Source organism: Leptidea sinapis, chromosome Z (assembly GCF_905404315.1).
Source record: "Leptidea sinapis chromosome Z, ilLepSina1.1, whole genome shotgun sequence".
Lineage (NCBI taxonomy): Eukaryota > Metazoa > Arthropoda > Insecta > Lepidoptera > Pieridae > Leptidea > Leptidea sinapis.
This window is the reverse complement of record NC_066312.1, coordinates 5,201,781-5,490,138: the sequence shown is the minus strand read 5'-3', so window position 1 is coordinate 5,490,138 and position 288,358 is coordinate 5,201,781. Positions and strand designations below refer to the sequence as shown.

Below are 288,358 nucleotides of genomic sequence, written 5' to 3'. Positions count from 1 at the left end.
AGTGCACCGCTACTGCTCTGTTTTAGCTCGCGATAAATACAACTATACGTCTCAGACACCCTTTGCAGATCCTGTGCCCCTGGTACATGATACCCGTTCACGTTCCTCTTTAGGGGTATAAATAACACTTATTTTTTATATAATTCCACATAGATATACAATATAAATGCTAGCGTATAGACTATCGACAAACATAGCGTGCGAGAGAAGAAGATCTGAAACGTATTTTAGTTGATGTAACCGAGTTTGACTCATAAGTCCTAAGCAGTCAGCCACGCTTAGTAATAATTTTTAATATTAAACGACTAGCTAACGCAAACATTGACAATTCAATTAGTCACGCATTATTGGGCTATCAGGTTGTCTACAGTCAGGTGTATTCTTAGTGTTCTCATCAACTCACGATGGATTCTTGCTATCAATCGCAGCACGTACCAATTTTAATTACATTAAGTTATAAGAGTTATTTATGAATGTGATAATGTGGGATGAAGGGTAGGTGGACGCTACGATTTGCGGATTCGATCCTGTCTGGTAACATTACTTTGTTCCAAATATGAGTGAATGTGTTGATATTATAATACGTTCCGGGTGGCAGGAATGTTTTATTATATGTCCACCGGGCGACGCACCACCGATCAATATAATCACATACATACAACAGTGGTCAATATCTATATACAAACATAATAAAATCGTAGCAAATGATAACTGTACATTGAATATTTTTAAAGAGTATTTTGCTGTATATTCAACAAACAAAACCGAAGCCAAAAAAGTACTTTATAGAATTTTTGGCTGTTGTCTACATATTATATTACTGTAAATAAGTAAAGGTATTGTGCGAGCAATTATATATTTAATCTAATAACTTCAAATGGTATATTATCAATAAATAAAAAATAAAATATATATCCGAAATCCCCGTAGACAGAACGACCTGAGCAGCGCCTTTTGACGAGCATGACGCATGCAACATCCATCGCTTCCCACCTACATATCGTACGGAAGGTAACGATCCTCCTCACGACCGATGAATCACATTTTCTAATGAAGGTATATTCATACAAATCTGACTGAAAACTCGTGCGTCGACTTGATGTGAGTACGCCCCGTCGTATGTTGTCGATGATTTTTACGATGACGTCATGCAGAGCAGCAGTCATCACGAAGACGTAGCCGCTCCGCCGACAAAGCTTCGTAGTGTTTGTAAAAGTACTGTGTGGTGGTTGTATGTGAGCAGAAGGGAGATCGATATAGTGTGATGTGTGTCGCGATAATTGTCACCAGGGCCGGGTTAATGTCGCAGGAATTGCAATAACTTCGGGCCCCAAAACCAAATCCGCTTACATCGGGCCCGGGCCAAATATAACGACTTATACAATTTACATACAGAGAATTATACATTACATTCAAATATATTCGTTTAACTACTAAATTTATATTTTAAAAATATTATTTTATAATTATGATCAGTGTTTAAAACGCACTATTGATAATATAGGTACATGCTCTATAATATATATAAACTATGAAATATACACTAAAAAGATGATTTTCCATTTGATTTCTACATTTTAGTGTTAGTATGTTAGTACGGTTAGTCGACAAACATGATTATTTTATTATTAACTTTTATGTTAGTAAGTTATAATGCATGCACTATGTTAGTTTTCTTGATTATTTTCAAATTGATCCCAGTTGGGTAAAGGCCTCCTCCATTCCTTTCTATTTTTTCCTTTTTCGAGCCAATTAGTTCCGCCAGTCTCTCTTATCTCATCGGTCCACCTTTTATGTGGTCTGCCCACATTTCTCTTTCCTACAGGTCCCTTCCATGTTGTGGTCTGAATGGTCCATCTAGCGTCTGTTAGTCTGGAAATGTGTCCATTGCCACTTTAATTTTAATGCTTGATTTAAGGCATCAGTTAATTTTGTTTTCTTCCTTATCTTCTGGCTTATGTATCTTATTAATTTTTCTTAATTTAAGCATGCTTCTTTCCATTCCGCGCTGACATGTCCTAATTAAGTGTTGTATTTTCTTCGTAAACACCCATGTTTGGCAGCCATATAACAAAGTTGGATGAACACAGGATTCCATTACCGTTTTTTTGAATTCTAAGCTGTAGTTTCCGTTTAAAATTTCCTTCTGGCTCCAATATTTTTTCCAGGCTAGATTTATTCGTCGGTTTATTTCCTCTTCATAACTTATTTTATTGAAGGATATCAGCTTTCCTAGGTATATATATTCATTCACAAAGTCAAGTGTTTGTGATCCGGCGCTTATTGGTACTGATAGACCATTTGTCATAATTTTTGTTTTCTCAAAATTCATTTCCAAGCCTACTATGGCACTTGCTTCATGTAACTGATTAACCATAGATTCCAGTTGCTTTGGGTTCTCATTAAAGATGACTATATCGTCGGCAAATCGAAGATGACTTAAGAAATCTTTGTTGATCATAATACCTCTATTCACCCAGTTTATGTTGTTAAAAATAAATAAAATATACATAAATAAATCATATATAAATTATGTAAAGTTCAAAAAAGTATGGGAAATCCAAATGTACTGACGTTGTAAAAAGTCCGATATAGTTAAATAGACGATGGAGGTATGCAGGTTGCCCACTAGTTTGTCAGTTCTTATATTTGAGGTTGTAATTGTTAAACTAAGTATGTGTCTTTGTCATTTGCACGAGTGAACTCATAAATTAACGACTGAAACAGATATATTATAGACGAGCTCATTTAAAATCAACTCATACCACTGCATGCACCCAAACTACCCTCCCCCCACAATCAATATTTGCTGCATCTAGTGCTATCGAGTTATGCATTCCTAGTACCTAAATTTGAACTTTTGGAAGTTTTAGCTGGAATATTTACTTACTGAGTAGTTAGTTAGTTAGTTAAGTATAATAAAGATAATAAAGAAGTATTTGGCCGATCAATGGTTTTTGGCTTTTGGCCCACAACACATCAAAGCCTCTGTTAGAAAATGCAACTACTTGTACAAAGAGATTGTTGAAAGATTATAAACTACAACTACTTATTATTATTTTTTTAATTAATCGATTCTACTAAACTCCAATTACATCTCTTATTTGTTAAGTTGTTAGAAAGTTCAGGTTACTTTGCTGTTACCGTCAAGTAGTACTTACTGTGGCGAGAAACAAGGCGTAACAAACAAACTTACTGATTTATAATATTGATTTGAATTTAAATTATTATAATAAGTACTGTGGTAATTCATAATAATTATACTCAGATGATACCCATAATTGTGAACTCCAGCGTTATCTCGCAGCGGTCATATTACATACAATCAACGTTACAATGTTGCATAGGTATCAAACTTACGTCCGGTGTACTAGGAGGCACATACACGTGCGGTAGTACACTTATCTATAAAGAAATAAACATTTAGACTGTTGCGTGGCAATATTATTGTTAATGTTAACAAAACAAGGAACAAACATAAACTTACGTTAAACGTACGTCTTTTAATGGTATTTTGTTACAACATCATCCCAGAAAATAAACAAAAGAATGTGTTACGAAATTCAATACAATTGTTAAATGATTCCACAGACTGGGAACAAATTGAACGCCCTCAGGCTATTTAATTATAAAATTTTATTGTACGATACTACAAATAGTGTACCTTAATTTCAAAAAAAGCCCGCTGACTTTCTTGTGCCCGTTGCTCTCAGATCTGAGACACCACAGAACAGAAAAACTAGTTTTTTCTGTTTTGTGACTGATTGGTTCTACAATTTAAGCATATGTTGCCTGCCTGTCTATACGTACTTTTATAAATCAATAACAGCTGTAATAATTATAACATAGTCATCATAATATATATTATGACCATAATATAATCATATTAAAAGGAATTTTTTATCCTAGGTAGAGAAAATGCCAACACGGTTTAAGATATTGTCAGCTTTTTGTATACTGCGTAATAGATAGAAAATTTACGCAACGGTTTCGTATTAACGAAATATCCGCAAGTATACCAGGAGAACATGAATCAGTAGAAGATGTATTTTACTTCCTAATATCAAGTTAAACAGAACGATATTGCATCCACATACAGGCACAATCAGTACTCTGTATTATATATAGTATTAACTTATAGGTGACCCGCACCAGATTTGTTAGATCTTAATAATTATGTTAAGCCGGTGATTTTAGACAATATCGAGAACTTTCTCAAAATATATTCAAACCAAACTCGTTTTCATAAAAAAAAGGTGAGATTATTCTGTTCTATTCCATGGCGTGATGTATAAATATAAACGATTTGAAAGAATTGAATAATTCTCTCAGTGAAGTGGAATTAAGTACCTTGACTTCAGGGACCTTGGTAAACGAAGGTATGTATTTCCATAATAAACTACAAGACGAGATACTTGAACGATTTGAAACCTTGAGCCTTCTAAGATAAGTGGGGACGGTGCACTGGACTTGAAAGTGACCCACTTTCAATGTCAATAACACAGTCTCGGTTTATTGATCCTTTGATTATATCACTTAGAGACAAAGTGACATACTTTTGTAATAATAATGTGCTGATTTTTGGATATTTTTGCGTTTGCTGCGTACGATACGACGAACTTAGAGGTCTGTTACGATCACAGGCAAGAATATACTTATGGTTTAGTAAGGTTAATATTAAATAGTGGGGAAAGTTAATATATATTAAAATCATTGAATCCAATTATTTTTGAAATAAATACTTATTTAGTTAATATCAATGAGTTCAGTTCAAGGTTGGTTGGTAGATCTGTGGAGCTGTATAGTTTATTTGTTCTAACTAGTTGCTAGAAAAAAATTATGAGGTATTTATGAAGAAAGGTTACAAAATTAATTGCGCCCTTTACGAATGTTGTATTGATTGGGTTGAAAAGGGATCAGTGAATAGATAGACCAGCATATAATTAATAACATGTGGACTAAGGTTTGTACAAATTAAAATAATTCATAGACATCTGTGACCATGAAAACTGGGAGTACGTAAACTCATGTCACTGACTGAATATTGTAATTTTCATTTAAAGAGCTAAATAAGTATAAATCATCTTTACCGAGGAACAAATCGAGGCTTCTCTGACCCTTCTTTTCAGGCTTCAATGTGATTTTTAATAGTGGCTACTCTACCTCCGACCTGTGTATTGCCCGCGATTAAGACATTATGAACAGTTAGTTAGTTCACTTACAGGTTGGTGACGTTCTCTTGACTGTAATTCAACAAGTGAAATGTCGTTGCTCGTATATCAAACCGTATTTAAAATAGATGTTCCTTCATCTAGACTGATTACATTCTTACACCTCTAACGGCCGTTCTTATATACTATCTTCAGATACGGATAAATTACTACCTTCTACTATCAGTAACTAGCTGTCAATAATCTGAAGCTGTCCCAATATACCCGATAAGTTATTCTTATCGCCTTATATTGGGACGCGTAAATTGCAATTTCCATATAACTATTAATGCCCATAATAACATCAGATATTTGACTGGTCTGAATTCTTTACCCTTAGTACCCTTATCCAGTATACGGAGATACAAAAGGGATGCGGATTTGCGCGATCTTGTTGCGGTGGGTGATGATGGTACAACTGACTTTGAGGTCTGCTACGACTTATGAATTTAGGGAAAAATATACTTATATTTTAATTTTTACTTGTGCAGGATTAATAGTGGAGAAACTGAAATTATCTGTTAAAATAAATAAAACAAACTTTTGATTGTAAATGGATCTAATTTTGAAATAATACTGAATTACATTGAAGTGCTGTAATTTTTTCACTAACAAATAATTAATTATAAATAAGAAAAAATTAAATTTATTTTAATTTAATTTTCAATAAAATAATGTCGAGCATACTGGATTAAATCTAATTTAATCTTGAAATAAAATTAACGTCATTGATAAGGGAATTTAATTGTCTTGACACTATTTGGAAAAAAAACTTTTTTTAATATTGTCAACAGCCACTATATTATTATTATTTCTATTACTATTTCGTTTGACAGAGGAGCTATGATCATCGGCTTCGTGAACTTTTCAGCGGTTATCCAGAACAAATACTAAAAAGAAACAATCAAGCAAACAAAATACCTAAATCTCGAATAAATAAATGTTACCACTGGTCAGGATGTGTATTTTGTATGCAGGATGGCTTTACAATCGGCAAATATAATATTAATCTATTGCTTAATATAGCAATTGCTATAGCGACCCTGATGCTTACGACGGATTAATTATCGTGCATAACTTATTGACTACCTCTTACTACTTGAGGTTAATGGTTCCGCCAAGTGGAAGAGCTTGTTTTTTTTTTCTAAGATCAACATAACAATATAATCATAGATAATTAATATGTCTAGATGGAATCTCTTGCTGTTAGACATCCGATAAAAACAAGCCAGGAATATTAATTTAAAGTGCGTTACAAGCTACGTCTTACGCTCGCCATTTGTAATTGTGCGTTAATTGCTCAAATTATCAGCTGTCATATTCTATCTAAACCTTTCTAGACGTATAAATAATCTAAGAATATAAAAAAGTGTGTGTGTCAGCTCCGACGCACGACTGGAGTTTACTGCTCAAGAACGATTGTCTTTGAACAGATACTAAACAAAATCAAGGCCAATGGAGTCGGTTACAAACATACATACAGCAGAAGCAAATAAAAGCGTATTAATTTAAAAAAAAATATACATATAAAAAAAAAAAATAGGTTAGGTTTAAAACTGTCTATTTGGCGTGAAATGCGCTATACTATATATTCTCCATATAAAATTAAACATTTAATTATGTGTATAGCTCATATAAATTTGTATCAACCATATTGATAATTCAATATTATATAAATACAAAGCACACATGTTTATATATACAATACATGTCATATTAATGTATTAATTGTGACATACTTAGTACCCACGTGCTTATCAGATTTTCCAGCACTAGTATTTACACCACTTTCTTCCATAATTTATAGAATTTTCACTTAACTTTATGAAAGTATAATAATAAATCAATTTCAATAATATAATAAAGCTTCAAAATATAAGAAAGTGAAAGGTGCGCGAGAAATGATGAGCACCAAAAACGTTACTATGATATTTTGATGAGCAGATTTTTCTGTCCATATTTTTCTCATACCGGGCGCCTTATATAAAAATCGATTCTTAAGGAGTAAACTCCAATAAACTCCAATAAATATATACATAAGTATGTCGGAGAACCATTATTCTCGTTGGTATGATCCTTGGTAGTTGTGTCCATCAAAAACATAGGAAGTAAAAAATTATTTAATTGGCCATCGCATGAAAACAATGTATTGTTTTTTGTTTTCAAAATAAGTTGCTTCGACCTACTCTTACAAGGAAAGTTTAGTTAAAGCTTGCAATAAAAAGTTATGCAGTCCGACGGGATTGCCAACAAAAGTAAAAACTATAATCATCAAACATAATTACCTACATAATATATTGTTATATGATTCGGGTGCTGCTGTTATTATGAAACATAATATTTTATAATATTAATGAACATAAAATACAAATCCTAAACATAATAAATATAAACAATAATTATCGTAAATATCATTGATATCCTTGTAAGTATTTTTATCTTATGTTCACATTCTCAGCAATTATATTCCTGTAATTAGGGTCCCTACTGCTGCGTTGACAAAAGCTTTAGGATGAGCCACCGTGCAAAATCACTCACAAAAGGATGTTACAATTATGTCACAATATTTCACATCAAGCGCGTTTTATTGCTGCTAGCGAACAAGAATCAGAGTACTGGTTTCTGGCCACTCCTTCTCTTCTCTCCTTCTTATGTATCCCTACAACAGTTCCCTATATCTGCCGCTGTGGAAGCGATGTACATAGTCTTGGTCACCATGGCTTATCTTGCCGCCGTAGTAAGGGCCGTGTCTCCCGCTATGTCGCATTAATCGACTTCTAATTTCAGGCCTTTACTACCGTCAAAGTGCCGGCTATCCTAGAGCCGAATGGAATTTCAAGTGACGATGGTAAGAGGCCTGCTAGCATGTCGTTGATTGTTATCAAAATTTTGGACTCTTCTCGTTTGTTTATTAAAAAGTTAATAATTTATTTTACTAGATAGTTAACGTACTTTCAATATCAGTCTATCACCTGGTCACACTTAACGATTACATCTATGCAGGATAGATTAGTAATAATATTTAAACACTTTTACACAAATTATCTTGCCCCATCTTAGGCATAAATACGCCTGTGCTATATACGTTGCAAGACAATGATTTATTTAATACGATATACTTACTTAAATATACATAAATGCAAATCAACATCCATGGATGATCATGACTCGAAAACAAACATCTATTTTCATCTCATAAAATATTTGCACGATTATTCTAATATACTTACGATCAGCTGTTGATCAGATGTGGTGTCACGTGCGTCTTCGAGTAAACAAACATCTGATCATGAATGAAATTACGACGTTCAGATACTAGGATCGCATAAAATATAAGAGCCAGAGCTGTAATGCACATGTAAATAAAATAATAAGTATCACTAAACGAAACACCTCATGAAAGAGATGGAAATATAATCGCCTATGTGTGTGAGGCACACACAAAGTAACATAAATATGAATCAACAACTCCCACCTGAACGCCGTCTAGACACACAGCTACACTGTCCATTTTCCACCTATGAAGTTTCATATTTTTTAAGTTAAAATTTCATACAAATAATATTTTACTTCATGGACGGGTACCGCCCCCTTAGTGATGTGCCACACATATCGATTACTACGATTGTGCCACAGTAAACATATCGGTAGAAATAAATGCTAATATATAAAAGACAATATTTGTCCAATGTACTTGAATTTTTTTTCTTAAAAAATCACATCGAGCCAAGACAATAAAAGTGCGTTCCGTTAGTATTTTTCTTTTATCTGATTTTTTATATAAAAAGGTAATTATTTTCAAAACTTTGCCCAAAGAAGATTTTTGACCACAAAATTTTTTTCAAGGAAAAAATTAAATATCTTAAAGTTGAAATTTCTTTTTTCAGATATTATACTATAATTTTATATATATATATATATATATATATATATAGTATAATTTTTTCTTTATATTATACATGACGACGAATGGAATAAGCGTCAAATTCGTCAACTACTGTCACATCACCAAGCCAGTGTTTCGTTTTTGGTATAAAAGTTTCGTCTTGTTCTGAGTTGCTTCTGCTGTTAGACTTCGTTAGATATTTTAGTCACAGTTGTAAGATAGATATAAGCGTACCGCCATTTTGATTTTCTTGTTCAAAGTAATCGTGAACTTATTGCATCGATTGTCCTTTCAACACACGTCCTTTCGGCATTTTTACGATCAATGTACTCAGCCCAATCTACGGACTCCCCTAAGTTGCACCTAGGAATAAAAATAATCAACTCGAGGTTTAAAAAATGCGAGACAACAATCAAATAATTTGTTTTGGTTTCTTTTTTTTGATGCGAACGACAGTCTACGTCAAAATTGCGGCCGGACGGACGGTCGGTTGATGTTGCCATGTGTTGCGAATAACTATGAAAATAAATATTGTATTATTATTTTAAGTGACGAACTACTTTCATTTCCATATCAACGTCAATACTACATAATATCCCAATATCGTCAAAACTATACCTAGGTATATAAATTTATTATTTATCTATTCTATTCTATTCATTAATTTTAATTTATCTATTATATCTATTAAATTTTGAAATAAAATCTATTTGTCTACCACATCACTAGTAAAGATAATCGGATGCCATTGGTCGTTATTTGTGTCCGAACTGCGAATCTCGACCAATGAATATCGAGTTGCTTTACGTGTGAGCACTGATAGTGACTGTGTGTGTGGCTGCAATATCGGTCTGTATAACTTGATATTAGCAATTGAAATACATCTCCTTCGATTCATGTTCTCCTGGTATACATGCGGATACTTCGTCGATACGAAATGTTTGCGGATATTTTCTATCCATTCAACGAATATTGATTATTTATAGCGGATTAAATTTGATATATAAATACAGCCTAAATTAATTAATTAACAATAATTAAGTGTGGAAAAAGGTTTTACCAAGAGAGATAGAGACATCAGAAGAGATGTCCCTAATTCATTAATTCTTCGACTAAACTATTGCACTCCCATCAGTTGAGCTTCCTGCGATATTATTCAGCACAATATCTGTTTGAGAAAGTGAACAAGACTTCTGAATCTCAATTACACCTTTAGGCTAGTCACAACAAGTAGGTCCTAAAAATATGAGCGATGACTCTTTGGAAAATCGTATCGAATTGCACTATCACAAGCAAAGTAAGTCATGTTGACCACTGCTATGTAATTAATGATAGGGCATAAAATTAAGTTGGCTTTTGGATTTTTAATAATTTTATTTTAGTGGATTTTTTTAGTGAATATTGATATTTACACAATTATAGCATGCAATGTTGTGTTGTTTACATTTCATAATATTGTATTATTTGACTAGATTGCATTATTTTAACATATAAAATCATGCATAAACTTTTGTTAAATCAGCCTGTATGTAAACTATATATTTTTGGTGATTGACGTTCACGAGCAATCTGATGGTTTTATGTCAATTAAGTTTTTTGACTTTGACATTAATAGAAATTTTCAACATTACTATTAATTTAATCATAATATATCAAATAAAATTAGTTTATAATTATGTATAAAGAACCACCTATAAGCAGATAAATGCTTATAGTATTGCTCTACAATAATAATCTTATCTCTACGCTCACGTGTGCATTGAGTAACTTGGCTACCACATTCTTAGTAACTGAACTAACCAAATGGTATTTATTCGGTCACCAGTGAACTTATAATATAGCGTGTTCTTACTTTCAAACAACGATAGTGTAGCGCTATCTGTCGGCATTTATGAAGCTATCATTTTAATTTATCATTTCAATGTTAATTATCATAGACGCTTTATCTTTACGTTTATTCATTCATCCTACGTTTATTCTCATACTAGCTGACACGACAGACGTTTTTCTGTTCATAATAAAAAAAACTCTTGCAGGTGGTATTTCGTAATCAATCAAGTGTGTATGGCATCTATAGTACTGTCCTCTGCATAGCAATGCGTGTAGGAAGCCTACAAATGTTACGCAAATCATTGATAATATGTCATACATATTTGGCCAGCGGATTTGATCATTAACCTTCCTCAATGACTATACGACTATGACTCTCGGGAACCAAACTGACACAAGTTTCGAGACAAGCCCTCGTGCGGTACACTGTCGAAAATACAGAACTAAATTGAAAGCAGTAAATGTTAACAGTCGAATGAACACAGCGGTAATATTGGAAAATATAATCTTTACACTTTATTTAATTTATATTTTACTGACGTTTGTTAGTCTACACACAGATTGTCCCTAAATCCCGGCCGCACGACTACCAGTGAGGGTGACACACGTCCTCCACGGAAGAATCGGCCGAACTCGCTTAACTCTGGAAAGAGAGGCTCTCGTTATTCTTAGCTGAATTAATACTTACGACTACTCTCTACTCTAGCCCATAATGTGGTTTTTTCTTTAGGCTATTATACTTCTTTAGGCGTGTTATGTAAAAATAATGAGAGTGAAATTTTAAGTAACACAAAAGTAACAGGTTGAAGTTTGTTCCTAAAGTTTTACTGACGTTTGCGTCATTCGTTATTTTTTTTTGGTTTCTTGGTCCATTATCAGGACAGGCAAGCCCTTCATGCAAGGCATTCAAGGCCATATAGCCGTATTTATTTTTTAATTATTAAATTGTCAAAGCCATCTTTGCAAGATTTTTACAAAATTTTTCTTTCTACAAACGTAGAATATCACGAGGAATAAATAAGTTTAATGAGTTTTGCTTTGTTAGGCCAAAGAAGTTTAACTTCTTGCGAGCATTTTATTTTATTATTTAATGTTTCAATCTTAATACACTGTCTAGAAACCGAACTGATTATTGATTTAATTCTTTTGACTTTCCAATTGTTTATATTAGTAATATAACGATTTCTGCAAAATTAAAATGCATACTATTGAGGAAAAATACAATTTCTGTTGCCAGTTTTGGACAAAATCAGTAAATTTTCATGAAAGTTATGTCTAAATAAAGCAATTACTAAGCCAATGTTGCGAAAGTTAAATTTTAAAATTGAAAAGAAATAATGATAAGCGACAGAAACGTACACTACATGCTGTGCCTCCTGTGATAATTGATACAAGTTATAAAACCAACACTAAACAGAACAACAAAAGCAAGATTAAAACAATCTTCATCCGTGTTAAGTGCGTATCGCGCTCCCTCGGGAACTTTTAAAAATGTATCTATATATTTTGATTTCTTATTAATAAATCAAATTAAAATAACATTATTCAATTAGGGTTAAAGACATATCTAACAGCGGGCTGTCTCTTATAAAGCCCTGAATTCAAACAGAGCGTGTTTCACTACTGTAAGGAACCTTTTACGTTTAGTTTCCATGTGACTTACTACGCACTTTCGATATCAATCAGTGCAGTTCTAGGTTTCGTGTTATTGATCCAGCTCTGGAACAGTTTGTTGACTCCTACTACTTACTTGTTTATGAGTTCCTGATCGCAAGATCGCCTTCTTACTGCAATAATAATTATGAAAAATGCAACGATGGCTGTTTTATAAAATATGATAAATTCAATTAGAATTAAAATACAGTTAGCATTTAGTTTACTTCTTGCTCGGAATAAATATTATTTATTAATAGCGATATTTTTAAATGTATATGTAATCTTTAATCTATAAAATAATTTATTTAAAACCAATTTAAATAACCACCAATCCTTCATAAGATGACTAATCTGTTTTGTTGCGGTATTAAGCACCACATTACGGGAATCACCAAGCACTGGTCGGTTATGTTAACTTTAGTTAGATGAACATAAGTTATAGAATCACTTGGTTATGTCCTTCTATACTCTACAGGTACATATACCTGACAAGTCTTGTTTTCGTCTGAAATCGTCGAGGAGAGAAGTTATAATACAGGTAGGTACCTGATCTGTGGTCTCTCGAAGTTAATTCAAGCTTTAAAACAAAACAACATGCAGTTAAATAAACTCTTATAGGGTAACTTCCTAATTATCTAGAATCATAAAGTCTCTATAAGTTATACATGTAGGTATTTAATTAAACACATCATAAACATTGTGAGACTAAGATCATCAGCTCCTAAATAATATTGACAACAAAGAGTACTGTACTGTGAAACTTAATCTCTAAGGTACATAGTTTTACTTAAAGTATCTGTTCTTGATAATAGCTATTAATACGTAGACAACTTACTTTATAACTTTACACAATAGGCTGTGTGTCTTGGTGAGCAACGGCCTACCCTGTTATTGGTACCGCTACAACTTACAAGCTTAGAACAGTGTTTCTCAAACATTGCTATGTCACGACCCGGTAATTTTCACAATACCGTGACCAACTTAATACTTTTAAACCCAACCTGCATTTAGTAAAATAATACACACAAATAAAATTTGAAACACAAAATTTTATGAATGATGCGGGATTCGAACCCACGACCTCCGGTGTTCCGTGCCTTCAAATTTTATTTGTATATTAATCCTAGAAGTGAGGGTTATCACTTTAAAAAAAACATTACAAGAGCGACATCTCAACTCTCAAGTCAATTTCCTAATATGCAAATATTGGGGTAGAGCAGGTTAGCAACTGTAGAGTAGATGAAGCCACAACCTGAAAGTTGAACAAAGCAAACAGAATTTTGGTTTTAACGGTTAGCTCAGTTGGTTAGAGCACCGGCACGGAACGCCGGAGGTCGTGGGTTCGAATCCCACCTCGTTCATAAAATTTTGTTTTTCAAATTTTATTTGTGTATTAATCCTAGAAGTGAGGGTTATCACTTTAAAACAAACAACATAATGTTTAAAATAATGCACATTTATTAATTGTATTAATGTTGTATTTACTACATACTTTGCTACACAATTTAGTCACAAAATTTTAGTGTGAAGTAAGTTGCTTATTTTTTACTAAAGTGGCCCAGTTCGCGGAAAATGAGGAAAATTGTATCTTTTGTTCTGGTCCTTGATTCAGGTATTTAGTTAAACTAGTGTTTGAAAACTTTTCACTTTTTGAAGTCGGTTTTTTTAAACTTAGTATTTCTATTGTTTACTATAAGATTTCGTTGCATTTTACTGTCATTTTTTATAAGTATTTTTTAAAGTATGTATGGGTAGGCCTCCGAAAGGTTCCGCGAGCCTTAAACATTTATTTTTCCCCTATTTCACGTTCTTGTGAGACACTGAAATATCGTCAATAACGTTTGTTAGCCATGAATGACAGGTAGCCTAAGACCTACTCATAGGTAAACGGGTTCATAATAATATTTAATATATCTACATAAAAACTCTTAAAAATTAGTACATAAACTAAAATAACATCATCCACGTATACAAAAATATTCATAAAATGAAACCCCTGAGCCAAACTATGTCAATTTTTATGGGATCATATGGCAAACACCCTGCATCAAACTAAAGAAGAATCACGAAAATCAGATAATAAATCCCAGCGTGATTGGTGTTCATAAATAAAAAAAAACAATCCAACTAAGAACGTGCTCCTTTTCGAACTGTAAAAATATACGAATGTTATTTATTATAAATTGCATGTTGAGTGCAGCACAAATAGCTGCATCATACGTGCACCGGATTACTAAACTACTACTAGGAACACATAAATACAGAGCTGTATCTCGGAACTAGAATCAATATCGTCAAACCTAGGAATTCTGCGCTCATTGAAATTGAAAGTGCTGCGCCGTATAATAAATCAGTAGTATACATGAATACTTTATCTGTTTTATAAAGTCCTAGTTACTAAAGAGTCGGCATATGGGTGGTAGTTTTTGACTTAACTTGATCTACAACTTTCAATAAGTGCTATCATATCCTATTTCGAATAAAATATTTGAATTTTAGAAATTTTGCGATTTTAAACTCCAAACACAATTTTCTCTTTTTCTACTCTTAGATTAAATATATGCCTTAAAGAGGAAGGAGGTATAGATTAACAAATTAAACAATCTAGAATAAACCAAAGCAGTTATAGTCACTTACGAATTGTATTCGAATTTTCGATCAGGTCACGTAACCTGACGCGAGTATAACATTTTGTACTCATCCCAAGAAAAGTACTCAACGCTGCTAGAGAAGATTTCACTTCAAAAATCACGATCATGACTTGACTTATACAAAACGTAACTGTTTATTTTTATAAACTTAAATTTTTCAGCATTTTAAGTCAATATACACTGGCCTGAAAAGTTAATATCACAATTTTTAAATGAATTTTTTTTCTTAACTATAGAAGGTAGAGATATTTTAAGATTAAAAACGTTTTGTTGCAAATTATATAGACTTTAATTCTTAGAAACTAAAATTATACATTAGTAACATTTTTAACTTAAAAAAGATAAAACAATGAAAATAGACATTTTTAGTGTAGTGTTAAAAAAAGTCAACTAAAATGTATTAATTACATGTTATTAAATTTTTAATAACTGGTATTGCCTCCTCTAGCTCTGATTACAGCTTCGAGCCGGTTTGGCATACTGAACACTAGGTTTCGGAGCCGATGTTGGGGAATATTCTCCCATTCTTCTACCAGGGCCTGCTTTAGTGCCCTGAGGGTAGTAGGTGATGGTCTGCGATTTCTGACTAGCCTCCCAAGCTCATCCCAGGCGTGTTCAATCGGGTTGAGATCAGGACTTCTTGATGGCCAAGCCATCATGCTGATACCGACCTCCTTAATATACTCTTGTACGATATGAGCCGTGTGTGGCCGGGCATTATCATGCATCAGCATCGATCCATCACCCATATTTGCTAAATACGGCTCTGCATACTCATTGAGAATCTCTTGACCATATCTTTGCCCAGTGAGGGTGCCATTTTCTATGGCTACTAGCTCTGTGCGACCTTCTGAAGATATGCCAGCCCATACATGTACACTGCCTCCACCGTATTGGACTCTTTCTGAGATGCAGTCTTGAAGGTATCGCTCACCAGGTCGCCTGTAAGCACTTCGCCTTCCATCAGAAGTGTAAAGGGAGAATCGAGACTCATCTGCAAACAAAATTCTTGACCATTCTTCTTCATCCCACTGCATGTGTTTACGGGCGTATAGCAGTCTCGCTACTCGATGCTGTCTCTCGAGTTTTGGGCCACTCGCTGGTCTTCGGGGTTTCAAATTTGCTTCAGCAAGTCTTCTTCTCACTGTACTATCACTAACGTAGTCCCTCCGGGTCTGAAGTAGCTGTTGCTGGACTTCAACTGCATTTTGGTGGCGATTTCTTAACACAGTGGAAATAATATAACGATCTTCTCGGGCACTGGTACACCTAGGTCTGCCATTACAAGGTCTCCTCAGATGGTGTCCAGTCTCTTCGTACCTTCGCTTTACCTTCTGGACTGTTCGTACCGTCACACCCACCATTCTTGCAGTGCGACGCATACTGATGCCTAGTTCCAGAAAAGCCATGATCCTAGCACATTCTTCAACTGAAAGAGGCATGATAAATAAATGTTATGTGCTTTTTAGCATAAATTTTTAAAACAAGACCCATCGAGCTTGAAAAAAATTTAAAACAGAAAGAAAAATTTGAATGGTAAAATTGTAATTCGGAAACGTCCACTTTGAAAAAGGAATGGTTTTGTTTTTGAAGTTTTTTTCAGCCAATTCTTAAAAGAATGTTACCGACTATAAAGTTTTTATGTATAAAATTAAATTCTCTTTGGAGTCCTTTTTATTTCGAAAGTATATCTTGTGAACTTAAAACGTTATCCCAATTTTAAAAGTGTGATACATACTTTTGACGGCCAGTGTAGTTATGGGTCTTTCACCAAAACACGCCACGTACCTACTAGGTTATCACTCACAATCACGACGTGTGGCGTTCCTCCACAGAGCGATATGAAAGCGAAATGAATGAATGATAGCATGCTTGTTGTATCCCGGTCGATATGATATGGGGACCTTCAAAGAGGGTGTTATGTTATAAATGTTATGCATTGTTTACCTAGAAAGTCGGTAACAGAAATTTTAATTTTATTATTCCAGTAATATTCAACAAACTCGAGCTAAGTATACTATACTAATGTCAATAAAACTGAAATTTTATACTGAGCATTTAATGTTCATAAAAATAATCAAAAAGGAAGTCAAATCAGCTACTGCGGTAGTGTTGAGAATCCTATCTCAAAGGTGTCCTCGGATATTAATGCAAACTGAGAAATGAAGTAAGTTAAACCATAACAACCCTTCTGTATGACGCGTAGCGACACACTGAAGCGGAGACTTAGCGGCTCTCCGCCAAACCACATCGTTTTTTAACTCATGTGGCCAAACCGTCTTCCCGAGTAGCTATCGGACTCCCGACTGAGTAGTAATTCCACTTTGTATATGTACTGAGAAATAGGAGAAACATTGAAAGCGTGTTTCAGACCCGAGAGTCCTATTGGTTGAAAAAGTCTTGCACTGCGCATGACGCGTTTGGTTTTGTTTTGTTAAGACGATCCTATTGGTTGAGAAACTCTGACCATATGAGTAAATAAAACAGGTACAGAGAGAAAGCTTCATACAACCACGCAAAATGATTGCAATACTATTATTGATCCGGGGCATGTGTGAGTGTCAACTGGCCGCCAACGTTTTGTAATTTTGCGTACGCGTTGAAAGTGGTTATACCTGGTGAACCAGTTAGTGGTTCTAATCCTTTTGGCTATGGGAAGAGTATGTATTTTTCACCATTTTATTTTTATTGCAAGTTTTTCTTAACACTTGCTTGTGGATTGGTTGGTATGTAGGTATGTAACCGATATCTGATTAACATAAAATATTGTTCGCCTGCATAATTTCTGTGGCATTACAATGATATGATATTATACATAATCTTAAATTGCAGTAAAGATTTTCTCTTCAATAGGAAACTCTTCAACCGTTAGTAGGACGGTCACAAAATTTTGTAAGTAAGTTTAGTTTTGTAGTGTTACTTCACTTCTACACGAGGCATTATCAGGAGCTATTGACTCACCAAATGCAGGAAGGAGACTGCAGCTGCAGATAGTACTATGTCCTCATGAGGGAACTCGTCAACGGCTAGTGTTTAAGTGAAAAAAAACCTTTTTAAATGAAAGATTATCATTAATACATGGTTCTTATTTCTTGCATTCTAGTCTGTCTGTCTTTAAATGAAATAAATATTAAAAAATATATATCTTTCAAATACCTAAACTAGACGGTAAGATGTAATTTTATAATAATAATAAATTGATTTTGCCTGGTCTTAAGAAGCTTTACCTCTGTACCATTTAGTTACTCATGAGCTCTTACATTGCGCATGACGTGTTTATTTTATTAACTTAAAAGATATTAAAGTTGGTACCTACCAACATAATTGTTCCAGATTTTTGCAATGCAGGCAATAAACTTATACCAAAAGTATTAAGGATAGGAACCGCGTCTAGCAGCGATAGAACACAAAACTTAAACCTTTTTTAAATAATTTTTAAAAGACGATGCTATAAATAACTAGAGTTTAAATACATACCCTTAAAGCTTCACTAATGCTTCCATATTATTTTTTGTTTTGATTAATATTGTATATTTATTTCCGAACTAATATTATTCAAGTATCTTGACGAATTGTGTTAATATAACCTATGTCTATGTTTAACCTAGTTCATAAAGCTTTCAAGAGATGGAGCTAAAAGTAAGCTTTAAATCTGACTTAAAATTTTCGGATTTCTATCTGTGGACCAGTGCCGATAATTTTTAAAACCAAAAAAATAATAGTAGGATGAAACAAATTGGAAATGGAAGAGAATATAACAAAAATGAAAGGAAAAATAAATTACTGGCAATCTGAAGGCGGGAAGTGGAAAATGGGGGGTGATTAAGGGTAAAAAACGGCTTATCTCAAAAAATTAAAAATTTAAATGGCAAAGTTAGTAATAAAAAGATCTACAACTTTTGGTTTTACAATATCTAGACATAACCTCAAAATTTATGTGAAAAATTCAAAAAACAAAGTTTTTGATTTTTATTTTTATCTTTTTCAAAACTAATTATTTCACGAAATTTGGTGAAAATATCCCCTTTTATATGTACTGTAATTTATTAGAATTGAAATATTTATTTTTTCACCTTATTTTGACTCAAATATCGTAAAACCCTTATTTTCAATCGAAAATTCACCCTTTAAAGTATGAGCTTTTTCAAAAAATTGGTCCGTTTTTTGTTCATCAAAATCTCTACTTTTTGATAGTGTAAAAAAATATATAAATTACAATGGTAAATGTTCGGAAAATTTTAAGCCTATCAGAAGGCGTTTAGAGTAGAGAATTCATACATGTTATTTCATAGCAGCACTATGTGTTAGAGCGGAAGTTTGCTTTGCTTTTTCAATGGAATATATATGATATAATATACATAAGTTAATTGACAAAAGTAGACCAAAAAATTATAGTAACATCAGTATTCTTCGATATGACCCAAGTGGTTGACCACAGAATAGGTAAAAGGGATCTTTTTAAACTGCTCTGTCCTTTTGACTGTGTTTACTTTTAAATTCTTCTTAATACAGTTGGAAAGAAACTATAGCCATACTTGGACCATTATTCTTTTTATTTTATATCACTGACCTACCGAATATTACAGAAAATAAGTGCGTGTTAACAAACTCAAAAATATACGACGCGGTTATAAATGACGAATTAAATAAAGTCGGCAAATGCCGACATTAAATCAACTTTAATCATTTGGTTAGAAAGTATTAATATAAATATTAATATTATAAAAAAAACTGATTTATTTTAAACATTATAATACCATTAATCCGTCACTGAGTAATATAATATACAATGAAATTAGAATTGACGAGGCTCAAAATACCAATTCTAAAGTTCTTATAATGATTGTAATAATTGGAAAGCTCACGTGCTGCGTGCACTTAAAAAACTGAGCGGATTTACACTAAAGATATATTTTATTAGCATTAAAATAAAACACAATATAATTATGCTAAGAGATTCACATTGCCTCTCAGTGACGTAATCAGACGATCAATAAACCGAAACTGTGTTTTTGACATTCAAAGTGGGACACTTTCAAGTCAAGTGCACCGTCCCCGGTCACCGAACTGCACCCACATTTCTTATAAGGGTGAAGGCTTCAAAGTATTTATTCGTTTTTATATATGTTATGCATTGTTTAATTGCGGAACAGTTAAAAGTGCATGTCAAGATATTTCTGATGATGACCGGAGAAACTCTTGTAGGAATGTGATAAAAACAGAAATAGAGTATTAAAAGAGAGCGGCACTCTACACTTGATGAACTCGTAATAAACCTCCATAACTATGATTTTTTTAAAAAGGTATACAATTGCTAATTAATAACCTTCTTACCTCTGCTATCTTAAATTACTTGGAAAAAAATTCGATAATAACAAACGTGTAACATCCTGAAAAAGCTACTGAAATATTGTTTTTCCAACTTATTCTTGCAAGTGTCTGGATGATACCAATCATATAATCATATCAATTATGTGAATTAATATTTTGTTACAGTAAACAAATTATTTAATTAGGTACACCATCTTTTAGAGGCAGTTTGCCCATAGATAAATTCTATAATTATAATATATTTATTGATTTTTAGTTCTTACCGAAAAACAAAATGCTACTTCTGTTATGTCTCAAATAGTTCATAATAATTGCAATTTGTGCTAAATCATACTTTGGTTACGTTTTTCGATTCGTAATTCCGACTTTCCTAAAGGTGGGATAAGTAATTCAGATATAGAATTCACTTCATACAAAAAATATTGTGGTGAATGTTGCAGGAAGCTGATGGGAGTGGAATATTTGGTTGAAGAATTAATGAATTAGGGAGATCTCTTCTGATCTCTCTCTCTTCTCTCTCTTAGTGAAACCATTCTCCTCAATTAATTATTGTACATTAATTAATTCAGGTTGTAAATTTATATTTCATATTTAATCCGCAGTAAACAATAAATTTCCGTTGAATGGATAGAAAATATCCGCAAACATTTCGTATCGACGAAATATCCGCATGTATACCAGGAGACCATGAATCCTAAAGAGATGCTTTTCAATTGCAAATATCAAGTTAAACAGACCGATATTGCAGGCACACACAGTCACAATCAGTACTCACACTTAAAGCAACTCGATATTCATGGGTCAATATTCGCAGTTCGTACACAAATAACGACCAATGGCATCCGATTATCTTTACTAGTGATGTGGTAGACATATAGTTTTTATTTCAAAACTTAATGGATATATTAGATAAATTAAAATTATTATTATTAGATGTAGATGTAGATAAATTTAAATACCTAGGTATAGTTTTGACGATATTGGTATATTATTAAGTATTGACTTAGATGTAGAATTAAAATGTTCGTTATTTAACAATAATAATATAATATTTATTCGCGTGAGAGATAGTGACGATTTTGACGATTACGCCATTCGACGTTATGAAGAAGACACATATTATGTGAAGAAAATTGTATACTATGTGTATGCTATATATGTATAGGTACCATCTAAAAAAAGAAATTTCACCTTTAAGAAATTTTATTTTTTCTTATGTCTAAGTGGTCTATTTCGTGGTCAAATATCTTCTTTGGCCAAAGTTTTGAAAATAATTACCTTTTTGTATAAATTAAAATCAGATAAAATAAAAATACTAACGGAACGCATTGATATTGCTTTGGCACGATGTGACTTTTTAAGATTGGCAAAAAAAAATTCAAGATTGCACTTCACCGCATTTCCATCTCTTTCATAAGATGTTTCGATTAGTGATTATTATTAAATTATTTCCATGTGCATTACAGTTCTGGCTCTTATATTTTATGCGATCCTAGTAACTGAACATCGTAATTTCATTCATGATCAGATGTTTGTTTACTCGAGTACGCACGTGACACCACAGCTGATCAACGTTATATATTAGTTATATATATTAGGTAGGATCGTTAGTATATTAGAATAATCGTGCATACATTTTAAACGAGATGAATATAGGCGTTGATTTCGAGTAAGGTCCCGACATCCATGGATGTTTAACTGCATTAACTTAAATATACAAGTAAGTATATCGTATTAAATAAATCGTTGTCGGGGCAAGATAATTTGTGTAAAAGTGTTTAAATATTATTATTAATCTATCCTGTATAGAGGTAATCGTTAAGTGTAAAAGTGTAATCAGAAAACTTAAGACTGATATCGAAAGTACTAACTAGTACAATTAATAAATAACTTTTTAAAAATCAATCGAGAAGAGTCCAAAATTTGGATTACAATCAACGACATGCTAGCAGGCCTCTTATCATCGTCACTTGAAATTCCATTTGGCTCTAGGATAGCCGGCACATTGACGGTAGTAAAGGCCCGAATCTAGAAGTCGATTAAGGCGACATAGCGGGAGAGACGGCCCGCACTGCGGCGGCAAGATAAGCCATGGTGACCAAGACTTAATTGCTTCCGCAGCGGCAGATATTTACTATGTTTACGATTTGTATTTTATATTCATTAATATTATAAAATATTATATTCATAATAACAGCAGCACCCGAATCATATAACAATATATTATGTAGGTAATTATGTTAGCTGATTATAATTATTTACTTTTGTTGGCAATCCCGTCGGACTGCATAACCTTTTATTGCAAGCTTTAACTTAACTTTCCATGTAAGAGTAGGTCAAAGCAACTTATTTTTAAAACAACTAACTCAACCGGTTAAGTTGATACTTGGTATAGTTAAATGTTTAGTTTTAACAAACAAACAAGATCACTTTGCATCTAACAAAATATATTACAAATTATCTAACTTAATTCTGAAAGTCTATTACAAGCTTTCCCGTTTTACAAATTTAAATTAGTTTAATTTCATTGAAATTTAAACATGTTCGAAATGAAAATAAATAGGAATTGTAAAACACGTCTCGCGTATAAATACTATACCTATATAATATTAGATGAAGCAAAAATAATTAAATAGAACCATGTCAGTAACTTTTACTTTGAACATGTGTTGAAAAATTAAGTATGTAAAAGATAATGCAGTAAGTATCTTTGAACTGAGTTGTGAAGTGCGACAAAACAATATTAATCTTTACCTCATGGCCACTTTAATGACAACAGCTATAACTAACAAACACAACGATTTTCCTTTGTTTTTTATTTTCTCCGACAATGCTTCTACATTATTTAGTGGGCAGTTATAATTATAAGAACTATAAAGATATCTGAAGGGTAAGCCACGGAAGACTGCTGCGAATACTAAGACTCCACTGTCAATCCGTTCGTCTGTCTGTCACCAGACTGTATCTTATTGCCTGTTAGACAGTCGGCGATCACCTAACATGAAGTGCTCCCCCGAGCACCACGTGCGTGTGTAGTAGAGAAATTAAGAGTTAAATTGAAGAAATATTCTTCTGGAGTTTATTCATATATAATATTATTTTCACAATATTATTATAATTTTTTAGTTTAGTTTAGCTGGGCTATTGACACACTTAGCCTCTTAATTGAAAGTGTATATATGTAAATCTATATAATATATCATTCAGCCGGACCAGAGACTTGCATTATCTGAAGTTTTTATTCATAAAAGATATGTGGGACGGTGCACTGGACGGGTCACTTTCAGTGTCAATAACACAGTCTCGGTTTATTGATCCTTTGATTATGTCACTGAGCGGCAACGATCTGGATGTATCTTGTGTCGGTTGCTGCTTAAGATACGGGATAAATTACGGGTTAAATATTGGGGAAAGTAAATAATAATACTATTGACATACTCAGACAAATTACCTTACACCAAAATAGGCAAAGCCTATGCTATGGGGGAGACAACGATATATTTAAAATGATATGTATACTTAACCATACATAAATACATATAAGCATCCATGACTCGGAAACAAACATCAATATTCATCATATAAATGTTTGCACTCACCGGGACTACACCTGGCACCTGCAGGCACCCGGGACCTATAGCTCAGTAGGCAGGGTCACTAACCACTATATAGATTGTCAAAAGTAAAATGGTATAAAGTTAACTCATATAATTGTAAACTATTTACATCTAATAGTGAATACAAATAAATGAACAAAACCATAATCAAAAAATCTACTATGTAGCATTGGATCCAATAAATAACATTCGAAATTTATTAAATATGAATTACCCATCAATTTCACGAAGAGAACAACAGTCAGAAAATAAGTTACTTTGGCATTATAAAGACTAGGAATACATAAACTCATCTAGGTGTTGGATGTTGTATATTGTGATGTTTGAAGAGCTAACGAAGTATAAAGTGATCGTTACCGAGCACTTAATAAAACTATCAATCTTAACAAACTTATTAACATTTTGTAACAAAAAGAGACACAAATGGCCACTAAAATAAACTGTTAACAAATTCTAACAAAACAACTTTTTCTGTTACGAAGAGAAGGAAAAACAACCCCGTAAACTTCTTTTTCCTTCTCTTCCAAAAAGAAATAAATGTAAACATATGAAGGAAATCTACCAAGTTACAGGATATTGCAATTGTGGTCGTGTGCGGATATTACAAAATTGGCGTGAGCATGAGACCTCGCGACAGAAGTGGAAACTACTTCAAGGCGAGGTTTAAATCATTCTTCAATTAGAAATAGAAATATTTGAAAGGTGGTAATTAGCCAGATTATTCACTAGCTCTTAGACCATGTTTGTAGTGTTTGGCAAACAAGGATGCAAGATATGATACAAATGACGTCACATCTTGCATCTTGTACTCGCGCAACGCTACTGCTCTGTTTAAAGGTCAGAAGTGAGCTACAATACATCACAGTTAGCCTTTGCAGATGATGCGTGCCTGGTACAAGATACTCTTTCTAGCGTTCTACGTTCCCCTATCGGGGTTTTCAGATGTACAGAGAGGAATTCTTCTTACTTTTTACACGGTTTTTATCAGCTTTACCTGTATTTATGTTTGTTTGTAACCGATAATTTTAAATTTCAACAAATTATCTTTACAACCAAAGCGTGTTTTTTAGTTTTTAAACTATTTTTATTTACACTTACTTACACTAACTTTACTTTAACGGATAGACAAGCTAAGCGTGCGAGAGTGAACATCTCTAACGGGGATACAGCAAGATAGAAAATGTAAGCGATTTTTTTATTACTGTAACCGATTCTGACTGTCAAGTCGTAAACAGACAGTTTCGTTTGGCATTAGCTTATATTTTGGTTTGGTTTAGCCTTGTGTCTAATGCTCTAAATAAATAAAGTAAACAATCAATGTAATTTGTCAGAAATGTGTCAAATGTCAATAATTGTTACTTGTCAATTATTTATATGTAAATTATAATAATAATCTTACGTTCAGGACGTTTTTCCTGGTTAGGGTACCCCTCCGCATCGTCTCATAATGAACTTCGTTCCAATAAAGTGAGAAGAACATCTTAACTGAAATACAGCAAGAAAGAAAAGGATGTCAAACTTGTTAACATTTTAATAAAACTAACAATGTGACAAAGTAACAACTGTAACATTGAATATATTTTTTAAATAATACTTGCTGTGTTTTTATTTTACAAACAAAATTAAAGTAAAAACAAGTACTTTATACAATTTTTATATTCTTTTCTGTATTTTTCTGAGTAAAATTAAAAAAAAAAAACACTATCATTTTAATTTAATTGAAAATTTAAAACTCAATTTTAAACGAATATATTACTGGACTAAGACTCATTAGTGCGGAAGTCGACTTTGCTAACTTTACAGGAGAGAGTAAAATTAAATCCCATATTGATGGCCAAATATTGCGACAAAAAAGCAACTCGTAAATTATTTCTATTTCTTTAGTTGATTACAGTATTACGTTTGGTTGAAGAATTAATAACCGAAGAAAAAAATGATCTACTGTAAAAATTTCAATACCTACAAATGTGATATATAATGTGCCATATGTCAAACTATTGTAGCTATGACACTATAACTACTTCTTACATTTATACATTTGTTAGAAATGTCGAAAAAAGTGAGTCCATATTATCCATACCTGTGTATTAATCATTATTCAATTAAATCTTTGTATATTCAAGACTGTTTCTATTCAAAAGACCTAACAATTAAGTTTGTTAAACTACAAAATACTAATAGAAAATCAACAAAACGCTTAAAAATAAAAGACCAACCGTGGGAGGCCGTGACGGACGGCTAGTATTGTATAATTTAAATATGTTTTATATAATATCCAATCTGTAATATCCAATGTGAATGTGGCAATAGCCATTGTGTTGTCAGTGTTGGATAAAATATGTTTTCTATTGTTTTTTACATATAAAGTGTTTGAAATCAAAATATGTTATTACATTTCAAAAGATAAGACTTAGTAAATAAATACTGTTTACTAATTCTGTTTTTTTTTTCTATTGAATTTAACTTATGCAAACCAACTTTTGCATGCAAACAAACTTACTAAATATACCTTACTGTATTAAGTAATTTTGAAATAAAAACGCATTTTACCAAACTCTTTGTAAACAACCTTTTGTATCAAAATTGTTTACGCGAGTAAATTTTTGTCACGGAATCAGTTTTTAACGTATTTTTATTATAGTTAGTTCTAAGAAGAATTATTAAAATTTAAACTTAACTGAAATGTAATTAAAAGAGGAACCGGCGCTAAAATTAAACATGCTTTGATAATTTATACGTCTATTATATATCGTTATAGATAGAGCCTGTTCCTGCTAGACAAGGGATGGAAACAGGCCAGGTTTATAACTTTATTATGCGTGACAAGCTCCGCCTTACACTCGCGCTTTGTATCTTGTATGTCACTTTGTATTAGAGTGTGTGCATTGCTCAAAATAGAGGTTAACTGCCAACCTCAATATTTTTCGAAGTTTTCGCAGCTGTCACTTCCCATCTAGACGTAATAAATGATCTAAGTAAACATGTTTTATAAAGTTAATATCAAACACGTGTGCAAGCCACAACTAAGATATTTAAAATTTAAATTTCGCTGAATTAAGATCGAGGTGTGTGACGTATGTCGTGACGAACGTTGTGGCTCCAACACTGTCGTCTATTGAATATATCTCCGACCGATCCATGTTCTCCTGGTACACTTGATTAGAAGATATAACATTCTAATCCTAATCTAATGCGAAATGTTTTTGGTGTCTTTGTTTTTTGTATTTAACGCTTTATTTATTCAACCGATCAACAGGATTTTTTTTACGCAAATTGTTAGGGATTAGAAAATAGCACAGACATCATTGTATCCCGATTTTTTGAAATTTGATTTGATTTAATGACTGTAAAATAACTTATCTTGACTGACTGGCAGAGAGCGGAGTGGAGCCCACTGGAGTAGGCTAAGATTAGGCTGCGAGGTAAGACAGGGTTTGTGGCATTATTATCGCTAAGCGGAGTAAAGTACAATATTCTAAAGCATAAAATTATATCAGCTTAACCAAATAAACAATAATAAAGTAATAAACCTACATATCGTAGTAAACTGTAGGTTAGTATAATCAATCACGTTAAAAGGAGCTGGAAACGACCATCTATCCTGCTCTACTCTACTCCTCACACACAGTCCCAACTCTATGTAACTCATGCGACCCTGCTACAAAATGTTCTGAAAAATTTTAACATTGAAAGGTTACAAAATATTAAAAATATTTCGCAATATGAATGAAGTCTCAGGACAACTTTTTTATTTTTCAAATTTATTTATTAATGTTGCTGTTGCTGTAGAAACTATGCGACTTCTGAAAAAAAAAGTGTGTGCGTGTGTAATCTTAACGCGCGATTGATTACCTTAGGAATAATTAACAGACGCATTAATATATAACATTAAATAAAGCCGTGTTACCAACTAAACACTCACGTATTACTGAAGAGCTAGGAGCATAGTTACATTTTTTGCCCTTTTTTTTTCGGAAAAGCTGACGATATAACTTCAACTGTTGAGCAAAGTTGGCATCTTCTCTACCTAAAATAAAAAAATGCCTTTATTAATATATAATATTATTAATATTATTTTATCAAGTGAGATTTTATATATTTCACAAAGAATGATATAATGTTATATTTTGATATTATTATTCATCAGAATATAAACACTTACACTTTTTACAGGTCAGCTCATTATCAGGTTCTTGATTTTCTCTTTAATTCGTATTTATTGATGAAAGAGTAAAATGTTCCTGGGATTCTGCCATTTTATTTGACTGATTATTATTTTCATTATATATTCTATTTATAATTCAGTTCATTATCCGTTCGCACATTTTAAAATTTTCACTCATTAATAAAATAATTATCATAAGAAATTGAAGGATATAATATTATAAGCACATATAAATGTGAGTAATGTGACGTTGTTATTGAATATTAACAAATATGTCTGTACGAACTGTATGTCAAACGAAAAACAAAAACCTAAAACAAATTATCAAATGTCAGAAAATTTCGGAAAACTTATATATTTTTTATTGCAATAGTAGTAATAAATAAACAATAAAAACACTTGGATATATTTAGAAAATATTATTGAACAATTTGAAATATTTCTTAAAACCATTAAATTATAACGACTTAAAAAATTCTTTCACTTAACGTTTGAACTGAGCGTTACTTTCGTCAGAAAAAAAATTCTGAGTTATACCCCCAAGTCGCGCCTAAAGCAGTTTTACTTCAAAAAATTGAAATGTAGTTTTGGAAGTATTTATGTTAACAGGACACTGCCTAAATAACTCTGAAGAGACAGAATATTTTTTTGGAGAGGAGGTTACATTTACGTATTGAAGACGTTGACCCCCTACCGACTAAAGGCTTTTACAGAAACATAGAACGTGGGCCGTGGAGGCCGCAAAGACTACGCAAAAACAGTAGCGGGGCGCCTCTTAAGGAGACTCGAACCTCGGACCGGCTGTATGCTTCTGGGAAGGAGAGCGGATGAAGAGACAGAAATAGGTAGAAATCTGAAGTTTACTACGGAATATGCTGCAGTGACATAGCACCCTGACCTATCCTATATATCCTATTCAAGGGTACCTAAGTATTGTTTTATAAATGGACAAAGAATTCTTGCGGATAATATTGCTACCAATCTACCAATGTCGATGATGCAAGTGCCCTTAATTAACAACATGGCCTAAAAAATAGCTGAAAAACAAGACCATGTAAACTGCCTTCCAACTTTGCATAAAATATTGATATGATAACTCAGCCAGGTTAAATAAAGCTGAAGGCAAGAATAGCTATTAAATCCATTTAAAGCCCATAAACAATAGGAATATCATAGAATATAGGTAATTTATTGTTTTGTCGCCCTTATTAATTTAACACACGGTTCTACTATGCTTTCAATTTGCATGAAACATAACGTTGCGTATATTTCGTTTCAATATAGCCGCAAGTATACCAGGAGAACACGAATCAGTAGGATGTATTGCATTGTACTTGCTAATATAAACTTATGTTGCAGTCACACACACGGTCACAACTAACGTTACGAGTACGACACTACTCACACATAGCACATCTAGATATTCATTAGTCAGATACAATATTAACGTTTAATTTTATCGCCTTTTTTATAGTGTGTTTCGCACACAAAGACACACCAATGGAACCCGATTATCATAGCTCCTCTATCAAACGAAATAGTAATAGAAATAATACTAATAGAGTCGCTGAATAAAAACACTTAAACCTAGAATAGTGCATTGTTCTAAGTATTTAGAAAATGTACGATCGAACGATGAACTTGTGTGAGTCCTTCTTTCAATTCATCGTTTTCTTTTAGTAAATACATAAAGAATATCACGTATAATGATATCACGGCATAATTTTGTATCTTTATACTTTAATATAATTATGGTTGCTTATACGCTACGTGAAACTTATGTCTGTCTGTTTGTTCCGGCTTCTGCGGACATCTATTTATAGAGATGTTTTATTATACATACATATATCACTCCATTCCATTGATTAAACAATCATTTTGTTTTTGTTCATTGAAATAACAAATCACAGGAAAATTTCACGAGCATGTATTCTGCATTGGGTTACTAGGACTCTATAACATAGATAAGGTATTCATGTATTCTATTGATTTATTAACTGCGCAGCACTTTCAACTTCAATGAGCGCAATTCCTAGGTTTCATGATATTGATTTTATTTACGGGTTTACTGCCATGTATCTATGTCCTCCTAGTAATCTAGTCCACGTAAGATGATGTTATTTTTGTGGTCACATCAGTTTGTAAAAAATTTCACTTTTATATAATTTATTGATTTTATCTTCCGAATTTTATAAAAAAAATCTGTGGATCTTTAATTATCAGGGTAACGGGCGCATTGTGATATAGTTGCACATTAACATACAAAACGCTCCGGTATAGCAACTTATGCCGAAACAAAAAAAGTGTCTGCGTGTAATCTTTACGCGCGATTGAAGTAAAACTTCATCCCCCGATATAAAATATTTTGCCTACGGACAGGTTTTTTTTTCAAATTTTTACCCTTAATGCTTTGACCACCTTTTTCTTACGAACACTACGTAGACGGCCAGATCTTTTTCTGTCACAAACAGAGGAGTTCAATAGGCCAGTTAATCAGCGATTCAGTTCTCTTTATCACAATGTATTGGCGCCAAAATGAGAAAACACAATGAACTATCATAATATGAAAATGACAGATTCTAAAATAAAATGTAATATTTTGTTTATTTATGGCCAGACTAAGTATATGATATTCCGGTTGATGTAGCAACTAATTGATTGGAAGTCACAATACTGTTCGGATTGCTATTGCATTAATTTTCGAAATATTTGAAAAAAATATACAATACGTCTTCAGTTTTGAAACCCTAGGGATTACCTCGACCAAGTTTCAACATCGGCTCCATTTTTTTTAATCTTATAATTATTTCACCCGCATAACTTGCACACTTACATTGTTATAATGCTGGAACATCATTCCTTTCTTTATCTGCAGAATGGCGTTTTTAGTCTTAGTCTTAAGTCATTGGTCCGCAATATTTTTTGTTATTAATTATTATGGCCTGCAACCTTTCTCAAAAATACTGAATTGCAACACTTTTCAGCAGCTGTTTGATTCACCAGCATGATACTCTGGAATCCAGTCTAATCGAAAAGGGGGACCGTCTAGACGATAATATAAATATTTTGTGAACTACATCTGTCAATGATTCGAATTGAGTTTCTTTGACATTCTTCTCAATTAGCTCAAGTTTTCTGATTGAGTGGCAGATAGTGCTTAAAACATTAGCATTCGTAAGTGTAATGCTTACCTTTTTTCATATGAGAGGGGGCAAACGAGCAAGAGGCTCACGCAATAGGGATTGGTGAGGCCCATAGACATCCTTTAATTTCTTATGGTCAGGTACCTAATTATTAAAAATCTGTGATCAGCGCCATCTATCGAGAACCGTTATGTTGTCGTATTACTCGATAGATTCAGTGTTCGATTTGGAAATACGAAATAGTTTATGAAAGTGACACTAGATGACGTTTAATCTAGTAATATTTGTTTTTAATTTCAACTTAGATGGGGTGTCTGTGGTTCTACGATTCCGCTTTGAAGAATAGATTTTACTGTCCATATTTTTCTCATACCGGGCGCCTTATATGAAAATCGGTTCATGACCAGTAAACTCCAAAAACAAATTAACGAATGTCAGAATATTTCTGAAAACTAATATATTATTTATTTCAATCGTAGTAATAAATAAACAATAAAAGCAATTGGAGATTATTAATAAATATTACTAATATTTATAGAAATATTTCTTAAAACCATTAAATTATAACCGCTTAAAAATTATTTCAATCGACTTTTGTACTTAGCGTTACTTCAGTAAGAAAAAAATTCTGAGTTAACACCGCGCCTAAAGAAGTTTTCTTCAAAAGTGGGTACACTTTTCTTAAAGGTCGGCAACGCTCCTGTGATTCCAATAGTCTTGTAAGAGCATGCGGGCAGTTTGTCCTCCGCTTCCATAAGAAAATAAGATTAAAATTATTAGGGTCGAGACACTAGGCCTCGCCAGGTACGCGCCACAACATTTCAGTCAACGGATCCGTCTATCTATCCAACGCGGAATTGCTGCCGGTAGCTTAAATATTATAATCGATAAAACACAAAAATAAATAAATACGTACAAAATTAAGGTATATCCAGCGTGAATTAAGGAATATATTGCGTGCCCGCAAGACCTGACTGAATTAAAATAACTATGTACACATTGTGCAGCATGGGGTGTACTCGGCTTAAAATTCGTCTTAAAGCACTTTGTGACATATAAAAAAATTTGTGTTTTGTTTTATCCGGGTGCAAGAACAAATAAAGCGGATGATTTTCACAAATGAACATACCACGTACAACTGATCATGAGAAATACGTGGATCTTCTAAGTTGAGATCACAAACAATGTTTTGTTTAATACGCTTCATTGCATAGTTTTAGTCTGCGATCTGTCGTTACTGTGTAAGCTACTCAAGTCAGCGATCTCCAACGACTGCATTATTTAAAAAAATAGATGTAATAAATTGATAGATGCTTAATTAAACATAAAACTATTTTGATTAACATGCTATATTATTAATATGAAACCATAATCTATCCGGTAGTGTGAGTGAGCACATTTCGTAGCACGCACCTTAAACCTGCGTCAGGTTGACTGACCTTCAACATAATGAAGGAAATTTCGTTGTTCAGCTACCAGGATCGCATAAAGTAAAGGAGCTGTTATTACACACGGTATAAATGGAAACACCTTATGAAAGAGACAGGAATATAATCGCGTATAAGTCGGAGAAACACATTGATAACGAACATAATATTCTGTAATATAACTTGTCACCGCTCACTTGAAAGACGAATGCGACGCAGACGACGAATGACGCTTTATTCTGTATAATCGCTGGTAAAATCTTGCCTAACAAAAATTCAAGTATACAGTGTGTCTATTAGAGATTATTTCGCACTAGCGATTGATTATTAATGGCCAGATATTGGATAACCAATATAATATACGCTATATCTTCCACAAAAGCGCTAGTGGCGCACGCGCAACGATATAATACCGCATTATAGTTACGATGGATTTACAGAAAATAGGTTTCTTAAAGCTCTAATTAAAATTTGCATCAATATTCTATACTATAAAGTCTATGTGATACTGGATCAACCTTACCGCCATCAATGGACATCTTTTATCCGTAGTATTTCGTGATGATGTTTGCATGTCGAATACTGGTCCAATCAATTTCAACAATTATTATAAACTTTCTGGTTAGAATAAAAGAATACTTGTGTTTCACTGTTATAGAAATTAAAACCTACTAGCTAATATGAGTAAAGTTGGGAAATCAGCAAGCAATCTAAATACTTTTATTTAATTTATAACATATAGAAGAGTATTTTTTTTCTAAAATTAATCACATGGGATAAAATAAGAGATATTTTGTACTAATATCATGGTGCTGACGTCCATTGGGTATTGTCGTGCTTCGGAAATAACCTCGAGAAAGTCCTACTAAGTGTTTGTTCGTCGTGGTCGTCATAGAAAGGGCGTTTTAACAATTTTTTTATTTAGTATAATAATATTTGTATACCACACATATAAGTGTATACGTTATACTACGATATCTACAATATGGGTAGTGACCCATATAGTAGATATCGTAGTTTAACGGTTGAAATACAGTCCCATAAATAAAACATGAATAGGCATCATCAAATACGATTGCTCAATAAGTATCTAGGTGTGCGATTTGTATGTAGTGACGTCACTAGTTACTACTACTTACTACGATAGTTGTGACCATGTGTGTGGCTGCAACATTGTTGCCTTGATACTACTAAGTACAATGTATATCCTATGGATCATGTTCTCCTGGTACATTTGTCTAGGCGATTTGACCGCTTTGATGGTCACAACCACCACGGAATAGAAAATAGTTTTAGTAGTTATTTGTTTATTCCGTGATCACTACTTATACCGTCTTAAAAAAAAATAAGTAAGTACTTACTAAGTATCTATTCCTACTCTGTGATATTTACCTACATACAAATATTTCACACACTCACTCGGAGATTGATAGTACCAATTGATCTTAATTACAACAACGATTCCATCTGCCTTTTCGTGGAGTTTGACCTTCTTGTCACACCGCAACGCGATGGAGGTTCGAAGTTTGACTACATCACTGTGATTATGCAATTTGCTTTATTAATGCTTTCTCGCAATACAAAATTTGTAATAGTATAAGTACATGGTGCTACTATACCACTTCTACATTACTTACTACATTTGTCCTACTAAGTCAAGCAGTTTCATAATTTTATTTGTTGTCAAATCGAGTTTCTTAAAGTAATAAAAACATACATATTTTGATTTGAGTATGATGGCCATATATTATAGAATTAAAAAATATGAGGAGGTATTTGTGAATTATTTCTATTGCATTCTATAATTATATATAAACACAGGCTGGCTCCTTACTGGCGTAAGACATGAGATTTTATAAACCGTACTGCTTCCATGCGTATTGCGCGTGCGCAAAAGAAAATTTCCAAAACAAGCAGTAACGAATGATTAATAAAAATAGAAGCTATAATTAAGTACTGATGAAATATTAATAATATTGTTAGTCTTAAGATATATGATATTTTATATTATGATGTACATATTATGCAACAATGATGGCAAACATCCCCTGAATTCATCGTTTTCGATGTAGTTTTTACAATTTTATGACGTATTTCCTCTACTCCATGATGTGATGGGGTTTTTCTTCAACTCCACCTCGACTCAACCTTATAGGTGGACTTAAACTTTAATTAAAAAAAATAGTTTGTCTATATTTAGAAATTACCGCTTAATTAGTTTCAAAAGAATCCTAACATATTTGTAAAATAGTAATTAGCTATATCTAAGAGATAATTTCGATAAGATTATATCGATATGTACGTGCAAGTAGCAAAATATTTTTATTGTGTACATTAATATTATTCTAACATAAGTTACATCGATTAAATATAAAGGTAAATGAACTATACGTCGTAGTATTAAGGTACATTTTTAATTTTGTATTTTTGCACAACATATAAAATATATTAATTGTATCTAAATCGGAAAATTATGATGACCGATGATAGGAAAACACTTCGGGGGACATATTTTATTTTATTGCGGCTATGATTTCTACAGTCAAACATGGCACAATAAGGCATATTTGTATTTTATATATGTTTTTCTTTTTCATTTATTTTTTTATTTAGTTTTTCTTTTATTCTGTTTTAGAAACGATATTTTGTAAACTGAATATGATGGATGTTATATTATATTACTGAACTGTTTTAAGTCGGTTTTGTACACTTGACCTCATTTTGCGGCATATTTGATGAAGGCGTTTGAAGGACTTTTGAAGTACTTTCAAAAATAAAAAAGCTGTACAGAGAGACATTATAATGATGATCATTTTAGACAATAACTGACGAGATAAAATAAATAATATTGACCTAGCGTTAAGAAGCCAATGAGAAAATAAAATGTTTCCTTTCCACTTCACTATAAAATGTATTCCCCTTTGCATTATTTGGTTTACACAAAATTCAATATATTAATTTTTTTGTGAAATATGTTTTCCTGTAAGATGACCTGACTACCCTCAGAATACAGATATTCTGAGGCGTGACCAATTCAAATTTGTCAAAATCTGCGTTAGGCGTTAGCTAGTCGTTGTTTTATATATTTTCAAATACTCAGGAGCTACATACTAAGCGTGGCTGACTGCTTACGACTTGTCAGTCAAAATCGGTTACAACAAAAATTCGCTTACCTTTAGGTACTCCGTTAGAGTCTTTCGGACAATTTGTGGTCTATAGTCTAAACGCTTGTATATTGTAAGCCTTAGTGAATCTGTATTTTGAATTTAAAATTTGTCCCTAAAGGGGAACCTGAACAGTTATCTAGTACCAGGGACACATGATTTGCAAAGGCTATCTAGTGACGTATGGCATATTAATCGCGAGCTCACGTCTGACCTACAGAACAGTAGCGCTGCGCCCTGCGACGTGGGTGTGCAAGATGCAAGATGTGACGCAAATACCGTCATTTGCATGACATCTTGCATCCTTGTTTCTCGAAGAGTACAAAGATGTTGTGGTCTTAGAGCTAGTGACTATATATATCCGACTAATAAACTCCTTTCCAACATTTCTACTTGTTATTTACAATCTCACCTTGATGAAATTTCCACTTCTGTCATGAAGTCTTGAATCGGCGGTTCCCAGCTAGCGCTCATGGCATATATTATGGATAGATAGTAGCAGGTGATGTACCCTCATCTAGACTGAATACATGAATGAAAACTTTTAACTAAAAAAGTTCGTTAGCTCTTCAAGCGTTACTATATTCATCCAATACAGATGTGAGTTTATGTATTCCTAGTCTTCATAGTCGCAAAATATCTACGATTTCAACTGTACAAAAAGCTCATATTTTTTCTGGTCTACCTTGCCAATGACAACTAAATTCATATATATTCCGCAACGTCATCTCTAATTTTAAGTCTCTCGAAAACAAAATTTCTGACCGTTGTTTTGTTTCTCCCCTTTATCTGTGAAAACGACTGAACATACAATCCGAAGATGATCATGAACAACACGAACATTGAGCAGGTCCACGAGGCGCGTAACATAGTTTCAATACATTAAATTAAGCTAAGTTTAGCGCCTTAATAATCTAATAAATTAATAAAAGAACTACAAATTAGATTATGTGAATCACTTGTCATATCAAAGCTCAATTATTTTGACGCGTGTGCTCGATTCTGTTGAAATATTCCGCCCAGGCAGCATTTTAATCCATACTAATTCAAATACGCCAATATTCTTAATATGGCTGATCGGTGACATTTGTATTTAGCAACGCTACTTTTCAGTATAGTACACAATAAAACATCTCTTTACTTGTACAATAAACCTGAATAGCTAGGGTAACGCAGTGCTAATAATATAAAAAACAGATCTGCCAGATTAGTAGTGCCCCGGCATTGTTCCACAGCGTCTAGGGGCGGTTTTCGGTACAGACGATGAAATAATAATTTACCGCCACCAATAAGACAATTAAGAAACATTCAATATTTTAGGTCAACCTATAAGAAATCTATTTTAAATTCATTATATAATAATTATCATTGAGTGTATCTTATAAATCAACACAATAATTCTATATGTTTTATGTATTCTATATTTAATGTTTACCAACATTTTTAAATATCATTTATATACTTTAGTAGCGTAATGCCACCACATATATTATAATACATTTACGTACAAATTAAAATATTATGATGTAATATCTGTTACAATTATATGTCACTATGGCATAAAGGGAACTGCGCTCGATCTTCTGATTTCATATCTAAACAATAGAATTCAGAAGGTCGACGTGAATGGCAGGAGATCTCCTGGGACTCCTCTCAGTATGGGGGTACCACAAGGGTCTATTCTCGGACCGTTCCTCTTCCTTATGTATATAAATGATCTTCCTAATTTTATAGAGAAAAAACATAAGGTAGTATTGTTTGCGGACGACACTTCACTGATTTTCAAAGTGAAAAGTAACCAAGCTATGTTCATACATAAGTAATTATGTATGTTCATACATAATACTTCGTCATGAAGTGAACGATATTCTATCTGACATCGTGTACTGGTTTAGCGCTAATAACCTGTTGTTAAATAGCAAGAAAACGAAATATATAAAATTTGCTGTACCAAATGTCAAAAATGTTAATGCAAGTGTTTTGTTAAACGGAGAGGTGATAAAATCGGTGGAATCTGCTAAATTACTTAGCAGTACTCTGGATTCCAAACTACAATGGGGCCCCCATATTGAAGAATTGGCGTACAGACTTAGTTCTGCAGCATACGCGGTTAAAAAGATTAGACAATTAACTGACATAGATACGGCTCGACTTGTATTTTTTAGTTACTTCCATAGTATTATGTCCTACGGTATATTGCTGTGGGGCAGCGCTGCCGATATTAATACAATATTTGTGCTGCAGAAGAGGGCTATTCGCGCTATTTATAACCTAGATCCTAAGGAATCATTGAGAGCAAAATTCAAAGAAATTAATATCTTGACTGTTGCTTTTCAATATATTCTTGATAATGTAATGTATGTTCATAAGTGAATTTTCCAGAAACTGTAATAACCATAATGTTAACACCAGGAACAGATATAAGCTTATAATGCCTGCTACTCGGCTAAGTCGAGTTAACAAGTCTTTTGTGGGGCGATGTATATGCTTTTACAACAGGATCCCAGAATATGTTCAAAACAAAAGTATTGCGTTATTCAAAAGATTTGTTAAAAAACGTTTGTGTGGTAAAGGTTACTATAACATAAATGACTTTCTTATTGATACCAAAGAATGGGAAAGGAGCGACCGCCCTCAGGCTATTAAATAATAAGTTTAATTGTACAATGTTACTTTGTAAATGTTACTTTAATTGTAAAACACATTTTGATGAAAAAAAAAGCCCGCTGAGTTTGTTGCGCCCATTCTTCTCTGGCCTGAGGCATTCATTTTGGAATGGGTGGTAGTTTTTTTTGACTTTCAATAAGTGATTTCACATCCTATTTTGAATAAAAATATTTGAATTTGAATTATTTAAGTATTTAAAAGTATATTTTATATTTAAATTTACGATACTTTTAGGAAATATGACAAAATCATCATAATATCATATTTATTCATTCCCTTTGATACTCATATCTTTTAATTACGATGTCTTCTGCACTAACACAAAAATGTTCTGAGTCAGCTACTTTTAGCAGGGAATCAAGTACAATCAAGTACGGGCCGCACAGTTCTATTAATGTTTTCTTATATTATAATAATTTTTGTTACACTCTTATCAGACATTTGAGCTGGAAGAGCTCAAAAACATAAAACAGCTATCTCTTTGTGCTCGAAGAGCGTTGCGTTGTCGAATGATTTGACTCCGAGTTTATTAAATCAAACGCTATAGGGACTATCATAAATCTACTATCGAAAAAATTAAAACATAGTTATTGTTATAGGTACCAATTTAGGTATTCAGTATTCAATAAATTATTTATATCAATGGAGAATAACAAACAAATCTAAGGCCCCAAATATGACATTTATCTATTAAGTACAAATTATTGATTCAATAAATGCTTAGTTTTGGAGAATTTTCTCTTTATTGCCTCGCAGAAGGTGTGTAAAGTAGAGTATTCACTTCTGGAGTAAAGCTTGTCTTAGTCCTCTGTGGCTTGAATCCTTCGCTTCCCTCAGGACTCGCTACGCTCACAATCTAATATGACGTCCATGACATAATACGCCATATTGTGTCAGAACGTGAAATACGAATCACGAAGGTGAAAAAAGAAATGGAGCGAAACAGAGTTTTATTTGATAGTTCAACTTGTAAAATACATACATCGCAATTTATACATAGTCTGACTCTGGCCATTAGTTTTGTTTAAAAAGGCATTTATTTTTTATGACGTACTAATAATAATAAGTACCTAGACTTAGCATGAGGTTACTGACATGTGGGATGTTGATTCAACAATAATTGTTCCAATAGTCGTTTCCGTTAACGGTCTTATAGCAAAGAGTCTCGACCATCATTTCAAGAGGCTCTCACTTAATAACTGGATAAAGGGTCAGTTACAGAAAGCAGCTGTTTTGGGAACGGCACGCATCGTGCGGAAGTTCCTCAGTCTGTCGCCCTAACCACCGGCGGAATTGTCGTGGCTCAACGCCGGCGGGACTCTATTTTTTATATTTATATATTTTGTAATATTGTTTTTTATAAATATGATATATATATATAAATGTAGAAAATAAGATGAATTTGTAATAAAGAGTATAATAATAAAATTTATATATTTTAGGAAATCTGTCAGATGGTGGTCAATGACGGCAGTTGTGTCCCGAGATAAAGCGGAGAATCGGAATGGCCAAAGATTTTACGTCGCAACCTAACAACATCTGGAAGAAAAGAGGAATTGCTATCAAAACTAAGTCTAAACTGATACTGACTGACACTGATTTTCTCTATCTTCTTGTACGGAGTAGTAACGTGGACAATCTTGAGCCGAGGATTGATGAATTTGAGATGTGATGTTGGAAGCGTATGATAAGAATACCTTGGATGGTGAAACACACCAATGAATCGATCCTGAAGCAGCTCCGAATAAAAGCTCACATGTCCACCTTATGCAGACAACGTATTCTTTCATATTTTGGCCACACAATGTGCAGAGGCAACGCATGTTTGGAAAAAAATGTGGCTAGAAATACTGAAAGCAAAAGATTTCAGTTTAATCTCCAACAAGATGGACCGAATAAATTAAAGATTCGTTGTGCCAATTCTCTACGGTTGTAAGAGAAGGGATCCATCATCCGATGCTGCCCTAATGACACGAAACTAGACAAGATCCTCAGACATGAGGGACCGACCCCAGAGAGAGAGATACTTAGTGATTTTAAACTGCTGGGTGACAGAAAAAGGTACCGCTCTGGTCCAGATCTAGCCGGTAGTCTGTGTTAAACAACCTCCTATCTAATGGTATATTAAAATAGCGATTAAATTCTCTCTTTTATATATCGTTAGCAAAAATAATAGATAACAAGACAATCAAAACTACTTTATTCATTTACGTCAAATAAATGACACTTATGAATGCTAAAAGTTATATAATATACTTCTTACCATTTACCATTAATGAGAAGAAGTGACATGCTAATTAATGATTTACACTTATTGAGATAGATGTGTATAAAACGTCATTGCATATAACGTTTCACTCATATTCAAGTATCGTAAGATTAATCAATAGTAGATTTTACAACGAGTGCACAAGACGAACCATTTTTATCCGAGACTTTTAGCACACTGATAGTAATGTCGTGGATAAAAAGTTATAAAGTGTACCGTCATTCATTTGTTTTTTTCCACCGGTTTTTTTCTGTTTGCGTCACTCATTTTACAAAATGGAAAACTTAAAGTATCGCATTATTTACGAGTACGAGTTCCGCCGTGGCACTAGTGCTGCGGAAACGACTCGAAGGGTGAATGATGTGTATGGCGGTCATGTTGCAAAAGAAAACACAGTTCGTTTTGGTTCCAACGTTTTCGTTCTGGAAATTTCGACCTGCAGAACAAGCCACGTGGACGGCCTGAGACCCAAGTTGATAATGAAGTATTGAAGGCTATTGTGGAAGCGGATCCATCGCAAACCACGTCCGAGTTAGCTGCAGGCTGCGGTGTTAGTGATAAAACTGTTTTAATTCACTTGAAGCAAATTGGGAAGATAAAAAAGCTTGAAAGGTGGGTACCTCACGAATTGACTGAAGCAAACCGGCAAACGCGCGTCGACTGCTGCGTTACATTACTGAACCGGCACAATAATGAAGGTATTTTAAACCGAATCATTACATGTGATGAAAAATGGATTCTTTACGATAATCGGGAGCGCTCAGCGCAATGGTTGGATCCTGGCCAGCCAGCCAAATCCTGCCCCAAGCGAAAATTAACCCCAAAAAAGTTACTTATAAGCGTTTGGTGGACTAGTGCCGGTATTGTTCATTGCAGTTTTCTCAAATCTGGCCAGACTATTACCTATGAGATGGCAAAAGTGCATGGAAAACAATGATTCATACTTTGATTAATTAAATATATTATATTTAAAAATATTTGACTTTTTGTTCCTCCCATACAAAACGCCAATTTCATATGTAAGGACCTAATATTATATCCTGAGTTATGTACATCCATCTCTGTGAAGACAGTCAGTGACCAGGGACCATATTACGATACAATGTTGATAGGTAATGAGCTAACACGACACACGTGAAACCTTAATGCACCGAAATATATAAAACTTTCATTTCAAAACAGCTCTTTATAGATGTTACTGTGTATATGTATAGACGGACACACAGAAAACAAAATGATGCCAAATACGGAAAGGGAAAGGACTGGTAATATAAAGCAAATTCTGTTTGGTAAATTTACCAAAAACCAAAAACACTATGTTTGTATTAACATTAGTTACTAGGATCTACTAGCAATAGGATCATTTATTATTGTTCAACAGATCAGAGGCGGTCGAAATAATTAATTTTAGTTTTTAATGAATGATATTATTAAATTTAAATATTTTTCTATGTACATAAAATTTATACAATTATCGGACCTGAGTTCACTAATAACCGTATTTATATTTTAACATTCAGTTCAAATCGTTGTTTTTTTCTGCTAAGGATTAAACCATAATTTAGGTACTTTCCAATTTATTAAAATATTATAATATATATATAATATTATAATAACTGATGCAACTATTCATATTATGTCATGTGAATACGTATGTGTTCCAATTTTTGTGAAATAAAATATAATTCATACCTATTTCATTATAATATAATAAATCAAATAATAATTATTGTAATACTATTGTTATTATTGCTAACTCACCTAGTATCCATACCTGTTCCGATGTTATTGCTTAAAAAATCGTTGACTTTTGTATCATCTAGTAGCAACATTATAAACTAAAACTAACAAATCAGGGTTATTCTGTTGATAACTGCAGATCATTGTCCTTAGTTCTTACAAATAATACTAGAGGGCGTTTGAAAATAAAAATTTGCTGATTGGCATAATTGCAATGATATTATGTATTATAAATTATTAAATATGTAAGTCGATGACGTTCTATACATAGAACGTCATTGATGTATGTATACAAATAAGTAGATATCAACCCTAACCTGTCAGTTTTAGAGAGTACCTACAGCTTGCTCTAAACGCCATGATAATTTGGAGTCCCTAAAGTAAACCTCTTTTTTTTTTCGAGAGGAGTAAAATACATTTACGTATTGAAGACCCCGAAACGGGGCCCATATGTCGGGCTCGGGTGTAAACACCCCCTACCGACTAAAAGCCTCCTCTGTGCTGATAGCCCTGAAGGCTTTTACAGCGAAGCCGGGCGGGGGCCTTGGAGGCCGAAAATGTAGCTCACAGGCGCGGGGCGTCTCGGAAGGAGACTCGAACCTCGGACCGCCTGCTCACTAGGCTGGATGGAGAGAAGATCACTAACGATCTAATATATCTGTTAGTCCAGTGGACTCTAGGTTTGACGAGACTTCGCACTCGCCGGCGAGTGCGGTGATATATGTATGTAAGTATGTGTGAGTGTATATAAGTGTGTGTGTATTTGTGTGTAGTGTTATTGTAGGTGTGTGATTTGTGATGTGAGTGTGAGTGGTGTTAAACGATTACAGGACGAGGACTATCTCATCGGGCTTCTATCAATGTGTGTGAATCGTATTATATTAGGTTGTGGCCGCTGGAGGCGAAAGGAATTATTAGGGAGCTTCACTCCAAAAATGCCCCGGGGCCCGACTCTATAAATAACAGGGTTCTTAAAATCCTGCCTCCCACACTCATTAATTTATTAGTAACCGTTTTTAATATACTGCTATTACATTGCGCGTTCCCCGAACAATGGAAGGAATCCATTGTTATCGGTATTCCCAAGCCTGGTAAACGTAAAACTTGTCCCAGTAGTTATAGACCCATTAGTTTAATTAACTCTTTAGGTAAACTATACGAACGTCTCATTCTCGCGCGCCTCAAATATTATATCGCGGAGCAGAACATGATACCCGATCATCAGTTTGGTTTCAGGACTGCTCACTCGTGTCCCCAACAAGCCCACCGACTCACTGAGTATATTCTCAAACGAATCCAATACAGTACAGTTACAGCGGCCATATTTCTCAATGTCGCGAAATCTTTCGACAAGGTATGGCATAACGGCTTAATCTTTAAGCTGTATGAACTGGGTATGCCAGACAGGCTCGTGCGCATCATACGAGCCTACCTTACTGATCGAAGCTTCCGCTATCGAGTAGAAGGCACGTTATCCACGCCCCAACCCATCAGGTCGGGAGTGCCTCAGGGCTCAGTTCTGTCCCCGACCCTCTTCTCACTCTTCACGCAATCCGTTCCTTTACCACTCGCTGTAGATAGCGGAGGTGACACCTATTCTCGAGTGTTGGGTCTCTATCATATGCTCTAGTGGCTCTGCGCTTCTCAGTGAGCAGCTCTCTGACTTCTGGTGGCTGTATTAGCCGATGCGGTTGCATTGTAGGCACCTGCCTGGTGCAGGCCTCCATCTTGTTGTGGATGTGGTTGTCACACAGGAGATAGCACTCTGGGCTACGTCAACCGAGTCAATGACGTCAGGTATTGAATCCAGGTGCTCGGACGTTGTGGTCTCGAGTTCCTTCTCCAACCGTTGCCAGTCGATCACTGTACGAGTGGGTGGCTGGTAATTAACGGGCGGGCCTAGGTTTACAATGACCGGCCGGTGGTCTGAGTCTAGATCGTGAACTACTTCTATTGAATTTACGTTAAGTGTTACATTTTTAAATAAAGCAACATCAAGTATGTCGGGTCTGTGTTCTACTTTATGTAGGAATCGAGTTGGCTCGGAGGGAGCCATTACCGAGAAGTGTAGTGTGTCTGTCAGTGAGTCTAGCAGTCTGCCGTTTCTGTAAGGGAATCTGCTGTTGCAGCTGGCGTGTTTGGCGTTAAGATCGCCACCTACAATAACAGCAGCCCCGTGGCCGAGTAAAGAATTAATATCTGATAATTGGTAGCTGATATCACAGTCATCGGCTGGTGATTCGCCATACTGACTCGGATGGCGGACGCCTCAATGTTGGTGAGCGCTGGAGGATCGATAGGAATAAAGTGAAGGGACCTCCTGAAGTATATGAGGGTGCCACCACCGCGCTGCGTGGCACGATCATTTCTAACTAGATTGTAATTTGCGATACGCGGATCGCGAACGTTCGGTTCCAGGAGCGTCTCCTGAACCAACAGAAGGTCTAACTGATGTTCGATAACGAAATCCCTGACCAAGTCTAGTTGCGGTTTGAGTCCGTAAGCGTTAAAGTACGCTATATGGAGCTTGTGAGGTTTAAGCCGTCCGCTGTTAGCCATCGCGAATGTTATTTACGATACAGAAAGTCGGACAACGCTGTGAACATGTTGATGTTCTCACACATTAGTTCGAGAACGGCTTGAGCGTCGCGGCGAGGGCCTGCAGCTCCGCATATGTCGGGCGAGATTGCACATAAACGCTATATCGGTAGCGGCGCCGTTTTGTCGTGGCGCGGGCACGGCAGGCCTCAGCCGCGGGGCCGGTGCCGCCGGGCAGGAGGCCAACGGTGGCCTGTAAGGCGCAGGGGCCGCGACAGGCGCAGGGGCCGCGACAGGCGCAGGGGCCGCGACAGGCGCAGGGGCCGCGACAGGCGCAGGGGCCGCGACAGGCGCAGTAGGCGTGACCGGGGCTACCTTGGTTGTAACGACCGTTGGTGGTGACCTGGACCACGCATTGAATTGCGGTGGCGGAGCGGGAATATACGTCCGTGACGTAGTGCCCTGAGTCGGGCGGCGCCTGGGCTGGTCCCCTAAAATAAACCGTACGATTGGCACTGAAGTATTTTTCTGTGAAAAGAGTGCGTACTTCTATTGATAACTGGCCTCAACGTATAAAGAACTGTATTTCACTCAATGGAGACCAATTTGAATAAGCTTTTTATATTTTTAAATTGTTTTATATTTGTGTATTAAACTAACACGCTGTAAAATTTTATTTGCAATACATTTTTATTATTTCTTTCTGTATCTATGTCAAGACTAGGTAGATTAATAATAATATTGACACACTTTTACACAAATTACTTGCGTCAATCTACTCGTAAGCCTGTGCTTATAGGTTGCACGATTACCCTAGTTATATTTAATACGATATACTTACTTAAATATACATAGATGGATGGATACAAACATCCATGGATGTCAGGACATGACTCGAAATCAAACATCTATATTCTTATAAAATGTTTGCACGATTATTCTAATATACCTACCATCTTACGATCAGCTGTTGATCAGCTGTGGTGTCACATGCGTACTCGAGTAAGCAAACATCTGATCATGAATGAAATTACGACGTTCAGTTACTAGGATCGCATAAAATATAAGAGCCAGCTGTAATGCACATGTAAATTAAAGAAGTAGTATCACTAAACGAAACATCTCATGAAAGAGATGGAAATATAATCGCCTTTGTGTGTGAGGCACACACAAAATAACAAAAATATGAATAAACAACTCCCACCTGAACGCCGTCTCGACACACAGCCTATGAAATTTCGCTTTGTTTAAGGTAAAATTTCATACAAAGCATATCGCACTTAATACACGGGTACCGCCCAGTGATGTGCCACACATAACGATTACTACATATAAAAGCTTATATGTAAATTAGGTATAACTGTTATTTATTAAGGACAAAAGCAGAACAAAATTTAAAGGATTATTGGTCGATGATATGAACATTATATAAAGTTTACTTTCTTTGGCATACAAATGAAACAACTGAAATAGCTTAGCAGTGTCGTGTGTCCAGAATCGGAATACGATGCGGTGAGCGTTGAGACATGTTTCATCCGTAAAGACAATATTTGTCCAACCTTGAATTCTATTTTACCTCCCTTAAAAAGTCACATCGCGTCAATGCGTTCCGTTAATATATTTTTTTAATCTAATTTTTTAACCGACTTCAAAAAGGAGGAGGTTATCAATTCGATCGGTATTTTTTTTATGTTTGTACACCGATTACTCTGAGATTTATGATCCGATTAACGTAATTCTAAGCGAAATAGATGCCATTTGGTCCCATAAAATTTTTACATAGTTTGACCTACTAGTTTTCATTTTATGAACAGTTATATGAAAATTTTGGTCTACTTAGATGACATAATTGTTTTCTGTGTACGGCTTTTTTTTTGGTGTTTTCATTCAGGTTGATTATATATTATAATTAACTGATACTAAAACGTAAAAAAAACTTTGTTTATAAAAACTGACTTCAAAAACTGAATGAATGAAATAACTAAAAATTTAATTTAATACATCTCTTATGCAAATCTTTACCTTTATTATTAATAAAATACTATTATTTGTATATGCTACATAATGACAGCTTAGAAGTCGGTGCCAAGCCAAATGTAATAAAGGTACCTACACTCGCCACGCGTGACTTTGAGCGGGATAGCTTCGTCTAGAACAAAACAACCTAAGCCGACAGACACGCGTGGCCAGACAACCTAAATAATTACAGTAAGTAAGCTGTTTATAATTATATAATTTAATTATATAATTATAAACAGTTGTTGCCAGTTGATGTATATATAATTTGTACGATTATAATAATATTTATTTTCATACTAGCTTTTACCCGCGACTTCGTCCGCATAAGTTTTTTTGTTTTCTCCCGGCTATAAGTCCCCCTGCAACAATGTCCCACTATCGTGTTCCAGTCCTCAACTTCACATCAAAATTTGTTCAAAAGCAACCTAAGCTACATAATGGATAGCTCCGAATGTTTCCTTAGTAAATATAAAAAGTAAATAATGTAAATCGGTTTAAAATACTACTAACTACCTACCTGCCAACCCCCGATGTTAGACAGTGTGACATCCGTAGTATCATCTGCGTAGGAAGTACTAACTTAATGTAAGTAGTATAATAATGTAGGAAGCTAAAAATAAGAGGCCTTATTACTGTAGTACATTTTTGTAAACTATGTTCTTTGTTTTTCCCTCTCTGGCCAACACATGGAGATTCTGTGGACTTGAAACACGTGAGCAAGCCACGTATGATTGTCCGTGAGAAAAACAACTCTTTTCTAAATTAATGCCGGCTACTTTTAATGTTTGCCCCTGAGCTTTATTTATCGTCATAGCGAATGCGATTTTCAGCGGAAACTGTAATCTCTTAAACTGGAATGGCAAATCTGTCGGAATTATGGGTATACGGGGGATTAAAACGTTCTCTCCTTTTGCCATTCCAGTCATAATGATTGCTTTTACAATATTGCGACCGAGGTGTGTCACTTGCAACCGTGTGCCATTACACAGTCTTGGTGCATCTAAATTCCGCATTAAAAGGACAGGAACGCCTACTTTCAGCCTCAGTTTGTGTGAAGGTACTCCCGACAGTTCTAAAGAATTAAGAAATTCTACAGGGTATGATATTACTTGTTCAGTATCCATTACAGTGTCTACAGAGAGAAACTCAACAATATCACCTTCCACGCGTGACATAATTTGCTCGTTTATCTGTCCCACCATTTCATTCGTCGGCGCTAAAATTGCTCTTTCACATAACCAGTCTCTATTCCTCATATTAGTTAGCAGTTCGCTATAGACGAAGTTATTTAGATCATCTGGATTATGCACAACATTGCAGAATTCACGATCCAATGTAATCATGCCATTACCATCCTTTGCCATACGATCTTCTCCAATTTTAAGAAGAGCAGCAGCATATTGTCCAGATTGTACATCATTGTGTAGTTGCACTCTCATATTTGTAGACAGACTTAACGTTTTTACGTGCACCCATAACGTTGACGCTTTTAAACACGCATTTATTTCATCTGCAGGGGTGCCTTTAGTGATAACCGGCAAAGTCTGTCTAAAATCGCCCGCTAAAAGTACCACCATCCCCCCCATGATATTTGGATTACTCTTGATGTCTTTCAAAGTCCGATCTAGAGCTTCAATTGCTCTTTTATGGGACATAGTACACTCATCCCAAACTAATAATTTACATTGCTGCAACATACGTCCACGCTCGCTGTTTTTACTTATATTACAGACTGGCATTTCTTCATGGGCTAAGTTTAATGGCAGTTTAAGCACCGAATGTGCCGTTCGACCACCATTGAGCAGAGTGGCGGCTATTCCGGAAGAGGCAACTGCTACAGCAATTCCTTTATCTTTTCGGATTTGCGCTAAAAGCAAGTTTAAAAGAAAGGTTTTTCCCGTGCCTCCGGGAGCATCCAAAAATAACAAAACACCTTCGCCATCTTCGATTTTTTTGAAAACATTGTCAAATACTAACCTTTGTTCTGGGATCAAACGTGGAACAGACTCCGTCAATTGTTGTTGTAAGGAAGCAGTATCGTAATCTAGTTCCCGTATTAAATCGCTACTGATTTCCTCGGTTCTCTGTGGTCTGATCATTCCATAATCTGATAAATCCTTTCCAGAAATTGTTTTAACCTGGTCTTCAATTTTTGTCAGACCCTCATTGTAAATTAAATCACTGTACGTGTCATTGGGATTTTGCTCTTGTAATCTGTGCAATATATCGTCGATCATATCATTTTTGTATTTATCCCACAATTGTTGAGGATTTGAAAGACCACATGTCGCTACTAATACAGCAAATAGCTCTCTCATCTTGCCTGCTGATCTACATTGAGCAGCTTCTTCCAGTGTCACATCCCAATGGTTGTCATTCTCCAGTAATCCTCTTGCCTCACATGCCTCTCGAAATGTAGGATAATCTTGTGTGTTGTATTTTTTTAGATCATTGAAAGAGGTAGGTCCGCGCACATGGTGTAAAAGCATGCGTAGACAAAAACATTCCATGTTACTAACATGAACTGTATAAACTCGTCCTAAAGCATCTCCAGATTTGACGCCAGGCCAATCGTGAACTGAAGTACCTTGAATGCGGCGTTTCCAAGTTTTCCTACTTGCATCCCAAGTATAATACCTCGGCACCTCGACATAAAGAAGAGTTTTTGCAAACTCATCTCTGATACAAAGATCAAAAAAAGCAGTGAGTGTGGTTTTTGGCGGAGTAGTTATTCGTTCGTGGAAATTGTGTTCATTAAAATAAACGCGTTCACCATTTTCTAAATGCACGCTGAGATGTGTCACGGTGGGATGCCTTTCGTGCAACGGAAATGCTAACAGACGCCACACGGCTTCGTTGCTGCTGACATACCGACCAGACTGATAAGTTTGTACCTCATCTACGGGATTCGCAAGATCAGTATTTCTAAAATTGAAAATAGCTTGATCACTACCCTTGTTTATATATTTGCAAATATATTTGATGGCGCGTACTGAACTGCATGCCTCAACATTTATGTGGGCGTTAAACATTTTTGATAAAATTGGTGAATAGGGGACTACCCAACTATTATCAACCGTAACGTAGCTACCATTTCGGAGCTTCACGGTTGCTGTTCGACCTCCGTCTGGTGGCGCTCTTCTACGATACTGCGGGTATCCGTGGTCGTTGTGAACGGTCTCTTTCACTAACTTGCGAGGAAATTTTTTTGTGCATTTTCCGTCTTTCATGCAGTGGCACTGTGGATTTTCGGGTCCGCATGGACCGTGAATCATATTTTTTACAATAATGTCATGGAGGATCTTGTCAATGTTAGGATCCGGTATTTCAGCGCTGATTATGTTATCTATTTGATCGGGTCGTAACTTATCTTTTAACCACAATAATATATGGACATGTGGCAGTCCACGCTTCTGCCATTCCACAGAGTACATAAAGCAGCGCGCTTCTCTGAACACTCGGCCTTTATTAATCACATCCATTAGTTTTTTAACTTTTAGTCTAAAAACTCTTGCGACTACATCATGTCTATCTATTGCGCTTTGCCCCGGCATCAACTGATTGACTATTTCGGGCCAGGCTGGGTTGCAAGTAAAGGTGACGAATAAGTCAGGGCGACCATGTGTACGCACATAAACAAACGCGCCCTGAGTATATTCGTGTAAGTACCGCGGGCTATTTACAAATGAAGATGGTAAAATGACCATACGACCTAAGTTATTTGGATTTAAATTAGCGTCATTTGCCACAGCGTCTTGAAGATGGATGTAATTCTCTGCTCTTAGTTTAGTTTGATTTAATGATATGTACCGTAACCTCTCGCTTTCAACTTTAACGTACATGTCAACGTAAAACTGATTGGCCAGTTGCTTGCATCTTTGTACAATGTTAAAGTTGTTTTCTCGTATCATCATGTTGTAGGCATAAAAATCCATGCATGAAACCTTTTTGTTATGCAAGGGGAGACCTGTTACAGGATTAATTTGAGGAACTTGAAAGTGGTACCCCTCTTGTCCCTTACTAAATATGATCGGATATTGCAACGCATCATAAAATTTATGAGTATCAGGCACCCTGGTTAATGTGTCATCTCGGGCCTGTAAAACTATATCACGGAAAGCAAACTGTTCGCCTGTAACCAAGGCTGCGACTTCATTTATTAACGGTGCATTATACCGCCTTTCATGTTCCCCACTTGGTGTGCGATCGGGGTGCATCACCAACCTATAATCCTCTCCCGGCATTCTTTCTAGTGCTGTTTTGAAAGTATTGATAAGGCGATTATGTTCATGCAACATTCTCTGGATTTTTAAAACAGTATCCCTTTCGATCCCTTGTATATTTTGACACCTGCGATCAGCTTCGTTTTTTTCATCGCCCATGAAATAAAGTTGCAAAAACTTTGGTTGTTCATTATTTGCGGGAAGTAAGGAACCAATCCTGTGATACACCTGTCCTTGGATGGTAAAAGTAGGTGAAAATCCAGGCATTACGACCTCCTTATCTACACCAAATGACGTCATCTGAAAGCAAGAATTATACTTTCTAATCCTGCTTAAAAACCGGCGCGATTCATTACTGTCGTATAAAAGTAAAGATTTAAGAGGTTCCTCTGGCTCGCCAAGTAATGGAATTTTAACCTTTCCACCAGAACAGCACATACCTGGAGTTTCTTCTTTCCATTTCAGTGCTTCACAATATCTGCATTTTTTATCCATTCTCCCAATGATAACCAATCGGTGATTAACATAGTCGATCAAAGGGTCATACTCAAAAGCGGCACCATTAAATGCCTCCCACGTACTCATTGAAAACGTACGTCTTCTTTCTGCCTGCCGTTCAGCATTTAAAAGACGTCGTCTTTGTGAATCTTCGTCAGTCTCTGCCGCAATCAATTGCGCGTGACGTTCGGCATCTAAAACTCGACGTGTCTGAGTCTGTTCCACTGCCTCAGCAGCTCTTTGAGATGCGTGGCGTTCAGCATCCAGGGTCTGACGGGCCTGAGTCTGCGTAAACGTCTCAGAGGCCCTTTGAAATGCGTGGCGCTCAGCATCTAAGGTTTGTCGGGCTTGAGTCTGCGTATAGGTCTCAGAGGCCCTTTGAGATGCGTGGCGTTCAGCATCCAGGGCCTGACGGGTCTCAGTCTGCGTAAACGTCTCAGAGGCTCTTTGAGATGCGTGGCGTTCAGCATCTAGGGCCTGACGGGCTTGAGTCTGTGTAAACGTCTCAGAGGCCCTTTGAGATTCGTGGCGCTCAGCATCTAAGGTCCTACGGGCTTGAGTCTGCGTATAGGTCTCAGAAGCTCTTTGAGTCGCATGACGCTGAGAATCTAACATCTGACGCGTCTGAGTCTGCTCTTCAGATTCTTGGCTTCTAGCAACTTTTGCAGTTCGAGCTCTGCTAGAACTACGGCTTAGATTGGATTTACGTTTGCGTGGCATATCGAAAACAATAAAACAATAATTAAAGATTTTTAAAATCGGTAGTTTTAAAAACTACAACGTAAGACAATTTTTTATAAAAACTTCGATAAAGCAAACCTTTTTACTTATAACCTAAATATCTAAATCAATCAATAACGTATTGAACCTAAACAACTATGCACCTGACAAACCTAACCAAAAATACGCAACGAATAGAGTTTCGTAACGCAATATTTCAATATTCGCATACGTGCGACGACGACGTCTGCCCTCGTGCGTCTGCCCGCTTGGGTAGGCACAGTTGGGCACGGCCCTCCCCTCGCGCCGCACCGCCTCTTCGCTCGCTAAATTTCATCAATTAGTATTTACCTTACTAAATTTCATCAAGATCTGTCTGCCTACCCCCTAAGAACGATGGCGTGATTATTTATAGCCTATGACCATTTCTAGGTTATCATCTATCACCATACCAAATTTCATCAAAATCCGTTCAGCCGTTTAGGCGTGAAAGAGGAACAGACAGACAGACAGACAGACAGACAGACAGACAGACAGACAGACAGACAGAGTTACTTTCGCATTTATAATATTAGTATGGATATACTATTTTACTGGAGTCACTAACAACATACACAGCCCTTGTGTGTGTACATAATATTATTATAACAAACCCGAGTTGATAAAACCTATTACAATATGTGTTGCTTTAGTAGTCCGGAAAGATAGTGACGTATTAATGTAATAAATGAACAGTAAGTTATTGTCCCTGTTACTTTTATTTGTTAATATTTAGGTACTTTATTGAGGAAATCATTTGTCGTTTCACACTAGCTGTTAAACACACGAGTTGACTAATTGTGCCATATTATATTAAAATCGTTTTATTTTATTTAAATTTGTTTCCTAACGTAAACTTATGTTTTAATATTAACATATGATTATTATTCTGATTCAAAGAAACCGCAAGTTAGGAAATTCATAAGATCCTAAACCAATGATTGTGGTATGAAACCAAAGGGTATGATAATATTCTAATTATAATGGTGGGTGGTTGACGTATATTTCAGTTAATTATTATTATATATATGTTATAACAAGTAAGGATTGTTTAAATTCTGTATTATCTCTTCTTGGTAAAAGGTCACGGTAAATGCAAAAGTAAACAGTTTAAATTATATAGTAAAATGAATTGGCGTTAATAATTTATTTATTTGATTTTGTACGTTTAATGGTGTTTGTCAATTGTGTTGGCTTCATTTGCCCAGTAATTTCACTAGCTACGAAACCCTTCAGAAATAGGCTCCGCTGTGGTATCCATAATCCTCCCACTGGTAAAAATTAAAGTGAACCATGAAAGTAAAGCCTATCCTTCCGGATTAAGACAGTGGTTGTGAATATATTTTGATAATAAACGGTAGTCATACGAATGATGTGATTGGTTCAAAGACCTTGAGCCTTAATATACGGCCGCTGGGAGCAGACGGCGCACTTTCAATTTCACTGACACAGTCTACGTATATTGATCCTTTGTTTATGGAAAGTTGAGATGACACACTTCTGTTAACAAATGAGTTCCTAGTGTTCGGGATGCAGAAATGGAATTCTTATTCTATACTGGTTGCATACTTATCAATAGGAACAGAGAATCTTTTAGCAAATTTTTATAATTTTTGTCCTAGTAGTTTTAAAAAATCATAGATGTTTTGTTTCTATAATAATAATATTAATAATAATAAATCTTTATTTGTTGCCAAAACAAAATACAATTATGCTTATAATTAGCCTCGACCCCAAACTAGAACAGCCCGTGACCTTGGGGTCAGTCTCTTCCCAGTTGTGCAATGTAAAATGTCAAATAACAAACATCAACGTATTTTAAGGTCTAACAATGTAAGTTATGCAACAAATTATGAACACAAAAACTATTTTATATATAATTTAGGGTGTGTGTTGTGTGTTTGTGTGTGTATGTGTGTGAGTATGTGTTTAGCTTTTTATTTATCAAATAGTATACCTAATAAAAGTAGTGCTTAACGAATAAGATTCTTAGTAGCTTCGTAATTTAGGTTTCCTAACATGTTCTCGAGTTTATGTCTAAGTTCATATATATTACAAGGCATAATTTTAAGTTTCGTATTAATATTTTTGAAAAGATATCGTCCCAAATAGTTAAATTAGTGTTGTGCAAATGAACTTTTTGTTCGGGGAATGTGTATGATCTCATCTTTATATATATAATTCTTGTGTGCGTGTGTATGTCACTGAACTCCTCCTAGACGGCTGGACCGATTTTATTGAAACTTTCTGTGTGTCTTCAGGTGGATTCGAGAATGGTTAAGATTCACAATTGAACTACCTCCTGAACGGCTGGACCGATTTTGATGAGATTTTTGTGTGTTCCAGTGAATTTGAAATTGATGTGTGTCTTCGGGTGGATTCAAGAATGGTTTACATTCACAATTGATATACCTCCAAAACGGCTAGATCGATTTTGATGATATTTTTGTGTGTTCCAGTGTATTTGAGATTGGTGTGTGTCTTCAGGTGGATTTGAGAATAGTTTAGATTCCCAATTAAACTACCTCCTAAACGGCTGGACAGATTTTTCAAATTTAAGACGTGTGTACAGGACAACGTCTGTTGGGTCCACTAGTCTATATATATAAAAATGAATTGCTGTTCGTTAGTCTCGCTAAAACTCGTGAACGACTGGACCGATTTGGCTAATTTTGGTCTTGAATTATTTGTGGAAGTCCAGAGAAGGTTTAAAAGGTGAATAAATAAGAAAATGCTGCTAAATTAAAAAAAAAAAACAACTCATTTGTTTTTCCTTTGATGTGTCCATACATAATTTCTATGAGAGAAATTATTGACGCACGGTTTGACAGTTCTGCTGTGAAACAATTTCATTACGACAGCAGTGTGCATATTTTACGAAGTAATTCTTGATGTTATGATATATTATTGACAAATTCATAAAAAACGTTATTTTATTTATTATATACAGAACAACGTCTGTCGGGTCAACTAGTTATTATTAATTGACTTGAACAGATAACAAAGATTCCGTGCCGTATAGCACGATATAGTACTTATATTGAAGTATCAATACGTCCATAATACGAAAAATAAAAACAGATTGAGAGAAAATTGTAAATCTGGAATTGTAATCTGGAGTGTCAAGTTCACTTTCCACTGTCAACGAGTCACGACGAGTCATCATGTTTTGAGAATGCCTCGTGTAGAGGCGTAAAACACTGGGACAAATATAAGCGGAATTAAACGTTCATGTAACTCAATATCTGTCAAGGTGTCCAACTATTAAAGTTTAAGAGATACAGTCCGATAATCAATGTCCCATTGGTAGTTATTGGTTCGTGCAATGGGGGAAAAATAAATGTTTGAAAAACAGGGAACCTTTCGTAGGCCTACCGATAGCTACTTAAAAAAATTACTATTTAATATATGACTATAAAAAGAGAAAAACAAAAAAAACTACATTTAAAATAAACCGATTTCAAAAACTGAAAAGTATAAAATAACTCAATAAAGATTAAATTAAAAAACCTCTTATACAAATATTAATAAAATAGTATTGTTTCCATGTACTATATATTGATAGGTTTGAACTCGGTGCTAAGTCAAATGTAATAGCATAGTAAATAAACTTCTGAAGTAAAAGTTCTAGAACCAAATAAACAAAATTGGGCAGGCACCCACACATCGTATATATTTGTAAGTGGAGACAGCTTTTTGTTCTTGTCGTCAAAATGACACAAAATTAGCTCATCAAGCAATAACTTTTTTATTGCCAGTTACTTTAACTAAATACCAGAACCGGGAAACAGAACAAAAGATACAATTTTACTCATTTTCCGCGAACTTGGATTCTTTTGTAAAAAATAACCAACATACTTCACACTAAAATTTTGTGACTGAATTGGCAATACCAAGGTATGTACGTAGTACTAAAACATTAATACTATTTGGTAATAAATATGTATTATTTTACTTAATGCAGCTTGGGTTTAAATGTATTAAGTTGGTCACAGTATTGTGAAATTACCGAGCCGTGACAGAGCAATGTTTGGGAAGCACTGATCTAAGCTTGTAAGCTATAGCGGTACTAGTAGCTCACCAAGACACACAAACTATTTTTTAAAGTTATAAAGTAAGGTTTGTACGTATTAATAGCTATTATCAAGAACAGACACTTTAAGTAAAACTATGTTCCTTAGTGATTAGGTTTCACAGTACAGTACTCCTTGATGTCAATTTAGGAGCTAATGATCTTAGTCTCACAATGTTTATGATGTATTTAATTAAAAACTAACAGAGATTGTAAGTCATTAGCAAGTTACCCTAAAAGAGCTTATTGGTTTTTGTTTTTAAACTTTAATTAACTTCGAGAAATCGCAGATCAGGTACACAGGTACCTGATCTGCGATTTCTCGCTACAGAGGCTGTATTACAACTTCACTGCTCGACGATTTCAGACGAAAACAAGACATGATAGGAATATGTATGTCCTTATAGCGTATAGAAGGACATAACCATGTGATCCTATAACTTATGTTCATCTAACTTAAGTTAACATAACCGATCAGTGCTTGATGATTCCCGCAACGTGGTGCTTTATTCCGCAACAATCTACAAACGTCATCTTATGAAGGATCGATGGTTTTTTAAATTGATTTTAAATAAAATATTTTAACTAAAGATTATATTATACATTTACAAATATTGCTTTGAATAAATAATATTTATTCTGAGCAAGAAGTAAACTAAATGTTAACTGTATTTTTTTTTTTCATTTTTTTTTAATTCAGATAATTTCAGTTTCTCCACTATTAATCCTGCTCAAGTAAAAATTAAAATATAAGTATATTTTTCCCTAAAATCATAAGTCGTAGCAGACCTCAAAGTCAGTTTTATCATCAGCATCCACCGCAACAAGATCGCGCAAAGGGATGCGCCCTTTTGTATCTCCGTATTCTGGATAAGGGTACTAAGGGTCAAGACTTCAGACCAGTCAAATATTTATTTTATTTTATTTTACAATTTTAGGGAAACTTACAGCTAAAAAACTCTCAATATTATATAATTAACATGATGAAGGCCAATTATCAGCTTCCACATTCAGGTATCACTACATCTCCACACTCCAATGCTCAAAAAACTCAATGCAAGAAATTAAGAAACTACATTAAAATCCAAATCACTCAAAGTACCTACCACATAGGGCTCTCTTCATTCTAGCAACACTAGTGCAGAATAAATCCAAATCAACCTCCCGGCATGCCACATTGAAAGAACGACATGCTCGCAATAGGTATGAATTTTGTCTATATATAGTTCTTGCTATAGGGACGCACAATAAATTTGGCCTGCGCAGAAACAATGATGGTGCGTATAGGCCCACCTTACATACCAGTTCTGGCAACTCAGTTGCACCATTAAATAAAGACATTAGAAACGCTATGTCCGATATTTTTCTACGCTCAGCTAGAGTCAAAATATGAAATTTTTTGCAGTGTGTATGATAGTCAGGCAGATAACAGTTAGATTTAAATTGAATGTACCTTAAAAATTTTCTTTGTATACTTTCAAGGCGGTCTATATAAATGTTGTATATTGGGTTCCATACATGTGAGGCATATTCGAGGTAACTACGAACGAAAGAGCAATATAATATTTTAATAGTTTTAATTTCCTGAAAGTCGGAAGTGATTCTTATTATGAAACCTAACGCTTTCGTGGCTTTATTAATGATGCTCTCAATATGCAGATCAAAGAGAAGTTTGCTGTCAAATATAACTCCAAGATCTTTGACAGATCCAACTCTAACTAAAATAGAATCTTGAAGTTTATAGGGAAAGGCAATAGGGTGGGGTTTGCGAGTAAATGTACAAATGTAACACTTTGATACATTTAAGTCGAGCTCGATCAGAACACAATAATTTTGAAAGCGGTCCATATCTTCTTGTAAAGAGAGTGCATCAGCGACAGAGTTAATCTGTTTCATGATTTTCATGTCGTCTGCATACAGTAAAATTTTGGACGACTGAAAACACTGCGTGATGTCTTTGACAAAGATATTAAAGAGAAGTGGGCCCAAAAGCGATCCTTGCGGCACTCCTGAAGGTATATATCTCGTTCTAGATGAGTATCCATTCAACACCACAGTCTGACATCGAATCTCTACGTACGATGAGAACCATCTGAAGAGATTACCCCGTATACCAATGGAAGATAACATACTTAAAAGTATGTTGTGGTTAATTTTGTCGAAACATTTACTGTAGTCTGTGTATATAACATCCACCTGGGATCTCTGAGCCATATATATCTGATGTTATTAGGGGCATTTATAGTTATGTTATATATAAACATCTATTCACGACTGTTTTCTTATCTGTGTGTTCTCTTATCATTCTCTGAGGTGTAGTCAGTACCTTTATTACCATGGTCCTCACGTACTTCCCCAACTTTTCCCAATCCAGTTACTCTTGCTGACTTACTTGTACATATATCGTTTGCGCCGACGTTCTAATCAAGTTCATTTTATTGTTTTCTGACCCATTTTTTTTTATTTAAATAAGGGTCGAGACGAGCAGAATGTTCAGCCGATGGTGTGTGCCTCTCAGTATTTATAAAAAACCCCTAAAATTCTGAGTGGCTCTATAATTGCGCTCGTCCCCTTGAGACATAAGATGTTAATTCTAATAGATAAGGACCTAATTTAAGGAATGTTGTGAAGACAAAGATCTTTATCCTGGATTGAATTGCCTGTGTATTCCTCTCGGTATTCTCTTGTCATAAAAGTTGCAATGTATGGTAGATGACTGTATTGGAACGGAGTAACACAGAAGTGACATAAATAGGACTTCACTTAATACGAAAGGCTGGGACAATTATCTATCGTTAAATTCTAGAAGTTTGAGTTTTGACGACGGTGATATCTGTTGGTACAACAATTATATGCCGCAGTTTAACTTATACTAAACATAACTGGACAATTATCGAAACATCTTACGATGACTTTGTGCATTTTTAAATATCACTTCTGTATTGTTTATAAATAAAAATCAGTATAGTTGACTGTATTTATTATATACATACATTTTTGCATCTTGCAAAATGATTGCAATAAGAACGCGGTGGTGCATTTTTGGACCAGGAACTCATAAAGTAGGGAAGATGAGCAGTTCCAGAGCTGGAGCCTAAAATGAGCGAGAGAGAGAAAGCTAGATTAATAACATGAGACCTAGAACTGCGCTGATTGAAATCGAAAGTGCGCAGTATTTCACAGGGAAATTAACCGCCTATATATCATAACCACTATTCAACGAGATATAATATGTATTATAAATTATTCAATATCTAAGTATACAAATAAATAGGTATCATCATCCCTACCATGTCAGTTTTAAAACTTATCGACAGTAACTCCCCTTATCCGTACACGTTGTCTGTCAATGGGACGACGTATAAGCTTACCAGCAATAAAAGTTTGTATGGAAATTGCAATTCACGTGTCCCAGTATAAGGCGATAAGAATCACTTATCGGGTATATTGGGACAGCTTCAGATTATTGACAGCTAGTTACTGATAGTATAAGGTAGTAATTTATCCGTATCTGAAGATAGTATATAAGAACGGCCGTTAGAGGTGTAAGAATGTAATCAGTCTAGATGAAGGAACATCTATTTTAAATACGGTTTGATATTCGACGAGCAACGACATTTCACTTGTTGAATTACAGCCAAGGAAGCGTCACCGACTTGTAAGTGAACTAATTAACTGTTCATAATGTCTTAATCGCGGGCAGTACACAGGTAGGAGGTAGAGTAGCCACTATTAAATATCACATTGAAGCCTGAAACGAAGGGTCAGAAAAGCCTCGATTTGTTCCTCGGTAAAGATGATTTTATACTTATTTAGCTCTTTAAATGAAAATTACAATATTCCATCAGTGACATGAGTTTACTTACTCCCAGTTTTCATGGTCACAGATGTCTATGAATTATTTTAATTTGTACAAACCTTAGTCCACATGTTATTAATTATATGCTGGTCTAACTATTCCCTGATCCCTATTCAACCCAATCAATACAACATTCGTAAAGGGCGCAATTAATTTTGTAACCTTTCTTCGTAAATACCTCATAATTTTTTTCTAGCAACTAGTTAGAACAAACAAACTATTTTGCTCCACAGATCTACCAACCAACCTTGAGCTGAACTCATTGATATTAACTAAATAAGTATTTATTTCAAAAATAATTGGATTCAATGATTTTAATATATCACTTTTTGATATATTTATGTAACTATATGAGTTAACTTTTCCCACTATTTAATATTCACCTTACTAAACCATAAGTATATTCTTGCCTGTGATCGTAACAGACCTCTAAGTTCGTCGTATCGTACGCAGCAAACGCAAAAATATCCAAAAATCAGCACATTATTATTACAAAAGTATGTCACTTTGTCTCTAAGTGATATAATCAAATGATCAATAAACCGAGACTGTGTTATTGACACTGAAAGTGGGTCACTTTCAAGTCCAGTGCACCGTCCCCACTTATCTTAGCAGGCTCAAGGTTTCAAATCGTTCAAGTATCTGGTCTTGTTGTTTATTATGGAAATACATACCTTCGTTTACCAAGGTCCCTGAAGTCAAGGTACTTAATTCCACTTCACTGAGAGAATTTTTCAATTCTTTCAAATCGTTTATATTTATACATCACGCCATGGAATAGAACAGAATAATCTCATCTTTTTTTTATGAGGACGAGTTTGGTTTGAATATATTTTGAGAAAGTTCTCGATATTGTCTAAAATAATAAAATAAAGATCCAACAAATCTGGTGCCGGTCACCTATAAGTTAATACTATATATAATACAGAGTACTGATTGTGCCTGTATGTGGATGCAATATCGTTCTGTTTAACTTGATATTAGGAAGTCAAATACATCTTCTACTGATTTATGTTCTCCTGGTATACTTGCGGATATTTCGTTAATACGAAACCGTTGCGTAAATTTTCTATCTATTACGCAGTATAAAAAGCTGACAATATCTTAAACCGTGTTGGCATTTTCTCTACCTAGGATAAAAAATTCCTTTTAATATGATTATATTATGGATACGTGTACTCCCGCACGTGTATGTGCTCCTAGTACACCGGACGTAAGTTTGATACCTATGCAACATTGTAACGTTGATTGTATGTAAAATGACCGCTGCGAAATAACGCTGGAGTTCACAATTATTGGTATCATCTGAGTATAATTATTATGAATTACCACAGTACTTATTATAATAATTTAAATTCAAATCAATATTATAAATGTGAATGTAAGTTTGTTTGTTACGCCTTGTTTCTTCGCCACAGTAAGTACTACTTGACGGTAACAGCAAAGTAACCTGAACTTTCTAACAACTTAACAAATAAGAGATGTAATTGGAGTTTAGTAGAATCGATTAATTAATAAAAAATAATAAATAGTAGTTTATAATCTTTCAACAATCTCTTTGTACAAGTAGTTGCATTTTCTAACAGAGGCCTTGATGTGTTGTGGGCCAAAAGTCAAAAACCATCGATCGGCCAAATACTTCTTTATTATCTCTATTATACTTAAATAACTAACTAACTACTCAGTAAGTAAATATTCCAGCTAAAACTTCCAAAAGTTCAAATTTAGGTACTAGGAATGCATAACTCGATAGCACTAGATGCAGCAAATATTGATTGTGGGGGGGGGTAGTTTGGGTGCATGCAGTGGTATGAGTTGATTTTAAATGAGCTCGTCTATAATATATCTGTTTCAGTCGTTAATTTATGAGTTCACTCGTGCAAATGACAAAGACACATACTTAGTTTAACAATTATAACCTCAAATATAAGAACTGACAAACTAGTGGGCAACCTGCATACCTCCATCGTCTATTTAACTATATCGGACTTTTTACAACTTTAGTACATTTGGATTTCCCATACTTTTTTGAACTTTACATAATTTATATATGATTTATTTATGTATGTAAATATTATTAACAGAATGCCTTCACAGGTGTGTACAACTCAGGTCTACCTACTACTACCTACTACTGTTAAAATGAAAGTAAATATAAAGTAAGAAAAAAGTATTTTTAAAATTAAACAAATTATTTATTTAGTATTTGTGTTTCTTTTCTCCGTATTATTTATTATTCCAGTCATTCCAAAATATTCTCATTAATAAAGTATTATTTATAAAAATATAAACTTTTGTTCTATAATTTTATATATATTTATACGAGTATATTATATTTACAGTATGTATAATTGATTCGCCTTTATGTTGCGGATTTCAAAGGCGGCTCAATGTCCATTAATCGTCCTATTGAGGTAATTAAATAGTACTCTGTACAGTGGCACGATTAACTTGCAAATAAACAACAATCAAAATAGTGCACCTGTTTAAAAAAGTAGTTTGTGAAACCAGGGTCCCAGGAGTGACTGGAGGTGTAAAACTTCCATCGATTTGATATAGTTCTGCGCACTTTTATTTTCACTAAGCGCAGTGGTTTAATGGGACTTGGCAGTATAAAAGCTAATGTAAGGCTTGATACACATATTGCTAATGAACCAACATGGCAAGTTCGATAAAAGCTTATAAAAAAAAAACAAAATCGAATGAAATAAGCATTGCTAAGCTTTTTGAGGTAAATAGGTTGAAATTTCTAAATAGGATATATAAGAGTTAATATTATATAGACGACCCATATAGCCGAATTTACCTAACTTCTGCTGTCCCGATTTTTTTCTTCCCATACAATAAAATGTCATATATCATGAAACTGAGTAGATGTGCGTCAAAAAAAATTTCATCAAAATTAATCATTTTTAGGGACAACTCACACTTGACCAAATTTTGACTATACCAATTTTTTTTTTCACAAAAAACTACCTACTGTTTCCTAAGAAAGTTTCCCTGTATCTCTTATACTTTAGGATTTCCCCATAATGTCCCAATTAAAAAAACACACTGTATATAAGTAACGTGACACGTTGTGTCCGCGATGTACTCCAAAACGAATGAACGGATTTAAATGGGGATTACTTCATGGAGTGCAGTTTAGTCTAACTTGAGAGATAGGATACTTTTTATTTTGATTTGGGACCCATAATTATTATTATTTCCAATATTTATTTTTTATGGACATATTTTTTTTTGTGAGAGTATTTAATGACGCCCAGTTTGACAGTTCTGCTCTGAAACAACTTCATTATAAGAACAGTGAGTCTATTTTACGAAAAAAATAATATAATAAATAATTTATTATTTACAGAACAGTCAGCCGGACAGACAACGTCTATCGTGTCATTTTGAATATATCTAATATATATAAATTACGTGACACGTTGTTTGTCCTCGATGGACTCCTAAATTTATGAACGGATTTTAATGGGGATTACTTCATGGAGTACAGTTTAGTCCAACTTGAGAGATAGGATAGTTTTTATTTCGATTTGGGACCCATAATTATTTTTATTTTCAATATTTGTTTTGTATGGACATATTTTCTATGAGAGAATTTAGTGACGCATGGATTGACAGTTCCACTGTGAAACAATATTATTATAACAAAAGTGAGTTTATTTTACGAAATAATTCTTGATGTTTTGAAATATTATTGGCAAAGTCCTACATAATAGTATTTTTTTATTATCTACAGAACAACGTCTGTCGGGTCAACTAGTATATATATATTTTATACCAGAATGGACCGCTCTCAACCATCCAGTAACAAAATAAAACCCCATAAGAGAAAAAAACAACATAATAGAAAGTTACTTGTTTGATAATATGCAGTTAAAATTTATAATTTACTAGCTTTTACCCGTGACTTTGGACACTTTATTTTATCTTTTCGAATACTTTTCAAATAATACTCATACAAACAGCTCTTTCCGGTGCTGGCAGTGCTATTCATATACAGTTTTGTTACATACACATTTATTATATTCTACACTTTATTTCTAAAATCTTTATTATTTATTTGTATTCTCGTGTATTTGTATTATGTTGCCCTCCATTATCTGTATTATTCCAACCAATAAGAGAAGAGAATGCGCCGGATTCAAGAACAATTAGTGACGCTAACGTTATAACGGTGCAGTGTTGACTTTGGATGTAAGCAAGAGAGGAAAAAACTACTTTTCCTTAAATATTTTATTTCACTTCTAGATTATGAGTATTTTATAGCAATAGCAATGACAGTACAATATTGTATACTTCATTAAAAAGAGCTCAAAAAAATAATGTCAAGTTTCTTGCGCCACTTCTACTTTCTCAGAGCGCCATTCGTTCCAAAGCGGTAGTAGTACCTAGTATATTAGAAACGATATCAAAATAATTCTAAAGGAATACATTTTGAGAAAATAAATGCCTTTTTATTGCTTTTTTTTAATAAAAGGAAGCCTATGTTCTTTTTCAAGCTCTAGACTATCTCTGTACTAAATTTTATCAACAATGGTTCAGTGGTTTAGGTGTGAAAGCGTAGTAAACAAACTTATAATCACAATTATAATTAATTAGTAGGGATTTACATAACACTCGCCAGTGCATTCGATTGTGCAATGCAATCTACCTATATATAGATTGATATGATGTACAAGTGTATGTATGTTTAATGTGTGGTGAAGGATATGGCCGTCGTTCCGGTCAAAGCGCGTAAACAAGGTACTAGGAGAAAATGAATCAATTGCAGATACATTATACTTGGTAATATCAAGCTATACAAGTACTACAATCTACAATGTTGCAGCCATTCAGTCACAAGCAGTGCCGGATTAAGCGAAGACAGGGCCCGCAGCAAATTCCATCGTAGGGCCCTTGATATGGATCTTTACTAGAAAGTAGTGAAGATGAATAATTCTCAACAGTTTTAATATTTATTATTTTATTCACAAAAATCAAATAAATATGTTGGCGATACTAAATATATAATTGTTAATATTTTAAGTGCATATTTCAATGTTTATATATATTATAGAGCATGTGCCTATATTATCAATAGTGCGTTTTAAGCACTGACCATAATTATAAAAGATTATTTTTAAAATATCAATGTAGTAGTTAAACGAATATATTTGAATGTTATGTAAAATTCTCTGTATGTAAATTCATATTATATTATAATATATATTATATATAATATTATTATTTATTTAGCCCAGGCCCGATGTATGCGGATTTGGTTTTGGGGCCCGAAGTTATTGCAATTTCTGCTACATTAACCCGGCCCTGGTGACAATTATCGCGACACACATCACACTATATCGATCTCCCTTCTGCTCACATGTGGGTGAGTGGGTGTGCCCAAACAGTACTTTTATTTTTCATTTGCTACGATTTTATTGTTTGTATATAGAAGATTTAATATAGATATTGACTACTGTTGTATGTATGTGATTATATTGAACGGTGGTGCGTCGCCCGGTGGACATATAATAAAACATTCCTGCCACCCGGAACGTATTATAATATCAACACATTCACTCATATTTGGAACAAAGTAATGTTACCAGACAAGATCGAATCCGCAAATCGTAGCGTCCACCTACCCTTCATCCCACATTATCACATTCATAAATAACTCTTCATAACTCACTGTAATTAAAAGTGGTACGTGCTGCGATTGATAGCAAGAATCCATCGTGAGTTGATGAGAACGATTAGAATACACTAGCGTGTAGACAACCTGAATGCCCAATAATTCGTGACTAATTGAATTGTCAATGTTTGCGTTAGCTAGTCGCTTGAGATAAAAAATTAATACTAAGCGTGACTGACTGCTTAGGACTTGTCAGTCAAACTCGGTTACATCAATTAAAATTCGTTAGAGATCTTCTTCTCTCGCACGCTTTGTTTGTCGATAGCCTATACGCTAGCATGTATATTGTATATATATCTATGTGGAACTATAAAAAAAATAAGTGTTATTTATACCCCTAAAGAGAAACGTGAACGGGTATCATGTACCAGGGACACATGATCTGCAAAGGGTATCTGAGATCACTTATACTCACGAACTTAAAACAGAGCAGTAGCGGTGCACTATGTGTGTGAAGGATGCAAGATGTGACGCAAATGCCTTCAATTGTATGCGTACATCTTGCATCCTTGTTTCCCGCAGAATACAAACATGTTATGGTCTAGGAGCTAGTGACCAATATATATCTGACTAATAAACTCGTTTCCAACATTTTTACTTCTTATTCACAACCTCAAGGCTTCACAAGGCCACCAAATATGAAGTATGTTAGAACTTACGTATGTTGACATATATTATATTTCTTTTTGGAAGAGAAGGTCAAGTTATGAGTATATATGAAATTCACCGGCGCGTTGACACGACTTTGACTCACCTTCACCTTGTTCAACAAGTCTCAAGAAATTTTCACTTGAAAAATGCAGTGAACGAGTGGCAGTTCCCAGCTGGTGCTCGTTGGATATCTAGTGATTAGATTGTAACAAATGCTGTTCCTTGATCCAGAATGAATACATGTCTATACTAGCGCTCACGGAACTTTGTTTATCCCATAACAAAACTTTGGGTCGATTTTATAAATTGCTCGGTAATGATCACTTTATAGTTCGTAAGCTCTTCAAACTTGATAACATTCATCCAACACCGACATGAGTCATGTATTATTATGTCAAGTCTCCATAGTTACAAAGTTACTACGAATTAAATTGTACAAAACGATCACATCAATTATAACCGGATTTTGTTGTTGTGTTGTTGCCTGTTGTTACTCTACATCACTCATATGATAACTAAGCTTGCAATTTAATATTTGTCACAATTTAATACGTTCATACGTTTTCACATTATTCTCAATGAAATTCTTTTATATACCGCAAGTGACTTTTAACAACAAATACACAGACGAACTCACAGCCATAATATCCTAATAAATACCCATGATATTTATTAACATTTTTTGTATAATGTTTTCAACTACATTATACAAAAAATGTTAGTTGGTTAAAAACCAGATCGCAATTCAGCCTGACAAGCCCATTACAATATATATTGTCTGTGATAGATATTATTAATAATATTTTTAGTTTCCCGCATAAGTCATAACGCGGCTCTACTAACTTAACTGATTCTTAAATTGTGCACCGCATAATAAAAACATACGCACCGTATTTTGTATCGACGAAATATCCGCAAGTATACCAGGAGAACATGAATCAATACGAGATGCATTTTGCTTGCTAATACCAAGTTACACACAATACTGACCATACGTCACAATTTGCTATTCATTGGTCACATATGATATTCACGTTTAATTTTAGCGCAATTTATGGGAGTTCTGCACACAAATAACGTCGAACGTTATTTTGTTATACGTAGGTCACACTAAAAGTTTTGCGTAACTTAAAAAAACAACATGTTATAACCAAAACATTATGTTTATTGCTTTTCAAAATACTCTCCTTTACATTTTAAACATTTTATCATGCGATCGAACCATTTTTTAAAATAGGAGGACCACATATTTTAAGCCATGTCTTCTACGTGCTGATTGAACGCCTCTTAGGAATTGGTCAAAGTGAAAACTCTCCTCAAATCTTTGATTTTAGGGAAACTACAGAAATCACAGCGTGCTAAGTCGGGGCTATGTGCAGGATGGGTACCAGTTGTACTTTTTCGTAAGCTAAGAATGACTTAGTTTTGTTGGCCGTGCGTGAAGAAGCTTTATCGAGATTAAAAAGAACGCGTCTTTTTGGTCGTCATTCAAAAATTTTTTTAATACCCAGGGTAAACAAATGGTAGAATGACACTCGGCATCCATACTCTTTTGATCCTCAATTGAAATTGTGCAGATGGGACCCGTAGCTGAGAAAAAACGGTGCAGTAAAATTTGAATTTATCGCGAACAGACAGATGTGGAGGAGGACTTTGTTTTGTTAAATGATAATATTATTTCAATACAGAGCAAACAATTAAAATTGAGAATACGAATATCGGCAGTAACTTTCATTAAATTTAGTTTTATTTATCGATATAGACAATTGAGGCACAAACAGTCGACATTCACTATAATACACTTATATGAATGAAATAAAATCAATAAATCAAATCATAACCACTTTATTCATGTACTAGATTACATTTACGTGACCTATGAATGTCAATAGATTACTTTTCTTTTAACATTTACCACCACTTCGGTTAAACTTAATGAAAAGAAGTGGCAAGCTTTACTTATTGCCACTCTTTTAAATCAACAATTGCGCCTTCATCGTTTTATAAATCATTTCAATTACAAAATAAGTAACGCAACAAAAATACTCAAACGTCAAATAGTCAATGCAAAGAGTAGGTCAAAAAAGTAAATGTAAATTAATACAAGAGTTATTAAGTGCATCATCAACAAACACTATAAATAAATAAAGGTATTTTGCGAGCATTTTATTAGCGATTATAAAAAAACATAATTATAGCTTTGGACATTTTTTTAGACAAACGTACCATGTCAACGTTAGTTGAATTAGTTGTCACCGTTAGGCATCTTTCAACTTATAACACTATGACACACAATTCACTTACTAGCAATTAAAAAGTTGTAGCAAACAAGGTGCGGGCCGGAACGGTTCGACGTAGCGGACGACCAGTCGAACAATATTATGTACGATACATCTCGTAGCAGCACGTAGCAGAGCAGCGTAGTGGTCGGCGTAGGCGACGTGCCAACAGTTGACTCGTCGACACGGGGGCCGAGACAGGAGAACGAGCCGTCGACATAACTATAAGTGTCAGGCTAACAGGCATAGAGTGATGAAACCGGGGTAGTTAGTATGTAGGTGCAATACTCTAGTCGATGCCACAATTTAACATATAGTGGGCCTTCAGCTCGTTACATTACTTATTCACATAGAAACAAAAGTGATTGTAGAAAACGGAGGAAGACAGATTTATGCGTCCGTCGTATTTTAGAAATATCAATTTTTGAATAAAATTGTTTCTTTTAGTTGGATTATACAAATGAATCGAAGTTTGTATCCTTGGTTAAAGTAATTAATCAATATTTACGTAAAAAATAAAATAAGGACCGCCACTACACACCTCCGTTGCTTATTATTTACTAGTTCATATCTCATGATAGAGTAGCTCCATAGTGTGGCACGTTACCAAAATCTGTAATGAACGATAATTAAGTAAATATGCTTAAGCACCTTTGTCAAAGACATTGCAGGCAGTAAAATCGGACAAACATGATATAAATATTAACTGCAGGCGACTCAGCTTAGATAGTTATTTAAATATGAATATCACAGCTCTCCTCTTGTACACTACACTAAAAATCACATCCGTATTAAATTAATACTGAGGAGGCTACTTATTCTAGTTCAGTTCTGAAGAAGCTTATCCACATAAAATCAAATTGCACAATGAACTTCCCTCGGAGTATTTCTATCTCCATACAACATGGTCATCACAACACTTGCAGACCAGCAGCTATCTGGTGATTCCTCACAACAGGTGTAGTTACAATAGACAGCCCTAAATAAAATAGAATCACAGACAGAGACTATAGATTTATAATATAGGAGTATTTATATTATATTAATAATGACCGCGGACCCAGATATAGACTCCACTCCACTTCATTTAAATGATCTGGAGGCAGTGAGGTAATCCTCTTCTAGCTTGCAACCGCCGCTGTAGTACCCCAGTGAATGCCAGGTCGAGTGTCTTGTATACTGTAGCATTTTAATGAACAATTAATAAATTCTATTGTGGTTTAACTTGACCTATAAATCATTTTTTCTTTCTCACATACTCACACTTTGACTCGAGTTCTGGTATTGTTAGAACAGTTTCATACGCGCCCACACTGCATGAATGTCGAAAACGCACTTTAAGTCTCTGTTCGCTTCTCTATCTTCAGCCTTTCTTTTCAGCTCGTCAGCTTTCAGAATTCCTATCTGGAATTTGGGCTGATATCTTTAGAGCCCATTTACACTTTCCTCAGACTTTACTTACGGAAAATTTTGCCAAGTGTGAGAAATCTCGAACTTGACTTTTGCATTGGGCTGTCTTAGCTTAAGCTCAGTATTATTCAGCATTCAGTTGACTGTAAAAACGAAATCAAAGATTATGCCAAGCTTACACTCAGCTAAGTTTTACGTTGGTAAAACTCTGAGCAGTCTAAGTGCGCTCTATAGATCTCAGCCTTACTGTTGTCTTCCATGTAATTTTACTACGGCTTCTACATCTGCTTCCCTCTTTTTGCCCTCAATGATCCTGCTGATTAAATTATATTCTTTAATTCTATAGATGTGGTCATAATACGCAGCTTTCCTTCTGGTTTTAGCAAATTCCATCCCCTTTCTAATTTCTCAAGCACTTTTACAATATTTACCTTATAATATGTCCATGAAATTTTGACCATATATCCAAACAACCGCGAATTAAAAACATTCAGTTTGTTAATGGTATTAGTACTCTGGTTCACCCATTACTCATAAAATTTTAATTAGATAGAACGTAACACTTCACCTAGCGCCAGCGAAGCTTTAGTTTAATTTCTGTTTATAAAAAGGTCTTTCTATTTAATAATAATTGTACTTCTAGCAGTCTTCTAATATTTTAAACTCTTATAGGATTCATACTTTGAACACACACAGACACGTGAAGTGTTACCACGGTGATACATACATAATAAAGGTACTTTAATATCTGGGGTGACAGCAACACGAGATCGGCAGTGCTTTCTCATTTCCTAATAATACAGAATTAAGTATTTACCTGATGTAGGTTTTCGAATCAGCGCCATCTATCACGGCAGGTAAAGTAACTACGAGAAATTACAAACAGCACACAATGAATAATCGAATGCCAAATATTCAATAATATAATTTTTACTTGTAGATAGATGTCACTAGGTGACACGGCTAAGTGCACTTTATTTTTGTGGAAATTGGTAGCTTTTTTAAATTGGCGACAAAAATAGTAATTCGAATTAGTTACCTACCTACTTATTATATCAGTCATTAACAGCATTAGCCTTTGAACGTGTTCTATTTTTTTTTTCTCTGAAGAAGCACCAAGGGTATTCAATTCTTAGTGTGTATTACTTCGCTGCTGTAGATGTCGATAAGTAGCTATGGAGTGAGCGAGTCCTTTTTCTCCTGAAGTAAATATGCATGATGATTTATTATTACTTTATGGATTCAAATAATGATCCTGAAGCCGATTTACATAATAATTTATTAATCAAACTGTAAAAGCTCATTAAAAACTAATTAATTAGTCTTGAATACTTTATTATGTATGTATGTGTGCGTACTGTGTGTGTATACATCTGTAATTTTTTATTTGTGTGTGTGATTGCGTATGTGTGAGTGGCTTGCGAACGGTTTCAGGACGAACACCTCATCGGGATTGAAACTAGGTATAAATAAATACAAACTATATTAGGGGTATTATTACCTACCACCTATCTGCCCCCTAGAAGTAAATAGGGAACCTGAACAGAGGTGCCATGTACCAGGTATACATGATTTGCAAAGGCTATCTATGACGTAATTAAAATTGAATGTACGATGCGCGGCAGGTTTAATGTCGTCATTTTGATCACATCTTGCACCCTTGTTTCACGAATACTACAAACAAGTTATCATGTTAACTCCATAGACTTACAATAAATACTATCATATAGACAAACAAAGTGTGCGAGAGAGAACATCTCCATTGAAGATACAGCAAGATAGTAAAGATAAGCGATTCTAGTATTACTGTAACCGCTTTTGACTGAGTAGACGTAAACAATCCGCAACGTAACGTGCCAAGTTTACCAGTGGGACGCTCCTTCGCACAGAATGCCGGCTAGATTATTGATACAACACCGGCGCTTATTTTTGCCGTGAAGTAATAATATGTAAGTATTATTGTATATCGGTCTAAAGGGCGCCGTAGTTAGTGCAAATACTGGGCAAATGAGACTTACCATCTTATAGACGACCTGTATAGCCTAGTGGTTAGCGATCCTACCTACTAAGCTAGAGGTCCCCGGTCCCGAATCCCGGTAGGTGCAAGCATTTATATGATGAATATGGATGTTTGTTTCCAAGTCATGGATGTTTTAAAGTATTTATGTATGTGTAAGTAAGTATATTGTATTAAATATATCGTTGTCTTGCAACCCATAACACACGCTATATATGCTTAATTTGGAGCAAGATAATTTGTGCGAAAAGTGTGTTACTATTATTATTATTATGTCTCAAGGTTGCGAGCGCAATTGTAGAGCCGCTCAGAATGTTTGGGTTTTTCAAGAATCCTGAGCGGCACTGCATTGTAATGACCAGGGTGTTTCAATTACCATCAGCTGAACGTCCTGCTGTTCTCATCCTTATTTTCATAAAAAACAGGTCGCGCATATCCGTTTACTGGAACACATTATTCTTATAAAAGTATGTCTCACGTTGCCTCTCAGTGATATAATGAAAGGATCAATAAACTGAGACTGTGTTATTGTCATTGAAAGTGTGTCGTTCAGTGCACCGTCCCACATATCTCTTTGGGTCAAGGCGACAGACTTATACTTAGTCTGGCCATGAATACCGTTTTAATTAAAAATAAACAAAATATTACATTTTAATTTGGAATCTATCATTATTAACACGACTTTTCATTGAGTTTTCTCATTTTTACTTATCATAATTACCATTTTTATTTTTAAATTGCTGCCATCTAATAGGAAGCATTTATGCCCTTGCGATAGAACTGTAGTGATCTAGATTCGACACATTGTGTGAAATAATTTTGTACTGCCTCCTGAGATGAAAACTTATTATCACGTAGATAATTGTCAAAATCACGAAAAAAATGGTACGGAGGGTGAAAAAGGTATAGTATATTTCTGTGCAGAATTGCGGAATTGTCAGGTAGGTCTTACCGATCCATTCTTTGTAGCGTTCTCTTTGGCCTTTTTGTTTGTTAATGGCATTTACATGTTGATGTCGGTAGCAATCACATTCGCTAGCGAACTAATGTATTATATCAGTATAATGCAATGATCAATAAAGTGCCATAAGGACTTAAAAAGGATTTTTTTTTTCATTAAATTACGACTGGGGATGCCCGAGAACGCGAAAATAATAATTCACTGATAATTAAACCATAACATGTTGGCTACAATAGACTTATATTATAGAATATATTAGCGTACAGACGAATTATCATCTGACCGCCCGATATTACATGAATTCAAAAAGCTAAGGAGCAATTCCAAGCATGGCTGAGTGTTTACGACTTGCCAATTAAAATATATTATATTGACAACATATTCGTATTATTTTTGTATCTGGCTGTATCTCCGTTACAGATGTTCTTCTCCCTCGGTCGCTTTGTTTGTCTGTACGCTATAATATTCTGTGTCTATGGTTTCACCAAACGTGTTATTGTCCACGACGATGAAACAAGGATGCAAGATGTGCAAGCCGCTCTGTTTGAAGGTCAGAAAATGAGCTTCTGATCTTGTTCCGATACGTCACAGATAGGCTTTGCAAATCATGTCTCCCTGGTACAAGACACCCCACTGTTCACGTTCCCTGCTCACTTTTAGGGGTATAAATAATTTCCCTTGAAAAACACAGGATTCACCATAGACTTACAATATATAGTAAGTATGTTAGTATATTCTAAGTGTTCATTTGAAAATCATAAAAAGTGGAAAAGGAAGAGAATTTAACAAAAATTAAAGGAATAAAAATTTACGGGTGAACTGAGGTCGGGAAGTGGAAGTTACGTGGTTAAGGCTAAAAATTGGTTTATCTCGACTACCGGTGAAACTATAAGTTCTATGGAAAAAAAAAATTACAAAGTTGTAGACAATAAAATGATCTTAAACTTAACTAACTTTTGCTTTAATTTTTTTTTCACACTACACAAAATTTATGTGACAATTCAAATAACAATGTTTTTGTCTTTGTTAGAAAAAAATATATTCTCTTTTATAACTGAAAAAAAAAAGGATAATATTACACTGAACCAATATCCTTTTAACATTATAAATAGATTTGATTAGTTGTAATCCATATTTTGCTGCTACTAAATAACAGATATGAATTTTCAGAGAATTCCCTCTCCTGGTTTTAAATAAACTTCCTTGCGTGATGATTCCAGCACGACACGACATGGGTACTTCCAAAAAAATACGTTCGCCTTCCTAACGCTTTTGTGATTCCTCTAGTGTTGCCAGATAATATGGGCCGCAGTTATTATGTTAATGGCAACACATTAGGTGACTATTGAGGTAAGATTAAAAAATAAAGGTACATAACAACAGTATGCATTAAAGTGTTGTGTCTTTGTCCATTTATATAACAATACTAACAGCTCTGAGTAGGATGGTCAGTTTCTGTCTCTTCAGAGTTATTTATGCAGTGCTATGTTTACATAAAGACTTCCAATACTACATTTCTATTTAATTTTCAGAAGTCGCACTATTTCTACAGCAACAGGATCCTCTCCACTACCTACAAGATGACAAAAAATTTACAAAATTGGAATTCAATGGCACATAATATTTAAATAAACTTTGAAAACTAAAAAAGTTTTCTTGAGTTTTCATATAAAATGCGGTGAAACTTTTCCCACAACCTTAATACGTATGTAATATTAATAAAATATATAAATTATTGTAATCTCCAACTATCAAGTAACAACTTAATACAATGATAAATTTTCAGTACATTTTGTAGCAGGATCGCATGAGTTACATGGAGTTGTGACTGTGTGTTAGGAGTAGACTAGAGAAGGATAGATGGTCGTCTCAGCTTCTTTTAAAGTGATTTTATTAACTTATTGTTTATTAATGCTATATAAAATTATTCAAAGCAATAAGTCTTGACATATTGAATTAATTTGGTACAGCTGTCATATTTATTCGTATATTGTTTTATAGTCACAATAAAACATCAATCATTCATGACAAATAAATAAATTAAAATATTTTAAATGTAACTATTATATAAGATATTTTAAATTTCGTACATTACTTTAAAGATGGGATTGTCCTTGCCCCTTAGGGATAATAATGCTACATTCATAACATTCAAGTATCCTAATCCAGTGGAGCTCAGTGATCAGTCAGTCAAGATAAGTAAGTTATTACAATTCTAGCTCCCCACATTGAATTCGTTTTAGACTCCCTTTGAAATTTAAATAAAAAATCGGTAATAAAACAGTATCCTTTTCTAATCCTTGACAATTTGCGTTTATAATTTTTTGTTGATCTGTTGAATAAATAAAGCGTAAAATCGGCAAAGAACCACAAACACTATTAGAATGTTATATCTTCTAATCAAGTGTACCAGGAGAACATGGATCGGTCGCAGATATATTTAATAGACGACAATGTTGCACCCACACGTCATCACGACATCCGTCACACACCTTGATCTTAGTTCAGCACAATTTAAATTTTAAATATCTTAGTTTTTACTGTTTAGTTATTGTTTTGACATAGATTGATAAATCTTAAGTTTTGTCACAAATTAAATTTCGCAACCATGATATCTGACATTTGACAAACAATATGTCGATCCATCATCTCTGTCGTTCGATAACTTAGACAAAGTGTGCATGCATCCTTCGATCTTTGTGAGTGACGATTACCGCTACGTGCGCGAGAACTTTCTTTACTTCGATTATCCTTTGTGATAGTGACATTTCAAGTTATGTGCTTTTTTACACGCTTTTTATTAGCTTCACCTATGATTGATTGTTCGTAACCAACTCATTTGGGCGCTAATTTGAGCAACTTTAAACGGCCAGATTTCGTTCAAACAATTATTTTTATTTCCAATTTTTTGTTTTGTATGGACATATTTTCTATGAGAGTATTTATTGACGCAAGGTTTGACAGTTATTCAGTAAACCAATTTCATTATTAAAGAATAAATAAATTAATAAAAGATGCATTGACCTGTTTCCTTTATAATTGTAATAAATTACAATGGCAATGGCCCAATCATATATTCGCCACGGATAAATTGATAAGAGGTGAGCGATAACTTTAAAATAAATAAGAGCTGTAATAAAAAAACGTTAGTATGATTCGTTAAAACTTTTTTAAAGACACTAACTTCATATTGGTGTTTGAATGATCTAATTTGATAAATAATTTTGAAAGTTATGGCTTTCCAACCAATAAAACTTTGGAAAAATAATTCTTAAATGTTTTTTTATTCAACTATATAAATTTAGGAACCAAACTTAATCACTAACAAAACTAATAATTGTACGTAAGTTAACTAACTTAATCTAATATAACTTCATGTTTTATAAGATGTAATAAATAAAAAGCTTTTTTTAATTTTTTATTTTATCTAAATTATTGTGAACGACTGTTCTTTAAAAATAATAAAATCGTAAGGATGAAAAACTGTACATTTCTTTTTTTTTTAAAGAAATCTCGCTTCCGCAAACAACACGGAAGCCAAATAGGTATTTTTAAAGAATATATGTCTGTATATCTGGGCTAAATGAAAAACCTACTAAATAGATTTCTTATTTTGCATGAATAAATAATCAGAAATCGAAACTGCTTTATAGCATGTACGCGAACGACGTCGCGGGCAGCTGCTACACTCCGTAAATTTTGATTCCTTTGAGGATATCGAAATATACTTTTCTGCGGCAAACGTACCTATATTTGAACGTATATCTTTTTTTAGTGGTATCTTTTTTACGTTTACGTACTAGTTTGAGTTAATTTCAACTGAATACCTCCAAGCTTTCTCGAGATAAAGGGTCTTGACAGACCGACTCGACTTTTCGAATTAATTGATTAAGTTAAAATTGGTAGTTAAATGACCTAAGTACTTAAACCTCAAAAAAGCTATTGACTACAATAGGTCCATCCAACTACGATGTGTCAATTTTTGGATTAATAAAAAAATACTTATCACGCTTTTTAAATGGATGAGAACTAACTTCATACCTTTTACTGTCCTATGACTCTTTTCCACTCAAGGAAAAAAAGGAAGTAAAACAAGTAATATATATCAATATACATAAAATGACAGAGGTTTTTATTTGTGCGCGTATCATGGAAAAACTATTGGATATATTTCAATAATTAAGTCTTCTAAGTTTTAGACCTTACACACTTGACTCTTATGTAGAAAAAATATATTGTGATATCTTATAAAGATTTTAATAAGTACTACGTGCTGAGTCATGTGTGTACGCGGACGATGTCGCGGGTATCAGCTAATTCTGTAATAATTACTTTTTAAACTTTGTAATATTTTGACATATTGTATGCGTAGCTAAATAATTTTTCTACTACTTTCTTGTTTGTACAAAACTAAACCTTGTCTTAATTATAAGTCCAAGCCCTTAGGAGCTAAGGAGTATTATCCAACTCTCTTCTAGTATTTTACAGTTTACTTTGATATTATAAGAAAAGCGTCATAATATTATATTAATATAGATACAACATTTTAATTCCAATAAGGCTTAATAATTAATAACGCTATTTATATAAATAATAATAAAATAAAACTTAAATAATCTGACAAAATTAATTAATTACAAATAGAAAATATCATTAAGATCGCTATCGGCAGGTAAGGTGCCCATAAAGCTGGCAACGTGCCCTCTTTGTATAGCCAAACTTATCCTTTGACAGAGAGACGTACCAGATCTTGGGTCACCTGTTAAATCGGTTAGACGCTTGGATAGCTCTTTTACGAGTTTTTGTGCCGATGAACTCCAAGGACCCATCGTGTCCACCCCAAAGGGAACAAATATGTATCCACCACCGAGTGATGCATATTTCCTCCGCTTTAGGTTTTCGGCAGCTTCCGCCGCTGCATCTCCCGCTCTCGATGAATGTTCAATATGAGAGGGGTCGCGTCCACACAAGTCGCATCCCACACCAGTGGCTTTCCACGACTCCAAGGAATCAACGTCATGCCATCAGGCCTCTTACCATCATCACGTGAAATTCCATTCGGCTCTAGGATAGCCGGCACGTTGACGGTGGTAAAGGCCCAACGCAAGACGTCGTTTAAGGCGGCATGGCGTGAGAGACGGCCCGCACTGCGGCGGCAAGAAAAGCCATGGTGACCAAGATTGCTACATTGCCTACGCAGCGGCACATATGGGGAACTGTTCTAGGGATACCCAGGCGTAAACCAACTACGATTGAGAAGCTGAAATTATTAAGAAGTGTCCCTATGTTACTCGAAGGAGTGGCCTGAAGCCAGTAACCTGAATCTCGTTCCCTAACAGCAATAAAACGAGCCTGATCCGAAATATTGTGATTTGATAATCCTTTTGTGAATGATTTTGCTTTGTGGCTCATTCCAAAGCTTTTGTGATCGCATGTTTAAAGGGAAATTTTCACTTGGACAGGTGAATTTCTAGCAGTTTCCGCATACACCAGTGGCAGAGACCCTAATGACGGGGAGATAATTTTATCATATAAAGTGCTGACATTGTGAACAGAAGATAAGAATGCTGGTAAGGATATACTAGATATATTTCTGATGCCAATTCCACCAAAACGAATGGGCAGAGAAGCCGGGCACCAAGAAATATCAGACAAAGAACAATTTAATATTTTTGATAGTAAATTTCGTAGAGAATCGTCCAAACTTGACAAAAGTATCTCATGATTCCAAAGAGGGCAACATCGGAGAATATAGGTTAGCTTGGGGACAAAAAGACATAACCGAATTATATGATAGGCCATGTGGGACATGGCCTATCATATAATTCGGTTGTATGTTAATGTATGCATAGTAAGCGGTCTGAATATTGTTCAAATTTTGAATTTTGTTCATTAATATATGTTGAGAAAGACTCTTCCGAAATTGGTGCACCTAAAAGGCGAAGAGATTGCTTTTCTATAATTTTTAAAGGGGCAATAATGTTAAATTGTTTAATTATCGCATCTCTCCTATCAAAAGGTACCAAATCTGAGATAAAAAGTTCACATTTTGAAAAATTTAGCTCTAAACCAATTTCATAAAACTTTATTATTAAAAAAACTGAGATCTTTTAGAACTGTATTTGTTTCACCTCCTAAAGTGCCGTCATCTAAGTACCACATATTTAATTTAGAGTTTAGTAAATTAATTATTTGGTGTATAGCGAGACTGAATATTGCCGGTCCGAGTGGATCACCCTGTTGACAACCAGTAGAAGACTGGATAACATTGTCCCTACAAAATAATTTTGACTCCGAACCATAACATTGCCAAATATATCTGGAATCGAATTTTGAGTTTCTGTTAAAATGCTCGATCTACTTACAGAATAGAAGGCATTTTTTACGTCCACTTTCAAGACCAGCTCACCTCCATCATTTTTCAAAAAGGAACGGAGCGCGTGTACTGCAGCTTCGCAGACGACTTTCGAACCAAGTCCTAGCTGCAGTAGCTGAAACTTTTTAGCAAGTTTAGTCATAATAGATTAACAACAAACTTTGGAAGCTAGTCGTCTATAGGTGCAAACTACAGCAATCGGCCTAATGCCACCATCTTTCTTTTTAAAAGCATATAGGTTGGCACCATATAGAATGGAAGCAAAATTTTGGGGTACTTTGCCTGCCAGCATGACATTTATTAAAGCGGTGATATCTGACAGAAGGGTTCGGCCGGTGTCGGAGGTAGAACCGAAGACGAGATCTTTAATATGTTGCGGTGTAAGGCCATCCAGGCCTCCAGTCGAACCATTCTTGAAAGATATCACCGCTGTCTTAACGTCTTTAATTGTGACCTGCAAAGGTAACTGAGGTGAAGCAGGTTGGAAGAGAGGAGGTGCTGCTGATAAAGGATGTTTCTCTTTTAGGGCGTTCAGTGTTTCTTGCTAATCAGGAGCAATGTCGTCGTTTGAGAATAATAATTGTGCTGCACTGGTTGTCTATAATTTTTCTTATAAAAAGTATGTGGGGAAGTAAAATTTATGTTTTGTGGGCCCGTGGTTGTACAATTATTTTTAAGTGTGGATGTTAATGATTTATTTTTGGAATTGGCATGTAGAACCTGAAAGGGAAAGTATAGCAGCTGCTCCCAAGCACATTCTGAGTTTTCATTGATGGCTTTTTTAATTTTAATTGATAGATTCTGTGCTACAACTATCCTCGCACTACGAGGAATACGCTTAACTTTTGGAGTATTTAATTTTGATTGTGAAATATTTTGCCAAAATGGTTGTTGTTGCGATTGAGACAGAGAATGTGTTTGAAAAATTAATTGACTAGTTGAAGTTAAGCTGGGAATAGGGGGACTGGTCGCATTGGGAGAGTGCCTTATGTGCCTAACCAATGTGAATATTCAAACCCCGTTGACCTTTATAATGATGAGCTGGAGAACAATGTGGGCATACTAACAGAGTTGTATTATTTTCATCAGTCGTTCGAATAACATGGGACGGCCTGCCGACTGCAACATAATATTTTGCAACGTAAGAAAAAACACAAAATACTTATACACAAAATAACTAACAAAATCAATAATATAAATGTACACATAAAACACTTTTTAGTAATGTCACTATAACAGACAGGCGTCAGGGCCGGCGGACACAGAGCGCCATCGCACCATCACCCGCGACTGGGCGCCATGGAGACGTTGATAGCTAGGGTGGCTGTGTCCCTAGAAATTATATTTTCAAGACTTTGAACCACACAATAATAGATAATACACTTGTCCATAAAATCGATAATAATATTTTTGCTTGTCAAAATGCAATCCACGAACTCAAGACCGAGACTAAAGCACTTGTATATTTTTTGTTTCTAATATCAAACAGGTCTTCTTTTGCTTTGTCAAATTATTGGCACAGAATTTAGATGAAGTTAACCATTTTATAGTAATAAATATAATTTTACCAAAATATTAATTAGAACACAAGATAGGCTTCACAAATTAATAATCAATATAAGTGAATTCATAACATTAATTATTGTTACTCTCTTGCGATCTCTATGATTTTTGTTTGTTATATAAGGAATCTGAATATGTTTGTTGATAATAATAATTAATGTGTACCAAGTATTTAAGGTTTCATGAATTGCAATGAATTCTCCTCCTGAATGTGTGAACATGCTCAAACTAAGGTTCACCTCTAAAATGCATTAAACGCGCGGTGGTTTCGAATCGGTAGAAGTTGTCTGGCATAGTTTGCAAATTGCTAACAGTGAAGTAAACAAGAATTCATTCAACACCTACACGAGTTTATGTATTCCCAGTATTCATAGTTACATAATATCTACGATTCTTATAAACCACTAAATACTAACTAATTATACAAATGTGCCGAGAGAGTGCTTGTTAATAATGATTGTATGATATATGGCAGAAAACATCCTGTAGCGACAAAAAGCTGAATTCCATTTCTGCACTTTATGCTAACAGAAGTGTGCCATCTCCGCTTTCCATGATACAAAGAAAGGATCAATATACCGAGACTGTGTCAATGAAATCGAAAGTGCGCCGTCCGATCCCAGCGCATGTATTTTGTAATACCATTCAGTTCACTCGCGTTACTACGGTTTATTTTGGAAATATATAAAAATATATATTTATGCCTATCCTATCCGTTTGAAGGATAGGCAGTATCTACCTTATCAAGGTCCTCGTAGATAAATTCTATTTACAAGTTTTCTTAGTCTAGATACTTTTGCCATAAATTGTTGCCAAACTGCTGAATCAACATCTATTTAACTATATAATGGGCTGGACCTCTATGTTATTCGGACTATATCGAAGTTTCCGTTATATTTATTTTAATTAAAATATTCTGTTATTCAAAATATCGCAGCAACATTAATTTAACAACAAAACTAAACGTCCAATAATTGTTAGCTTTTACTTTGGCCTTTTACCGAAAAAAGAAAAAAACTAAATTTAAAACAGAACTTATCGTTGTTTGGAAAAAGGTACAACAGGTTATGTAGATGTGAATTAATATTACATTGTTTAACATGGTGAAGAAGTTGAAGATTTCTAACGAGAGTGTATATTGCACGCACGAGACGAAGTCGAAGGCCTCAATACAATGTAATGGATTAGCTTTCCCCCGAGAGATACATAAAACTACACCTACAGGAAAATATAACCAACCAGCCGTATGCCATGGTTTATATTTATTGTTATAATATATGTATTGTGGATGGTTCTTTATAAGATATGGCCACTTACGGTATTACTTTTGAAGCGCTCAAAACAATCAAACAATCCTCACTTGTTATATATCATACTGATATATACATATAATTTATGTAACAACAATCAACTAAAATATACGTCAATCGCCCACCATTGTAATTAAAATATCTTCTTCGTAACCTGATCTCATACATTTAATTATTTCCGGTTTCTTTGAATAAGAATAATAATCATATTTTGACAATATTAAAACTTAAGTTTATGTTAACGAACTGATTTAAATTAAGTAATTCTGAATTCTACCTTCGTATGACACGCCACAAATTACGATATTATCCCCACCATCTGGATGTGTGGCGGTCCTCCACAGTGCGGTTCAAGGAGCTTTCCACGTACTACAAAGCTGTGGAATGAGCTTCATTGTGCGGTGTTTCCGGGACGATACAACATGGGTACCTTCAAAAAAAGGGCGTACACCTTTAACGGCTGGCAACGTTACTGTGACTCCTCTGGTGGGCGAGAAGCAAGAGAATGTGGACGGCGGTGACCACTTAACACCAGGTACGCTCTTTTATCCTCTTTTTACATAAAAAATCGACATTATCTACCAAATTTACTCGTGGGTTAAACAGCTATTAAGAAACGTTAAATGGTTTCCGTAATAAAGTAATTAATATAAAATTGTAACAGGAACAGTAACTTACTGAGTTCTTAGTTTATTTTTTACGTTCAGCTTTGTAACTATCTATACAAACTACTAAAACAACACGTCATATTGTTATACGTTTCAAGAACTCGGGGTCTTCATAATAATATTATGTACACAAAATGTACACGAGGGCTCTATGAGTGTGTTGTTAGTGACTCCAGTAATATATTATGTATATATAGGAAAACAATACTTGGGATTAATGAAACCTAACAATTTCCTTAAGTTTGCATTAAGTATGTCATTAGTCATCACTAACTCGAATTCGATCCTTTCACGAGTCATTTCTAGTCCTCATAGTTTCGATTTTGGCCGTCCATCGTTCACTATTAATATTCGTACCACATATTAGAATACTATAAAAAAATTCAAAAAAGGAGTCAAATCGTTTACATCAGTATTGTGGTTTGAAGTTTAACAGTTCACGTAAGGATAAATTATACTAATCTTCTAGGGCTCGACTCACGTGACATGCCAATGGTTAAACGTCATGTATGCGGTACGGCGATTTTCTGGAACACCACCGTACCGTTGCGTGTGTAAACACGGACTCCCAACAGCTTTACTTCAAAACTTGTATTTATACTTAGCTTCTCGTGAAAATTTTACTTTTAGAGCTTGTTAGTTATTGCGCCATCTAGTATAAATCCACACAATAACATTATTGTCACACATTGAAAACATTGATTGTTGTATTGATCATTTATTTACACACACCACTGTATAGAGGGTCGCCGTGCGGACGTGGGTACATAATGAGGCAAACATACGACATACAGTATACTACGGTAGACGATCAAAGCGTTCTGCATCTCTCTCAACATTTCATATTGTACCTCTCTCTATGCTCTAGGTCTAGGCACATATTTTTTATGGTAGAGATTTGACATATTAAAATGTCACTTGTAGATACAAAGTTCAAGTGGGCGGTGACAATTTATTACACAAAACAGTATTTTCGTAAGTTTAATAGTACAAAAAATATATCTTTCAAAGTTCATCCAATTTATAATTTGTTAAAATTATTAAAACATTCGAATAACACAAAAATATTATTATTTAATATTATTATTATAAAATCTATACTTGTGAGGTATTCCTTATTATAAAACTTAATTTTTTCGTTATTTTGAGTCGTTGCAGGTCTTATACGTTGTCTGTATGCCACATTTTTGAAGTGTTGTAGTGATTAAAAAAAATATCGTAAATTCAAATTAAAGACATGGTCGGACTTTAACAAAAATTGCTGTCATTTATAGAGAATTGTTGTCGGTTTTTCTTATTTTGTTGATATTTTTAAGACTTGATACCATTACTTAGCGGTCTCTTACTGGTTTAGCGCCAATAACTTATTGTTAAATAATCATAAAACCAAATATATTAAATTCACCGCGCCAAATGTCAAAAATGTAGATGCGAATATTTGATTAAATGGAGAGGTGGTAAAACCAGTGGAATCTGCTATATTTCTTGGCATTACTCTTGATTCCAAATTGCAGTGGGGCCCCCCTATTGAGGGATTGGCGAATAGGCTTAGTTCTGCAGCATATGCGGTTAAGAAAATTAGACGGTTAACTGACTTAGTATACTTTAGTTATTTTCATAGTATTATGTTCTATGGTATATTGTTATGGGGCAGTGAAGCAGATATTAATACTATCTTTGTGCTGCAGAAGAGGGCTAGTCGCGCGATTTATAACCTAGGTTCAAAAGAATCATTAAGAGAAAAATTTAAAGAAATAAACATTTTGACTGTTGCTTCTCAATACATTTTTGATAATGTTTTGTATGTTCATAAGCACATTGAGGAATTTTCTAGAAACTGTGACATTCATAATGTTAACACGAGGAACAAACATAAACTTGTTATGCCTACTACTCGGTTGGGTCGAGTTAGTAAGTCTTTTGTTAGGCGATGTATATGCTTGTACAATATGATCCCAGAAAATGTACAAAACAAATGTGTTACGAAATTTAAAAGAATTGTTAAATAACGTTTGTGTGGAAAAGGTTATTATAGCATAAACGATTTTCTTAATGACACCACGGACTGGGAATAAAGCGAACACCCTCAGGCTCTTTAATCATAAATGTTTATTGTACGATATTACATTGCCCGCTGAGTTTCATGCGCCCATTCTTCTCAGGTCTGAGGCAGTCTCTTTTGAATGGGTGGTAGATTTTGACGTTCAATAAGGGATTTTCGATCCTATTTTAAATAAAAATATTTGAATTTGAATTTGAATCTAAAATATTTTAAAGAACGATAACAGCATGCAAAATTATACCGCTACTTGAGGAAAGGTGTAGTCAATTTTATGTGTCGTAGAGACTAAGTCTAAGTCGTTCGACTGTCCAGAGGACTTGACAACGATTTTAAGAGACTGGTTCCGTCAGTACAAGGCTGGCATCCGGAAGAAAACCATACACAATATCTCGAGATGACCGCTTCCTGGTGAACCAGGCATTGAGAAATCGCAAATCTTCTTATTTACATCGCAAAAAGACTCTATTGGAAATGAGACATGTGTGTGTATGATTAGAATTATGAAATAAATTAAAATAAAATCTAAAGATGCCAGTGAAACAGGCTATTTTTTATAGGTGCCCATTTTTATTGCAAATTAGTGTACTAATCAGTAGTTAAGCGACATGAGATACTTGAATGGTCTGGACGTGTCACTGTCAATGTCAATAGCACAGTCTCGGTTTATTGATCCATTGATTAAAGAGACGCAATGTGACTTACTTTTGTAAGAATAATGTTTTCTTATAAATGGAGAAACAAAGGTGGTGCTTTGCGTAATCTTATTGCGATTAGGGCATAAGGTAGGACGACGATCGTTTTAGGGTTAATGTACAAATTAAATAAAAACAAACAAACAGTCATCGAATTTATTGTACACGAATGATTTTTGGTGTTTTATATTGTTTAATATGGACTTTTTAAATTGCTTTAAATAAAACTAGTTTTGAATACTTCTATACAATTTGAAAGACATTTGCGAGTATGTTTGCGCATAAAAACCCACAGACGTTCAAATTTTGCGAGACGTCGTTATATTGACAACAATAATTGGTATTTTAAGAAATGCAAAGCCTGCGTAGCGGCTATCGCTTTTGACGGTCTGTTCAGACTAAAGATCAAGGCTAACTTTATTTATAAATTGACCGTAGCAGGAGAATGTCGGCAATTCTGTAACGCATTTTGCCATTGTTTGGAGATATTTAAAACATACGGTGAGTAATCTATGTCTTTTCTTCTACTACACTAACTTTACTATTTTCAATGTCAACAAGAATAAAAGTGTGTTAATGCGTAAATCCTCTATAAACTTTCGTCAAAATTGAGACGCTATGTAACCATTACTAACAAGTTAAATATATTTATTGAATTGATTGAGTTCAATTTAAACATTTCCCATCCTTTTTTTTATAATTATTATATTTGTATTATTGAGGAAATATAAATGCAACAAAAATTAGGTTATATTTTGAAGAAAATATATGTTTATTTGTTATTACATGTAGGATACATATTATTTCTTGTATAATTTAGCGTAGATGCAGTACACAATATTAATAAGAACCGTAATACTTAACAAATACTAATACTATAAGTGCCAGTGTCTTAAGTAATAGTATTTAAAAATTAAAATTTCGTTTTAGACATGGAACCAACTCATAGTTTGAAGAGAAGTCCTCAAGGAGAAGAGGAGAGAGAAAGTCCTTGGTTTTCTGTGAGTATATTATCTTGTTACTATGTATGTTATTATATTGGAGGTTTGCTCCTATAAGATACCTATAAACGTAAATTTTCTCATTACTACGGATAATTAATAATAACATTGTTTGTATTACTTATAGGTTAAATAATGTGTATGTTTGTAAGCTGTCCTATTACACAGTACTACTTCTGTCTGTAAAGAAACAGAAAAAACAGATGCCAGAGACATGTTTTTACGATTGCAGTTGTGTTTTATGTTTCGTTAATTTAAATGCGAAGAATGGTTAGACGATGTACTGCGCAGGAATACATTTATAAGTTGTTTACATTCTTGTCCAAACGTGTTACGTATTTGGTTTAAATTATAGTTTGTTTTATTTTATTTGCTTAGTTAAGCCTACGATAAGATATGCGTGTTGCGATATGTTTACTTGGATAATATTATTGTTATTGGAGATATATCTGCAAGGAATGGGGGTGGGGCTTAGCGAGTGAAGTCACTTGACGAGATAAACAATACCATACATGTACTCTATAATGATACAATAAAAATATCATTCTTAATAGCATTTTGTAGTATCAAGGTCGGATGCGGTCAGACTCGTTTGCCAAAAACCTTTTCAGGAAAAGTTGTATGGCAAATGTAACTAGATTATTTATAACCTATATCTCAGGCTACTTACTATCCGCAACTCGCTGACTACACCAGCAAAATAGGCACCTGGGGACTCCCATGACCTTGGGGAGAGTCCTGGGTGATCCCAGGTGTTTGGCCCAGTGTCTGGCCACACTTCTACACTTTAGAATATTGTGTAAGGCCGTCTCTTCTGCCTCCATATCGGCTCTACACAGTAAACTGTGGGTGACACCAATATCAAACAGATCCCTGCTAAAAGAGCCATGACAAGTTATTATATGAGTTATTTTACGTAACCTTCGTTGAGGGAGTTTTATCAGTTTGCGGGGGAACTTCAAGTCTATTTGAGGTAGAGCTCGTTTGATTGTCTGCTCCCACCCAGTGTTTATAATGTAGTGAATGTTATTATTGATACATACGATTTAAGTCGTTTTGCTGGCGTTTAGCTTTTTAATTTTGGTTTAATTATAATAGTGCTTGCGTTAATTAAATTTATTTTTTTCTTGATTTCCTTCGTATGCATTGGGTGAGTTGATTCATAGCTTAAAACTTCTATCAATATTATTATTATACCTTTAACGAGCAATTCTTACAAATATATTTGCTTTACATAATGCGAATGTCGAAAACGGCTCTAATGATTTTAATGGAATTTAGTATATGTTGTAGTGTGTTTATCACATTTATACACGTATGAGCACACTCATCTCTCCAACAATATATAAGTATTTGTATAGAAAGATATGTAAAAAATAGAGTAATAAAGGAGCTTATTATCGCTTCAATACCCGAACCTCCAACATCACATGGCGACCCTGCCATTGCTGGCGCTGCGCAGTTGGTATAAAAATAAAGTGTATTAAAATACATATTACTAAATGTATAATAATTAAATGTCTAAATATATAAAGTTTATATTAAATTCTCAACGATATACTTAATTTAAAACCAAAATTAAAAGTAATATAAATTACGAAGAGTTCAAAATAAAAAATGAATTAAAAGTGAGAAGTGTTTGTTGGCGCTTGCTGTGCTGGTGTTTAGGAAAGCTGATGGTGCCTATGATGTGGTGATGGTGCCTAGCAGGGTGCCGGAAGTGAGAAGAAGGGTGGCGGTGCAGGGCTCTCTTTAATATTATTTTTTCTTTTTTTTATATATTTTTTTTCAGGAATATTAAATATCATTTTAAATGTTCCTTTGTATAATAAAGAAAGAACTAAGTTTCCAGTTATTCTTATGTGAATACTTATTAATTAATATATTAATGTAACACATATAAATATATTCTTACAATTTACATTCATTCACTTTATTTTGATTTATTCTTTTATTATTATATTGTTTGTAGTGATCTCTTATTGATCCAGTACTTAACATTAATGTTAAAAGTAATTTTTTTTTATTATTTTTCGTTATCTTCTAAATTAAGTTTAATATTAATATGGTTAAGCAAAATTACGTTTCGTATCGATAAGCTTTAAAAAATTTAAAATAGAGTCACATTCAGATTTTTTTTTCATCATAATAAAACAATGTAAATTTAAAATCCTACATCAGTGTTGAGTACAGATTACCTTGTTTTAATTGTTTTTTTTTCATATTCTTAACTTAAAAAATTTTGTTTTAAGTTTCCAAATTTATAACAATCTAATAAATTTTATGTATAACAATTTTCTTTTAATAACCTATAGAGTCGCCTTTAGAGAAGTGTTTTCACATAATTTAAAAATTATATTAAATGTATTGTTTTTATAAGTTATATACGGAACGCGAGAGGTAGAGTCCCGCATCGTTTATAATATTTTATTTTCAGTTTTATTTGTGTAAGTTATATTTTTTGTTTTGTTTGAAAACTTGTAGTAGAACAATAAACTTTTATATCAGTTTCGAGTGGCAAAATTGATATTGGCATGGAAAAGCAGAGCCAGCTCATTAGATAACTTACTCAATTTTTTAACAAAAGACGATTTACTTTATTTTTCCTTCACATATAAGTATACCTTTATTTTTAGAATACGGTACACTCTACCGTTCATAGTAGGTAATCATTGTTTACATGATATGATTGGGAATTACTTATTTCATATTTACTTTATCAGTACAGGTTTTTATTTATTTCGTAAATAGTATCTTTCTTGACTTATTTAATAATATATACGTAATCTTACTTAATATCGATAGGGATTTATTAATCCAGTTGTTTTAAATTATAATTAGCGGAAATATGAGTCGCGTCGTATAAACAAACCCACACGAGTTTTTTTAACAAGTTTTGATTTTGAGTAATTTAAAAGTTTCAAGAAGTCTGGAATTGTTATTTTAAATAATTAATTTCATTTTTTTTTGTCATTCAATTAAAATTACTTATAAATTAGTGTACATTTAAACAACTATTTGAATTATTTCAGTAATTATGTTGAAGTATTTTTAATGTTTATATTATTTTATTTTATATTCAGTAGCGGTCCGTAACTCATAAGTTCGGTTTACTTATAATAAATGTGATTTATTATAAGTAAACCAAAATTATTCGGCATCGAAGATTTTATAGTGGATTTTTATTGAAGACTACACTCACATAGGACCCTACCCTACATTGGTTACCCCTTCAAAAGAACACATTATATAATAAAAGTGAACACATTATTTAATAAAAGTTATTTGAAGAATATACACGACACCTAACGTTGGAGCAATGCCATCAGCGGAAGTCTTCGATCACAGTGTTCTCAAGGATTCCAGATTTTTCGTCATGACGTTCCAGTCAAGTATCAGAAGTTATTCAGAAGAAGTCCAGTCATGAACGTCGGGGTAGCCACTCTCACTGCGGAAATGGAGAAAATAAACGCGTGTCTCTCAAATATCGAACGATCAGACTACAGCGACCCAGGTCATAGTTACGCAGTATTCGGGACTCTTCAAGGTCGCTGTCAAAGCTACGTCGTCCCGGTGCACCCGACTGGTTGTGCAGCTACCACTTCAGGTACCGACACCGTGCTCATAAGTGCATCCCGCCGTGCGCGAGGAAATGAAGCCCCAGTCCCAGTGCAGCAGCTACCCAGCCGGAAAACTAGCGCGGGAGGAACAGACAAAGGTGGAGGTCTGTACCATAACACCGTGCAGCCGTCTTATAGTAACAGATTTAAATTCTAGTTTAAGATTTTTAGTTGATACCGGTGGCAATGTTTTGAAACTATCTTACCAGTGTCCAAAAACCATTAATGAATAACCGCAATCAGATTTTAAGTTATAAACTGCTAGCGGTGCAGAAATTGCAACTTATTGCGTTAAATCTTTAGTTTTAAATCTTAATTTAAGAAGACCGTACCTTTGGGAATTTATTTTAACAGATGTTAAACAGCCCATTATATTAACGCATTTTTAACGCTTTATAAGCTAGAGATCAAATTTCTGCACAAAGAGAAAATTATTAAAACCGAGTCAGGGGGATTTAAGAAGGGAAATAGATGTTTTTTTAATTTATTCTTTCTCTGTCTGTTTGTACGGGCTAATCTCTGAAACTATTCCACCGATTTAATTGAAATTTTGCATGAAAATAACTCACATCCTCGGTCAACATCTTAGATACTTTTCATCCCGGAAATTTAAAGAGTTCCCTTAGGAAAGTTAAAAACCTAAAGCTACTTATATAGCGTAGTACACTACAACTTATGCACATAATTTAATAAAGTTTGGCATGTTGATACCTCCTATTGCTGGTAAAATATTAAATACTTTTCATCCCGGAAAAATAAAGAGTTCCCGTGTGAATGTTAAAAAAGTAAAGTTACTTATAAAGCATAGTACACAACAACTTCAGTACATAATTTAATAAAATATGGCATGTTGATACCTTATATTGTCGGTCAACACTTTAAATACCTTTCATCCCAGAAAGTTAAAGAGTTCCCGTGGGATAGTTAATAAACTATAGTAACTTATATAGCTTAGAGCACAACAACTCATGCACCTAATTTAGAAAGATTTGGCATATTGATACCTTTTATTGTCGGTCAACACTTTAAATACCTATCATCCCAGAAAGTTAAAGAGTTCCCGTGGGATAGTTAATAAACTATAGTAACTTATATAGCTTAGTGCACATCAACTTATGCACATAATTAAAAAAAAAATGAAATTGCACCTTATTTTGCCAATCAACATCTTGGATACTTTTAATCCTGTAAAATTAAAGATTTCCCGCGGGAACGTTAAAAATGTATAGTTTCATATATAGCTTAGCACACATCAATTTAAGCACCTTATTTAGTAAAATATGACAAGTTGATACCTTAAATTGCCGGTAAAACAATGTGTATTACAAAATTTACAAATCCCATAACGACATTAGTGATGGGTTCTCGCGGGAAACTAAAACACTACAAAAACATTGTCCAGCATAGCGTCATTCATATCAAATCAATTGTGTGTGACGGACGTCATATCTACTTGAGGCAAAGAGTGAGAACGACAAGTCCTTTAGGTCAGACATACTAAAATAGGTACATCGATACATACTAATTATACAACTGAATCATATAACCCTGTGAAAATCTCAGCCCAACCTTCTGGCTAAAAAAAGTATCTGCTAATATTATAAAAACGAAAGTTTGTTAGAATGTATAGACGTCTGGATGTAGTTTGTTGCTCTTTCACGTGAAATCTACTTTATGTATTTTATTGAAACTTTACAATAATATAACTTACATGCCAGAATAACACTTGCATAACAGATATTTATAGTGGACATATTTTGTCTATACTACATTATTTGAACAAATATTTGAATAGTTATGACGATGACGATAAACAATCGAGTGCGCGATTTTGTTGTGCAGTCCGGTGGCAGGCGGTGGGACGGGCATGCGGGTGGAGTTATTAATTTTAAGCGCCTGCAGGTCCAATTAAATTGCTTTTTAAATGACTATCAAGAAATTGCAGGGTCAAACCTTAAAAGAAGCAGGTATACATTTGGGCATGCCATGTTTTTTCTACGGCCAACTCTACGTGACTTGTATTCACGCGTTTCTAAATCGCAAAATCTGCATGTTTATGCTGACTGAAATACATCGTTTAACATAATTTAGGAGGACATAGGGGTATATTGTAGTATCTACCTATAACTTTTGCATCGTATACATACATCCGTACTTATCTATCCTAACAAACTATAGTTGTTCGAACACTTACATCTGCCTGCGTCCCGAATAGCAGAATAATATAAATTCATTGAAAAATTTACGAAAAAATAAAATAATACTTTCTTTAATAACACTTTCTTTCATTTAAAATCATTATCACAATTTTCTAGAGGGTAATCTTTTTTTATGGAGATGGAGGACCAAAGAGGCTACGAGCCACCTGGTTATCTGTAAGTGATGCCGCCCACATTCTCTTGCAACATCAGAGGAATCACAAGAGCATTGCCGGCCTTTATCTCTGGTTTCCTGGTGGAAAGCCAAATTTTTGTGAGTGTCATACATATGCTATATATTAACCCAAAAAATGAAAAGACTTTTTCATAGTAGTTGTATTTGTGAAATGCGTCTGGGAAAAACCGTCGAACACTAAAAATAAATTATATGGCAAAACAACGTTTGCCGGGTCAGCTAGTTGGCGAATAAGAAAATACTTCAAAATACGACTTTAATAGAGCCTATCATTGTATTTGTGTTGCCCCTTGCAATATAGAAAAAACCTGCTATTATTACCCGTTTGGACTTTCCGAATTTCCCCGATTCACCTTTGGATCAAGAAACAAAGAACAAGCGACAATTACTTTTTATAAGTGAATTCACGGTCGCCATACAGCATATTAGCGGTAAAGATAATATTATTGTAGTCGATACCTTATCACGTGTAGATACAATTGTATACCCAACTGTGACTTCGACAAACATAGATTTAGATTAGTATGACGCAACATGGGCATAGCGACAATAATGTTAAGTTTAAGAAAATATATTTACCCAATTGTAGAAAAGGAGTTTTTTGTTGAAGTTTCGAGCAATGTTATTAGGCCTTATTTAACCGAACATTTTAGGAAAATTGCTTTTAATAGTGTTCATAGTTTAAGACATCCAGGTTTACATAAGACCCGAAAGATGGTCTCAAAACAATTTTTTTGGCCTGGTATGAATGTTGATATAGGGAAATGGACTAAAGCATATTCAATGTAAAGGATTAAAAATTTCTCGTCACGTTGTTTCGGATATTGGGAAATTCCTCGAAGTTTCTCGATTCGAGCATATACACGTGGATTTAGTTGGTCGCTTGCCGACAACTCCACAGGGATATAGATATTTATTCACAATTATAGATAGACGTACACACTGGCCCGAGGAATTTCCCGTAAAAGAAATTACTGCAGATATATTGATAAGTATATTTATGAAGGTTGGATAGTTAGGTACTGTTGCCCTGTTCGTTTAACTAGTGATCAAGGACGTCAGTTCGAATAAAATTTATTTTAAAGTTAATGTCGTTTTTAGGTTTTTAAAAGAGCCGTACGACGCCTTACCACCCACAATGTAATGGTGCGGTGGAAAGGTGGCATAGATCATTAAAGGCAGCCCTAATGGCATGAATACTTGATAGTAATAGGTCGTCGATTGAAGAGTGGCCTACGGTTATGTTATGGTTAAGAGCAGCGATTCGGACTGACAGTGGTGTTAGTCCCCATAATTGGCCTTCGGTAAAACTTTACGTTTGCCTGGCGAATTCTATGATAGTTCTACGATAGTACGTCATGGACTATCGTTTAACCATCATGTTATTCGCCAGGCAAACAATGGTCCTTATACGGCTTCGTCTTTCAATAACCTATCTATCCTTAGTTTACGCTTACTTACATTTCAATAGCCTATCGACAGATAGCATTGGACTATAACTAGTGATGTAACTATATTGTACATAACTATGGATAGATAGAGTAACCGACAAAGTTCAAACGATTGCGAAACAGAGGTGGCACTGGGCAGGGCACATAGTTCGACGGACAGATGGCCGTTGGGGCAGTAAAGTCCGCAAATGGCGACCACGAAAAGGAAGACGGCCGTCAGTTTAGTAAGTAATAACCATCAGACTATCTCTTAATATATAACGAGAGATAAAACTAATGCAAAAAATAGTCGTGTATTCGGTTTTACAACATTATAGTCACGTTTTTATTAGAGATGAGGTACATAGATCACTTAAGCCAACGTACGATGGTCCATATACAGTTTTGGAACAAGGTCTAAAAGTTTTAAAAATTCAACTTCTAGGTCGAGTCACACGCATTTCAATAGATAGGTTAAAACCAGCGTTTATGATAAATGATGATCCCCGGGTAGAAAATATATTGTTCCACATTCAGTCGAAGTCGGTTCAGCTTGCGCCACCAATAAGTGTAACAAGGAGCGGTCGTGTAATTCGACGACCCGTGCGATTCGCGCTGATTAATATTCAGACAGAATCAGCTATAATATACCATTGTTTTAAATTTATGCATGTTTATATTTTATTGTATTTCAATTAATTATATGTGTTATATTTAAGTTTTTGAGAATAATTTTAAAGGTTCAATATTTCATTTTATGTTTAACATAGAAAAATGAATGATCACTTAATAAACATTTTTATACAGTATTATTACCGAGTAGTAATTGTGTATAAATGTTACGACTAAAAATGTATTTTTAACATTTCGTTACTAACTTTGTTTTTTTGTATAAAGGGGGGGGGGGGGGGGGAATAGTGTAGGGACACACCTATGCAAATCTACTTATGGAAGCTATTTGTAAATGTATGCGTGTTCACACTGTGTGAATTATTATTATTTTATATATATATTCCCATCCATTATTATTTTATTTTATATTCCGTAGCGATCCGTAACTCATTTAGTTCGGTTCACTTATAATAAATGTGATTCATATTTTGTATGCAGCACCTTACAAACTAATTTGTTATGTATAATAGTACAGCCATTATAAAATAATGTATTTGATTGAAAAAAAAAAGGCAAAAAAAGAGCATTTATTTTCTCAAAATTGATTCCTCTAGAATTATTTTTGATGTCATTTCTAATATACTAGTTACTCCTACCGCTTCGGAATCAAATGGCACTCTGAGAGAGAAGAAGCGGTGCAAAAAACTCTCCCAGCAAAAAGCTCTCCTTTTTTTGCACTCTATTCAATAAAATATACAATATTGTACAGTCATTTCTATCGCTATAAAACAATCATAATCTAGTCCCAGGCTGTCCGATCACTTAGATATTCAGCTGTGGAGTAGTAGGACTTACAACAGAGCCAATTTTTAATAAAACATTTAAATTTATTTATGGATAAAGACTGAACAGTGGCTGGGACTTTATTATTAAAGTGTATACATTTATCTTAAAGCTATTATGTATCTTATGAAGCCTATTAGAATTAGTTACAAATTAGTAATAATGAAAATCACTATTAAGAGCAAAAAGGTGGTTTTTCTTTGAGACACTGTCTATAACCAAGCTGATATAAAGCACGAACAGGTCTCATTTGCAAATTACCGTTGAGTTTCTTGCATGTTCTTCTTACGAGCACTACTTTTACCCAACATAAGGTTCATTCACGATTCAAAAGCACTATGTTAAAACCTAATTTATAAAGTTTAATTAACTTTGATTGACTTTATTTTTTAAATGTGGCAACACAAATTAGTTTTCACCATCAGCTGGTATACTTGGTTGTACACAGATATTGAAGTGTGCCAAGTGTCACGATTGGTACCCGACCTTGTGCCACAGGCCCACGATCGGTGACTGGCACTGCCCGTCCTGCCAGCGGAAGCTCAACGAGGTGGTCGAACACGGTGCATCCCAGCAGCCCATGGAGCAGACGTTCAACAGAGACTGGGGTCGCGTAATAAATAATAACTCTCTAACAACTCTCAACCATCCTAATTTTCAAAATACTTTTCCATTGTATTTTCCGGAACATCTCGGAAACGGCTGGATGTATGATACATAATTATTAATATTATGCAGTCTAAAAATAATTAAGTTTGCAAAGTGTTTAATTAAATTCTTTACTTTAACGTATAATTTAGCGTAATATACATAAACGAATGAAAAAAATATAATTATGTAATTGGGATTCAGATTCAGTATACAATATTAATAAAAATCGTAATGCTCAAATAGTAATACTATAAGAGCCAGTATTTAAATAATAGTATTTAAAAATTAAAATTTCGTTTTAGACATGGAACCAACTCCAAATCAAAGTTTGGAGAGAAGTCCTCAAGGAGAAGGAGAGCATGGAGCAAGTCCTTGGTTTTCTGTAAGTATATTGTCTTGTTTGTGTGTATGTTATGATCTTGTTTGTATGTTTGTTAATATAGTGGAGGTTTGCTCCTATAAGATACCTATAAACGTAACTATTGCTACAGATAATTCATAATAACATTGTTTATAGTACTTTTAGGTTAAATAATGTGTATGTTTGTAAGCTGTCGTATTACGCAGTACTATATCTGTCTCTTGTAAAGAAGCAGAAAACAGATGCCAGAGACATATTTTTACGATTGCAGTTGTGTTTTGTGATTCGTCGAGTTATTTTACGGAGCCTTGGTCGAGGGAGTATTATCAGCTTACGAGGGTGCTTGAAGTCAAAAGTACTTAATTCAAAACTAAGCAATAAAGTTTATTTAACTTTGACTTAATTTTTTATGTGTGACTACACAAATTACTTTTTACCATTAGCTGGTATACTTGGTTGTACACAGATACGGGAGTGTGCCAAGTGTCACTTAGGGTACCCGAGCTTGTGCAAGAGTCGTGCGGCCACCGAGCTGTCAGTCGTTAGCTCGCACTGCCCGCCCTGCCGGTTTAGGCCCAACGAGATAGTCGCGCCCGATGCAACCCAGCAGCCCATGAATCAGACTCAAAGTTTGAAGAGAAGTCCTCAAGGACAAGGGGAGCATGGAGCTGGTCCTTGTTTTTCTGTAAGTATATTTTGTTATTTGTATGTGTATTATGTTGTTCACATGTATGTTATGCTCTTGTTTGGATGTATGTTAATATAGTGGAGGTTTGCTTCTATAAGATACCTTTAAACATAAATGTTCTCTTTACTACGACTAACAATTATATACTCGTACATGTACTCTGTAACGATAAAATAAAAACATCATTCTTAAAAGCACTTTATAGTATCAAGGTTAGACGCGATCAGACTCGTTTAGCAGAAACCTTTACAGGAAATGATGTATCATGAGCAAATGTTATTAGTTTATTACCTATGTCATGGGCTACTTACTATGCGCAACTCGCCGTCCACAGCAGAAAAATAGGAGATTTTGCGTCGTGGAGTCGGCATCTAAATCTGCCACCCCAAACCCTCAAGGTACTTTATTAAACCTCTGGTGTCACCCATTACCTTGAGGAGAGTCTTCTATGTATGTGGCCGTGTCTTCTGCCTCGGTGCAGGCTCTGCACAATGGACTGTCGGTGACACCTATATCAAACAGATCCTTGTTAAAAGGGTCATGACCAGTTGTTACATGAGTTATTTTACGTAACCGTGAGAGTTTTATCATCTTGCGAGGGTGCTTGAAGTCTATTCGAGGTAGATCTTGTTTGTTTGTTCCCGCCCAGTGTTTTATATAGAGTAAATGTTTTTATTGATACATACGATTTAAGTAGTTTTATGGCGTTAACCTTTTTAATTTTGGTTCAATTATAATAGTGCTTGCGTTATATATTATTTTTTTTCTTGATTTCCTTCGTATGCATTGGGTGAGTCGGTTAATAGCTTAAAACTTTTATCAATAATATTATTATAACTTTAAACGAGCAATTCTTACACACAATAATATTTGCTTATACATAATCTGAATTTCAAAAAGGGCTCCAATGATTTTAATGAAATTTAGTATAGGATTCAATTTTAAAAAATATAGTTTTATCTATAAGTCTATAAGATTATAATACCTCAGGTGGGAATAATAATCGGGCGATCCGGAAACCAGAAGACCCCGATTGGAATCCTGGTGTATCTGGGTCCTATAACATTCATATCCATTTTTTCCAAGTACCGTCCTGAGAAACTATTTATACGGTCTGACCCTGGAGATTATATCGTGGGGGCAAGAGAACCTAAAATAACATAAATGATTGGGAATGAAAGGACCGCCCCTAGGCTATTTTATAATAAATTTGCTCAGAAGGAAAAAATTACGCATTCTAACCAGGACACTAACGGGGCACTACAGATTAAATAAAGACCTCTCAATGCTACGCCTCAGAGATTTCAGAGTGTGTAGATTGTTTATTGTGTAGTACAGACGAGACCCCGCTACACATCCTCTTTGAATGGGTCCCTTTAATGCGTAGCATCTCCTTGGGAAGTCCAATTCTTAAACCACTTGAGAAACGTCAGCTCACTGGAAAAGATATAAACAGAGTCATAAAAAGAATGAATTATAATAAATATCTGTTTCATGTAGGTATGACTGAGCAGGCCCTGCATGGTGGCAGAAGAAATGGCAGCTCTTGTACTTTGCATTGTCCTCTTGTATTCACTTACCGGGCTCAACATCATAGCACCCAAAACACAATTCCGGAAATCTTTAGGCAAGAGAGGAGATTGCCGAGGTTTCTGGAGGAGTTGGGGTGGCAGTGGCAGTATATTCCGATATATACACATAGAAACAATAGCCCGTATATACCATATTATACCTAGTCTTGCCTTAAATACTGCAACAAAGAGTTGCCATAATTACTTTTACAGTTAGTCAGTGTTAGTTTAATACATAAATATAAAACAATTTAAAATATAAAAAGTTTATTAATTATAATTAATAAAATACATAATACTTACGGATGTTATGTGATCCTATCGTCTTTCTTATTACTTGTACTATTATTTTTACAAAGTTTTACGCAACCCGGCAATTTACTTTCAATTATTAGCAAAGTTTAACAATCAATCAATCAATCAATCTAGTTGGAGCGCAGCGGAGACCAATCCTCAATTTAAGTTCTTAACATTTGTTTTGTACATTTTCCAGGATCATTTTTTATTTATTTATTTATATTATTCAGAAACAAACAGTCATTTATAACTATATTAGCTGAGAAATATTTAGTAAAGTATAGACCTACAGTTTCCTAGATTTTTAAAAACTGCATCATTAATTATTTTATATAACACAAATTCTTAATTATAGACATAAGTTTTGAAGAGTTACATACTATATACATTATTAACCTACAGTTTCTAATTTACAGTTTTTTTTTAATCTACTTTATAGTTTTATTTAAAGCAAACAATATTAACATAAGTTTTGAAGAGTATCATACCTACATTATAGACCTACCGTTTCTTACATTTGTAAAACTACATCATTAATAATTTATTCATATAAAACAAGTACGTACTTAATATAAACATCATTTTTGAAAACCAACATATCTATTTAAAATAACTTAGATTACTATTTTTCACAAAGATACTCCAAAGCAGATTCTTTCAAACTGCTTAGGGATTCACTAAATAAATCTATGTTATTAATACCTTATCATTGTACAACCTGCAAGCACGTCTTATGAATGCGTTTTCTGCGTAGTTTGTGCGACTGCGAGGTATTACAAAAAGAGGCTTGCTCCGGCAAGTTCGTTCGCGACGTTGAGGTACTCTAAAAGACAGTGAGTGCAATAATGGTGGGGAATCGATAATATTATTTATAATTTTCAAAATAATTGATATATCAGTACAATTTTGACGGCAACTTAATAAACATATTTCATGCCTTTTCAGTGAGGTGTCATAATCCATATATATATGTGACCTGTACGATAATCGAGAACTCTTAAAAAATTTTTCTGAACCATTTCTATTTTATTTGCATAGATATTAAAAAATGGATTCCAAACAGAACTAGCAAACTCGAGATGACTGCGAACAAAACTATTAAACAGCACCTTGTACGTCAAAGCTCTCTTAAAGGGCTTTCCTACCCGAAGTATGAAACCTAATTGTTTAAAACCTTTATTTATAATGCTATCTATATGAGGTAGAAAAGTGACTTTAGAATCCATAATTACACCTAGATCACGAATTTGATCAACGTGGGCTAGTTCTTTTTGAAAGAGTTTGTATTGAAATTGTATGGGTTCTCTTTTTCTGCTGAAACTTATAACAAAACACTTATCGGTATTCAAAAAGAGGTTATTTTGATTACAAACTGTCTCGAAATGACTTAAATCACTTTGTAAGGTATCATAGTCACCAATATCGCGGATGACTTTAAAATTTTTGTGTCATCGGCATATAAAAGTAAATTGGAACGGTTTACATTTTCTATGACATCATTAAGGTATAATATAAATAACAACGGTCCTAAATGTGACCCTTGTGGAACGTCAGAAGTAATGAGTCTGTACTGAGAGGTATACCCATCCACTGCAACTGCCTGCGACCGATTTTCAATGTACGACTTTATCCAGCGAAAAAGATCCCCGTGTATACCAAGTTGCCAAAGTTTCAAGAGGAGGCGTTCATGAGAAATTTTATCGAATGCTTTGGCAAAATCAGTGTACACGGCATCCACCTGGTAATTATTATCCAAAGCTTCTAAAATAATTTCAGTGTACGATAAAAGATTTGTTTCAACACTGCGACCTTTTACAAAACCATGTTGATATATGACGACGTACAGCGGCAGACAGCTGGTCGGTGACAATCTTCTCTAATATCTTGCCTAATTGGCATAATTTGGAGATGGGCCGATACTTCTCAATGTCACAGTTCATTTCTCCTTTCGGTATCGGAGTAACAAGCGCACGTTTCCAAATAGAGGGCACACAACCTTCACGAAGAGACTTCTCAAATAGTAAAGTGATAGGAACAGATAACTCGTGAGAACATTTGTTTATGATAACTGGATGAATACAATCAGGACCGGCTCCCTTATTTATGTTGATTGACTTAAGATATTTATGCACAAGGTCTTTAGTTAAAATTATGGTATTCATGTCAAAAACTGTATTTTTTACTGGTGGAAGATTGTGCAGCTCAATGGTACCAGCTTTTTCAAATACAGAGTGGAAGTGTTCGTTAAACTTTATAATACATAACTTGTGGAAGACCACTCCTTGCGGAAATTGACTTCATATAAGACCAGAAGAACTTTGGGTTAGACGTAATTTTATTTTCTGTGGAGATGATGTAATTTTTATAGCATCTACGTTCTAATTTATCAATTCTTTTTCTTATGCATCTAAAACTGTCGTAATCTAATGGATTGCCATATGTCTTCCATAGTTAATGGTACTTTTTCTTTTCTTTCAGTAATCTTATGAGGGGTTTTGTATACCAGGGAGGCTTATTTGAATATGTGCGTAGAGGGCGCTTTGGAACATGCGTGTCTATCAAACGATTTAGAATTTCATAAAAAATTAAAATACACTCCTCCAATGATCGTCTTGAAAATAGCAAAAACCAATCAATCTTAGACAACTCGTTATTAATTTCAGCAAAATTCGAGTAGAAAAACAATGTTTAAGAGTAGGCGCGGGTATAAGAGAGAGTAGGCGAATTGAGTTTAACTCAATTTGTAACGCTTTATGATGTACCACTTCGTTTACAATAGGACAGTCGCTGGTGAGAACACTGCAATTTCTATTGCATAAAATAAGGTCTAACAGCCGCTGATTTGAATTAAAACTAGTATTAAATTGTTGTAGGCCAGTAAAACATAGAAACTCATTTAGTGGCTCCAACCTCGAGTCGGTACCATTGTCAAGACGCATATTATGATTATCCGTGCTAGACCACTGAGCATGTGTTACGTTAAAGTCACCTGTTATAAGAAAAATATCATTAGAATATTCTATAATTAATTGAGTACAAATTTCAAAGAAGTTTTAAAGTGTATCTTTGTACAGAGGCCCATGCGGAATGTAAACACAACAAATATGCAATGATTTGTCTTTGCTGTTATTATTTGGAGACAACAGTATTGTAACCCATACGCAGTCCGGAGGAGGCGCGCGGGGGGCATGGCCAGTTTTGGCGCACAGGCAGATAGTCGCGATTCACCGCCACCATCACTCCTCCACCTCGCTCTAATCCGCTCGCCTGAGCTGATCGATCGCACCGATAAATTAAATATCTATTATCAATGATTGATTGACTGTGAATAAAATCTTTGTGTTTTTGTACGTAATCCTTGTACGTTTTGATAATAACCGCTAATCGTAAAGTTAGACAACATTGACGGAAATAAAATATGTTTACATAAGTGTCTGTGTAATTATTATATAAATTACTATTATAGATGTATTGCGGTACACTTAATTTTAAAACTTGAATCATTTCTGTGAAATAGTGAAAAATGCATGTAGTTAAAGTTTTGTTCTGAAAAATGTTTGTAGGTAAAAATTTTTGTAGTATAGTTTGTAGTTTAAATGAAACATAAAATACCTTTATAGTCGGTGGTTGCAGGTTGAACTCTTAAAATAACGATAACATAACATGATTTACAAAATAATGTAGGATCTACTGTGAATAATAATTTTTCATTTTGTAAAAGCAAACCTATACATCACCCAAAATTCGACCTGACCAAGCAGAAACAAATCGCTTATGTATCTAAGTACATACATTATATTATCAAGAATATTATATAGAGATCCGACTGTTAAAATGTTTATATCTTTTTTTTTTTCACTTAATGACCAACTGCTGATGTTGATGTTCCAACTTCCAGATGATTTATGAGTTTTTGGAAATCTTGATACTTTAACGTTATTTAATTAAACTTCATGATCATAATCATAACAATCTTTCCGTATAATTATTTTTATTTATTTTAAGTTTATTTTAAGAAGGAACACAACTAAAAATGACACGAGTCAGAGAAAAAGTCCCTGGAACTTGAAATCGTTCTTAATTCTACGACCACAACGGTATATTATTTACGTTTATTTAAACAAAACAAAACTTATAACTATATTTACTATACTATCTATGACTAAATAAAATTAAAATGATGATTACGGGGAATCGTACCAAGAATATCGGCAGCATTTCCACGTTGGATAGCTAGGCTGATCGGTTGATCGAAATAGCTGTCAGCGCTTGGGTTTCCAGTAGCCCTATTGAGGCGCGAAGATACTTACTTTGACCATCCTCGCGCCTCTGGGCCTCACGGGCCAACTGTTTCAACACCAATCCAACCTCGAACCTCTTGCACTAATGGAAGTTAGTACAAACTTCGGTAAAAATTCTCCAAATTGAGCTTCAATAAAATACCAGTCTTGTATCAGAATAACAGATCTGTAGCAATTGCCACTCTTGCTACGTGGTTAATCCGGCACTGTGCGTTGTTATTAATAGTAGAATTATCACTCGACAGATACGATGGAATGTACAAGTAAGGGAAGTAGTACCCGTATCTGCTGTGGAGGGACGACCCCAGCCCGGCGCCCTGGAGGCAAGCAAGCAAACCGTTGTAGTGAGTATGCTGCAGTATCTGTCTGTTAGTCCTTGGTGTATATCTGGTGCAGAGTAATGACACCCGCGTGGCGTCTGGAGCCCGGCCGGGCTTGAAAACAGTACTGTCACTATATCTAGTGAGAGGTGGTGAAAATCGAGACAAGAACTGATACTTCAACAAGTCAATGAAGGAGTGCTTTTGATCTATCTGGCACCATTGATGATACGAGATATTATACAGTACAGTAGATATGTTGTTGATTACGAACACTCTTATTTCAGAAGCCAAAAGAAATAAAACAATATTCTTCGCCCAGCTCACCCGACCCGTCGCCCGAACAGCTACCGGAACCTACACCCGGCCCCTCCACGAAATATGGAAACTACAAGTAACTATCACTTATAGACACTTTCCGAAGATGCATGAAATATTTCATTCTAAGTTACAAGTAAAAAATTCAATTAGGTAAGAATATTGTGCTAGTACAATAGGTTTAGTAGATTTGTTCTCTTGTTAGTGAACAGAAAGTTAATGACGGTGGCGTAATAATAATAATATCCTGGTACCCGAAAACCTCATTTCTTTCTGCAAACGTTAATGTTGAAAATTATTATAATAATTAATTAATAATATCATTACTTAAGCAGCGAAAATTATCATACTTCAGAACGGGTTGATTTTACCAATAAATTTAATGCTCTGGCGCCCAACATTAAAATGTTTAAGATAAGAATTCACGACACCTTCTTGGAGCTCCAATATTTCCTGTTTCATGTACGATCTTAGACGATCATATTAAATAAATTAAAAACGTTTCACACAGATAACTTAAAATTAATTCTCAAATGGCCTTTTTATTATTTGGTTTTGTTTATTTGTTCCAAAATTTACATACCTCTTAAGGTCCAGCCTGTTATGGAAATTTCCAAAATTACTTGATGTGATTGATAGTTTCCTTAAAAATATTTTAGTAATCGTTTTGAATTGCGCATTTTCAGATCATGCATAGTCTCAAGCCTCGTTACCAATATGGTTTTGTGGTTTGGGTACTTGTATTATTTCAGGCGTTGCCTTACCAGCATTCCTATCTTAATTTCATAGTACGCAGCCTTTCGTTACTAGAATAAATTATGTATATATATATATATATATATATATATATATAAATATATCAATCATGTATATATAAGAAGCAACAATGCTTAGCTAAATATTACAAATGTTCAAAGTTTTTGAGACGATTTATAGTGTCAAAAAGTATGGGAAGCACTTCTTAACACGTCAGTCATTGATGATATTTTGATCATAACTACTGACAGAACAGAGCGTGCTCGTCTTATGGCCACTACTTAAAAAACCGGACTTTTGGTTGGACGAGCGTTGCATTCTGCACCGATTTGAACACTACTTGACAATTTCACATTATCAATATGCGTATCAGATGTAAAATTGAATGAACCACATCAATGCCGATGTGGCGTTCAGGTAATATTCAGGGCGTCACAGCTATCCTGCCTGAAATCGGAAGGCCACGTCAGTAGTTACCCCAGCACTAATAAAGTCATCCGCAGGGCATTGCCGCTCTAAATATACCAGCTGTTTTAGAGCCAAATGGTATGTACCCACCGCGATGGCAAGCGTCCTGATGGAATTATATGGTGGGCTGGGCACAGGGAAGGGAACTGGTGGGGAACGCGACTTGCGTTGACACTCTGGCTCCTTCTCATGTCCAAGTACATCAGTGATGCTGAGGCTGCTTCGACTGCTGAAGGCAGCAAGGGTCGCAAATATGTCGGTCTTAGTGAATCTTACCACTTTGTGCCGTTTGGTTTTAGCAATTCATATTGTTTGTGAAAATGTTGCTCAATTGTAAAAAACATCTCATCCTTAAACAAAATTTTTCTGTGACCTTTCTTTACGTACCACTTCAGTAGTTGTTTAGACTTTACCACCCTATTCTTTTTAAAATTATCAGTAAAGAAATTACCAGTACGTGTCTTATAAGATGCAAGGTGTTCTACTGTACATTACATCAAAATGCTGTACCAACAAAGGTATACAATACGTCGAAACCATTTACCTTTTTTACCAATTATTAAATTTATGCTTTCTTTTTGAGTACTAATGAGATTACTGTCACTTGGCTAGTTTGTAATTTGACATATCTGGATGCACTAGTAGGTTAACTTTATACTTGAAAGATTAACTGTACACCTAATAATAAGTTTTAAATCAACTCATGCTAATAAAAATGCAATATAAATTTATCCAAACAAAACAAATCTTATAATTATATTTACAATACTATGAATACATTAAATTAAAACTATAATTTACCGAGTACAAACCAAGTACAGTAGCAAGAATACTGGCAGCATTTCCACGTTGGATGATCCGTTGATCGAAATAGCTGTCAGCGCTTGGGTTTCCAGTAGCCCTATTGAGGCGCGAAGATACTTACTTTGTACATCCTCCGTGCCTCTGGGCCCCACGGGCCAAGTGTCTGGACACCGTACAGACAAAGATGTTTCTCTTGTCTGTACGTCTCGAGTAAAGGCATTATGCCGTCATGATGTTTCAAGAGATTGTTGTCATTGATAAGCAGTCGTAGTTTCGAAGAAGTTTGATAAGAGTAAGCTTCAAGGTTATGTGCAGTATTATTAATTACAGTAATTACATTTTTCATTGTGAATTGAATTATCGACATTGCTACGTATACGTCTGCAAATTTTTCCAAATTTTGTTGCTGTCTATCTTTGATGGCAATCTGTAATTAGATTGTCTTTACCATCTTCAAGAACAGTATTTGCCTCTGGGAATGGATTTTGAAAATAAGTATTAACGGAAATGCAAAAACCAAGCAACATGAACGGAGCTTTGATATCGGCATTTGCAGAAAGTTATTTTCTGATACTTTAATTATCTTGCTGTCAATGGCGTGACGGCACAAATGTCCGTTAAATATTCCGGTATCAATATCATTAATATCATCCATAATAATTTTTTCATATTCGTATGTAATGACAATTTAAATAATTGAAAAAAAAAAAATTAAATCGCTTATGCTTGCCGTCTATTCTTGGTAGTTGCATGTGCTCTATCCACCAAAGTTATACATATAGTAACGCAATCTTGCTTTACTATATTACCTACTGCTTTTTTTTGTATATGGTTCAACCAAATGCTAGTTTTCTAAATGACGCACGTACAATTAACAAAATACTTACCTGGAAAAAATAACCATAATTTTTTTTCTCTTACAGATAAGCATTGAACTCTCCAGCAATCAGAGTTTTCTCAAAAAAAATTCTGCAAAATCGTTTATGGATTTGAAGTGTCGGTGGAGAATATTTACCTACAATATTTTAATTATTAAGCTGTTTAATATTTTTACTCATAAGTTTCAATTTTAATGTTAATTTGAATAGTTTTTGATCTAAACGCTGACGAAAAAGTAAAAAAAAAAACAATGTTTAATTCTTAAGCAATGTTTGATCATGTAGTAAGCACGTTTCTGATAGTATGCAATATATCATATGAATATTTAATTTACAAACATAAGTTATTAAATCGTGTTGCATGTTGTATGTAACATACTTTGACAGTTCCATTGAATAATATTAAGTTGATAATAATTATCATTTAAATTCGCCATGTGAACTAAAATTTAATAAAAATAATAAAAGATTGATAAGAGTAAAATTACAATACTTACACAGTTTAGTGATTTATTTTGTATCATTCAAGTTTTCTATTATTACGTGTAATTCTATTCTTAATACTTTCTGCTGGTGATATTTTGTACATTTATTTTATTTTTATTTTGGATATTTCCTTAGGAAACTTCATTAATGTTGTAACATCTCGGTGAGCATTAGACTCTAAGTAATTTTAATAATTAATTAAACATTTTGCACGCTCGGTTCAAGCGGAACGTGACATTGAGTAATACATTGTCGTACGGAGTCACTGGAGTTCATCTATTTGTAATACGTTAACACGTTAATATCTACTTATAAAATAGCTATATTATACGGAAATTTATTGTTAAATCAAGTCCACTCATAAAAACACTTATACATACTAGTACTACTTACAAGCAACGCGAAAAATATTACAATATCTTCTTATAGTATGTAATGGTATAAGACATTAAAACACCACAAGTACCTATAAAAAGAATTATTATTATTTATTATATACTGCTCAAAACTATTATTACACATAGGATCATCATCGTGTTTTTAGTAGTTGTCATTAAAGGGGCTAAAAGGCAAGGTTATTAATGTTCTTTGACTTCCGCCACGGCCATCTTTGTACATAGTCATGTTACGCAGTGCTCCTGTTTAATTATTAATTTGTGCCGTATATTATTATACTTATATATTAATTAACTAGCCGTTCCCGTCCGTTTCCCTGTGCTATTTAAAAGGAATTCCAAAAATAAGGTGCCAAAAACCATCTAAGATAAATATCGCATCGAATGGTGGTAGTTTCATGTCGATACGATCAGTGGTTTAGGCGTGAAAGAGCCTCAAACAATGGCCATTTTCATTATTTATATATATATAAAAATTAATTGCTGTTCGTTAGTCTCGCTAAAACTCGAGAACGGCTGGACCAATTTGGCTAATTTTGATCTTTAATTATTTGTACAGAGAATGTACAGAGAATGTTTAAAAAAAAATATGAAAATGCTCGGAATTAAATAAAAAAACGATTTTGATTTTTCTTTGATGTGTCCCCCGTCGTTCAGGAATCAAATTAAAATAATAGTTTATAATGTTAACTAATTAGATCATAACTGTGTGTCTGTCAATATCAAATAAAACCTTATAAATAGCCAGTATTTCAGGAAAAAACTAATAATATCTTATCAAATTTTTAAACATCCACAATCACAACAGGTGGAACAGATGTGGGTCAAAGTTAAAAAATCGGGGTAGAAGCCTTATTATAGGAACAGCTTATCGACCACCTTGGTTAGAAATTGACTTCTTTTTTAATGCCCTAACTGAAAGTATAGGATCCTTTATTTGGTGTGGTACTATTATCTTAGTTGGTGATTTCAACGTAAATGCGCTAAATATAAATAATTGTAATTATAAAAAACTGTGTGACTTTCTTCAATCTACAAACTTAGTCCAAGCAGTCAATCAACCGACACATTTTACAAACAAAAGTGAAACTCTCATAAATTTAGTATGCACAAATGCTAAAATTACTAATATTGTTGTAAGAAAGACTTCGTACTATCCTCACACCTCAATGATCCAGACAACATAAATCTACATTTTCTCAATTTACCGGGCAGCAATAATGTATCCACAATGTCAACTTATTTTTCTGAAAAATATCTAACAACTAAAAATGCCTCCGAACTAAAGACAGTTAGTGAAATCGAAATAGATGTCATGAAAGCCTTAAAACGGCTCAAGTCACAAGCTATTGGGACTGACGAAATATTTTTGGAATTATAAATCTTACAATTTAAAAAGCATTACCTATTCTAAAACATATCAAAATACATCCATAACAAGCAACAAATTATCTTTAATGTGGAAAAAGGCCCTAGTTCTCCCGACACAAAAATCTTTCAATCCGACGACTTTCAAGGATCCGGTGAGTATCCTTCCATGTTTCTCTAAAGTACTGGAGGAGATTGTGCACATTCAACTTATGGATTACCTTGAAAGTAGTAAAATTTGCAAGAGCTTCAAGCAGGTTTAAGAAGGCACAAGGGTACTGCTACAGTTTTGTTGGATATAGTAGATAATATATTATGTACTCAAGATCGTGGCATGGTTACAGTTTTGGTATTATTGGATTATTCACGGGCCTTCGATACTATAAATATCCCTGATTATAATATTACTGCTAACAAAACTAAATTATTATGGTTTTAGTCAGAAAACAGTACAATGGTTTACTAGTTACCTTGGTAACTGTACTCAAACTGTTGCAGTTACCAGGGACGATGGTGAAACGAGATACTCTCAATACAGACCTGTTAATAGAGGAATCCCACAGGGATCTATATTGGGACCAATACTTTTAAATCTGTACACCGCGGATTTAATCAAAAACATTAAATATTGCAAATATCATCTGTTTGCCGATGATGTTCAATTATATTATTCATTTAATCTCAATCGCATATTTGAGTGGTCAGAACAAAACACCCTGGTTCTCAATGCCTACAAAATAAAAGATATGCTAATAGACACTCCAAAGAAACTAAAAAAAATGGAGCTTCAAACTCACACATCAAAACTCAATTACGTTTACATGACTTTGTGAAACGCTAGTGCTTAGTAAATTTAATTACGCTGATGTTATGTATAGGCCTCGAATTCTCAGTAGAACTAAAAAGGCAATTCCACGTATGCAAAATGCGTGTGCACGATTTTGTTCAGATATTCCTGCTAGATCACATATTACTCCGTATCTCATTAAAGCGAATGTCTTAAATATACATAGGAGTATCACAGACGGTTACACCTAGCTACTCTTCTCTTTCGAGTTGTAACGACCAAGACTCCAATATATCTCTTTAATAAGCTTAAGTCAGCTTACTTGCTGACTTAGATAGACAATTTTGTTTATAATGAACCTAGGGCTACACAGGTCATGTTAAGCTTTCCAAAGCACTACACAGCGGTTTTTAGAGGTAGTTTTAAAAATAATGCCACTAAGTGTTGGAACAATATACTTATAAGAAACTCGAAAACAGTATTTGTATTTAAACAATCCTATAAAAAACTTATATATTATACCGAGTACAAGAACCAACCTTAATCGCAGATACACTGTACAATCCTTTAATATAAATATATATTTTCTGTTCTATCACATTCATTACATTTTTAGTATTTTATATATATAATGTGTTTTCAAAATATTTTTATATGAAAGATGGCAGACATGTAAGTGTTTTAATGTGTTTATTTTATTTTTAAAATTTTATTGTTTACTGGCACTCCAACAGTTAACCAGGTAGATGCTGTAAATCAGCGCAGCAGCCAGTACCTACATACAGCACAAGCTGATCATCGACCTTTTCATTTGCCACACAGCATATTTAGTTAAGTTAGGATTAGAAATATATATTAAGTATTTAGATTGTATTTATATGTGTGTGCCATAAAATAAACTTTTCTAATTATCTCATTATTACTTATTTCTTAATTTTTAGCAAAAACAAGCGGCACGTATCTTCCTTGTCTTACTTCACTTGTTGCTATGTTTAAATTGAAATTGGTAATCCGATGGCATGGAAAAAAAGAATTGACAGCCCTAATCTTTTAAAACTTCCCTGTAAACAACATTTCTAGTACTTCTTTCAGGTTGAAGAAAAATCTGGTGAACTGACTCTGGAGCACGCCACACTACTGGCCATGCAAGAAAAAATTATTTCTGAGATCTGTACCGGCTAGTTTCAAAGTTTGGCCCTGTGCTTTATTAATTGTTATGGCGTAGCATAGTTCAACCGGAAATTGCAGACGTTTCAATTCAAAGGTTTGTATTCAATCCAAAGATTCATTGGTTAGTTTATACCATGTAACCTGATGCAGTATTGCTGGAAAAAGATTAGAGTCCATTTTTAATAATCGTCTTGTTAAAATGTTTTACAATACGAGTTGTTTCTAGTTTCATGAAACAATTTGCCTGAACTCTTCTCTTCTTTATCATACTTCTTTTACACAAGATGTGTTTGTATATCTAACAATAGAGATTGAACTGACTAAGTTTCAGAGAACTAATGACTCGAAGAGCGATTCCGAGTATTTATGAACATTAAGAGCATCGTAGGTCTTCCAAGTCTAAAGATATTTTAAACGGGGTCCATTCCCCCGCGCGTAAAGATTCACAAACATCACTCACTACAATGATTTGTTTGATTGTTTAACTATCGTGTGTTACATCAGATGTAGACGATAGATATGAAGTAACCCTACTACACTGTACGATGCACCGACTTTAATGTCACTTTTCTGGTTTGCCTTCTACTACTGAACCAAATTGAAATATGTCATGTGACAGACGGCGCTTGATAACGAAATGATAGTAAAATAACCTAGATGACCTATGGGAATATTATTTAAATTGTATTCTATTAACGTTTATGTGTGCCTGGTGTAAATCTCGTGCTCCCTTGACAACAACTGTAAATGTAATTTCAGTGTGAACATTATTGTAATAATTGTAAATCGTTCCATATGAACGAGCATACTTTGTTGCGGCTATTTGTCAAATTTTTAAAGCATTCAAAACAGCAATGTGAGTGGATTAAATAAACAATATTTTTATTCTGGACATATTCCACTGTTAATCTAATATAATTTAGTTATGACCACAATGTATGAGATTAAGCGTGAATAAAGTATAGACCTAACAAATATTAGCGTATAGATGACCTGACAGCCCGATAATGCGTGATCAAATAGGATTTAAGAGTGTGTGTCTCAGCTAATGGTTAATTAGTTTAATATTCATAATACTATGAAGCTAACTCCTAGCGTGGCTGAGTGTTGACGTCTTTTCAATCAAAATCGGTTGCAGAAACTTTTCATTACTAGAATCTTCGTTAGAGATTTTCTTCTCTCTTGCATGGTTTGTTTGTCTATACAACTAGTATATTGTAAGTCTATGCACTAGGCAATATTATATTTTTTTAAAGTTCAGAGTTATCACAATAAAACGTCATTCATTTGTCAAAGTGGGCGGTATCGATTTATATTTATGTAAGTAGTAATGTGTGAGTTCCTCCGACTCATGCGCGATTATGTTTCTATCTCTTTCATAAGTTGTTATCATTATTTCCATGTACAATACAGATCCTTTATTTTATGCGATCCTGGTATCTGAAAGTCGAAATTTCAGTCGCAATGTTGCTCAAGGTCATACAAACATTATGACTGATGCAAGTTACGAACATACTCACGAATCAATGATGTTCATATTAATAAGTCGTAAAAAGTCATCCACGCTTCACATTAACTTCTTAGAATGATAATTAATATTATTGTTTTAGCTAATGCACACATTGACAAAATTGGTCACTGATTATCTCTACCACCGGTCTAGAGTGTGTCTATTAGAGATAATTTCAAGTTATTATAATTATGACTAGCAAATATATATTTACCACAACATCGCACGTGGCGGATGCACCACGATTAAAAACCGTATCATAGTAACGACCGATTTACAGAGAGAATGATTATATAGAGCTCACTCAATATGTCAATATTCTTTAATCTAAAAAAGTTTGTAATTATAAAAGAATTCGTGTTTATAGAAAGAAGTGTGTTAAATACTGGTTAAACAACCGCCTTCAATGGACATATTTTATCAAATTAATTAAGCTACATCTCGCCGTAGTATTTCTTAATGACCTATGTATTCTTAATACTGGTCCAATTTATTTTACCGTTTTATAGAAATACAAATTCAGATTCAAATAGTTTATTTCTCAAAATAGGATAACTGCATCACTTTTAGAAGTCAAGAAAATATACAAATAATAGAATAATACAGTCCTACTGCTTATAAATTAAAACTGTATGCAGACCTTAAAATTATTAACATTGATTCAATCCCATGCACTTTTATCTGTTATATAATCTGTAATTGTATAATAATCTTTTTTTAAAAGTTTCTGTTTAACAAATATTTTTAAACTTTTTTAATTGTAGATTGCAAATTACTTCAGGGATTTTATTATAAAAACGGACACATTGTCCCCTGAATGATTTGTCTATTTTCGTGAGCCTTGAGTGAATAAAAGCAAGATTATGTATATTTCTAGTGTTGCAGTTATTGTCACTATTTTTTTAAAACAATCTATTTTTTTATGCACTGTTTATATGTTGATCTCATTAAATTTATCTCTCAACGAATGTCTACTGGACAGATTGTAGATTGCTCGAACAGCTCTTTCCTGCAGCACAAAAATCGTTTGAACATCAGCAACGTTTCCCCACGGTAATATACCGTAAGACATAACAGTATGGAAATAACTAAAATATACGAAACGTGCTGAATTTTCCTTACAGCAAATGCTGCAGAACTAAGTCTATTCGCCAAACCAGCTTTATGTGGACGCCATAGGAGTTTTGCGTCTATTTATTGCATTTATTTCTCAAAATTGATTCCTTTAGAATTATTTTTGATGTCATTTCTTATACTACTAGATACTACTACCGCTTCGGAAACAAATGGCGCTCTGAGAGAGAAGAAGCGGCGCAAGAAACTCTCCCAGCATTCTTTTTTCTGCGCTCTTTTCAATAAAAATATACAATATTGTACAGTCGCTATAAAATAATCACAATCTAGTCCCAGGCTGTCCGATCATTTAGATATTCAGCAGTGGAGTAATAGGATTTATGACAGAGCCATTTCTTTATAAAACATTTAAATTTATTTATAGATAATGCCTGAACAGTGGCTGGGACTTTATTGTAGAAGTGTATACATTTACCCTTAAAGCTATTATGTATCTTATGAAGCCTACTAGAATTAGTTACAAGCAATCCCTTATTTCTAGTGTTATAATAATGAAAATCACTATTAAGAGCAAAAAGGTGACTATTTTTGTGAACATATATTAAATTTTCATAAATGTACTGACAATAAACAGTCATAATATTTATTTCTTTAAATTTTTCTTTGAGAGACTGTCTATAACCAAGCTGATTTATAGCACGAACAGCTCTCTTTTGCAGTGCAAACACTATATCAATGTCAGCAGCATGACCCCATAGTAATATACCGTACGTCATGATGCTGTGAAAATAACTAAAGTACACTAATCTAGCGGTCGCAACATTCGTGTACTCTCTAATCTTTAAACCAGCTTTATGTGGACGCCATTGGAGTTTTGCGTCTAAAGTAATACCCAAAAAAACTGTGGTGTCTGCAAGTTGCAAGTACTCCCCATTCACAAGTACATTTGAATTCACCTGACTGACATTTGGAATATGAATTTAATACATTTAGTTTTCTTACTATTCAAAAGCAAATTATTAGCATTGCACCAATGAACAATTTTGGAAAAAGCATTGTTTACATCGTCCAAGACTGATTCACGTCTTTTAATCTTAAATAAAAGGGATAAATATCATCAAATAAAAAGAACTCTAAATAAACGTGTATACTGTACGGATACAGAACACTGAATTGAATCACCGACCGTTGTAAACACCTCGCTCCTGGGCACATTACATTATTTTATGGAAAAGGAGGACAAACTAACGTAAATATAAAAAATATGTTTATAATTATTGTCAGTCAATAATGAAGCAAAAACGTAAACGTTAGATTATCTCAAAATATACATTATTTTATTTGAATTTTTTAATAGTCTGTGACCTGAGCTGATAAAATATAATTCATTAACGACATACAAACGAGTGAGACATCGGGTGACATCGGTTAATACTTATACTTAATGGTTAATTATTATAATCTCACATCATTCCTTCAATTAATTGTTATTCAGTTCTGTTCTGGTTCAGGTTACCTGCTAATATTTGATAGTTAATTACCGCCCTGGCGACTAATGTTTACAAATATTAATCCCTCAAGTGAAGGATGTACGTTTGCGACTCAGTTTGTGATATGTAGTGTCTTGAAAGTCTTTAATAATGTTTGATTACGGAATCTACTCAATGGCGTCGGTACTTAGAGTACTTAGGCTCTTTGGCAATTACTGACGGCAGCTCAACTCTGCTAACTCACGATGCAAGTCAATTTAACATGTACACACATCATATATGTGCAAATTTTTGTATGATGATTTTGTAAAAACCAATGTCTAGGGAATAATTTATATTAAATAATTACTATCAACTTGGACTCAGTTTGAACTCCACGTAGACGAAGATATGAATATAAACCCATGTATTAACGTAAGTTCACCTCGTGTACGGTTATGGACCGTGACTACGGACTGACTGTTAGTCATCTGAAATTCTGCTCACTTTCGTTTACAATCAGCGCAGTTCTAGGTTTCATGTTATTGATCCAGCTCTGAAACAGTCTATCTTCGCTACTTTATGAGTTCTTGGTCATCAAATGCACGAAACATGCACTAACTTCTTGATAGCTTTTAATTGCAAAATGCAATGGTTGTATCTTTTTAATAATAATTCAATTACATAAGATTTAACCTGCCACACTCAGAGATGATGATCACTTAAGCCGTAATAAAATTAATTGATTTACATTGAACATCAAATTATAAGGTACAATTACCTATTTTATTTACTCATGTGGTACAATAGTAATAATATGCAATCATAATATTCAAAAATTTATTTCAAACTATTACATAGACACTTGTAACATATTTTAAGATGTTACGATTATGTTGAGAGAGATTTGGTCGATTTTAAAACTTAAATAAATCAAGTCTGCCGTAGATAATATTATGTTGTGTAATATGTCTTCAATGCTCGAAATTAAAAAAAAAAATTCAATCTGGCTGTCACGCAGATAACTATTTTTCTTTATATTTTTGACTGTTTTAAATTAAGTTGGAACAAAAAATGATTTTTTCTACCAAATTGCCTTCAAATTCAAAAAATCTTATGTCGAGATTACTTTGACGAAATAGGAACAACTCGAAAATTTATTAAAAAATATAGCTTACACACAGACTTATGTTACTAAAAGTAAATAGGTTTTAGAATTTTGTATGTTCGTCTGTGTTGGTAGTCTGGTTGTCTCTGATGTTTTTATTGTCTTTGATGCTCCCCGTATCATTTAATGTATGATTCATTCTCATTGGTTCACAAACAAATAAGTTAACTGATAGGAATATAAATTGTTTACAGACAGCGTATATTATTATCACTCGTCAAAGTTAATTATATTTTAAACAGAGGTGGGAAGTCTATCCGTCCTACTCTAGTCTACTCTTCACACACAGTTATACGTCATCACATCTCTTTATAACTCATGTGATCCTGGTACAAAGTGTAGCTAAAATTGCAACATTGTATGATTGTGTGGTTACTATATTGTATGATTGATTGTGTGGTTTACTATATTGTAAGTGATACAGTCGCACTGCGTGAGACGGCGGCCAATAGGATAAGACAATAAACGGATATAAAAAATCATGATTGTTATTTACCTAGCATTATGTGTCTTACTTTTAAATATCATTGACTCGTGCTATAAGTAATATTATTATTACATATACCACGATCCGAGTTTAAATCCCGGTAGGTGTAAAATTGGTATGATTTAGCTTGTGGCTTGTTTGGAGCTAGAGATATTTGAAAAATGCTTCATAAGTAGTAGTGGATGATGACGAATACGTGTGATGATCCGCGGAAAGTGACATAACAATCTAGCAACGGTTTGCTGAATGAATGAGTGACGCTGATGAATGACGAAATGAATTCTTTCGTGGAGACCTCCGAAATCGAAAGTAAATTATTTTCCATTCGAAAATTAAATCCACAAGAAGAATTTGAAATAGTTTACTTCGAGTGCATTAAGCAATTGGCTGAAAGAGCGAGGAGACACATATATATTTATCATAAATTATTTTCTTATTTCTTTTTGGACACTACTGAGTCATGAGTACAGTTAACAGTATAGTTCCTTTTCATATATACTCGATACCGTGTCCCTGGTTCTATTAGTTTGGCTTGGGGCTAACTGTACAGACACGTATCGGAAAAACTTTAAATTTTACCCTGAGTTTTAAAAATTAAATAATAATCTAAAAGGAAGTCAAATCAGGTGCTACGGTAATGTTCAGAATCATAACTCAAGTTATTAATGTTAGCGTATGCCGCGAAATTAAGGAAAGATAAACCATACATATTTTAAATCTTTATTCTACATGACGCGTGGCGACACATTGGAGAGAAGATTCAACGGCTCACCGCCAAACCGTCTATCCGAGTAGCTATCGCCTATCTGACTCCCGATTGAGAAGAAATTCACTTTGTATATGTACTGAAAAGAAGAGAAAACATTGATAGCGTGTTTCAGACCCGAGAGTCCTATTGGTTGAGCAACTCTTGTACTGCGCATGACATGTTTTTTGTTTCTGTCTTATTTTAGACGAATTTACATTAAAGACATTAAAATTGTTACCTATCTACCGGGCTTAAGTAAGTTTTAAATTGAGTTAAAAGTATTAAGGATCTACCATGTCAAACAGTAGCAGTGAGCAAAACGTAGTCCATTTTTAAATAATTTTTAATAGATGTTGTTCAAAAACAATAGTTCAAATACATTTTATGGAAGATTTTTGAATAACTTTGTTTCCAAAATGTACTCATTCTGTATCAGTGGGTCGCCAACGTACTCGCCAATTGATATAAAAACTATCCTATCTCTCAAGTTGGATCAACCTGACCATGGTGCAAAATTTGATTAAAATCGGTGCAGTGGTTTAGGTCTTCATCGCGGACAAACAATGTGCCTTGTTATTTTTATCAGATGTAATATTATTACCAGTCACCTTTTTTTTGCTTTAAAGAGCCATCTAGTACTATTTGTAGAAACTAGCTAGAGCTTGTATAACAATAACCCTGATTTAGTATTAGTTTGTAATGCTGTTGCGAGATGGCAGTAAAAGGTAAAAGTCAATGAATTTAAAGCAGTATATACTTGTTACAATCTAATATATTTTATTAACCGACTTCAAAAAGTAGGAGGTTATCAATTCGATCGGTATTTTTTTTATGTATGTACACCGATAACTCTGAGATTTATGATCCGATTAATGCCATTTGGTCACAAATTTTACATAGTTTGGCCCAGTAGTTATCATATTATGAACAGTTATATGAAAATTTTCGTCTACCTGGATGACATAATTGTTTTCTGTGTACGGCTTTTTTTTTTGGAGTTTTCATTCATGTTTATAATATATTTTATTGTTAACTGAAAATAAAACGTATAAAATAAAAAAAAACTACGTTTAAAAAAACCGACTTCAAAAACTGAAAAGAATCAAATAACTAAAAATTTAATTTAATACACCTCTTATGCAAACCTTTACCTTTAATATTAATAAAATACTATTATTTGTATGTGCTACATATTGATAGCTTTGAAGTCGGTGCTAAGCCAAATGTAATAAAGGTACCTACACTCGCCACGCGTGACTTTGAGCGGGCTAGCTTCGTCTAGAACAATGCAACCTAAGCCGACAGACCTAAACAAAATAAAACTTATAGCTGTAAATATGGAGAGTAAAACCTACTCATCAAATGGGATAGTCACGTTTTTGGTGCGCATAATTTCTCGCGCACCTTTCACTTTTCAGTTGGCGTGACAGTCTAGACGCTCGGTCCCAGGGGTGGGACAGACGCCTTAAAGTGACGTTTTCAGAAGACTGTAGTGCCATCTGTATAATACTTTAGAACGAACTTACTTTTATTATCTACATAATAAATTCTCCATCACCAAAGCCGCCTTTGATTGCCCAATGCGATGGCTAAAGTTCAATAATGTAACGGACTATATGCATATCAGACTTAAACATTAAATTGTATTAGATCTTAAATCATATTGTTTCCTTTCACACTACCACATAGTCAATCTGTGGTTCTAGTGTCGTTATGGGTCGCCCCGCGGCTGTGAGCTATAAAGATTTGGCCTCCACGGCCTTTGTCTGACGTCGATGGCAAGGCTTTTGAGCTACCAGGATACCTGTAGAAACCTAGTTTTCTTAGTCTTTAGTGGACCAGGGACCGTCGTCTCGCAGCATTTCAGATTTCAAACCTTACAGTTGCCTTAATAATTTCTTATGTAAGTACATTACAACCAATGTACAATACTCATTGATTTAAACTCTATAGCTGTTCAGTTTTTTGTATCTTCTCACCACCTCTACGCACGTCTACCTCTCTATGGTAGATTCATGGTAGATTTGCCTTTGAATTAAACTTTGATTGATGAACGCACCATCCTGTAGTGCAAAAAAGAATTCTATGACGATTTGTTTACTAATAAATTCTATTCAGATAAGCATCAATAGTGTTACCTACAATTAATCTTAATCAACCTAACTACAAAATATTTGTTAAGTTAAGACAAAATAATGGTACAGTTAAGACCAATTAAGGGTAGCCGCTTTTAAAAGAAAAGGTCCTCATCTAAATACGCTGTCCATCACCATATTTTATTGAAAAAACTTGGCTTGAAAGCTACTTGGTAAGCAGTAAAATGAATGTATTTGTCGGGGTGATAGATGGCGCTGATTCGAAATCCTACATCAGGTAAATAATTCCGTATTATTAAGATAGGAGGAGAAAGCACTGCCGATCTCGCGTTGCTGTCACCCCAGATATGAAAGTACCTTTATTATGTATGTATCACCGTGGCAACTCTTCACGTGTTTGTGTGTTCAAAGTGTGAATCGTATATCGCTAGAAGTACAATTATTATTAAATAGAAAGACCTTTTTATAAACAGAAATTAAATTAAAGCTTCGCTGGCGTCAGGTGAAGTGTTACGTTCTATCTAATTAAAATTCTATGAGTGATGGATGTTGAACCAGAATACGAATACCATTAACAAACTGAATGCTTTTAATACGCGGTTGTTTGGAGATATGGTCAAAATTGCATGGACATATAAGGTAAATATTGTAGAAGTGCTTGAGAAATTAGAAAGAGGTTCGAGTTTTCTCAAATTCACCAAAATTTTCCGTAAGTAAAGTTTGAGGAAAGTTTAAGTGGGCTTTATAGATATCAGACCAAATTCTGGATAGGAATTCTGAAAGCTGACGAGCTGAAAAGAAAGGCTGAAGATAGAGAAGCGAACAGAGACTTAAAGTGTGGTTTCGACGTTCATGCAGTGTGGGCGCGTATGAAACTGTTCTAACAATACCAGAACTCGAGTCAAAATGTGAGTATGTGAGAAACATAAAGTGATTTATAGTTCAAGTAAAACCACAATAGAAATTAATTGTTCATTAAAATGCTACAGTATACAAGACGCTCGACCTGGCATTCACTGGGGTACTACAGCGGTGGGTGTAAGCTAGTAGAGGATTACCTCACTGCTTCCACATCATTTAAATGAAGTGGAGTGGAGTCTGTATCTGGGTCCGCGGTCATTATTAATATCATATAAGTACTCCTATATTATAAATCTATAGTCTCCGTCTGTGATTCTATTTCCTTTGCGGCCGTCTATTGTAACTATACCTGTTGTGAGGAATCACCAGATAGCTGCTGGTCTGCAAGTGTTATGATGACCATGTTGTATGGAGATAGAAATACTCCAAGGGAAGTTCATTGTACTCTTTGATTGTATGTGGTTGAGCTTCTTCAGAACTGAACTAGAATAAGTCGCCTCCTCAGTATTAATTTAATACGGATGTGATTTTTAGTGTAGTGTACAAGAGAAGAGCTGTTATATTCATATTTAAATAACTATCTAAGCTGAGTCGCCTGCAGTTAATATTTATATCATGTTTGTCCGTTTAAAATGCCTGCAATGTCTTTGACAAAGGTGCTTCAGCATATCTAGTTAATTATCGTTCATTACAGTTTCTGGTAACGTGCCACACTATGGAGCTACTCTATCATGAGATATGAACTAGTAAATAATAAGCAACGGTGTTGTGTAGAGGCGGGCCATAGTTTAATTAATCCGTAAATATTTTAGAAATCACTTTAACCAATGATACATACTTCAATTCATCTGTATAATCCACCTAAAAGAAACAATTTTATACAAAAATTGATATTTCTAAAATACGACGGACGCATAAATCTGTCTTCCCCCGTTTACTACAATCACTTTTGTTTGTATATGAATAAGTAATGTAACGAGCTGAAGGCCCACTATATGATTAATTGTGGAATCGACTAGCGTATTGCACCTACATACTAACTACCCTGTATTCATCACTCTGCGCCTGTTAGCCTGACACTTATAGTTATGTCGACGGCTCGCTCTCCTGTCTCGGCACCCGTGTCGACGAGTCAACTGTTGGCACGTCGCCTACGCCGACCACTACGCCGCTGTGCTACGTGCTGCTACGAGAGGTATTGTACATAATATTGTTCGACTGGTCGTCGGCTACGTCGAACCGTTCCGGCCCGCACCTTGTTTGCTACAATATTATAATTGCTAGTAAGTGAATTGTGTATCATAGCGTTATGAGTTGAAAGATGCCTAACGGTGACAACTAATTCAACTTGCACTTAATAACTCTTGTATTAATTTACATTTAAAAGAGTGGCAATAAGTTTCTTGCCACTTCTTTTCATTAAGCTTAACCGAAGTGGTGGTAAATGTTAAAAGAAAAGTAATCTATTGACATTCATGGGTCACGTAAATATGATCACATGAAAAAAGTGATTATGATTTGATTTTATTGATTTTATTTCATTCATATTCTAAGTGTATTATGCTGAATGTCGACTGTTTGTGCCTCAATAGTCTATATCGATAAATAAAACTAAATTTATTAAAAGTTACTGCCGATATTCGTATTCTCACTTTTTATTGTTTGCTCTGTATTGGCATATTATCATTTCACATTGTTTTGAGTCCTCCTCCACATCTGTCTGTTCGCGATAAATTCAAATTTTACTGCACCGAAGTTTCTCAACTACGGGTCCCATCTGCACAATTTCAATTGAAAATCAAAAGAGTATGGATGCCGAGTGTCATTCTACCATTTATTTACCCAGGGTATTAAAAAAAAATCTTGAAAGACGACCAAAAAGACGCGTCTTTTAAATCTCGACAAAGCTTCTTCACACACGGCCAACAAAACTAAGTCATTCTTAGCTTCCGAAAAAGTACAACTCATCACCCATCTTACCCCTAGCTGACTTAGCACCCTGTGATTTCTGTATTTTCCCTAAAATCAAAGATTTGAGGTGAGGTTTCACTTTTACCAATTCCTAAAAGGCGTTCAATCAGCACGTAGAAGACATGGCTTAAAATCTGTGGTCTTCCTGTTTTAAAAAATGGTTCGATCGCTTGATAAAATGTTTAAAATGTAAAGGTAAACATAATGTTTTGGTTATAACATGTCGTTTTTTTAAGTTACGCAAAACTTTTAGTGTGTCCTATGTACTTGTATAACAAAATAACGTTCGACGTTATTTGTGTGCAGAACTCCCATAAAAGGCGCTAAAATTAAACGTGAATATCATATCTAACCAATGAATAGCAAATTGTGACGTGTAGTCAGTATTGTGTGGAACTTGGTATGAGCAAGCAAAATGCATCTCGTATTGATTCATGTTCTCCTGGTATACTTGCGGATATTTCGTCGATACAAAATACGGAGCGTATGTTTTTATCATGCGGTGCACAATTTAAGAATCAGTTAAGTAAGTAGAGCCGCGTTGGGACTTCTGCGGGAAACTACAAATATTATTAATAATATCTATCACAGACAATATATATTGTAATGGGCTTGTCAGGCTGAATTGCGATCTGGTTTTTAATCAACTTCAAAATAGGAGGAGGTTCTTGATTCGTTGAATTAACATTTTTGAAGGTAGCTTCGACCATTTCATACTGTTTTGCAGCTATCGTTTAAGTCACGATGTTAATTGTATAATGAGGGAGCAAAATAATATTTTTACGGCGAAGGCACTCTTTCGCTACGTTCAGGATTCTACTAAAGAATCCCTCTCCTAGCTCTGGATTCAAAGTCATACACTCTACTTATTATTACACCCACTGTGAGGAAATAAAAGGCGCCTGATATTTTATTGTAATATAATTATTAAATAAAACATAGAGTAATAACTAAATTGAAAATAAATAGTAGCTAATAATAAAAGAACTAAAAAATTATATTTACATTTGATACATTTTCGTAATTATGATAATTTTTTGTTCCAGTTTTATTAGAAATAGAGATTGTGGTAGGTTTTATATTTTGCGTGTTTAAAATAATGTCCAAATCTGGCTCATTTTGAGGAAAATGTATCGATGAATCTCGTTGTTTGGATGTAGATGGGCGCTGTGACAGTGGTATGGATGGAGTAACTGAAGCTTGCTATTTAATGTTTGTCACAATTTAATACGTTCACATGTTTTTCAGCTTGTTCTCAATGGAATTCTTTTATATACCGCACTTGACTTTTAACAACAAATACACAGACGAACTCACTGCCATAATATCCTAATAAATCTATGTTATTTATTAACGTTTTTTTATATAATGTTTTCAGCTACATTATACAAAAAATGTTAGTTGGTTAAAAACCAGATCGCAATTCAGCCTGACAATCCCATTACAATATATATTGTCTGTGATAGATATTATTAATAATATTTTTAGTTTCCCGCATAAGTCACAACGCGGCTCTACTTACTTAACTGATTCTTCTTAAATTGTGCACCGCATGATAAAAACATACGCACCGTATTTTGTATCGACGAAACATCCGCAAGTATACCAGGAGAACATGAATCAATACGAGATGCATTTTGCTTGCTAATACCAAGTTATACACAATACTGACCACACGTCACAAATTATTATTAAAAATAGTAAAAAAACGCTCACAATACAATTTAAGAGATTATGTTGTTTTCAAAAGTTCCCTTTTGTATTGATTGTATCACTAGCATTGATAACAAAGTCGTCCCAGCGATAATTAGAGCAGCTGTCAGAGGCACGGGAGTTATGAGGCGTGCGGCACGTACAGAGTAACAGGATCGCATAAGTTATAAGTAGTTGTTTGTTATAATTGTAAGAAAGCGAGATGGAGGATAAGGATTGCAGCGTGGACGGTATACGTCACAACTTCGAGGTGGCTTCGAATTCGAAAACGAGTGACCACTACTACGTGTTATAATAATAGTGATATACATAACTCGATATGCTGGTTTGTTTTAAACTCTTTATGACAAGGGTTCCTTCAAGAAAGCACGAACACTTAAAATAAATTTTAAATTATTTCCCGTGTAGCCGAAAATCAAGTATTTGGTGCAATGTGTGCTCTTTTCGCCTTTATTACATTATTGCTTCTATATCTGTCCTTAGACTAGAGGTGATATGAGTAATGTGGAGTAACAACAGGCAACAACACAACAACAAAAGCCTGACAATCCCATTACAATATATATTGTCTGTGATAGATATTATTAATAATATTTTTAGTTTCCCGCATAAGTCACAACGCGGCTCTACTTACTTAACTGATTCTTCTTAAATTGTGCACCGCATGATAAAAACATACGCACCGTATTTTGTATCGACGAAACATCCGCAAGTATACCAGGAGAACATGAATCAATACGAGATGCATTTTGCTTGCTAATACCAAGTTATACACAATACTGACCACACGTCACAAATTATTATTAAAAATAGTAAAAAAACGCTCACAATACAATTTAAGAGATTATGTTGTTTTCAAAAGTTCCCTTTTGTATTGATTGTATCACTAGCATTGATATCAAAGTCGTCCCAGCGATAATTAGAGCAGCTGTCAGAGGCACGGGAGTTATGAGGCGTGCGGCACGTACAGAGTAACAGGATCGCATAAGTTATAAGTAGTTGTTTGTTATAATTGTAAGAAAGCGAGATGGAGGATAAGGATTGCAGCGTGGACGGTATACGTCACAACTTCGAGGTGGCTTCGAATTCGAAAACGAGTGACCACTACTACGTGTTATAATAATAGTGATATACATAACTCGATATGCTGGTTTGTTTTAAACTCTTTATGACAAGGGTTCCTTCAAGAAAGCACGAACACTTAAAATAAATTTTAAATTATTTCCCGTGTAGCCGAAAATCAAGTATTTGGTGCAATGTGTGCTCTTTTCGCCTTTATTACATTATTGCTTCTATATCTGTCCTTAGACTAGAGGTGATATGAGTAATGTGGAGTAACAACAGGCAACAACACAACAACAAAATCCGGTAATATAGATGTGATCGTTTTGTACAATTTAATTCGTAGAAACTCTGTGACTATGGAGACTGGGAATACATGACACATGTCGGTGTTGGATGAATGTTATCAAGTTTGAAGAGCCTAAGCCTAAGCCGAGCAATTTACCCAAAGTTTTGTTATGGGATAAACAAAGTTCCGTGAGCGCTATTATTCATTCTGGATGAAGGAACAGCATTTATTACTATCTAATTATTAGATATCCCACGAGCACCAGCTGAGAACTGCCGTTCACTGCATTTTTCAAGTGAAAATTCCTTTATACTTGTTGAACAAGGGGAAGGACAGTCAAAGCCGTGTCAACACGCCGGTGAAGATATATATCGGTCACTTGCTCCTAGACCACAACATGTTTGTATTCTGCGGGAAACAAGGATGCAAGATGTAAGCATACAATTGAAGGCATTTACGTCACATCTTGCATCCTTCACACACATAGTGCACCGCTACTGCTCTGTTTTAGCTCGCGATAAATACAACTATACGTCTCAGACACCCTTTGCAGATCCTGTGCCCCTGGTACATGATACCCGTTCACGTTCCTCTTTAGGGGTATAAATAACACTTATTTTTTATATAATTCCACATAGATATACAATATAAATGCTAGCGTATAGACTATCGACAAACATAGCGTGCGAGAGAAGAAGATCTGTAACGAATTTTAGTTGATGTAACCGAGTTTGACTGACAAGTCCTAAGCAGTCAGCCACGCTTAGTAATAATTTTTAATATTAAACGACTAGCTAACGCAAACATTGACAATTCAATTAGTCACGCATTATTGGGCTTTCAGGTTGTCTACAGTCAGGTGTATTCTTAGTGTTCTCATCAACTCACGATGGATTCTTGCTATCAATCGCAGCACGTACCAATTTTAATTACATTAAGTTACAAGAGTTATTTATGAATGTGATAATGTGGGATGAAGGGTAGGTGGACGCTACGATTTGCGGATTCGATCCTGTCTGGTAACATTACTTTGTTCCAAATATGAGTGAATGTGTTGATATTATAATACGTCCCGGGTGGCAGGAATGTTTTATTATATGTCCACCGGGCGACGCACCACCGATCAATATAATCACATACATACAACAGTGGTCAATATCTATATAAAATGTTCTATATACAAACATAATAAAATCGTAGCAAATGATAACTGTACATTGAATATTTTTAAAGAGTATTTTGCTGTATATTCAACAAACAAAACCGAAGCCAAAAAAGTACTTTATAGAATTTTTGGCTGTTGTCTACATATTATATTACTGTAAATAAGTAAAGGTATTGTGCGAGCAATTATATATTTAATCTAATAACTTAAAATGGTATATTATAAATAAATAAAAAATAAAATATATATCCGAAATCCCCGTAAACACACCGTCGACTTGATGTGAGTACGCCCCGTCGTATGTTGTCGATGATTTTTACGATGACGTCATGCAGAGCAGCAGTCATCACGAAGACGTAGCCGCTCCGCCGACAAAGCTTCGTAGTGTTTGTAAAAGTACTGTGTGGTGGTTGTATGTGAGCAGAAGGGAGATCGATATAGTGTGATGTGTGTCGCGATAATTGTCACCAGGGCCGGGTTAATGTCGCAGGAATTGCAATAACTTCGGGCCCCAAAACCAAATCCGCTTACATCGGGCCCGGGCCAAATATAACGACTTATACAATTTACATACAGAGAATTTTACATTACATTCAAATATATTCGTTTAACTACTAAATTTATATTTTAAAAATATTATTTTATAATTATGATCAGTGTTTAAAACGCACTATTGATAATATAGGTACATGCTCTATAATATATATAAACTATGAAATATACACTAAAAAGATTAACAATTATTTATTTAGTATCGCCAACAAATTTATTTGATTTTTGTTAGTAAAATAATAAAACTGTTGAGAATTATTCATCTTCACTACTATCTAGTAAAGATCCATATCAAGGGCCCTACGATAGAATTTTCTGCGGGCCCCGTCATCGCCTAATCCGGCACTGCTTGTGACTGAATGGCTGCAACATTGTAGATTGTAGTACATATATAGCCTTATATTACCAAGTATTTATCTGCTATTGATTCGTGTTCTCCTAGTACACTTGTTTACGCGCTTTGACCGGAACGACGGCCATATCCTTCACCACACATTAAACATACATACAACTTGAACATCATATCAATCTATATATAGGTAGATTGCAGTGCACAATCGAATGCACTGGCGAGTGTTATGAAAATCCCTCCTAATTAATTATAATTGTGATTGTAAGTTTGTTTAGTACGCTTTCACACCTAAACCACTGAACCGTTGTTGATAAAATTTAGTACAGAGAAAGTCTAGAGCTTGAAAAAGAACATAGGCTTCCTTTTATTAAAAAAAAGCAATAAAAAGGCATTTATTTTCTCAAAATTTATTCCTTTAGAATAATTTTGATATTATTTCTAATATACTACTACCGCTTCGGAAACGAGTGGCGCAAGAAACTTACATATTATTTTGTTGAGCTCTTTTTAATGAAGTATACAATATTGTACTGTCATTGCTATTGCTATTAAATACTCATAATCTAGAAGTGAAATAAAATATTTAAGGAAAAGTAGTTTTTTCCTCTCTTGCTTACATCCAAAGTCAACACTGCACCGTTATAACGTTAGCGTCACTAATTGTTCTTGAATCCGGCGCATTCTCTTCTCTAATTGGTTGGAATAATACAGATAATGGAGGGCAACATAATACAAATACACAAGAATACAAATAAATAATAAAGATATTAGAAATAAAGTGTAGAATATAATAAATGTGTATGTAACAAAACTGTATATGAATAGCACTGCCAGCACCGGAAAGAGCTGTTTGTATGAGTATTATTTGAAAATGATTCGAAAAGATAAAAAAAAAGTGTCCAAAGTCACGGGTAAAAGCTAGTAAATTATAAATTCCAACTGCATATTATCAAACAAGTAACTTTCTATTATGTTTTTTTTTTCTCATATGGGGTTTTATTTTGTTACTGGATGGTTGAGAGCGGTCCATTCTAGTATAAAATAAATATATACTAGCTGACCCGACAGACGTTGTTCTGTAGATAATAAAAATAAAACTATTATGTAGGACTTTGCCAATAATATTTCAAAACATCAAGAATTATTTCGTAAAATAAACTCACTTTTGTTATAATAATATTGTTTCACAGTGGAACTGTCAATCCATGCGTCACTAAATTCTCTCATAGAAAATATGTCCATACAAAACAAATATTGAAAATAAAAATAATTATGGGTCCCAAATCGAAATAAAAACTATCCTATCTCTCAAGTTGGACTAAACTGTACTCCATGAAGTAATCCCCATTAAAATCCGTTCATTAATTTAGGAGTCCATCGAGGACAAACAACGTGTCACGTAATTTATATATATTAGATATATTCAAAATGACACGTTGTCTGTCCGGCTGACTGTTCTGTAAATAATAAATTAAATACTGTTTTTATTAATTTGTTTAATAATAATTCATAACATCAAGAATTATTTCGTAAAATAGACTCACTGTTGTTATAATGAAGTTGTTTCAGAGCAGAACTGTCAAACTGGGCGTCATTAAATTGTCTCACAAAAAAAAATATGTCCATACAAAATAAATATTGGAAATAATAATAATTATGGGTCCCAAATCAAAATAAAAAGTATCCTATCTCTCAAATTAGACTAAACTGCACTCCATGAAGTATCCCCATTCCCCAGTCCCCATTTAAATCCGTTCATTCGTTTTGGAGTACATCGCGGACATGGAGTACATCGCGGTGTTTTTTTTAATTGGGACAGTATGGGGAAATCTTTAAGTATAAGAGATACAGGGAAACTTTCTTAGGAAACAGTAGGTAGCTTTTTGTGAAAAAAAAATTGGTATATTCAAAATTTTGGTCAAGTGTGAGTTGTCCCTAAAAATGATTAATTTTGATGAAATTTTTTTTTGACGCACATCTACTCAGTTTCATGAGGGGATCATTTTATTATATAGGAAGAAAAAAATCGGGACAGCAGAAGTTAGGTAAATTCGGCTATATGGGTCGTCTATATAATATTAACTCTTATATATCCTATTTAGAAATTTCAACCTATTTAACTCAAAAAGCTTAGCAATGCTTATTTCATTCGATTTTGTTTTTTTTTTATAAGCTTTTATCAAACTTGCCATGTTGGTTCATTAGCAATATGTGTATCAAGCCTTACATTAGCTTTTATACTGCCAAGTCCCATTAAACCACTGCGCTTAGTGAAAATAAAAGTGCGCAGAACTATATCAAATCGATGGAAGTTTTACACCTCCAGTCACTCCTGGGACCCTGGTTTCACAAACTACTTTTTTAAACAGGTGCACTATTTTGATTGTTGTTTATTTGCAAGTTAATCGTGCCACTGTACAGAATACTATTTAATTACCTCAATAGGACGATTAATGGACATTGAGCCGCCTTTGACATCCGCAACATAAAGGCGAAACAATTATACATACTGTAAATATAATATACTCGTATAAATATATATAAAATTATAGAACAAAAGTTTATATTTTTATAAATAATACTTTATTATTGAGAATATTTTGGAATGACTGGAATAATAAATAAAACGGAGAAAATAAACACAAATACTAAATAAATAATTTGTTTAATTTGTTTATTTAAGTTTATTTAGTTTTAAAAATACTTTTTTCTTACTTTATATTTACTTTCATTTTAATAGTAGTAGGTAGTAGTAGGTAGACCTGAGTTGTTCACACCTGTGAAGGCATTCTGTTAATAATGTTTCATAATATTATCATTACGTACATACATAAATAATAATAATAATAATAAAGCCTTTATTAATGATTTTCCACTTGATTTCTACATTTTAGTGTTAGTATGTTAGTACGGTTAGTCGACAAACATGATTATTTTATTATTAACTTTTATGTTAGTAAGTTATAATGCATGCACTATGTTAGTTTTCTTGATTATTTTCAAATTGATCCCAGTTGGGTAAAGGCCTCCTCCATTCCTTTCCATTCCTTTCTATTTTTTCCTTTTTCGAGCCAATTAGTTCCGCCAGTCTCTCTTATCTCATCGGTCCACCTTTTATGTGGTCTGCCCACATTTCTCTTTCCTACAGGTCCCTTCCATGTTGTGGTCTGAATGGTCCATCTAGCGTCTGTTAGTCTGGAAATGTGTCCGGCCCATTGCCACTTTAATTTTAATGCTTGATTTAAGGCATCAGTTAATTTTGTTTTCTTCCTTATCTTCTGGCTTATGTATCTTATTAATTTTTCTTAATTTAAGCATGCTTCTTTCCATTCCGCACTGACATGTCCTAATTAAGTGTTGTATTTTCTTCGTAAACACCCATGTTTGGCAGCCATATAACAAAGTTGGATGAACACAGGATTCCATTACCGTTTTTTTGAATTCTAAGCTGTAGTTTCCGTTTAAAATTTCCTTCTGGCTCCAATATTTTTTCCAGGCTAGATTTATTCGTCGGTTTATTTCCTCTTCATGACTTATTTTATTGAAGGATATCAGCTTTCCTAGGTATATATATTCATTCACAAAGTCAAGTGTTTGTGATCCGGCGCTTATTGGTACTGATAGACCATTTGTCATAATTTTTGTTTTCTCAAAATTCATTTCCAAGCCTACTATGGCACTTGCTTCATGTAACTGATTAACCATAGATTCCAGTTGCTTTGGGTTCTCATTAAAGATGACTATATCGTCGGCAAATCGAAGATGACTTAAGAAATCTTTGTTGATCATAATACCTCTATTCACCCAGTTTATGTTGTTAAAAATAAATAAAATATACATAAATAAATTATATATAAATTATGTAAAGTTCAAAAAAGTATGGGAAATCCAAATGTACTGACGTTGTAAAAAGTCCGATATAGTTAAATAGACGATGGAGGTATGCAGGTTGCCCACTAGTTTGTCAGTTCTTATATTTGAGGTTGTAATTGTTAAACTAAGTATGTGTCTTTGTCATTGGAAGAGTGAACTCATAAATTAACGACTGAAACAGATATATTATAGACGAGCTCATTTAAAATCAACTCATACCACTGCATGCACCCAAACCACCCTCCCCCCACAATCAATATTTGCTGCATCTAGTGCTATCGAGTTATGCATTCCTAGTACCTAAATTTGAACTTTTGGAAGTTTTAGCTGGAATATTTACTTACTGAGTAGTTAGTTAGTTAGTTAAGTATAATAAAGATAATAAAGAAGTATTTGGCCGATCAATGGTTTTTGGCTTTTGGCCCACAACACATCAAAGCCTCTGTTAGAAAATGCAACTACTTGTACAAAGAGATTGTTGAAAGATTATAAACTACAACTACTTATTATTATTTTTTTAATTAATCGATTCTACTAAACTCCAATTACATCTCTTATTTGTTAAGTTGTTAGAAAGTTCAGGTTACTTTGCTGTTACCGTCAAGTAGTACTTACTGTGGCGAGAAACAAGGCGTAACAAACAAACTTACTGATTTATAATATTGATTTGAATTTAAATTATTATAATAAGTACTGTGGTAATTCATAATAATTATACTCAGATGATACCCATAATTGTGAACTCCAGCGTTATCTCGCAGCGGTCATATTACATACAATCAACGTTACAATGTTGCATAGGTATCAAACTTACGTCCGGTGTACTAGGAGGCACATACACGTGCGGTAGTACACTTATCTATAAAGAAATAAACATTTAGACTGTTGCGTGGCAATATTATTGTTAATGTTAACAAAACAAGGAACAAACATAAACTTACGTTAAACGTACGTCTTTTAATGGTATTTTGTTACAACATCATCCCAGAAAATAAACAAAAGAATGTGTTACGAAATTCAATACAATTGTTAAATGATTCCACAGACTGGGAACAAATTGAACGCCCTCAGGCTATTTAATTATAAAATTTTATTCTACGATACTGCAAATAGTGTACCTTAATTTCAAAAAAAGCCCGCTGACTTTCTTGTGCCCGTTGCTCTCAGATCTGAGACACCACAGAACAGAAAAACTAGTTTTTTCTGTTCTGTGACTGATTGGTTCTACAATTTAAGCATATGTTGCCTGCCTGTCTATACGTACTTTTATAAATCAATAACAGCTGTAATAATTATAACATAGTCATCATAATATATATTATGACCATAATATAATCATATTAAAAGGAATTTTTTATCCTAGGTAGAGAAAATGCCAACACGGTTTAAGATATTGTCAGCTTTTTGTATACTGCGTAATAGATAGAAAATTTACGCAACGGTTTCGTATTAACGAAATATCCGCAAGTATACCAGGAGAACATGAATCAGTAGAAGATGTATTTTACTTCCTAATATCAAGTTAAACAGAACGATATTGCATCCACATACAGGCACAATCAGTACTCTGTATTATATATAGTATTAACTTATAGGTGACCCGCACCAGATTTGTTGGATCTTAATAATTATGTTAAGCCGGTGATTTTAGACAATATCGAGAACTTTCTCAAAATATATTCAAACCAAACTCGTTTTCATAAAAAAAAGATGAGATTATTCTGTTCTATTCCATGGCGTGATGTATAAATATAAACGATTTGAAAGAATTGAATAATTCTCTCAGTGAAGTGGAATTAAGTACCTTGACTTCAGGGACCTTGGTAAACGAAGGTATGTATTTCCATAATAAACTACAAGACGAGATACTTGAACGATTTGAAACCTTGAGCCTTCTAAGATAAGTGGGGACGGTGCACTGGACTTGAAAGTGACCCACTTTCAATGTCAATAACACAGTCTCGGTTTATTGATCCTTTGATTATATCACTTAGAGACAAAGTGACATACTTTTGTAATAATAATGTGCTGATTTTTGGATATTTTTGCGTTTGCTGCGTACGATACGACGAACTTAGAGGTCTGTTACGATCACAGGCAAGAATATACTTATGGTTTAGTAAGGTTAATATTAAATAGTGGGGAAAGTTAACTCATATAGTTACATAAATATATCAAAAAGTGATATATTAAAATCATTGAATCCAATTATTTTTGAAATAAATACTTATTTAGTTAATATCAATGAGTTCAGTTCAAGGTTGGTTGGTAGATCTGTGGAGCTGTATAGTTTATTTGTTCTAACTAGTTGCTAGAAAAAAATGATGAGGTATTTATGAAGAAAGGTTACAAAATTAATTGCGCCCTTTACGAATGTTGTATTGATTGGGTTGAAAAGGGATCAGTGAATAGATAGACCAGCATATAATTAATAACATGTGGACTAAGGTTTGTACAAATTAAAATAATTCATAGACATCTGTGACCATGAAAACTGGGAGTACGTAAACTCATGTCACTGACTGAATATTGTAATTTTCATTTAAAGAGCTAAATAAGTATAAATCATCTTTACCGAGGAACAAATCGAGGCTTCTCTGACCCTTCTTTTCAGGCTTCAATGTGATTTTTAATAGTGGCTACTCTACCTCCGACCTGTGTATTGCCCGCGATTAAGACACTATGAACAGTTAGTTAGTTCACTTACAGGTTGGTGACGTTCTCTTGACTGTAATTCAACAAGTGAATTGCCATTGCTCGTATATCAAACCGTATTTAAAATAGATGTTCCTTCATCTAGACTGATTACATTCTTACACCTCTAACGGCCGTTCTTATATACTATCTTCAGATACGGATAAATTACTACCTTCTACTATCAGTAACTAGCTGTCAATAATCTGAAGCTGTCCCAATATACCCGATAAGTCATTCTTATCGCCTTATATTGGGACGCGTAAATTGCAATTTCCATACAAACTTTTATTGCTGGTAAACTTATACGTCGTTCCATTGACAGACAACGTGTACGGATAAGTTACTGTCGATAAGTTTTAAAACTGACATGGTAGGGATGATGATACCTATTTATTTGTATACTTAGATATTTAATAATTTATAATACATATTATATCTCGTTGAATAGTGGTTATGATATATAGGCGGTTAATTTCCCTGTGAAATACTGCGCACTTTCGATTTCAATCAGCGCAGTTCTAGGTCTCATGTTATTGATCTAGCTCTCTCTCTCTCTCTCATTTTAGGCTCCAGTTCTGAAACTGCTCATCTTCCCTACTTTATGAGTTCCTGGTCCAAAAATGCACCACCGCGTTCTTATTGCAGTCATTTTGCAAGATGCTGATATGATGATATAATAAATACAGTCAACTAACTATACTGATTTTTATTTATAAACAATACAGAAGTGATATTTAAAAATGCACAAAGTCATCGTAAGATGTTTCGATAATTGTTCGGTTAAGTTTAGTATAAGTTAAACTGCGGCATATAATTGTTGTACCAACAGATATCTACATCGTAAAAATTCAAACTTCTAGAATTTAACGATAGATAACTGTCCCAGCTTTTCATGTTAAGTGAAGTCCTATTTATATCACTTCTGTGTTACTCCGTTCCAATACAGTTAGCTACCATACATTGCAACTTTTATGACAAGAGAATACCGAGAGGAATACACAGGCAATTCAATCCAGGATAAAGATCTTTGTCTTCACAACATTCCTTAAATTAGGTCCTTATCTATTAGAATCTTATTAGAATTCTATTAGAATTAACATTTTATGTCTTAATGTCGAGCGCAATTATAGTGCCACTCAGAATTTTTGGGTTTTTTTTAATCCTGAGTGGCACTGCATTGAGATGGGTAAGGCGTATCAATTACCATCGGCTGAACATTCTACTCGTCTCGACATTTATTTAAAGAAAATAAAATTGGAGCAGAAAACAATAAAATGAACTTGTTTTAGAACGTCGGCGCAAACAATATATAATAGTACAAGTAAGTCAGCAAGAGTAACTGGATTGGGAAAAATTGGGGAAGTACGTGAGGACCATGGTAAATAAAGGTGCTGACTACACCTCAGAGAATGATAAGAGAACACACAGAAAAGAAAACAGTCGTAAATATATGTTTATATATAACATAACTATTAATGCCCATAATAACATCAGATATTTGACTGGTCTGAATTCTTTACCCTTAGTACCCTTATCCAGTATACGGAGATACAAAAGGGATGCGGATTTGCGCGATCTTGTTGCGGTGGGTGATGATGGTACAACTGACTTTGAGGTCTGCTACGACTTATGAATTTAGGGAAAAATATACTTATATTTTAATTTTTACTTGTGCAGGATTAATAGTGGAGAAACTGAAATTATCTGTTAAAATAAATAAAACAAACTTTTGATTGTAAATGCATCTAATTTTGAAATAATACTGAATTACATTGAAGTGCTGTAATTTTTTCACTAACAAATAATTAATTATAAATAAGAAAAAATTAAATTTATTTTAATTTAATTTTCAATACAATAATGTCGAGCATACTGGATTAAATCTAATTTAATCTTGAAATAAAATTAACGTCATTGATAAGGGAATTTAATTGTCTTGACACTATTTGGAAAAAAAACTTTTTTTAATATTGTCAACAGCCACTATATTATTATTATTTCTATTACTATTTCGTTTGACAGAGGAGCTATGATCATCGGCTTCCATTGGTGTGTCTTTGTGTGCGAAACTCCCAATACAGGCGTAAGACTTATACGTCAATATAATATCTGACCAATGAATTTCTAGATGTGCGACGTGTGAGTAGTGTCTTAATGTTAGTTGTGACCGTGTGTGTGACAGCAACACAAGCACATAACTTTATATTAATTAGCATGAACAATGCACTTCCAATTGTTTCGTGTTCTTCTGGTATATTTGCGGTAATATTCAAACGAAAATATACGCAACGTATGTTTCATGCAAATTGAAAGCATAGTAGAACCGTGTGAGACTTGTAAATATAATATAATAAAACAATTATCATTAATTTCTAAAAAAAGGATAAATTACCTGGAATGTACCTATTTTTATGGGCCTTAAACCAGGCTGAATGTTTATGCAAAATTGGAAATTAGGTTCCACCGATTCATTCTGTTTTGCAGTTATCTTTTAGGCTATTTTGTTAATTAATGGCACTTGCCTCATTAATATTGGTAGCAATCCCATCCGCTAGTGAACTTTTCAGCGGTTATCCAGAACAAATCCTAAAAAGAAACAATCAAGCAAACAAAATACCTAAATCTCGAATAAATAAATGTTACCACTGGTCAGGATGTGTATTTTGTAAGCAGGATGGCTTTACAATCGGCAAATATAATATTAATCTATTGCTTAATATAGCTATTGCTATAGCGACCCCGATGCTTACGACGGATTAATTATCGTGCATAACTTATTGACTACCTCTTACTACTTGAGGTTAATGGTTCCGCCAAGTGGAAGAGCTTGTTTTTTTTTTACTAAGATCAACATAACAATATAATTATAGATAATTAATAGGTCTAGATGGAATCTCTTGCTGTTAGACAACCGATAAAAACAAGCCAGGAATATTAATTTAAAGTGCGTTACAAGCTACGTCTTACGCTCGTCATTTGTAATTGTGCGTTAATTGCTCAAATTATCAGCTGTCATATTCTATCTAAACCTTTCTAGACGTATAAATAATCTAAGAATATAAAAAAGTGTGTGTGTTAGCTCCGACGCACGTTTGGAGTTTACTGCTCAAGAACGATTGTCTTTGAACAGATACTAAACAAAATCAAGGCCAATGGAGTCGGTTACAAACATACATACAGCAGAAGCAAATAAAAGCGTATTAATTTAAAAAAAAATATACATATAAAAAAAATAATAGGTTAGGTTAAAAACTGTCTATTTGGCGTGAAATGCGCTATACTATATATTCTCCATATAAAATTAAACATTTAATTATGTGTATAGCTCATATAAATTTGTATCAACCATATTGATAATTCAATATTATATAAATACAAAGCACACATGTTTATATATACAATACATGTCATATTAATGTATTAATTGTGACATACTTAGTACCCACGTGCTTATCAGATTTTCCAGCACTAGTATTTACACCACTTTCTTCCATAATTTATAGAATTTTCACTTAACTTTATGAAAGTATAATAATAAATCAATTTCAATAATATAATAAAGCTTCAAAATATAAGAAAGTGAAAGGTGCGCGAGAAATGATGAGCACCAAAAACGTTACTATGACATTTTGATGAGCAGATTTTTCTGTCCATATTTTTCTCATACCGGGCGCCTTATATGAAAATCGATTCTTAAGGAGTAAACTCCAATTAAAAATATACATAAGTATGTCGGAGAACCATTATTCTCGTTGGTATGTTCCTTGGTAGTTGTGTCCATCAAAAACATAGGAAGTAAAAAGTTATTTAATTGGCCATCGCATGAAAACAATGTATTGTTTTTTGTTTTCAAAATAAGTTGCTTCGACCTACTCTTACAAGGAAAGTTTAGTTAAAGCTTGCAATAAAAAGTTATGCAGTCCGACGGGATTGCCAACAAAAGTAAAAACTATAATCATCAAACATACATAATATATTGTTATATGATTCGGGTGCTGCTGTTATTATGAAACATAATATTTTACAATATTAATGAACATAAAATACAAATCCTAAACATAATAAATATAAACAATAATTATCGTAAAGATCATTGATGTCCTTGTAAGTATTTTTATCTTATGTTCACATTCTCAGCAATTATATTCCTGTAATTAGGGTCCCTACCGCTGCGTTCACAAAAGCTTTAGGATGAGCCACCGTGCAAAATCACTCACAAAAGGATGTTACAATATTTCACATCAAGCGCGTTTTATTGCTGCTAGCGAACAAGAATCAGAGTACTGGTTTCTGGCCACTCCTCCTCTTCTATCCTTCTTATGTATCCCTACAACAGTTCCCCATATCTGCCGCTGTGGAAGCGATGTACATAGTCTTGGTCACCACGGCTTATCTTGCTGCCGCAGTAAGGGCCGTGTCTCCCGCTATGTCGCCTTAATCGACTTCTAATTTCAGGCCTTTACTACCGTCAAAGTGCCGGCTATCCTAGAGCCGAATGGAATTTCAAGTGACGATGGTAAGAGGCCTGCTAGCATGTCGTTGATTGTTATCAAAATGTTGGACTCTTCTCGTTTGTTTATTAAAAAGTTAATAATTTATATTACTAGATAGTTAACGTACTTTCAATATCAGTCTTAAGTTTTCTGATAACTTTAATATTTACGAAATAATCACCTGGTCACACTTAACGATTACATGTATGCAGGATAGATTAGTAATAATTTTTAAACACTTTTACACAAATTATCTTGCCCCATCTTAGGCATAAATACGCCTGTGCTATGATACGTTGCAAGACAATGATTTATTTAATACGATATACTTACTTAAATATACATAAATGCAAATCAACATCCATGGATGTCGGGTCATGACTCGAAAACAAACATCTATTTTCATCTCATAAAATATTTGCACGATTATTCTAATATACTTACGATCAGCTGTTGATCAGCTGTGGTGTCACGTGCGTCCTCGAGTAAACAAACATCTGATCATGAATGAAATTACGACGTTCAGTTACTAGGATCGCATAAAATATAAGAGCCAGAGCTGTAATGCACATGTAAATAAAATAATAAGTATCACTATACGAAACACCTCATGAAAGAGATGGAAATATAATCGCCTATGTGTGTGAGGCACACACAAAATAACATAAATATGAATAAACAACTCCCACCTGAACGCCGTCTAGACACACAGCTACACTGTCCATTTTCCACCTATGAAGTTTAATATTTTTTAAGTTAAAATTTCATACAAATAATATTTTACTTCATGGACGGGTACCGCCCCCCTTAGTGATGTGCCACACATATCGATTACTACGATTGTGCCACAGTAAACATATAATAAGTAGAAATAAATTAAAAGACTGTATTTGTCCAATGTACTTAAATTTTTTTTTTCTTAAAAAATCACATCGAGCCAAGGCAATAAAAGTGCGTTCCGTTAGTATTTCTTTTATCTGATTTTTTATATAAAAAGATAATTATTTTAAAAATTTTCAAAGAAAAAATTAATTGAAATTTCTTTTTTCAGATATTATATTATATTTTTTATATATATATAGAAATATAGTATAATTTTTTCTTTATATTATACATGACGACGAATGGAATAAGCGTCAAATTCGTCAACTACTGTCACATCACCAAGCCAGTGTTTCGTTTTTGGTATAAAAGTTTCGTCTTGTTCTGAGTCGCTTCTGCCGGTAGACTTCGTTAGATATTTTAGTCACAGTTGTAAGATAGACATAAGCGTACCGCCATTTTGATTTTCTTGTTCAAAGTAATCGTGAACTTATTGCATCGATTGTCCTTTCAACACACGTCCTTTCGGCATTTTTACGATCAATGTACTCAGCCCAATCTAAGGAGTCCCCTAAGTTGCACCTAGGAATAAAAATGATCAACTCGAAGTTTAAAAAATGCGAGACAACAACCATAAAATTTGTTTTGGTTTCTTTTCTTTGTTGCGAACGTCAGTCTACGTCAAAATGGCGCCCGGACGGACGGTCGGTTTATGTTGCCATGTGTTGCGAATAACTATGAAAATAAATATTGTATTATTATTTTAAATGACGAACTACTTTCATTTCCATATCAACGTCAATACTTCTATAATATCCCAATATCGTCAAAACTATACCTAGGTATATAAATTTATTATTTATCTATTCTATTCTATTCATTAATTTTAATTTATCTATTATATCTATTAAATTTTGAAATAAAATCTATTTGTCTACCACATCACTAGTAAAGATAATCGGATGCCATTGGTCGTTATTTGTGTCCGAACTGCGAATCTCGACCAATGAATATCGAGTTGCTTTACGTGTGAGTACTGATAGTGACTGTGTGTGTGGTTGCAATATCGGTCTGTATAACTTGATATTATTACTCCTTCGATTCATGTTCTCCTGGTATACATGCGGATATTTCGTCGATACGAAATGTTTGCGGATACTTTATATCCATTCAACGAAAATTGATTATTTATTGCGGATTAAATTTGATATATAAATACAACCTAAATTAATTAATTAACAATAATTAAGTGTGGAAGAAGGTTTCACCAAGAGAGAGAGAGAGATATAAGAAGAGATGTCCCTAATTCATTAATTCTTCGACTAAACTATTGAACTCCTATCAGTTGAGCTTCCTGCGATATTATTCAGCACAATATCTGTTTTATAAAGTGAACAAGACTTCTGAATCTGAATTACACCTTTAGGCTAGTCACAACAAGTAGGTCCTAAAAATATGAGCGATGACTCTTTGGAAAAACGTATCGAATCGCACTATCACAAGCAAAGTAAGTCATGTTGACCACTGCTATGTAATTAATGATAGGGCATAAAATTAAGTTGGCTTTTGGATTTTTAATAATTTTATTTTAGTGGATTTTTTTACTGAATATTGATATCTACACAATTATAGCATGCAATGTTGTGTTGTTTACATTTCATAATATTATATTATTTGACTAGATTGCATTATTTTAACATATAAAATCATGCATAAACTTTTATTAAATCAGCCTGTATATAAACTATATATTTTTGGTGATTGACGTTCACGAGCAATCTGATGGTTTTATGTCAATTAAGTTTTTGACTTTGACATTAATAGAAATTTTCAACATTACTATTAATTTAATCATAATATATCAAATAAAATTAGTTTATAATTATGTATAAAGAACCACCTATAAGCAGATAAATTCTTATAGTATTGCTCTACAATAATAATCTTATCTCTACGCTCACGTGTGCATTGAGTAACTTGGCTACCACATTCTTATTAACTGAACTAACCAAATGGTATTTATTCGGTCACCAGTGAACTTATAATATAGCGTGTTCTTACTTTCAATTCAGCAAGGCAATTCAGCAGCAGACAGGCAAGCCCTTCATGCAAGGCATTCAAGGCCATATAGCCGTATTTATTTTTTAATTATTAAATTGTCAATGCCATCTTTGCAAGATTTTTACAAAATTTTTCTTTCTACAAACGTAGAATATCACGAGGAATAAATAAGTTTAATGAGTTTTGCTTTGTTAGGCCAAAGAAGTTTAACTTCTTGCGAGCATTTTATTTTATTATTTAATGTTTCAATCTTAATACACTGTCTAGAAACCGAACTGATTATTGATTTAATTCTTTTGACTTTCCAATTGTTTATATTAGTAATATAACGATTTCTGCAAAATTAAAATGCATACTATTGAGGAAAAATACAATTTCTGTTGCCAGTTTTGGACAAAATCAGTAAATTTTCATGAAAGTTATGTCTAAATAAAGCAATTACTAAGCCAATGTTGCGAAAGTTAAATTTTAAAATTGAAAAGAAATAATGATAAGCGACAGAAACGTACACTACATGCTGTGCCTCCTGTGATAATTGATACAAGTTATAAAACCAACACTAAACAGAACAACAAAAGCAAGATTAAAACAATCTTCATCCGTGTTAAGTGCGTATCGCGCTCCCTCGGGAACTTTTAAAAATGTATCTATATATTTTGATTTCTTATTAATACATCAAATTAAAATAACATTATTCAATTAGGGTTAAAGACATATCTAACAGCGGGCTGTCTCTTATAAAGCCCTGAATTCAAACAGAGCGTGTTTCACTACTGTAAGGAACCTTTTACGTTTAGTTTTCATGTGACTTACTACGCACTTTCGATATCAATCAGTGCAGTTCTAGGTTTCGTGTTATTGATCCAGCTCTGGAACAGTTTGTTGACTCCTACTACTTACTTGTTTATGAGTTCCTGATCGCAAGATCGCCTTCTTACTGCAATAATAATTATGAAAAATGCAACGATGGCTGTTTTATAAAATATGATAAATTCAATTAGAATTAAAATACAGTTAGCATTTAGTTTACTTCTTGCTCGGAATAAATATTATTTATTAATAGCGATATTTTTAAATGTATATGTAATCTTTAATCTATAAAATAATTTATTTAAAACCAATTTAAATAACCACCAATCCTTAATAAGATGACTAATCTGTTTTGTTGTGGTCTTAAGCACCACATTACGGGAATCACCAAGCACTGGTCGGTTATGTTAACTTTAGTTAGATGAACATAAGTTATAGAATCACTTGGTTATGTCCTTCTATACTCTACAGGTACATATACCTGACAAGTCTTGTTTTCGTCTGAAATCGTCGAGGAGAGAAGTTATAATACAGGTAGGTACCTGATCTGTGGTCTCTCGAAGTTAATTCAAGCTTTAAAACAAAACAACATGCAGTTAAATAAACTCTTATAGGGTAACTTCCTAATTATCTAGAATCATAAAGTCTCTATAAGTTATACATGTAGGTATTTAATTAAACACATCATAAACATTGTGAGACTAAGATCATCAGCTCCTAAATAATATTGACAACAAAGAGTACTGTACTGTGAAACTTAATCTCTAAGGTACATAGTTTTACTTAAAGTATCTGTTCTTGATAATAGCTATTAATACGTAGACAACTTACTTTATAACTTTACACAATAGGCTGTGTGTCTTGGTGAGCAACGGCCTACCCTGTTATTGGTACCGCTACAACATACAAGCTTAGAACAGTGTTTCTCAAACATTGCTATGTCACGACCCGGTAATTTTCACAATACCGTGACCAACTTAATACTTTTAAACCCAACCTGCATTTAGTAAAATAATACACACAAATAAAATTTGAAACACAAAATTTTATGAATGATGCGGGATTCGAACCCACGACCTCCGGTGTTCCGTGCCTTCAAATTTTATTTGTATATTAATCCTAGAAGTGAGGGTTATCACTTTAAAAAAAACATAACATATTGTTTAAATTTACAAGAGCGACATCTCAACTCTCAAGTCAATTTCCTAATATGCAAATATTGGGGTAGAGCAGGTTAGCAACTGTAGAGTAGATGAAGCCACAACCTGAAAGTTGAACAAAGCAAACAGAATTTTGGTTTTAACGGTTAGCTCAGTTGGTTAGAGCACCGGCACGGAACGCCGGAGGTTCGAATCGGGAATCGGGTTCGAATCCCACCTCGTTCATAAAATTTTGTTTTTCAAATTTTATTTGTGTATTAATCCTAGAAGTGAGGGTTATCACTTTAAAACAAACAACATAATGTTTAAAATAATGCACATTTATTAATTGTATTAATGTTGTATTTACTACATACTTTGCTACACAATTTAGTCACAAAATTTTAGTGTGAAGTAAGTTGCTTATTTTTTACTAAAGTGGCCCAGTTCGCGGAAAATGAGGAAAATTGTATCTTTTGTTCTGGTCCTTGATTCAGGTATTTAGTTAAACTAGTGTTTGAAAACTTTTCACTTTTTGAAGTCGGTTTTTTTAAACTTAGTATTTCTATTGTTCACTATAAGATTTCGTTGCATTTTACTGTCATTTTTATAAGTATTTTTTAAAGTATGTATGGGTAGGCCTCCGAAAGGTTCCGCGTGCCTTAAACATTTATTTTTCCCCTATTTCACGTTCTTGTGAGACACTGAAATATCGTCAATAACGTTTGTTAGCCATGAATGACAGGTAGCCTAAGACCTACTCATAGGTAAACGGGTTCATAATAATATTTAATATATCTACATAAAAACTCTTAAAAATTAGTACATAAACTAAAATAATATCATCCACGTATACAAAAATATTCATAAAATGAAACCCCTGAGCCAAACTATGTCAATTTTTATGGGAACAAATGGCAAACACCCTGCATCAAACTAAAGAAGAATCACGAAAATCAGATAATAAATCCCAGCGTGATTGGTGTACATAAATAAAAAAAAAAACAATCCAACTAAGAACGTCCTCCTTTTCGAACTGTAAAAATATACGAATTATTTATATAAATTGCATGTTGAGTGCAGCACAAATAGCTGCATCATACGTGCACCGGATTACTAGGAACACATAAATACAGAGCTGTATCTCGGAACTAGAATCAATATCGTCAAACCTAGGAATTCTGCGCTCATTGAAATTGAAAGTGCTGCTCCGTATAATAAATCAGTAGTATACATGAATACTTTATCTGTTTTATAAAGTCCTAGTTACTAAAGAGTCGGCATATTTTTTCAAATGGGTGGTAGTATTTGACTTTCAATAAGTGCTATCATATCCTATTTCGAATAAAATATTTGAATTTTAGAAATTTTGCGATTTTAAACTCCAAACACAATTTTCTCTTTTTCTACTCTTAGATTAAATATATGCCTTAAAGAGGAAGGAGGTATAGATTAACAAATTAAACAATCTAGAATAAACCAAAGCAGTTATAGTCACTTACGAATTGTATTCGAATTTTCGATCAGGTCACGTAACCTGACGCGCATTTTGTACTCATCCCAAGAAAAGTGCTCAACGCTGCTAGAGAAGATTTCACTTCAAAAATCATGATCATGACTTGACTTGTACAAAACGTAACTGTTTATTTTTATAAACTTAAATTTTTCAGCATTTTAAGTCAATATACACTGGCCTGCAAAAGTTAGTATCACATTTTTTCTTAACTATAGAAGGTAGAGATTTAAGATTAAAAACGTTTTGTTGCAAATTTTATAGGCTTTAATTCTTAGGAACTAAAATTATACATTAGTAACATTTTTAACTTAAAAAAGATAAAACAATGAAAATAGACATTTTTAGTTAAGTGTAAAAAAAGTCAACTAAAATGTATTACATGTTATTTAATTTTTATTAACTGGTATTGCCTCCTCGAGCTCTGATTACAGCTTCGAGCCGGTTTGGCATACTGAACACTAGGTTTCGGAGCCGATGTTGGGTAATATTCTCCCATTCTTCTACCAGGGCCTGCTTTAGTGCCCTGAGGGTAGTAGGTGATGGTCTGCGATTTCTGACTAGCCTCCCAAGCTCATCCCAGGCGTGTTCAATCGGTTTGAGATCAGGACTTCTTGATGGCCAAGCCATCATGCTGATACCAACCTCCTGAATATACTCTTGTACGATATGAGCCGTGTGTGGCCGGGCATTATCATGCATCAGCATTGATCCATCACCCATATTTGCTAAATACGGCTCAGCATACTCATTGAGAATCTCTTGACCATATCTTTGCCCAGTGAGGGTGCCATTTTCTATGGCTACTAGCTCTGTGCGACCTTCTGAAGATATGCCAGCCCATACATGTACACTGCCTCCACCGTATTGGACTCTTTCTGAGATGCAGGCTTGAAGGTATCGCTCACCAGGTCGCCTGTAAGCACTTCGCCTTCCATCAGAAGTGTAAAGGGAGAATCGATACTCATCTGCAAACAAAATTCTTGACCATTCTTCTTCATCCCACTGCATGTGTTTACGGGCGTATCGCAGTCTCGCTACTCGATGCTGTCTCTCGAGTTTTGGGCCACTCGCTGGTCTTCGGGGTTTCAAATTTGCTTCAGCAAGTCTTCTTCTCACTGTACTATCACTAACGTAGTCCCTCCGGGTCTGAAGTAGCTGTTGCTGGACTTCAACTGCATTTTGGTGGCGATTTCTTAACACAGTGGAAATAATATAACGATCTTCTCGGGCACTGGTACACCTAGGTCTGCCATTACAAGGTCTCCTCAGATGGTGTCCAGTCTCTTCGTACCTTCGCTTTACCTTCTGGACCGTTCGTACCGTCACACCCACCATTCTTGCAGTGCGACGCATACTGATGCCTAGTTCCAGAAAAGCCATGATCCTAGCACATTCTTCAACTGAAAGAGGCATGATAAATAAATGATATGTGCTTTTTAGCATAAATTTTTAAAACAAGACCCATCGATCTTGAAAAAAATTTAAAACAGAAAGAAAAATTTGAATGGTAAAATTGTAATTCGGAAACGTCCACTTTGAAAAAGGAACGGTTTTGTTTTTGAAGTTTTTTTCAGCCAATTATTAAAAGAAGGTTACCGACTATAAATAAAGTTTTTATGTACAAAATTAAATTCTCTTTGGAGTCCTTTTTATTTCGAAAGTATATCTTGTGAACTTAAAACGTTATCCCAATTTTAAAAGTGTGATACATACTTTTGACGGCCAGTGTAGTTATGGGTCTTTCACCAAAACACGCCACGTACCTACTAGGTTATCACTCACCATCACGAAGTGTGGCGTTCCTCCACAGAGCGATATGAAAGCGAAATGAATGAATAGCATGATAGCATGCTTTTTGTATCCCGGTCGATATGATATGGGGACCTTCAAAGAGGGTGTTATGTTATAAATGTTATGCATTGTTTACCTAGAAAGTCGGTAACAGAAATTTTAATTTTATTATTCCAGTAATATTCAACAAACTTGAGCTAAGTATACTATACTAATGTCAATAAAACTGAAATTTTATACTGAGCATTTAATGTTCATAAAAATAATCAAAAAGGAAGTCAAATCAGCTACTGCGGTTGTGTTGAGAATCCTATCTGAAAGGTGTCCTCGGATATTAATGCAAACTGAGAAATTAAGTAAGTTAAACCATAACAACCCTTTTGTATGACGCGTAGCGACACACTGAAGCGGAGACTTAGCGGCTCTCCGCCAAACCACATCGTTTTTTAACTCATGTGGCCAAACCGTCTTCCCGAGTAGCTATCGGACTCCCGACTGAGTAGTAATTCCACTTTGTATATGTACTGAGAAATAGGAGAAACATTGATAGCGTGTTTCAGACCCGAGAGTCCTATTGGTTGAAAAAGTCTTGCACTGCGCATGACGCGTTTGTTTTTGTTTTGTTTAGACGATCCTATTGGTTGAGAAACTCTGACCATATGAGTAAATAAAACAGGTACAGAGAGAAAGCTTCATACAACCACGCAAAATGATTGCAATACTATTATTGATCCGAGGCATGTGTGAGTGTCAACTGGCCGCCTTTTGCGTACGCGTTGAAAGTGGTTATACCTGGTGAACCAGTTAGTGGTTATAATCCTTTTGGCTATGGGAAGAGTATGTATTTTTCACCATTTTATTTTTATTGCGAGTTTTACTTGACACTTGCTTGTGGATTGGTTGGTATGTAGGTATGTAACCGATATCTGATTAACATAAAATATTGTACGCCTGCATAATTTCCGTGGCATTACAATGATATGATATTATACATAATCTTAAATTGCAGTAAAGATGTTCTCTTCAATAGGAAACTCTTCAACCGTTAGTAGGACGGTCACAAAATTTTGTATGTAAGTTTAGTTTTGTAGTGTAACTTCACTTCTACACGAGGCATTATCAGGAGCTGTTGACTCACCAAATGCAGGAAGGAGACTGCAGCTGCAGGTAGTACTATGTCCTCACGAGGAAACTCGTCAACAGCTAGTGTTTAAGTGAAAAAAGCATTTTTAAATGAAAGATTATCATTAATACATGGTTCTTATTTCTTGCATTCTAGTCTGTCTATCTTTAAATGAAATAAATATTAAAAAATATATATCTTTCAAATACCTAAACTAGACGGTAAGATGTAATTTTATAATAATAATAAATTGATTTTGCCTGGTCTTAAGAAGCTTTACCTCTGTACCATTTAGTTACTCATGAGCTCTTACATTGCGCATGACGTGTTTATTTTATTAACTTAAAAGATATTAAAGTTGGTACCTACCAACATAATTGTTCCAGATTTTTGCAATGCAGGTAAACTTATACCAAAAGTATTAAGGATAGGAACCGCGTCTAGCAGCGATAGAACACAAAACTTAAACCTTTTTTAAATAATTTTTAAAAGACGATGCTATAAATAACTAGAGTTTAAATACATACCCTTAAAGCTTCACTAATGCTTCCATATTATTTTTTGTCTTGATTAATATTGTATATTTATTTCCGAACTAATATTATTCAAGTATCTTGACGAATTGTGTTAATATAACCTATGTCTATGTTTAACCTAGTTCGTAAAGCTTTCAAGAGATGGAGCTAAAAGTAAGCTTTAAATCTGACTTAAAATTTTCGGATTTCTATCTGTAGACCAGTGCCGATAATTTTTAAAACCAAAAAAAATAATAGTAGGATGAAACAAATTGGAAATGGAAGAGAATATAACAAAAATGAAAGAAAAATAAAAATTACTGGCAATCTGAAGGCGGGAAGTGGAAAATGGGGGGTGATTAAGGGTAAAAAACGGCTTATCTCAAAAAATTAAAAATTTAAATGGCAAAGTGAGTAATAAAAAGATCTACAACTTTTGGTTTTACAATATCTAGACATAACCTCAAAATTTATGTGAATAATTCAAAAACAAAGTTTTTGTTTTTTATTTTTATCTTTTTCAAAACTAATTATTTCACGAAATTTGGTGAAAATATCCCCTTTTATATGTACTGTAATTTATTAGAATTGAAATATTTATTTTTTCACACATTAAATCAACTTTAACCATTTGGTTAGAAAGTAATAATATAAATATTAATATTATAAAAAAAAAACTGATTTATTTTAAACATTATAATACCATTAATCCGTCACTGAGTAATATAATATACAATGACATTAAAATTGACGAGGCTGAAAATACCAATTCTAAAGTTTTTATAATGATTGTAATAATTGGAAAGCTCACGTGCTGCGTGCACTTAAAAAACTTAGCGGATTTACACTAAAGATATATTTTATTAGCATTAAAATAAAACACAATATAATTATGCTAAGAAATTCACATTGCCTCTCAGTGACGTAATAGAACGATCAATAAACCGAAACTGTGTTATTGACATTCAAAGTGGGTCAATTTCAAGTCAAGTGCACCGTCCCCGGTCACCGAACTGCACCCACATTTCTTATAAGGGTGAAGGCTTCAAAGTATTTATTCGTTTTTATATATGTTATGCATTGTTTAATTGCGGAACAGTTAAAAGTGCATGTCAAGATATTTCTGATGATGACCGGAGAAACTCTTGTAGGAATGTGATAAAAACAGAAATAGAGTATTAAGAGAGAGCGGCACTCTACACTTGATGAACTCGTAATAAACCTCCATAACTATGATTTTTTTAATAAGGTATACAATTGCTAATTAATAATTTTCTAATCTCTGCTATAATGATAATAACAAACGTGTAACATCCTGAAAAAGCTACTGAAATATTGTTTTTCCAACTTATTCTTCCAAGTGTCTGGATAATACCATAATTAATTCAATTCTGTGAATTAATATTTTGTTACAGTAAACAAATTATTTAATGAGGTACACCATATTTTAGAGGCTGTTTGCCCATAGATTAAATAGATCCTTTTTCGACATTCTTTAATAATAATATATTTATTGATTTTTAGTTATTAGCGAAAAACGAAATGCTACTTCTTTTATGACTCAAATAGTTCATAATAATTGCAAATTGTGCTGAATCATACTTTGGTTACGTTTTTCTATTCGTAATTCCGACTAGCCTAAAAGGTGGCAGTAATTCAGATTTAGAATTCACTTCATAAAACAAATATTGTGGTGAATGTTGCAGGAAGCTCAGCTGATGGGAGTGGAATATTTGGTTGAAGAATTAATGAATTAGGGAGATCTCTTCTGATCTCTCTCTCTTCTCTCTCTTAGTGAAACCATTCTCCTCAATTAATTATTGTACATTAATTAATTCAGGCTGTAAATTTATATTTCAAATTTAATCCGCAGTAAACAATAAATTTCCGTTGAATGGATAGAAAATATCCGCAAACATTTCCAATCGATGAAATATCCGCATGTATACCAGGAGACCATGAATCCTAAAGAGATGCTTTTCAATTGCAAATATCAAGTTAAACAGACCGATATTGCAGGCACACACAGTCACAATCAGTACTCACACGTAAAGCAACTCGATATTCATGGGTCGATATTCGCAGTTCGTACACAAATAACGACCAATGGCATCCGATTATCTTTACTAGTGATGTGGTAGACAAATAGTTTTTATTTCAAAACTTAATGGATATATTAGATAAATTAAAATTATTATTGTTAGATGTAGATGTAGATAAATTTATATACCTAGGTATAGTTTTGACGATATTGGTATATTATTAAGTATTGACTTAGATGTAGAATTAAAATGTTCGTTATTTAACAATAAGAATATAATATTTATTCGCGTGAGAGATAGTGACGATTTTGACGATTACGCCATTCGACGTTATGAAGAAGATACATATTATATGAAGAAAATTGTATACTATGTGTATGCTATATATGTATAGGTACTATCTAAAAAAAGAAATTTCACCTTTAAGAAATTTTATTTTTTCTTATGTCTAAGTGGTCTATTTCGTGGTCAAATATATTCTTTGGCCAAAGTTTTGAAAATAATTACCTTTTTGTATAAATTAAAATCAGATAAAATAAAAATACTAACGGAACGCATTAATATTGCTTTGGCACGATGTGACTTTTTAATATTGGCAAAAAAAAATTCAAGATTGCACTTCACCGCACCGTAATCCGATCCTGGACAGACGACACTGCTAAGCTATTTCAGTTCTTTCATTTGTATGCCAAAGAAAGTACAACTTTATATAATGTTAATATTTTAATAACAAAATATACCTTATTAATGTACTAGCATTCATTTCTACCGACTATATGTTTACTGTAGCACAATCGTAGCAATCGGTATGTGTGGCACATCACTATGGGGCGATACCCGTCCATGAAGTAAAATATTATTTGTATGAAATTTTAACTAAAACAGTACGCAACTTCATGGGTGTGAGCATTCAAAAAACTATTAATAAATTGGAAAACGAGACGGCGTTCAAGTAGGAGTTGCCGATTAATATTTATGTTATATTGTGTGTATCTCACACACACAGGTGATTATATTTCCATCTCTTTCATAAGATGTTTCGATTAGTGATTATTATTAAATTATTTCCATGTGCATTACAGTTCTGGCTCTTATATTTTATGCGATCCTAGTAACTGAACATCGTAATTTCATTCATGATCAGATGTTTGTTTACTCGAGTACGCACGTGACACCACAGCTGATCAACGTTATATATTAGTTATATATATGAGGTAGGATCGTTAGTATATTAGAATAATCGTGCATACATTTTAAACGAGATGAATATAGGCGTTGATTTCGAGTAAGGTCCCGACATCCATGGATGTTTAACTGCATTAACTTAAATATACAAGTAAGTATATCGTATTAAATAAATCGTTGTCGGGGCAAGATAATTTGTGTAAAAGTGTTTAAATATTATTATTAATCTATCCTGTATAGAGGTAATCGTTAAGTGTAAAAGTGTAATCAGAAAACTTAAGACTGATATCGAAAGTACTAACTAGTAAAATAAATAACTTTTTAAAAATCAATCGAGAAGAGTCCTAAATTTGGATTACAATCAACGACATGCTAGCAGGCCTCTTATCATCGTCACTTGAAATTCCATTTGGCTCTAGGATAGCTGGCACATTGACGGTAGTAAAGGCCCGAATCTAGAAGTCGATTAAGGCGACATAGCGGGAGAGACGGCCCGCACTGCGGCGGCAAGATAAGCCAGGGTGACCAAGACTACATTGCTTCCGCAGCGGCAGATATTTATTATGTTTAGGATTTGTATTTTATATTCATTAATTTTATAAAATATTATATTCATAATAACAGCAGCACCCGAATCATATAACAATATATTATGTAGGTAATTATGTTCGCTGATTATAAGTTTTTACTTTTGTTGGCAATCCCGTCGGACTGCATAACCTTTTATTGCAAGCTTTAACTTAACTTTCCTTGTAAGAGTAGGTCAAAGCAACTTATTTTTAAAACAACTAACTCAACCGGTTAAGTTGATACTTGGTATAGTTAAATGTTTAGTTTTAACAAACAAACAAGATCACTTTGCATCTAACAAAATATATTACAAATTATCTAACTTAATTCTGAAAGTCTATTACAAGTTTTCCCGTTTTACAAATTTAAATTAGTTTAATTTCATTCAAATTTAAACATGTTCGAAATGAAAATAAATAGGAATTGTAAAACACGTCTCGCGTATAAATACTTTACCTATATAATATTAGATGCAGCAAAAATAATTAAATAGAACCATGTCAGTAACTTTTACTTTGAACATTTGTTGAAAAATTAAGTATGTATGATAATGCAGTAAGTATCTTTGAACTGAGTTGTGAAGTGCGACAAAACAATATTAATCTTTACCTCATGGACACTTTAATGACAACAGCTATTACTAACAAACACAACGATTTTCCTTTGTTTTTTAATTTCTCCGACAATGCTTCTACATTATTTAGTGGGCAGTTTTAATTATAAGAACTATAAAGATATCTGAAGGGTAAGCCACGGAAGACTGCTGCGAATACTAAGACTCCACTGTCAATCCGTTCGTCTGTCTGTCACCAGACTGTATCTTATTGCCTGTTAGACAGTCGGCGATCACCTAACACGAAGTGCTCCCCCGAGCACCACGTGCGTGTGTAGTAGAGAAATTAAGAGTTAAATTGAAAAAATATTCTTCTGGAGTTCATATATTATAATATTATTTTCACAATATTATTATAATTTTTTAGTTTAGTTTAGCTGGGCTATTGACACACTTAGCCTCTTAATTGAAAGTGTATATATGTAAATCTATATAATATATCATTCAGCCGGAGCAGAGACTTGCATTATCTGAAGTTTTTATCCATAAAAGATATGTGGGACGGTGCACTGGACGGGTCACTTTCAGTGTCAATAACACAGTCTCGGTTTATTGATCCTTTGATTATGTCACTGAGCGGCAACGATCTGGATGGATCTTGTGTCGGTTGCTGCTTAAGATACGAGATAAATTACGGGTTAAATATTGGGGGAAGTAAATAATAATACTATTGACATACTCTTACACAAATTATCTTACACCAAAATAGGCAAAGCCTATGCTATGGGGGCAAGACAACGATATATTTAAAATGATATGTATACTTAACCATACATAAATACATACAAGCATCCATGACTCGGAAACAAACATCAATATTCATCATATAAATGTTTGCACTCACCGGGACTACACCTGGCACCTGCAGGCACCCGGGACCTATAGCTCAGTAAGCAGGGTCACTAACCACTGGGCGATATAGATCGTCAAAAGTAAAATGGTATAAAGTTTACTCATATAATTGTAAACTATTTACATCTAATAGTGAATACAAATAAATGAACAAAACCATAATCAAAAAATCTACTATGTAGAGATCCAATAAATAACATTCGAAATTTATTAAATATGAATTACCCATCAATTTCACGAAGAGAACAACAGTCAGAAAATAAGTTACTTTGGCATTATAAAGACTAGGAATACATAAACTCATCTAGGTGTTGGATGTTGTATATTGTGATGTTTGAAGAGCTAACGAAGTATAAAGTGATCGTTACCGAGCACTTAATAATACTATCAATCTTAACAAACTAATTAACATTTTGTAACAAAAAGAGACACAAATGGCCACAAAAATAAACTGTTAACAAATTCTAACAAAACAACTTTTTCTGTTACGAAGAGAAGGAAAAACAACCACGTAAACTTCTTTTTCCTTCTCTTCCAAAAAGAAATAAATGTAAACATATGAAGGAAATCTACCAAGTTACAGGATATTGCAATTGTGGTCGTGTGCGGATATTACAAAATTGGCGTGAGCATGAGACCTCGTGACAGAAGTGGAAACTACTTCAAGGCGAGGTTTAAATCATTCTTCAATTAGAAATAGAAATATTGGAAAGGTGGTAATTAGCCAGATTATTCACTAACTCTTAGACCATGTTTGTAGTGTTTGGCAAACAAGGATGCAAGATATGATACAAATGACGTCACATCTTGCATCTTGTACTCGCGAAACGCTACTGCTCTGTTTAAAGGTCAGAAGTGAGCTACAATACATCACAGTTAGCCTTTGCAGATGATGCGTGCCTGGTACAAGATACTCTTTCTAGCGTTCTACGTTCCCCTATCGGGGTTTTCAGATGTACAGAGAGGAATTCTTCTTACTTTTTACACGGTTTTTATCAGCTTTACCTGTATTTATGTTTGTTTGTAACCGACTTATTTGGGCGCGGTTTTAACCTACTTTAAACGGCCAAAATTCGTTCCAACTTTATAGGGGACCGATGGACAATACATTAATTTGATAAAATTATTCCATCTTCCAATATGCATAATAAGATTTTTGTTAATTTAACTTTAAATTCATCTACCGTCGATAAGACATAAATTGATGATAATTTTAAATTTCAACAAATTATCTTTACAACCAAAGCGTGTTTTTTAGTTTTTAAACTATTTTTATTTACACTTACTTACACTAACTTTACTTTAACGGATAGACAAGCTAAGCGTGCGAGAGTGAACATCTCTAACGGGGATACAGCAAGATAGAAAATGTAAGCGATTTTTTTATTACTGTAACCGATTCTGACTGTCAAGTCGTAAACAGACAGTTTCGTTTGGCATTAGCTTATATTTTGGTTTTGTTTAGCCTTGTGTCTAATGCTCTAAATAAATAAAGTAAACAATCAATGTAATTTGTCAGAAATGTGTCAAATGTCAATAATTGTTACTTGTCAATTATTTATATGTAAATTATAATAATAATCTTACGTTCAGGACGTTTTTCCTGGTTAGGGTACCCCTCCGCATCGTCTCATAATGAACTTCGTTCCAATAAAGTGCGAAGAACATCTTAACTGAAATACAGCAAGAAAGAAAAGGATGTCAAACTTGTTAACATTTTAATAAAACTAACAATGTGACAAAGTAAAAACTGTAACATTGAATATATTTTTTAAATAATACTTGCTGTGTATTTATTTTACAAACAAAATTAAAGTAAAAACAAGTACTTTATACAATTTTTATATTCTTTTCTGTATTTTTCTGAGTAAAATTAAAAAAAAAACACTATCATTTTAATTTAATTGAAAATTTAAAACTCAATTTTAAACGAATATATTACTGGACTAAGACACATTAGGGCGGAAGTCGACTTTGCTAACTTTACAGGAGAGAGTAAAATTAAATCCCAAATTGATCGCCAAATATTGCGACAAAAAAGCAACTCGTAAATTATTTCTATTTCTTTAGTTGATTACAGTATTACGTTTGGTTGAAGAATGAATAACCGAAGAAAAAAATGATCTACTGTAAAAATTTCAATACCTACAAATGTGATATATAATGTGCTATATGTCAAACTATTGTAGCTATGACACTATAACTACTTCTTACATTTGTTAGAAATGTCGAAAAAAGTGAGTCCATATTATCCATACCTGTGTATTAATCATTATTCAATTAAATCTTTGTATATTCAAGACTGTTTCTATTCAAAAGACCTAACAATTAAGTTTGTTAAACTACAAAATACTAATAGAAAATCAACAAAAGGCTTAAAAATAAAAGACCAACCGTGGGAAGCCGTGACGGACGTATTGTATTGTATAATTTAAATATTTTCTGTAATATCCAATGTGAATGTGGCAATAGCCATTGTGTTGTCAGTGTTGGATAAAATATGTTTTCTATTGTATTTTACATATAAAGTGTTTGAAATCAAAATATGTTATTACATTTCAAAAGATAAGACTTAGTAAATAAATACTGTTTACTAATTCTGTTTTTTTTTCTATTGAATTTAACTTATGCAAACCAACTTTTGCATGCAAACAAACTTACTAAATATACCTTACTGTATTAAGTAATTTTGAAATAACAAAAATAAAAACGCATTTTACCAAACTCTTTGTAAACAAAAGTATCAAACGCGAGTAAATTTTTGTCACGGAATCAGTTTTTTAACGTATTTTTATTATAGTTAGTTCTAAGAAGAATTATTAAAATTTAAACTTAACTGAAATGTAATTAAAAGAGGAACCGGCACTAAAATTAAACATGCTTTGATAATTTATACGTCTATTATATATCGTTATAGATAGAGCCTGTTCCTGCTAGACAAGGGATGAAAACAGGCCAGGTTTATAACTTTATTATGCGTGACAAGCTCTGCCTTACACTCGCGCTTTGTATCTTGTATGTCACTTTGTATTAGAGTGTGTGCATTGTTCAAAATAGAGGTTAACTGCCAACCTCAATATTTTTCGAAGTTTTCGCAGCTGTCACTTCCCATCTAGACGTAATAAATGATCTAAGTAAACATGTTTTATAAAGTTAATATCAAACACGTGTGCAAGCCACAAATAAGATATTTAAAATTTAAATTTCGCTGAATTAATATCGAGGTGTGTGACGTATGTCGTGACGAACGCTGTGGCTCCAACACTGTCGTCTATTGAATATATCTACGACCGATCCATGTTCTCCTGGTACACTTGATTAGAAGATATAACATTCTAATCCTAATCTAATGCGAAATGTTTTTGGTGTCTTTGTTTTTTTGTATTTAACGCTTTATTTATTCAACCGATCAACAGGATTTTTTTTACGCAAATTGTTAGGGATTAGAAAATAGTACAGACATCATTGTATCCCGATTTTTTAAAATTTGATTTAATGACTGTAAAATAACTTATCTTGACTGACTGGCAGAGGCTAAGATTAGGCTGCGAGGTAAGATAGGGTTTGTGGCATTATTATCGCTAAGCGGAGTAAAGTACAATATTCTAAAGCATAAAATTATATCAGTTTAACCAAATAAACAATAATAAAGTAATAAACCTACATATCGTAGTAAACTGTAGGTTAGTATAATCAATCACGTTAAAAGGAGCTGAAACAACCATCTATCCTGCTCTACTCTACTCCTCACACACAGTCACAACTCCATGTAACTCATGCGATCCTGCTACAAAATGTTCTGAAAAATTTTAACATTGAAAGGTTACAAAATATTAAAAATATTTCGCAATATGAATGAAGAAGTCTCAGGACAACTTTTTTATTTTTCAAATTTATTTATTAATGTTGCTGTTGCTGTAGAAACTATGCGACTTCTGAAAAAAAAAGTGTGTGCGTGTGTAATCTTAACGCGCGATTGATTACCTTAGGAAGAATTAACAGACGCATTAATATATAACATTAAATAAAGCCGTGTTACCAACTAAACACTCACGTATTACTGAAGAGCTAGGAGCATTGTTACATTTTTTGCCCTTTTTTTTTCGGAAAAGCTGACGATATAACTTCAACTGTTGAGCAAAGTTGGCATCTTCTCTACCTAAAATAAAAAAATGCCTTTATTAATATATAATATTATTAATATTATTTTATAAAGTGAGATTTTATATATTTTACAAAGAATGATATAATGTAATATTTTGATATTATTATTCATCAGAATATAAACACTTACACTTTTTACAGGTCAGCTCATTATCAGGTTCTTGATTTTCTCTTTTATTCGTATTTATTGATGAAAGAGTAAAATGTTCCTGGGATTCTGCCATTTTATTTGACTGATTATTATTTTCATTATATATTCTATTTATAATTCAGTTCATTATCCATTCGCACATTTTAAAATTTTCACTCGTTAATAAAATAATTATCATAAGAAATTGAAGGATATAATATTATAAGCACATATAAATGTGAGTAATGTGACGTTGTTATTGGATATTAACAAATATGTCTGTACGAACTGTATGTCAAACGAAAAACAAAAACCTAAAACAAATTATCAAATGTCAGAAAATTTCGGAAAACTTATATATTTTTTATTGCAATAGTAGTAATAAATAAACAATAAAAACACTTGGATATATTTAAAAAATATTATTGAACAATTTGAAATATTTCTAAAAACCATTTAATTATAACGACTTAAAAAATTCTTTCACTTAACTTTTGAACTGAGCGTTACTTTCGGCAGAAAAAAAATCTGAGTTACCCCCAAGTCGCGCCTAAAGCTGTTTTACTTCAAAAAATTGAAATGTAGTTTTGGAAGTATTTATGTTAACAGGACACTGCCTAAATAACTCTGAAGAGACAGAATATTTTTTTGCAGAGGAGGTATTACATTTACGTATTGAAGACGTTGACCCCCTACCGACTAAAGGCTTTTACAGAAACATAGAACGTGGGCAGTGGAGGCCGTAAAGACTACGCAAAAACAGTAGCGGGGCGTCTCTTAAGGAGACTCGAACCTCGGACTGGCTGTGTGCTTCTGGGAAGGAGAGCGGATGAAGAGACAGAAATAGGTAGAAATCTGAAGTTTACTACGGAATATGCTGCAGTGACATAGCACCCTGACCTATCCTATATATCCTACTCAAGAGCTGTACCTAAGTATTGTTTTATAAATGAACAAAGACTTCTTGCGGATAAGATTGCTACCAATGTCGATGATGCAAGTGCCCTTAATTAACAACATGGCCTAAAAAATAGCTGAAAAACAAGACCATGTAAACTGCCTTCCAACTTTGCATAAAATATTGATATGATAACTCAGCCTGGTTAAATAAAGCTGATGGCAAGAATAGCTATTAAATCCATTTAAAGCCCATAAACAATAGGAATATCATAGAATATAGGTAATTTATTGTTTTGTCGCCCTTATTAATTTAACACACGGTTCTACTATGCTTTCAATTTGCATGAAACATAACGTTGCGTATATTTCGTTTCAATATAGCCGCAAGTATACCAGGAGAACACGAATCAGTAGGATGTATTGCATTGTACTTGCTAATATAAACTTATGTTGCAGTCACACACACGGTCACAACTAACGTTACGAGTACGACACTACTCACACATAGCACATCTAGATATTCATTACTCAGATACAATATTAACGTTTAATTTTATCGCCTTTTTTATAGTGTGTTTCGCACACAAAGACACACCAATGGAACCCGATTATCATAGCTCCTCTGTCAAACGAAAAAGTAATAGAAATAATACTAATAGAGTCGCTGTTGACAATAATAAAAACACTTAAACCTAGTATAATGCATTGTTCTAAGTATTTAGAAAATGTACGATCGCACGATGAACTTGTGTGAGTCCTTCTTTCAATTCACCGTTTTCTTTTAGTAAATACATAAAGAATATCACGTATAATGATATCACGGCATAATTTTGTATCTTTATACTTTAATATAATTATGGTTGCTTATACGCTACGTGAAACTTATGTCTGTCTGTTTGTTCCGGCTTCTGCGGACAGATGTCCTACATATATATCCTAAATAGATATTTATAGAGATGTTTTATTATACATACATACATCACTCCATTCCATTGATTGTTGAACAATGTTGGTAGGTAATGAGCTAACACGACACACGTGAAACCTTAATGCACCGAAATATATAAAACTTTCATTTCAAAACAGCTCTTTATAGATGTTACTGTGTATATGTATAGACGCACACACAGAAAACAAAATGATGCCAAATACGGAAAGGGAAAGGACTGGTAATATAAAGCAAATTCTGTTTGGTAAATTTACCAAAAACCTAAAACACTATGTTTGTATTAACATTAGTTACTAGGATCTACTAGCAATAGGATCATTTATTATTGTTCAACAGATCAGAGGCGGTCGAAATAATTAAATTTATTTTTTAATGAATGATATTATTAAATTTAAATATTTTTCTATGTACATAAAATGTATACAATTATCGGACCTGAGTTCACTAATAACCTTATTTATATTTTAACATTCAGTTTAGAAAAAAACGACGATTTACGTCGTTTTTTTCTGCTAAGAATTAAACCATAATTAAGGTACTTTCCAATTGATTAAAATATACCTTATAACTGATGCAACTATTCATATTATGTCATGTGAATACGTATGTGTTCCAATTTTTGTGAAATAAAATATAATTCATACCTATTTCATTATAATATAATAAATCAAATAATAATTATTGTAATACTATTGTTATTATTGCTAACTCACCTAGTATCCATACCTGTTCCGTGTAATTGCTTAAAAATTCGTTGACTTTTGTATCATCTAGTAGCAACATTATAAACTAAAACTAACAAATCAGGGTTATTCTGTTGATAACTGCAGATCATTGTCCTTAGTTCTTACAAATAATACTAGATGGCGTTTGAAAATAAAAATTTGCTGATTGGCATAATTGCAATGATATTATGTATTATAAATTATTAAATATGTAAGTCGATGACGTTCTATACATAGAACGTCATTGATGTATGTATACAAATAAGTAGATATCATCCCTAACCTGTCAGTTTTAGAGAGTACCTACGGCTTGCTCTAAGCGCCATGATAATTTGGAGTCCCTAAAGTAATCCTTTTTTTTTTTTCGAGAGGAGTAAAATACATTTACGTATTGAAGACCCCGAAACGGGGCCCATATGTCGGGCTCGGGTGTAAACACCCCCCACCGACTAAAAGCCTCCTCTGTGCTGATAGCCCTGAAGGCTTTTACAGCGAAGCCGGGCGGGGGCCTTGGAGGCCGAAAATGTAGCTCACAGGCGCGGGGCGTCTCGGAAGGAGACTCGAACCTCGGACCGCCTGCTCACTAGGCTGGATGGAGAGAAGATCACTAACGATCTAATATATCTGTTAGTCCAGTGGACTCTAGGTTTGACGAGACTTCGCACTCGCCGGCGAGTGCGGTGATATATGTATGTAAGTATGTGTGAGTGTATATAAGTGTGTGACTATTTGTGTGTAGTGTTATTGTAGGTGTGTGATTTGTGATGTGAGTGTGAGTGGTGTTAAACGATTACAGGACGAGGACTATCTCGTCGGGCTTCTATCAAAGTGTGTGAATCGTATTATATTAGGTTGTAGCCGCTGGAGGTGAAAGGAATTATTAGGGAGCTTCACTCCAAAAATGCCCCGGGGCCCGACTCTATAAATAACAGGGTTCTTAAAATCCTGCCTCCCACACTCATTAATTTATTAGTAACCGTTTTTAATATACTGCTATTACATTGCGCGTTCCCCGAACAATGGAAGGAATCCATTGTTATCGGTATTCCCAAGCCTGGTAAACGTAAAACTTGTCCCAGTAGTTATAGACCCATTAGTTTAATTAACTTTTTAGGTAAACTATACGAACGTCTCATTCTCGCGCGCCTCAAATATTATATCGCGGAGCAGAACATGATACCCGACCATCAGTTTGGTTTCAGGACTGCTCACTCGTGTCCCCAACAAGCCCACCGACTCACTGAGTATATTCTCAAACGAATCCAATACAGTACAGTTACAGCGGCCATATTTCTCAACGTCGCGAAATCTTTCGACAAGGTATGGCATAACGGTTTAATCTTTAAGCTGTATGAACTGGGTATGCCAGACAGGCTCGTACGCATCATACGAGCCTACCTTACTGATCGAAGCTTCCGCTATCGAGTAGAAGGCACGTTATCCACGCCCCGACCCATCAGGTCGGGAGTGCCTCAGGGCTCAGTTCTGTCCCCGACCCTCTTCTCACTCTTCACGCAATCCGTTCCTTTACCACTCGCTGTAGATAGCGGAGGTGACACCTATTCTCGAGTGTTGGGTACATATCATATGCTCTAGTGGCTCTGCGCTTCTCAGTGAGCAGCTCTCTGACTTCTGGTGGCTGTATTAGCCGATGCGGTTGCATTGTAGGCACCTGCCTGGTGCAGGCCTCCATCTTGTTGTGGATGTGGTTGTCACACAGGAGATAGCACTCTGGGCTACGTCAACCGAGTCAATGACGTCAGGTATTGACGTCCAGGTACTCGGACGTTGTGGTCTCGAGTTCCTTCTCCAACCGTTGCCAGTCGATCACTGTGTGAGTGGGTGGCTGGTAATTAACGGGCGGGCCTAGGTTAACAATGACCGGCCGGTGGTCTGAGTCTAGATCGTGAACTACTTCTATTGAATTTACGTTAAGTGTTACATTTTTAAATAAAGCAACATCAAGTATGTCGGGTCTGTGTTCTACGTTATGTAGGAATCGAGTTGGCTCGGAGGGAGCCATTACCGAGAAGTGTAGTGTGTCTGTCAGTGAGTCTAGCAGTCTGCCGTTTCTGTAAGGGAATCTGCTATTGCAGCTGGCGTTAAGATCGCCACCTACAATAACAGCAGCGACGTGGCCGAGTAAAGAATTGATATCTGATAATTGATAGCTGATATCACAGTCATCGGCTGGTGATTCGCCATACTGACTCGGATGGCGGACGCCTCAATGTTGGTGAGCGCTGGAGGATCGATAGGAATAAAGTGAAGGGACCTCCTGAAGTATATGAGGGTGCCACCACCGCGCTGCGTGGCACGATCATTTCTAACTAGATTGTAATTTGCGATACGCGGATCGCGAACGTTCGGTTCCAGTCTCCTGAACCAACAGAAGGTCTAACCGATGTTCGATAACGAAATCCCTGACCAAGTCTAGTTGCGGTTTGAGTCCGTAAGCGTTAAAGTACGCTATACGGAGCTTGTGAGGTTTAAGCCGTCCGCTGTTAGCCATCGCGAATGTTATTTACGATACGGAAAGTCGGACAACGCTGTGAACATGTCGATGTTCTTACACATTAGTTCGAGAACGGCTTGAGCGTCGCTCATAACTTCCCTGATCTTGCGGGAGAGGGCTTGCAGCTCCGCGATGTTTATATGTCGGGCGAGATTGCACATAAACGCTATATCGGTAGCGGCGCCGTTTTGACGTGGCGCGGGCACGGCATGCTTCGGCCGCGGGGCCGGTGCCGCCGGGCAGGAGGCCAATGGTGGCCTGTAAGGCGCAGGGGCCGCGACAGGCGCAGGGGCCGCGACAAGCGCAGTAGGCGTGACCGGGGCTACCTTGGTTGTAACGACCGTTGATGGTGACCTGGATCACACATTGAATTGCGGTGGCGGAGCGGGAATATACGTCCGTGACGTAGTGCCCTGAGTCGGGCGGCGCCTGGGCTGGTCCTCTAAAATAAACCGTACGATTGGCACTGAAGTATTTTTCTGTGAAAAGGGTGCGTTCTTCTATTGATAACTGGCCTCAACGTATAAAGAACTGTATTTCACTCAATGGAGACCAATTTGAATAAGCTTTTTATATTTTTAAATTGTTTTATATTTGTGTATTAAACCAACACGCTGTAAAATTTTATTTGCAATACATTTTTATTATTTCTTTCTGTATTTATGTCAAGACTAGGTAGATTAATAATAATATTGACACACTTTTACACAAATTATCTTTCGTCAATCTACACGTAAGCCTGTGCTTATTTATAGGTTGCAAGATTACCCTAGTTATATTTAATACGATATACTTACTTAAATATACATAGATGCAAATAAACATCCATGGATGTCAGGACATGACTCGAAATCAAACATCTATATTCTTATAAAATGTTTGCACGATTATTCTAATATACCTAACATCTTACGATCAGCTGTTGATCAGCTGTGGTGTCACATGCGTACTCGAGTAAACAAACATCTGATCATGAATGAAATTACGACGTTACTAGGATCGCATAAAATACAAGAGCCAGCTGTAATGCACATGTAAATTAAATAAGTAGTATCACTAAACCAAACACCTCATGAAAGAGATGGAAATATAATCGCCTTTGTGTGTGAGGCACACACAAAATAACATAAATATGAATAAACAACTCCCACCTGAACGCCGTCTCGACACACAGCCTATGAAATTTCGCTTTGTTTAAGTTAAAATTTCATACAAATCATATCGCACTTAATACACGGGTACCGCCCCCCAGTGATGTGCCACACATAACGATTACTACATATAAAAGCTTATATGTAAATTAGGTATAACTGTTATTTAATAAGGACAAAAGGAAAACAAAATTTAAAGGATTATTGGTCGATGATATGAACATTATATAAAGTTTACTTTCTTTGCCATACAAATGAAACAACTGAAATAGCTTAGCAGTGTCGTGTGTCCAGAATCGGAATACGATGCGGTGAGCGTTGAGACATGTTTCATCCGTAAAGACAATATTTGTCCAACCTTGAATTCTATTTTACCTCCCTTAAAAAGTCACATCGCGTCAATGCGTTCCGTTAATATATTTCTTTAATCTAATTTTTTAACCGACTTCAAAAAGGAGGAGGTTATCAATTCGATCGGTATTTTTTTTATGTTTGTACACCGATTACTCTGAGATTTATGATCCGATTAACGTAATTCTAAGCGAAATAGATGCCATTTGGTCCCATAAAATTTTTACATAGTTTGACCTACTAGTTTTCATTTTATGAACAGTTATATGAAAATTTTGGTCTACTTAGATGACATAATTGTTTTCTGTGTACGGCTTTTTTTTTGGTGTTTTCATTCAGGTTGATTATATATTATTATTAACTGATACTAAAACGTAAAAAAAACTTTGTTTATAAAAACTGACTTCAAAAACTGAATGAATGAAATAACTAAAAATTTAATTTAATACATCTCTTATGCAAATCTTTACCTTTATTATTAATAAAATACTATTATTTGTATATGCTACATAATGACAGCTTAGAAGTCGGTGCCAAGCCAAATGTAATAAAGGTACCTACACTCGCCACGCGTGACTTTGAGCGGGATAGCTTCGTCTAGAACAAAACAACCTAAGCCGACAGACACGCGTGGCCAGACAACCTAAATAATTACAGTAAGTAAGCTGTTTATAATTATATAATTTAATTTAATTTTATTTAATAATTTAATTATATAATTATAAACAGTTGTTGCCAGTTGATGTATATATAATTTGTACGATTATAATAATATTTATTTTCATATTGGTATATGAAAATAAATTTTATGTTAAATAACGAACATTTGATTTCTACATCTAACAATAATAATTTTAATTTATCAACTCTATCCAATAAGTTTGGAAATAAAAATTATTTCTCTACCACATCACTAGTTAAGATTATGTAATAATACAATAGCCATGATAATCGTACGCCATTGGTCGTTATTTGTGTCCGAACTGCGAGTCTGCCTAAAAAGGCGTTAAAATTAAACGTGAATCATATCTGACCAATGAATATCGAGTTGTGCTACGTGTGACTAGTGATGTAGTGACTGTGTGTGTGGCTGTAAATTGATACTAGCAAGTAAAATGCATCTCCTACTGATTCATGTTCTCCTGGTACATCTGCGGATATTTCGTCGATACGAAATGTTTGCGGATATTTTCTATCCATTCAACGTTTCGGAGATAAGTTTCACCAAGAAATACAGTTTACTCCTTAATTCATTACTTCTTCTACCAAATATGGAATATTTGCTGCATATCAGCTGAGCTCCTGCAACATCCACCACAATATTTCATAAAGTGAATAATTATAGGCACCTTTAGACTAGTCAATCAGTAGATCCTAAAAATATGAGCGATGGCTCATTCAGTTCAGAAAAACGAATAAAAAATAACGAGTTGCACTCACGCAGTGACGTCAGAGGTAAAAACTTGAAGCATAAAAGTACTAGCAGTTATGTGGTTAAATACAATATTTATTTATTGTGGTACACAAAATGACAATTTATAAAACATGAAAAACTTAACACTTCAGAACTATTACAATTATTTAACATTAAAAAGTTTATCTCTCTTAATAACTCAAAATCTATAGATATTTATAGTATTTCTGAAAAAGATCTGTAAAGAGTTAGCCTGTGTACAAACTGCCGCTAAATGATGGTGTACCTACTTACTGCATTTAATAATTTGTTTACAGTAACAAAATGTTAATTAACAATATTGAATTAACTATGGTATCATTTAGACACTTGGAAGAATAAGACCCCATTAGAAAAAAAATATTTCAGATGTTTTTCGAAATGTTATACTTTTGTTATTATTAACTTTTTTTCAAGTTATTTAAGATAGCAGAGATAAGAAGATTATTGATTAACAATTGCATACCTTTTTGAAAAATTTCCTAGTCATGGGGGTTTATTACGAGTCCATCACATTCCCACAAGAGTTTCTCCGGTCATCATCAGAAATACATGGGTCACACTAAAAGTTTTGAGCTTGTAGCTAATCGCAACTATATGAATTTCGAATGTTATATTTTTGTAATAACTATATATATATATTAATAAAAGTGAGGCAGGCGAGAAACGTTGGTTAAAACTTGATCGCTTTTTTTTCTCAGCTAGGGGTGCCATCTGCACAATACCTCTTGAAAATCAAAAGAGTGTTAATGCGGAGTGGTAGTCTACCATTTGTTTAACCAGGGTTTTACAACAAAAACTCGAAAGACGACCAAAAAGCCGCGTTCTCCTACATCATGACAACGCTATTCCATACACGGCTAACAAAACGAAGTAATTTTTAGCTTCCGAAAAAGTATATCTCGTCACCTATCCTGCACATTGCCCCGACTAGCACCCTGTTATTTTTGTATTTTCCCCAAAATCAAAGATTTGATGAGAGGTTTCACTTTTACCTATTCCGAAGAGGCAGTGATAGCGTACAATTAGCACGTAGAAAATATGCCTTCAGATCTTTGGTCCTCCAGTTTTAAAAAATGGTTCGATCGCATGAAAAAATGTTTAGAATGTAAAGGAGAGTATTTTGAAAAGCAATTAACATAATATTTTGGTTATAACATGTTGTTTTTTAAGTTACGCAAAACTTTTACGTAGGCTACGTATCTTGACATATAAACGAATAAATAGTTGGAAGCCTTGACACTTATAAGATGGCGGTGTGTGTGTGACCAGGGACGGTGCACTGAACTTGAAAGTGACCCACTTTCAATGGCAATAACACAGTCTCAGTTTATTGATCCTTTGATTATGTCACTGAGACGCAACGTGAATCTCTTAGCATAATATAATATATTGTGTGTTATTGAAATGCTTTTAGAATATATCATATATTAAAATAATTAATTACATAAATATCAATTGAAGTCAAAGGTCCATTTTCCCGTGATAGCACATTTTTTTGCGCTTTTAAGACTCTATTTATGACTGATGAATTACCCCATACATATATATATATATGATATGATACCTATTTATAGATACCACGTTAGTGCGGTAATTCTTTAATGCAGTTTTTTCCGATATAGTTTTATTTATTCTTCTAATGGCAAAAACCAATTTATTTGACGTTTGCAAAATGATCCAACGTGAGCTTTCCAATTATTACAATCAATAAATATTAGAATTTGATATTTTCAGCCTCGTTAATTTTAATGTCAATGTATATTATATTTCTAAGTGATGGATAAATTGTATTAAGCTATTGCATAGCTTCTATCGCGGGCCTTGAACGTGGAGACCGAATCCAGAAATTCCGTAACGAAAATAACTTAACACTTACTTACTAGATCTACATAGATATTTCGCCACGGTCATTACAGTTGCCGCGGAACAGCGGTTATCACGTATGCTTTTTGTGCAGAAGGTCTCAGGTTCTAGCCTGGGGTACGTGACGTTTTTTTTTAATTTCTTTATTTTTTTTATCACGTTTTTTAATTTTTATTATTATGACAAGCATTTTTATTTAGTTTCACCTGCCCGTTGGCCATCTGTAATCAAATCTTGCAAGTTAAATTTTACTCACTTCCCGTTTGCTTTTTTTTAAATAAATTTTATGAAAAAAAAATACTGCATAAATAAATAAAATAAATAATTATAACTGCATAAGTTGATAAAAAATGCTATGCAAATAGCTTTATCGCGGCAGTCCCCGAGTGCCACACGTTATAGGGCTATTATGTTACATGCAAATGCAGGTGTTTTCACGAGTTTTGAATTTATACCACAGTTAAAGATAAGAATAAGCGCAGGCCTAAATAAAAAAAAAGTGTGTAATCTTCACTTTTAAAAGTTGCTGCCCAAGGTAAGGTATTGGAGTAATTTATTCAGGATGGTGCCGATGCATCATCTTGATAATGGAGTCGATAGCTTTACCATTGCTGCTTAATGGTGCTCGAATGATAGGAAGCCCTAAATGCTTTCAAAGTATAATAATAAAGTGTGTTATGTACTCACGCAACAAGTTATTCATCCTAGGCGGTACTTAATAAAACATAAATTCTTATGAAAATATTCCTTGAGCTGTTTTATGTTTCTATAAACACAATATTATAATAAGGAAGGATTTAATTACAACCAATGAAAATATTATTATTCAGCGTAATTAAGTTAAATAACGTATCGGTAATACTGCAACCAACACTCATACACACACAACACATACTCATACAACAACATACGTAAGTATCCATCCATCCCTACTCTGTTCTACAAAATAACACCAGCATTATATTATTGTACCTTCAATCTCTATGTTCGAAAATTTAAAAGGAAAACCTCCTCTGTTCAAACCGCCATGCTTATCTAGGTAAACTCTAGTGTAACTACATCACCACGTGAGTGGCCGTGCTATAAATAACACATCAAACTATGTTGTAAAATAAAAAGTTGACGAATAGTTTCTTCAATAGTCAAAGTCCTGGGTTTCGTACTAATGAATAATTATTTTCAAGAACAGACATTGTAAGTAAATTACCTTAGGGATTAAGTTTCATAGTACAATGTACACACAACAAGTACACTTTGCTGTTAATATTATTTAGGAGCTTATGATATTGGTCTCACAATGATTGTGATCTATCTTATTCAATACATATATAACTTCATTTTGATTTATATTACAAAGCTTTAATTAATTAAGCTACAAGAGACCACAGATTATTTGTATAACAACTTGACAGATATATGTACCGTGAGCTAACTAAAGGTAAATAAATACCAGACTTAGTGTATATTATTATACTTATCGGTATGAATCCCTACTCCCTGATGAGATTAAAGTAAAAAGTTGAGAGGTACAGCATTAAAAAGAGTGTGACTTTTCATCACGATTACGTTAGATCACACAGTTAGCCGATCATCACTGCAATTGGGACAGCTGTAAAGGATAGCTGCAGCTCCGGCTAAAACTAGTGAGGAAAAAACAAAAATTAGGATTTCATTCCCGGCAATTTCATTCCCCAAAAATTAGGTAACCCTAACAAAATTTTGTAAGCTGATGGGAAAGAACTATTCTGTGTCTTGTATGCCAGGCCTCCAGACCTATATCTGTACCTATATACGATTAAGTTTTATGCACTTTTTGAAGTACTCTAGCAGAAACAAAAACATCAAAAAAAAAACAAAACAAAGATACTGATGATATTAATCTTATTTGAAAATAACTTTGATTTAGAGCTAAACACCAAAGAGATAAGAGTCAAGTAAGTTTGTATGGAAAAATCAATATTATTGTTCAATGTGAGACAAGATTGCAGTTGCGTGTTATTAAGTTACCACACTAGATGGCGCAAACCACTGAAATAACTTTAACATTTGTTTTCTTCACTCTTTCACTTTAATTATTAGTTTTTATTCGATTAATAATAGAAAACAGAAAAAAAACGATATATGCATTAAAAACTGCTTTGATATCTCGTTTTCACACGTAGTCCTAGAACACGCTATCAATGTTTTGTTATTAACTCAGTATATATAGTCTCGGTTACTTTGTACCTATGTGAGAGTCCTTGGGCTACAGTGGAAACGGTGCCTCAGTGCATCGGGAACTCTACAGCGATGTAGATGTATGTTGGATCGATATGGCAAGTGGCGGTCACCTGAGTGAGCCCTAGCTAAGTAGAATAATTAATTACTTAGGTGTCTGAATCACATCTGACCACTTTGTATGTAACCCAATTTGGCTCTCTTTTGCTCAATATCTTAATTTTGTTTTACAGTTTTATAATATTATGAAGTACGAACTTTCCTAGAAGTTGGAGAGCCAAATACGAAACTATGAGGACTAGAAATGACTCGTGGAAGGATCGAATTCACGTTAGTGATGACTAATGACATATTTTTACCTTGTAGAGCGCCCATATATTTTTCTATATACTATTTTACTGGAGTCACTAACAACATACACAGCCCTTGTGTGTGGACATAATATTATTATAACAAACCCGAGTTGATAAAACCTATTACAATATGTGTTGCTTTAGTAGTTCGGAAAGATAGTGACGTATTAATGTAATAAATGAACAGTAAGTTATTGTCCCTGTTACTTTTATTTGTTAATATTTAGGTACTTTATTGAGGAAATCATTTGTCGTTTCACACTAGCTGTTAAACACACGAGTTGACTAATTGTGCCATATTATATTAAAATCGTTTTATTTTATTTAAATTTGTTTCCTAACGTAAACTTATGTTTTAATATTAACATATGATTATTATTCTGATTCAAAGAAACCGCAAGTTAGGAAATTCATAAGATCCTAAACCAATGATTGTGGTATGAAACCAAAGGGTATGATAATATTCTAATTATAATGGTGGGTGGTTGACGTATATTTCAGTTAATTATTATTATATATATGTTATAACAAGTAAGGATTGTTTAAATTCTGTATTATCTCTTCTTGGTAAAAGGTCACGGTAAATGCAAAAGTAAACAGTTTAAATTATATAGTAAAATGAATTGGCGTTAATAATTTATTTATTTGATTTTGTACGTTTAATGGTGTTTGTCAATTGTGTTGGCTTCATTTGCCCAGTAATTTCACTAGCTACGAAACCCTTCAGAAATAGGCTCCGTTGTGGTATCCATAATCCTCCCACTGGTAAAAATTAAAGTGAACCATGAAAGTAAAGCCTATCCTTCCGGATTAAGACAGTGGTTGTGAATATATTTTGATAATAAATGGTAGTCATACGAATGATGTGATTGGTTCAAAGACCTTGAGCCTTAATATACGGCCGCTGGGAGCAGACGGCGCACTTTCAATTTCACTGACACAGTCTCAGTATATTGATCCTTTGTTTATGGAAAGTTGAGATGACACACTTCTGTTAACAAATGAGTTCCTAGTGTTCGGGATGCAGAAATGGAATTCTTATTCTATACTGGTTGCATACTTATCAATAGGAACAGAGAATCTTTTAGCAAATTTTTATAATTTTTGTCCTAGTAGTTTTAAAAAATCATAGATGTTTTGTTTCTATAATAATAATATTAATAATAATAAATCTTTATTTGTTGCCAAAAAAAAATACAATTATGCTTATAATTAGCCTCGACCCCAAACTAGAACAGCCCGTGACCTTGGGGTCAGTCTCTTCCCAGTTGTGCAATGTAAAATGTCAAATAACAAACATCAACGTATTTTAAGGTCTAACAATGTAAGTTATGCAACAAATTATGAACACAAAAACTATTTTATATATAATTTAGGGTGTGTGTTGTGTGTTTGTGTGTGTATGTGTGTGAGTATGTGTTTAGCTTTTTATTTATCAAATAGTATACCCAATATAAGTAGTGCTTAACGAATAAGATTCTTAGTAGCTTCGTAATTTAGGTTTCCTAACATGTTCTCGAGTTTATGTCTAAGTTCATATATATTACAATGCATAATTTTAAGTTTCGTATTAATATTTTTGAAAAGATATCGTCCCAAATAGTTAAATTAGTGTTGTGCAAATGAACTTTTTGTTCGGGGAATGTGTATGATCTCATCTTTATATATATAATTCTTGTGTGCGTGTGTATGTCACTGAACTCCTCCTAGACGGCTGGACCGATTTTATTGAAACTTTCTGTGTGTCTTCAGGTGGATTCGAGAATGGTTAAGATTCACAATTGAACTACCTCCTGAACGGCTGGACCGATTTTGATGAGATTTTTGTGTGTTCCAGTGAATTTGAAATTGATGTGTGTCTTCGGGTGGATTCAAGAATGGTTTACATTCACAATTGAACTACCTCCAAAACGGCTAGATCGATTTTGATGATATTTTTGTGTGTTCCAGTGTATTTGAGATTGGTGTGTGTCTTCAGGTGGATTTGAGAATGGTTAAGATTCCCAATTAAACTACCTCCTAAACGGCTGGACCGATTTTGATGACTTTTTGTTTGTTTCAGTGAATTTGAGATTGGTTTAGATTCTCAATTACGTCCATATAATATAATTCTCCTGCTCATGTGTATGTTAGTGAACTCCTCCTAACGGCTGGACAGATTTTTCAAATTTAAGACGTGTGTACAGGACAACGTCTGTTGGGTCCACTAGTCTATATATATAAAAATGAATTGCTGTTCGTTAGTCTCGCTAAAACTCGTGAACGGCTGGACCGATTTGGCTAATTTTGGTCTTGAATTATTTGTGGAAGTCCAGAGAAGGTTTAAAAGGTGAATAAATAAGAAAATGCTGCTAAATTAAAAAAAAACAACTCATTTGTTTTTCCTTTGATGTGTCCATACATAATTTCTATGAGAGAAATTATTGACGCACGGTTTGACAGTTCTGCTGTGAAACAATTTCATTACGACAGCAGTGTGCATATTTTACGAAGTAATTCTTGATGTTATGATATATTATTGACAAATTCATAAAAAACGTTATTTTATTTATTATATACAGAACAACGTCTGTCGGGTCAACTAGTTATTATTAATTGACTTGAACAGATAACAAAGATTCCGTGCCGTATAGCACGATATAGTACTTATATTGAAGTATCAATACGTCCATAATACGAAAAATAAAAACAGATTGAGAGAAAATTGTAAATCTGGAATTGTAATCTGGAGTGTCAAGTTCACTTTCCACTGTCAACGAGTCACGACGAGTCATCATGTTTTGAGAATGCCTCGTGTAGAGGCGTAAAACACTGGGACAAATATAAGCGGAATTAAACGTTCATGTAACTCAATATCTGTCAAGGTGTCCAACTATTAAAGTTTAAGAGATACAGTCCGATAATCAATGTCCCATTGGTAGTTATTGGTTCGTGCAATGGGGGAAAAATAAATGTTTGAAAAACAGGGAACCTTTCGTAGGCCTACCGATAGCTACTTAAAAAAATTACTATTTAATATATGACTATAAAAAGAGAAAAACAAAAAAAACTACATTTAAAAGAAACCGATTTCAAAAACTGAAAAGTATAAAATAACTCAATAAAGATTAAATTAAAAAACCTCTTATACAAATATTAATAAAATAGTATTGTTTCCATGTACTATATATTGATAGGTTTGAACTCGGTGCTAAGTCAAATGTAATAGCATAGTAAATAAACTTCTGAAGTAAAAGTTCTAGAACCAAATAAACAAAATTGGGCAGGCACCCACACATCGTATATATTTGTAAGTGGAGACAGCTTTTTGTTCTTGTCGTCAAAATTACACAAAATTAGCTCATCAAGCAATAACTTTTTTATTGCCAGTTACTTTAACTAAATACCAGAACCGGGAAACAGAACAAAAGATACAATTTTACTCATTTTCCGCGAACTTGGATTCTTTTGTAAAAAATAACCAACATACTTCACACTAAAATTTTGTGACTGAATTGGCAATACCAAGGTATGTACGTAGTACTAAAACATTAATACTATTTGGTAATAAATATGTATTATTTTACTTAATGCAGCTTGGGTTTAAATGTATTAAGTTGGTCACAGTATTGTGAAATTACCGAGCCGTGACAGAGCAATGTTTGGGAAGCACTGATCTAAGCTTGTAAGCTATAGCGGTACTAGTAGCTCACCAAGACACACAAACTATTTTTTAAAGTTATAAAGTAAGGTTCGTACGTATTAATAGCTATTATCAAGAACAGACACTTTAAGTAAAACTATGTTCCTTAGTGATTAGGTTTCACAGTACAGTACTCCTTGATGTCAATTTAGGAGCTAATGATCTTAGTCTCACAATGTTTATGATGTATTTAATTAAAAACTAACAGAGATTGTAAGTCATTAGCAAGTTACCCTAAAAGAGCTTATTGGTTTTTGTTTTTAAACTTTAATTAACTTCGAGAAGGTACCTGTGTACCTGATCTGCGATTTCTCGCTACAGAGGCTGTATTACAACTTCACTGCTCGACGATTTCAGACGAAAACAAGACATGATAGGAATATGTATGTCCTTATAGCGTATAGAAGGACATAACCATGTGATCCTATAACTTATGTTCATCTAACTTAAGTTAACATAACCGATCAGTGCTTGATGATTCCCGCAACGTGGTGCTTTATTCCGCAACAATCTACAAACGTCATCTTATGAAGGATCGATGGTTTTTTAAATTGATTTTAAATAAAATATTTTAACTAAAGATTATATTATACATTTACAAATATTGCTTTGAATAAATAATATTTATTCTGAGCAAGAAGTAAACTAAATGTTAACTGTATTTTTTTTTTTCATTTTTTTTTAATTCAGATAATTTCAGTTTCTCCACTATTAATCCTGCTCTAGTAAAAATTAAAATATAAGTATATTTTTCCCTAAAATCATAAGTCGTAGCAGACCTCAAAGTCAGTTTTATCATCAGCATCCACCGCAACAAGATCGCGCAAAGGGATGCGCCCTTTTGTATCTCCGTATTCTGGATAAGGGTACTAAGGGTCAAGACTTCAGACCAGTCAAATATTTATTTTATTTTATTTTACAATTTTAGGGAAACTTACAGCTAAAAAACTCTCAATATTATATAATTAACATGATGAAGGCCAATTATCAGCTTCCACATTCAGGTATCACTACATCTCCACACTCCAATGCTCAAAAAACTCAATGCAAGAAATTAAGAAACTACATTAAAATCCAAATCACTCAAAGTACCTACCACATAGGGCTCTCTTCATTCTAGCAACACTAGTGCAGAATAAATCCAAATCAACCTCCCGGCATGCCACATTGAAAGAACGACATGCTCGCAATAGGTATGAATTTTGTCTATATATAGTTCTTGCTATAGGGACGCACAATAAATTTGGCCTGCGCAGAAACAATGATGGTGCGTATAGGCCCACCTTACATACCAGTTCTGGCAACTCAGTTGCACCATTAAATAAAGACATTAGAAACGCTATGTCCGATATTTTTCTACGCTCAGCTAGAGTCAAAATATGAAATTTTTTGCAGTGTGTATGATAGTCAGGCAGATAACAGTTAGATTTAAATTGAATGTACCTTAAAAATTTTCTTTGTATACTTTCAAGGCGGTCTATATAAATGTTGTATATTGGGTTCCATACCTGTGAGGCATATTCGAGGTAACTACGAACGAAAGAGCAATATAATATTTTAATAGTTTTAATTTCCTGAAAGTCGGAAGTGATTCTTATTATGAAACCTAACGCTTTCGTGGCTTTATTAATGATGCTCTCAATATGCAGATCAAAGAGAAGTTTGCTGTCAAATATAACTCCAAGATCTTTGACAGATCCAACTCTAACTAAAATAGAATCTTGAAGTTTATAGGGAAAGGCAATAGGGTGGGGTTTGCGAGTAAATGTACAAATGTAACACTTAGATACATTTAAGTCGAGCTCGTTCAGAACACAATAATTTTGAAAGCGGTCCATATCTTCTTGTAAAGAGAGTGCATCAGCGACAGAGTTAATCTGTTTCATGATTTTCATGTCGTCTGCATACAGTAAAATTTTGGACGACTGAAAACACTGCGTGATGTCTTTGACAAAGATATTAAAGAGAAGTGGGCCCAAAAGCGATCCTTGCGGCACTCCTGAAGGTATATATCTCGTTCTAGATGAGTATCCATTCAACACCACAGTCTGACATCGAATCTCTACGTACAATGAGAACCATCTGTAGAGATTACCCCGTATACCAATGGAAGATAACTTACTTAAAAGTATGTTGTGGTTAATTTTGTCGAAACATTTACTGTAGTCTGTGTATATAACATCCACCTGGGATCTCTGAGCCATATATATCTGATGTTATTAGGGGCATTTATAGTTATGTTATATATAAACATATATTCACGACTGTTTTCTTATCTGTGTGTTCTCTTATCATTCTCTGAGGTGTAGTCAGTACCTTTATTACCATGGTCCTCACGTACTTCCCCAACTTTTCCCAATCCAGTTACTCTTGCTGACTTACTTGTACATATATCGTTTGCGCCGACGTTCTAATCAAGTTCATTTTATTGTTTTCTGACCCATTTTTTTTTATTTAAATAAGGGTCGAGACGAGCAGAATGTTAAGCCGATGGTGTGTGCCTCTCAGTATTTATAAAAAACCCCTAAAATTCTGAGTGGCTCTATAATTGCGCTCGTCCCCTTGAGACATAAGATGTTAATTCTAATAGATAAGGACCTAATTTAAGGAATGTTGTGAAGACAAAGATCTTTATCCTGGATTGAATTGCCTGTGTATTCCTCTCGGTATTCTCTTGTCATAAAAGTTGCAATGTATGGTAGATGACTGTATTGGAACGGAGTAACACAGAAGTGACATAAATAGGACTTCACTTAATACGAAAGGCTGAGACAATTATCTATCGTTAAATTCTAGAAGTTTGAGTTTTGACGACGGTGATATCTGTTGGTACAACAATTATATGCCGCAGTTTAACTTATACTAAACATAACTGGACAATTATCGAAACATCTTACGATGACTTTGTGCATTTTTAAATATCACTTCTGTATTGTTTATAAATAAAAATCAGTATAGTTGACTGTATTTATTATATACATACATTTTTGCATCTTGCAAAATGATTGCAATAAGAACGCGGTGGTGCATTTTTGGACCAGGAACTCATAAAGTAGGGAAGATGAGCAGTTCCAGAGCTGGAGCATAAAATGAGCGAGAGAGAGAAAGCTAGATTAATAACATGAGACCTAGAACTGCGCTGATTGAAATCGAAAGTGCGCAGTATTTCACAGGGAAATTAACCGCCTATATATCATAACCACTATTCAACGAGATATAATATGTATTATAAATTATTAAATATCTAAGTATACAAATAAATAGGTATCATCATCCCTACCATGTCAGTTTTAAAACTTATCGACAGTAACTCCCCTTATCCGTACACGTTGTCTGTCAATGGGACGACGTATAAGCTTACCAGCAATAAAAGTTTGTATGGAAATTGCAATTCACGTGTCCCAGTATAAGGCGATAAGAATCACTTATCGGGTATATTGGGACAGCTTCAGATTATTGACAGCTAGTTACTGATAGTATAAGGTAGTAATTTATCCGTATCTGAAGATAGTATATAAGAACGGCCGTTAGAGGTGTAAGAATGTAATCAGTCTAGATGAAGGAACATCTATTTTAAATACGGTTTGATATTCGACGAGCAACGACATTTCACTTGTTGAATTACGGCCAAGGGAGCGTCACCGACTTGTAAGTGAACTAATTAACTGTTCATAATGTCTTAATCGCGGGCAGTACACAGGTAGGAGGTAGAGTAGCCACTATTAAATATCACATTGAAGCCTGAAAAGAAGGGTCAGAGAAGCCTCGATTTGTTCCTCGGTAAAGATGATTTTATACTTATTTAGCTCTTTAAATGAAAATTACAATATTCCATCAGTGACATGAGTTTACTTACTCCCAGTTTTCATGGTCACAGATGTCTATGAATTATTTTAATTTGTACAAACCTTAGTCCACATGTTATTAATTATATGCTGGTCTAACTATTCCCTGATCCCTATTCAACCCAATCAATACAACATTCGTAAAGGGCGCAATTAATTTTGTAACCTTTCTTCGTAAATACCTCTTAATTTTTTTCTAGCAACTAGTTAGAACAAACAAACTATTTTGCTCCACAGATCTACCAACCAACCTTGAGCTGAACTCATTGATATTAACTAAATAAGTATTTATTTCAAAAATAATTGGATTCAATGATTTTAATATATCACTTTTTGATATATTTATGTAACTATATGAGTTAACTTTCCCCACTATTTAATATTCACCTTACTAAACCATAAGTATATTCTTGCCTGTGATCGTAACAGACCTCTAAGTTCGTCGTATCGTACGCAGCAAACGCAAAAATATCCAAAAACCAGCACATTATTATTACAAAAGTATGTCACGTTGTCTCTCAGTGATATAATGAAAGGATCAATAAACCGAGACTGTGTTATTGACATTGAAAGTGGGTCACTTTCAAGTCCAGTGCACCGTCCCCACTTATCTTAGAAGGCTCAAGGTTTCAAATCGTTCAAGTATCTCGTCTTGTAGTTTATTATGGAAATACATACCTTCGTTTACCAAGGTCCCTGAAGTCAAGGTACTTAATTCCACTTCACTGAGAGAATTATTCAATTCTTTCAAATCTTTTATATTTATACATCACGCCATGGAATAGAACAGAATAATCTCATCTTTTTTTTATGAGGACGAGTTTGGTTTGAATATATTTTGAGAAAGTTCTCGATATAGTCTAAAATAACCGGCTTAACATAATTATTAAGATCCAACAAATCTGGTGCCGGTCACCTATAAGTTAATACTATATATAATACAGAGTACTGATTGTGCCTGTATGTGGATGCAATATCGTTCTGTTTAACTTGATATTAGGAAGTCAAATACATCTTCTACTGATTTATGTTCTCCTGGTATACTTGCGGATATTTCGTTAATACGAAACCGTTGCGTAAATTTTCTATCTATTACGCAGTATAAAAAGCTGACAATATCTTAAACCGTGTTGGCATTTTCTCTACCTAGGATAAAAAATTCCTTTTAATATGATTATATTATGGTCATAATATATATTATGATGACTACGTTATAATTATTACAGCTGTTATTGATTTTTAAAAGTACGTATAGACAGGCAGGCAACATATGCTTAAATTGTAGAACCAATCAGTCACAGAACAGAAAAAACTAGTTTTTCTGTTCTGTGGTGTCTCAGATCTGAGAGCAACGGGCACAAGAAAGTCAGCGGGCTTTTTTTGAAATTAAGGTACACTATTTGTAGTATCGTACAATAAAATTTTATAATTTAATAGCCTGAGGGCGTTCAATTTGTTCCCAGTCTGTGGAATCATTTAACAATTGTATTGAATTTCGTAACACATTCTTTTGTTTATTTTCTGAGATGATGTTGTAACAAAATACCATTAAAAGACGTACGTTTAACGTAAGTTTATGTTTGTTCCTTGTTTTGTTAACATTTACAATAATATTGCCACGCAACAGTCTCAATGTTTATTTCTTTATAGATAAGTGTACTCCCGCACGTGTATGTGCTCCTAGTACACCGGACGTAAGTTTGATACCTATGCAACATTGTAACGTTGATTGTATGTAAAATTACCGCTGCGAGATAACGCTTGAGTTCACAATTATTGGTATCATCTGAGTATAATTATTATGAATTACCACAGTACTTATTATAATAATTTAAATTCAAATCAATATTATAAATGTGAATGTAAGTTTGTTTGTTACGCCTTGTTTCTTCGCCACAGTAAGTACTACTTGACGGTAACAGCAAAGTAACCTGAACTTTCTAACAACTTAACAAATAAGAGATGTAATTGGAGTTTAGTAGAATCGATTAATTAATAAAAAATAATAAATAGTAGTTTATAATCTTTCAACAATCTCTTTGTACAAGTAGTTGCATTTTCTAACAGAGGCTTTGATGTGTTGTGGGCCAAAAGCCAAAAACCATCGATCGGCCAAATACTTCTTTATTATCTCTATTATACTTAAATAACTAACTAACTACTCAGTAAGTAAATATTCCAGCTAAAACTTCCAAAAGTTCAAATTTAGGTACTAGGAATGCATAACTCGATAGCACTAGATGCAGCAAATATTGATTGTGGGGGGGGGGTAGTTTGGGTGCATGCAGTGGTATGAGTTGATTTTAAATGAGCTCGTCTATAATATATCTGTTTCAGTCGTTAATTTATGAGTTCACTCGTGCAAATGACAAAGACACATACTTAGTTTAACAATTATAACCTCAAATATAAGAACTGACAAACTAGTGGGCAACCTGCATACCTCCATCGTCTATTTAACTATATCGGACTTTTTACAACTTTAGTACATTTGGATTTCCCATACTTTTTTGAACTTTACATAATTTATATATGATTTATTAAGTATTATTTATAAAAATATAAACTTTTGTTCTATAATTTTATATATATTTATACGAGTATATTATATTTACAGTATGTATAATTGTTTCGCCTTTATGTTGCGGATTTCAAAGGCGGCTCAATGTCCATTAATCGTCCTATTGAGGTAATTAAATAGTATTCTGTACAGTGGCACGATTAACTTGCAAATAAACAACAGTCAAAATAGTGCACCTGTTTAAAAAAATAGTTTGTGAAACCAGGGTCCCAGGAGTGACTGGAGGTGTAAAACTTCCATCGATTTGATATAGTTCTGCGCACTTTTATTTTCACTAAGCGCAGTGGTTAAATGGGACTTGGCAGTATAAAAGCTAATGTAAGGCTTGATACACATATTGCTAATGAACCAACATGGCAAGTTCGATAAAAGCTTATACAAAAAAAAAACAAAATCGAATGAAATAAGCATTGCTAAGCTTTTTGAGGTAAATAGGTTGAAATTTCTAAATAGGATATATAAGAGTTAATATTATATAGACGACCCATATAGCCGAATTTACCTAACTTCTGCTGTCCCGATTTTTTTCTTCCAATACAATAAAATGTCATATATCATGAAACTGAGTAGATGTGCGTCAAAATAAATTTCATCAAAATTAATCATTTTTAGGGACAACTCACACTTGACCAAATTTTGACTATACCAATTTTTTTTTCACAAAAAACTACCTACTGTTTCCTAAGAAAGTTTCCCTGTATCTCTTATACTTTAGGATTGCCCCATAATGTCCCAATTAAAAAAACACACTGTATATGTAACCTGACACGTTGTGTCCGCGATGTACTCCAAAACGAATGAACGGATTTAAATGGGGATTACTTCATGGAGTGCAGTTTAGTCTAACTTGAGAGATAGGATACTTTTTATTTTGATTTGGGACCCATAATTATTATTATTTCCAATATTTATTTTTTATGGACATATTTTTTTTTGTGAGAGTATTTAATGACGCCCAGTTTGACAGTTCTGCTCTGAAACAACTTCATTATAAGAACAGTGAGTCTATTTTACGAAAAAATAATATAATAAATAATTTATTATTTACAGAACAGTCAGCCGGACAGACAACGTCTATCGTGTCATTTTGAATATATCTAATATATATAAATTACGTGACACGTTGTTTGTCCTCGATGGACTCCTAAATTAATGAACGGATTTTAATGGGGATTACTTCATGGAGTACAGTTTAGTCCAACTTGAGAGATAGGATAGTTTTTATTTCGATTTGGGACCCATAATTATTTTTATTTTCAATATTTGTTTTGTATGGACATATTTTCTATGAGAGAATTTAGTGACGCATGGATTGACAGTTCCACTGTGAAACAATATTATTATAACAAAAGTGAGTTTATTTTACGAAATAATTCTTGATGTTTTGAAATATTATTGGCAAAGTCCTACATAATAGTATTTTTTTATTATCTACAGAACAACGTCTGTCGGGTCAACTAGTATATATATATATTTTATACCAGAATGGACCGCTCTCAACCATCCAGTAACAAAATAAAACCCCATAAGAGAAAAAAACAACATAATAGAAAGTTACTTGTTTGATAATATGCAGTTGGAATTTATAATTTACTAGCTTTTACCCGTGACTTTGGACACTTTATTTTATCTTTTCGAATACTTTTCAAATAATACTCATACAAACAGCTCTTTCCGGTGCTGGCAGTGCTATTCATATACAGTTTTGTTACATACACATTTATTATATTCTACACTTTATTTCTAAAATCTTTATTATTTATTTGTATTCTCGTGTATTTGTATTATGTTGCCCTCCATTATCTGTATTATTCCAACCAATATGAGAAGAGAATGCGCCGGATTCAAGAACAATTAGTGACGCTAACGTTATAACGGTGCAGTGTTGACTTTGGATGTAAGCAAGAGAGGAAAAAACTACTTTTCCTTAAATATTTTATTTCACTTCTAGATTATGAGTATTTTATAGCAATAGCAATGACAGTACAATATTGTATACTTCATTAAAAAGAGCTCAAAAAAATAATGTCAAGTTTCTTGCGCCACTTCTACTTTCTCAGAGCGCCATTCGTTTCCAAAGCGGTAGTAGTACCTAGTATATTAGAAACGATATCAAAATAATTCTAAAGGAATACATTTTGAGAAAATAAATGCCTTTTTATTGCTTTTTTTTAATAAAAGGAAGCCTATGTTCTTTTTCAAGCTCTAGACTATCTCTGTACTAAATTTTATCAACAATGGTTCAGTGGTTTAGGTGTGAAAGCGTAGTAAACAAACTTATAATCACAATTATAATTAATTAGTAGGGATTTACATAACACTCGCCAGTGCATTCGAGTGTGCACTGCAATCTACCTATATATAGATTGATATGATGTACAAGTGTATGTATGTTTAATGTGTGGTGAAGGATATGGCCGTCGTTCCGGTCAAAGCGCGTAAACAAGGTACTAGGAGAAAATGAATCAATTGCAGATACATTATACTTGGTAATATCAAGCTATACAAGTACTACAATCTACAATGTTGCAGCCATTCAGTCACAAGCAGTGCCGGATTAAGCGAAGACAGGGCCCGCAGCAAATTCCATCGTAGGGCCCTTGATATGGATCTTTACTAGAAAGTAGTGAAGATGAATAATTCTCAACAGTTTTAATATTTATTATTTTATTCACAAAAATCAAATAAATATGTTGGCGATACTAAATATATAATTGTTAATATTTTAAGTGCATATTTCAATGTTTATATATATTATAGAGCATGTACCTATATTATCAATAGTGCGTTTTAAGCACTGACCATAATTATAAAAGATTATTTTTAAAATATCAATGTAGTAGTTAAACGAATATATTTGAATGTTATGTAAAATTCTCTGTATGTAAATTCATATTATATTATAATATATATTATATATAATATTATTATTTATTTAGCCCAGGCCCGATGTATGCGGATTTGGTTTTGGGGCCCGAAGTTATTGCAATTTCTGCTACATTAACCCGGCCCTGGTGACAATTATCGCGACACACATCACACTATATCGATCTCCCTTCTGCTCACATGTGGGTGAGTGGGTGTGCCCAAACAGTACTTTTATTTTTCATTTGCTACGATTTTATTGTTTGTATATAGAAGATTTTATATAGATATTGACTACTGTTGTATGTATGTGATTATATTGAACGGTGGTGCGTCGCCCGGTGGACATATAATAAAACATTCCTGCCACCCGGATCGTATTATAATATCAACACATTCACTCATATTTGGAACAAAGTAATGTTACCAGACAAGATCGAATCCGCAAATCGTAGCGTCCACCTACCCTTCATCCCACATTATCACATTCATAAATAACTCTTCATAACTCACTGTAATTAAAAGTGGTACGTGCTGCGATTGATAGCAAGAATCCATCGTGAGTTGATGAGAACGATTAGAATACACTAGCGTGTAGACAACCTGAATGCCCAATAATTCGTGACTAATTGAATTGTCAATGTTTGCGTTACCTAGTCGCTTGAGATAAAAAATTAATACTAAGCGTGGCTGACTGCTTAGGACTTGTCAGTCAAACTCGGTTACATCAATTAAAATTCGTTAGAGATCTTCTTCTCTCGCACGCTTTGTTTGTCGATAGCCTATACGCTAGCATGTATATTGTATATCTATGTGGAACTATAAAAAAAATAAGTGTTATTTACCCCTAAAGAGAAACGTGAACGGGTATCATGTACCAGGGACACATGATCTGCAAAGGGTATCTGAGATCACTTATACTCACGAACTTAAAACAGAGCAGGAGCGGTGCACTATGTGTGTGAAGGATGCAAGATGTGACGCAAATGCCTTCAATTGTATGCGTACATCTTGCATCCTTGTTTCCCGCAGAATACAAACATGTTATGGTCTAGGAGCTAGTGACCAATATATATCTGACTAATAAACTCGTTTCCAACATTTTTACTTCTTATTCACAACCTCAAGGCTTCACAAGGCCACCAAATATGTATTATGTTAGAACTTACGTATGTTGACATATATTATATTTCTTTTTGGAAGAGAAGGTCAAGTTATGAGTATATATGAAATTCACCGGCGCGTTGACACGACTTTGACTCACCTTCACCTTGTTCAACAAGTCTCAAGAAATTTTCACTTGAAAAATGCAGTGAACGAGTGGCAGTTCCCAGCTGGTGCTCGTTGGATATCTAGTGATTAGATTGTAACAAATGCTGTTCCTTGATCCAGAATGAATACATGTCTATACTAGCGCTCACGGAACTTTGTTTATCCCATAACAAAACTTTGGGTCGATTTTATAAATTGCTCGGTAATGATCACTTTATAGTTCGTAAGCTCTTCAAACTTGATAACATTCATCCAACACCGACATGAGTCATGTATTATTATGTCAAGTCTCCATAGTTACAAAGTTACTACGAATTAAATTGTACAAAACGATCACATCAATTATAACCGGATTTTGTTGTTGTGTTGTTGCCTGTTGTTACTCTACATCACTCATATGATAACTAAGCTTGCAATTTAATGTTTGTCACAATTTAATACGTTCATACGTTTTCACATTATTCTCAATGAAATTCTTTTATATACCGCAAGTGACTTTTAACAACAAATACACAGACGAACTCACAGCCATAATATCCTAATAAATATCCATGATATTTATTAACATTTTTTGTATAATGTTTTCAACTACATTATACAAAAAATGTTAGTTGGTTAAAAACCAGATCGCAATTCAGCCTGACAAGCCCATTACAATATATATTGTCTGTGATAGATATTATTAATAATATTTTTAGTTTCCCGCATAAGTCATAACGCGGCTCTACTAACTTAACTGATTCTTAAATTGTGCACCGCATAATAAAAACATACGCACCGTATTTTGTATCGACGAAATATCCGCAAGTATACCAGGAGAACATGAATCAATACGAGATGCATTTTGCTTGCTAATACCAAGTTACACACAATACTGACCATACGTCACAATTTGCTATTCATTGGTTAGATATGATATTCACGTTTAATTTTAGCGCAATTTATGGGAGTTCTGCACACAAATAACGTCGAACGTTATTTTGTTATACGTAGGTCACACTAAAAGTTTTGCGTAACTTAAAAAAACAACATGTTATAACCAAAACATTATGTTTATTGCTTTTCAAAATACTCTCCTTTACATTTTAAACATTTTATCATGCGATCGAACCATTTTTTAAAACAGGAGGACCACATATTTTAAGCCATGTCTTCTACGTGCTGATTGAACGCCTCTTAGGAATTGTTCAAAGTGAAAACTCTCCTCAAATCTTTGATTTTAGGGAAACTACAGAAATCACAGCGTGCTAAGTCGGGGCTATGTGCAGGATGGGTGACCAGTTGTACTTTTTCGTAAGCTAAGAATGACTTAGTTTTGTTGGCCGTGCGTGAAGAAGCTTTATCGAGATTAAAAAGAACGCGTCTTTTTGGTCGTCATTCAAAAATTTTTTTAATACCCAGGGTAAACAAATGGTAGAATGACACTCGGCATCCATACTCTTTTGATCCTCAATTGAAATTGTGCAGATGGGACCCGTAGCTGAGAAAAAACGGTGCAGTAAAATTTGAATTTATCGCGAACAGACAGATGTGGAGGAGGACTTTGTTTTGTTAAATGATAATATTATTTCAATACAGAGCAAACAATTAAAATTGAGAATACGAATATCGGCAGTAACTTTCATTAAATTTAGTTTTATTTATCGATATAGACAATTGAGGCACAAACAGTCGACATTCACTATAATACACTTATATGAATGAAATAAAATCAATAAATCAAATCATAACCACTTTATTCATGTACTAGATTACATTTACGTGACCTATGAATGTCAATAGATTACTTTTCTTTTAACATTTACCACCACTTCGGTTAAACTTAATGAAAAGAAGTGGCAAGCTTTACTTATTGCCACTCTTTTAAATCAACAATTGCGCCTTCATCGTTTTATAAATCATTTCAATTACAAAATAAGTAACGCAACAAAAATACTCAAACGTCAAATAGTCAATGCAAAGAGTAGGTCAAAAAAGTAAATGTAAATTAATACAAGAGTTATTAAGTGCATCATCAACAAACACTATAAATAAATAAAGGTATTTTGCGAGCATTTTATTAGCGATTATAAAAAAACATAATTATAGCTTTGGACATTTTTTTAGACAAACGTACCATGTCAACGTTAGTTGAATTAGTTGTCACCGTTAGGCATCTTTCAACTTATAACACTATGACACACAATTCACTTACTAGCAATTAAAAAGTTGTAGCAAACAAGGTGCGGGCCGGAACGGTTCAACGTAGCGGACGACCAGTCGAACAATATTATGTACGATACATCTCGTAGCAGCACGTAGCAGAGCAGCGTAGTGGTCGGCGTAGGCGACGTGCCAACAGTTGACTCGTCGACACGGGGGCCGAGACAGGAGAACGAGCCGTCGACATAACTATAAGTGTCAGGCTAACAGGCATAGAGTGATGAAACCGGGGTAGTTAGTATGTAGGTGCAATACTCTAGTCGATGCCACAATTTAACATATCAGCCTTCAGCTCGTTACATTACTTATTCACATAGAAACAAAAGTGATTGTAGAAAACGGAGGAAGACAGATTTATGCGTCCGTCGTATTTTAGAAATATCAATTTTTGAATAAAATTGTTTCTTTTAGTTGGATTATACAAATGAATCGAAGTTTGTATCCTTGGTTAAAGTAATTAATCAATATTTACGTAAAAAATAAAATAAGGACCGCCACTACACACCTCCGTTGCTTATTATTTACTAGTTCATATCTCATGATAGAGTAGCTCCATAGTGTGGCACGTTACCAAAATCTGTAATGAACGATAATTAAGTAAATATGCTTAAGCACCTTTGTCAAAGACATTGCAGGCAGTAAAATCGGACAAACATGATATAAATATTAACTGCAGGCGACTCAGCTTAGATAGTTATTTAAATATGAATATCACAGCTCTCCTCTTGTACACTACACTAAAAATCACATCCGTATTAAATTAATACTGAGGAGGCTACTTATTCTAGTTCAGTTCTGAAGAAGCTTATCCACATAAAATCAAATTGCACAATGAACTTCCCTCGGAGTATTTCTATCTCCATACAACATGGTCATCACAACACTTGCAGACCAGCAGCTATCTGGTGATTCCTCACAACAGGTGTAGTTACAATAGACAGCCCTAAATAAAATAGAATCACAGACAGAGACTATAGATTTATAATATAGGAGTATTTATATTATATTAATAATGACCGCGGACCCAGATATAGACTCCACTCCACTTCATTTAAATGATCTGGAGGCAGTGAGGTAATCCTCTTCTAGCTTGCAACCGCCGCTGTAGTACCCCAGTGAATGCCAGGTCGAGTGTCTTGTATACTGTAGCATTTTAATGAACAATTAATAAATTCTATTGTGGTTTAACTTGACCTATAAATCATTTTTTCTTTCTCACATACTCACACTTTGACTCGAGTTCTGGTATTGTTAGAACAGTTTCATACGCGCCCACACTGCATGAATGTCGAAAACGCACTTTAAGTCTCTGTTCGCTTCTCTATCTTCAGCCTTTCTTTTCAGCTCGTCAGCTTTCAGAATTCCTATCCGGAATTTGGGCTGATATCTTTAGAGCCCATTTACACTTTCCTCAGACTTTACTTACGGAAAATTTTGCCAAGTGTGAGAAATCTCGAACTTGACTTTTGCATTGGGCTGTCTTAGCTTAAGCTCAGTATTATTCAGCATTCAGTTGACTGTAAAAACGAAATCAAAGATTATGCCAAGCTTACACTCAGCTAAGTTTTACGTTGGTAAAACTCTGAGCAGTCTAAGTGCGCTCTATAGATCTCAGCCTTACTGTTGTCTTCCATGTAATTTTACTACGGCTTCTACATCTGCTTCCCTCTTTTTGCCCTCAATGATCCTGCTGATTAAATTATATTCTTTAATTCTATAGATGTGGTCATAATACGCAGCTTTCCTTCTGGTTTTAGCAAATTCCACCCCCTTTCTAATTTCTCAAGCACTTTTACAATATTTACCTAATAATATGTCCATGAAATTTTGACCATATATCCAAACAACCGTGAATTAAAAACATTCAGTTTGTTAATGGTATTAGTACTCTGGTTCACCCATTACTCATAAAATTTTAATTAGATAGAACGTAACACTTCACCTAACGCCAGCGAAGCTTTAGTTTAATTTCTGTTTATAAAAAGGTCTTTCTATTTAATAATAATTGTACTTCTAGCAGTCTTCTAATATTTTAAACTCTTATAGGATTCATACTTTGAACACACACAGACACGTGAAGTGTTACCACGGTGATACATACATAATAAAGGTACTTTAATATCTGGGGTGACAGCAACACGAGATCGGCAGTGCTTTCTCATTTCCTAATAATACAGAATTAAGTATTTACCTGATGTAGGTTTTCGAATCAGCGCCATCTATCACGGCAGGAAAAGTAACTACGAGAAATTACAAACAGCACACAATGAATAATCGAATGCCAAATATTCAATAATATAATTTTTACTTGTAGATAGATGTCACTAGGTGACACGGCTAAGTGCACTTTATTTTTGTGGAAATTGGTAGCTTTTTTAAATTGGCGACAAAAATAGTAATTCGAATTAGTTACCTACCTACTTATTATATCAGTCATTAACAGCATTAGCCTTTGAACGTGTTCTATTTTTTTTTTCTCTGAAGAAGCACCAAGGATATTCAATTCTTAGTGTGTATTACTTCGCTGCTGTAGATGTCGATAAGTAGCTATGGAGTGAGCGAGTCCTTTTTCTCCTGAAGTAAATATGCATGATGATTTATTATTACTTTATGGATTCAAATAATGATCCTGAAGCCGATTTACATAATAATTTATTAATCAAACTGTAAAAGCTCATTAAAAACTAATTAATTAGTCTTGAATACTTTATTATGTATGTATGTGTGCGTACTGTGTGTGTATACATCTGTAATTTTTTATTTGTGTGTGTGATTGCGTATGTGTGAGTGGCTTGCGAACGGTTTCAGGACGAACACCTCATCGGGATTGAAACTAGGTATAAATAAATACAAACTATATTAGGGGTATTATTACCTACCACCTATCTGCCCCCTAGAAGTAAATAGGGAACCTGAACAGAGGTGCCATGTACCAGGTATACATGATTTGCAAAGGCTATCTGTGACGTAATTAAAATTGAATGTACGATGCGCGGCAGGTTTAATGTCGTCATTTTGATCACATCTTGCATCCTTGTTTCACGAATACTACAAACAAGTTATCATGTTAACTCCATAGACTTACAATAAATACTATCATATAGACAAACAAAGTGTGCGAGAGAGAACATCTCCATTGAAGATACAGCAAGATAGTAAAGATAAGCGATTCTAGTATTACTGTAACCGCTTTTGACTGAGTAGACGTAAACAATCCGCAACGTAACGTGCCAAGTTTACCAGTGGGACGCTCCTTCGCACAGAATGCCGGCTAGATTATTGATACAACACCGGCGCTTATTTTTGCCGTGAAGTAATAATATGTAAGTATTATTGTATATCGGTCTAAAGGGCGCCGTAGTTAGTGCAAATACTGGGCAAATGAGACTTACCATCTTATAGACGATCTGTATAGCCTAGTGGTTAGCGATCCTACCTACTAAGCTAGAGGTCCCCGGTCCCGAATCCCGGTAGGTGCAAGCATTTATATGATGAATATGGATGTTTGTTTCCAAGTCATGGATGTTTTAAAGTATTTATGTATGTGTAAGTAAGTATATTGTATTAAATATATCGTTGTCTTGCAACCCATAACACACGCTATATATGCTTAATTTGGAGCAAGATAATTTGTGCGAAAAGTGTGTTACTATTATTATTATTATGTCTCAAGGTTGCGAGCGCAATTGTAGAGCCGCTCAGAATGTTTGGGTTTTTCAAGAATCCTGAGCGGCACTGCATTGTAATGACCAGGGTGTTTCAATTACCATCAGCTGAACGTCCTGCTGTTCTCATCCTTATTTTCATAAAAAACAGGTCGCGCATATCCGTTTACTGGAACACATTATTCTTATAAAAGTATGTCTCACGTTGCCTCTCAGTGATATAATGAAAGGATCAATAAACTGAGACTGTGTCATTGTCATTGAAAGTGTGTCGTTCAGTGCACCGTCCCACATATCTCTTTGGGTCAAGGCGACAGACTTATACTTAGTCTGGCCATGAATACCGTTTTAATTAAAAATAAACAAAATATTACATTTTAATTTGGAATCTATCATTATTAACACGACTTTTCATTGAGTTTTCTCATTTTTACTTATCATAATTACTATTTTTATTTTTAAATTGCTGCCATCTAATGGGAAGCATTTATGCCCTTGCGATAGAACTGTAGTGATCTAGATTCGACACATTGTGTGAAATAATTTTGTACTGCCTCCTGAGATGAAAACTTATTATCACGTAGATAATTGTCAAAATCACGAAAAAAATGGTACGGAGGGTGAAAAAGGTATAGTATATTTCTGTGCAGAATTGCGAAATTGTCAGGTAGGTCTTACCGATCCATTCTTTGTAGCGTTCTCTTTGGCCTTTTTGTTTGTTAATGGCATTTACATGTTGATGTCGGTAGCAATCACATTCGCTAGCGAACTAATGTATTATATCAGTATAATGCAATGATCAATAAAGTGCCATAAGGACTTAAAAAGGATTTTTTTTTTCATTAAATTACGACTGTGGATGCCCGAGAACGCGAAAATAATAATTCACTGATAATTAAACCATAACATGTTGGCTACAATAGACTTATATTATAGAATATATTAGCGTACAGACGAATTATCATCTGACCGCCCGATATTACATGAATTCAAAAAGCTAAGGAGCAATTCCAAGCATGGCTGAGTGTTTACGACTTGCCAATTAAAATATATTATATTGACAACATATTCGTATTATTTTTGTATCTGGCTGTATCTCCGTTACAGATGTTCTTCTCCCTCGGTCGCTTTGTTTGTCTGTACGCTATAATATTCTGTGTCTATGGTTTCACCAAACGTGTTATTGTCCACGACGATGAAACAAGAATGCAAGATGTGCAAGCCGCTCTGTTTGAAGGTCAGAAAATGAGCTTCTGATCTTGTTCCGATACGTCACAGATAGGCTTTGCAAATCATGTCTCCCTGGTACAAGACACCCCACTGTTCACGTTCCCTGCTCACTTTTAGGGGTATAAATAATTTCCCTTGAAAAACACAGGATTCACCATAGACTTACAATATATAGTAAGTATGTTAGTATATTCTAAGTGTTCATTTGAAAATCATAAAAAGTGGGAAAGGAAGAGAATTTAACAAAAATTAAAGGAATAAAAATTTACGGGTGAACTGAGGTCGGGAAGTGGAAGTTACGTGGTTAAGGGTAAAAATTGGTTTATCTCGACTACCGGTGAAACTATAAGTTCTATTGAAAATAAATAAATTACAAAGTTGTAGATAATAAAATGATCTTAAACTTAACTAACTTTTGCTTTAATTTTTTTTTTCACACTACACAAAATTTATGTGACAATTCAAATAACAATGTTTTTGTCTTTGTTAGAAAAAAATATATTCTCTTTTATAATTGAAAAAAAAAAAGGATAATATTACACTGAATCAATATCCTTTTAACATTATAAATAGATTTGATTAGTTGTAATCCATATTTTGCTGCTACTAAATAACAGATATGAATTTTCAGAGAATTCCCTCTCCTGGTTTTAAATAAACTTCCTTGCATGATGATTCCAGCACGACACGACATGGGTACTTCCAAAAAATACGTTCGCCTTCCTAACGCTTTTGTGATTCCTCTAGTGTTGCCAGATTATATGGGCCGCAGTTATTATGTTAATGGCAACACATTAGGTGACTATTGAGGTAAGATTAAAAAATAAAGGTACATAAACTTATATTGCAAATGTGACAGTCGTCCGTATGCAACAGTATGCATTAAAGTGTTGTGTCTTTGTCCATTTATATAACAATACTAACAGCTCTGAGTAGGATGGTCAGTTTCTGTCTCTTCAGAGTTATTTATGCAGTGCTATGTTTACATAAAGACTTCCAATACTACATTTCTATTTAATTTTCAGAAGTCGCACTATTTCTACAGCAACAGGATCCACTCCACTACCTACAAGATGACAAAAAATTTACAAAATTGGAATTCAATGGCACATAATATTTAAATAAACTTTGAAAACTAAAAAAGTTTTCTTGAGTTTTCATATAAAATACGGTGAAACTTTTCCCACAACCTTAATACGTATGTAATATTAATAAAATATATAAATTATTGTAATCTCCAACTATCAAGTAACAACATAATACAATGATATTGAATATTCAGAATATAATAATAATAAATATGAAATTTTCAGTACATTTTGTAACAGGATCGCATGAGTTACATGGAGTTGTGACTGTGTGTTAGGAGTAGACTAGAGAAGGATAGTTGGTCGTCTCAGCTCCTTTTAAAGTGATTTTATTAACTTATTGTTTATTAATGCTATGTAAAATTATTCAAAGCAATAAGTCTTGACATATTGAATTAATTTGGTACAGCTGTCATATTTATTCGTTTATTGTTTTATAGTCACAAAAAACATCAATCATTCATGACAAATAAATAAATTAAAATATTTTAAATGTAACTATTATATAAGATATTTTAAATTTCGTACATTACTTTAAAAATGGGATTGTCCTTGCCCCTTAGGGATAATAATGCTACATTCATAACATTCAAGTATCCTAATCCAGTGGAGCTCAGTGATCAGTCAGTCAAGATAAGTAAGTTATTACAATTCCAGCTCCCCACTTCAACGTGGGGAGCTGGAATTGTAATAATTCGTTCGTTCAACGTTCGTTTTAGACTCCCTTTGAAATTTGAATAAAAAATTGGTAATAAAACAGTATCCTTTTCTAATCCTTGACAATTAGCGTTTAAAATTTTTTGTTGATCTGTTGAATAGATAAAGTGTAAAATAGACAAAGAACCACAAACACTTTGCATTAGAATTAGGATTAGAATGTTATATCTTCTAATCAAGTGTACCAGCAGAACATGGATCGGTCGGAGTTATATTCAATAGACGACAATGTTGCACCCACACGTCATCACGTCATACGTCACACACATCATAGTTCAGCACAAATTAAATTATAAATATCTTAGTTGTTATTGTTTAGTTATTGTTTTGATATAGATTGATAAATCTTAAGTTTTGTCACAAATTAAATTTCGCAACCATGATATTTGACATTTGACAAACAATATGTCGATCCATCATCTCTGTCGTTCGATAACTTAGACAAAGTGTGCATCCTTCGATCTTTGTGAGTGACGATTACCGCTACGTGCGCGAGAACTTTCTTTACTTCGATTATCCTTTGTGATAGTGACATTTCAAGTTATGTGCTTTTTTACACGCTTTTTATTAGCTTCATTTGGGCGCTAATTTGAGCAACTTTAAACGGCCAGATTTCGTTCAAACAATTATTTTTATTTCCAATTTTTTGTTTTGTATGGACATATTTTCTATGAGAGTATTTATTGACGCAAGGTTTGACAGTTATTCAGTAAACCAATTTCATTATTAAAGAATAAATAAATTAATAAAAGATGCATTGACCTGTTTCCTTTATAATTGTAATAAATTACAATGGCAATGGCCCAATCATATATTCGCCACGGATAAATTGATAAGAGGTGAGCGATAACTTTAAAATAAATAAGAGCTGTAATAAAAAAACGTTAGTATGATTCGTTAAAACTTTTTTAAAGACACTAACTTCATATTGGTGTTTGAATGATCTAATTTGATAAATAATTTTGGAAGTTATGGCTTTCCAACCAATAAAACTTTGGAAAAATAATTTTTAAATGTTTTTTTATTCAACTATATAAATTTAGGAACCAAACTTAATCACTAACAAAACTAATAATTGTACGTAAGTTAACTAACTTAATCTAATATAACTTCATGCTTTATAAGATGTAATAAATAAAAAGGTTTTTTTTAATTTTTTATTTTATCTAAATTATTATGAACGACTGTTCTTTAAAAATAATAAAATCGTAAGGATGAAAAACTGTACATTTCTTTTTTTTTAAAAGAAAACTCGCTTCCGCAAACAACACGGAAGCCAAATAGGTATTATTAAAGAATATATGTCTGTATATCTGGGCTAAATGAAAAACCTACTAAAAAGATTTCTTATTTTGCATGAATAAATAATCAGAAATCGAAACTGCTTTATAGCATGTACGCGAACGACGTCGCGGGCAGCAGCTACACTCCGTAAATTTTGATTCCTTTGAGGATATCGAAATATACTTTTCTGCGGCAAACGTACCTGTATTTGAACGTATATCTTTTTTTGGTGGTATCTTTTTTACGTTTACGTAGTAGTTTGAGTTTTTAATTTCTTCTGAATACCTCCAAGCTTTCTCGAGATAAAGGGTCTTGACAGACCGACTCGACTTTTCGAATTAATTGATTAAGTCAAAACGTGGGTAGTTAAATGACCTAAGTACTTAAACCTCAAAAAAGCTATTGACTACAATAGGTCCATCCAACTACGATGTGTCAATATTTGGATTAATAAAAAAATACTTATCACGCTTTTTAAATGGATGAGAACCAACTTCATACCTTTTACTGTCCTATGACTCTTTTCCACTCAAGGAAAAAAAGGAAGTAAAACAAGTAATATATATCAATATACATAAAATGACAGAGGTTTTTATTTGTGCGCGTATCATGGAAAAACTATTGGATATATTTCAATAATTAAGTCTTCTAAGTTTTAGACCTTACACACTTGACTCTTATGTAGAAAAATATATTGTGATATCTTATAAAGGTTTTAATAAGTACTACGTGCTGAGTCATGTGTGTACGCGGACGATGTCGCGGGTATCAGCTAGTTCTGTAATAATTACTTTTTAAACTTTGTAATATTTTGACATATTGTATGCGTAGCTAAATAATTTTTCTACTACTTTCTTGTTTGTACAAAACTAAACCTTGTCTTAATTATAAGTCCAAGCCCTTAGGAGCTAAGGAGTATTATCCCACTCTCTTCTAGTATTTTACAGTTTACTTTGATATTATAAGAAAAGCGTCATAATATTATATTAATATAGATACAACATTTTAATTCCAATAAGACTTAATAATTAATAACGCTATTTATATAAATAATAATAAAATAAAACTTAAATAATCTGACAAAATTAATTAATTACAAATAGAAAATATCATTAAGATCGCTATCGGCAGGTAAGGTGCCCATAAAGCTGGCAACGTGACCTCTTTGTATAGCCAAACTTATCCTTTGACAGAGGTACGTACCAGATCTTGGGTCACCTGTTAAATCGGTTAGACGCCTGGATAGCTCTTTTACGAGTTTTTGTGCCGATGCACTCCAAGGACCCATCGTCTCCACCCCAAAGGGAACAAATATGTATCCACCACCGAGTGATGCATATTTCCTCCGCTTTAGGTTTTCGGCAGCTTCCGCCGCTGCACCTCCCGCTCTCGATGAATGTTCAATATGAGAGGGGGCGCGTCGACACAAGTCGCATCCCACACCAGAGGCTTTCCACGACTCCAAGGAATCAACGTCATGCCATCAGGCCTCTTACCATCATCACGTGAAATTCCATTCGGCTCTAGGATAGCCGGCACGTTGACGGTGGTAAAGGCCCAACGCAAGACGTCGTTTAAGGCGGCATGGCGTGAGAGACGGCCCGCACTGCGGCGGCAAGAAAAGCCATGGTGACCAAGATTGCTACATTGCCTACGCAGCGGCACATATGGGGAACTGTTCTAGGGATACCCAGGCGTAAACCAACTACGATTGAGAAGCTGAAATTATTAAGAAGTGTCCCTATGTTACTCGAAGGAGTGGCCTGAAGCCAGTACCCTGAATCTCGTTCCCTAACAGCAATAAAACGAGCCTGATCCGAAATATTGTGATTTGATAATCCTTTTGTGAATGATTTTGCTTTGTGGCTCATCCAAAAGCTTTTGTGATCGCATGTTTAAAGGGAAATTTTCACTTGGACAGGTAAATTTCCAAGCATTTCTAGCAGTTTCCGCATACACCAGTGGCAGAGACCCTAATGACGGGGAGATAATTTTATCATATAAAGTGCTGCCATTGTGAACAGAAGATAAGAATGCTGGTAAGGATATACTAGATATATTTCTGATGCCAATTCCACCAAAACGAATGGGCAGAGAAGCCTGGCACCAAGAAATATCAGACAATGAACAATTTAATATTTTTGATAGTAAATTTCGTAGAGAATCGTCCAAACTTGACAAAAGTATCTCATGATTGCAAAGAGGGCAACATCGGAGAATATAGGTTAGCTTGGGGACAAAAAGACATAACCGAATTATATGATAGGCCATGTGGGAATGTATGCATAGTAAGCGGTCTGAATATTGTTCAAATTTTGAATTTTGTCCATTAATATATGTTGAGAAAGACTCTTCCAAAATTGGTGCACCTAAAAGGCGAAGAGATTGCTTTTCTATAATTTTTAAAGGGGCAATAATGTTAAATTGTTTAATTATCGCATCTCTCCTATCAAAAGGTACCAAATCTCAGATAAAAAGTTCACACTTTGAAAAATTTAGCTCTAAACCAATTTCATAAAACTTTTTCATTAAAAAAACTGAGATCTTTTAGAACTGTATTTGTTTCACCTCCTAAAGTGCCGTCATCTAAGTACCACATATTTAATTTAGAGTTTAGTAAATTAATTATTTGGTGTATAGCGAGACTGAATATTGCCGGTCCGAGTGGATCACCCTGTTGACAACCAGTAGAAGACTGGATAACATTGTCCCTACAAAATAATTTTGACTCCGAACCATAACATTGCCAAATATTTCTGGAATCGAATTTTGAATTTCTGTTAAAATGGTTGATCTACTTACAGAATTGAAGGCATTTTTTACGTCCACTTTCAAGACCAGCTCACCTCCATCATTTTTCAAAAAGGAACGGAGCGCGTGTACTGCAGCTTCGCAGACGACTTTCGAACCAAGTCCTAGCTGCAGTAGCTGAAACTTTTTAGCAAGTTTAGTCATAATAGATTAACAACAAACTTTGGAAGCTAGTCGTCTATAGGTGCAAACTACAGCAATCGGCCTAATGCCACCATCTTTCTTTTTAAAAGCACATAGGTTGGCACCATATAGAATGGAAGCAAAATTTTGGGGTACTTTGCCTGCCAGCATGACATTTATTAAAGCGGTGATATCTGACAGAAGGGTTCGGCCGGTGTCGGAGGTAGAACCGAAGACGAGATCTTTAATATGTTGCGGTGTAAGGCCATCCAGGCCTCCAGTCGAACCATTCTTGAAAGATATCACCGCTGTCTTACGTCTTTAATTGTGACCTGCAAAGGTAACTGAGGTGATGCAGGTTGGAAGAGAGGAGGTGCTGCTGATAAAGGATGTTTCTCTTTTAGGGCGTTCAGTGTAATAATACTAATCATAATAATTGTGCTGCACTGGTTGTCTATAATTTTTCTTATAAAAAGTATGTGGGGAAGTAAAATTTATGTTTTGTGGGCCCGTGGTTGTACAATTATTTTTAAGTGTGGATGTTAATGATTTATGTTTGGAATTGGCATGTAGAACCTGAAAGGGAAAGTATAGCAGCTGCTCCCAAGCACATTCTGAGTTTTCATTGATGGCTTTTTTAATTTTAATTGATAGATTCTGTGCTACAACTATCCTCGCACTACGAGGGATACGCTTAACTATTGGAGTATTTAATTTTGATTGTGAAATATTTTGCCAAAATGGTTGTTGTTGCGATTGAGACAGAGAATGTATTTGAGAAATTAAATGACTAGTTGAAGTTAAGCTGGGAATAGGGGGACTGGTCGCATTGGGAGAGTGCCTTATGTGCCTAACCAATGTGAATATTCAAACCCCGTTGACCTTTATAATGATGAGCTGGAGAACAATGTGGGCATACTAACAGAGTTGTATTATTTTCATCAGTCGTTCGAATAACATGGGACGGGCCTGCCGACTGCAACATAATATTTTGCAACGTAAGAAAAAACACAAAATACTTATACACAAAATAACTAACAAAATCAATAATATAAATGTACACATAAAACACTTTTTAGTAATGTCACTATAACAGACAGGCGTCAGGGCCGGCGGACACAGAGCGCCATCGCACCATCACCCGCGACTGGGCGCCATGGAGACGTTGATAGCTGTGGGGCTGTGTCCCTAGAAATTATATTTTCAAGACTTTGAACCACACAATAATAGATAATACACTTGTCCATAAAATCGATAATAATATTTTTGCTTGTCAAAATGCAATCCACGAACTCAAGACCGAGACTAAAGCACTTGCATATTTTTTGTTTCTAATATCAAACAGGTCTTCTTTTGCTTTGTCAAATTATTGGCACAGAATTTAGATGAAGTTAACCATTTTATAGTAATAAATATAATTTTACCAAAATATTAAATAGAACACAAGATAGGCTTCACAAATTAATAATCAATATAAGTGAATTCATAACATTAATTATTGTTACTCTCTTGCGATCTCTATGATTTTTGTTTGTTATATAAGGAATCTGAATATGTTTGTTGATAATAATAATTAATGTGTACCAAGTATTTAAGGTTTCATGAATTGCAATGAATTCTCCTCCTGAATGTGTGAACATGCTCAAACTAAGGTTCACCTCTAAAATGCATTAAACGCGCGGTGGTTTCGAATCGGTAGAAGTTGTCTGGCATTGTTTGCAAATTGCTAACAGTGAAGTAAACAAGAATTCATTCAACACCTACACGAGTTTATGTATTCCCAGTATTCATAGTTACATAATATCTACGATTCTTATAAACCACTAAATACTAACTAATTATACAAATGTGCCGAGAGAGTGCTTGTTAATAATGATTGTATGATATATGGCAGAAAACATCCTGTAGCGACAAAAAGCTGAATTCCATTTCTGCACTTTATGCTAACAGAAGTGTGCCATCTCAGCTTTCCATGATACAAATAAAGGATCAATATACCGAGACTGTGTCAATGAAATCGAAAGTGCGCCGTCCGATCCCAGCGCATGTATTTTGTAATACCATTCAGTTCACTCGCGTTACTACGGTTTATTTTGGAAATATATAAAAATATATATTTATGCCTATCCTATCCGTTTGAAGGATAGGCAGTATCTACCTTATCAAGGTCCTCGTAGATAAATTCTATCTACAAGTTTTCTAAGTCTAGATACTTTTGCCATAAATTGTTGCCAAACTGCTGAATCAACATCTATTTAACTATATAATGGGCTGGACCTCTATGTTATTCGGACTATATCGAAGTTTCCGTTATATTTATTTTAATTAAAATATTCTGTTATTCAAAATATCGCAGCAACATTAATTTAACAACAAAACTAAACGTCCAATAATTGTTAGCTTTTACTTTGGCCTTTTACCGAAAAAAGAAAAAAACTAAATTTAAAACAGAACTTATCGTTGTAGAGATTACGAGTGCGCTGGAGCTCGAAAAAAAATATAGAACTTCATTTGGAAAAAGGTACAATAGGTGATGTATATGTGAATTAATATAACATTGTTTAACATGGTGAAGAAGTTGAAGATTTCTAACGAGAGTGTATATTGCACGTACGAGACGAAGTCGAAGGCCTCAATACAATGTAATGGATTAGCTTTCCCCCGAGAGGTACATAAAACTACACCTACAGGAAAATATAACCAACCAGCCGTATGCCATGGTTTATATTTATTGTTATAATATATGTATTGTGGATGGTTCTTTATAAGACATGGCCACTAACGGTATTACTTTTTAAGCGCTCAAAACAATCAAACAATCCTCACTTGTTATATATCATACTGATATATACATATAATTTATGTAACAACAATCAACTAAAATATACGTCAATCGCCCACCATTGTAATTAAAATATCTTCTTCGTAACCTGATCTCATACATTTAATTATTTCCGGTTTCTTTGAATAAGAATAATAATCATATTTTGACAATATTAAAACTTAAGTTTATGTTAACGAACTGATTTAAATTAAGTAATTCTGAATTCTACCTTCGTATGACACGCCACAAATTACGATATTATCCCCACCATCTGGATGTGTGGCGGTCCTCCACAGTGCGGTTCAAGGAGCTTTGCACGTACTACAAAGCTGTGGAATGAGCTTCATTGTGCGGTGTTTCCGGGACGATACAACATGGGTACCTTCAAAAAAAGGGCGTACACCTTTAACGGCTGGCAACGTTACTGTGACTCCTCTGGTGGGAGAGAAGCAAGAGAATGTGGACGGCGGTGACCACTTAACACCAGGTGGCCCGTACGCTCTTTTATCCTCTTTTTACATAAAAAATCGACATTATCTACCAAATTTACTCGTGGGTTAAAGAGCTATTAAGAAACGTTAAATGGTTTCCGTAATAAAGTAATTATTATAAAATTGTAACAGGAACAGTAACTTACTGAGTTCTTAGTTTATTTTTTACGTTCAGCTTTGTAACTATCTATACAAACTACTAAAACAACACGTCATATTGTTATACGTTTCAAGAACTCGGGGTCTTCATAATAATATTATGTACACAAAATGTACACGAGGGCTCTATGAGTGTGTTGTTAGTGACTCCAGTAATATATTATGTATATATAGGAAAACAATACTTGGGATTAATGAAACCTAACAATTTCCTTAAGTTTGCATTAAGTATGTCATTAGTCATCACTAACTCGAATTCGATCCTTTCACGAGTCATTTCTAGTCCTCATAGTTTCGATTTTGGCCGTCCATCGTTCACTATTAATATTCGTACCACATATTAGAAAACTATAAAAAAATTCAAAAAAGGAGTCAAATCGTTTACATCAGTATTGTGGTTTGAAGTTTAACAGTTCACGTAAGGATAAATTATACTAATCTTCTAGGGCTCGACTCACGTGACATACCAATGGTTAAACGTCATGTATGCGGTACGGCGATTTTCTGGAACACCACCGTACCGTTGCGTGTGTAAACACGGACTCCCAACAGCTTTACTTCAAAACTTGTATTTATACTTAGTTTCTCGTGAAAATTTTACTTTTAGAGCTTGTTAGTTATTGCGCCATCTAGTATAAATCCACACAATTACATTTTGGTCACACATTGAAAACATTGATTGTTGTATTGATCATTTATTTACACACACCACTGTATAGAGGGTCGCCGTGCGGACGTGGGTACATAATGAGGCAAACATACGACATACAGTATACTACCGTAGACGATCAAAGCGTTCTGCATCTCTCTCAACATTTCTAATGGAGGCACAGCAAGATAGAAAAGGAAAGCGAATCCACTGTTATTGTAACCAATTTTGATTGGCAAGACGTAAGCAGTCAGCCACGATTGAAATTAGCTACTTAGTATTTTGAATATTAAACTAACTAACCTAACTAACTAACTCAAAAATGACCATGCATATCTGTCAGGTCGTTAGTTCTAGTATGTAAGCCAGTATTTTGCAGACTTTTGTAAACATGAATTATTCCCAAGTTCATAGAATATTGGTGCATTATTGCATTTTTTAATTAGAGTTTTAATATTAAACATTGTTTCTGTAAATCAGTTGTATCGTCGTGTGTGCGCTACGAGCGATTCCGTAGCGCTCAATAGCTAATGTCTAAGACACATTAGACGTTTTACTTACAATATACGCTAACGATAGCATATTGTACCTCTCTCTATGCTCTAGGTCTAGGCACATATTTTTTTATGGTAGAGATTTGACATAGTAAAATGTCACTTGTAGATACAAAGTTCAAGTGGGCGGTGACAATTTATTACACAAAACAGTATTTTCGTAAGTTTAATAGTACAAAAAATACTTCTTTCAAAGTTTATCCAATTTATAATTTGTTAAAATTATTAAAACATTCGAATAACACAAAAATATTATTATTTAATATTATTATTATAAAATCTATACTTGTGAGGTATTCCTTATTATAAAACTAAATTTTTTCGTTATTTTGAGTTGTTCCAGGTCTTATACGTTGTCTGTATGTCACATTTTTGAAGTGTTGTAGTGATTAAAAAAAATATCGTAAATTCAAATTAAAGACATGGTCGGACTTTAACAAAAATTGCTGTCATTTATAGAGAATTATTGTCGGTTTTTCTTATTTTGTTGATATTTTTAAGACTTACCGGTCTTTATACCATTACTTAGCGGTCTCTTACTGGTTTAGCGCCAATAACTTATTGTTAAATAATCATAAAACCAAATATATTAAATTCACCGCGCCAAACGTCAAAAATGTAGATGCGAATATTTGATTAAATGGAGAGGTGGTAAAACCAGTGGAATCTGCTATATTTCTTGGCATTACTCTTGATTCCAAATTGCAGTGGGGCCCCCCTATTGAGGGATTGGCGAATAGGCTTAGTTCTGCAGCATATGCGGTTAAGAAAATAAGACGGTTAACTGACTTAGTATACTTTAGTTATTTTCATAGTATTATGTTCTATGGTATATTGTTATGGGGCAGTGAAGCCGATATTGATATCTTTGTGCTGCAGAAGAGGGCTATTCGCGCGATTTATAACCTAGGTTCAAAAGAATCATTAAGAGAAAATTTTAAAGAAATAAACATTTTGACTGTTGCTTCTCAATACATTTTTGATAATGTTTTGTATGTTCATAAGCACATTGAGGAATTTTCTAGAAACTGTGACATTCATAATGTTAACACGAGGAACAAACATAAACTTGTTATGCCTACTACTCGGTTGGGTCGAGTTAGTAAGTCTTTTGTTAGGCGATGTATATGCTTGTACAATATGATCCCAGAAAATGTACAAAACAAATGTGTTACGAAATTTAAAAGAATTGTTAAATAACGTTTGTGTGGAAAAGGTTATTATAGCATAAACGATTTTCTTAATGACACCACGGACTGGGAATAAAGCGAACACCCTCAGGCTCTTTAATCATAAATGTTTATTGTACGATATTACATTGCCCGCTGAGTTTCATGCGCCCATTCTTCTCAGGTCTGAGGCAGTCTCTTTTGAATGGGTGGTAGATTTTGACGTTCAATAAGTGATTTTCGATCCTATTTTAAATAAAAATATTTGAATTTGAATTTGAATCTAAAATATTTTAAAGAACGATAACAGCATGCAAAATTATACCGCTACTTGAGGAAAGGTGTAGTCAATTTTATGTGTCGTAGAGACTAAGTCTAAGTCGTTCGACTGTCCAGAGGACTTGACAACGATTTTAAGAGACTGGTTCCGTCAGTACAAGGCTGGCATCCGGAAGAAAACCATGCACAATATCTCGAGATGACCGCTTCCTGGTGAACCAGGCATTGAGAAATCGCAAATCTTCTTATTTACATCACAAAAAGACTCTATTGGAAATGAGACATGTGTGTGTATGATTAGAATTATGAAATAAATTAAAATAAAATCTAAAGATGCCAGTGAAACAGGCTATTTTTCTAGGTGCCCATTTTTATTGCAAATTAGTGTACTAATCAGTAGTTAAGCGACATGAGATACTTGAATGGTCTGGACGTGTCACTGTCAATGTCAATAGCACAGTCTCGGTTTATTGATCCATTGATTAAAGAGACGCAATGTGACTTACTTTTGTAAGAATAATGTTTTCTTATAAATGGAGATACAAAGGTGGTGCTTTGCGTAATCTTATTGCGATTAGGGCATAAGGTAGGACGACGATCGTTTTAGGGTAAATGTACAAATTAAATAAAGACAAACAAACATTCATCGAATTTATTGTACACGAATGATTTTTGGTGTTTTATATTGTTTAATATGGACTTTTTAAATTGCTTTAAATAAAACTAGTTTTGAATACTTCTATACAATTTGAAAGACGTTTGCGAGTATGTTTGCGCATAAAAACCCACAGAAGTTCAAATTTTGCGAGACGTCGTTATATTGACAACAATAATTGATATTTTAAGAAATGCAAAGCCTAGTGCGTAGCGGCTATCGCTTTTGACGGTCTGTTCAGACTAAAGATCAAGGCTAACTTTATTTATAAATTGACCGTAGCAGGAGACTGTCGGCAATTCTGTAACGCATTTTACCAGTGTTTGGAGATATTTTAAACATACGGTGAGTAATCTATGTCTTTTCTTTTACTACACTAACTTTACTATTTTCAATGTCAACAAGAATAAAAGTGTGTTAATGCGTAAATCCTCTATAAACTTTCGTCAAAATTGAGACGCGTAAACATTACTAACAAGTTAAATATATTTATTGAATTGATTGAGTTTGATTTAAATATTTCCCGTCCTTTTTTTATAATTATTATATTTGTATTATTGAGGAAATATAAATGCAACAAAAAAAAGGTTATATTTGGAAGAAAATATATGTTTATTTGTTATTACATGTAGGATACATATTATTTCTTGTATAATTTTGCGTAGATTCAGTACACAATATTAATAAGAACCGTAATACTTAACAAATACTAATACTATAAGTGCCAGTGTCTTAAGTAATAGTATTTAAAAATTAAAATTTCGTTTTAGACATGGAACCAACTCATAGTTTGAAGAGAAGTCCTCAAGGAGAAGAGGAGAGAGAAAGTCCTTGGTTTTCTGTGAGTATATTATCTTGTTACTATGTATGTTATTATATTGGAGGTTTGCTCCTATAAGATACCTATAAACGTAAATTTTCTCATTACTACGGATAATTAATAATAACATTGTTTGTATTACTTATAGGTTAAATAATGTGTATGTTTGTAAGCTGTCCTATTACACAGTACTACTTCTGTCTGTAAAGAAACAGAAAAAACAGATGCCAGAGACATGTTTTTACGATTGCAGTTGTGTTTTATGTTTCGTTAATTTAAATGCGAAGAATGGTTAGACGATGTACTGCGCAGGAATACATTTATAAGTTGTTTACATTCTTGTCCAAACGTGTTACTTGAGTATTTGGTTTAAATTATAGTTTGTTTTATTTTATTTGCTTAGTTAAGCCTACGATAAGATATGCGTGTTGCGATATGTTTACTTGGATAATATTATTGTTATTGGAGATATATCTGCAAGGAATGGGGGTGCTGGCTTAGCGAGTGAAGTCACTTGACGAGATAAACAATACCATACATGTACTCTATAATGATACAATAAAAATATCATTCTTAATAGCATTTTGTAGTATCAAGGTCGGATGCGGTCAGACTCGTTTGCCAAAAACCTTTTCAGGAAAAGTTGTATGGCAAATGTAACTAGATTATTTATAACCTATATCTCGGGCTACTTACTATCCGCAACTCGCTGACTACACCAGCAAAATAGGCACCTGGGGACTCCCATGACCTTGGGGAGAGTCCTGGGTGATCCCAGGTGTTTGGCCCAGTGTCTGGCCACACTTCTACACTTTAGAATATTGTGTAAGGCCGTCTCTTCTGCCTCCATATCGGCTTTGCACAGTAAACTGTGGGTGACACCAATATCAAACATATCCCTGCTAAAAGAGCCATGACAAGTTATTATATGAGTTATTTTACGTAACCTTCGTTGAGGGAGTTTTATTAGCTTGCGAGGGAACTTCAAGTCTATTCGAGGTAGAGCTCGTTTGATTGTCTGCTCCCACCCAGTGTTTATAATGTAGTGAATGTTATTTTTAATTTTGGTTCAATTATAATAGTGCTTGCGTTAATTAAATTTATTTTTTTCTTGATTTCCTTCGTATGCATTGGGTGAGTTGATTCATAGCTTAAAACTTCTATCAATATTATTATTATACCTTTTAACGAGCAATTCTTACAAATATATTTGCTTTACATAATGCGAATGTCGAAAACGGCTCTAATGATTTTAATAGAATTTAGTATATGTTGTAGTGTGTTTATCACATTTATACACGTATGAGCACACTCATCTCTCCAACAATATATAAGTATTTGTATAGAAAGATATGTAAAAAATAGAGTAATAAAGGAGCTTATTATCGCTTCAATACCCTAACCTCCAACATCACATGGCGACCCTGCCATTGCTGGCGCTGCGCAGTTGGTATAAAAATAAAGTGTATTAAAATACATATTACTAAATGTATAATAATTAAATGTCTAAATATATAAAGTTTATATTAAATTCTCAACTATATACTTAATTTAAAACCAAAATTAAAAGTAATATAAATTACGAAGAGTTCAAAATAAAAAATGAATTAAAAGTGAGAAGTGTTTGTTGGCGCTTGCTGTGCTGGTGTTTAGGAAAGCTGATGGTGCCTATGATGTGGTGATGGTGCCTAGCAGGGTGCCGGAAGTTGCAGGGCTCTCTTTAATATTATTTTTTCTTTTTTTTATATATTTTTTTTTCAGGAATATTAAATATCATTTTAAATGTTCCTTTGTATAATAAAGAAAGAACTAAGTTTCCAGTTATTCTTATGTGAATACTTATTAATTAATATATTAATGTAACACATATAAATATATTCTTACGATTTACATTCATTCACTTTATTTTGATATATTCTTTTATTATATATATTGTTTGTAGTGATCTTGTATTGATCTAGTACTTAACATTAATGTTAAAAGTATTTTTTTTTATTATTTTTAGTTATCTTCTAAATTAAGTTAAATATTAATATGGTTAAGCAAAATTACGTTTCGTATCGATAAGCTTTAAAAAATTTAAAATAGAGTCACATTCAGATTTTTTTTTTCATCATTATAAAACAATGTAAATTTAAAATCCTACATCAGTGTTGAGTACAGATTACCTTGTTTTAATTGTTTTTTTTTCATATTCTTAACTTCAAAAATTTTGTTTTAAGTTTCCAAATTTATAACAATTTAATAAATTTTTTGTATAACGATTTTCTTTTAATAACCTATAGAGTCGCCTTCATCAGAGAAGTGTTTTAACATAATTTAAAAATTATATTAAATGTATTGTTTTTATAAGTAATATACGGAACGCGAGAGGTAGAGTCCCGCATCGTTTATAATATTTTATTTTCAGTTTTATTTGTGTAAGTTATATTTTTTGTTTTGTTTGAAAACTTGTAGTACAACAATAAACTTTTATATCAGTTTCGAGTGGCAAAATTGATATTGGCATGGAAAAGCAGAGCCATCTCATTAGATAACTTACTCAATTTTTTAACAAAAGACGATTTACTTTATTTTTCCTTCACATATAAGTATACCTTTATTTTTAGAATACGATACACTCTACCGTTCATAGTAGGTAATCATTATTTACATGATATGATTGGGAATTACTTATTTCATATTTACTTTATCAGTACAGGTTTTTATTTATTTCGTAAATAGTATCTTTCTTGACTTATTTAATAATATATACGTAATCTTACTTAATATTGATAGGGATTTATTAATCCAGTTGTTTTAAATTATAATTAGCGGAAATATGAGTCGCATCGTATAAAAAAACCCACACGAGTTTTCTTTAACAAGTTTTGGTTATGAGTAATTTAAAAGTTTCAAGAAGTCTGGAATTGTTATTTTAAATAATTAATTTCATTTTTTTTTGTCATTCAATTAAAATTACTTATAAATTAGTGTACATTTAAACAACTATTTGAATTATTTCAGTAATTATGTTGAAGTATTTTTAATGTTTTTATGTTTATATTATTTTATTTTATATTCAGTAGCGGTCCGTAACTCATAAGTTCGGTTTACTTATAATATATGTGATTTATTATAAGTAAACCAAAATTATTCGGCATCGAAGATTTTATAGTGGATTTTTATTGAAGACTACACTTACATAGGACCCTACCCTACATTGGTTACCCCTTCAAAAGAACACATTATATAATAAAAGTGAACACATTATTTAATAAAAGTGAATTGAAGAATATAGACGACACCTAACGTTGGAGCAATGCCATCAGCGGAAGTCTTCGATCACAGTGTTCTCAAGGATTCCAGATTTTTCGTCATGACGTTCCAGTCAAGTATCAGAAGTTATTCAGAAGAAGTCCAGTCATGAACGTCGGGGTAGCCACTCTCACTGCGGAAATGGAGAAAATAAACGCGTGTCTCTCAAATATCGAACGATCCCAATCCAGACTACAGCGACCCAGGTCATAGTTACGCAGTATTCGGGACTCTTCAAGGTCGCTGTCAAAGCGACGTCGTCCCGGTGCACCCGACTGGTTGTGCAGCTACCACTTCAGGTACCGACACCGTGCTCATAAGTGCATCCCGCCGTGCGCGAGGAAATGAAGCCCCAGTCCCAGTGCAGCAGCTACCCAGCCGGAAAACTAGCGCGGGAGGAACAGACAAAGGTGGAGGTCTGTACCATAACACCGTGCAGCCGTCTTATAGTAACAGATTTAAATTCTAGTTTAAGATTTTTAGTTGATACCGGTGGCAATGTTTTGAAACTATCTTACCAGTGTCCAAAAACCATTAATGAATAACCGCAATCAGATTTTAAGTTATAAGCTGTTAGCGGTGCAGAAATTGCAACTTATTGCGTTAAATCTTTAGTTTTAAATCTTAATTTAAGAAGACCGTACCTTTGGGAATTTATTTTAACAGATGTTAAACAGCCCATTATATTCGCGGATTTTTAACGCTATATAAGCTTTTAGCTTTTTAAAATAATTAATAGATCCAACTACTAATGTGTATGTTTTAAGTTATCTATATAGACTATACTTATAATAAATCTGTAGAGATCAAATTTCTGCACAAAGAGAAAATTATTAAAACCGACTCAGGGGGATTTAAGAAGGGAAATAGATGTTTTTTTAATTTATTCTTTCTCTGTCTGTTTGTACGGGCTAATCTCTGAAACTATTCCACCGATTTAATTGAAATTTTGCATGAAAATAACTCACATCCTCGGTCAACATCTTAGATACTTTTCATCCCGGAAATTTAAAGAGTTCCCTTAAGAAAGTTAAAAACCTAAAGCTACTTATATAGCGTAGTACACTACAACTTATGCACATAATTTAATAAAGTTTGGCATGTTGATACCTCCTATTGCTGGTAAAATATTAAATACTTTTCATCCCGGAAAATTAAAGAGTTCCCGTGTGAATGTTAAAAAAGTAAAGTTACTTATAAAGCATAGTACAACAACTTCAGTACATAATTTAATAAAATATGGCATGTTGATACCTTATATTGTCGGTCAACACTTTAAATACCTTTCATCCCAGAAAGTTAAAGAGTTCCCGTGGGATAGTTAATAAATTATAGTAACTTATATAGCTTAGAGCACAACAACTCATGCACCTAATTTAGTAAGATTTGGCATATTGATACCTTTTATTGCCGGTCAACACTTTAAATACTTTTCATCCTAGAAAATCAAAGAGATCCCGTGAGATAGTTAAAAAACTAAAGTTAATTATATTGCTTAGTGCACATCAACTTATGCACATAATTTAAAAAAAAATGAAATTGCACCTTATTTTGCCAATAAACATCTTGGATACTTTTAATCCTGTAAAATTAAAGATTTCCCGCGGGAACGTTAAAAATGTATAGTTTCATATATAGCTTAGTACACATCAATTTAAGCACCTTATTTAGTAAAATATGACAAGTTGATACCTTAAATTGCCGGTAAAACAATGTGTATTACAAAATTTACAAATCCCATAACGACATTAGTGATGGGTTCTCGCGGGAAACTAAAACACTACAAAAACATTGTCCAGCATAGCGTCATTCATATCAAATCAATTGTGTGTGACGGACGTCATATCTACTTGAGGCAAAGAGTGAGAACGACAAGTCCTTTAGGTCAGACATACTAAAATAGGTACATCGATACATACTAATTATACAACTTAATCATACAACCCTGTGAAAATCTCAGCCCAACCTTCTGGCTTTCCAAAAAGTATCTGCTAATATTATAAAAACGAAAGTTTGTTAGAATGTATAGACGTCTGGATGTAGTTTGTTGCTCTTTCACGTGAAATCTACTTTATGTATTTTATTGAAACTTTACAGTAATATAACTTACATGCCAGAATAACACTTGCATAACAGATATTTATAGTGGACATATTTTGTCTATACTACATTATTTGAACAAATATTTGAATAGTTATGACGATGACGATAAACAATCGAGTGCGCGATTTTGTTGTGCAGTCCGGTGGCAGGCGGTGGGACGGGCATGCGGGTGGAGTTATTAATTTTAAGCGCCTGCAGGTCCAATTAAATTGCTTTTTAAATGACTATCAAAAAATTGCAGGGTCAAACCTTAAAAGAAGCAGGTATACATTTGGGCATGCCATGTTTTTTCTACGGCCAACTCTACGTGACTTGAATTTACGCGTTTCTAAATCGCAAAATCTGCATGTTTATGCTGACTGAAATACATCGTTTAACATAATTTAGGAGGACACATACTTTTGCATCGTATACATACATCCGTACTTATCTATCCTAACAAACTATAGTTGTTCGAACACTTACATCTGCCTGCGTCCCGAATAGCAGAATAATATAAATTCATTGAAAAATTTACGAAAAAATAAAGTAATACTTTCTTTAATAATACTTTCTTTCATTTAAAATCATTATCACAATTTTCTAGAGGGTAATCTTTTTTTATGCAGATGGAGGACCAAAGAGGCTACGAGCCACCTGGTTATCTGTAAGTGATGCCGCCCACATTCTCTTGCAACATCAGAGGAATCACAAGAGCATTGCCGGCCTTTATCTCTGGTTTCCTGGTGGAAAGCCAAATTTTTGTGAGTGTCATACATATGCTATATATTAACCCAAAAAATTGAAAAGATTTTTTCATAGTAGTTGTATTTGTGAAATGCGTCTGGAAAAAAGCGTCGAACACTAAAAATAAATTATATGGCAAAACAACGTTTGCCGGGTCAGCTAGTTGGCGAATAAGAAAATACTTCAAAATACGACTTTAATAGAGCCTATCATTGTATTTGTGTTGCCACTTGCAATATAGAAAAAACCTGCTATTATTACCCGTTTGGACCTTCCGAATTTCCCCGATTCACCTTTGGATCAAGAAACAAAGAACAAGTGACAATTACTTTTTATAAGTGAATTCACGGTCGCCATACAGCATATTAGCGGTAAAGATAATATTATTGTAGTCGATACCTTATCACGTGTAGATACAATTGTATACCCAACTGTGACTTCGACAAACATAGATTTAGATTAGTATGACGCAACATGGGCATAGCGACAATAATGTTAAGTTTAAGAAAATATATTTACCCAATTGTAGAAAAGGAGTTTTTTGTTGAAGTTTCGAGCAATGTTATTAGGCCTTATTTAACCGAACATTTTAGGAAAATTGCTTTTAATAGTGTTCATAGTTTAAGACATCCAGGTTTACATAAGACCCGAAAGATGGTCTCAAAACAATTTTTTTGGCCTGGTATGAATGTTGATATAGGGAAATGGACTAAAGCATATTCAATGTAAAGGATTAAAAATTTCTCGTCACGTTGTTTCGGATATTGGGAAATTCCTCGAAGTTTCTCGATTCGAGCATATACACGTGGATTTAGTTGGTCGCTTGCCGACAACTCCACAGGGATATAGATATTTATTCACAATTATAGATATACGTACACACTGGCCCGAGGAATTTCCCGTAAAAGAAATTACTGCAGATATATTGCTAAGTATATTTATGAAGGTTGGATAGTTAGGTACGGTTGCCCTGTTCGTTTAACTAGTGATCAAGGACGTCAGTTCGAATAAAATTTATTTTAAAGTTAATATCATTTTTAGGTTTTTAAAAGAGCCGTACTACGCCTTACCACCCACAATGTAATGGTGCGGTGGAAAGGTGGCATAGATCATTAAAGGCAGCCCTAATGGCATGAATACTTGATAGTAATAGGTCGTCGATTGAAGAGTGGCCTACGGTTATGTTATGGTTAAGAGCAGCGATTCGGACTGACAGTGGTGTTAGTGCCCCATAATTGGCCTTCGGTAAAACTTTACGTTTGCCTGGCGAATTCTATGATAGTTCTACGATAGTACGTCATGGACTATCGTATAACCATCATGTTATTCGCCAGGCAAACAATGATCCTTATACGGCGTCGACTTTCAATAACCTATCTATCCTTAGTTGACGCTTACTTACATTTCAATAGCCTATCGACAGATAGCATTGGACTATAACTGGTGATGTAACTATATTGTACATAACTATGGATAGATAGAGTAACCGACAAAGTTCAAACGATTGCGAAACAGAGGTGGCACTGGGCAGGGAACATAGTTCGACGGACAGATGGCCGTTGGGGCAGTAAAGTCCGCAAATGGCGACCACGAAAAGGAAGACGGCCGTTAGTTTAGTAAATAATAACCATGAGACTATCTCTTAATATATAACGAGAGATAAAACTAATGCAAAAAATAGTCGTGTATTCGGTTTTACAACATTATAGTCACGTTTTTATTAGAAATGAGGTACATAGATCACTTAAGCCAACGTACGATGGTCCATATACAGTTTTGGAACAAGGACTAAAAGTTTTAAAAATTCAACTTCGACCTATCGAGTCACACGCATTTCAATAGATAGGTTAAAACCAGCGTTTATGATAAATGATGATCCCCGGTTAGAAAATATATTGTTCCACATTCAGTCGAAGTCGGTTCAGCTTGCGCCACCAATAAGTGTAACAAGGAGCGGTCGTGTAATTCGACGACCCGTGCGATTCGCGCTGATTAATATTCAAACAGAATCAGCTATAATATACCATTGTTTTAAATTTATGCATGTTTATATTTTATTGTATTTCAATTAATTATATGTGTTATATTTAAGTTTTTGAGAATAATTTTAAAGGTTCAATATTTCATTTTATGTTTAACATAGAAAAATGATTAATTTAATAATGTGCGGATTTTACATATTTTGTGTTGTGCAAGAGTAGACACATGATCATTAATTATTTTATGCATAGATATTAATATCGCATGCATTGTAATTAAATGTAGGTTAAGTAAATAACTATAATCTATTACTTATAAGTAGAAATACTTCTACTTATAAGTCGAAAGACAAAGGTAACAATATGATCACTCAATAAGCATTTTTATACAGTATTATTACCGAGTAGTAATTGTGTATAAATGTTACGACTAAAAATGTATTTTTAACATTTCGTTATTAACTTTGTTTTTTTGTAAAAAGGGGGGGGGGGGAGGGTAAAGTGTAGGGACACACCTATGCAAATCTACTTATGGAAGCTATTTGTAAATGTATGCGTGTTCACACTGTGTGAATTATTATTATTTTATATATATATTCCCATCCATTATTATTTTATTTTATATTCCGTAGCGATCCGTAACTCATTTAGTTCGCTTCACTTATAATAAATGTGAATCATTTTTTGTATGCAGCACCTTACAAACTAATTTGTTATGTATAGTACAGCCATTATAAAATAATGTATTTGATTGAAAAAAAAAGGCAAAAAAAGGGCATTTATTTTCTCAAAATTGATTCCTCTAGAATTATATTTGATGTCATTTCTAATATACTAGTACTGCTACCGCTTCGGAATCAAATGGCACTCTGAGAGAGAAGAAGTGGTGCAAGAAACTCTCCCAGCATTCCTTTTTTTTTTGCATTCTGTTCAATAAAAATATACAATATTGTACAGTCATTTCTATCGCTATAAAACAATCATAATCTAGTCCCAGGCTGTCCGATCACTTAGATATTCAGCTGTGGAGTAGTAGGACTTACAAAAGAGCCATTTTTTAATAAAACATTTAAATTTATTTATGGATAATGCCTGAACAGTGGCTGGGACTTTATTATAAAAGTGTGTACATTTATCTTAAAGCTATTATGTATCTTATGAAGCCTATTAGAATTAGTTACAAGCAATCCCTTATTTCTAGTGTAATAATAATGAAAATCACTATTAAGAGCAAAAACGTGGTTTTTCTTTGAGACACTGTCTATAACCAAGCTGATATAAAGCACGAACAGGTCTCATTTGCAAATTACCGTTGAGTTTCTTGCATGTTCTTCTTACGAGCACTACTTTTAAACGGTTAACGGTTTTACTTTTATAAGGTTCATTCACGATTCAAAAGCACTATGTTAAAACCTAATTTATAAAGTTTAATTAACTTTGATTGACTTTATTTTTTATATGTGGCAACACAAATTAGTTTTCACCATCAGCTGGTATACTTGGTTGTACACAGATATTCAAGTGTGCCAAGTGTCACGATTGGTACCCGACCTTGTGCCACAGGCCCACGATCGGTGACTGGCACTGCCCGTCCTGCCAGCGGAAGCTCAACGAGGTGGTCGAACACGGTGCATCCCAGCAGCCCATGGAGCAGACGTTCAACAGAGACTGGGGTCGCGTAATAAATAATAACTCTCTAACATCTCTCAACCATCCTAATTTACAAAATACTTTTCCATTGTATTTTCCGGAACATCTCGGAAACGGCTGGATGTATGATACATAATTATTAATATTATACAGTCTAAAAATAATTAAGTTTGCAAAGTGTTTAATTAAATTCTATACTTTAACGTATAATTTAGCGTAATATACATAAACGAATGAAAAAAATATAATTATGCAATTGGGATTCAGATTCAGTATACAATATTAATAAAAATCGTAATGCTCAAATAGTAATACTATAAGAGCCAGTATTTAAATAATAGTATTTAAAAATTAAAATTTCGTTTTAGACATGGAACCAACTCCAAATCAAAGTTTGGAGAGAAGTCCTCAAGGAGAAGGAGAGCATGGAGCAAGTCCTTGGTTTTCTGTAAGTATATTGTCTTGTTTGTGTGTATGTTATGATCTTGTTTGTATGTTTGTTAATATAGTGGAGGTTTGCTCCTATAAGATACCTATAAACGTAAATATTCTCATTGCTACAGATAATTCATAATAACATTGCTTATAGTACTTTTAAATTAAATAATGTGTATGTTTGTAAGCTGTCGTATTACGCAGTACTATTTCTGTCTCTTGTAAAGAAACAGAAAACAGATGCCAGAGACATATTTTTACGATTGCAGTTGTGTTTTGTGATTCGTCGAGTTATTTTACGGAGCCTTGGTCGAGGGAATATTATCAGCTTACGAGGGTGCTTGAAGTCAAAAGTACTTAATTCAAAACTAAGCAATAAAGTTTATTTAACTTTGACTTAATTTTTTATGTGTGACTACACAAATTACTTTTCACCATTAGCTGGTATACTTGGTTGTACACAGATACGGGAGTGTGCCAAGTGTCACTTAGGGTACCCGAGCTTGTGCAAGAGTCGTGCGGCCACCGAGCTGTCAGTCGGTAGCTCGCACTGTCCGCCCTGCCGGTTTAGGCCCAACGAGATAGTCGCGCCCGATGCAACCCAGCAGCCCATGAATCAGACTCAAAGTTTGAAGAGAAGTCCTCAAGGACAAGGGGAGCATGGAGCTGGTCCTTGTTTTTCTGTAAGTATATTTTCTTATTTGTATGTGTATTATGTTGTTTAGATGTATGTTATGCTCTTGTTTGTATGTATGTTAATTAGTTGAGGTTTGCTTCTATAAGATACCTTTAAACATAAATGTTCTCTTTACTACGACTAATTAATAATAACAATCTTTGTAGTACTTATGGTTTAATAATGGATAATATTATTGTTATTGGAGACATCGCTGCAAGGAATGCGGGTGCTGGCTGAGCGAGAGAAGTCACTTGACGAGATAAACAATTACATACATGCACTCTATAACGATTAAATAAAAACATCATTCTTAAAAGCACTTTATAGTATCAAGGTTAGACGCGATCAGACTCGTTTAGCAGAAACCTTTACAGGAAATGATGTATCATGAGCAAATGTTATTAGATTATTACCTATGTCATGGGCTACTTACTATACGCAACTCGCCGTCTACAGCAGAAAAATAGGAGATTTTGCGTCGTGGAGTCGGCATCTAAATCTACCGCCCCAAACCCTCAAGGTACTTTATTAAACCTCTGGTGTCACCCATTACCTTGAGGAGAGTCTTCTATGTATGTGGCCGTGTCTTCTGCCTCGGTGCAGGCTCTGCACAATGGACTGTCGGTGACACCTATATCAAACAGATCCTTGTTAAAAGGGTCATGACCAGTTGTTACATGAGTTATTTTACGTAACCGTGAGAGTTTTATCATCTTGCGAGGGTGCTTGATGTCTATTCGAGGTAGATCTTGTTTGATTGTTCCCGCCCAGTGTTTTATATAGAGTAAATGTTGTTATTGATACATACGATTTAAGTAGTTTTATGGCGTTAACCTTTTTAATTTTGGTTCAATTATAATAGTGCTTGCGTTATATATTATTTTTTTCTTGATTTCCTTCGTATGCATTGGGTGAGTCGGTTAATAGCTTAAAACTTTTATCAATAAGATTATTATAACTTTCAACGAGCAATTCTTACACACAATAATATTTGCTTATACATAATCTGAATTTCAAAAAGGGCTCCAATGATTTTAATGAAATTTAGTATAGGATTCAATTTTAAAAAATATAGTTTTATCTATAAGTCTATAAGATTATAATACCTCAGGTGGGAATAATAATCGGGCGATCCGGAAACCAGAAGACCCCGATTGGAATCCTGGTGTATCTGGGTCCTATAACATTCATATCCATTTTTTCCAAGTACCGTCCTGAGAAACTATTTATACGGTCTGACCCTGGAGATTATATCGTGGGGGCAAGAGAACCTAAAATAACATAAATGATTGGGAATGAAAGGACCGCCCCTAGGTTATTTTATAATAAATTTGTTCAGAAGGAAAAACTTACGCATTCTAACCAGGACACTAACGGGGCACTACAGATTAAATAAACACCTCTCAATGCTACGCCTCAGAGATTTCAGAGTGTGTAGATTGTTTATTGTGTAGTACAGACGAGACCCCGCTACACATCCTTTTTGAATGGTTCCCTTTAATGCGTAGCATCTCCTTGGGAAGTCCAATTCTTAAACCACTTGAGATACGTCAGCTCACTGGAAAAGATATAAACAGAGTCATAAAAAGAATGAATTATAATAATTATCTGTTTCATGTAGGTATGACTGACTGACACACCGATGACTGAGCAGGCCCTGCATGGTGGCAGAAGAAATGGCAGCTCTTGTACTTTGCATTGTCCTCTTGTATTCACTTACCGGGCTCAACATCATAGCACCCAAAACACAATCCCGGAAATCTTTAGGCAAGAGAGGAGATTGCTGAGGTTTCTGGAGGAGTTGGGGTAGCAGTGGCAGTATATTCCGATATATACACATAGAAACAATAGCCCGTATATACCATATTATACCTAGTCTTGCCTTAAATACTGCAACAAAGAGTTGCCATAATTACTTTTACAGTTAGTCAGTGTTAGTTTAATACATAAATATAAAACAATTTAAAATATAAAAAGTTTATTAATTATAATTAATAAAATACATAATACTTACGGATGTTATGTGATCCTATCGTCTTTCTTATTACTTGTACTATTATTTTTACAAAGTTTTACGCAACCTGGCAATTTACTTTGAATTATTAGCAAAGTTTAACAATCAATCAATCTAGTTGGAGCGCAGCGGAGACCAATCCTCAATTTAAGTTCTTAACATTTGTTTTGTACATTTTCCAGGATCATTTTTTATTTATTTATTTATTTTATTCAGAAACAAACAGTCAACATATTAGCTGAGAAATACTTAGTAAAGTATAGACCTACAGTTTCCTAGATTTTTAAAAACTGCATCATTAATTATTTTATATAACAAAAATTCTTAATTATAGACATAAGTTTTGAAGAGTTACATACTATCTACATTATTAACCTACAGTTTCTTATTTACAGTTTTTTTTAATCTACTTTATAGTTTTATTTAAAGCAAACAATATTATCATAAGTTTTGAAGAGTAACATACCTACATTATAGACCTACCGTTTCTTACATTTGTAAAACTACATCATTAATAATTTATTCATATAAAACAAATACGTACTTAATATAAACATCATTTTTGAAAACCAACATATCTATTTAAAATAACTTAGATTACTATTTTTCACAAAGATACTCCAAAGCAGATTCTTTCAAACTGCTTAGGGATTCACTAAATAAATCTATGTGTAATACCTTATCATTGTACAACCTGCAAGCACGTCTTATGAATGCGTTTTCTGCGTAGTTTGTGCGACTGCGAGGTATTACAAAAAGAGGCTTGCTCCGGCAAGTTCGTTCGCGACGTTGAGGTACTCTAAAAGACAGTGAGTGCAATAATGGTGGGGAATCGATAATATTATTTATAATTTTCAAAATAATTGATATATCAGTACAATTTTGACGGCAACTTAATAAACATATTTCATGCCTTTTCAGTGAGGTGTCATAATCCATATATATATGTGACCTGTACGATAATCGAGAACTCTTAAAAAATTTTTCTGAACCATTTCTATTTTATTTGCATAGATATTAAAAAATGGATTCCAAACAAAACTAGCAAACTCGAGATGACTGCGAACAAAACTATTAAACAGCACCTTGTACGTCAAAGCTCTCTTAAAGGGCTTTCCTACCCGAAGTATGAAACCTAATTGTTTAAAACCTTTATTTATAATGCTATCTATATGAGGTAGAAAAGTGACTTTAGAATCCATAATTACACCTAGATCACGAATTTGATCAACGTGGGCTAGTTCTTTTTGAAAGAGTTTGTATTGAAATTGTATGGGTTCTCTTTTTCTGCTGAAACTTATAACGAAACACTTATCGGTATTCAAAAAGAGGTTATTTTGATTACAAACTGTCTCGAAATGACTTAAATCACTTTGTAAGGTATCATAGTCACCAATATCGCGGATGACTTTAAAATTTTTGTGTCATCGGCATATAAAAGTAAATTGGAACGGTTTACATTTTCTATGACATCATAAAGGTATAATATAAATAACAACGGTCCTAAATGTGACCCTTGTGGAACGTCAGAAGTAATGAGTCTGTACTGAGAGGTATACCCATCCACTGCAACTGCCTGCGACCGATTTTCAATGTACGACTTTATCCAGCGAAAAAGATCCCCGTGTATACCAAGTTGCCAAAGTTTCAAGAGGAGGCGTTCATGAGAAATTTTATCGAATGCTTTGGCAAAATCAGTGTACACGGCATCCACCTGGTAATTATTATCCAAAGCTTCTAAAATAATTTCAGTGTACGATAAAAGATTTGTTTCAACACTGCGACCTTTTACAAAACCATGTTGATATATGACGACGTACAGCGGCAGACAGCTGGTCGGTGACAATCTTCTCTAATATCTTGCCTAATTGGCATAATTTGGAGATGGGCCGATACTTCTCAATGTCACAGCTCATTTCTCCTTTCGGTATCGGAGTAACAAGCGCACGTTTCCAAATAGAGGGCACACAACCTTCACGAAGATACTTCTCAAATAGTAAAGTGATAGGAACAGATAACTCGTGAGAACATTTGTTTATGATAACTGGATGAATACAATCAGGACCGGCTCCCTTATTTATGTTGATTGACTTAAGATATTTATGCACAAGGTCTTTAGTTAAAATTATGGTATTCATGTCAAAAACTGTATTTTTTACTGGTGGAAGATTGTGCAGCTCAATGGTACCAGCTTTTTCAAATACAGAGTGGAAGTGTTCGTTAAACTTTATAATACATAACTTGTGGAAGACCACTCCTTGCGGAAATTGACTTCATATAAGACCAGAAGAACTTTGGGTTAGACGTAATTTTATTTTCTGTGGAGATGATGTAATTTTTATAGCATCTACGTTCTAATTTATCAATTCTTTTTCTTATGCATCTAAAACTGTCGTAATCTAATGGGTTGCCATATGTCTTCCATAGTTAATGGTACTTTTTCTTTTCTTTCAGTAATCTTATGAGGGGTTTTGTATACCAGGGAGGCTTATTTGAATTTGTGCGTAGAGGGCGCTTTGGAACATGCGTGTCTATCAAACGATTTAGAATTTCATAAAAAATTAAAATACACTCCTCCAATGATCGTCTTGAAAATAGCAAAAACCAATCAATCTTAGACAACTCGTTATTAATTTCAGCAAAATTCGAGTAGAAAAACAATGTTTAAGAGTAGGCGCGGGTATAAGAGAGAGTAGGCGAATTGAGTTTAACTCAATTTGTAACGCTTTATGATGTACCACTTCGTTTACAATAGGACAGTCGCTGGTGAGAACATTGCAATTTCTATTGCATAAAATAAGGTCTAACAGCCGCTGATTTGAATTAAAACTAGTATTAAATTGTTGTAGGCCAGTAAAACATAGAAACTCATTTAGTGGCTCCAACCTCGAGTCGGTACCATTGTCAAGACGCATATTATGATTATCCGTGCTAGACCACTGAGCATGTGTTACGTTAAAGTCACCTGTTATAAGAAAAATATCATTAGAATATTCTATAATTAATTGAGTACAAATTTCAAAGAAGTTTTAAAGTGTATCTTTGTACAGAGGCCCATGCGGAATGTAAACACAACAAATATGCAATGATTTGTCTTTGCTGTTATTATTTGGAGACAACAGTATTGTAACCCATACGCAGTCCGGAGGAGGCGCGCGGGGGGCATGGCCAGTTTTGGCGCACAGGCAGATAGTCGCGATTCACCGCCACCATCACTCCTCCACCTCGCTCTAATCCGCTCGCCTGAGCTGATCGATCGCACCGATAAATTAAATATCTATTATCAATGATTGATTGACTGTGAATAAAATCTTTGTGTTTTTGTACGTAATCCTTGTACGTTTTGATAATAACCGCTAATCGTAAAGTTAGACAACATTGACGGAAATAAAATATGTTTACATAAGTGTCTGTGTAATTATTATATAAATTACTATTATAGATGTATTGCGGTACACTTAATTTTAAAACTTGAATCATTTCTGTGAAATAGTGAAAAATGCATGTAGTTAAAGTTTTGTTCTGAAAAATGTTTGTAGGTAAAAAATTTTGTAGTATAGTTTGTAGTTTAAATGAAACATAAAATACCTTTATAGTCGGTGGTTGCAGGTTGAACTCTTAAAATAACGATAACATAACATGATTTACAAAATAATGTAGGATCTACTGTGAATAATAATTTTTCATTTTGTAAAAGCAAACCTATACATCACCCAAAATTCGACCTGACCAAGCAGAAACAAATCGCTTATGTATCTAAGTACATACATTATATTATCAAGAATATTATATAGAGATCCGACTGTTAAAATGTTTATATCTTTTTTTTTTTCACTTAATGACCAACTGCTGATGTTGATGTTCCAACATCCAGATGATTTAATGAGTTTTTGGAAATCTTGATACTTTAACGTTATTTAATTAAACTTCATGATCATAATCATAACAATCTTTCCGTATAATTATTTTTATTTATTTTAAGTTTATTTTAAGAAGGAACACAACTAAAAATGACACGAGTCAGAGAAAAAGTCCCTGGAACTTGAAATCGTTCTTAATTCTACGACCACAACGGTATATTATTTACGTTTATTTAAACAAAACAAAACTTATAACTATATTTACAATACTATCTATGACTAAATAAAATTAAAATGATCATTACGGGGAATCGTACCAAGAATATCGGCAGCATTTCCACGTTGGATAGCTAGGCTGATCGGTTGATCGAAATAGCTGTCAGCGCTTGGGTTTCCAGTAGCCCTATTGAGGCGCGAAGATACTTACTTTGACCATCCTCGCGCCTCTGGGCCTCACGGGCCAACTGTTTCAACACCAATCCAACCTCGAACCTCTTGCACTAATGGAAGTTAGTACAAACTTCGGTAAAAATTCTCCAAATTGAGCTTCAATAAAATACCAGTCTTGTATCAGAATAACAGATCTGTAGCAATTGCCACTCTTGCTACGTGGTTAATCCGGCACTGTGCGTTGTTATTAATAGTAGAATTATCACTCGACAGATACGATGGAATGTACAAGTAAGGGAAGTAGTACCCGTATCTGCTGTGGAGGGACGACCCCAGCCCGGCGCCCTGGAGGCAAGCAAGCAAACCGTTGTAGTGAGTATGCTGCAGTATCTGTCTGTTAGTCCTTGGTGTATATCTGGTGCAGAGTAATGACACCCGCGTGGCGTCTGGAGCCCGGCCGGGCTTGAAAACAGTACTGTCACTATATCTAGTGAGAGGTGGTGAAAATCGAGACAAGAACTGATACTTCAACAAGTCAATGAAGGAGTGCTTTTGATCTATCTGGCACCATTGATGATACGAGATATTATACAGTACAGTAGATATGTTGTTGATTACGAACACTCTTATTTCAGAAGCCAAAAGAAATAAAACAATATTCTTCGCCCAGCTCACCCGACCCGTCGCCCGAACAGCTACCGGAACCAACACCCGGCCCCTCCACGAAATATGGAAACTACAAGTAACTATCACTTATAGACACTTTCCGAAGATGCATGAAATATTTCATTCTAAGTTACAAGTAAAAAATTCAATTAGGTAAGAATATTGTGCTAGTACAATAGGTTTAGTAGATTTGTTCTCTTGTTAGTGAACAGAAAGTTAATGACGGTGGCGTAATAATAATAATATCCTGGCATCCGAAAACCTCATTTCTTTCTGCAAACGTTAATGTTGAAAATTATTATAATAATTAACTAATAATATCATTACTTAAGCAGCGAAAATTATCATACTTCAGAACGGGTTGATTTTACCAATAAATTTAATGCTCTGGCGCCCAACATTAAAATGTTTAAGATAATAATTCACTACACCTTCTTGGAGCTCCAATATTTCCTGTTTCATGTACGATCTTAGACGATCATATTAAATAAATTAAAAACGTTTCACACAGATAACTTAAAATTAATTCTCAAATGGCCTTTTTATTATTTGGTTTTGTTTATTTGTTCCAAAATTTACATACCTCTTAAGGTCCAGCCTGTTATGGAAATTTCCAAAATTACTTGATATGATTGATAGTTTCCTTAAAAATATTTTAGTAATCGTTTTGAATTGCGCATTTTCAGATCATGCATAGTCTCAAGCCTCGTTACCAATATGGTTTTGTGGTTTGGGTACTTGTATTATTTCAGGCGTTGCCTTACCAGCATTCCTATCTTAATTTCATAGTACGCAGCCTTTCGTTACTAGAATAAATTATGTATATATATATATATATACATATAAATATATCAATCATGTATATATAAGAAGCAACAATGCTTAGCTAAATATTACAAATGTTCAAAGTTTTTGAGACGATTTATAGTGTCAAAAAGTATGGGAAGCACTTCTTAATACGTCGTTGTCAGTCATTGATGATCTTTTGATCATAACTACTGACAGAACAGAGCGTGCTCGTCTTATGGCCACTACTAAAAAAACCGGACTTTTGGTGACGAGCGTTGCATTCTGCACCGATTTGAACACTACTTGACAATTTCACATTATCAATATGCGTATCAGATGTAAAATTGAATGAACCACATCAATGCCGATGTGGCGTTCAGGTAATATTCAGGGCGTCACAGCTATCCTGCCTGAAATCGGAAGGCCACGTCAGTAGTTACCCCAGCACTAATAAAGTCATCCGCAGGGCATTGCCGCTCTAAATATACCAGCTGTTTTAGAGCCAAATGGTATGTACCCACCGCGATGGCAAGCGTCCTGATGGAATTATATGGTGGGCTGGGCACAGGGAAGGGAACTGGTGGGGAACGCGACTTGCGTTGACACTCTGGCTCCTTCTCATGTCCAAGTACATCAGTGATGCTGAGGCTGCTTCGACTGCTGAAGACAGCAAGGGTCGCAAATATGTCGGTCTTAGTGAGTCTTACCACTTTGTGCCGTTTGGTTTTAGCAATTCATATTGTTTGTGAAAATGTTGCTCAATTGTAAAAAAAATCTCATCCTTAAACAAAATTTTTCTGTGACCTTTCTTTACGTACCACTTCAGTAGTTGTTTAGACTTTACCACCCTATTCTTTTTAAAATTATCAGTAAATAAATTACCAGTGCGTGTCTTATAAGATGCAAGGTGTTCTACTGTACATTACATCAAAATGCTGTACCAACAAAGGTATACAATACGTAGAAACCATTTACCTTTTTTACCAATTATTAAATTTATGCTTTCTTTTTGAGTACTAATGAGATTACTGTCACTTGGCTAGTTTGTAATTTGACATATCTGGATGCACTAGTAGGTTAACTTTATACTTGAAAGATTAACTGTACACCTAATAATAAGTTTTAAATCAACTCATGCTAATAAAAATGCAATATAAATTTATCCAAACAAAACAAATCTTATAATTATATTTACAATACTATGAATACATTAAATTAAAACTATAATTTACCGAGTACAAACCAAGTACAGTAGCAAGAATACTGGCAGCATTTCCACGTTGGATGATCCGTTGATCGAAATAGCTGTCAGCGCTTGGGTTTCCAGTAGCCCTATTGAGGCGCGAAGATACTTACTTTGTACATCCTCCGTGCCTCTGGGCCCCACGGGCCAAGTGTCTGGACACCGTACAGACAAAGATGTTTCTCTTGTCTGTACGTCTCGAGTAAAGGCATTATGCCGTCATGATGTTTCAAGAGATTGTTGTCATTGATAAGCAGTCGTAGTTTCGAAGAAGTTTGATAAGAGTAAGCTTCAAGGTTATGTGCAGTATTATTAATTACAGTAATTACATTTTTCATTGTGAATTGAATTATCGACATTGCTACGTATACGTCTGCAAATTTTTCCAAATTTTGTTGCTGTCTATCTTTGATGGCAATCTGTAATTAGATTGTCTTTACCATCTTCAAGAACAGTATTTGCCTCTGGGAATGGATTTTGAAAATAAGTATTAACGGAAATGCAAAAACCAAGCAACATGAACGGAGCTTTGATATCGGCATTTGCAGAAAGTTATTTTCTGATACTTTAATTATCTTGCTGTCAATGGCGTGACGGCACAAATGTCCGTTAAATATTCCGGTATCAATATCATTAATATCATCCATAATAATTTTTTCATATTCGTATGTAATGACAATTTAAATAATTGAAAAAAAAAATTTAAATCGCTTATGCTTGCCGTCTATTCTTGGTAGTTGCATGTGCTCTATCCACCAAAGTTATCCATATAGTAACGCAATCTTGTTTTACTATATTACCTACTGCTTTTTTTTTTGTATATGGGTCAACCAAATGCTAGTTTTCTAAATGACGCACGTACAATTAACAAAATACCTACCTGGAAAAAATAACCATAATTTTTTTTCTCTTACAGATAAGCATTGAACTCTCCAGCAATCAGAGCTTTCTCAAAAAATTTTCTGCAAAATCGTTTATGGATTTGAAGTGTCGGTGGAGAATATTTACCTACAATATTTTAATTATTAAGCTGTTTAATATTTTTACTCATAAGTTTCAATTTTAATGTTAATTTGAATAGTTTTTGATCTAAACGCTGACGAAAAAGTAAAAAAAAAAAAACAATGTTTAATTCTTAAGCAATGTTTGATCATGTAGTAAGCACGTTTCTGATAGTATGCAATATATCATATGAATATTTAATTTACAAACATAAGTTATTAAATCGTGTTGCATGTTGTATGTAACATACTTTGACAGTTCCATTGAATAATATTAAGTTGATAATAATTATCATTTAAATTCGCCATGTGAACTAAAATTTAATAAAAATAATAAAAGATTGATAAGAGTCAAATTACAATACTTACACAGTTTAGTGATTTATTTTGTATCATTCAAGTTTTCTATTATTACGTGTAATTCTATTCTTAATACTTTCTGCTGGTGATATTTTGTACATTTATTTTATTTTTATTTTGGATATTTCCTTAGGAAACTTCATTAATGTTGTAACATCTCGGTGAGCATTAGACTCTAAGTAATTTTAATAATTAATTAAACATTTTGCACGCTCGGTTCAAGCGGAACGTGACAATGAGTCATACATTGTCGTACGGAGTCACTGGAGTTCATCTATTTGTAATACGTTAACACGTTAATAACTACTTATAAAATAGCTATATTATACGGAAATTTATTGTTAAATCAAGTCCACTCATAAAAACACTTATACATACTAGTACTACTTACAAGCAACGCGAAAAATATTACAATATCTTCTTATAGTATGTAGTGGTATAAGACATTAAAACACCACAAGTACCTATAAAAAGAATTATTGTTATTTATTATATACTGCTCAAAACTATTATTACACATAGGATCATCATCGTGTTTTTAGTAGTTGTCATTAAAGGGGCTAAAAGGCAAGGTTATTAATGTTCTTTGACTTCCGCCACGGCCATCTTTGTACATAGTCATGTTACGCAGTGCTCCTGTTTAATTATTAATTTGTGCCGTATATTATTATACTTATATATTAATCAACTAGCCGTTCCCGTCCGTTTCTCTGTGCTATTTAAAAGGAAGGAACGTTGGAATTCCAAAAATAAGGTCATAAACCATCTAAGATAAATATCTCATCGAATGGTGGTAGTTTCATGTCGATACGATCAGTGGTTTAGGCGTGAAAGAGCCTCAAACAATGGCCATTTTCATTATTTATATATATAAAAATTAATTGCTGTTCGTTAGTCTCGCTAAAACTCGAGAATGGCTGGACCAATTTGGCTAATTTTGATCTTTAATTATTTGTGGATGTCCAGAGAATGTTTAAAAAAAATATGAAAATGCTCGGAATTAAATAAAAACAACGATTTTGATTTTTCTTTGATGTGTCCCCCGTCTTTCAGGAATCAAATTAAAATAATAGTTTATAATGTTAACTAACAAGATCATAACCGTGTGTCTGTCAATATCAAATAAAACCTTATAAATAGCCAGTATTTCAGGAAAAAACTAATAATATCTTATCAAATTTTTAAACATCCACAATCACAACAGGTGGAACAGATGTGGGTCAAAGTTAAAAAATCGGGGTAGAAGCCTTATTATAGGAACAGCTTATCGACCACCTTGGTTAGAAATTGACTTCTTTTTTAATGCCCTAACTGAAAGTATAGGATCCTTTATTTGGTGTGGTACTATTATCTTAGTTGGTGATTTCAACGTAAATGCGCTAAATATAAATAATTGTAATTATAAAAAACTGTGTGACTTTCTTCAATCTACAAACTTAGTCCAAGCAGTCAATCAACCGACACATTTTACAAACAAAAGTGAAACTCTGATAAATTTAGTATGCACAAATGCTAAAATTACTAATATTGTTGTAAGAAAGACTTCGTACTATCCTCACACCTCAATGATCCAGACAACCAAAATCTACATTTTCTCAATTTACCGGGCAGCAATAATGTATCCACAATGTCAATTCATTTTTCTGAAAAATATCTAACAACTAAAAATGGCTTCGAATTAAGGACGGTTAGTGAAATCGAAATAGATGTCATGAAAGCCTTAAAACGGCTCAAGTCACAAGCTTTATGGACTGACGAAATATCTTTGGAATGATAAATATTACAATTTCAAAAGCATTACCTATTCTAAAACTTATCATAAATACATCCATAACAAGCAACAAATTATCTTTAATGTAGCAAAAGGCCCTAGTTCTCCCGACACCAAAATCTTTCAATCCGACGACTTTCAAGGATCTGAGGCCGGTGAGTATCCTTCCATGTTTCTCTAAAGTACTGGAGAAGATTGTGCAACATGTAACTTATATATTACCTTGAAAGTAGTAAAATTCTGCAAGAGCTTCAAGCAGGTTTTAGAAGGCACAGGGGTACTTCTACAGCTTTGTTGGATGTAGTAGATAATATATTATGTAGTCAAGATCGTGGCATGGTTACAGTTTTGGTATTATTGGATTATTCACGGGCCTTCGATACTATAAATATCCCTGATTATAATATTACTGCTAACAAAACTAAATTATTATGGTTAGTCAGAAAACAGTACAATGGTTTACTAGTTACCTTGGTAACCGTACTCAAACTGTTGCAATTATTATTATTATTATTTGAAGAGGGTGGCTATTTCCTGGTCCTAAAAGGTTCCTAGTAACACCGCGTCCAGAATTGGACTATTGTGTTCGCCACTCATACTAAAGCTCATCGTCAAGCCCTGCCGCCTTTACGAACCGCAGTAGTTCCTTGACGCGAGTGTTGCAAACACTATCTGGTGGTACGAAGTAGTTACCAAAGATTGTGTTACGCTTATGCATTAGTGGGCCGCAGTCGCAGAGTAGATGAATAGGTGTTTCATCATCCTCAAGGCAGAACCTGCAAGCTTTGTCGCTTCTGATGCCGACCACACTGAGGTGCTTGTTTAGGCGACAGTGCCCGGTTAGCATCCTAGTGAGTATGCATAGATTTTTCCTGTTCAATGATAGGGCTTCATTCGCATAGCTACTGTTGAATGCCCTTATCAGTGCTTTAGAGTGGTTTAAACCTGAAGAGTTGTTCCAGCGTTTAAGTGCTTCTTGTTTACATTGGTTACTCAGGGTGTGTCGGATGGCGCTCTTGGGCAGTCCACAAATGGGTTCCGGACCATATCGGACTGCTTTAGCCCCAGCTCTTGCGAGCTCATCGGCCATTTCATTGCCTATGATTCCGGCATGCCCTGGGACCCATCTGAGAATCACTCTGTTTTTCATGCTTAATGAATTCAGGCATTCAACGCAATTATTGACTAACGTCAAGTCAGTGTCTAAAGCCAACAATGCTGCCTGACTATCAGAGTGAATGTATATGTTATGATTGAAGTAGCCTTTTTGGATATTGGTTTCCGCGCATTCCAGGATGGCGTACACCTTTGCTTGAAATATGGAGGTAAAGCTTCCCAGGTTTGTGCTGGATTTAAACCTGGGGCGTTCTCCATAGACCCCACAGCCGACTTCATTTTCCATTTTGGACCCATCGGTGAACCACATGAGGCTCCCGTCCTTCCACGTGACTTTGTTGTTCATCCAGTCGTCCCTGGAAGGTAGTTCCACGATATAGTGTTGACAGAGATTAATTGTGGAATCATCTGATCAGGTAACATGCCTAATATGTGGTCTCGCAGAACTGAGTCCTCTAAGGTCCTAAGTGTTTGCGACATACAGTTACATGAACCCCCCTGGGCGATTGGCCTCAGCTTGCCTTCGCCTCTTGCTGTATGAACAGTGGAAGAGGCGGTAGGCTTAGCATTGCTTCAATGGCCGCACCAGGAGTAGACGTCATGGCTCCGGTTACCAACATACAGGCAAGTCTCTGCAGGCTATTTAGTCTGTCTGCAGTTGTTTTCTGGTTGGCTTTGTGATTGTTGGTCTCACAATTGCATTGAATAGCCATAGGAGGATCTTGGGGCGCATTCCCCAATGTCTCCCTACCAGACGTCGACATACACCCAAGGTTGTTTTAGCCTTTTTCACGGCTTTGTCGATGTGAGAATTCCATGTGAGTTTCTGGTCGAATGTGACTCCCAGATACTTAATCTCAGCTGAGAATTCCAAAGTAGAGCCGTTCAAGGTGGGAGACTTCAGTTTGTTAAGTGTCCGTTTCCTCGTGAATGGCACAATAACAGTCTTTCCTGCGTTGACTGACAGTTTGTTGGCTGTACACCACTGTGAGATGGTGTTTAGCGCCTTTTGCAATATAGAGCTTAGTAAGCTTTGGCAGAAACCTCTGACGATAATAACGTCGTCTGCGTACCCTAGTGCATCAATTCTGAGTTCTGCCAGCTTACTAAGTAGTTCGTCTACTGCTAGTGTCCATAGAAGTGGCGAAAGAACGCCACCTTGTGGGCAACCTCGCGTAGTGTATAGCTCCAGTGATGTCCCATGGAGGGAGATTAGAGCTTTGCGATTTTAGAGCATTGACCTTACCCATTTGACAGTGGTGGGGTCTACATTTTTGTTAATTAGTCCCTGCACTAGCGTGTCTGTCGGGGTATTGTCAAAGGCGCCCTCAATGTCTAGAAACGCACAGAGTGCAATCTATTTGTCTTGTAACGCCTTCTCGACTCTATCCACAAGTTGTAGAAGGGCCGTTTCTGTAGACCTGCCTCTACAGTAGGCGTGTTGAGAACTATGAATGGGCTTTAGGCTTAGAGCATGCTCTCTTATGTGTCTGTCCAAGACTTTCTCAATAACCTTCAGGAGAAAGGAGGTAAGGCTTATGGGTCTGAAGGAGCTTGGCAGGGAGTAGTCCTTTCTGCCTGCCTTAGGTATAAATAGTACTTTAGCCCTAGTCCATTGTTCTGGAAGATAGCCCCAGGCAAAGCTTACCCGGTATATCTTGACTAGTAGCGGTACTAGGATATCCAAGCCTTTTTGAAGAAGCGGTGGAAAAATGTTGTCTAGACCGCTTGACTTGTAGGGTTTCAGAGTCTTGATGGCGCACCTTATATCCCGGGGTCTGATTATCTTTGCCGCTCTACGCCAGTCCTCGTCAAGAGGCCGTTGTGTAGGCGTTACTACAGATGGTTGATGGGTAGCCCCCGGAAAGTGGTGGGCCATCAGTACTCTTACGTTTTCTACCTCGTCGGCTGCAAAAGATCCATCTGGTCTCTTAAGCAGGCCGATTTGGCTAGGTTTGTCCTTGGCGAGCAGTTTGTGTACTCGGAATCCTTGGGGAGTTTTAGATAAATCCTCGCAGAACCTCTTCCAAGATGCTCGTTTGGCCTTCCTAACTTCTCTGTTGTAATCTGTTAGGGCTTCTTTGTAGGGTTCCCATTCTTGGGTCTTTTTAGCCCTGTTAAACAGCCTTCTGGATTTCTTCCTTAGTTTGTTCAAGTTTGAATTCCACCAAGGCACTTTCCTGTTTGAGTGTTGTAAGGAGAGAGGGCAGCTAGCCTCGTAGGCGTCAGTGATGCCATCCGTGGTTACTTTCACTGCCAACTCTAGCTCATCCAGGGTTCTTGATGCGCTTAGGGATATTCTCCAACTGTTGCAATTACCAGGGACGATGGTGAAACGAGATACTCTCAATACAGATCTGTTAATAGAGGAATCCCACAGGGATCTGGGACCAATACTTTTAAATCTGTACACCGCGGATTTAATCAAAAACATTAAATATTGCAAATATCATCTGTTTGCCGATGATGTTCAATTATATTATTCATTTAATCCCAATGAGACATCTAATGCTTTATTAAGAATAAACAGCGATCTCAATCGCATATTTGAGTGGTCAGAACAAAACACTCTGGTTCTCAATGCCGACAAAATAAAATATATGCTAATAGGCACTCCAAAGAAATTAAAAAAAATGGTGCTTCAAACAGTTCAATTAACTATTAATGTCGATTTTTTGACAGGGTGAAGGAACCTCGAAACTTAGGCATAATATTTGATGAGTATCTTCGGTTTGAGAAGTATATTAATAAAACTACATCAAAACTCAATTACGTTTACATGACTTTGTGAAACGCTAGTGCTTAGTAAATTTAATTACGCTGATGTTATGTATAGGCCTCGACTTCTCAGTAGAACTAAAAACGCAATTCCACGTATGCAAAATGCGTGTGCACGATTTTGTTGAGATATTCCTGCTAGATCACATATTACTCCGTATCTCATTAAAGCGAATGTCTTAAATATGGAGTATCACAGACGGTTACACCTAGCTACTCTTCTCTTTGGAGTTGTAACGGCCAAGACTCTAATATATCTCTTTAATAAGCTGACTTGGATAGACAATTCTGTTTATAATGAACCTAGGGCTACACAGGTCATGTTAAGCTTTCCAAAGCACTACACAGCGGTTTTTAGAGGTAATTTTAAAAATAATGCCACTAAGTGTTGGAATACTTATAAGAAACTCGAAAACAGTATTTGTATTTAAACAATCCTATAAAAACTTATATAGTATACCGAGTACAAAAACCAACCTTAATCACAGATACACTGTACAATCCTTTAATATATACTTTCTGTTCTATCACATTCATTACATTTTTAGTATTTTATATATATACAAGCTGCCCCGACAGACGTTGTTCTGTAGATAGTAAAAAAACAACTGTTTTATATTTTAAAACATCAAAAATTATTTCGTAAATATGCTCCCTGTTGTTAGAATGAAATTGTTTCACAGCGGAACTGTCAAACCGTGCGTCACTGAATTCTCTCATAGAAAATATGTCCATACAAAACAAATATTGAAAATAAAAATATTTATGGGTCCCAAATCGAAATAAAAACTACCCTATCTCTCAAGTTGGACCAAACTGCACTCCATGATGTAATCACCATTAAAATCCGTTCATTCGTTTAGGAGTCCATTGAGGACAAACATTGTGACACGAGATTTATATATATTAAGATTATATTTACAAAATACTTTTATATGAAAGATGGCAGACATGTAAGTGTTTTAATGTGTTTATTTTATTTTTTAAATTTTATTGTTTACTGGCACTCCAACAGTTAACCAGGTAGATGCTGTAAATCAGCGCAGCAGCCAGTACCTACATACAGCACAAGCTGATCATCGACCTTTTCATTTGCCACACAGCATATTTAGTTAAGTTAGGATTATAAATATATATTAAGTATTTAGATTGTATTTATATGTGTGTGCCATTAAATAAACTTATTATCTCATTATTACTTATTTCTTAAGTTTTAGCAAAAACAAGCGGCACGTATCTTCCTTGTCTCGCCAGGCCAACATTTCAAGCCATTTACGATCCCCCTATAACTATATTGTGGATAAAATTAGAAGCCTAAATTTTCGGTAGCCAAGCAGGCATTGTATAAACACGGTATATTTAATATTTCATTCAATTTGAACCAGTAGTTTAAGGATTATAGCTACTCAATGTTTCCTAATGTTGTCACTCACTTACTGACTGACTGACTGATCGTCAAAAGTTTAAGGCACTTCTAGCAGACAGGGAAGCTTCAAATTTAGAATATTCTAAGCTTCGAAGGTCATTGTGTGATATTCTTAAGAACTTTTGTTTGAACATCAAAATAATAAAACTAAGAATAAGGACTTAGTACCTATTATATTTAGAAATTTGATTAATAAAATATTCCGAGAAAATATGAGTATGTTAAGATTACCTTGTGACACCACTATGTAACCACTAGCACAGCCACTACGGTACACAAACACAGAGCCACATACAGCATTATTAACTACTAGCAGTTGCCCGCGACTTCGTCTGCGTATTATTTTTGATGTTCTATGATATTATTTTCCTGCTGGAAGGGCAATCAAACCTATCGGCAAAAGTCCTACCACTAGTAAAAACCGCACTTCATAGTTAATACCTATAGAGTTCGCAATTATAATAAAGATAGAAAAAAGAATAAAGAGATCACAGTTCTATTTTTACAAACTTCCCCGTAAACAAAATTTCAACTATTTCAATTTACATATTGTTATAAGCCGCGTAGGTACAATTACTGCTCGTGAATGAAACAATTTCTGGTATGTACACCGGCTATTTTCAAAGTTTGATTCTGGCTTTATTATTATAATAAGATTATCTAGTAGCGTGATTTCTTAACTTGTTGCTATGTTTAAATTGAAATTGGTAATCCGATGGCATGGAAAAAAAGAATTGACAGACCTAATCTTTTAAAACTTCCCTGTAAACAACATTTCTAGTACTTCTTTCAGGTTGAAGAAAAATCTCGTGAACTGACTCTGGAGCACGCCACACTACTGGCCATGCAAGAAAAAATTATTTCTGAGATCTATACCGGCTAGTTTCAAAGTTTGGCCCTGTGCTTTATTAATTGTTATGGCGTAGCATAGTTCAACCGGAAATTGTAGACGTTTCAATTCAAAGGTTTGGATTCAATTCAAAGATTCATTGGTTAGTTTATACCATGTAACCTGATGCAGTATTGCTGGAAAAAGGTTAGAGTCCATTTTTAATAATCGTCTTGTTAAAATGTTTTACAATACGAGTTGTTTCTAGTTTCATGAAACAATTTGCCTGAACTCTTCTCTTCTTTATCATACTTCTTTTACACAAGATGTGTTTGTATATCTAACAATAGAGATTGAACTGACTAAGTTTCAGAGAACTAATGACTCGAAGAGCGATTCCGAGTATTTATGAACATTAAGAGCATCGTAGGTCTTCCAAGTCTAAAGATATTTTAAACGAGGTCCATTCCCCCGCGCGTAAAGATTCACAAACATCACTCACTTCAATGATTTGTTTGATTGTTTAACTATCGTGTGTTACATCAGATGTAGACGATAGATATGAAGTAACGCTACTACACTGTACGATGCACCGACTTTAATGTCACTTTTCTGGTTTGCCTTCTACTACTGAATCAAATTGAAATATGTATTCACGTTGCGACAGACGGCGCTCGATAACGAAATGATAGTAAAATAACCTAGATGACCTATGGGAATATTATTTAAATTGTATTCTATTAACGTTTATGTGCGCCTGGTGTAAATCTCGTGCTCCCTTGACAACAACTGTAAATGTAATTTCAGTGTGAACATTATTGTAATAATTGTAAATCGTTCCATATGAACGAGCATACTTTGTTGCGGCTATTTGTCAAATTTTTAAAGCATTCAAAACAGCAATGTGAGTGGATTAAATAAACAATATTTTTATTCTGGACATATTCCACTGTTAATCTAATATAATTTAGTTATGACCACAATGTATGAGATTAAGCGTGAATAAAGTATAGACCTAACAAATATTAGCGTATAGATGACCTGACAGCCCGATAATGCGTGATCAAATAGGATTTGAGAGTGTGTGTCTCAGCAAGTGGTTAATTAGTTTAATATTCATAATACTATGAAGCTAACTCCTAGCGTGGCTGAGTGTTGACGTGTTTTCAATCAAAATCGGTTGCAGAAACTTTTCATTACTAGAATCTTTGTTAGAGATTTTCTTCTCTCTTGCATAGTTTGTTTGTTTATACAACTATTATATTGTAAGTCTATGCACTAGACAAAATTATATTTTTTAAAGTTCAGAGTTTGCACAATAAAACGTCATTCATTTGTCGAAGTGGGCGGTATTGATTAATATTTATGTAAGTAGTAATGTATGTGTTCCTCCGACACATGCGCGATTATGTTTCTATCTCTTTCATAAGTTGTTATCATTATTTCCATGAACAATACAGATCCTTTATTTTATGCGATCCTGGTATCTGAATGTCGAAATTTCAGTCGCAATGTTGGTCAAGGTCATACAAACATTATGACTGATGCAAGTTACGAACATACTCACGAATCAATGATGTTCATATTAATAAGTCGTAAAAAGTCATCCACGCTTCACATTAACATCTTAGAATGATAATTAATATTATTGTTTTAGCTAATGCACACATTGACAAAATTGGTCACTGATTATCTCTACCACCGGTCTAGAGTGTGTCTATTAGAGATAATTTCAAGTTATTATAATTATGACTAGCAAATATATATTTACCACAACATCGCACGTGGCGGATGCACCACGATTATAAACCGTATCATAGTAACGACCGATTTACAGAGAGAATGATTATATAGAGCTCACTCAATATGTCAATATTCTTGAATCTAAAAAAGTTTGTAATTATAAAAGAATTCGTGTTTATAGAAAGAAGTGTGTTAATACTGGTTAAACAACCGCCTTCAATGGACATATTTTATCAAATTAATTAAGCTGCATCTCGCCGTAGTATTTCTTAATGACTTATGTATTCTTAATACTGGTCCAATTTACTTTACCGTTTTATAGAAATACAAATTCAGATTCAAATAGTTTATTTCTCAAAATAGGATAACTGCATCACTTTTAGAAGTCAAGAAAATATACAAATAATAGAATAATACAGTCCTACTGCTTATAAATTAAAACTGTATGCAGACCTTAAAATTATTAACATTGATTCAATCCCATGCACTTTTATCTGTTATATAATCTGTAATTGTATAATAATCTTTTTTTAAAAGTTTCTGTTTAACAAATATTTTTAAACTTTTTTAATTGTAGATTGCAAATTACTTCAGGGATTTTATTATAAAAACGGACACATTGTCCCCTGAATGATTTGTCTATTTTCGTGAGCCTTGAGTGAATAAAAGCAAGATTATGTTTATTTCTAGTGTTGCAGTTATTGTCACTATTTTTTTAAAAGAATCTTTTTTTTATGCACTGTTTATATGTTGATCTCATTAAATTTATCTCTCAACGAATGTCTACTGGACAGATTGTAGATTGCTCGAACAGCTCTTTCCTGCAGCACAAAAATCGTTTGAACATCAGCAACGTTTCCCCACGGTAATATACCGTAAGACATAACAGTATGGAAATAACTAAAATATACGAAACGTGCTAAATTTTCCTTACAGCAAATGCTGCAGAACTAAGTCTATTCGCCAAACCAGCTTTATGTGGACGCCATAGGAGTTTTGCGTCTAAAGTAATACCCAAAAAAAAATGTGGTGTCTGTAAGGCATTTATTTCTCAAAATTGATTCCTTTAGAATTATTTTTGATGTCATTTCTTATACTACTAGATACTACTACCGCTTCGGAAACAAATGGCGCTCTGAGAGAGAAGAAGCGGCGCAAGAAACTCTCCCAGCATTCTTTTTTCTGCGCTCTTTTCAATAAAAATATACAATATTGTACAGTCGCTATAAAATAATCACAATCTAGTCCCAGGCTGTCCGATCATTTAGATATTCAGCAGTGGAGTAATAGGATTTATGACAGAGCCATTTCTTTATTAAACATTTAAATTTATTTATAGATAATGCCTGAACAGTGGCTGGGACTTTATTGTAGAAGTGTATACATTTACCCTTAAAGCTATTATGTATCTTATGAAGCCTACTAGAATAAGTTACAAGCAATCCCTTATTTCTAGTGTTATAATAATGAAAATCACTATTAAGAGCAAAAAGGTGACTATTTTTGTGAACATATATTAAATTTTCATAAATGTACTGACAATAAACAGTCATAATATTTATTTCTTTAATTTTTTCTTTGAGAGACTGTCTATAACCAAGCTGATTTATAGCACGAACAGCTCTCTTTTGCAGTGCAAACACTATATCAATGTCAGCAGCATGACCCCATAGTAATATACCGTACGTCATGATGCTGTGAAAATAACTAAAGTACACTAATCTAGCGGTCGCAACATTCGTGTACTCTCTAATCTTTAAACCAGCTTTATGTGGACGCCATTGTAGTTTTGCGTCTAAAGTAATACCCAAAAAAACTGTGGTGTCTGCAAGTTCCAAGTACTCCCCATTCACAAGTACATTTGAATTCACCTGACTGACATTTGGAATATGAATTTAATACATTTAGTTTTCTTACTATTCAAAAGCAAATTATTAGCATTGCACCAATGAACAATTTTGGAAAAAGATTGTTTACATCGTCCAAGACTGATTCACGTCTTTTAATCTTAAATAAAAGGGATAAATATCATCAAATAAAAAGAACTCTAAATAAACGTGTATACTGTACGGATACAGAACACTGTATTGAATCACCGACCGTTGTAAACACCTCGCTCCTGGGCACATTACATTATTTTATGGAAAAGGAGGACAAACTAACGTAAATATAAAAAATATGTTTATAATTATTGTCAGTCAATAATGAAGCAAAAACGTAAACGTTAGATTATCTCAAAATATACATTATTTTATTTGAATTTTTTAATAGTCTGTGACCTGAGCTGATAAAATATAATTCATTAACGACATACAAACGAGTGAGACATCGGGTGACATCGGTTAATACTTATACTTAATGGTTAATTATTATAATCTCACATCATTCCTTCAATTAATTGTTATTCAGTTCTGTTCTGGTTCAGGTTACCTGCTAATATTTGATAGTTAATTACCGCCCTGGCGACTAATGTTTACAAATATTAATCCCTCAAGTGAAGGATGTACGTTTGCGACTCAGTTTGTGATATGTAGTGTCTTGAAAGTCTTTAATAATGTTTGATTACGGAATCTACTCAATGGCGTCGGTACTTAGAGTACTTAGGCTCTTTGGCAATTACTGACGGCAGCTCCACTCTGCTAACTCACGATGCAAGTCAATTTAACATGTACACACATCATATATGTGCAAATTTTTGTATGATGATTTTGTAAAAACCAATGTCTAGGGAATAATTTATATTAAATAATTACTATCAACTTGGACTCAGTTTGAACTCCACGTAGACGAAGATATGAATATAAACCCATGTATTAACGTAAGTTCACCTCGTGTACGGTTATGGACCGTGACTACGGACTGACTGTTAGTCATCTGAAATTCTGCTCACTTTCGTTTACAATCAGCGCAGTTCTAGGTTTCATGTTATTGATCCAGCTCTGAAACAGTCTATCTTCGCTACTTTATGAGTTCTTGGTCATCAAATGCACGAAACATGCACTAACTTCTTGATAGCTTTTAATTGCAAAATGCAATGGTTGTATCTTTTTAATAATAATTCAATTACATAAGATTTAACCTGCCACACTCAGAGATGATGATCACTTAAGCCGTAATAAAATTAATTGATTTACATTGAACATCAAATTATAAGGTACAATTACCTATTTTATTTACTCATGTGGTACAATAGTAATAATATGCAATCATAATATTCAAAAATTTATTTCAAACTATTACATAGACACTTGTAACATATTTTAAGATGTTACGATTATGTTGAGAGAGATTTGGTCGATTTTAAAACTTAAATAAATCAAGTCTGCCGTAGATAATATTATGTTGTGTAATATGTCTTCAATGCTCGAAATTAAAAAAAAAAATTCAATCTGGCTGTCACGCAGATAACTATTTTTCTTTATATTTTTACTGTTTTAAATTAAGTTGGAACAAAAAATGATTTTTTCTACCAAATTGCCTTCAAATTCAAAAAATCTTATGTCGAGATTACTTTGACGAAATAGGAACAACTCGAAAATTTATTAAAAAATATAGCTTACACACAGACTTATGTTACTACAAGTAAATAGGTTTTAGAATTTTGTATGTTCGTCTGTGTTGGTAGTCTGGTTGTCTCTGATGTTTTTATTGTCTTTGATGCTCCCCGTATCATTTAATGTATGATTCATTCTCATTGGTTCACAAACAAATAAGTTAACTGATAGGAATATAAATTGTTTACAGACAGCGTATATTATTATCACTCGTCAAAGTTAATTATATTTTAAACAGAGGTGGGAAGTCTATCCGTCCTACTCTAGTCTACTCTTCACACACAGTTATACGTCATCACATCTCTTTATAACTCATGTGATCCTGGTACAAAGTGTAGCTAAAATTGCAACATTGTATGATTGTGTGGTTACTATATTGTATGATTGATTGTGTGGTTTACTATATTGTAAGTGATACAGTCGCACTGCGTGAGACGGCGGCCAATAGGATAAGACAATAAACGGATATAAAAAATCATGATTGTTATTTACCTAGCATTATGTGTCTTACTTTTAAATATCATTGACTCGTGCTATAAGTAATATTATTATTACATATACCACGATCCGAGTTTAAATCCCGGTAGGTGTAAAATTGGTATGATTTTACTTGTGGCTTGTTTGGAGCTAGAGATATTTGAAAAATGCTTCATAAGTAGTAGTGGATGATGACGAATACGTGTGATGATCCGCGGAAAGTGACATAACAATCTAGCAACGGTTTGCTGAATGAATGAGTGACGAAAAGCTGATGAATGACGAAATGAATTCATTCGTGGAGACCTCCGAAATCGAAAGTAAATTATTTTCCATTCGAAAATTAAATCCACAAGAAGAATTTGAAATAGTTTACTTCGAGTGCATTAAGCGAGGAGACATATATATATATTTATCTTAAAATTATTTTCTTATTTCTTTTTGGATACTACTGAGTCATGAGTACAGTTAACAGTATAGTTCCTTTTCATATATATTCGATACCGTGTCCCTGGTTCTATTAGTTTGGCTTGGGGCTAACTGTACAGTTACTCGTATCGGAAAAACTTTAAATTTTACCCTGAGTTTTAAAAATTAAATAATAATCTAAAAGGAAGTCAAATCAGGTACTACGGTAATGTTCAGAATCATAACTCAAGTTATTAATGTTAGCGTATGCCGCGAAATTAAGGAAAGATAAACCATACAATGATATTTTAAATCTTCATTCTACATGACGCGTGGCGACACATTGGAGAGGAGACTCAACGGCTCACCGCCAAACCGTCTGCCCGAGTAGCTATCGCCTATCTGACTCCCGATTGAGTTGAAATTCACTTTGTATATGTACTGAGAAGAAGAGAAAACATTGATAGCGTGTTTCAGACCCGAGAGTCCTATTGGTTGAGAAACTCTTGTACTGCGCATGACATGTTTTTTGTTTCTGTCTTATTTTAGACGAATTTACATTAAAGATATTAAAATTGTTACCTATCTACCAGGCTTAAGCAAGTTTTAAATTGAGTTAAAAGCATTAAGGATCTACCATGTCAAACAGTAGCAGTGAGCAAAACGTAGTCCTTTTTTAAATACTTTTTAATAGATGTTGTTCAAAAACAATAGTTCAAATACATTTTATGGAAGATTTTTGAATAACTTTGTTTCCAAAATGTACTCATTCTGTATCAGTGGGTCGCCAACTTACTCGCCAATTGATATAAAAACTATCCTATCTCTCAAGTTGGATCAATCTGATCATAGTGCAAAATTTGATTAAAATCGGTGCAGTGGATTAGGTCTTCATCGCGGACAAACAATGTGCCTTGTTATTTTTATCAGATGTAATATTATTACCAGTTAGCTTTTTGTTTTGCTTTAAAGAGCCATCTAGTACTATTTGTAGAAACTAGCTAGAGCTTGTATAACAATAACCCTGATTTACTATTAGTTTGTAATGTTGTTGCGAGATGGCAGTAAAAGGTAAAAGTCAATGAATTTAAAGTAGGATATATTTGTTACAATCAAATATATTTTATTAACCGACTTCAAAAAGTAGGAGGTTATCAATTCGATCGGTATTTTTTTTATGTATGTACACCGATAACTCTGAGTTTTATGATCCGATTAATGCCATTTGGTCCCAAATTTTACATAGATTGGCCCAGTAGTTTTCATGTTATGAACAGTTATATGAAAATTTTCGTCTACCTGGATGACATAATTGTTTTCTGTGTACGGCTTTTTTTTGGAGTTTTCATTCATGTTTAAAATATATTTTATTATTAACTAAAAATAAAACGTAAAAAATAAAAAAAAAACTACGTTTAATAAAACCGACTTCAAAAACTGAAAAGAATCAAATAACTAAAAATTTAATTTAATACAACTCTTATGCAAATCTTTACCTTTAATATTAATAAAATACTATTATTTGTATGTGCTACATATTGATAGCTTTGAAGTCGGTGCTAAGCCAAATGTAATAAAGGTACCTACACTCGCCGAGCGTGTCTTTGAGCGGGATAGCTTCGTCTAGAACTATACAACCTAAGCCGACAGACCTAAACAAAATAAAACTAATAGCTGTATTATTGGAGCTTACTCCTTAAGAATCGATTTTCATATAAGTCACCCGGTATGAGAAAAACATGGAGAGTAGAACCTACTCATCAAATGGGATAGTCACGTTTTTGGTGCGCATCATTTCTCGCGCACCTTTCACTTTTCAGTTGGCGTGACAGTCTAGACGCTCGGTCCCAGGGGTTGGACAGACGCCTTAAAGAGACGTTTTCAGAACACTGTAGTGCCATCTGTATAATACTTTTGAACGAACTTACTTTTATTATCTACATAATAAATTCTCCACCACCAAAACCTTTGATTGCCCAATGCGATGGCTAAAGCCGTCTATTGTAACTACGCCTGTTGTAAGGAATCACCAGATAGCTGCTGGTCTGCAAGTGTTATGATAACCATGTTGTATGGAGATAGAAATACTCCGAGGGAAGTTCATTGTACTCTTTGATTGTATGTGGTTGAGCTTCTTCAGAACTGAACTAGAATAAGTAGCCTTCTCAGTATTAATTTAATACGGATGTGATTTTTAGTGTAGTGTACAAGAGGAGATCTGTTATATTCATATTTAAATAACTATCTAAGCTGAGTCGCCTGCAGTTAATATTTATATCATGTTTGTCCGTTTAAAATGCCTGCAATGTCTTTGACAAAGGTGCTTCAGCATATCTAGTTAATTATCGTTCATTACAGTTTCTGGTAACGTGCCACACTATGGAGCTACTCTATCATGAGATATGAACTAGTAAATAGTAAGCAACGGTGGTATGAAGTGGCGGGCCTTAGTCTATTTATTACGTAAATATTTAAGAAATCACTTTAACCAACGATACATACTTCGATTCATCTGTATAATCCACCTAAAAGAAACAATTTTATACAAAAATTGATATTTCTAAAATACGACGGACGCATAAATCTGTCTTCCCCCGTTTAGTACAATCACTTTTGTTTGTATATGAATAAGTAATGTAACGAGCTGAAGGCCCACTATATGATTAATTGTGGAATCGACTAGCGTATTGCACCTACATACTAACTACCCTGTATTCATCACTCTGCGCCTGTTAGCCTGACACTTATAGTTATGTCGACGGCTCGCTCTCCTGTCTCGGCCCCCGTGTCGACGAGTCAACTGTTGGCACGTCGCCTACGCCGACCACTACGCCGTTGTGCTACGTGCTGCTACGAGAGGTATTGTACATAATATTGTTCGACTGGTCGTCGGCTACGTCGAACCGTTCCGGCCCGCACCTTGTTTGCTACAATATTTTAATTGCTAGTAAGTGAATTGTGTATCATAGCGTTATGAGTTGAAAGATGCCTAACGGTGACAACTAATTCAACTAACGCTGACATGGTACGTTTGTCTAAAAAAACGTCCAAAGCTATAATTATGTTTTTTATAATCGCTACTAAAATATTTATTTATGGTGTTTGTTGATGATGCACTTAATAACTCTTGTATTAATTTACATTTAAAAGAGTGGCAATAAGTTTCTTGCCACTTCTTTTCATAAAGCTTAACCGAAGTGGCGGTAAATGTTAAAAGAAAAGTAATCTATTGACATTCATGGGTCACGTAAATATGATCTAGTACATGAATAAAGTGATTATGATTTGATTTTATTGATTTTATTTCATTCATATTCTAAGTGTATTATGCTGAATGTCGACTGTTTGTGCCTCAATAGTCTATATCGATAAATAAAACTAAATTTATTAAAAGTTACTGCCGATATTCGTATTCTCACTTTTTATTGTTTGCTCTGTATTGGCATATTATCATTTCACATTGTTTTGAGTCCTCCTCCACATCTGTCTGTTCGCGATAAATTCAAATTTTACTGCACCGAATTTTCTCAACTACGGGTCCCATCTGCACAATTTCAATTGAAAATCAAAAAAGTATGGATGCCGAGTGTCATTCTACCATTTATTTACCCAGGGTATTAAAAAAAATCTTGAAAGACGACCAAAAAGAGGCGTCTTTTACATCTCGACAAAGCTTCTTCACACACGGCCAACAAAACTAAGTCATTCTTAGCTTCCGAAAAAGTACAACTCATCACCCATCCTACCCCTACCCTGACTTAGCACCCTGTGATTTCTGTATTTTCCCTAAAATCAAAGATTTGAGGAGAGGTTTCACTTTTACCAATTCCTAAAAGGCGTTCAATCAGCACGTAGAAGACATGGCTTAAAATCTGTGGTCTTCCTGTTTTAAAAAATGGTTCGATCGCATAATAAAATGTTTAAAATGTAAAGGTAAACATAATGTTTTGGTTATAACATGTTTGTTTTAGTTACGCAAAACTTTTAATGTGACCTACGTACTTGTATAACAAAATAACGTTCGACGTTATTTGTGTGCAGAACTCCCATAAAAGGCGCTAAAATTAAACGTGAATATCATATCTGACGAATGAATAGCAAATTGTGACGTGTGGTCAGTATTGTGTGAAACTTGGTACTAGCAAGCAAAATGCATCTCGTATTGATTCATGTTCTCCTGGTATACTTGAGGATTATTCGTCGATACAGAATACGGTGCGTATGTTTTTATCATGCGGTGCACAATTTAAGAATCAGTTAAGTAAGTAAAGCCGCGTTGGGACTGATGCGGGGAACTAAAAATATTATTAATAATATCTATCACAGACAATATATATTGTAATGGGCTTGTCAGGCTGAATTGCGATCTGGTTTTTAACCAACTTCAAAATAGGAGGATGTTCTTGATTCGTTGAATTAACATTTTTGAAGGTAGCTTCGACCATTTCATACTGTTTTGCAGCTATCGTTTAAGTCACGATGTTAATTGTATAATGAGGGAGCAAAATAATATTTTTACGGCGAAGGCACTCTTTCGCTACGTTCATTCATATTCATTCTACTAAAGAATCCCTCCCCTAGCTCTGGATTCAAAGTCATACACTCTACTTATCATTACACCCACTATGAGGAAATAAAAGGCACCTCATATTTTATTGTAATATTATTATTTAATAAAACATAGAGTAATAAATAAATTGAAATTAAATAGTAGCGAATAATAAAAGAACTAAAAAATTATATGTACATTTGAGACATTTTCGTGATTATGATAATTTTTTTTTCCAGTTTTATTAGAAATAGAGATTGTGGTAGGTTTTATATTTTGCGTGTTTAAAATAATGTCCAAATCTGGCTCATTTTGAGGAAAATGTATCGATGAATCTCGTTGTTTGGATGTAGATGGACGCTGTGACAGTGGTATGGATGGAGTAACTGAAGCTTGCTATTTAATGTTTGTCACAATTTAATACGTTCACATGTTTTTCAGCTTGTTCTCAATGGAATTCTTTTATATACCGCACTTGACTTTTAACAACAAATACACAGACGAACTCACTGCCATAATATCCTAATAAATATCTATGTTATTTATTAACGTTTTTTTATATAATGTTTTCAGCTACATTATACAAAAAATGTTAGTTGGTTAAAAACCAGATCGCAATTCAGCCTGACAATCCCATTACAATATATATTGTCTGTGATAGATATTATTAATAATATTTTTAGTTTCCCGCATAAGTCACAACGCGGCTCTACTTACTTAACTGATTCTTCTTAAATTGTGCACCGCATGATAAAAACATACGCACCGTATTTTGTATCGACGAAACATCCGCAAGTATACCAGGAGAACATGAATCAATACGAGATGCATTTTACTTGCTAATACCAAGTTATACACAATACTGACCACACGTCACAAATTATTATTAAAAATAGTAAAAAAACGCTCACAATACAATTTAAGAGATTATGTTGTTTTCAAAAGTTCCCTTTTGTATTGATTGTATCACTAGCATTGATATCAAAGTCGTCCCAGCGATAATTAGAGCAGCTGTCAGAGGCACGGGAGTTATGAGGCGTGCGGCACGTACAGAGTTACAGGATCGCATAAGTTATAAGTAGTTGTTTGTTATAATTGTAAGAAAGCGAGATGGAGGATAAGGATTGCAGCGTGGACGGTATACGTCACAACTTCGAGGTGGCTTCGAATTCGAAAACGAGTGACCACTACTACGTGTTATAATAATAGTGATATACATAACTCGATATGCTGGTTTGTTTTAAACTCTTTATGACAAGGGTTCCTTCAAGAAAGCACGAACACTTAAAATAAATTTTAAATTATTTTGCCGTGTAGCCGAAAATCAAGTATTTGGTGCAATGTGTGCTCTTTTCGCCTTTATTACATTATTGCTTCTATATCTGTCCTTAGACTAGAGGTGATATGAGTAATGTGGAGTAACAACAGGCAACAACACAACAACAAAATCCGGTAATATAGATGTGATCGTTTTGTACAATTTAATTCGTAGAAACTCTGTGACTATGGAGACTGGGAATACATGACACATGTCGGTGTTGGATGAATGTTATCAAGTTTGAAGAGCCTAAGCCTAAGCCGAGCAATTTACCCAAAGTTTTGTTATGGGATAAACAAAGTTCCGTGAGCGCTATTATTCATTCTGGATGAAGGAACAGCATTTATTACTATGTAATTATTAGATATCCCACGAGCACCAGCTGAGAACTGCCGTTCACTGCATTTTTCAAGTGAAAATTCCTTTATACTTGTTGAACAAGGGGAAGGACAGTCAAAGCCGTGTCAACACGCCGGTGAAGATATATATCGGTCACTTGCTCCTAGACCACAACATGTTTGTATTCTGCGGGAAACAAGGATGCAAGATGTAAGCATATACAATTGAAGGCATTTACGTCACATCTTGCATCCTTCACACACATAGTGCACCGCTACTGCTCTGTTTTAGCTCGCGATAAATACAACTATACGTCTCAGACACCCTTTGCAGATCCTGTGCCCCTGGTACATGATACCCGTTCACGTTCCTCTTTAGGGGTATAAATAACACTTATTTTTTATATAATTCCACATAGATATACAATATAAATGCTAGCGTATAGACTATCGACAAACATAGCGTGCGAGAGAAGAAGATCTGAAACGTATTTTAGTTGATGTAACCGAGTTTGACTCATAAGTCCTAAGCAGTCAGCCACGCTTAGTAATAATTTTTAATATTAAACGACTAGCTAACGCAAACATTGACAATTCACGCATTATTGGGCTTTCAGGTTGTCTACAGTCAGGTGTATTCTTAGTGTTCTCATCAACTCACGATGGATTCTTGCTATCAATCGCAGCACGTACCAATTTTAATTACATTAAGTTATAAGAGTTATTTATGAATGTGATAATGTGGGATGAAGGGTAGGTGGACGCTACGATTTGCGGATTCGATCCTGTCTGGTAACATTACTTTGTTCCAAATATGAGTGAATGTGTTGATATTATAATACGTTCCGGGTGGCAGGAATGTTTTATTATATGTCCAGCGGGCGACGCACCACCGATCAATATAATCACATACATACAACAGTGGTCAATATCTATATAAAATGTTCTATATACAAACATAATAAAATCGTAGCAAATGATAACTGTACATTGAATATTTTTAAAGAGTATTTTGCTGTATATTCAACAAACAAAACCGAAGCCAAAAAAGTACTTTATAGAATTTTTGGCTGTTGTCTACATATTATATTACTGTAAATAAGTAAAGGTATTGTGCGAGCAATTATATATTTAATCTAATAACTTCAAATGGTATATTATCAATAAATAAAAAATAAAATATATATCCGAAATCCCCGTAGACAGAACGACCTGAGCAGCGCCTTTTGACGAGCATGACGCATGCAACATCCATCGCTTCCCACCTACATATCGTACGGAAGGTAACGATCCTCCCCACGACCGATGAATCACATTTTCTAATGAAGGTATATTCATACAAATCTGACTGAAAACTCGTGCGTCGACTTGATGTGAGTACGCCCCGTCGTATGTTGTCGATGATTTTTACGATGACGTCATGCAGAGCAGCAGTCATCACGAAGACGTAGCCGCTCCGCCGACAAAGCTTCGTAGTGTTTGTAAAAGTACTGTGTGGTGGTTGTATGTGAGCAGAAGGGAGATCGATATAGTGTGATGTGTGTCGCGATAATTGTCACCAGGGCCGGGTTAATGTCGCAGGAATTGCAATAACTTCGGGCCCCAAAACCAAATCCGCTTACATCGGGCCCGGGCCAAATATAACGACTTATACAATTTACATACAGAGAATTTTACATTACATTCAAATATATTCGTTTAACTACTAAATTTATATTTTAAAAATATTATTTTATAATTATGATCAGTGTTTAAAACGCACTATTGATAATATAGGTACATGCTCTATAATATATATAAACTATGAAATATACACTAAAAAGATTAACAATTATTTATTTAGTATCGCCAACAAATTTATTTGATTTTTGTTAGTAAAATAATAAAACTGTTGAGAATTATTCATCTTCACTACTTTCTAGTAAAGATCCATATCAAGGGCCCTACGATAGAATTTTCTGCGGGCCCCGTCTTCGCCTAATCCGGCACTGCTTGTGACTGAATGGCTGCAACATTGTAAATTGTAGTACATATATAGCCTTATATTACCAAGTATTTATCTGCTATTGATTCGTGTTCTCCTAGTACACTTGTTTACGCGCTTTGACCGGAACGACGGCCATATCCTTCACCACACATTAAACATACATACAACTTGAACATCATATCAATCTATATATAGGTAGATTGCAGTGCACAATCGAATGCACTGGCGAGTGTTATGTAAATCCCTACTAATTAATTATAATTGTGATTATAAGTTTGTTTACTACGCTTTCACACCTAAACCACTGAACCATTGTTGATAAAATTTAGTACAGAGATAGTCTAGAGCTTGAAAAAGAACATAGGCTTCCTTTTATTAAAAAAAAAAGCAATAAAAAGGCTTTTATTTTCTCAAAATGTATTCCTTTAGAATTATTTTGATATCGTTTCTAATATACTAGGTACTACTACCGCTTTGGAAACGAATGGCGCTCTGAGAAAGTAGAAGTGGCGCAAGAAACTTGACATTATTTTTTTGAGCTCTTTTTAATGAAGTATACAATATTGTACTGTCATTGCTATTGCTATAAAATACTCATAATCTAGAAGTGAAATAAAATATTTAAGGAAAAGTAGTTTTTTCCTCTCTTGCTTACATCCAAAGTCAACACTGCACCGTTATAACGTTAGCGTCACTAATTGTTCTTGAATCCGGCGCATTCTCTTCTCTTATTGGTTGGAATAATACAGATAATGGAGGGCAACATAATACAAATACACGAGAATACAAATAAATAATAAAGATTTTAGAAATAAAGTGTAGAATATAATAAATGTGTATGTAACAAAACTGTATATGAATAGCACTGCCAGCACCGGAAAGAGCTGTTTGTATGAGTATTATTTGAAAAGTATTCGAAAAGATAAAATAAAGTGTCCAAAGTCACGGGTAAAAGCTAGTAAATTATAAATTTTAACTGCATATTATCAAACAAGTAACTTTCTATTATGTTGTTTTTTTCTCTTATGGGGTTTTATTTTGTTACTGGATGGTTGAGAGCGGTCCATTCTGGTATAAAATATATATATACTAGTTGACCCGACAGACGTTGTTCTGTAGATAATAAAAATAAAACTATTATGTAGGACTTTGCCAATAATATTTCAAAACATCAAGAATTATTTCGTAAAATAAACTCACTTTTGTTATAATAATATTGTTTCACAGTGGAACTGTCAATCCATGCGTCACTAAATTCTCTCATAGAAAATATGTCCATACAAAACAAATATTGAAAATAAAAATAATTATGGGTCCCAAATCGAAATAAAAACTATCCTATCTCTCAAGTTGGACTAAACTGTACTCCATGAAGTAATCCCCATTAAAATCCGTTCATTAATTTAGGAGTCCATCGAGGACAAACAACGTGTCACGTAATTTATATATATTAGATATATTCAAAATGACACGTTGTCTGTCCGGCTGACTGTTCTGTAAATAATAAATTAAATACTGTTTTTATTAATTTGTTCAATAATAATTCATAACATCAAGAATTATTTCGTAAAATAGACTCACTGTTGTTATAATGAAGTTGTTTCAGAGCAGAACTGTCAAACTGGGCGTCATTAAATTGTCTCACAAAAAAAAATATGTCCATACAAAATAAATATTGGAAATAATAATAATTATGGGTCCCAAATCAAAATAAAAAGTATCCTATCTCTCAAATTAGACTAAACTGCACTCCATGAAGTATCTCCATTCCCCAGTCCCCATTTAAATCCGTTCATTCGTTTTGGAGTACATCGCGGACATGGAGTACATCGCGGTGTTTTTTTTAATTGGGACAGTATGGGGAAATCTTTAAGTATAAGAGATACAGGGAAACTTTCTTAGGAAACAGTAGGTAGCTTTTTGTGAAAAAAAAAATTGGTATATTCAAAATTTTGGTCAAGTGTGAGTTGTCCCTAAAAATGATTAATTTTGATGAAATTTTTTTTTGACGCACATCTACTCAGTTTCATGAGGGGATCATTTTATTATATAGGAAGAAAAAAATCGGGACAGCAGAAGTTAGGTAAATTCGGCTATATGGGTCGTCTATATAATATTAACTCTTATATATCCTATTTAGAAATTTCAACCTATTTAACTCAAAAAGCTTAGCAATGCTTATTTCATTCGATTTTGTTTTTTTTTTATAAGCTTTTATCAAACTTGCCATGTTGGTTCATTAGCAATATGTGTATCAAGCCTTACATTAGCTTTTATACTGCCAAGTCCCATTAAACCACTGCGCTTAGTGAAAATAAAAGTGCGCAGAACTATATCAAATCGATGGAAGTTTTACACCTCCAGTCACTCCTGGGACCCTGGTTTCACAAACTACTTTTTTAAACAGGTGCACTATTTTGATTGTTGTTTATTTGCAAGTTAATCGTGCCACTGTACAGAATACTATTTAATTACCTCAATAGGACGATTAATGGACATTGAGCCGCCTTTGACATCCGCAACATAAAGGCGAAACAATTATACATACTGTAAATATAATATACTCGTATAAATATATATAAAATTATAGAACAAAAGTTTATATTTTTATAAATAATACTTTATTATTGAGAATATTTTGGAATGACTGGAATAATAAATAAAACGGAGAAAATAAACACAAATACTAAATAAATAATTTGTTTAATTTGTTTATTTAAGTTTATTTAGTTTTAAAAATACTTTTTTCTTACTTTATATTTACTTTCATTTTAATAGTAGTAGGTAGTAGTAGGTAGACCTGAGTTGTTCACACCTGTGAAGGCATTCTGTTAATAATGTTTCATAATATTATCATTACGTACATACATAAATAATAATAATAATAATAAAGCCTTTATTAATGATTTTCCACTTGATTTCTACATTTTAGTGTTAGTATGTTAGTACGGTTAGTCGACAAACATGATTATTTTATTATTAACTTTTATGTTAGTAAGTTGCACTATGTTAGTTTTCTTGATTATTTTCAAATTGATCCCAGTTGGGTAAAGGCCTCCTCCATTCCTTTCCATTCCTTTCTATTTTTTCCTTTTTCGAGCCAATTAGTTCCGCCAGTCTCTCTTATCTCATCGGTCCACCTTTTATGTGGTCTGCCCACATTTCTCTTTCCTACAGGTCCCTTCCATGTTGTGGTCTGAATGGTCCATCTAGCGTCTGTTAGTCTGGAAATGTGTCCGGCCCATTGCCACTTTAATTTTAATGCTTGATTTAAGGCATCAGTTAATTTTGTTTTCTTCCTTATCTTCTGGCTTATGTATCTTATTAATTTTTCTTAATTTAAGCATGCTTCTTTCCATTCCGCACTGACATGTCCTAATTAAGTGTTGTATTTTCTTCGTAAACACCCATGTTTGGCAGCCATATAACAAAGTTGGATGAACACAGGATTCCATTACCGTTTTTTTGAATTCTAAGCTGTAGTTTCCGTTTAAAATTTCCTTCTGGCTCCAATATTTTTTCCAGGCTAGATTTATTCGTCGGTTTATTTCCTCTTCATGACTTATTTTATTGAAGGATATCAGCTTTCCTAGGTATATATATTCATTCACAAAGTCAAGTGTTTGTGATCCGGCGCTTATTGGTACTGATAGACCATTTGTCATAATTTTTGTTTTCTCAAAATTCATTTCCAAGCCTACTATGGCACTTGCTTCATGTAACTGATTAACCATAGATTCCAGTTGCTTTGGGTTCTCATTAAAGATGACTATATCGTCGGCAAATCGAAGATGACTTAAGAAATCTTTGTTGATCATAATACCTCTATTCACCCAGTTTATGTTGTTAAAATAAATAAAATATACATAAATAAATTATATATAAATTATGTAAAGTTCAAAAAAGTATGGGAAATCCAAATGTACTGACGTTGTAAAAAGTCCGATATAGTTAAATAGACGATGGAGGTATGCAGGTTGCCCACTAGTTTGTCAGTTCTTATATTTGAGGTTGTAATTGTTAAACTAAGTATGTGTCTTTGTCATTTGCACGAGTGAACTCATAAATTAACGACTGAAACAGATATATTATAGACGAGCTCATTTAAAATCAACCCATACCACTGCATGCACCCAAACTACCCTCCCCCCACAATCAATATTTGCTGCATCTAGTGCTATCGAGTTATGCATTCCTAGTACCTAAATTTGAACTTTTGGAAGTTTTAGCTGGAATATTTACTTACTGAGTAGTTAGTTAGTTATTTAAGTATAATAGAGATAATAAAGAAGTATTTGGCCGATCGATGGTTTTTGGCTTTTGGCCCACAACACATCAAAGCCTCTGTTAGAAAATGCAACTACTTGTACAAAGAGATTGTTGAAAAATTATAAACTACTATTTATTATTTTTTATTAATTAATCGATTCTACTAAACTCCAATTACATCTCTTATTTGTTAAGTTGTTAGAAAGTTCAGGTTACTTTGCTGTTACCGTCAAGTAGTACTTACTGTGGCGAGAAACAAGGCGTAACAAACAAACTTACTGATTTATAATATTGATTTGAATTTAAATTATTATAATAAGTACTGTGGTAATTCATAATAATTATACTCAGATGATACCCATAATTGTGAATTCCAGCGTTATCTCGCAGCGGTCATATTACATACAATCAACGTTACAATGTTGCATAGGTATCAAACTTACGTCCGGTGTACTAGGAGGCACATACACGTGCGGTAGTACACTTATCTATAAAGAAATAAACATTTAGACTGTTGCGTGGCAATATTATTGTTAATGTTAACAAAACAAGGAACAAACATAAACTTACGTTAAACGTACGTCTTTTAATGGTATTTTGTTACAACATCATCCCAGAAAATAAACAAAAGAATGTGTTACGAAATTCAATACAATTGTTAAATGATTCCACAGACTGGGAACAAATTGAACGCCCTCAGGCTATTTAATTATAAAATTTTATTGTACGATACTACAAATAGTGTACCTTAATTTCAAAAAAAGCCCGCTGACTTTCTTGTGCCCGTTGCTCTCAGATCTGAGACACCACAGAACAGAAAAACTAGTTTTTTCTGTTTTGTGACTGATTGGTTCTACAATTTAAGCATATGTTGCCTGCCTGTCTATACGTACTTTTATAAATCAATAACAGCTGTAATAATTATAACATAGTCATCATAATATATATTATGACCATAATATAATCATATTAAAAGGAATTTTTTATCCTAGGTAGAGAAAATGCCAACACGGTTTAAGATATTGTCAGCTTTTTGTATACTGCGTAGATAGAAAATTTACGCAACGGTTTCGTATTAACGAAATATCCGCAAGTATACCAGGAGAACATGAATCAGTAGAAGATGTATTTTACTTCCTAATATCAAGTTAAACAGAACGATATTGCATCCACATACAGGCACAATCAGTACTCTGTATTATATATAGTATTAACTTATAGGTGACCCGCACCAGATTTGTTGGATCTTAATAATTATGTTAAGCCGGTGATTTTAGACAATATCGAGAACTTTCTCAAAATATATTCAAACCAAACTCGTTTTCATAAAAAAAAGATGAGATTATTCTGTTCTATTCCATGGCGTGATGTATAAATATAAACGATTTGAAAGAATTGAATAATTCTCTCAGTGAAGTGGAATTAAGTACCTTGACTTCAGGGACCTTGGTAAACGAAGGTATGTATTTCCATAATAAACTACAAGACGAGATACTTGAACGATTTGAAACCTTGAGCCTTCTAAGATAAGTGGGGACGGTGCACTGGACTTGAAAGTGACCCACTTTCAATGTCAATAACACAGTCTCGGTTTATTGATCCTTTGATTATATCACTTAGAGACAAAGTGACATACTTTTCTAATAATAATGTGCTGATTTTTGGATATTTTTGCGTTTGCTGCGTACGATACGACGAACTTAGAGGTCTGTTACGATCACAGGCAAGAATATACTTATGGTTTAGTAAGGTTAATATTAAATAGTGGGGAAAGTTAATATATATTAAAATCATTGAATCCAATTATTTTTGAAATAAATACTTATTTAGTTAATATCAATGAGTTCAGTTCAAGGTTGGTTGGTAGATCTGTGGAGCTGTATAGTTTATTTGTTCTAACTAGTTGCTAGAAAAAAATTATGAGGTATTTATGAAGAAAGGTTACAAAATTAATTGCGCCCTTTACGAATGTTGTATTGATTGGGATGAAAAGGGATCAGTGAATAGATAGACCAGCATATAATTAATAACATGTGGACTAAGGTTTGTACAAATTAAAATAATTCATAGACATCTGTGACCATGAAAACTGGGAGTACGTAAACTCATGTCACTGACTGAATATTGTAATTTTCATTTAAAGAGCTAAATAAGTATAAATCATCTTTACCGAGGAACAAATCGAGGCTGCTCTGACCCTTCTTTTCAGGCTTCAATGTGATTTTTAATAGTGGCTACTCTACCTCCGACCTGTGTATTGCCCGCGATGAAGACATTATGAACAGTTAGTTAGTTCACTTACAGGTTGGTGACGTTCTCTTGACTGTAATTCAACAAGTGAAATGTCGTTGCTCGTATATCAAACCGTATTTAAAATAGATGTTCCTTCATCTAGACTGATTACATTCTTACACCTCTAACGGCCGTTCTTATATACTATCTTCAGATACGGATAAATTACTACCTTCTACTATCAGTAACTAGCTGTCAATAATCTGAAGCTGTCCCAATATACCCGATAAGTCATTCTTGTCGCCTTATATTGGGACGCGTAAATTGCAATTTCCATACAAACTTTTATTGCTGGTAAACTTATACGTCGTTCCATTGACAGACAACGTGTACGGATAAGTTACTGTCGATAAGTTTTAAAACTGACATGGTAGGGATGATGATACCTATTTATTTGTATACTTAGATATTTAATAATTTATAATACATATTATATCTCGTTGAATAGTGGTTATGATATATAGGCGGTTAATTTCCCTGTGAAATACTGCGCACTTTCGATTTCAATCAGCGCAGTTCTAGGTCTCATGTTATTGATCTAGCTCTCTCTCTCTCTCATTTTAGGCTCCAGTTCTGAAACTGCTCATCTTCCCTACTTTATGAGTTCCTGGTCCAAAAATGCACCACCGCGTTCTTATTGCAGTCATTTTGCAAGATGCTGATATGATGATATGATAAATACAGTCAACTAACTAACTATACTGATTTTTATTTATAAAGAATACAGAAGTGATATTTAAAAATGCACAAAGTCATCATAAGTTGTTTCGATAATTGTTCGGTTAAGTTTAGTATAAGTTAAACTGCGGCATATAATTGTTGTACCAACAGATATCTACATCGTAAAAATTCAAACTTCTAGAATTTAACGATAGATAACTGTCCCAGCTTTTCATGTTAAGTGAAGTCCTATTTATATCACTTCTGTGTTACTCCGTTCCAATACAGTCAGCTACCATACATTGCAACTTTTATGACAAGAGAATACCGAGAGGAATACACAGGCAATTCAATCCAGGATAAAGATCTTTGTCTTCACAACATTCCTTAAATTAGGTCCTTATCTATTAGAATTCTATTAGAATTAACATTTTATGTCTTAAGGGGACGAGCGCAATTATAGTGCCACTCAGAATTTTTGGGGTTTTTTTTAATCCTGAGTGGCACTGCATTGAGATGGGTAAGGCGTATCAATTACCATCGGCTGAACATTCTACTCGTCTCGACATTTATTTAAATAAAATAAAATTGGAGCAGAAAACAATAAAATGAACTTGTTTTAGAACGTCGGCGCAAACAATATATAATAGTACAAGTAAGTCAGCAAGAGTAACTGGATTGGGAAAAATTGGGGAAGTACGTGAGGACCATGGTAAATAAAGGTGCTGACTACACCTCAGAGAATGATAAGAGAACACACAGAAAAGAAAACAGTCGTAAATATATGTTTATATATAACATAACTATTAATGCCCATAATAACATCAGATATTTGACTGGTCTGAATTCTTTGCCCTTAGTACCCTTATCCAGTATACGGAGATACAAAAGGGATGCGGATTTGCGCGATCTTGTTGCGGTGGGTGATGATGGTACAACTGACTTTGAGGTCTGCTACGACTTATGAATTTAGGGAAAAATATACTTATATTTTAATTTTTACTTGTGCAGGATTAATAGTGGAGAAACTGAAATTATCTGTTAAAATAAATAAAACAAACTTTTGATTGTAAATGGATCTAATTTTGAAATAATACTGAATTACATTGAAGTGCTGTAATTTTTTCACTAACAAATAATTAATTATAAATAAGAAAAAATTAAATTTATTTTAATTTAATTTTCAATAAAATAATGTCGAGCATTCTGGATTAAATCTAATTTAATCTTGAAATAAAATTAACGTCATTGATAAGGGAATTTAATTGTCTTGACACTATTTGGAAAAAAAACTTTTTTTAATATTGTCAACAGCCACTATATTATTATTATTTCTATTACTATTTCGTTTGACAGAGGAGCTATGATCATCGGCTTCCATTGGTGTGTCTTTGTGTGCGAAACTCCCAATACAGGCGTAAGACTTATACGTCAATATAATATCTGACCAATGAATTTCTAGATGTGCGACGTGTGAGTAGTGTCTTAATGTTAGTTGTGACCGTGTGTGTGACAGCAACACAAGCACATAACTTTATATTAATTAGCATGAACAATGCACTTCCAATTGTTTCGTGTTCTTCTGGTATATTTGCGGTAATATTCAAACGAAAATATACGCAACGTATGTTTCATGCAAATTGAAAGCATAGTAGAACCGTGTGAGACTTGTAAATATAATATAATAAAACAATTATCATTAATTTCTAAAAAAAGGATAAATTACCTGGAATGTACCTATTTTTATGGGCCTTAAACCAGGCTGAATGTTTATGCAAAATTGGAAATTAGGTTCCACCGATTCATTCTGTTTTGCAGTTATCTTTTAGGCTATTTTGTTAATTAATGGCACTTGCCTCATTAATATTGGTAGCAATCCCATCCGCTAGTGAACTTTTCAGCGGTTATCCAGAACAAATACTAAAAAGAAACAATCAAGCAAACAAAATACCTAAATCTCGAATAAATAAATGTTACCACTGGTCAGGATGTGTATTTTATATGCAGGATGGCTTTACAATCGGCAAATATAATATTAATCTATTGCTTAATATAGCTATTGCTATAGCGACCCTGATGCTTACGACGGATTAATTATCGTGCATAACTTATTGACTACCTCTTACTACTTGAGGTTAATGGTTCCGCCAAGTGGAAGAGCTTGTTTTTTTTTACTAAGATCAACATAACAATATAATTATAGATAATTAATAGGTCTAGATGGAATCTCTTGCTGTTAGACAACCGATAAAAACAAGCCAGGAATATTAATTTAAAGTGCGTTACAAGCTACGTCTTACGCTCGCCATTTGTAATTGTGCGTTAATTGCTCAAATTATCAGCTGTCATATTCTATCTAAACCTTTCTAGACGTATAAATAATCTAAGAATATAAAAAAGTGTGTGTGTTAGCTCCGACGCACGTCTGGAGTTTACTGCTCAAGAACGATTGTCTTTGAACAGATACTAAACAAAATCAAGGCCAATGGAGTCGGTTACAAACATACATACAGCAGAAGCAAATAAAAGCGTATTAATTTAAAAAAAAATATACATATAAAAAAAAATAATAAGTTAGGTTAAAAACTGTCTATTTGGCGTGAAATGCGCTATACTATATATTCTCCATATAAAATTAAACATTTAATTATGTGTATAGCTCATATAAATTTGTATCAACCATATTGATAATTCAATATTATATAAATACAAAGCACACATGTTTATATATACAATACATGTCATATTAATGTATTAATTGTGACATACTTACTACCCACGTGCTTATCAGATTTTCCAGCACTAGTATTTACACCACTTTCTTCCATAATTTATAGAATTTTCACTTAACTTTATGAAAGTATAATAATAAATCAATTTCAATAATATAATAAAGCTTCAAAATATAAGAAAGTGAAAGGTGCGCGAGAAATGATGAGCACCAAAAACGTTACTATGACATTTTGATGAGCAGATTTTTCTGTCTATATTTTTCTCATACCGGGCGCCTTATATGAAAATCGATTCTTAAGGAGTAAACTCCAATAAAAATATACATAAGTATGTCGGAGAACCATTATTCTCGTTGGTATGTTCCTTGGTAGTTGTGTCCATCAAAAACATAGGAAGTAAAAAGTTATTTAATTGGCCATCGCATGAAAACAATGTATTGTTTTTTGTTTTCAAAATAAGTTGCTTCGACCTACTCTTATAAGGAAAGTTTAGTTAAAGCTTGCAATAAAAAGTTATGCAGTCCGACGGGATTGCCAACAAAAGTAAAAACTATAATCATCAAACATACATAATATATTGTTATATGATTCGGGTGCTGCTGTTATTATGAAACATAATATTTTACAATATTAATGAACATAAAATACAAATCCTAAACATAATAAATATAAACAATAATTATCGTAAATATCATTGATGTCCTTGTAAGTATTTTTATCTTATGTTCACATTCTCAGCAATTATATTCCTGTAATTAGGGTCCCTACCGCTGCGTTCACAAAAGCTTTAGGATGAGCCACCGTGCAAAATCACTCACAAAAGGATGTTACAATATTTCACATCAAGCGCGTTTTATTGCTGCTAGCGAACAAGAATCAGAGTACTGGTTTCTGGCCACTCCTCCTCTTCTATCCTTCTTATGTATCCCTACAACAGTTCCCCATATCTGCCGCTGTGGAAGCGATGTACATAGTCTTGGTCACCACGGCTTATCTTGCTGCCGCAGTAAGGGCCGTGTCTCCCGCTATGTCGCATTAATCGACTTCTAATTTCAGGCCTTTACTACCGTCAAAGTGCCGGCTATCCTAGAGCCGAATGGAATTTCAAGTGACGATGGTAAGAGGCCTGCTAGCATGTCGTTGATTGTTATCAAAATGTTGGACTCTTCTCGTTTGTTTATTAAAAAGTTAATAATTTATATTACTAGATAGTTAACGTACTTTCAATATCAGTCTTAAGTTTTCTGATAACTTTAATATTTACGAAATAATCACCTGGTCACACTTAACGATTACATCTATGCAGGATAGATTAGTAATAATATTTAAACACTTTTACACAAATTATCTTGCCCCATCTTAGGCATAAATACGCCTGTGCTATGATACGTTGCAAGACAATGATTTATTTAATACGATATACTTACTTAAATATACATAAATGCAAATCAACATCCATGGATATCGGGTCATGACTCGAAAACAAACATCTATTTTCATCTCATAAAATATTTGCACGATTATTCTAATATACTTACGATCAGCTGTTGATCAGCTGTGGTGTCACGTGCGTCCTCGAGTAAACAAACATCTGATCATGAATGAAATTACGACGTTCAGTTACTAGGATCGCATAAAATATAAGAGCCAGAGCTGTAATGCACATGTAAATAAAATAATAAGTATCACTATACGAAACACCTCATGAAAGAGATGGAAATATAATCGCCTATGTGTGTGAGGCACACACAAAATAACATAAATATGAATAAACAACTCCCACCTGAACGCCGTCTAGACACACAGCTACACTGTCCATTTTCCACCTATGAAGTTTAATATTTTTTAAGTTAAAATTTCATACAAATAATATTTTACTTCATGGACGGGTACCGCCCCCCTTAGTGATGTGCCACACATATCGATTACTACGATTGTGCCACAGTAAACATATAATAAGTAGAAATAAATTAAAAGACTGTATTTGTCCAATGTACTTAAATTTTTTTTTTCTTAAAAAATCACATCGAGCCAAGGCAATAAAAGTGCGTTCCGTTAGTATTTCTTTTATCTGATTTTTTATATAAAAAGATAATTATTTTAAAAATTTTCAAAGAAAAAATTAATTGAAATTTCTTTTTTCAGATATTATATTATATTTTTATATATATATAGAAATATAGTATAATTTTTTCTTTATATTATACATGACGACGAATGGAATAAGCGTCAAATTCGTCAACTACTGTCACATCACCAAGCCAGTGTTTCGTTTTTGGTATAAAAGTTTCGTCTTGTTCTGAGTCGCTTCTGCCGGTAGACTTCGTTAGATATTTTAGTCACAGTTGTAAGATAGACATAAGCGTACCGCCATTTTGATTTTCTTGTTCAAAGTAATCGTGAACTTATTGCATCGATTGTCCTTTCAACACACGTCCTTTCGGCATTTTTACGATCAATGTACTCAGCCCAATCTAAGGAGTCCCCTAAGTTGCACCTAGGAATAAAAATGATCAACTCGAAGTTTAAAAAATGCGAGACAACAACCATAAAATTTGTTTTGGTTTCTTTTCTTTGATGCGAACGTCAGTCTACGTCAAAATGGCGCCCGGACGGACGGTCGGTTTATGTTGCCATGTGTTGCGAATAACTATGAAAATAAATATTGTATTATTATTTTAAATGACGAACTACTTTCATTTCCATATCAACGTCAATACTTCATAATATCCCAATATCGTCAAAACTATACCTAGGTATATAAATTTATTATTTATCTATTCTATTCTATTCATTAATTTTAATTTATCTATTATATCTATTAAATTTTGAAATAAAATCTATTTGTCTACCACATCACTAGTAAAGATAATCGGATGCCATTGGTCGTTATTTGTGTCCGAACTGCGAATCTCGACCAATGAATATCGAGTTGCTTTACGTGTGAGTACTGATAGTGACTGTGTGTGTGGTTGCAATATCGGTCTGTATAACTTGATATTATTACTCCTTCGATTCATGTTCTCCTGGTATACATGCGGATATTTCGTCGATACGAAATGTTTGCGGATACTTTATATCCATTCAACGAATATTGATTATTTATAGCGGATTAAATTTGATATATAAATACAGCCTAAATTAATTAATTAACAATAATTAAGTGTGGAAAAAGGTTTTACCAAGAGAGATAGAGACATCAGAAGAGATGTCCCTAATTCATTAATTCTTCGACTAAACTATTGCACTCCCATCAGTTGAGCTTCCTGCGATATTATTCAGCACAATATCTGTTTGAGAAAGTGAACAAGACTTCTGAATCTCAATTACACCTTTAGGCTAGTCACAACAAGTAGGTCCTAAAAATATGAGCGATGACTCTTTGGAAAATCGTATCGAATTGCACTATCACAAGCAAAGTAAGTCATGTTGACCACTGCTATGTAATTAATGATAGGGCATAAAATTAAGTTGGCTTTTGGATTTTTAATAATTTTATTTTAGTGGATTTTTTTAGTGAATATTGATATTTACACAATTATAGCATGCAATGTTGTGTTGTTTACATTTCATAATATTGTATTATTTGACTAGATTGCATTATTTTAACATATAAAATCATGCATAAACTTTTGTTAAATCAGCCTGTATGTAAACTATATATTTTTGGTGATTGACGTTCACGAGCAATCTGATGGTTTTATGTCAATTAAGTTTTTTGACTTTGACATTAATAGAAATTTTCAACATTACTATTAATTTAATCATAATATATCAAATAAAATTAGTTTATAATTATGTATAAAGAACCACCTATAAGCAGATAAATGCTTATAGTATTGCTCTACAATAATAATCTTATCTCTACGCTCACGTGTGCATTGAGTAACTTGGCTACCACATTCTTAGTAACTGAACTAACCAAATGGTATTTATTCGGTCACCAGTGAACTTATAATATAGCGTGTTCTTACTTTCAAACAACGATAGTGTAGCGCTATCTGTCGGCATTTATGAAGCTATCATTTTAATTTATCATTTCAATGTTAATTATCATAGACGCTTTATCTTTACGTTTATTCATTCATCCTACGTTTATTCTCATACTAGCTGACACGACAGACGTTTTTCTGTTCATAATAAAAAAAACTCTTGCAGGTGGTATTTCGTAATCAATCAAGTGTGTATGGCATCTATAGTACTGTCCTCTGCATAGCAATGCGTGTAGGAAGCCTACAAATGTTACGCAAATCATTGATAATATGTCATACATATTTGGCCAGCGGATTTGATCATTAACCTTCCTCAATGACTATACGACTATGACTCTCGGAACCAAACTGACACAAGTTTCGAGACAAGCCCTCGTGCGGTACACTGTCGAAAATACAGAACTAAATTGAAAGCAGTAAATGTTAACAGTCGAATGAACACAGCGGCTATATTGGAAAATATAATCTTTACACTTTATTTAATTTATATTTTACTAACGTTTGTTAGTCTACACACAGATTGTCCCTAAATCCCGGCCGCACGACTACCAGTGAGGGTGACACACGTCCTCCACGGAAGAATCGGCCGAACTCGCTTAACTCTGGAAAGAGAGGCTCTCGTTATTCTTAGCTGAATTAATACTTACGACTACTCTCTACTCTAGCCCATAATGTGGTTTTTTCTTTAGGCTATTATACTTCTTTAGGCGTGTTATGTAAAAATAATGAGAGTGAAATTTTAAGTAACACAAAAGTAACAGGTTGAAGTTTGTTCCTAAAGTTTTACTGACGTTTGCGTCATTCGTTATTTTTTTTTGGTTTCTTGGTCCATTATCAGGACAGGCAAGCCCTTCATGCAAGGCATTCAAGGCCATATAGCCGTATTTATTTTTTAATTATTAAATTGTCAATGCCATCTTTGCAAGATTTTTACAAAATTTTTCTTTCTACAAACGTGGAATATCACGAGGAATAAATAAGTTTAATGAGTTTTGCTTTGTTAGGCCAAAGAAGTTTAACTTCTTGCGAGCATTTTATTTTATTATTTAATGTTTCAATCTTAATACACTGTCTAGAAACCGAACTGATTATTGATTTAATTCTTTTGACTTTCCAATTGTTTATATTAGTAATATAACGATTTCTGCAAAATTAAAATGCATACTATTGAGGAAAAATACAATTTCTGTTGCCAGTTTTGGACAAAATCAGTAAATTTTCATGAAAGTTATGTCTAAATAAAGCAATTACTAAGCCAATGTTGCGAAAGTTAAATTTTAAAATTGAAAAGAAATAATGATAAGCGACAGAAACGTACACTACATGCTGTGCCTCCTGTGATAATTGATACAAGTTATAAAACCAACACTAAACAGAACAACAAAAGCAAGATTAAAACAATCTTCATCCGTGTTAAGTGCGTATCGCGCTCCCTCGGGAACTTTTAAAAATGTATCTATATATTTTGATTTCTTATTAATAAATCAAATTAAAATAACATTATTCAATTAGGGTTAAAGACATATCTAACAGCGGGCTGTCTCTTATAAAGCCCTGAATTCAAACAGAGCGTGTTTCACTACTGTAAGGAACCTTTTACGTTTAGTTTTCATGTGACTTACTACGCACTTTCGATATCAATCAGTGCAGTTCTAGGTTTCGTGTTATTGATCCAGCTCTGGAACAGTTTGTTGACTCCTACTACTTACTTGTTTATGAGTTCCTGATCGCAAGATCGCCTTCTTACTGCAATAATAATTATGAAAAATGCAACGATGGCTGTTTTATAAAATATGATAAATTCAATTAGAATTAAAATACAGTTAGCATTTAGTTTACTTCTTGCTCGGAATAAATATTATTTATTCATAGCGATATTTTTAAATGTATAATATATAATCTTTAGTTATATAAAATAATTTATTTAAAACCAATTTAAATAACCACCAATCCTTAATAAGATGACTAATCTGTTTTGTTGCGGTCTTAAGCACCACATTACGGGAATCACCAAGCACTGGTCGGTTATGTTTACTTTAGTTAGATGAACATAAGTTATAGAATCACTTGGTTATGTCCTTCTATACTCTACAGGTACATATACCTGACAAGTCTTGTTTTCGTCTGAAATCGTCGAGGAGAGAAGTTATAATACAGGTAGGTACCTGATCTGTGGTCTCTCGAAGTTAATTCAAGCTTTAGAACAAAACAACATGCAGTTAAATAAACTCTTATAGGGTAACTTCCTAATTATCTAGAATCATAAAGTCTCTATAAGTTATACATGTAGGTATTTAATTAAACACATCATAAACATTGTGAGACTAAGATCATCAGCTCCTAAATAATATTGACAACAAAGAGTACTGTACTGTGAAACTTAATCTCTAAGGTACATAGTTTTACTTAAAGTATCTGTTCTTGATAATAGCTATTAATACGTAGACAACTTACTTTATAACTTTACACAATAGGCTGTGTGTCTTGGTGAGCAACGGCCTACCCTGTTATTGGTACCGCTACAACTTACAAGCTTAGAACAGTGTTTCTCAAACATTGCTATGTCACGACCCGGTAATTTTCACAATACCGTGACCAACTTAATACTTTTAAACCCAACCTGCATTTAGTAAAATAATACACACAAATAAAATTTGAAACACAAAATTTTATGAATGATGCGGGATTCGAACCCACGACCTCCGGTGTTCCGTGCCTTCAAATTTTATTTGTATATTAATCCTAGAAGTGAGGGTTATCACTTTAAAAAAAACATAACATATTGTTTAAATTTACAAGAGCGACATCTCAACTCTCAAGTCAATTTCCTAATATGCAAATATTGGGGTAGAGCAGGTTAGCAACTGTAGAGTAGATGAAGCCACAACCTGAAAGTTGAACAAAGCAAACAGAATTTTGGTTTTAACGGTTAGCTCAGTTGGTTAGAGCACCGGCACGGAACGCCGGAGGTCGTGGGTTCGAATCCCGCCTCGTTCATAAAATTTTGTTTTTCAAATTTTATTTGTGTATTAATCCTAGAAGTGAGGGTTATCACTTTAAAACAAACAACATAATGTTTAAAATAATGCACATTTATTAATTGTATTAATGTTGTATTTACTACATACTTTGCTACACAATTTAGTCACAAAATTTTAGTGTGAAGTAAGTTGCTTATTTTTTACTAAAGTGGCCCAGTTCGCGGAAAATGAGGAAAATTGTATCTTTTGTTCTGGTCCTTGATTCAGGTATTTAGTTAAACTAGTGTTTGAAAACTTTTCACTTTTTGAAGTCGGTTTTTTTAAACTTAGTATTTCTATTGTTCACTATAAGATTTCGTTGCATTTTACTGTCATTTTTATAAGTATTTTTAAAGTATGTATGGGTAGGCCTCCGAAAGGTTCCGCATGCCTTAAACATTTATTTTTCCCCTATTTCACGTTCTTGTGAGACACTGAAATATCGTCAATAACGTTTGTTAGCCATGAATGACAGGTAGCCTAAGACCTACTCATAGGTAAACGGGTTCATAATAATATTTAATATATCTACATAAAAACTCTTAAAAATTAGTACATAAACTAAAATAATATCATCCACGTATACAAAAATATTCATAAACCCCTGAGCCAAACTATGTCAATTTTTATGGGAACAAATGGCAAACACCCTGCATCAAACTAAAGAAGGATCACGAAAATCAGATAATAAATCCCAGCGTGATTGGTGTACATAAATAAAAAAAAACAATCCAACTAAGAACGTCCTCCTTTTCGAACTGTAAAAATATACGAATTATTTATTATAAATTGCATGTTGAGTGCAGCACAAATAGCTGCATCATACGTGCACCGGATTACTAGGAACACATAAATACAGAGCTGTATCTCGGAACTAGAATCAATATCGTCAAACCTAGGAATTCTGCGCTCATTGAAATTGAAAGTGCTGCTCCGTATAATAAATCAGTAGTATACATGAATACTTTATCTGTTTTATAAAGTCCTAGTTACTAAAGAGTCGGCATATTTTTTCAAATGGGTGGTAGTATTTGACTTTCAATAAGTGCTATCATATCCGATTTCGAATAAAATATTTGAATTTTAGAAATTTTGCGATTTTAAACTCCAAACACAATTTTCTCTTTTTCTACTCTTAGATTAAATATATGCCTTAAAGAGGAAGGAGGTATAGATTAACAAATTAAACAATCTAGAATAAACCAAAGCAGTTATAGTCACTTACGAATTGTATTCGAATTTTCGATCAGGTCACGTAACCTGACGCGAGTATAACATTTTGTACTCATCCCAAGAAAAGTGCTCAACGCTGCTAGAGAAGAACAAGTTCACTTCAAAAATCATGATCATGACTTGTACAAAACGTAACTGTTTATTTTTATAAACTTAAATTTTTCAGCATTTTAAGTCAATATACACTGGCCTGCAAAAGTTAGTATCACAATTTTTAAATTAATTTTTTTTCTTAACTATAGAAGGTAGAGATATTTTAAGATTAAAAACGTTTTGTTGCAAATTATATAGACTTTAATTCTTAGAAACTAAAATTATACATTAGTAACATTTTTAACTTAAAAAAGATAAAACAATGAAAATAGACATTTTTAGTTTAGTGTTAAAAAAATTCAACTAAAATGTATTACATGTTATTTAATTTTTATTAACTGGTATTGCCTCCTCGAGCTCTGATTACAGCTTCGAGCCGGTTTGGCATACTGAACACTAGGTTTCGGAGCCGATGTTGGGTAATATTCTCCCATTCTTCTACCAGGGCCTGCTTTAGTGCCCTGAGGGTAGTAGGTGATGGTCTGCGATTTCTGACTAGCCTCCCAAGCTCATCCCAGGCGTGTTCAATCGGTTTGAGATCAGGACTTCTTGATGGCCAAGCCATCATGCTGATACCAACCTCCTGAATATACTCTTGTACGATATGAGCCGTGTGTGGCCGGGCATTATCATGCATCAGCATTGATCCATCACCCATATTTGCTAAATACGGCTCTGCATACTCATTGAGAATCTCTTGACCATATCTTTGCCCAGTGAGGGTGCCATTTTCTATGGCTACTAGCTCTGTGCGACCTTCTGAAGATATGCCAGCCCATACATGTACACTGCCTCCACCGTATTGGACTCTTTCTGAGATGCAGGCTTGAAGGTATCGCTCACCAGGTCGCCTGTAAGCACTTCGCCTTCCATCAGAAGTGTAAAGGGAGAATCGAGACTCATCTGCAAACAAAATTCTTGACCATTCTTCTTCATCCCACTGCATGTGTTTACGGGCGTATCGCAGTCTCGCTACTCGATGCTGTCTCTCGAGTTTTGGGCCACTCGCTGGTCTTCGGGGTTTCAAATTTGCTTCAGCAAGTCTTCTTCTCACTGTACTATCACTAACGTAGTCCCTCCGGGTCTGAAGTAGCTGTTGCTGGACTTCAACTGCATTTTGGTGGCGATTTCTTAACACAGTGGAAATAATATAACGATCTTCTCGGGCACTAGTACACCTAGGTCTGCCATTACAAGGTCTCCTCAGATGGTGTCCAGTCTCTTCGTACCTTCGCTTTACCTTCTGGACCGTTCGTACCGTCACACCCACCATTCTTGCAGTGCGACGCATACTGATGCCTAGTTCCAGAAAAGCCATGATCCTAGCACATTCTTCAACTGAAAGAGGCATGATAAATAAATGATATGTGCTTTTTAGCATAAATTTTTAAAACAAGACCCATCGATCTTGAAAAAAATTTAAAACAGAAAGAAAAATTTGAATGGTAAAATTGTAATTCGGAAACGTCCACTTTGAAAAAGGAACGGTTTTGTTTTTGAAGTTTTTTTCAGCCAATTCTTAAAAGAAGGTTACCGACTATAAATAAAGTTTTTATGTACAAAATTAAATTCTCTTTGGAGTCCTTTTTATTTCGAAAGTATATCTTGTGAACTTAAAACGTTATCCCAATTTTAAAAGTGTGATACATACTTTTGACGGACAGTGTAGTTATGGGTCTTTCACCAAAACACGCCACGTACCTACTAGGTTATCACTCACCATCACGACGTGTGGCGTTCCTCCACAGAGCGATATGAAAGCGAAATGAATGAATGATAGCATGCTTGTTGTATCCCGGTCGATATGATATGGGGACCTTCAAAGAGGGTGTTATGTTATAAATGTTATGCATTGTTTACCTAGAAAGTCGGTAACAGAAATTTTAATTTTATTATTCCAGTAATATTCAACAAACTCGAGCTAAGTATACTATACTAATGTCAATAAAACTGAAATTTTATACTGAGCATTTAATGTTCATAAAAATAATCAAAAAGGAAGTCAAATCAGCTACTGCGGTTGTGTTGAGAATCCTATCTCAAAGGTGTCCTCGGATATTAATGCAAACTGAGAAATTTAGTAAGTTAAACCATAACAACCCTTTTGTATGACGCGTAGCGACACACTGAAGCGGAGACTTAGCGGCTCTCCGCCAAACCACATCGTTTTTTAACTCATGTGGCCAAACCGTCTTCCCGAGTAGCTATCGGACTCCCGACTGAGTAGTAATTCCACTTTGTATATGTACTGAGAAATAGGAGAAACATTGATAGCGTGTTTCAGACCCGAGAGTCCTATTGGTTGAAAAAGTCTTGCACTGCGCATGACGCGTTTGTTTTTGTTTTGTTTAGACGATCCTATTGGTTGAGAAACTCTGACCATATGAGTAAATAAAACAGGTACAGAGAGAAAGCTTCATACAACCACGCAAAATGATTGCAATACTATTATTGATCCGAGGCATGTGTGAGTGTCAACTGGCCGCCTTTTGCGTACGCGTTGAAAGTGGTTATACCTGGTGAACCAGTTAGTGGTTATAATCCTTTTGGCTATGGGAAGAGTATGTATTTTTCACCATTTTATTTTTATTGCGAGTTTTACTTGACACTTGCTTGTGGATTGGTTGGTATGTAGGTATGTAACCGATATCTGATTAACATAAAATATTGTACGCCTGCATAATTTCTGTGGCATTACAATGATATGATATTATACATAATCTTAAATTGCAGTAAAGATGTTCTCTTCAATAGGAAACTCTTCAACCGTTAGTAGGACGGTCACAAAATTTTGTATGTAAGTTTAGTTTTGTAGTGTAACTTCACTTCTACACGAGGCATTATCAGGAGCTGTTGACTCACCAAATGCAGGAAGGAGACTGCAGCTGCAGGTAGTACTATGTCCTCACGAGGAAAATCGTCAACAGCTAGTGTTTAAGTGAAAAAAGCATTTTTAAATGAAAGATTATCATTAATACATGGTTCTTATTTCTTGCATTCTAGTCTGTCTGTCTTTAAATGAAATAAATATTAAAAAATATATATCTTTCAAATACCTAAACTAGACGGTAAGATGTAATTTTATAATAATAATAAATTGATTTTGCCTGGTCTTAAGAAGCTTTACCTCTGTACCATTTAGTTACTCATGAGCTCTTACATTGCGCATGACGTGTTTATTTTATTAACTTAAAAGATATTAAAGTTGGTACCTACCAACATAATTGTTCCAGATTTTTGCAATGCAGGTAAACTTATACCAAAAGTATTAAGGATAGGAACCGCGTCTAGCAGCGATAGAACACAAAACTTAAACCTTTTTTAAATAATTTTTAAAAGACGATGCTATAAATAACTAGAGTTTAAATACATACCCTTAAAGCTTCACTAATGCTTCCATATTATTTTTTGTCTTGATTAATATTGTATATTTATTTCCGAACTAATATTATTCAAGTATCTTGACGAATTGTGTTAATATAACCTATGTCTATGTTTAACCTAGTTCGTAAAGCTTTCAAGAGATGGAGCTAAAAGTAAGCTTTAAATCTGACTTAAAATTTTCGGATTTCTATCTGTAGACCAGTGCCGATAATTTTTAAAACCAAAAAAAATAATAGTAGGATGAAACAAATTGGAAATGGAAGAGAATATAACAAAAATGAAAGAAAAATAAAAATTACTGGCAATCTGAAGGCGGGAAGTGGAAAATGGGGGGTGATTAAGGGTAAAAAACGGCTTATCTCAAAAAATTAAAAATTTAAATGGCAAAGTGAGTAATAAAAAGATCTACAACTTTTGGTTTTACAATATCTAGACATAACCTCAAAATTTATGTGAATAATTCAAAAACAAAGTTTTTGTTTTTTATTTTTATCTTTTTCAAAACTAATTATTTCACGAAATTTGGTGAAAATATCCCCTTTTATATGTACTGTAATTTATTAGAATTGAAATATTTATTTTTTCACACATTAAATCAACTTTAACCATTTGGTTAGAAAGTAATAATATAAATATTAATATTATAAAAAAAAAAAACTGATTTATTTTAAACATTATAATACCATTAATCCGTCACTGAGTAATATAATATACAATGACATTAAAATTGACGAGGCTGAAAATACCAATTCTAAAGTTTTTATAATGATTGTAATAATTGGAAAGCTCACGTGCTGCGTGCACTTAAAAAACTTAGCGGATTTACACTAAAGATATATTTTATTAGCATTAAAATAAAACACAATATAATTATGCTAAGAAATTCACATTGCCTCTCAGTGACGTAATAGAACGATCAATAAACCGAAACTGTGTTATTGACATTCAAAGTGGGTCAATTTCAAGTCAAGTGCACCGTCCCCGGTCACCGAACTGCACCCACATTTCTTATAAGGGTGAAGGCTTCAAAGTATTTATTCGTTTTTGTATATGTTATGCATTGTTTAATTGCGGAACAGTTAAAAGTGCATGTCAAGATATTTCTGATGATGACCGGAGAAACTCTTGTAGGAATGTGATAAAAACAGAAATAGAGTATTAAGAGAGAGCGGCACTCTACACTTGATGAACTCGTAATAAACCTCCATAACTATGATTTTTTTAATAAGGTATACAATTGCTAATTAATAATTTTCTAATCTCTGCTATAATGATAATAACAAACGTGTAACATCCTGAAAAAGCTACTGAAATATTGTTTTTCCAACTTATTCTTCCAAGTGTCTGGATAATACCATAATTAATTCAATTCTGTGAATTAATATTTTGTTACAGTAAACAAATTATTTAATGAGGTACACCATATTTTAGAGGCTGTTTGCCCATAGATTAAATAGATCCTTTTTCGACATTCTTTAATAATAATATATTTATTGATTTTTAGTTATTAGCGAAAAACGAAATGCTACTTCTTTTATGACTCAAATAGTTCATAATAATTGCAAATTGTGCTGAATCATACTTTGGTCACGTTTTTCTATTCGTAATTCCGACTAGCCTAAAAGGTGGCAGTAATTCAGATTTAGAATTCACTTCATAAAACAAATATTGTGGTGAATGTTGCAGGAAGCTCAGCTGATGGGAGTGGAATATTTGGTTGAAGAATTAATGAATTAGGGAGATCTCTTCTGATCTCTCTCTCTTCTCTCTCTTAGTGAAACCATTCTCCTCAATTAATTATTGTACATTAATTAATTCAGGCTGTAAATTTATATTTCAAATTTAATCCGCAGTAAACAATAAATTTCCGTTGAATGGATAGAAAATATCCGCAAACATTTCGTATCGATGAAATATCCGCATGTATACCAGGAGACCATGAATCCTAAAGAGATGCTTTTCAATTGCAAATATCAAGTTAAACAGACCGATATTGCAGGCACACACAGTCACAATCAGTACTCACACGTAAAGCAACTCGATATTCATGGGTCGATATTCGCAGTTCGTACACTAATAACGACCAATGGCATCCGATTATCTTTACTAGTGATGTGGTAGACATATAGTTTTTATTTCAAAACTTAATGGATATATTAGATAAATTAAAATTATTATTGTTAGATGTAGATGTAGATAAATTTATATACCTAGGTATAGTTTTGACGATATTGGTATATTATTAAGTATTGACTTAGATGTAGAATTAAAATGTTCGTTATTTAACAATAAGAATATAATATTTATTCGCGTGAGAGATAGTGACGATTTTGACGATTACGCCATTCGACGTTATGAAGAAGACACATATTATATGAAGAAAATTGTATACTATGTGTATGCTATATATGTATAGGTACTATCTAAAAAAAGAAATTTCACCTTTAAGAAATTTTATTTTTACTTATGTCTAAGTGGTCTATTTCGTGGTCAAATATCTTCTTTGGCCAAAGTTTTGAAAATAATTACCTTTTTGTATAAATTAAAATCAGATAAAATAAAAATACTAACGGAACGCATTAATATTGCTTTGGCACGATGTGACTTTTTAAGATTGGCAAAAAAAAATTCAAGATTGCACTTCACCGCACCGTAATCCGATCCTGGACAGACGACACTGCTAAGCTATTTCAGTTCTTTCATTTGTATGCCAAAGAAAGTACAACTTTATATAATGTTAATATTTTAATAACAAAATATACCTTATTAATGTATTAGCATTCATTTCTACCGACTATATGTTTACTGTAGCACAATCGTAGCAATCGGTATGTGTGGCACATCACTATGGGGCGATACCCGTCCATGAAGTAAAATATTATTTGTATGAAATTTTAACTAAAACAGTACGCAACTTCATGGGTGTGAGCATTCAAAAAACTATTAATAAATTGGAAAACGAGACGGCGTTCAAGTAGGAGTTGCCGATTAATATTTATGTTATATTGTGTGTATCTCACACACACAGGTGATTATATTTCCATCTCTTTCATAAGATGTTTCGATTAGTGATTATTATTAAATTATTTCCATGTGCATTACAGTTCTGGCTCTTATATTTTATGCGATCCTAGTAACTGAACATCGTAATTTCATTCATGATCAAATGTTTGTTTACTCGAGTACGCACGTGACACCACAGCTGATCAACGTTATATATTAGTTATATATATGAGGTAGGATCGTTAGTATATTAGAATAATCGTGCATACATTTTAAACGAGATGAATATAGGCGTTGATTTCGAGTAAGGTCCCGACATCCATGGATGTTTAACTGCATTAACTTAAATATACAAGTAAGTATATCGTATTAAATAAATCGTTGTCGGGGCAAGATAATTTGTGTAAAAGTGTTTAAATATTATTATTAATCTATCCTGTATAGAGGTAATCGTTAAGTGTAAAAGTGTAATCAGAAAACTTAAGACTGATATCGAAAGTACTAACTAGTAAAATAAATAACTTTTTAAAAATCAATCGAGAAGAGTCCTAAATTTGGATTACAATCAACGACATGCTAGCAGGCCTCTTATCATCGTCACTTGAAATTACATTTGGCTCTAGGATAGCCGGCACATTGACGGTAGTAAAGGCCCGAATCTAGAAGTCGATTAAGGCGACATAGCGGGAGAGACGGCCCGCACTGCGGCGGCAAGATAAGCCAGGGTGACCAAGACTACATTGCTTCCGCAGCGGCAGATATTTATTATGTTTAGGATTTGTATTTTATATTCATTAATTTTATAAAATATTATATTCATAATAACAGCAGCACCCGAATCATATAACAATATATTATGTAGGTAATTATGTTCGCTGATTGTAAGTTTTTACTTTTGTTGGCAATCCCGTCGGACTGCATAACCTTTTATTGCAAGCTTTAACTTAACTTTCCTTGTAAGAGTAGGTCAAAGCAACTTATTTTTAAAACAACTAACTCAACCGGTTAAGTTGATACTTGGTATAGTTAAATGTTTAGTTTTAACAAACAAACAGGATCACTTTGCATCTAACAAAATATATTACAAATTATCTAACTTAATTCTGAAAGTCTATTACAAGCTTTCCCGTTTTACAAATTTAAATTAGTTTAATTTCATTCAAATTTAAACATGTTCGAAATGAAAATAAATAGGAATTGTAAAACACGTCTCGCGTATAAATACTATACCTATATAATATTAGATGAAGCAAAAATAATTAAATAGAACCATGTCAGTAACTTTTACTTTGAACATGTGTTGAAAAATTAAGTATGTAAAAGATAATGCAGTAAGTATCTTTGAACTGAGTTGTGAAGTGCGACAAAACAATATTAATCTTTACCTCATGGCCACTTTAATGACAACAGCTATAACTAACAAACACAACGATTTTCCTTTGTTTTTTAATTTCTCCGACAATGCTTCTACATTATTTAGTGGGCAGTTATAATTATAAGAACTATAAAGATATCTGAAGGGTAAGCCACGGAAGACTGCTGCGAATACTAAGACTCCACTGTCAATCCGTTCGTCTGTCTGTCACCAGACTGTATCTTATTGCCTGTTAGACAGTCGGCGATCACCTAACATGAAGTGCTCCCCCGAGCACCACGTGCGTGTGTAGTAGAGAAATTAAGAGTTAAATTGAAGAAATATTCTTCTGGAGTTCATATATTATAATATTATTTTCACAATATTATTATAATTTTTTAGTTTAGTTTAGCTGGGCTATTGACACACTTAGCCTCTTAATTGAAAGTGTATATATGTAAATCTATATAATATATCATTCAGCCGGACCAGAGACTTGCATTATCTGAAGTTTTTATCCATAAAAGATATGTGGGACGGTGCACTGGACGGGTCACTTTCAGTGTCAATAACACAGTCTCGGTTTATTGATCCTTTGATTATGTCACTGAGAAGCAACGATCTGGATGTATCTTGTGTAGGTTGCTGCTTAAGATACGAGATAAATTACGGGTTAAATATTGGGGAAAGCAAATAATAATACTATTGACATACTCTTACACAAATTATCTTACACCAAAATAGGCAAAGCCTATGCTATGGGGGAGACAACGATATATTTAAAATGATATGTATACTTAACCATACATAAATACATATAAGCATCCATGACTCGGAAACAAACATCAATATTCATCATATAAATGTTTGCACTCACCGGGACTACACCTGGCACCTGCAGGCACCCGGGACCTATAGCTCAGTAAGCAGGGTCACTAACCACTGGGCGATATAGATCGTCAAAAGTAAAATGGTATAAAGTTTACTCATATAATTGTAAACTATTTACATCTAATAGTGAATACAAATAAATGAACAAAACCATAATCAAAAAATCTACTATGTAGCATTAGATCCAATAAATAACATTCGAAATTTATTAAATATGAATTTACCCATCAATTTCACGAAGAGAACAACAGTCAGAAAATAAGTTACTTTGGCATTATAAAGACTAGGAATACATAAACTCATCTAGGTGTTGGATGTTGTATATTGTGATGTTTGAAGAGCTAATGAAGTATAAAGTGATCGTTACCGAGCACTTAATAATACTATCAATCTTAACAAACTAATTAACATTTTGTAACAAAAAGAGACACAAATGGCCACAAAAATAAACTGTTAACAAATTCTAACAAAACAACTTTTTCTGTTACGAAGAGAAGGAAAAACAACCCCGTAAACTTCTTTTTCCTTCTCTTCCAAAAAGAAATAAATGTAAACATATGAAGGAAATCTACCAAGTTACAGGATATTGCAATTGTGGTCGTGTGCGGATATTACAAAATTGGCGTGAGCATGAGACCTCGTGACAGAAGTGGAAACTACTTCAAGGCGAGGTTTAAATCATTCTTCAATTAGAAATAGAAATATTGGAAAGGTGGTAATTAGCCAGATTATTCACTAGCTCTTAGACCATGTTTGTAGTGTTTGGCAAACAAGGATGCAAGATATGATACAAATGACGTCACATCTTGCATCTTGTACTCGCGAAACGCTACTGCTCTGTTTAAAGGTCAGAAGTGAGCTACAATACATCACAGTTAGCCTTTGCAGATGATGCGTGCCTGGTACAAGATACTCTTTCTAGCGTTCTACGTTCCCCTATCGGGGTTTTCAGATGTACAGAGAGGAATTCTTCTTACTTTTTACACGGTTTTTATCAGCTTTACCTGTATTTATGTTTGTTTGTAACCGACTTATTTGGGGGCGGTTTTAACCTACTTTAAACGGCCAAAATTCGTTCCAACTTTATAGGGGACCGATGGACAATACAATAATTTGAAAAAATTATTCCATCTTTCAATATGCATAATAAGATTTTTGTTAATTTAACTTTAAATTCATCTACCGTCGATAAGACATAAATTGATGATAATTTTAAATTTCAACAAATTATCTTTACAACCAAAGCGTGTTTTTTAGTTTTTAAACTATTTTTATTTACACTTACTTACACTAACTTTACTTTAACGGATAGACAAGCTAAGCGTGCGAGAGTGAACATCTCTAACGGGGATACAGCAAGATAGAAAATGTAAGCGATTTTTTTATTACTGTAACCGATTCTGACTGTCAAGTCGTAAACAGACAGTTTCGTTTGGCATTAGCTTATATTTTGGTTTGGTTTAGCCTTGTGTCTAATGCTCTAAATAAATAAAGTAAACAATCAATGTAATTTGTCAGAAATGTGTCAAATGTCAATAATTGTTACTTGTCAATTATTTATATGTAAATTATAATAATAATCTTACGTTCAGGACGTTTTTCCTGGTTAGGGTACCCCTCCGCATCGTCTCATAATGAACTTCGTTCCAATAAAGTGCGAAGAACATCTTAACTGAAATACAGCAAGAAAGAAAAGGATGTCAAACTTGTTAACATTTTAATAAAACTAACAATGTGACAAAATAAAAACTGTAACATTGAATATATTTTTTAAATAATACTTGCTGTGTATTTATTTTACAAACAAAATTAAAGTAAAAACAAGTACTTTATACAATTTTTATATTCTTTTCTGTATTATTCTGAGTAAAATTAAAAAAAAAACACTATCATTTTTATTTAATTGAAAATTTAAAACTCAATTTTAAACGAATATATTACTGGACTAAGACTCATTAGTGCGGAAGTCGACTTTGCTAACTTTACAGGAGAGAGTAAAATTAAATCCCAAATTGATCGCGAAATATTGCGACAAAAAAGCAACCCGTAAATTATTTCTATTTCTTTAGTTGATTACAGTATTACGTTTGGTTGAAGAATGAATAACCGAAGAAAAAAATGTTCTACTGTAAAAATTTCAATACCTACAAATGTGATATATAATGTGCCATATGTCAAACTATTGTAGCTATGACACTATAACTACTTCTTTCATTTATACATTTGTTAGAAATGTCGAAAAAAGTGAGTCCATATTATCCATACCTGTGTATTAATCATTATTCAATTAAATCTTTGTATATTCAAGACTGTTTCTATTCAAAAGACCTAACAATTAAGTTTGTTAAACTACAAAATACTAATAGAAAATCAACAAAACGCTTAAAAATAAAAGACCAACCGTGGGAGGCCGTGACGGACGGCTAGTATTGTATAATTTAAATATTTTCTGTAATATCCAATGTGAATGTGGCAATAGCCATTGTGTTGTCAGTGTTGGATTAAATATGTTTTCTATTGTATTTTACATATAAAGTGTTTGAAATCAAAATATGTTATTACATTTCAAAAGATAAGACTTAGTAAATAAATACTGTTTACTAATTCTGTTTTTTTTTCTATTGAATTTAACTTATGCAAACCAACTTTTGCATGCAAACAAACTTACTAAATATACCTTACTGTATTAAGTAATTTTGAAATAACAAAAATGAAAACGCGTTTTACCAAACTCTTTGTAAATGCGATCCTGCTACAAAATGTTCTGAAAAATTTTAACATTGAAAGGTTACAAAATATTAAAAATATTTCGCAATATGAATGAAGAAGTCTCAGGACAACTTTTTTATTTTTCAAATTTATTTATTAATGTTGCTGTTGCTGTAGAAACTATGCGACTTCTGAAAAAAAAAGTGTGTGCGTGTGTAATCTTAACGCGCGATTGATTACCTTAGGAATAATTAACAGACGCATTAATATATAACATTAAATAAAGCCGTGTTACCAACTAAACACTCACGTATTACTGAAGAGCTAGGAGCATTGTTACATTTTTTGCCCTTTTTTTTTCGGAAAAGCTGACGATATAACTTCAACTGTTGAGCAAAGTTGGCATCTTCTCTACCTAAAATAAAAAAATGCCTTTATTAATATATAATATTATTAATATTATTTTATCAAGTGAGATTTTATATATTTCACAAAGAATGATATAATGTTATATTTTGATATTATTATTCATCAGAATATAAACACTTACACTTTTTACAGGTCAGCTCATTATCAGGTTCTTGATTTTCTCTTTTATTCGTATTTATTGATGAAAGAGTAAAATGTTCCTGGGATTCTGCCATTTTATTTGACTGATTATTATTTTCATTATATATTCTATTTATAATTCAGTTCATTATCCATTCGCACATTTTAAAATTTTCACTCATTAATAAAATAATTATCATAAGAAATTGAAGGATATAATAATATTATAAGCACATATAAATGTGAGTAATGTGACGTTGTTATTAAATATTAACAAATATGTCTGTACGAACTGTATGTCAAACGAAAAACAAAAACCTAAAACAAATTATCAAATGTCAGAAAATTTCGGAAAACTTATATATTTTTTATTGCAATAGTAGTAATAAATAAACAATAAAAACACTTGGATATATTTAAAAAATATTATTGAACAATTTGAAATATTTCTTAAAACCATTAAATGATAACGACTTAAAAAATTCTTTCACTTAACTTTTGAACTGATCGTTACTTTCGGCAGAAAAAAAATCTGAGTTACCCCCAAGTCGCGCCTAAAGCTGTTTTACTTCAAAAAATTGAAATGTAGTTTTGGAAGTATTTATGTTAACAGGACACTGCCTAAATAACTCTGAAGAGACAGAATATTTTTTTGCAGAGGAGGTAGTACATTTACGTATTGTAGACGTTGACCCCCTACCGACTAAAGGCTTTTACAGAAACATAGAACGTGGGCAGTGGAGGCCGTAAAGACTACGCAAAAACAGTAGCGGGGCGTCTCTTAAGGAGACTCGAACCTCGGACTGGCTGTGTGCTTCTGGAAAGGAGAGCGGATGAAGAGACAGAAATAGGTAGAAATCTGAAGTTTACTACGGAATATGCTGCAGTGACATAGCACCCTGACCTATCCTATATATCCTACTCAAGAGCTGTACCTAAGTATTGTTTTATAAATGAACAGAGACTTCTTGCGGATAAGATTGCTACCAATGTCGATGATGCAAGTGCCCTTAATTAACAACATGGCCAAAAAAATAGCTGAAAAACAAGACCATGTAAACTGCCTTCCAACTTTGCATAAAATATTGATATGATAACTCAGCCTGGTTAAATAAAGCTGATGGCAAGAATAGCTATTAAATCCATTTAAAGCCCATAAACAATAGGAATATCATAGAATATAGGTAATTTATTGTTTTGTCGCCCTTATTAATTTAACACACGGTTCTACTATGCTTTCAATTTGCATGAAACATAACGTTGCGTATATTTCGTTTCAATATAGCCGCAAGTATACCAGGAGAACACGAATCAGTAGGATGTATTGCATTGTACTTGCTAATATAAACTTATGTTGCAGTCACACACACGGTCACAACTAACGTTACGAGTACGACACTACTCACACATAGCACATCTAGATATTCATTAGTCAGATACAATATTAACGTTTAATTTTATCGCCTTTTTTATAGTGTGTTTCGCACACAAAGACACACCAATGGAACCCGATTATCATAGCTCCTCTGTCAAACGAAATAGTAATAGAAATAATACTAATAGAGTCGCTGTTGACAATAATAAAAACACTTAAACCTAGTATAATGCATTGTTCTAAGTATTTAGAAAATGTACGATCGCACGATGAACTTGTGTGAGTCCTTCTTTCAATTCATCGTTTTCTTTTAGTAAATACATAAAGAATATCACGTATAATGATATCACGGCATAATTTTGTATCTTTATACTTTAATATAATTATGGTTGCTTATACGCTACGTGAAACTTATGTCTGTCTGTTTGTTCCGGCTTCTGCGGACATCTATTTATAGAGATGTTTTATTATACATACATACATCGCTCCATTCCATTGATTAAACAATCATTTTGTTTTTGTTCATTTAAATAACAAATCACAGGAAAATTTCACGTGCATGTATTCTGCATTGGATTACTAGGACGCTATAACATAGATAAGGTATTCATGTATTCTATTGATTTATTAACTGCGCAGCACTTTCAATTTCAATGAGCGCAATTCCTAGGTTTCATGATATTAATTTTATTTACGGGTTTACTGCCATGTATCTATGGCCTCCTAGTAATCTAGCCCACGTAAGATGATGTTATTTTTGTAGTCACATCAGTTTGTAAAAAATTTCACTTTTATATAATTTATTGATTTTATCTTCTGAATTTTATAAAAAAATCTGTTTAATCTTTAATTATCAGGGTAACGGGCGCATTGTGATATAGTTGGGGTCACATTAACATACAAAACGCTCCGGTATAGCAACTTATGTCGAAACAAAAAAAGTGTCTGCGTGTAATCTTTACGCGCGATTGAAGTAAAACTTCATCTCCCGAGATAAAATATTTTGCTTACGGACTGGTTTTTTTTTTTCGAATTTTTGCCCTTAATGCTTTGATTACCTTTTTCTTACGAACACTACGTTTTCTGTCACAAACAGAGGAGTTCAAAAGGCCAGTTAATCAGCGATTCAGTTCTCTTTATCACTCCACTCCATTTTGATATTGCAAACTATTGTACAATGTATTGGCGGCAAAATGAGAAAACACAATGAACTGTCATAATATGAAAAATGACAGATTCTAAAATAAAATGTAATATTTTGTTTATTTAATTGTAACAGTATTTATGGCCAGACTAAGTATATGATATTCCGGTTGATGTAGCAACTAATTGATTGGAAGTGACAATACTGTTCGGATTGCTATTGCATTAATTTTCGAAATATTTGAAAAAAATATACAATACGTCTTCAGTTTTGGAACCCTAGGGATTACCTCGACCAAGTTTCAACATCGGCTCCATTTTTTTTAATCTTATAATTATTTCACCCGCATAACTTGCACACTTACATTGTAATAATGCTGGAACATCATTCCTTTCTTTATCTGCAGAATGGCGTTTTTAGTCTTAGTCTTAAGTCATTCGTCCGCAATATTTTTTGTTATTAATTATTATGGCCTGCAACCTTTCTCAAAAATACTGAATTGCAACACTTTTCAGCAGCTGTTTGATTCGCCAGCATGATACTCTGGAATCCAGTCTAATCGAAAAGGGGGACCGTCTAGACGATAATATAAATATTTTGTGAACTACATCTGTCAATAATTCGAATTGAGTTTCTTTGACATTCTTCTCAATTAGTTAAAGGTTTCTGATTTAGTGGCAGATAGTGCTTAAAACATTAGCATTCGTAAGTGTAATGCTTACTTGTAAAGCTCTTATTAAAATTTGCATCAATATTCTATATTATAATAAAGTTGGTAATTATAATTCATGGATATAAAAGTCTATGTGATACTGGATCAACCTTACCGCCATCAATGGACATCTTTTATCCGTAGTATTTCGTGATGATGTTTGCATGTCGAATACTGGTCCAATCAATTTCAACAATTATTATAAACTTTCTGGTTAGAATAAAAGAATACTTGTGTTTCACTGTTATAGAAATTAAAACCTACTAGCTAATATGAGTAAAGTTGGGAAATCAGCAAGCAATCTAAATACTTTTATTTAATTTATAACATATAGAAGAGTATTTTTTTTCTAAAATTAATCACATGGGATAAAATAAGAGATATTTTGTACTAATATCATGGTGCTGACGTCCATTGGGTATTGTCGTGCTTCGGAAATAACCTCGAGAAAGTCCCACTAAGTGTTTGTTCGTCGTGGTCGTCATAGAAAGGGCGTTTTAACAATTTTTTTATTTACTATAATAATATTTGTATACGTTATACTACGATATCTACAATATGGGTAGTGACCCATATTGTAGATATCGTAGTTTAACGGTTGAAATACAGTCCCATAAATAAAACATGAATAGGCATCATCAAATACGATTGCTCAATAAGTATCTAGGTGTGCGATTTGTATGTAGTGACGTCACTAGTTACTACTACTTACTACGATAGTTGTGACCATGTGTGTGGCTGCAACATTGTTGCCTTGATACTACTAAGTACAATGTATATCCTATGGATCATGTTCTCCTGGTACATTTGTCTAGGCGATTTGACCGCTTTGATGGTCACAACCACCACGGAATAGAAAATAGTTTTAGTAGTTATTTGTTTATTCCGTGATCACTACTTATACCGTCTTAAAAAAAAATAAGTAAGTACTTACTAAGTATCTATTCCTACTCTGTGATATTTATCTACATACAAATATTTCACACACTCACTCGGAGATTGATAGTACCAATTGATCTTAATTACAACAACGATTCCATCTGCCTTTTCGTGGAGTTTGACCTTCTTGTCACACCGCAACGCGATGGAGGTTCGAAGTTTGACTACATCACTGTGATTATGCAATTTGCTTTATTAATGCTTTCTCGCAATACAAAATTTGTAATAGTATAAGTACATGGTGCTACTATACCACTTCTACATTACTTACTACATTTGTCCTACTAAGTCAAGCAGTTTCATAATTTTATTTGTTGTCAAATCGAGTTTCTTAAAGTAATAAAAACATACATATTTTGATTTGAGTATGATGGCCATATATTATAGAATTAAAAAATATGAGGAGGTATTTGTGAAATATTTCTATTGCATTCTATAATTATATATAAACACAGGCTGGCTCCTTACTGGCGTAAGACATGAGATTTTATAAACCGTACTGCTTCCATGCGTATTGCGCGTGCGCAAAAGAAAATTTCCAAAACAAGCAGTAACGAATGATTAATAAAAATAGAAGCTATAATTAAGTACTGATGAAATATTAATAATATTGTTAGTCTTAAGATATATGATATTTTATATTATGATGTACATATTATGCAACAATGATGGCAAACATCCCCTGAATTCATCGTTTTCGATGTAGTTTTTACAATTTTATGACGTATTTCCTCTACTCCATGATGTGATGGGGTTTTTCTTCAACTCCACCTCGACTCAACCTTATAGGTGGACTTAAACTTTAATTAAAAAAAATAGTTTGTCTATATTTAGAAATTACCGCTTAATTAGTTTCAAAAGAATCCTAACATATTTGTAAAATAGTAATTAGCTGTATCTAAGAGATAATTTCGATAAGATTATATCGATATGTACGTGCAAGTAGCAAAATATTTTTATTGTGTACATTAATATTATTCTAACATAAGTTACATCGATTAAATATAAAGGTAAATGAACTATACGTCGTAGTATTAAGGTACATTTTTAATTTTGTATTTTTGCACAACATATAAAATATATTAATTGTATCTAAATCGGAAAATTATGATGACCGATGATAGGAAAACACTTCGGGGGACATATTTTATTTTATTGCGGCTATGATTTCTACAGTCAAACATGGCACAATAAGGCATATTTGTATTTTATATATGTTTTTCTTTTTCATTTATTTTTTTATTTAGTTTTTCTTTTATTCTTTAGTTTAGTTTTTCTTTAGAAACGATATTTTGTAAACTGAATATGATGGATGTTATATTATATTACTGAACTGTTTTAAGTCGGTTTTGTACACTTGACCTCATTTTGCGGCATATTTGATGAAGGCGTTTGAAGGACTTTTGAAGTACTTTCAAAAATAAAAAAGCTGTACAGAGAGACATTATAATGATGATCATTTTAGACAATAACTGACGAGATAAAATAAATAATATTGACCTAGCGTTAAGAAGCCAATGAGAAAATAAAATGTTTCCTTTCCACTTCACTATAAAATGTATTCCCCTTTGCATTATTTGGTTTACACAAAATTCAATATATTAATTTTTTTGTGAAATATGTTTTCTTGTAAGATGACCTGACTACCCTCAGAATACAGATATTCTGAGGCGTGACCAATTCAAATTTGTCAAAATCGCGTTAGGCGTTAGCTAGTCGTTGTTTTATATATTTTCAAATACTCAGGAGCTACATACTAAGCGTGGCTGACTGCTTACGACTTGTCAGTCAAAATCAGTTACAACAAAAATTCGCTTACCTTTAGGTACTCCGTTAGAGTCTTTCGGACAATTTGTGGTCTATAGTCTAAACGCTTGTATATTGTAAGCCTTAGTGAATCTGTATTTTGAATTTAAAATTTGTCCCTAAAGGGGAACCTGAACAGTTATCTAGTACCAGGGACACATGATTTGCAAAGGCTATCTAGTGACGTATGGCATATTAATCGCGAGCTCACGTCTGACCTACAGAACAGTAGCGCTGCGCCCTGCGACGTGTGTGTGCAAGATGCAAGATGTGACGCAAATACCGTCATTTGCATGACATCTTGCATCCTTGTTTCTCGAAGAGTACAAAGATGTTGTGGTCTTAGAGCTAGTGACTATATATATCCGACTAATAAACTCCTTTCCAACATTTCTACTTGTTATTTACAATCTCACCTTGATGAAATTTCCACTTCTGTCATGAAGTCTTGAATCGGCGGTTCCCAGCTAGCGCTCATGGCATATATTATGGATAGATAGTAGCAGGTGATGTACCCTCATCTAGACTGAATACATGAATGAAAACTTATAACTTAAAAAGTTCGTTAGCTCTTCAAGCGTGACTATATTCATCCAATACAGATATGAGTTTATGTATTCCTAGTCTTCATAGTCGCAAAATATCTACGATTTCAACTGTACAAAAAAGCTCATATTTTTTCTGGTCTACCTTGCCAATGACAACTAAATTCATATATATTCCGCAACGTCATCTCTAATTTTAAGTCTCTCGAAAACAAAATTTCTGACCGTTGTTTTGTTTCTCCCCTTTATCTGTGAAAACGACTGAACATACAATCCGAAGATGATCATGAACAACACGAACATTGAGCAGGTCCACGAGGCGCGTAACTTAGTTTCAATACATTAAATTAAGCTAAGTTTAGCGCCTTAATAATCTAATAAATTAATAAAAGAACTACAAATTAGATTATGTGAATCACTTGTCATATCAAAGCTCAATTATTTTGACGCGTGTGCTCGATTCTGTTGAAATATTCCGCCCAGGCAGCATATTAATCCATACTAATTCAAATACGCCAATATTCTTAATATGGCTGATCGGTGACATTTGTATTTAGCAACGCTACTTTTCAGTATAGTACACAATAAAACATCTCTTTACTTGTACAATAAACCTGAATAGCTAGGGTAACGCAGTGCTAATAATATAAAAAACAGATCTGCCAGATTAGTAGTGCCCCGGCATTGTTCCACAGCGTCTAGGGGCGGTTTTCGGTACAGACGATGAAATAATAATTTACCGCCACCAATTAGACAATTAAGAAACATTCAATATTTTAGGTCAACCTATAAGAAATCTATTTTAAATTCATTATATAATAATTATCATTGAGTGTATCTTATAAATCAACACAATAATTCTATATGTTTTATGTATTCTATATTTAATGTTTACCAACATTTTTAAATATCATTTATATACTTTAGTAGCGTAATGCCACCACATATATTATAATACATTTACGTACAAATTAAAATATTATGATGTAATATCTGTTACAATTATATGTCACTATGGCATAAAGGGAACTGCGCTCGATCTTCTGATTTCATATCTAAACAATAGAATTCAGAAGGTCGACGTGAATGGCAGGAGATCTCCTGGGACTCCTCTCAGTATGGGGGTACCACAAGGGTCTATTCTCGGACCGTTCCTCTTCCTTATGTATATAAATGATCTTCCTAATTTTATAGAGAAAAAACATAAGGTAGTATTGTTTGCGGACGACACTTCACTGATTTTCAAAGTGAAAAGTAACCAAGCTATGTTCATACATAAGTAATTATGTGTGTTCATACATAATACTTCGTCATGAAGTGAACGATATTCTATCTGACATCGTGTACTGGTTTAGCGCTAATAACCTGTTGTTAAATAGCAAGAAAACGAAATATATAAAATTTACTGTACCAAATGTCAAAAATGTTAATGCAAGTGTTTTGTTAAACGGAGAGGTGATAAAATCGGTGGAATCTGCTAAATTACTTGGCAGTACTCTGGATTCCAAACTACAATGGGGCCCCCATATTGAAGAATTGGCGTACAGACTTAGTTCTGCAGCATACGCGGTTAAAAAGATTAGACAATTAACTGACATAGATACGGCTCGACTTGTATACTTTAGTTACTTCCATAGTATTATGTCCTACGGTATATTGCTGTGGGGCAGCGCTGCCGATATTAATACAATATTTGTGCTGCAGAAGAGGGCTATTCGCGCTATTTATAACCTAGATCCTAAGGAACCATTGAGAGCAAAATTCAAAGAAATTAATATCTTGACTGTTGCTTTTCAATATATTCTTGATAATGTAATGTATGTTCATAAGTGAATTTTCCAGAAACTGTAATAACCATAATGTTAACACCAGGAACAGATATAAGCTTATAATG

At 33.9% G+C, this 288,358-nt stretch overlaps 2 protein-coding genes and 1 long non-coding RNA gene across 3 annotated transcripts; 2 read left to right on the top strand and 1 right to left on the bottom strand.

Moving 5' to 3' along the window:
* Window positions 1-45,379: 45,379 nt before the first annotated feature.
* LOC126978902 (uncharacterized) lies at window positions 45,380-52,754 on the bottom strand. The gene is made up of 3 exons (XM_050828024.1): window positions 49,310-52,754; window positions 48,200-49,180; window positions 45,380-45,822 (listed from the first exon to the last, which is right to left on the bottom strand). Exons 1-3 carry the CDS (start codon window positions 52,752-52,754, stop codon window positions 45,380-45,382), a joined length of 4,869 nt encoding a protein of 1,622 aa, XP_050683981.1.
* Window positions 52,755-83,434: 30,680 nt separating this feature from the next.
* LOC126978668 (uncharacterized) lies at window positions 83,435-227,359 on the top strand. The gene is made up of 8 exons (XM_050827663.1): window positions 83,435-83,512; window positions 87,330-87,400; window positions 96,748-96,907; window positions 97,253-97,332; window positions 97,778-97,996; window positions 223,683-223,781; window positions 224,045-224,151; window positions 227,024-227,359. Exons 2-8 carry the CDS (start codon window positions 87,332-87,334, stop codon window positions 227,025-227,027), a joined length of 738 nt encoding a protein of 245 aa, XP_050683620.1. The 5' UTR covers window positions 83,435-83,512; window positions 87,330-87,331; the 3' UTR covers window positions 227,028-227,359.
* LOC126978677 (uncharacterized) lies at window positions 103,895-104,795 on the top strand. Its single transcript, XR_007732665.1, has 3 exons — window positions 103,895-103,964; window positions 104,414-104,512; window positions 104,776-104,795. It is a non-coding gene; the product is annotated as an uncharacterized LOC126978677 (long non-coding RNA).
* Window positions 227,360-288,358: the final 60,999 nt, after the last annotated feature.

Excerpts from the sequence above, each read along its gene's own strand:
- LOC126978668 (XM_050827663.1), top strand. The coding sequence starts at position 87,332 with ATGGAACCAACTCATAGTTTGAAGAGAAGTCCTCAAGGAGAAGAGGAG. Across the intron at positions 87,401-96,747 it reads GAGAAAGTCCTTGGTTTTCT|ATATTGAAGTGTGCCAAGTG; the intron begins GTGAGTATATTA and ends GGTTGTACACAG. Across the intron at positions 97,333-97,777 it reads GAGCAAGTCCTTGGTTTTCT|ATACGGGAGTGTGCCAAGTG; the intron begins GTAAGTATATTG and ends GGTTGTACACAG.
- LOC126978902 (XM_050828024.1), bottom strand. The coding sequence starts at position 52,754 with ATGCCACGCAAACGTAAATCCAATCTAAGCCGTAGTTCTAGCAGAGCT. Across the intron at positions 49,181-49,309 it reads ATTGACGGAGTCTGTTCCAC|CGCAAATCCGAAAAGATAAA; the intron begins GTTTGATCCCAG and ends ACTTGCTTTTAG. Across the intron at positions 45,823-48,199 it reads AGAGAACGTTTTAATCCCCC|AAAAATACTTCAGTGCCAAT; the intron begins GTATACCCATAA and ends CTCTTTTCACAG.